This window comes from Mustela nivalis (assembly GCF_964662115.1).
Source record: "Mustela nivalis genome assembly, chromosome: 3".
Classification (NCBI taxonomy): domain Eukaryota; kingdom Metazoa; phylum Chordata; class Mammalia; order Carnivora; family Mustelidae; genus Mustela; species Mustela nivalis.
In genome coordinates, this window is record NC_139022.1 from 159,380,282 (window position 1) to 159,668,639 (window position 288,358).

A 288,358-nucleotide genomic window follows, 5' to 3' on the forward strand; every position below is an offset into this window, starting at 1 on the left:
ATGGAGTACTTTGCTGTTTTGACAATCTGTTTATTATGATGAGGTCTCAGCTTTGACTTAATCTTGACATCAGTTGGCTTTTAGCTGAAAATCTGCAATTGAGATGGTGGAGCTGTCACTCTTGTTGACCTTTTAACAGCCTGGTGACAGAGACTCATTTCCTTTTGGTAGACTTTAGTTAACCGGAGATTCTGTGGGCCAGTTTAAATCAGAGATTTGGAAACACAAGCTAACAACCTGACAAACAGGATTAAAACATTCAATGTGTGAAAACATGCTTGTTATTCCAGCAGATGATAGAAGAATTTGGGGTTGGCTTATATAAGCTGCTTTTCAAAGCATATGAGCCAAATTCAGCAGATAAATTTTCATTTCTCCCTTTGATTTTGCTTGCATTAGATTCCTCCTGAAAGTAAAACTTTTTAATTCTAGAGAACAGAATATTTTTCCTTGTAAAATTCAAGGGCAATGGAAATTAGTTATCACAACTTAAAAAAAAAATGTATAAATGAGAGGGTTTACTATGGCGTCAATAGAAAATATTTTTATATATTGCAAAGATAAATGTTCTTAAATTATTTAAACATAAAACATCCATAACAGCCAATGATAGTTTCAAAATACATAATATGAATTGCTTATATAGTAATTCTCTAGTTATATTACTATAAACTAAATTTAAAATCCTGACTATATTAAAATACTTATTGATATTTATTCCCTATGTTTAGGTACACATTTATAAGAAAGAGGACTGGGGCATCTGGGTGGCTCAGTGGGTTAAGCCTCTGTTTTTGGCTCAAGTCATGATCTCAGGGTCCTGGGATAAGCCCCCCATCAGGCTCTCTGCTCAGCGGGGAGCCTGCTTCCCCCTCTCTCTCTGCCTGCTTGTGATCTCTCTCTCTGTCAAATAAATAAATAAAATCTTAAAAAAATGTGTTTATAGAAAGAGGACCTATGCTATATGTTTCATATTTATCTAAATACCTTATTCTCTTAAAATTGGTACAATTACCCTATGACATTCTTAGAAAAATCATATTAATGATCCATACTTGGGATCATATTTTCTCTTCTTTCCTTCCGCTTTCCCCTTGCAATCCTTTCCCACTACATGCCTAATTCATATTAATCCCTTAATAGCAATTCTACCTCATCATTATAATAAATCATTTTAATGAGCATTTTAAAAAACACTTCTGACATTCTTATCAAGCATTTAATAGCACAAATTAAGTAAATGGCAAATTATGATTTCATTTGTGTTCATTGTAATGTTATTCATCAGACATTATTTTGGCATTTGTGTGAATGCAGCTCTCTATTTCCATGGAAATTTATTTTTATTTTGCTCTTAATTGAGTCAACTTGACTCATTGTTTTAGATGGTTTAGTTAGCTGGCTTAGAGTACCTAAGAAATAATTCAGGTAGAAATGGGAGAAAAGAACCTCCACACGTTTAACAAGGGTTTTGTTTGGACTATTCAATGTTTAAAAAGGTATTAATAATTAAAATTTGGGAAAATTTGCACAGCCTTCAGAATTTCTGCCTTATCCTCATAAAGATGGTTTGAGGGTTGCAGGGATAAATTTTGCATTTAGAGTGTCTTCTCCAGTTTTAAGATCCATTAAATTTTCATACTGTGCTTGCTTCACTATTTTTTATTAGCTTCTTATCTCTTGCAGGCCAATGAGATTGCACTGTCTACAACACAGACTTTCTTAAAGAGTCCTGGGGACATTTTGTGCCTTTGTCACCTGTTAAGATTGTTTCACCACCCATCAAGATCGGTTCTAATCTCAGTCTAGGTACACGACCTTATGTAACTAATACTGTTATCAGTAGACATATAATTAGGCAAAGTTCAATTTATTAGGGTTTTAGTAAACCCAGAAGGAAATATTTGTAATACAATGAACCATTTCCCTGGACTAATCTCCTGGTCTTGATTACAGGCAGGATACTCTCTCACCAGATGGATGTTGTGGAAAATGGATTAGCTACTTGTGATTCCCTGTGTTCGTGACAATTGCTAGATCCTGGAAAACAATGTTTGAATTGGGAAAATGTTCTGCAACTGATTTGGTTTTTAAGGCATTGTCAGGAGAAAAAGAATTAAATATTCCAACTATTATAGCCACTGATGGTGACCATGTTTTGTCTTGTTTTTTACTCTTCCTGACATTTTAAGAATACACTTTGATGATATCTACACAGTGAATTATTCTTAACTTTAGGAAATACAGTGATTACTCCTTTACTTTAGCTGACCTTGTGCATTCTATTTAGTCTTTTCAGAGATGAGCGTGGGCCAGCTGGAACAGAATTAACAGCCAGTACCAAAGTTGAAAGGAAAGAGAAGAAACTATTTTGGGGCAAATGGAAGGCATCTGTACAACCTTCACTGGAAACTGGACAGGTACTGTTTTTGTGTCTATCTGAAATTCACCCAAAAGATGTAGGAGACACTGGACTTCCAAACTACAAATCTTGAACTGGGATTGATACAAAAGAGAGTGACATAAATCTGAAGGGACCATGTCAGAGAAGAATCGAGACATTATTGTTACTAAATCAGAGCAGAACCGTTTAGAGAGCAGAAAGCAGAACCTGAGTGATTCCTTAAAATGAAATGTAACGGATAATGGTTGTAGAGATGGATCTTTTGTTTCTTGTCTGTTTGTTTGCAGCAGGGTATTTTCAGATTCATTCACAGAGGCCACAAGCTGTTAAGGAAACCGAGCCAGTTCAGAAAAAGAAAGGAAAGGAAGACCTGGGATCAAGGCAGGGTCTGAGTAGTGAACTTTCAGGCCAATTAATTATGAAGACTCTACTTTGGCTCCATGTAAGCCTAATAATATTCCTTAAACCTGTTTTCCTACAATTTAATGAAAGAACTATATATTTAGATAGTGACTCTTCAAGTAAAAACACTTTTTAAGAAATGACTATATATTTGATAAAATAATTACAGAATGATGACAAAAATGAATTACAATTATTGAGTAGGTATTATGTTCAACACATTGTGCCAAGTAGTGTATGAACATATTCTTAAAACACTTAAAACACTTCTTAAACCTTAAAACACTTAAAACCCCTCTTAAAACACTTCTAATCACCATTTCATTAAAAAAAAAAATTGAATCATGGAAGCATTATGTCATTTGACCAATGTCCGTGAGTACTACAAAAAGCTCGAACATAGGCCAGGGATGTCCATTTCTCTTCTTCTGAGCAACGGAATTTTCTAGTACTCACAATCCATCTCGTCTCTGTATGTTTACTTTGAAGGCAACTACTTTGTGGGTAACTTTTTGCAACCCTTCATAGAGAAAGCTGTTTATTTTTCCTATGAAAATTCATCTTAAGGTCTTTTTATGTATTCTCACTGAAATACCCGAGCACATATCAACTGAATAAGTTTTATGTGCACAAACTAAAGTTAAAAAAACAAATATTAATAGAAGCTTTTCATGCATTCATGACACAGTATTCAGAAGAACTCAATACAAGGAAAATGAGTTGAAGTTTTCCTTTTTATTTTAAATAATTACCTTCTGACTACCTAACGTTTTGGGGGGCAGATTCAGAAATATTGTGCCGGCCCTGGACTTGGTGTTTGTTCTAATTTATATAATATAAAGCAGAATAAGTTTTATTATTAAAGCTCCCTACACACAAAGGAACATTTTTAGGTTAGATGAAAAAGCATGTATTCTGCTAGTCGTGAAACCAGAATTATTTTCCCTCATGCTTAATAAAATGCTTTTTCAGAATATAAAATATTTTACCTTTAAGTAACAAACATTTGATTTTTTTCTTCAATCCTCTCTAAATCTTTTGTGGTACTTCTAGGTATTTCTAAATAGACTTCTATTTGAAAATAGACATTAGTATTTCTGTATTATGGAAAAGAAAGGTGTTTTATTTAACTTTGCTTCCTTTCTTATTCTATAGCTTATATTTGACTCTGGCCATGAAGTTATGAAACATAAGTATTTCAGGCCAGTAATTACTAACACAATTTTAACCACAAAGGAACTTGGTAGTTGGTGTCAAGTTTCCAGATAACTATTAATTTGACTGTGAAAATATGACTGGATGTCATGTTAGAAATCATGTACTTAGAAAAAAAAAAAGGAGATGTTTATGCAATTAAAAAAATAGTCTTCATCCTAACGTTGGCTCATATCATCCATTCAAATTAACCTCCTGAAACAGAAAATCCTGTGGGAAGCACAGTTCTTATACATAGTTAAGGTCGTAACCACTAATATCTGTATTTTTCTTGGACTTCTAATCAGAAGTGGTTTTATCAATATCTCATGTTAAATCTGGAATCCTCGGGGGGGTATCTTATGGTTTTATTTTCTCAATAGACCAAAGTGTTAGTTCTTACCCAAGTTTATACCTCAAAAGTCTTACCCATGAATTTATCATCACTATTTTTTTTCTCATACTGCTTGCATATGAGACATTATTTAAGTAGACTTGGAGCAAAACTAATACAACAGATCATGACATATAGATATTCAAATGCCAAGATAGATCTAAAAGAAAAGTAAGCCTCAATATGAGGAAAATATTCTAGATTACTCTAAATTCTCAAATGTATACAATCATCTCTAGCTCTGAAAAACAAATCTAGATTTCTACCTGAGTGGTTCTTGACTACGTTTTAGCTAAGTTTATCATTAAAATAAAAATATAAAGAATACTTCAAAGAAGATACCAAATAATTACTAATCTATTGTGTTAAATTGTTAGATTAATTTAAATGAAAAAGTTAAATAAAGAAATTTCCATATAAGAATAGCAAGTATGTTTATAAGGATGGAGGAATATAATAAAGCCATTCAAATAGCGAAAATCCCATCTCAATGACAATTAAAAGGCAGAGATCATTATACCTGGGGGGGAGAAATTCCACATGATTTGCTGCTTATAAAGACAGAATAAACATAAAATAATATGAAAATAAAGATATAACATGGACGCATTCATTATAAGGAACACTGTAGTAGCTTTAACAATTTCAGGCAAAAAGCAAACTACAAGAAAGAATATTTTCATGGAAAAAACTGAACACTTCATCACAATAAAAGACTTAATTAAAAGATATTCAAAAAGCCCAAACTCTGCTTTATTAATAAAATAGCTAAAAATCAATGAAATATATAATGGACAAGTGATATAGAAAATCAGTGAAATTAAAGATGGTTTTTGAAAACATCAATAAAATCAGTAAATCCCTAAGAAAATATAGATGATACAAGTTTCTAATATCAATAATGAAAAAGGTGTAAGAAATCCTGTTATTTTATAAAACCAGAATTACTGTTCTACAAATTCAACCAAAATATTTTAAGAGAGGAAGAAACCATGAACGTCTCAAGAATGTGGGGGGTGGGGGGAAAGAAAAATGAAAAAGTATTTCATCAAATTCAAGAGCCAGAAAACTAGAAACAAAGGAAACCTTCTTCTACTTGAGGGACAATAGGAAAAACCAGTAGCAACCACCATAATTAATAGTGAAAAATGTAACATGTGCTCCAAATAACTGAATATAAGACAGTGATTTCCAGTGGAGCTCTTATTCAATTTTCCATTGCAGGCCCCACCCAGTAAAATAAGGCAAGAAAAAGGAGGAAAATACATATAGATTATAAGATATAGTTCATTTTTTCCCTTGCTTCCCTTGCCTTTTGCGTTGTTCCTAGGAAGATGTTGCTGCGGCAGAGGTCGAAGAGGTTGCTGCCTGTGTTCTCAAGGATTTTGATGGATTCCTTTCGTACATTGAGGTCCTTCATCCATTTTGAGTCTATTTTTGTGTGTGGTGTAAGGAAATGGTCCAATTTCATTTTTCTGCATGTGGCTGTCCAATTTTCCCAGCACCATTTATTGAAGAGGCTGTCTTTTTTCCATTGGACATTCTTTCCTGCTTTGTCGAAGATGAGTTGACCATAGATTTGAGGGTCTATTTCTGGGCTCTCTATTCTGTTCCATTGATCTATGTGTCTGTTTTTGTGCCAGTACCATGCTGTCTTGATGATGACAGCTTTGTAATAGAGCTTGAAGTCCGGAATTGTGATGCCACCAACGTTGGCTTTCTTTTTCAATATCCCTTTGGCTATTCGAGGTCTTTTCTGGTTCCATATAAATTTTAGCATTATTTGTTCCATTTCTTTGAAAAAGATGGATGGTACTTTGATAGGAATTGCATTAAATGTGTAGATTGCTTTAGGTAGCATAGACATTTTCACAATATTTATTCTTCCAATCCAGGAGCATGGAACATTTTTCCATTTCTTTGTGTCTTCCTCAATTTCTTTCATGAGTACTTTATAGTTTTCTGAGTATAGATTCTGTGTCTCTTTGGTTAGGTTTATTCCTAGGTATCTTATGGTTTTGGATGCAATTGTAAATGGGATTGACTCCTTAATATCTCTTTCTTCTGTCTTGCTGTTGGTGTAGAGAAATGCAACTGATTTCTGTGCATTGATTTTATATCCTGACACTTTACTGAATTCCTGTATAAGTTCTAGCAGTTTTGGAGTGGAGTCTTTTGGGTTTTCCACATATAGTATCATATCATCTGCGAAGAGTGATAATTTGACTTCTTCTTTGCCAATTTGGATGCCTTTAATTTCCTTTTGTTGTCTGATTGCTGAAGCTAGGACCTCTAGTACTATGTTGAATAGCAGTGGTGATAATGGACATCCCTGCCGTGTTCCTGACCTTAGTGGAAAAACTTACATATACTTAAATATACTAAATACATGTGAATATCCTAAGAAGTCTAGAAGAACCTATTAAAAATAAGCTAATTAGTAAGGCCACAGGCTATAAAACAAATACACAATAAGTAAGAGAAAACACAAATATTAGAGTTAAATATAAGAAGCCAGAATTTAAAAAAAAAAATTAAATAAAGAATGAGGGTGGAGGTCCTAACTTCCTTGATATCAAGACATACTGTAAAGCCACAGTAATCAAGACACCATTGCATCAGTATAGACATAAATATCAAATGAACAGAACAGAAGGCCCACAAAAACATTCATACACATAATCATCTGAAACTCTATAAAAGTGTCAATATAATTCAATTGGGGAAAACTTTCTTACCAAAAAAGTTTGAACTTTTGTGTACTCATATGATAAAAACAGAAATCTTTACCTATATCTCACACCACCCACAAAATTTACCTCCATGTGGAACATTTAACAATATGTAAACATGGACACTATAATCCGGAGTTGTACAAATTTTTTATATCCTGAGATACTCTTCAGCCGTAAAGAGAAACAGACTACTGATTCACATAAAACATTATGCTGAAGACATCAGATGCAAAAAAGAAACACTTTACATGATCACATCTATGTAAAGTTCTAGAATAGGGGAAAACACCTTTATATCAATTCTTATTAATCTTCAGAAACAAATAAGGTTTGTTTAGGTAAATACTTCACATTAGGTCTTTGATTTTCCTATGTTAATAAATCCTTACAAACCAGTTCTTAAAACAGGAAATCTGTGACAGATTTCATTGATTTGTAGTTAAGTTACTTTTGCTACTTTTGTCCACTGTTTTTTTAACTCCTGGAGTCTCAAAAATTTCTTTATTCTGTGTAGGTGAAAATTCTTATAATTTTGACTTGGTTAAAAATTCTGGAACAACAACAATGATTAAAGAATTGGTTTTGCTTTCAATTTCGTAAAAAATGAGCATCTCCAATGAGAAGTTTTTACCTGAGCCAACACTAAAAATATTAAAAGTCTAAGTGTATGAATATTGTCAAAATTTTCACCCATTCCTCTGCTTATTTTTTGGTACTGCTTCAGATTTCAGTCTGCCATTGTATAGGACAGGAGGTTACAGATTTGAAGAAATGAAGAAATAAAAAAGGTAGCAGCTTTGCATAGGTAGTGCTTGGAGAGAAGAAAATATACAGGAGGAGAAAGAATTTGGACATAGGAAGAACAAAGGGAGAAATAACAGAGTAAGTGACTATGGAAAGTATTTGGGTTATAGAAAAATGAGACATGAATAGAAGAACTAACCTGATGTGGAACACCACTCAGGAGGAGGATTTTAATTTTTTATTTATTTTTTTTTTAAGATTTTATTTATTTATTTGACAGAGAGAAGTCACAAGTAGATGGAGAGGCAGGCAGAGAAAGAGAGAGAGGGAAGCAGGCTCCCCGCCAAGCAGAGAGCCCGATGGGGGACTCGATCCCAGGACCCTGAGATCATGACCTGAGCCGAAGGCAGCGGCTTAACCCACTGAGCCACCCAGGCGTCCCAGGAGAAGGATTTTAAAGATAGTTTGCTACATGTCCTATGTTATCCTTTTCCTTTTTTTCTTCTCCTTCTCAAGACATATTTAGTGTCTGGCTACATTAATTTATACTTAAAAAAATCAGATTATGGTTATTTTTTATCTGTTCTTATGGAGAACTTCTCTTCAAGTCACTCAATTTCAATTGTATCCCTCATATATTCAGTTAGGATATGGCATTAGAAAATTTAGGCATTTTGACGCCTTTGTGCTTGTTCATCAGAAATTGTCCCTCTCATTCCTGATTGTAACTTTTTTTGAATTTTGAAAATTGGGTCTAATTTTTAGTTAAGTAGTTCGGTTAAAAACCCCACTCATAATAGTAAGTATTTAGAAATAAACTTCTTACAATAGGAAAATTGTTGATGGAGTAAGGTTGGTTAAAAAAATACATCATATATACCAAAAGCAAAAATTATGAACATTGATAGCTATGATAATGTTGTTTTTACTATTTTGTATGAAATCATTGCCAAAACCTTAAATTAAAATCCCATCAAGTATACCTCAATAGCAAAACTTATATTCTTTTTCATTTCCCTCTAACTTTATAGCTTTTTTTATTGTGAAAGGAAGGCAGTAAGAAAATAGGGATACGACATATTCACAAAAAATATTATGGATATAATATATATATAACAATCAGGATCTCAGTTATTTTATGTTGGGTATGGTGCTGCTCCTTCTTTATTCCTTTACTTGTATATCATAATTAATAGTATTTTTGTATAAAATATATTGCACATGATATGCATAAATTTTCCATAATCAGTGTAACAAGTCTTTTAAATTGAGGCCTTCAGGTTTTATTTTAGGTTAGTGTGAGATAACCGAATTACTACGATTGGGAATTGTATTCAACAACTTCCCCATATTCCTTTGGCCAGATTTTAGTCACATGGGTGTGCCTAGGAGCAGGGGACATGCGAAGTGTGACCTAACAGTCCATGTGCCTCTAGCCTTCCCAACTGTGAGCAGAAAGCACAAAATAGAAATAATTCCCTAAAATTTAACATCTATAAGGTAAATCAGTCAAAATAAAACAAAACTAATAAACTTATTTAAAATACATACCAGTATAAATTTCTCAAACTAGTATATTAAAAATTAAATGTGGATAATTATGTTGACCAATCATAATTATGACTGACCAAATTATGACCATAATTTGATAAAGCATAGTCTAATCAATTCCTAAGGTTCATTTTATCTATACTTACCCTATGCAGTATTTTATTTTATTTTATTTTATTTTTTTAAAGATTTTATTTATTTATTTGACAGATAGAGACCACAAGCAGGCAGAGAGGCAGGCAGAGAGAGAGGAGGAAGCAGGCTCCCTGCCAAGCAGAGAGCCTGATGTGGGGCTTGATCCCAAGACCCTGGGATCATGACCTGAGCTGAAAGCAGAGGCTTTAACCCACTGAGCCACCCAGGCGCCCCCTATGCAGTATTTTAAAAAAATATCCAATGTACCCATTGTATTCCTTGTATTTATAAAGACTCAGGTTTAAGAACTTAAAAATGAAACAAAAATATCATAAAAGAGTTTTTTTTTTTTTTTTAACTTCCAATGAGTTCAGAAGTTAGGGAGAAAAATCCTTCAGTTTAATCAGTGTTACTACATTCTCTCTGTTATTCAGTTTCTCCTTGATAAATTATTTCCTGCAGCAAAGGATTCTGCCAGAATCAAGTGTAATTACAAAAAAAGAGAAATTATTTCCTTTTCTACAAAGGATGCCACACTATATTTGAAACCATACGCAACCTTGAATTGTTGTCTTTCTTATTCAACACATGCCTATTGATTAGTTTGTGAATTTTGTCACAACTGTGACCCTTTGTAGATAGTGATTGTTTAAAAATACCATTGTGCCACACTTCCCATCCTGTCCTGATGGTAAATAAAATTAGAATCAGAGTAGTTCAATGAGGAAAATAGTTTGGGTCAACATAAAGTTAGAATACATCTCACAAACCTAAGGTGTATGAGAACTGAAGCATTGTCTTGTTCATGGCTCTATCCTTGGCACTCCTATTTCCTATCATATAGTAAGTGCTAAATAAATATTTGATAAATGAGATAGTGAGCTTTCTTGTCCTGCTAATTTTGAGATGTATATTTTAAACTTTTGTTTGGGAAATAAATGACATATCTTTCTATGGTTTTGTTACGTATCTGAAACAATGATTATACAGTGGCCCTTATGGTTTATTATGGAGTTAGACTACCTGAGTGCAAATCTCTGCTCTGCCATTTATCAATTGTATAATCAAAAGATGCTACCCTCTGGGTCATGATTTTTCAACTAGGAAAATGGGAGATAATAGCTCTTATCTAATATGGCTGAAGTGATAATCTTACATGTTCATATCAGCACTTGAGACAGTGAGCGCTAAAGGGACATTATGTAGCTCATTTAGTGAAACTGGTAGCTAAGTCGGATGCCTACTTAGGTCCACATTCTAGTATAACTTGTTTTGTATGACATCAAATATAGACAATACAAAATTGTTAGTGTCCTATAAATTAAGCACTGGTTTATCTTTTAAATACTTTTTTTAAAAAAAGTGTCTTGGTGGTTTACATTTCTAAAATATTTTGAAAACAATTACCTACTCATGTTTTTCTTTTAATATAAGTATGCTTCTCAATAGCTTTCCTATGTCAATCAAATGAGATCACTTGTTATCATATTTTAGAACAACTAGCAGCAATAAAATTACAGATAGGTAAATAGATTGTTAATGTTTCAGACTAATGATATCAATTATAAAATTTTTGTCCAAATGCCAAGGGCAAGAATATAGTTTTCAGGGTGCTACATAATGAAAATATGAAGAATATAGATTACTTTCAATATAGTAGTATACTTTTACACTCCATTTTCTTTAGAAATTATGAATATAGATTCTATTTGGGCTTGTGTCAAAGTAATTTTCTGGGGTAGGAATCTTTCTGCTAGTCATTTTTATTCATTTTTATTTGTTTGGATTCACTTTTTCAGTGAAAAATTACACACTGCTTTCAGGATTTTCTCTGTTGAATGAACATAGTAAACCCAATCCCCAAGTTGCCGAAGTGAAAAGGTAACCGTTAATGTCATCAGAACTAGGAATGTGAAGCTGAAATTGGTGACATATCAGAAATGCTGGTAGTCATTTTCCATATAGAAATATTATTTAAGGGTCTCTAAGAAGCTTCTAAAGGGAATAATAAAACAACTTTCCATTGTATAAATGAACCATTTTTAAAAAAGAAAACATAGCAGTTGTTCTAAAACTTGGAAAAGTCAATTGATTGTATAGTTGTGTGAGGAGAGTAAACAGTAGAGTGTGGTGGTCTTGGTAACTGGCTTGAGGTCACATTATTATCACTCTCACCCTACCACTCTCAGGTAAAAGCTGATACAAAAATTTAGAGACTTTACCTGGTGCTTCAAAAGGCTCCAAGAAAAGAAACCTGTCATTTTTAAGGTAAGAAAACTTTTTCAATGAACACATTCTATATGAATACATTTTTTTTAATTGTTAGCCTTTTAGATAGAGTCTTATAATATTACCTCTTATTCCTTGTATGCCAAGATACCAATATAAAAATTTAAACACATTTGAGGAAATGTGCAATTCACTTTACTCATTATAGAATATTTACATCACAGTTCATTATGCCCATTTGAAAAACATGCAATTATTTGAGATCTCCAATGGGTATTCTAATACTCAGATAATAACCAAATAAGGACAAGATAATCATATATTCTTAGAAATCTGTTACATAGATTGCAAAAATTTTATAGCGGGATTAAAAAAAATAGTCCAGTGATCAGACAGTTCATTTCTAACTGATGTAAAGACTACCAACAGTGTAGTGAAGAAGACAGATTTTTGAGCTATGTCAACTTGGATTAATATCTTCAGTTCTGCCTACCAACTACCAGCAAACAGGTTTTTCCAAGTAATTTAGTCCCTTTATTTTGTTTCTTGAGCACTAAAATTAGAATAATGATATTGTAATGATATCATGAAATTGTTATGAGGATTTTATGAGATAATTATCTGGATTTAATGAGATTATAAATGACTGGTCCAGAGAAATCATTTTCTAATTCATAATCATGAAGATTTATCATAGATATATTTGCCTTTCATCTTCTTATACTTAGTTCCTGAAGTGGAGAAGATATTCTTATTTCCAATATTGAGTTAGCTTTTAATGAGAATCTAATAATTACTGAATCACCACAAAATGGGATGATACTAAAAATTCTGTGACTGGTAAGATATTAGGCATGGCCAAATCAAAATAGATGCCAAGTACGAACTTCCAGTAAGAAGGGACTGTAACAAGCCAAGTGAATATTGGCCTAGCAGAAAGATAAACACATAGAAAAAGAAAATAAGTCATGCTTTCAAAATGGAGAAAAGAACATTAATAAATAACTACTGAGGGGCACCTGGGTGGGTCAGGTTGTTAAGGGTCTGCCTCTGGCTCGGGTTGAGAGCCTAGGGTCCTGGGATCAAGCCCAGCAGGGAGCCAGTTTTCCCACTTCCTCTGCCTTTCCCCTTGTTTGTGCTCTCTCTATCAGATAAATAAATAAAATCTTTAAAAAAAAATAGTAACTATTGAAAATGTGTCCTTTGACACCATTTTTTTCTGGTTTTGTTTTTGTTTTTGTTTCTGGCTCTACTTGGGTTTTTCTGATAATCTAATATACTTTGTAATAGGTGATCTTGCTTAAGATGATATCTGACAATTTGTCAAGTGAATGTACAGAAAAATATAACTTATTTTTATTTTTTACAAATATATTGGTAGTATACTATTAATAATTCAATTGAAATTTTTTTGAAGATTTTATTTATTCATTTCACAGAGAGCACAAGCAAGGGGAGCAGCAAGCAGAGGGAGAGGGAGAAGCAAGCTTCCTGCGGATCAGGGAGCCTGACCCAGGGCTCCATCCTAGGACTCTGGGATCGTGACCTGAACAGAAGGCAGATGCTTAATGAAATGGGACACCCAGGAACCCAATAATTCAATCAATTTTAAGAAATATCTTCTTTCCTATATAGTAAAGTCATTGTTAATGGGGTTTCATGCAAATTCTACTATCTCCTTCCAATTAAAATTTTTTAATTATTCAAATCCCTACTTTACATTAGGTTTCACTCTGAGCATTGTACAAACCATAGTTTTGACAAATGAGTAATGACATGTATCCACTATTATAGTATCATACAGTCCTCTGTGCTCTGTCTCTTCATGCTTCCCTCCCCCAGACTCCTTAGCAACCACCTATCTTTTCACTGTCTCTGTTGTTTTGCTTCTTCCAAACTATCATATTGTTGGAATCATAGAGTATGTAGCCTTTTCAGACTGACTTCTTTCATCTAGTAATATGCATTTAGGATTCCCTCATGTCTTTTCATGTCTTGGTAGCACATTTCTTTTTAGCACTGAATAATATTTCATTTTTTGCATATACCGGTTTATTCATCTATTGAACAACATCTTGCTTGCTTCCAAGTTTTGGCAATTATGAATAAAGCTGCAATAAACATACTTGTGCACATTTTTCTATGGATATAAATTTTCAACTCCTATGGGTAAATACCAAGGAGCACTACTGCTGGATCCTGTGGTAAGACAGCCAAACTCCTCCAAAGGACCTACACCACTTTGCATTTCCATCAACAATGAATGAGAGTTCCGCTGTCCCTCATCCTTGCCAGCAATTGATGTTGTCCACGGTTTTGGATTCTCACCATCCTAACAGGTGTGCAGTGGTATCTCGTTACTATTTTAATATGTAGTTCCCTAACGACATGTGATCTTGAGTACCTTTTAATATGCTTATTTGCCATCTGTAGATCTCTTTAGTGAGATGTCTATTTGAGTCTTTTGCTCATTTTTAAATTGCTCATTTTCTTATTTTTTAGTTTTAAGAGTTAGTTATATATTTTGGTGTACAGTCCTTTATCAAGTATGTCTTTTTCACAAATATTTTGTCCTAGTATGTGGCTTGTCTTCACAGTCTCTTGACAATCACCTTTCACAGAGTAAAAGATTTTTTTTTAAGATTTTATTTATTTATTTGACAGACAGAGATCACAGGTAGGCAGAGAGACAGGCAGAGAGAGGATGCAGGTTCCCGGCTGAGCAGAGAGCCCAATGTGGAATTCGATCCCAGGACCCTGGGACCATGACCTGAGCTGAAGTCAGAGGCTTTAATGCACTGAGCCACCCAGGCGCCCCAATAGTTTTTTTTTTTTTCCTTAATGAAATACAGTGTGGGGCACCTGGGTGGCTCAGTTGTTAAGCATCTGCCTTCGGCTGGGGTTCTATCTCAGTGTCCTGGGATAGAGCCCTAAGGAAGCCTGCTTCTCCCTCTCCCACTCTCCCTGTTTGTGTTCCCTCTCTCGCTGGGTCTCTCTCTGTCAAGTAAAATAAATAAAATCTTAAAAAAAAAAAAAAGAAATGCAGCTTATTAGTTTCTTCTTTCATTGGTTGCACCTTTAGTGTTGTATCTAAAAAGTCATCACTTTATCCAAACTCACCTAGATTTTCTCCCATGGTATCTTCTAGGAGTTTGATAGTTTTGCATTTACTATTTAGGTCTATGATCCACTTCGAGTTTATTTTTGTGGAGGGTGTAAGTTCTGTGTCTAGATTCATGTTTGTGCTTGTGGATGCCTAGTTGTTCCAGTACCATTTGTTGAAAAGACTATCTTTTCTCCACTGTATTGCATTTTCTCCTTTGTCAAAGATAAGCTAACTATTTATGTGTGTCTATTTCTGGTCTCTCTATTATGATCCATTGATTTACTTGTCTATTCTTTTGCCAATACCACACTGTTTCCAATACTGTCATTTTATGTAAGTCTTGAATTTGAGTAGTGTCAGGTCTTTGACTTTGTTCTTCTTTAATCTGTGTTAGAAAAAAATATTATTTTAATAAAATCTGGACAGAGAATTGTTTTGCAAGTATTTATTGCTTTATATTCTAAAGCAATAAATGACAAACTTTTTTTTAATAAAAGAGACAGTATATGTTATAGGCTTGCACACAGCAATGTCTCTGTTTCAACTATTCAATTCTGCTGTTTCAAGTAAAGCAGACTCAAAACATGTAAATGGCTTAGAGTGCTTATGTTACAATAAATCTTGATTTGCAGGAACAGGTGCTGGATCACAGTTTCCTGAAACCTGTTTTGGAGGTATTTTTCCAAAGCAGGAACATTTATGGAAAGGGGATCTTATTTGTTTTGTTTACTGTTTTATAACTTATATCAAAGTGTTGGGCTTATCCTGGAGATTTAGTAAGTATGTGGTGAGGAGAGAAATAAAGGAACATTTTTCATTGGAAACATCTATTAATACATTTTTATTTTATTTTTTAAAAGTTTTTATTTAAACGTTAGTTAATGTGCAGTGTATAATATAGTAATTTATCACTTCCCTACAAACATGGTGCTTATCACAGCAAGGGCACTTCTTAATTCCCATCACCTATTTAACTCATCCCTTCACCTCCCTTCCAAATGGTAACCACCAGTTTGTTCTCTATAGTGAAGGGTCTATTTCTTGGTTTATCTCCCTCTCTTTTTTTCCCCGCATTTACTCCTTTGTTTTGTTTCTTAAATTCCATATATGAGTGAAAACATATGGTTTTTGTCTTTCTCTGACTTATTTTACTTAGTATAACACTCTCTTGCTCCATCCACATTGTTGCCAATGGCAAGATTTCACTCTTTTTGATGGCTGAGTAATATTTTATATTTGTTTCCATATATTTATTTCCTTAATTTGGCTAATATAGACAGTGCTGCTATAAACATCAGGATGCATGTATCTCTTTGAATCAGTATTTTTATAACCTATGGGTAAATGCCCTTTATGTGTAATTGCTGGATTGTAGAGTAGTTTTATTTTTAACTTTTGAGGAAACTCCATACTGGTTTCCAGAGTGGCTGTACAAGTTTTCATTCCCCAAAACAGAGCAAGAGGGCTCCCCTTTCCCTACATTTTCACTAACAACTATTCTTTCTTGTGTTGTTGATTTTAGCCATTCTGAGAGATGTTGAGGTGATACCTCATTGTAGTTCGATTTGTATTTCTCTGATGATGAATGATGTTGAACATCTTATCTTATGTCTATTAGCCACCTGTATGTCTTTTTTGGAAAACTGTCTATTCATGTCCTCTGCCCATTTTTTTAACTGAATATTTATTTGGGTATTGAGCTTGATAAGTTCTTTATATGTTTTAGATACTATCCCTTTATCAGATATTTTTTTTGCAAATATCTGCTTCCAATTCCAAAGGTTGCCTATTAGTTCTGTTGATTGTTTCCTTTGCTTTCCAGAAGCTTTTTATTTTAATGAAGTTTATTTTTGCTTTGCCTTCCTTGCCTCCAGAGACTTATCTAGTAAGAAGTTGCTATGGTCAGTGTCAAAGAGGTTACTACTATGTTCTCTTCTAGAATTTTTATGGTTGCAAGTCTCATGCTTGGGTCTTAAATCCATTTTGAATTTATTTTATAGTATAAGAAAGTGGTCTAGTTTTTTGCATGTTGGTATCCAGTATTCCCAGCATCATTTCTTGAAGGACTGTCTTTTTCCCCACTGGATATTCTTTCCTGCTTTACCAAAGATTAGCTGATCATATAATTGTGAGTTCATTTCTGGGTTTTTTATTTTGTTCTATTGAACTTTGTGTCTATTATTTGTGCCAGTACCATACAGTTTTGAGTACTATAGCTTTGTAATATAAGTTGAAATCCATAAATGTGATGCCTCTAGCTTTGGTTTTCCTTTGGAAGGTTGCTTTGGTTATTTTAAGTTTTTTTTGTGGTTCCATACAAATTTTAAGATTGTTTGTTCTAGCTCTGTGAAAAATGCTCTTGGTATTTGATAGGGATTGTTTTGGGTAGTAGCACAGATATTTTAACAGTATTTGGTCTTCCAATCCATGAGCATGGAAATGTTTTCCCATTTGTTTATATCATCTTCAATTTCTCTCATTGGTGTTTTATAGTTTTCAGAGTATAGGTTTTTCACCTCTTTGGTTTATCTGTAGGTATCTTATTATTTTGGGTGTAATTGTAAGTGGAATTGATTCCTGGATTTCTCTTACTGCTGCTTCATTATTGGTGTATAAAAATGCCACAGATTTCTGTATGTTGATTTTGTATCCTGCAACATCACTGCATCTGTGTATCAGTTCCAGCAGGTTTTGGTGGTTTTTCAGCGTTTCCACATAGATTATTATGTCAACTGCAAATAGTAAAAGTTTAACTTCTTCCTTGCTAACTTGGATGTCTTTTATTTCTTTTTGTTGTCTGATTGCTGAGACCAGAGCTTCCAGTATAATGTTAAATAGCAATGATGAGAGTGGAGATTTCTATCTTGTTCCTGACTGTAGAGGCAAAGTTCTTAGTATTTTACCTATAATCCAGTAGTGTATATCCTATTTTCAGCAAAGCTTAAACTCCATTAAAAGAATTCTGGTTACCAGAAGCTAAGAATTAATGTGTACCTCTCAGTAAGAAGAGAACTATTGCATATTACTTTATATATAATGTATACAATCATCCACATCTACTAGTAATAGTTTGTACATATTTGATAAGGAGTCCATAACATAAGAAGAAGGAAAACAGGTAATATTCCTATTAGGTAAACTTAATATCTATGTTTAACACTCATGACTATACATTTGTAATGGAAAAATATATTTACCTAGAATACATATTTTATATATAAACTTATCATGGTTCTGAAATAGATATTCTCAAACACAAGATACAATAACAACATTTTTCAGTAAATTTCACTGCATAAGAGAGAAATTTCTTCTGAAAACTGTTTATTTCATGTTTTAATTTAGCATTTCAAAATGTCTGTAAAAACTTATTTAGAAGCACATTTATTTCTGTAAATTGCAGTTTATTTTAGTAGTCAATTGTAGTATTAATATTCATATTTAATTCTAGTCTGCTAATATTCCTTATTCTAATCAGAATATGCAAACCTTTGTTATTTTTCACTGCTAATATCCATTAACAAATCACATGGGAAAAAATGTTCTTTAGCACATTGAGAGTGCAATGTGAAAGAGGGATTGTTTTTTCCTTGTGGAATCCAAGAGGCATACTGGTATAAGTTATCAAAAATGATGTAAAGGAGTGTTTTCTTTTGGCTCAAGAATAATTATACTTATAGAATAATATTTTACTTATTAACATGGATATACAGGAGAAATACCAGTGTATAAGAGAATTATGTAGGGGCTTTTCTTTTAATAAAATCAATCTCAATAAATAATTATCTCTTAGAAATTGGAAATTTTTCTTAGCACAAGTTTCACTTTACAATTAAAATTTAAAATTTTAATGCTTGTACTATTGAAAAATGATTAAGCTCAAAGAAGCTCCAAGAATTATCTGAATATTAATGTAACATCTTTTGGGGGGACTGTAACGTTATCATACGTATTGGTGTTATTTTTCACTTGGAGAAAGCAACACAAATGATTTATAATAAAAATTCTTAGGACAAATTCTCTGCAATAGCCATGGAATTTGCAAGCAAATATCTTAATGCATTTCATTAGTGTGAACATGGATCCACTATTTTAAGTAAATTCTTCATGCAGAGTGGGCTAATTGGTCATGTCTAATATCAGCCATTATGGTTTCCAAATCTGTTTCCATAGTAGCATTTTTAGATCCATGATAAATAAAGGATTTCTTTATACCTTATATTACTAATGAATAAGGGCTAAAAATGTTAAAGAGTTTTTTTAAAAAAGATTTAATATATTCTATTGAACTACAATTCCCTTATGTTTTAACAAAAAGATGCACAGGCACAAGTTATGATGTTCAGTGCTGTGGCACTCCAGTCCAGCTTTCCGACACTGACCTTACATATGAAACCTAATATCATCTCTTGAGCAATTTATAAGGCATTTCCACTTGAATGTGCTGCCTTTGACTCAAAGTGCATGGTTTAAAAACTGACACCATATTTTTTTCTTTTTTTCTTGACATTCCCATCTCCTAATAAATAAGTCTAGAAAGGTTAAGTTTTCCTTTAGGGCAAGTCCAAACAACAATTATAGATGCTTCAAAAATTTAACCTTCCCTATGATCTGCATTGAAATATTGTCTGTGGGTTTGGACTCTAGCTCTTCATAAAGAAGGTATCCAGTGAACAAAAACTTTAATTATAATCCTCAAAATATCAGAAGGGTTGATATTAACCTGATTGATGTAAGAACTGAGGCTTAGAGAGCTTTGCCAGGTTGCTCAAAATTGCATTGCTGATGGGACTGCAAGAGGTTTTAAGAGAAAAGTAGCAGATATTTAGGGAGAAAAATTAGAAGGAAGTGTCTGTGTGAGAGACAAGAATACACAATTGAGAAAGTAGCAGAAAAGACAGTGAGGTATTGCACATGTCAATTGAGCAATATTATCAAATATTGATAATTAAATATTAACACTATTAATGCTGAAAAATACAGGCCAATTTTCTTTACATTTAAAAAATTTTTTTCAAAACTGGTTAATTTGACTTCAAATTATTTTCTCTGATTGAGTCAATATAATTACTTACCTACCATGTATGGATTTGTATAATTTTTAGGATTTTGATTATGTTCTGGACAATGTTCTCCCTACATTGATTTATCATTCTTGGTCATTTCAATACTTCTAAATCAGAGCAGTACATGAGAACTTTCTGCTCTAATATGGTAGACAGTACTCACTTGTGACTATTAAAATTTGGCTGGTGAGATGGAGGAAATAAAAATGAATTAAAATTAAAAATTAAGTGAAAACATTCTGAATTATAATATGACAAATGACACAGTCTTGTTCCTCGTCTATGTTACCTTAACAATTTAAATATTATTTTATTCCTCTTATCACTGCTTTATGGGTGTGTGTGTGTCTGCACGTGTATGTGTGTGTGTTTGTGAATGTGTATAATTTGGGGTCCTGCAGAAAATGCAAAGAAATGCTGGGAAAGACAGAGAGGAAAGGAAAGAAGAGCAGGCTGGGGAGACTACAGGCTGAGATGCAGCTCCTGCATGTGATAGGAAAGGGAGAATGAATCAGAAAGACTCAGATTTAGTAAAGATCTGAGAATGTTTAAGTCAGCCCAGTAGGGATTTGAGAATAAAGATGACCCGTTAGAGGAGTCTTGTCCTGAGCAGGAATTGTCAGAAACTGGTACTCCCTCCATAACCACTTATCTGGGTGTTACCTGGGGGAAAGTGGAGATAGCTCATGCTACAATAGATTCTGAAGGCAGCTGGAGAGCACAAGATCATGGTTTCCTTTTTGTAAATTCTTGGAAATTTGTGAATTTTGTCTACTCTTGTTTTTCACTGCAAATGCCTCCAGAGAATAATGATTTTTCCTTCTCTTGTGCTTTCCAAATGTTATAAGAATATTTTTCATTGTTACCTGTGATCTGGAATTACACAGGGAAAAGAACTGCAGGAAATATAATTCCTGGATTCTTTAATGCAGTACAGAGGTCAGAGATCATAGAAGGAGGTCATAGTGAGGCCAAGCTGCAGACAGATATAGGACAAATCAACCCATTATCCATTCAATATATACACACATATCCTTTAACCATTTTTAGTTTCAGAGTAAAGTAAAAACAAATTATTCTTCCAAACTTGGTGTGACTCTTTTTTATATACCAAAAATGTACTTGCACTTTTCCTAAAAATGGAGACACTAAGTTCTATATTTAATTTTATCCATCTCTGAGTGGTGATCATATATTTGGTAGCTCAGTCACAAAGATTCTTAGACATATTATAAGTTAAGTATTAAATTATGCAATTAAAAATAATCACTCTATATTAACTCAAGGTGACTGTGTAAAGAGACCACTGGTTATATATAATCTATGAATAACAAAATGAGAATGAAAATACCCTTAGCTACCACCATATTCACTTTTGCAATGGCCATACAGACAGAATTAGTACTTACAATTTCCTTTTTTAAAAATATTTCATTTATTTATTTTGTAAGAGAGAGAGGGTGGGGTGAAGGGCAGAGAGAGAGGGAGAGAAAGTCTTAAGCAGGCTCCATGCTGAGTGTAGAGCCCGACACAGGGCTTGACCTCATAATTCTGAGATTATGACCTGAACTGAAATCAAGAACAGGACACTTACCTGACTAAGCCACTCAGGCACCTCTATTTTTTTTTTTAATTTCTTTATAAAATTCTACATTCCTTATTTCCTTTCCCTTTGCTGGCACCTCGCTTGACTGTTCTTTCTTTCCTGGGGAGGTAACTAAAACCTTGTTTTTGAAGGGGTTTTACTATCAACAATCTTGCCTGTATTGAATGACTAAATTTTCATTCATTGCTATCTATGGGAATAGAGTAGAAAGAGAAGTCTCAGAGAAGCTGCTGGATTCCAGACATATCTCCTCTTGCTCCCATTGTAGAGTAACAATTTTATTGTATTCTCCCCTGATAATCATGACCAAACCACTTAGTGTAGTAACTTCTTTATCTATAATTTCAGTAGCAAGACTAGTCCAAAATGTTTGGATGTCTATCTCAGCTTCCAGGTCAAGAAAACCTTGTTGGGTTTCTCTAATGTATCAGATCCCAGGGTTTGGAGATGGGAAACAGCTTTTGGTTTTGTTTTCCCTAGCATATAACTGGGAATAATAGAGAGAGCAGTCATTTCCATTTCCACATCTCTGTTCAGAATACATTCTGATATTCTGGCTTGGGGGAAAAAGCCATTGTATCTGTTGCTGGTAAAAACCACATGCTACATGGCAGGATGACTCTTCAACTCTAAGAGTTTCCTGCACCCACTGGTGCTAAAACTGAGTCAACAAAAGGCCATTCTATCAGGTGAACTGACCTGGGGCAAGGGTTATGTAGAATGCTTATAAAACTCTCTGAGTTTAACTCATCATCTCACTTTACTTTCTCTAAAATGTGTTCCCTCTAAAATGCGTTCCTTGGTCAAAAGTGATGACGGGCAAAGTATTATATAAATACACTAACGGTGATTTTGACAAAAGTACTATGAATCAAAAGGTAAATCTATATCCAGAAACAGAAGTTATTCTAGTGAAGACAAATCAATGCCTGCTCTATAGTGAAAGGATCCAAGGTAGTCAACATGCAACCACATGGCTAGATGATCCTTTTGCAGAAGATTAGAATATGGGAAGCCAGTGTAATTCTCTGCTGTTAACAGGTTGGAGCTAAGCAGTGGCCAGGTGTACCCTGGTGAGGTTTGGAATTGTTATATGGACTTCTTTGTTCAGAAGAGGCCATTAAAAATCCAGCAACCTTATGAGCATTTCATTATTAAGGCCGAATAACATGCCAAATAATATATAAACTGCATCAAGAATATAAAGAACCTCCTAAGCATGATAAGTTTTTTTTTGGTGACAAGAAATGTCAGTTACAGCACGTTCTTACTATTCTAGTGGAGATCCCAACATACCTGCGTCCACTAAAACAGAAACACTACTGAACTAATAGGTTTTTGATTTAATAGGTTATATTTCTCACTTTCTACATACTTGTTTCTCAACAACACTTAAAAGGTATTCACTAATTCTTGGTTACTGGTTCTAATCAACGTTCTTTTTTTTTTTTTTTAAAGATTTTATTTATTTATCAGAGAGAGAAAGGGGGAGAGAGTGAGCACAGGCAGACAGAATGACAGGCAGAGGCAGAGGGAGAAGCAGGCTCCCTGCCGAGCAAGGAGCCTGATGCGGGACTCGATCCCAGCACGCTGTGATCATGACCTGAGCCGAAGGCAGCTGCTTAACCAACTGAGCCACCCAGTCGTCCCCTAATCAACGTTCTTATCTAATCTTGACTGCACACCTAACCAAATTTCTACTGCTAGCCTGAATGCTTTCTCTGAGGACACTTGCTACATATTCAACAGACTGAAAATCCTGTGGCATTGACACCATTCCTCGGGAGCGGAGCTCAACCAAAGACTGAAGGAAGACAGAATAGGCATCGTCCAGCTCACCTGCCTTTTCAACAGAATAATTCCTAAATATATGTTTTATTCTGTTCCCTGGACTTCCCACATGTCATTAGGCTTCAAGTAAAACTAGTGGTAACTTGACTGAAAACAATCCATTTCAATATAATGCGATAAGAGATAAATACCTATGGATTTCATGGAGTTCTAGAAGATTCTCTCTCTTTTTTTTTTAGATTTTATTTATTTATTTGACAAAAAGAGATCACAAGTAGGCAGAGAAGCAGCAGAGAGAGAAAGAGAGACGAGGAAGCAGTCTCCCTGCTGAGCAGAGAGCCCAATGCGGGGCTCGATCCCAGGACCCTGGGACCATGACCTGAGCTGAAGGCAGAGGCTTAACCCACTGAGCCACCCAGTTGCCCGAGAAGATTCTCTTTTTAACTGGTTTAATATCTTGGTAACTCATATCACAGGAAAATTCAATAGTTTACTACTAATGCAGTAAACCAAGGAGATAAATATATAAATCTAAAGTTATTAAAAAACCTAAATTCCATCTACTTTTTTCTCTTAAAATATTATGGATAATTATATAACATAAGTCAGATTTATTACTTCCTATTACAGCTAATAAAAGCATCCCTTTGAATCTGGTAACTACATCCTAAAATGTTGGATTATGGCAAGTGAGAAGTATCAAATTTTAGGCCTATCCTCCTAGCTTTTCTTTTTAAATTTGTTTATAAAGACATGCATGGAGTTTGCATCCTACTTTTAGGAAGCAAATCAGAATTGCTCATAAAGTTTGTGCACACACACACACACACACACACACTCGTGATAACTTGTGCCAGCAATGGTGTTGGAAAGCAATTCAGTAATGGACAGTGGGAATAAAAACTGTGACAAACTTGTGAGGAAATATATGGCAGCAGAAATTAACATTAAACATGAACATTACCTTTGATATATCAAGCCAGATTTTAGAATTCTAACAGAAATGATACCACTATGCATATACCTTGTAAAACTACAGTGAGGAAACATGAGAAATAAATTAAATGTCCATCAGTGGGGAATTGTTGACCTTTTCTATATCATTCTATGAAACTGAAATACCATCTATCCGTGTCAAGCCATCATAACTAAGTATGAAAGCATGCTGCACAACTAAATACATAAGAGAGGGAAAGGAAGAGAAGGGAGGTAAGACAGTGGAAAAAATAACAAAGAAGAAGAAAAAGATAGCTACCAAAGCTACCAGAGGGGCTGAGAGGCTAATAGAGACTCTTAAAAAAATTAATACCATAAAAATTAATATCATAACCATACTTAAAATCCAAACAAATAAGCAAAGCAGTATAGTAAATAAAACATGCACATGGATTTCTTAATGCAAGTATTAAGAACCCTCATTTAAATACAGAATTTGATAAAGAGAAGCAAACAAACCTCTTCCTATCCCCTGTAAATACACAATTATGCACACAGTCAACCTTTAACCTACTCAACCTCTGAAAGTTAATCAATCATTTTGGGGGGGGTGGGCCTTTTTATTAATAACAGGAAAATATTATTCACCTTAGTAAGTTAAAAAAGAGATCTGGTGATGTTTTCCTCCTAAATACCTTGGGGGGACAGCTATGACAGGCTCAAAAAAAAAAAAAAAAGTCTTTATGAAGTCAAAACATAGCAGAACCATTTTTATAAAATACACTTTGCCATGAAACAAGAAATAAAAAAAATTTTCCTTCAATACTTAAATGGTTACCAGATCGTTCACCACCATTGTTTAAAAAGATCATGGGAAAATTAGTGACTTCAATAAATATAGAAGTTTATATTCAAAACTAATCTCACATTTAAATTACACTTTGAGAATTTACTTGATCAAGAATAAGAAACATTTCCCAGATTCTTTTATTCATTTTTAATTTACAGCATTATAAAGTCAAATTTTGACTGTTGAAAACAGTTGCAACAGATGAAAATGTTTTCCAACTGAATTTTCATAGTCATTACAAAGTTAGGTTTATAGTGCAATTGCTGACAGGCTTTTAGCATTTTGATGTTCAATATTCATTTCTGCTACAAGGGAACTCAAACTAAAAACTTTTTTTTTTGGTAGCTGACACTGTTCGATGTTTGACTTCAAGGCTATTTTAAGACAATAAAAAGGAATGACATCATACAAAAACTGATCTGATTTAATAGACACGATTTTGGAAAGGAATAATTTAACATAACACAAAAGAAAAGTCTTGTCTGTTTACTTAAGGACAAAAAAGCCCACAGATAAGCAGATGTGCAAATACTTCCCTTTGGTATTTTGCTCTTTAAAAAACTAAACAAAGTTAATACAACATATCTTTTCATGTCTACTAATTTTCATTCCTTCTGTCTCTGTATCTTTTTTTTTTTTTTTACTTTTTCTTGTAGTTTCAAGTTTTAATTTAAATTTTAGTTAGTTAACATAGTGTAATATTAGTTTCAGAAGTAGAATTTAGTTATTCATCATTTAAATACAATACCTGATGCTCATCACAAGTATCCTCCTTAATACCCCTCACCCATCTACCATTTAGCCATCTCCCCACCCCCACGGTGCCCTCCCTTCCAGCATCTCTGCTTCTTCTCTATAGTCAACAGTATTCTATGGCCTTCCTCTCTCTTTTTCCCCTTATGTTCATCTTTTTAAAATTTCTCAAATTCTACAAATGAGTAAATTCATATGGTATTTGTCTCTCTGGCTGACTTGTTTTACTTAGCATAATATGCTCTACCTCTATCCATGTTACTGCATTGGTAGGATTTCATACTTTTTATGGCTGAGTACTATTCCATTATTCATATGTATAATATATTTTATACACACACACACACCACCACCACACACACACACCACACTACATCTTCCTTACCCATTTGTCAATCAATGAACATATACGTGCTTTCCACAATTTGGCTATTGTTAATAATGTTACTGTAAACATCAGTGTGCATGTATCCCTTCAAATCAGTATTTTTGCATCCTTTGGGTAAATACTTAGTAGTGAAATTGCTAGATTGCAGGGTAGTTCTATTTTTAAATCTTTGAGGACCCTTCCTATTGGTTTCCAGAGTGGCTACACAAGTTTGCATTCCCACCAACAGTGCAAGAGGGTTCCCCTTTCTGCACAACCTTGTCAATGCTTGTTTCTTGTGTTGTTGATTTTAGACACTCTGAAAGGTGTTGAGGTGATATCTCATTGCAGTTTTGATCGGTATTTACCCAATGATGAGTGTTTTTGAGAATCCTATCATGTGTCTGTAAGCAATCTGGGTATCTTTTTTGGAAAAATGTCTATTCATGTTTTCTGCCCACTTTTTAACTGGATTATTTGTTTTGGGGGCTTTGAGCTTGATAAGTTCTTTATATATTTTGGATACTAACCCTTTATCAAGTATGCCATTTGCAAATATCTTTTCCCATTCTGAAGGATGACATTTGGTTTTGTTGATTATTTCCTTCATTGCGCAGATTTTTATCTTGATGGATTCCCTATAGTTTATTTTTGCTTTTGTTTCTCTTGCCTCCAGAGACATATCTTTTAAGAAGTTGCTACAGCCAATGTCAAAGAGGTTACCACCTCTGTTCCCCTCTAAGATTTTGATGTTTTCCTGTCTCACACTTGGGTCTTTAATCCACTTTGAATTTATTTTTGTGTACAGCATAAGAAAGTTGTCCAGTTTCATTCTTTTGCTGATGGCTGCCCAGTTTCCCCAGTACTACTTGTTTAAGAGACTGTCTTTTTTCCACTGGATATTCTTTCTTACTTTGCCAAAGATTAGTTGTCATACAGCTGTGGATCCATTTCTGGGTTTTCTATTCTGTCTATTGATCTATGAGTCTGCTTTTGTGCTAAGACCATGCTGTCTTAATCACCACAGCTTTGTAATATAATTTGAAGACCAGAATCATAATGCTTCCAGCTTTGCTTTCCTTTTCCAAGTTTACTTTTGCTGTTTAGGGTCTTTTGTGGTTCCATACAAATATTAGGATTGTTTGTTCTAGCTCTGTGATAAATGCTATTTGTATTTTGATAGGGATTGCTTTAATGTGTAGATTGTTTTGTGTATATAGACATTTAAATACTGTTTGTTCTTCCAATCCATGAGCATGGGATGTGTTTTCATTTCTTTATGGCATCTCCAAGGCCAGATGACTTCACAGGGAGATTCTATCAAACATCTAAGGAAGAGTTAATACCTATTCTTCTCAAACTATTCCAAAGAACAGAAATGGAAGCAAAACTTCCGAATTCATTCTGTGATGCCATCATTACCTTGATTCCAAAACCAAAGAAAGACCCCACTAAAAATGAGAACTACAGGCGGATATCCCCAGTGAATCTGGATGTAAAAATCCTCAACAAAGACTAGCAAATTGAATCCAACAGTACATTAAAAATTCACCACGATCAGGTAAGATTTATTCCTGTGTTGCCAGGGCGGTTCAATATTGGCAAATCAAACAACATGATGCACCATGTTAACAAAATAGAAGATAAGAGCCCTATGATCCTCTTAATGGATGCAGAAAAAGCATTTGGCAAAATGCAGAATTCATTCTTGATGAAAACCCTCAACAAAATAGGAATAAAGGAAGCATGCCTCAATATCATAAAGGCCATATATGAAAGACCCACAGCTAATATCATCCACAAGGGGGAAAAACTGAGAGCTTTTCCTCTATGCTCTGGAACAAGACAGGAATGTCCATTCTCACCACTGTTACTTTACATATTACTGGTTGTCCTAGCCTCAGCAGTCAGGCAACAAAAAGAAATAAAAGAAATCCAATCAGGAGGGAAGAAGTCAAAATTTCTCTATTTGCAGATGACATGATGCTCTATGTACAAAACCCAAAGACTGCCAAAGAATTTCTAGAATTGATACAAGAATTTTGTAAAGGTGCAGGACACAAAATCAACATATGGAAATCTGTTCCATTCCTATACACCAGTAATGAAGTAGTCGAAAGAGAAATTAAGAATTGATTCCATTTACAATTGTATCCCCCCTCCTCCCGCCAAAAAAACCCCGTAAAATACCTAGGAATAAACCTAACCAAAGGGGGTAAAAGATCTGCACTCTGAAAAGTGTAAAACACTTATTTCTATATCTTTTTAGAAACTGTGTCTGTGGGATTCTATATGGACTGCAGCCTTTCAGTAAGATACAGAAAATGCAAAATATTAAATTTAATTTTTCCAGTCATAGCAGTAGTTGATTACACAATCTAATTTTGTGACATTTGCACTTTTGTGTGAATATTGGTATATCTAAGGAATTGGGAAAACCTGTTTTATTTTCACATTGAAATTAAACTGCCAACATAGATGCAATGATTTCATGGTTAGTTGCTATTTGCCAATAATGTTTCCCAAACTAGAAATCACTCCAAGCAAAAAGAGGGAGGAGAAAACACAAGAAAAAAAGAAAGAGAGAGAAAGGCAATGACATTTCTGCACAAAGAAATTTGAAATTGTGTCAATTACTTGAAAAAATCAATTTAATAGTAAGCAGGTCACAGTGTGTTTGGTAGCTCGAGTTTAGATAACCATTTATAAAGTGTATCACTGCAACTTTGGTTTAATCAGTAGTATTATGTAATGGCAGGAGAAAAGTCTAAGGGTGAAATCTGAAACAGTTTTGACTTTCTATGTGATTGATAAAACCTATTTGAAACAGAAAAGTTAATTCTATTGTCAAATGCAGTATCAGTGAGAAGGCTTATTTCATTTTCATGGTAGAACAATAGGAGATATATAATTCTGCCTAAATTTGCCTCACTGTTCAGCTCATAATTAAACACACTGTCACAAGTGCTTGTTCTACTTTTATATTAGTGATTAACAAAAGAATGATTACACCTAAATAGTACAAATTGCTATTCAAATGAAATGATTCCTTTATATCTGTATATATAAATCATCTACACTTAACTTTTCTCTAAAATTTTGATAAAAATTATGTGTACACATTTATAAAAGTTAAGACATTTGCTTTGTTATAAGGGTTATATTTTTATAAATTTTAAGAGGTAACAGTTAAAAATTAGTAACATACTTCTTCAAATCATACAAACATATTTTGTATATGTGCCTTCAAATTCTGGAAAATTCTGAATATATTATTTACATTTTCATAGAGTCATGTTTCACTTGAGTTCATGAGTTTTACTGTAAGAAATTAATATGGAAGTCTATATTTTCTAAAAAAAATGTGTATGTGTATGTACTAAAGGTTTACACTCAAACTAATACACTTTGATGATTCTACTCTATTTTTCTGGATTATAACACAGGATTAAAAGTTTTTTTAATATTGGATTGCCTTAATACATCATCTGCATCATTTAAAATAATAATAATTTTGCTAAAATTTCCATTCAAATGGAGAATTATATAGTCAGTTTGAGTTAGTGGATAGAATATGGATTCTAGAGTCTTAAAGAAACAGTTTCTCAGTACTGGATTCATGGCTACCTATTATGGGAACTTTCTCTGCTTCAGTTTTGTTCTTTTTCTTTTTTAATCTTGCATTGGAAAGTTAGGTTAATTAAAGGTATTTCATGTAAAGCACTAAATATATCATTATTGCTTAAGAAATCAAATGTGTTATTGTTTTTATTCAGATTGCCATTAATTTTTTACTTAACAAATATTAATTAATACCTCCTCCCATGTCCTTGTTATAGTGGGAGAGAAAGGAACACAAACAATAGAACAAAGAGATTTTTGCTTGAAAAGCATATAGTTTCATTTGCCACATGTTAAACAGGAAAATGCTGATTTAGATTTATGTTTAATATTTTGGGATCTTAAAGCAGGGTGCCCCTAATTCTGCTTGTACAAGGAGGAGAAAGAGTTAAAAAGAAGGTAGTATTTGAGCTATGTTTTGGGGGTTGAGTATGTGTTTGTTCTTGAGGTAGATTGAGTTTAAAGGTAGAATACTCAGGGAGGGAGAGATTAAAATGAACTGGAAACTTTCTAGGCAGAGAAATAAGCATATGGAGGTAAAAAATAAACTGACATATACAGCTACCTGAAAATAAGAGCACATGGCTCAGATTCAGCCATGTGTGATGAAATTTTATACCATAAGGAGTCACATAAGCCATCTGTAAAGAAAAGAGATAGCAGATCTGTGAGTCACCCCTTCCCTACTTGAGGTTAATTTAATTGAGACACCAATTTTTCTAGAGGACAATAACCAATTCAGTGCTATGATAACTTGAGATAAGAAAAGCATAAAAAGTGAGCTCCACATTTATCTCAGCTTTCTCTCTGGGTGTGTTTTCCAAAGGTGCACAGGAAAATGGAGTATAAGCAGAAATGACTATACTGCTGTACAAATGAAACAGATTAGAAACCAGGGTAACTAAATTTTGGAGACAGGATATGAGAAAGGTAGAAATTACATATAAGGGTTCTCCAAAATATATATAAAAATTTCCCTGGTGTCCTTGGCTGTACATATTCAAAGCAAAACTCTGGGATGCCTAGGACAGAACAGATGCTGGGAATCTAAAGAGCCAAATGGAAATGTCAGTGTTTTCACAGTGCTGAAATATTTTGGTGTATGAACCCAGCCAGCGAGAACATTGAAGATTCTGACTATCAGTTGAGACTGTGAAAGGCACTGGGAGAAAGATTAAACTGTAATAAATCTGCCCTAATGGGCCTAGAACCCAGTTTCAACAAGATCAAAGTGATCCATGAGAGTCAGACCGCACAACAGAGCAAACATCAATACCTTGTAGAAGAAGACTGCACGATTCACATTCTCGGGACATATTTTCCACAATGTTCAGTATAAACAAAAAATCTCTAGACAGGTTAGGAGATAGAATAGACCAGCGATATTTAGGAGGTGAAACTGTCAGTGAAAGCATAAAAGTATACTTGAAAATAATACAGATATTAGAGTAAGCACAGCATCAAAAGAGTGAGGATTAATTTGTTAAAAGGGAATCGGTTGCCAAATGATTCAATAAGATGAGCTAATACCAGGCTGGTATTAACAAACAAAAAATAGGATTAGAAAAATTGAGAATAGTTTATTAGAAAATATCTTATCTGTTACAGAGAAAGAAAAATGTAATGGGAAAGAGAGAGCGTAAGAAAAATGTAGCATTTGATAAAAAAATGAACACTCATGTAATGGAGGTCACAGATGAAGAGAGTGGGAAAGTGGAACAGATGTAATTTTTATAAGAAATACTGAGAATTGATTTTCCAAATATAAATGATACATCAAATCACATATTCAAAAAAGTGAGTAAATAAACCACAAGAAGCAGAGAAAACTACAACTAGAAAGATCATAACCAAACCTCAGAGAATGAAATACAGAGAACAAATTGCAAAATAAGCCAGAGAAAAAGGAAATGTTATCTTTCATAATCAATAAAAAAGAAAACTGATTTCTTGGGGGGCCTGGGTGGCTCAGTGGGTTAGGCCTCTGCCTTCAGCTCAGGTCATGATCTCAGGGTCCCAGGATCAAGCCCCGCATTAGGCTCTCTGCTCCAGGGAGCCTGCTTCCCCTTCTCTCTCTGCCTGATGCTCTGCCTACTTGTGATCTCTCTCTCTCTCTCTTTGTGTCAAATAAATACACTAAATCTTTAAAAAATAAAAAAAAGAAAACTGATTTCTCAACAGAAACTTTATCTCAGTAGAAGATAAAGAAATATTTTTCAAGCACTGAAAGAAAATAGAACAGTTAATAAAGAATTCTATATCCAGCAAAAATATCCTTCAAAAATGAAGATGAAATAAATATAGTCTCAGAAAAACAAAAGCTGAGATAATTTGTTTGCAAGTATACCTCCACTGCAGGATATGCTTTATCTCAAATGGAAGTAGGTGAGTCTAAGGAGGAATAAACAGTATATTTCACCACAAAAGTGGTAAATACATGATTAAATATAAAGTACTATTCATTGTTCCATGCAAAATTAAGTACAATGCCTTATGTTTTATAAATACATAAAAATAAAATACATAACAATTGCACAAAAAAGGGACACAGGAAATAACATTATTCCACTATCGCTATTTTTTTGTGCTATATTATATGCTGTAGAAATACTAATTTATTGTCTCTATTAATAAAAAATACATATTGTTTATAATACGTTTTTAATTTCTAAGAAAAGCAGCAGGGAATAATAATGAAAGATATTAAAAAAAAAAAAACAAAAACAACTAGTAGAAGAGTGGCACCTGGGTGGCTCTGTCACCTGAGCATCCAACTCTTGATTTTGGCTCAGGTCATGATCTCGCCCTTGTGAGATGGAGCCAGCCATGGGGCTTCCTTCTCAGCAGGGAGTTAGCCTGGGATTCTCTCTCTCTCTCTCCCTGCCTCTCCCCATGCTTGCATTTTCTCTCTCTCTCTCCCTGAAATAAATAAATCTTAAAGAAGACTAGAAAAGAGAGAAATGAAATAAATGAAACTAACAAAGTATCTACTATAAAGAATTGCAAGGAAAAAAGAATCAAAAAGAAAGTGACAAATAGAAAACAAAGAGCAATAATGATAGATTTAAACACAACTATGTTAACAATTATATTAATTCTAAATGATCTAAACATTCCAATTAAAACACAACTGTCATCAGACAGGATTTTTAAAATGGATAACTCAAGCTGTCTTAAAAACATACACACATTTAATATAATAAATTATATATGAAGCGGACATACCCAGAGTCATGCCCTATTCTAACCATGTGCCGTCTACAAAAGCATGACTCTAACGCTGATGACATTGTTCATGCAGCTGGTTACTACTGCGCTTTTCTCACCGAGAAGTCAGGAGATATGCTCTCTTGTTTGCACATTGCAGAGGCTCATTAAATACAATTTATATTCCCTCCTTTGGTTTCCTATATAACCATGTTAGCAGATTCTCTTTTTCCTACATGCAAAGGAGTGATTTTTCCCCGTCATCTAGTCCTTGCCGCATTTTCATAATTAATATTCCATGAGCAGGCTTTGTCAATGTTAGCTTTCAGTGTTAGTCTGGAATCCCAAAATGAAAAAAAAAAAAAAAATCAGACATCTGAGATTTCAGCTATGAGTGAACAGATACAAAATCAAATGTTGGTCTTGGCTCAGAACCCAAACTAGAGGAATAGACAGGATAGGATATCTGTAGGCCACTGAAATGAGAAGAATTCTTGAAATGATCAGAACGTTGTCCCTATAGATGCACTTCTGTCTCTTTTAAAAGCAAAAATTCCAAACTTGGTATTAGTGACAAACTTCGTTCTCTGTTGCAACGTCATTGCCTCATTTGGTCCTCACAGAGGGGGATCCTTTGATCAGTTTCTTGTTTGTTGTGTTAAAACAGGCTGTGAGACACGGAGTAACTTGCTCAGATTCATACATTCACTACATAGAAAACTTGGAATTGTTATCTAAATTATTAAACCCATTCCGCTAAAGCATGGACAACAGAGAAAATCAGACAAACATGCCCAGAATATGTAATCTGTATTCTCGCGTCTATAGCACACTGGAAATAACAAGTGTCAGGGGGAAAAAAAAAAAGACAAAGTTGAGTTTGATAACAATTGTGCCACCTGCCGAGTGTGTGATTTGACCATTATATTTGACCATTTCTGAGCCTACATTTATTTGTTGTGAGAAAATTCATGCATGCCTCTTTATATTATTGTGCAGTTCCAATGAGGTAAATTTAAGAGGTACTTAATGTAATAACTATCATGGTTGGTTTTCAAACTATGGTAGCTTTTACTGTGGAAAAACAAGATCAATTATACTTAGGTACAGTCTAGTTCGTCTGTGCACATTTTTCAGCTTATGACCTGAAATTAATATATAGGTATTAAGATATTAATCCCCATATACAATAGTGTTGACTAATGTTATATATCTTTTTGAGGTATGTTTATAATAAATATTAATCTATATTTGCTTGTTAAATTATTCTACTGTATAAGGTTAGCCATACTTTACAGATAATAAGGTGATTACAGACAACTCTTTCTTTTAAGAAAAAAATAAAACTGAGGTCTCTACATATTAAAAAATTGGCTAATTTAAAAATTTTACAGCACCCTTTATGAGCCCCACTATACGACAGCAGCTAATAGTATGTGTGCCGGTAATGTCACCATGTGTAAATAAGGAAAGATTTTAGCCTCTAAGGAACTTAATAGTCTGATGGAAAGAGATGGACCTGTCAACAACAAATACAAACACAAAACACAGAAAGAAATGTATGTCCATTAGTGATATTGAGGAGGAGTGGTAATTGTTACCTTTGCTGAAGAGTAGTAAGGGTATCTTCACTGAAGGAACGACACCTTCACTGAAATGAAATAAAAAAAAAAAAAATACAGAGAACAGAAAGAAGGAACAATGGCAAATATGCAAAACAAACAAAACGTGGTATGTTCAAGGAAGTGTGAAAAATTCCATTTACCTTGAGCACTGCATATTGGGATTGGAAGCACTGGAACCTGAAGTCTTAGGAGATCTCTAGACATCACATACTTAGACCTTCTGAACATAACCAGGGGCTGAATTTGTAAGCCCATTCTCAGATGAGTTCCCAAGACTGTGATTGTTATCTGATCAGTCTGCTCATTGGAATCATCAGGGAGCTATTGAAATTGCCAGGGGTTGGGCTTTACCCTAAAACAATTGAATCTGAGTCTCAGGATGAGGAGCCCACACTCACATGATCCTTATGTGTGGCCAGGGACAAGAACCACTGATACAGTTCCTTCAACCAGGGTTAGCTGCTAATAGACATCAGGTTTAAATCAAAAGTCTGTCCTGTTTGTGAGTTTAAAATGAAAATGTGTCAAGGTTATTTTCACTCTAGGGTTGTAAACTATTCCTTTGGTTTCTTGAAAGAAGAAACTCAGACTTTCTACTTTGGTATTTCAGTGCTTCTAGCAAAGTACCATGTATGTGAAGGTACTCTTTAAAGGTTTGCTTGTTTACAAAGATGATGTTAAAGTCACTGTTAAATTCAGAGCTTTCAATCTTTTCTTGGCTTTTGGCTGTACACTTAAGATATAAACATACCTTTTTGTAACATATTAATTATAATTTTCGTACAATTTATACAACTGACACTATGATCACATTATAATACAATGTGTTGTATTTTCATTGTTGAATACACAATATAGCAATTTGCAAGGATGAAATAAACACTTTAAAAAATTCAACTTAAAATAAAATGAAAAAAAAAAAGAGGACTAAAAATGTAAAATAGATTTTTATCTTTAAAAGACTTAAGAAAAAGACAAAAGGATTATCGTTAGCTGGAAGCTTTGCAAAGCATTTATATTAAAGCATGGATGGAAGTCTCTTCATGAGCCACACATTTGTTGTTTACTAAATCAAAACATGACACACACAGAGAAATAAGTAGTGGCTTATTTACTGGGAAACGTTTTGCTTCCTTCAATATTCTACAATTCATGCTATTTGCATGAGCAGATTATTACAAAGTCATTTGACTTAAGGGTCAATGTTTTTAGGATTTAAATTCTATATATCAGGCTTTTCACTATCAAAGTTTTTCAATTTATATTTTTCTTGTGAAATTTTGTAGAACAAATGCCATTTTTTTTGTTCTTCCATTCATTAATAAATAAAACCTAAATATAGAACCTATATTACTCTGAAGACTGAATACAGATATATAATTTCCTATCTAACAACAACAACAACAACAAAAGGAACCAAAAGGTATTCTAAGGGAGGAAATAGCAGACGAGGAGGAGACAGTAAGTAAATTTTAGAAGTTTGAAAGTGAATGAAGTATTTTACCAAGAAAAACAAATCCCAAATTTTTAATTGTAAAAGCTGATACAAACTTTACAAAAAGTAAGTGTCCATAAATATTAAATAGAATAGCTAATGCCTTTGAACAATGTTTATCAATAGAATTACAGAAGTGTCCACAATATTTTAAGTAGAAAATCAAGATGAAGAGAAGTTAATAAAATATGCTGTTTATTTTTAATGAAAACACTAAGGGTAACATATAAACAATATAGATAATAGAGTGATAGGTAGAGAGGCAAAACATAGGTACACAGATACAAAGATAGATACATATATAGATAATAGAATTTAAATACAATTATATGAAGTATGAAAAATTATACAAGAATCTGTTGATGTCAGTATCTACATGGAAAGAAGGGGTAGTAAAAGCAGAAAGGAAAATGGATGACCACAAAAAAGAGGAAAAAAAAAACCAACAGTGTTAAAACAAAAATATTTAACATATCCATAATAAAAATAGTACACAGGATATGATCCCATTTATTTAAAATTAATTGTGTCTGTGATGTTAAATGATACCAAAAGAAATGTTCTTTGTGTTATCAAGTAATTTTATTTTCCAACTTCTCAGATGAATGTAGTGCTCATTTACAAGTTTATAACAAAATATTTTAATTAAAATTAAAATAAATGACTAAATGCTTTTATTAGATTTAAATTGTGTTTGAAACTTACATAAAGCACACAGCCAACCATTTACTGGCTAACTACTCTGTGCTTGGCTGTGTGCTAAAAAGATACAAAGATGAATAAAACTCTAGGGTTTTACAACTATATTTTTCTTTAATGTAGGTGTCAGTGTAATTTTTGCTATAACATGTTCTTTTTAGAATACTTTTCTGACTAACATAATCTGGACAAGCATTTGTAAGTATTTCCAGAGATTCATCCAAGAGCCAAAAAAAAAAAAAAGCTTTAAATTATGTTTAATACTTATAAATCATTCATAAATTGGCAGGTTTTTCTAACCTTGTTCCTTACTAGAATTTATGCTAAATCTAAATGCACATCTCTTATATGTCATATTTTAAATCTTTTTGGCAAAGATAAACATTTATTATTATTATTATTTTAGAGGTGGAAGAGCATAAGGAAAGAGAGAATCCCAAGCAGGCTCCACACCCAATGCAGAGCCCAACGTGAGGCTCCATCCCACAACCCCAAGATCATGACCTTACCCAAAATCAACAGTCACCCAACTGACAGAGCTACCCAGGTGCCCCAAAGATAAACAGTTTACATAGAATTCTATATTGTATAAAATTTGAGGATAAGAAATCTCTCTTGAGGATAAAAAATATTCCCTCTACCTTTGCCCATTAGTGCCTGAGTTGTGATGCATGGTGTGGCCAGCAGGCAAATGAGGGAGGTAAACAGTAAGTATAGTGCTTAAAAGGATGGGCGTTAAACTTAAATAGAACTTGTTTCTGCTCTAGATTCTATCAACTGCCTAGTTAAGTGGATTTTGATGAATAACTTCATTAACCATCAGTTTCCTTGCATGATATCAAGAAAAAAATCTATCTTGCAGAGCTGTTTTAAGACATTTATAAAATGGCTGCAGTTAATGCAAGTATACAATAAATCATAGCAGTTGCTATTGTTCAAATTAGTGGTATTATCCTGGCTAGTGATAGCAGGAGCTAATTTAATAATGGGCATGGTAGTAGTCACGTAATAAGTATAACTATAACAGAATTTTTTTTTTTAAATGGCAGAGGACTTGTAGCAGCTATCCATGTTCTGCATGGTTTATAAATATCCAAGGACAGACTTCAAGGATTTTGTGAAGTTCCTAAACTTTTATCTTCTGTATGAAGCCTGGAATATGTCAAGGCTCTCTGAGCTATGAAGAAAAAACAAAGAGCAACTAAGACAGTCACTCTGACTCCAAAATTCTATTCCAGCTGCATTATTTGGTGGATGGCTCACCCCAGGACCCCAGAATCCCTGGTCCATGTTTCTTTGCCACAGCTTGATACAGAGCTCTTTTCCTTTATATTTTTTTCAGCATTCTCTTAAACAAACAAACAAACAAACAAAAAAACAAAATTACTATCTGGAGACAGTGTGTGTGTAGTCATGGAGTGAGAACGGAACAACAGAGTATGCTATGCAATGGAGTAGTTTTGATAATGACTCATGGGATCAAACAAGAGTGAGCAGAGACGTGAGAACCTCAGAGGAGTGACAAACATTAAAAATGATGTGGGTTTGATGCATGAGAGGTCCTGAAGGGAGGTAGAATTGCTCGCATCAAGGTAAGAAAGAGAGTGATTTGAAAATAGGAGTCAGAATAGCAAAATTGGGATTTCTGAAAAAAACATATTCATGCCATTTTTGGTGGTTACAAGTATAGATACTAAGTTATAGGTTAGGAGCAAACACCAGTTAGTGATATGTACAGAGGTGCAAGGTAAGGTTTATCCAGGAAAAACAAGCTAACAGGGAAAAAAAGTCAATATACTATTGCTATGTCGGAATGTTTTTATTTCTCCATAATTCATAGGTTGAAATCCTAAAGCCCAAGATGATGCTGTTAAGAGGTGGGGCCCCTGAGCAGTAATTAGGTCATGAAGGTGGAGCCTTAATGAATAAGATTACTGCCCTGATAAACAGAACACAGAGAATTCCCTCAGATGTTCCACTACATGAGGACATAGCAAAACGATATAAAGCAAGCTCTTTCCAGACACCAAATTTGTTGGCACCTTAGTCTTGAACTTCCAGCCTCCAGAACTGTGAGAATTGAATTTATGTTATTTATAAACCATCTAGTCAATAGTATTTTGTTATAACAACCCAAAAAAGACAGATACATCTTTTTATTGTCTCTGTTTTCCCCATTTTATAGGGAGGGTTGTTTGGTCTGGGAACCCTAGGTAATTAGCCAGAAGAAAATCTTTGTTCTAGGAGGGGGCCTGTGGGCACCAGATCCTTTGATCTTTCTGGTTGAGATAAGGCTACATGCATGAAAAGATCATTCTCTCTCCTCTGACACTGTCCTCTAGAGACATCCATTTACCTATCATTAAAGGAAAGTAGGAGTCTAGTAGCTTTACTGTTAATTGAGGTGTTTTGGGTTTTTTTAGGTTTTTAAAAAAAATTTTTTTAAGTTAACATGTGTATAGAAGGAAACTCAAGGCACAAAAAGCAAAGAACAAAGTCATCCATAATCGCAAGCAATTTACAGTTTGACTTCTAGGTCCCATGTGGGTATCTACACAAGTAAGCATTTTAATGTGATTAAGATCAAAAGGTACGTTCATGCTTTTTTACACATCATGAATATTTACCATTTCAAAGTCCCCAAATTATGAGTATTTTATAACCAAGAATACACTACCAACTCTATCTGAAAGAAAAAACATAATGCTGCCTTTCTTGCTGAGCTTTGTTTTACTGACTCAACACATTGCTATTCTACCTTGAGGCACAGAATGGAGGAAGAGCTACCAGGGTTGTCCAGAAAGGAGAAAAAAAAAAAGTGTGTGTGTTTGTGTGTGTGTGTGTGTGTGTGTTTCCTCTTCTAGATAGGGTATGACAATGAGATTGTAGCTGAAGAGGAAAGGAGGAAATCATCACTGTAAATGAAAAATCAAGGGAAGAGGAGTAAATTGTTGTGTACATCATTTAAGTGATTGCTGAATTTAAGAATGATGAGATCAGTGGTTAAAATCCAAAACAACAACAAAAACAATAACAACATAATAATGAAGGAGGAGGAAGTACAGTTGGGGAGGAGAAGGAGGGAGGAAGAGGAAGAGAGAAAGAACGAGGAGGGGAAGAAGAAGTAGAAGAAATTAAACTATGCTTATACTCAGCTTCAATGAAAGAGGAACAATCATCTCATTTTTAAATGATTTCAACAAGAGTTAGGCACGATAATATCTGTGGCAAGCATGGGTAAAGGAGTGAGAGAAAATGGTCTAGCAATAACAACCAAGGAGATTCATTCATTCCCACTGTAGGTCCTGTTGTACATGGGCTATGGGATTAATATTATCTTTCATGTATGACATACGAAATAGAGAAGAACCCTCAGACAATAGCTATCTTTGAGGCAAAGCTGGGAAGGAATGTTCAAAGAAAAGGCTGAGGATAAACAAACAAAAAAAAAAATTCTGATGTTAAACAGATTCACCAGTGGGCATAAGTGGTCTATGGAATTCTGATGAATTGTGGGAAGATCTCAGAGCCCATAATGACAAGCATCATGGTAACGGGAAACCATGGGGGCATGCTGTAAGTAGCAATGAAGCAATGACTGGACGAAAATTGATCGTTTTTAGGAAAGAGGGAATGATTTCTAAATTTTGCCCCATTCTTGATAATAGTTTAATCTTCAGATTGTAGTAGCAAATTCATGACTTCAAGGTCTGGTGGTGGTTATTCACAACAGTTGCAAGCAAAAGTCATTATACAAAGACGTGAGCTGAGAAGGCAGGAGCAGCTCTTAGCAGGAGCACATGTTGGTTTTATATCCCAGGATGGTCCTATGAGTCACGTCATGGCACAGGGAGCATCTCACAGTTGTCTCAGGGCAAAACCATGTCTTTATGGTCCTCTCTGAACGCCATGGGACTAATTGTATGCCTAACAACTCACCTGAGTATAAAGTTTATTTTACTTATTAATTCATCCTTTTTATTTTCCATTTCAGTGAAAGATAAACTAGCATTGTGACTACTTTTTGAAAAGTTCTCAACAAGCTGTCAAGTTATTATAACACAAAATGAAAACATTTGGAGTTGTCTATATAGCAGAGTAAATAGGTCTGGTACCAATCCTAACATGGAACCAGGGAGGTTTACCACATTAACATGTAATTCTTGAGACACCAGTCGGTTGTCCTATAATTTAACTTAATTCTGACATTATCTCTCTGAAGTTTGCATCATATTCCATAGGTTAAGGGTTCAGTTCCAGGAAACCGCCTCCCTCCTTTCAGATGCCAGTTACAAGTTCGGTTGTTACCTTTACTTCTGACCAAGTGGCTATAAATCAGAGGTTCCCACAAGCCCTGCCTTAGGTTCAATTAATTTGCTAGAGGGGCTCACAGAACATAAGACAAACATTTTACTTACTAGATCCCCAGTCTATTATAAAAGGATATAACTCAGAAAGACCCAGATGGAAGAGATGCATAAGCTACAAAACCCATGATCTGTCCCAAATCTCCAAGTGTTCAGCAGCTCTCTGATCCCTGTCTTTTGGGGAGGCTTCTTTACACAGGTATAATTGACTAAACCATTTAGCTTATCGGCAACTGATTCAACCTCCACCCCTTCTCCTCTCCCCAGAAATCAGAGGTGCAGGACTAAAAGTTCTAACCTTCTAATCACATGGTTGGTTCTCTTGGCAACCAGCCCCCATCCTTGGTGGTGTTCAGAAAGTCGTTTCATTAACATAACAAAAGACAACCTAATGCTCTCACCACTTAGAAAATTTCAAGGTTGTAGGAGGAGTTCAGTGCCAGAAATCTGGATGAAGACTAAATGTTTATTTTTTATCATGACTCACAAGGATGAGCAGTTATTTTGATAGATGGAGTCCTCAAGTATGGAGATGCATTATATTCAAAGAAAAAGAAAAGAGAAAAATTCAAAGACCATGTGTTTTGTTTTGTTTTGTTTTGCTATGGTACTACATTTGTTGCTATGACTGGGGAGACCCAGGACCTTGAGTCCTCAACCCTGCCATCCCCAGGACATCACCAAAGGACCTTGCTCTCATCATGAGAAAGAATTCAAGGATAGACACAACACAGTGGAGGAGCAACACAGGCAAGGAAGTTTATTAAAGCAACAGCACATCCTCTAGATGTGAGAGCATGTGAGCTTGAGAGACAGAGACAAAGCCACAAAAAGCTGCACACCTTGGGGCTCAGGTTTTCAGATATCTTTTATGCACAGTTATTAACAAGGGGTTGGAATATTCATTACTTGAGGCTGGGATTCCTCGGAAGCAGGGTTTTGTATTTTTTTCTTCCCTATTTGGTCAAGGGTTTCCAGACTTGGCATCTTGGGCCTATGTGGTTTGATCCCACATCTTGTGGCCTTGTTTTAGAGGGTTGCCAGGACAGGCCTCTGACTTTCCCCATAGCTGGCATGACTTGCTCTTTGCTGGCTGCTATAACTGCCTACCCAACACATGTACAGCACCAAATGATTAAAAGAAGTTAATTCGTGCTAAAATAATCTTTAAAAGAATAGTTCAAATAATATTTTACATTTACTGTTAATGATTTTGATGTCTGAAGCATCAGAAAATATACATGTATTATAAATAATGATGATTAATATTTTTGTGTAAGTCTGTTGGCTAAAATTCGTAAACATCATTCTAAGACTTGAAACCTGTTCTATATAATAGAGAATTCCACTTAAATATGAAAGCCTACAAGTAAGGATACGTAAGATGTAAAAGAATTTTTAAAAATTCCAAGGTTTAGGCCCTCTTTTTTCAAATGCTCCATAATCGGTATGACCGAGAAAGGAAGGACAGAAGATTCCTGACAGAATAACCATCTTTTACATGGTAACACTTCCCCCACTCCTTTTCTAGGAGTAGCAAAAATAACTTTAAATCAGGTAATAAAAAGCTCTGTTGGACTATAGATTTCACACAGAACAGTCTTTTCTTACAGTTAGGTTTCGATGGGAAATGAAATGTATTCAACTTTAGGGATTTAAAGCTTTTATTTGTGAATATTTACCTTAAACTATGATAAAATATTTTGTTTGGTTTCTTTTCCCATTTTACGAATAGTACTTTATCTCAGCATTAACAAAGAGACTTCAACAATATACATTTTTATTTTAAGGATCAAGTACACCTGAAAGAAATGAGTATAAAAGGGTATGTGAATTTTATATTAAATATCTTTGCCTCAAGAAAACACTCTTAGCCTCCATGAAGAATTCACTAAGCTGTTCTTAACCGCTTGGATCCATCTAGCCCTGGACAATATGCTTAAAGCTTTTTTCCTTCTTTCTGTTCTTCGTTTGTAGATGGGCAAAACAAGTCCCTTTTTTGGGTCCATTTCCTACATTTCAGATTCACAATTATTTAAAAACCATGTACTACAAGTTCAATTACCATACATTCGTAGTGCCATGTTGTATTTGGGGATTTGTAAAACGGTATTTTCTAAGTATTTGTTTTCCCTTTTAAGAAATGAATTTCCATACTGCTCATGCTACAAATAGGCATCTCTATTATCTATACTTCATGGATAAATGTCACCATTGGGGGGACAGGTGGCAAATTTTATTTTTATTTTCTATTGTCAGTTTTCCTTTGAAGCATCAAATAGGATATTGATATTTTTTGGCGCTTAAGCTATTTACTTACTGTGACTTAACGAGCCGTTATAAAGTGAGCCATAGTCCCACCGTGCATTTCATACAACTATTACTAGAACTTCTTTTCAGAAGGATTTATCTACAATCAATATCCTTCTTATTGTGCCATTTCCAGAAGTCCTAAAGAGACTTCTCTTCTGAAACGGGGTTTGACTCTCTTATGTTTTACTCTCTCTCTAACAGTTGTACAGTGTACGGCAGCGGATCTAACAGGTGGACTGCGTAGTTCTTACGATGTGGCTATGGACACAGTTATTTTTGGACATTTCTGGGGAAGGTGAAAATCCCTCAATTGCATCATCAAATAAAAAACGGTTGTAGATACTTGAAATTATACTTGAAATCATTCTCTTTCTTTAAAAGTACATGGTAGGACATCGGTTATTAGATATTTTTCAATTACTGTTTTTGAAAGATTCGTTTACAAACTCAGAGACACAGATAAAAATTCATCATTATCAATGATATATGTGATCTGGATTCCTTCCCTTCATTTTCTTGAACTCGGAATTTTGGTATTGAACTGAAAGAGGTAGTCGTGAATTCTGCAGGGGCTATGCCCCAAATCTCTTTGGAGCAACAGCAATCTCCATGTGCTATATATTTTCTACAGATGGTTTACAGGTTACGGACATGCTGTGACCTCTCTCCCAATCGCAAACAGATTAAGCAGAGCTGATTAACCGAGCCTAAAACACTGGGTGATTTTCTCCTGGGGGGGTCTCTGACAAAGCCCTCCCTTCGGAACCCTCCCACTTCATTCGCTTGCAAATCACTGTGCCTGAAGAGGTCTGACTCCCCCAGCCCCAGCCCTCCAGCCCTGCAGCGCCATCAACGGCAGCATCTTCCTATGTGAGGGACGTCTCTTATTAATCAGAAACGCTGAATGGAAACCAATCAGACAGAGAGTTTCTTTGGCTTCAGCTTCCTGCCTGTCTGAGTTAAAAGTAATGCTCGAAGAGGGAGGCCCGCTGAGATGCAGGAAGCTTCAGCTGTGAAGATACTATAAAAAGAGAAGAGTAGGAATGAGACAGAAGCAACACCGGAATTGTCAGCGCTGAGCAGGGCTATACTCCGTTCCGCTACTAAACAAGGTAAATGCTATTTACTTTACCTGACAATATAAGCTATTCAGTTTTTGCTTTCTTAAAATGAAGTAGTACAAATACTGCTTTTCTCCTGGTTGCTTTATTTTGTACTCTCTCTCTCTTTCTCTCTCTCTCTTCCTTCCCTCAACATTTTTTTTTGGAAGCAGGTAAGAATGCATTTTGTAGTATTTGATTAAGATATTAAGATGCTCACTGAGAAAACTTGCAATGCTTGCTTCATATTTTACTTTTACAAAACTGATACCTATCAGAGCTCTTTTCATAGTGCTCAAATTTGCATATGGAGGATTATTATAAAAATAAAACTAAACTTCACATTGTGTTAGTTGATTTGGGGGGATCTTGAATTACTCACATATTAATGTATACATGGATGCTATTATTATATTAATTCAAATGTCCTCCTGGTTTTTTCATAACTTTTGTTTATAAAGTCTGAGTCAGAACTGTCAAAAATAAAGGCATCTTTATTCATAATTTAATAAGAAATGGTTTCCTTATTTTTCATATTAAAATAAGACAATATAGAAATAGTACAAAGAACACATGGACAGATGGACATAGGCTGTCCGGATTAAAGTGATCACTATACCTAGCTAAGATTTCTTCACATATTTGTGGTTCTTACTCAAGTCAACATTCTGAATGTGTACCTCTGTTGGCTATAATTGCTCTCCATTATCACAGGCAAATGTATCTTAATGTAGTAAAGACTGGATGAAAACCACGGGAGGGAGAACTTCAAAGGCAAAATTGTCATGTTTTTCTGAAATGATATGGAAAATGCAATGATTTGATGAAGCAGTGTTTTATTTTTCTTTTGCATACTCAACATAACCATTCACATCAATTAAATTTTTAAGCACATCAATCTCAAAAAAGGCAAGATTAATTTTAACTATAAGATGGCCAGTATTTTATAGTTTTTACTTTTAGATACTGTTAACATTGTGTGTTCTCAGAATCTACTTTGAATACCTATGGTGCACTAAAAGAAAAGTGATCACCTGTAGTAGATAAGTTCACATTTATTTGTATGATCAACTTTTGATAAGAATGTAGTGGCTTATAGATTTGAGGAGAAGCTGGAGGTCTTTTCTGAAGATTATTTCTGAATATAAAGATATATATATATATAAAGATATTTTATGTTATAGATCTATGAGATTACTAATACAGATTTTTTTCACAAGGGTTTTGTAATCTATGTAGCATGAAAAAAAATGATTTTGTGACAGCAAAAAGTGGCAACTTTGTATGACGGGAGGAAATCTTCATTTGCCTCTTGATCTATGGAATAAGAAGAGTTACCCATCTTCAGCCACAGCTGACTAAGTATGAATTAGATCATTTGATGCCCTTAAGTTAAAAAGAAATGTATAAAATCTCCTGCATTGAATGATGTCTAAATCCTATTTTCAGATTCAGACACTGTCTCATTGCCTAGGCAATGCTATGTCTCATGTAGAATACATTTGTGTAACTATGAATATGCTTAATCCAGGTTTGAATGGTGGGTCTTTTAAAAGATCAGGAAAATGAAATAACATGCAATTTCAGCACATAACAGCAAAGAATTTAGGCATAACATGAACAGCATATGTTTGTGATCTTGTCCTCAAACATATTATGAATTCAACTGAAGTTTTCCCAAAGAGAGAGTACAAACTAATTATATCCCCTTAATAGATGTCTACTAAGATGTTAAAATACTGTCATCTCTGTATTTGTTTGTTTTGAAACATGAGAAAATGCAAGGTAAAGTGCATGGTATGAGCAAATCTAATTCTGAAAATAATGAAGAAAAAAATGCCTTACAGGAAGCAGATAGTAGTCTCAATTTAAAAGTAATTCACTAACTTTACGTCAGATAGATTGGGCAAGACTAATAAAGCAAGTCATATCAGATAATATTTTCTGGGATGAAAAAATATGATTTTTCCCTTTATTACACTAGGTGATAGCTTTTTAAAACAATTTTGAATTGATCTGCATAATCATTTACCATTATTGTATTCATTGCATATGAATAAGACGTAAAGACGTCTTATGCCATTGCCTGTGTGCAGCAAAACCACAGTATTAAAGTTGGCTTTGAAATGATGTCTTTAAATGTTGTGCTGCTTGACTTGACAAATTGTATGCTGGATCAGAAGCCCTTCTGAATGTCACCTTCCATGAAAAGATTTCATTTGGTATTTTCCTGCGACCCCTGTATATACAAAGTTTAGCCAGTAGAGTGTCCCTTCTATGGTGCATTCACCAAATGGGATTCAAAAAAACAATAACTGAAGACTTTTTTTCCCCACTGGCTTACTTCTCTTTAGACAGTAGTAGTGATTTGAAGCAGATACGCATTTTCTACAATATTTGCACAATGTATAGGTATAGTTAATCAGAATGCTTTGGACAATGATTGAAATTATATAACATAAAATACATGAGTAATATGGCAATATATTGTCACAAGAAAGTATACATTTACATTTAAGTTAATTTAAAGAATGCATGTGAATATGTCATGAATAAACATTGATTGTAATTTGTTCTCTATGAACGTGAACAGCCTACATGGATAATTACTTACCATTAATACAGATGTTTCAATGTGATGGATCATTAGTTTGCTATATTCTTTAAGACTAATTTTGTTCTGCAAATGGAAATTTAAATCTAAAGTATAAATAAATCTAACATTTGAAAAAACAGAATGTGGTACTTTATAAAATATACAAAATGATGTTTTAAGTATTTATACTTATGACTTCAAGGATATATGTGTGTATATAAATATATATAGATATATATCTATATATATTCAAAAAATATATATGTGTATATGTATATATAGATATATATTCTATATATGTATATATCTATATATATTCAAAATATTTATATCCCATTATATTTATATTACCATATTATATATATCAAATCAATAGTCATATTAACTGTAGAGTAAGTTTGGTTTATTGTATTTATTGTGAGGTATTTTATTATAAAAAGTCTAGTTAAGATCTTGGGTATTTACATCTTAAATTATCTACTTAATTAAAATTAAGCTTTCTTTTTTTAAAATGTTTATTTAAGCTTTCTTAAGAAAGAGGACAGGATGTGGAATAGGATCAAAAAGACATTGGTTTTAATTGGCTTTGTCTTTACCTGATGCTAATTAATAGTCATTTTTCAATGTAGAACATATGCTTCCTAAGATAAAGCAATTTTGTTTATTGTATCTTTCATATTTGTTTTCAGATATGAGTTGTGACTTAAAATATGTCCCCCCAAAGTCTCTTAATACCCATGACATTTTATTTAGGTTTTTAAATAAAACTCTAGAATTTTAGAAAAGGGATTATAACCACCTGATGTTACACAAGAAAATGGAGGTTTAGAAAGGTAAGGTTATATATCCAGAGTTGTCAAATCAATATGAAAAATTGGCAACATTGTGTGAAAATATATAATGTTGAATCATGAAAATCATATTAGGTGTGCACACAAACACACATACATACACACAGTGTTTAGGTGAGAACAACATCTCCTGGATTGTTTTAAACATTCTGAAAAAGTTTTTCTCTTATGACTCACTTTGAATTCCTCAGCCTGGAACCAATAATATCCTTATCATTAAAACATAGTAGGAAATGCAGAGTGAGGAGAGTGTCTTTACGCACTTACACATTTCCATAGCAGTCCTAATATGTTAATGCACTTATCCCTACATTTAGCACTAGTAAGAGATGGCCTTACAGCCACATTAAGAATGCAAAGTGCCTGAATAAAAGCACGCTGATCTCTGGAGCCTCACCAAGACATTTTATATTAGCACTACCAAGAAACACCTCCCAAAACATAAAAGTCATGATAATGGATCTTACTGCTTATGAAGGGAAAATGGAAACCTCATAAAGTGTTGTTTTTGCTGCTGTGAGGTATGTATGTGCGTATGGGTAGGAGAGAAAGAGACAGAGAGAGAGACAGAGAGGGAGACACACACCCATACAGAGGGAAAGAAAGGGAGATTTGTTTTTAAGAGAAAGGTAGGGAAAAGGAGAAGACTGGAATATTTCCTTAAGTAACATGCAGGGGTTTTCCTTTTGTTCCTTTTCTGTGCTTTTGGATTACTTTGCCAAATTATAAATCAGTTGCAGGAGAAATGAGTGCTCTTGTATTCTCTATTTCTCTTCAAGAATAAGATAAGTCTTGGTCTTTTGAATTGATCAAAGAAACACCAGAGTGCATGACTGTTTCATAAGTATGAACTAAAAAGCTTGTCTTTCCTATCATTTCTTGAGATTAGCCTTATAGTTGTGAAGAGCATGGATGATTTCATAATTTTTTTCCTCTAATCACTTATTCAACTTATAATGGGAACGGCAATGACTAATAGTTATTATTTGATTTTTGAGTTTAAAGATGAATGTGATCCTAAATGTATTTAAGAAATAGATATACCCAACAATTTATATTAGAATATACTAAGCTTACTATACTTTATTACTAATTAAGTAATAATGAACTTTTTCCCTTAGTTACTGAAACCCAGTCTTAAGAAAGTCCTAACAAGAAATATTCACAAGAAGCCAGTATACCAAGGGAGATGACAACACATATAACAATGTGTAGTCTAAGCAAATAAACACCAATAACCACTTCCTGGGACAAAAGACATCATGTGAAATATTCCACTTTAATAATACTGGGACAATTGAACCTGAAAGTTTCCAAAGTTTCCCCCAGACAATCAAGTAACTTCTTCATCATCTATTTTTTCCCACTAAAGCAGGTTACTGTAATAATTAATGTAGTTGCCAGAAATATTTTTTAAAATATTCACTTCTATGTGTTATAAATACTTCAAAGTACAGAAAATGTACCATGAATTCAAGAAATTCAAATCTCTTTTTCACTCTAATGGTAATTAAGTCACAGATGAAACATCTGAGGAAACTTATAAGTTGAATTACAAAGTAACATTTGTATATCTGTATCTTCTTGTATCTGTGTTCCCATTCATAATTCTGTGTACCTGTATCTGTAGTTACCTCCATGTACATGTATGTTTATATGTTTGTGTGTGTAGACTCAAAAATATGTGGAAAACAGGGAAAATAATTACTTCAATGTATAAATCAATTAGTTTTAAATTTTTAAGATGGTGTAACATTATATACTAAAAAGTTCTTTTGTCAGGTAATTATAGATACGGTAATATGAAGTAGTAAAGTAGCAATTATATATATATTTCTTAATTTTGGAAAAAGTTAAACTCAGTTGTAGTCTATGTGTTATGGCTGATTCGTATACGTTTTGAATAGGGAGTATTAGACTTTCATTTCTTAAAACTGTAAGCAGAAATAATTGTTCTCCATTCAATGTCCACAACTCTTGAAGACCTCATAAAATATAACCTCTTTACCCACTCTTATGATGGGAGGAAAAGTGTTATATAAAGTAGGAATTATATTGCTATCTCAAAACATATTGGTAAAAGTTAGATTATTATAACTATCAGAAAATAAAATCCTTATTATTTTTCATTTGTTATATATAGTACAAAGAAAAGACATTTAAATGGTAAAATTTTATAGGAATTACTTGGCCATTTTCCCTACCTGAGGATTAGATAAATAGGCATTTTAGAATTATTATATTATTTAGTAAATTATTTGTTTAATGCTTTATATCAATTGCTTTATATTAAAAATGTAATACTAAGACTAAATATCATTTTCTTATATCTAATAAGATATATGCCATACTTAATACAAAAGTCAGGATAAATGTTTGTATTATGATCACTCCTTCGAGATTAATGTTATAACCTATTAGCACATTATAAATCGACTACATATGCATGTACTGAGCAGGGGTTAGACTAGGTTTAACTATCAGAAGAGAGAATATTTTTCCTTCTCTCCCAAATCTTGCCACTCTTGATAATGTGATATTTTACATAGATTCAATTCTGTTATGTTTTTAAACATAAGGTTCAGATTTGTATTTCTGACAATACGTACATTCTTCCAAAAATTAAATAATGTACTATTATAATAACATGTATGTTTATGTATGCAAATCATATTTGTCTTTTATGTTCAGCTTAGAACTGAGATCTCTGTTATAATCATTTACAATGAAGAATGTTGTTATCAAACCTACAATCAATATACTTTTCCTTACAATTAAAATTAATTTTGGTTAGCTTAAAATAACCAGTTCTATTAAAGTAGAAACTGTGACTATTAATAGCAAACATCTTTTTAATATGTGTTATTTTACACAATAAAATGAAGAGTTTTTATCAGTACTGTCTATATATATTTATCTCTATATATCTATAAAGATATATAGATATGTATGATGTATCTCAACTTCACTACTTTGGACTTTAAACCCGTGTTAAATTCCATTTTCAATAACTAAATATAGAATGCTATTTAAGTAGGAAGAAATCTCTAACTTTGGAAATATTTTGTGATTTTTGAAAATTAAAAGAATTGTTCTGCTAGAATTAAAAAAATAGGTATATATCAGGAAACTACTTGAGGCTATAATTATTTACACCCAAAGATGAATATCAAAACAAATGGAGTCCAAATGATAGAATGGAGTCTAGGAAGTGGTGGGATTCCATCATAGAGACAGCAGTAGAGTCACACAACAATGTGAATTTACTAGTGATGACTCATGGTGTCTGACATCTCCCCAGACCTATGCTGCTTTTAGGCTTTGTGCTTAACAAATGAAGCATCGCCTATGGGATCACCAATCTTTTATTTAAACCACCTTTTATTAAATCACCAAAACTTTATTTAATGTAAGAGTTCAGATTCTTCTCCATTATACCCAAGACAGAATTGTGTTTATGGAAGTGAGTTTTAACTGTATTCAGGGAGGAACAAAATGTTACTTCAGAATAAAACTGTCACTGGTATATGTCTTGCATTTATTTCATTCACCATATTTATAAGTTGTACTCTTCTGAAATTAAAAGAAAATGTAGGTAAGCAGCCCATAGAAAAGAATGTGAGGAAATTTTACCTGGAATAAAAATTTTATCCGGATTATGGGTTTGGACAAACACATCTCCAACTATTTATAAATAGTATTTTGTTCTATAAAATATGGATTTGAAAGCAGATTTTAGAAAATAAGTACCTTTAAATTATAAATTTCTATACATATTTAATACAATAGCTTTCTATTAATAAGAGATGTCTTATAAGCCTATAAGATGTCATATAGATAGATAGATAGATAGATATAGATATAGATATATCTTATTAAAACTGCAGTTGTAGATAGTTTTTCTAGATGTAATTATCTGATGATTTTATTATTTTGTATTCCTTGCATTTTGACTTCTGTCATCTCAAACTCATATGATAATTGCTCTTCAATTATCTCCTTTAGGAGAAAAATTTAAAGTATTAACAAATCCATCTGCTACAAGTGTATTTTCAACCAATTTAGTGTTTGGAAAGTAAGCATATGTTAAGATTACAGAAGGGATTCTTAGTATTTAGTACGTGATTTAAAATTCTAAACATATAAAATAATAAAAGGTATCAAATGATATACTAGTATAGAACTATTAATATATATATATGATAAACCAATTAAGTTACTCTTTCTAATATGCTTGGTGACATGTTTTATGTTCAAAGTGTAACATGTATTTTCTCCTTTAATTATAATCAGGGGGAAGATATTACTCATACCCATTTTCTTTTATCCTTTCTCTTATGCTTTAATTTTAAATCATTTGGTGCTAACGCAGACTTTACTTAAGCTTTGCATTGTCCACTGCCTTCTACCAAATTAAGTACAAATTTATGGTGATTCACAGAAAGCAGATTGTTTTTTTCCACGCAATGAACGTGATGATTTATTTCTTTTGCTGCTTTTATATTTTAAGGATTTTATTTATTTATTTGACAGACAGAGATCACAAGTAGGCGGAGAGGCAGGCAGAGGCAATTGGTGGGTGGGTGGGTGGGGGGCAGAAAGGCAGGCAGAGGCGGCTAGAGGGGGGAGAGAGGTTCCCTTCTGAGCAGAGAGCCCCATGTAGGGCTGGATAACAGGACCCTGGGATCATGTCCTGAGCTGAAACCAGAGTCTTTAACCCACTGAGCCACCCAGGCGCCCCTCTTTTGCTGTTTTGAACTAATGTGTGCTTTCTTACCCTCACTGCAACTTCAGCTTTGCTGCTATTTCCATTTCCACATTTACTGCTTTGCTTCTTTCCCCTTATCATTATTCCCCACCCCCACTCCACTTCTATTCTGAAGACAGAATATATTTAACTACAGGTGCCTATCTTCCTTAACTTGGCTTGCATTGTGGGAGATGATTCAGTGAACTGTGACAGAAAAGTAGCTTTTCCAACATGAGAAACTCCCTACATGTGGAGCTAATAAAAATTGGTCAATATATTCTAGGATGATTTTAGAAATTCTTCTCCATTCCACTTCTCTCCTACTTTCACTTTCTAATTGACTGGAAGTGGGTCTTACCAGGAGTGCAGTAGGACCAAGATCACAATTCATTAAGAGATGAGTAGAACAAGGAGAATTACTGCTACTGACAAGAGTGTTGGACTGGAAGTCTGGGAATACAGGCCTGCTATTTTCCTCCAAATAAGGAATTTGGAGAATTGTTAAGAAAAACTGAGGCTGGAAAACCTAAAGCTATCCTTATATACTGGAGTTTCATAAGGTTTGTGTGTGAGGAGACAAACTGGAAATTTATTTTGATATTGACTGGTCCCACAACTGATGCATACAAACTCTTCACATTAAGAAGCTGATCTCTGCCCCATTCCCGTGTAGTAGAAATGACAGTTCATCCTACAGTTTGCAGGTGCCAGTGGAAGTGCTGTATTTCATCATGTTAGTACAATAATGTAGTATCCTAAATATGTATAGTCTGTTCAGAATCCTATATGCACCTTTTGTTCTTTTCTTTTAAACTCACCATCAGGAGAAAGACCTTCAGATTATTTGCAGTAATTAATTCACTCACTGGATGATTATTTCATTTTCTTACCTTTGAATTATTCATTATTGAATACCTGCTCAGCCGCCTGACTCTGTGCTATGGGAAACGTGTGCTGGGGAGAACTTCTCATGGAAGCCACCGTTGTTTCCAAACAACTTCCCTTGGAGATTCTCTTCTTGCCATATGTGACAAAATTTATCTGCTTGTAACTTCACTTTTTATTTTGTCTTAGCGTCGCCTAGTTTGGAATCTTTAATCCACTGCTATCTAATAGCATTAAACTCATAAAAAAAAAAAAACAAATCTCTGTCAATCCTGTGCCTGCTTTTCAAGTATAAATGTCCCTCATTACTTCAGTTCTAAAATAAGGGACGTTTTACAGATTGCTCTATCATTCCAGTCACCCTGTGTGAAATGAATTCTTGTTTGATATTGTCTCAAAAACTGAAATAAAAAATCCTAATGTGAAATAGAGAGCTCACAGTAACTGGGATCAAAACTCCCTTTTAAAAGAAGTTTAAATTAATTTAAGTTAATTTAAGACCAGTTTTTATCCTTCCTCACTACTTCTAGACATACACAGAAAAAAATTCTTTATGACTTGTAATTATTTCTTATAAGGTTTTTCCAAATTCTTAGAAATATAACCCTTCTCACATCTTACATTGGTCTCTTCCTGTCCAGTCCTTGGGGCACTTTTCCTGTAAGAACCTTAGTATCTCTTTGCTGTATTATTTTAATAACCTTTTAATTGCTCACTTAGCCAACAATTTCCTTAACAACTGATACTTTCCACAAAGTATAATAAATTAAGAATATGTTCAAGTAACCCTCTCTCCTGTTACCCCCAGCCCATACCCCATCGCATCTGGATATAAATCAATACTCCTTAGCCTTGAATCCAAGTTCTTCAGCAGCTGGTTTATCTTATATTTTAACTTTTTCTGCTAAATTTAGAGTCTTAAAAATATAGCCACAGCCTTAAAGTGCCCAAAGTTTAGGACTCAAATGATTGAAACTATTCTGAATCTTTACAGAAATATTGTATTTATGATTTAATATAAGTTCCCTGGAAAACAGTCCAAAGCATTCATGATATTCATGGAATTTTAATATCACCCCAAAAAGATATGGACTGTGTAGGTCCATAAATTAAAATATGAATATTTAATAATATCACTGTATTGGAATCAGTGACTGGTGATGTGAGCAGACAAAGAGCTTCTTCCCAGCTCCATTTATTTGTTCTGTTTTGTGGGTAGCTTATCTTCATTTCTGGATGCAAATTGTCTCATATATAAAATGCAATAAGCAAAAAAGTTTTCATAGGTAATATTTTATGATTGGAGAGGGCAAGAAGAGTCCTGGGGTCAGACATCCAAAGTATATGAGTTTGAGAAAGTCTTTTAATGCCTCGGAGCTCTAGGAGATTCCTGTGTTCAGATATTAGCAGTATTTATATTATAATGTAATGTAAAGGACATTACATTATACATTAGTAATAATGTATGAGGAAGCATGATTGTTTCTAGGTCAAGATTACTGGGACTGTCCATATAAAAAAGCACAAAAGGGACGCATGGATGGCTCAGTCATTTAAGTGTCTGCCTTCAGCTCAGGTCCTGGTTCAAGTCCCACATTGGAATCCTTGCTCAGTGGGGAGCCTGCTTCTCCCTCTACCTTCTCCTCCCCTGCTTGTGCTCTCTCTCTTTCACTGGTAAATAAATTCAAAAAATCTTTGGGGAAAAAAAAAAGAAAAGAAAAGCACAAGAGACCTAGCTTAATTTGATGAGTAATTTCTTTGTTCTTGAAAATTAGGTAAGATACGTCTAGAGGTCATTTACAACATCATGAATGTACATTGTCACATATATCATATGGCTCCTTAAGTTGACATAACATGCAATTAAATATTTTGTGTTGTAAATTTATACATATTAAAATTAATATAGAATATTTACTATCATAAATAGAATACCAGAAGGTTTATTGCTTGATGTTGGAATGAGTATATTACACTTGGATTTTGGAGACATAAGTGAGTTATAAAAGTCTTTTAGATATAAGTAACATTTGGTAAATCATTAATGGTAATAAAATTTCATAGTGTCTCATATCATCACTTTTTTTTTTTCATCACATGTTTTAATGCCAGGTATTTAACTTTTCTTTTTCTAGCATTTTTATGGTTTCCCCCTTTTATTCGTTGAATTATGATGAGTATAAAGTGAATGACATTCTTGACTTTAAAATGAATACACTTTATAAAGGTGGTTTATTTGTATAAGAATTTTACTCTGGTGTAAAAAACAAAAAAAAGAGCTCAAACAAAAATAGTGATAATGATGGTAATGATTACATGTTTGTGAATAACATTCATTAATAATAACTTGAAAGTTATTTTTGTGGTGCATGCTAACAATTTGATAGTTTATCCATAATCTCTGTAAAACAGAGTTAATGTCATTTGAAACATAGAAACAATTTTAAGTTATATTATTTAGTAAATTTGTTCTATAATCAGGTATGGATGCCAAATATTTATTCAACCTTTACCATCATGCAGCATTTTCTGGGTGCTGAGGTTATAGCAGTAAACATGATACAAAGAGATTCTAATCATAAGAACTTACTCTCCAGAGGAGTGATACAAATAATAAATAGGATAAATATGGTATTGATAAGTGCTAAGAAGAAAGGTCATGTGATGGAGAGTTACTGAAGGGGTAGATGGAATAGGGTGTATGAGAGAAGTTTTTTTTTTGAAAAAGTGAAATTTGAATTGATTTTGAATGGAGAAAAGGAAATATTATGAGAAAAATTATTTTAGGTAGAAAAATGGCAGACTCAAAAGTCTAGAATGTTAACAAATTTTGCTAACTTTATAATATAATCTGAATTATAACTTTAATTTTAATATATAAACATTACATTGTTATATTATGCCTATTTAGATACTTATAAACTTATAATAAGAATGTGAACTGCACATTTTCCAGTTTTCATAGTAATGTTGTTTTAACAATAACCTGCATTCTTTTCTTTTTACTTCATTAAATACTCAGTTTCAATATAATATATATATATATATATATATATATGTTATGTATACAAAGTTAGACTTTCATTAAATGTTACTATTTATATAGTAGTGGGAATTTCAGACAGCTGCAGTAGAATATTTAAATATTAACTATGAGTATTCAAATTATTAAGTTCTCTAGTTTCTCCCATTATAAATAGAAGATTCAGGCTGAGGCAGGGAGGAGTATCTAATTGTGAGGAAAGCTAATATGCCTGTATATATCTTTGTATATTTCTATATTATCATCTATAGTGAAAAGGGACAGTCTTACAACTCTTTCCTCCCATCCCCCCAAAAAAGAAATCCGTAATAGGATTGATCCTCCTTTATCCTGAATTTTGAGGGAGATGCTCCTCTTTTTGAAAGAATGAGAAATAGCAGATTCTGTCCTAGAATTTTCTCAAATGTCTTTAGATGTGGATTTCTTCCTATCTGTGTGATTTTTATCTTAGACATGATTTTCATACTTCTAATATAGTTTCCAAAAGAAAGAATCTGATTATGTGACTCAAATTCTTCTCTACTTCTGAGGATCTGCTTTCTGTAGGTTCTGTTTCCATCACTTTGCCTGTTAGGTCATGTCTACCTTTATTTTCTGGTGCTTTTCTGGCTTCTCCTTCTTTTTTTTACTGATTTCTTCTCTTCAACGATCTCGAGTTAACTATATTAAACCAAATTTTTTTTCTTTGTAACAGAGCCCTAGACAGTCTTTTGATTAGTTTTCAGTATCTTCCTAACCATATCTAAGTTAGATGAGCCCTTCATTTTCTCTTGGGTCCTGGATATATCCATCTACGGAAAAAGTGACCTTTAATCTCACAAAGAGTGGCTGGACACCCATCTTTAAAAGGACCCATGAGGACATCTGGGTGACGCAGTCAGTTAAGAGTCTGGGTTGTGGTTTCTGCTCTGGTTGTGATGGCAGGGTCAGGGGATCAGCTTCAGGAAGGGCTCTGTGCTCACTGCAGAGTCCACCAAAGACCCTCTCTGCCCTCCCCCTCCTCTCTCTCTCTCTCAAATAAATAAATATTTTTTAAAAAATAAAAGGACCTGTGGACATGGTATTCAATATATATGAAGAGGTCTATAGCATTTGCACAAAGTAAACAATTATAATGACAACATTCTCTCCCCAAGTGAAGTGTAGATAATATGCTTCTCATCCTACATAATAGTGTCCATTTGTCTGAAATGTATTTTATAGTTGTAAAATAAAAAAGGAAATATGGCAATTTGGAGTCATAAGATGGTACCATAAAAATTTGTTGGTGGTTTTCAATGAGGAAACAACGTGCTATGGGTGAACCATGTTTTGCTAAATTATTCCTTTAGTACATTTTACATTGCTTAATTATGAAACTGATTGATATGCCACATTGGAAGGTACATATTTGTAACTTTTGGTCTGACCCTAATTTTATATCTCATAATTCCCTGCTTCTCTTTTTGCTAATAACCAAAATCTGCCTGACCTTCTCTTGAGTTACAGTGTTAGGGAACAAATCCCCACAGAGTAGGGAAAAAAATGTTTACTTAACTGTTAACTAAAATGATTAAGAATGCAGATTCTTGAACTAGGAACACTGGCTCTACCTCTTGCCTCCAGCATGGTCTCAATTAATTTACTTTATCTTCCTAAATTTCAGTTTCCTCATGTGAAAATCTGGATAATTGTATTCATTTGGATTGTTGTCAAGAATGATTATGATAATACATGCATCAAAGTGCTTATCATAGTAGCTACTTAATAGATACTAATTTTGTTTAATATGATTATTAGTAGTAAGAGTAGTATATTCACAATATACTCAAACTGTCAGTTTCCAAAACCATGTTAAGAGAGTTTTACCATGGGGTGTGGGAAAAGTAATTAAACATTCTGTAAATGTTTTAGGACTTTCCTTGTCTAGACTCCTAAAAGAAGTTAAAAATTAAAAATAATTATACCTCCAAATAATTGATGAAAAGAAGCTTTTGGCCTATGCTAAGATTTTACTTGATTCGACAACATATTTTCTCCAAAGAAATATACACTGACTTTTAAAAATACCATATGATCAATCATGTATGCAGAGAGTAGGAGTAACAATATGAACATATTGGAAAAGTTGAAGAAATGTTAAAAATTATATAAGCAATCACACTTTCAAAAGGCACAGGATATTAAAAAAAACACTCCCAATTATAAAAGCATGAAAAATAAGTTTGAAAATATTATGAAAAATTTGAGTCTTGGAAAATATTTAACTTTTTATTTTTTTTTTTTTTAAGATTTTATTTGTTTAACAGACAGAGATCACAGGTAGGGAGGGAGATAGACCGAGAGAGAGGAAGGAAAGCAGGCTCCCTGCCAAGCAGAAAGCCCAATGTGGGGCTCGATCCCAGGACCCTGAAATCCCAGGACCCTGAGCCAAAGGCAGAGGCTTTAACCCACTGAGCCACCCAGGTGCCCCTGACTTTCATTATTAATAAAAATAGAGTCAAGTTATGATAATGGTTTCTAATGATATTTCATGCTATTTTAAAGTGAGGAAAAAAAAAACATATATTCTATAAAATGTGATCTTTCTCTTGGAAGAGAGATTTTAAATTGGGAAAAGTACGATTCAATATAACTAAGGATTAGTACAGCAAGAACTGACATTTTGTTTAATTGACTGATTTTTACAGATAAGGATCGCAAAACACCAGGAAATTTGTTCAAAGTGATCCTACAGGAAAAAAAAAAAACCAAGAGTAGAATATAGGTCTCCAGGAATAGACTATGTGAATAGGATTAGCTTACCAATGGCAATCATTATATTTTTACAAATTGTTTTTGATTCATAACCCTTCATATGTAAAATACATGCTAGTAAACTCGGTGGCTAAATAATGACAGCCACTTGATTCACCTCTGTGGTTGGGCCTAGATGTCTCCACAAATCTTGCTGAAAGAATAGGATGAACCTATGGAATTGTGCATGTAGAGAAATAAAAACAGATTCGTGCCAAGCAGTATGCTCTCTGCGAGCAGTAAGAGGCAGGTGACTAATTATTTCCCAAATTTTATAGGGTGGAATGACATTCCAGTCTGTTGTAATAAACGAACAGTGGATTGGAAATAAAACGACAGAGAATGGGGGTATACATTCATTTGTCAAGCTGGGGTTTAACTTCTTCACCTTAAAAATTATAGACTAGAAAATATCTAAGGGCTTTTTCAGTTCCAAAGTCAACAGATCGTTGCTTTAAATAATTATACTAAACTTCCAATTGTTTCTCAAACAAGCTTCCATCCTGTGGGGGGAAAATAAAACATTAGAATAATGGAGACTTTGGGAGTATCCAAAGGCCTGGATATCCTGTTCTCACACCTGGTCCTCTTGAACACATTTTCTGAGATGTGGATACTTCTGCGTTAGGTCTAATTGCATCTGTTCAATTAACCTTCTCCATATTGCCTAAGTGCCCTCCACTGATAGCAGAATTTCCATGTATAAAAAGAATATGACTTAGAATTTAATTATTGTCCACAAATATTCAGAACTGTATTTCTTGGTCATGTCTACCCCATCGTTTTTTTTCAAACATTCTGTCAGCCTATTTACCTATAACAATGAGTTCAAATTATCAATCACCAAAAGAAATTCAAGTTTCAGTCATGTGTTTTAAATCATTTTTTGTAGTAGATAATTCAAATAGTGTAATCTGCTCATTTAGTTGAGCTTATATATATTTATACAGTTATACAATGGTGCTATTTCTACATTATTTATATATACAAATTATTTCTATATTAAAACAAAGATTGAGTGATATTGTCCAATTTGTTAATACAACTGCTCCATCATGAGGAAAAAAAGAAAGTATGTCAGTTCACTAGTTTTATTTATTTTATTTTTTTAAAAGATGTTGTTTAGTTATTTGACAGAAATCACAAATAGGCAGAGAGGCAGGCAGAGAGCTAGAGGGAGGGGGAAGCCGGCTCCCTACTGAGCAGAGAGCCCAACGTGGGGCTCAGTCCCAGGACCCTGAGATCATGACCTGAGCCGAAGGCAGAGGCTTAACCCACTGAGCCACCCAGATGCCCCAGTTCACTAGTTTTAAAGATAAAATTCATTTGAAGGTCAAATGATTCTAATGTCAAATGAATCCCCAAAAGACATTCAATTTGTAAAAGACCACATTTTTTAAAAAAGGGTTTAAAAGCTAGTTGTTTCTTTGGGACATTGTATAGTGGCATATTTTAATAAATCTATTCTTGGATACCATTTCATTGGTTTATACCAACAAATAATCTATCAGAAACTTTAGGTTTTAGACCCCTCAGTTAAACCTACAAGAAATTACTATCCTTAGCCATGTTTTATCTACAGTGTTACGAGAATAATAAGAAAAGCATGAGTGCATAAGATAAGTTCTCCCAAACCACAAAAGAGCAACACCCTATGTTTCAATGTAATGTCTAGAGAAAATATAACAATACAAATATCTGATAGGCAATTAAACATTTTGCCTTCACAATTCATTTACATGAAAATTAATTATTTATAGGTAAATTATCTCCTCTCTTTTTGATTTCCTACTGGAGTTAGATTTCTTTCTGATGTTCTGAAGAAGGAAATTAATCTATTCATTAATTAAATTAACCTCATTGTAAAATAACATTCTGTAATAAGGAAGTACAGATTGATATTCTTAGGCAATGAACTTTTATTTATAATGTTATCTTGTCCCAGTCTATGGGAAAAATAGATAGCAGCTGTGTTAGACAAACCACGCACAAAATTAGAATATAGGATCTCTTTGCCAATGATATTGCTGAAGTTATGTAAAATATCATATATTTCTCATATAGGTTTTACAGATACATCATATTTTATATTACTTTGAAGTGCTTTCATGTACATGGAAACAACTTCAATATTATTAGTTCTGTTTATATAAATGTGGAGAAAAATCAAGTGATTCAATTTACACAAGGCTTATGTGATTCCTTTCTTTCCTATAGACCCACTATTAAGAGTTTTACTTAATATTCCTTCCATTTTTGTAATTTATTTTTGTAATTATATGATCATTGAAAAAATAATTTTCTTCTAGGGGAATATACAATCTTAGGACCATAAGTTAAGTATAGGACATGTGTCAGTGTTAGTAAGCCAACCTCAGACCCAATTAAATTTACAACTAAACACAGTGTGCAATTCATGTATGAATCTGATCCAAAAATCTCATAGTCATAAAATCAAGCTATTTAGCACAATACTTTAGCTCCCTCTTTTGGATGGCTCAGACTGCAATACAAAAATATGAGAAAATGTCTTAATATGTTTTCTTTTCAACTGAGATTTTATATTTGAGATAAACTTATTCCTTTATTAAACTGTGTAAGATTAATCATTTTAATCTGTTTTCTAATAAAAATAAGTCAAATTTACTTCTGGAACTTTTTTTTACTAGTTGAAAGCTAAGTTATTGAACATTTCATTTTGAAGATGTATTTTGACAAAGTGTTTTAATATGTATTGTTTAGAATGAATTAATGTGTACTCAATTTTATAAGGACTTTTCAGTACTATTTCTCCAAATAAAATATTTGAGCTCAGTTGTCTCATAAATTATGTACTAGTTATCCTTAAAACATGTAATAACCAAGAAAGACTTTTTTAAAGTATTGATCATCAGACAGTATAAATTTGGTGAATTCTTATTTTAAACACTCATACCTACTTTTAGTAATGACATAAACAATAACATATCAAGATGCATAAAACAAGTAATTTGTGTTATCCTTTAGACATGTATGTTATGCAAAGTATGTGTTGTGTGTATATATATATATACATGTATATATATGCATATGTATATTACACACATACAGTTAATATTTGAAGAACAGAGATTTGACTTTTTAAAATAAATACAGTAGAGTACTATAAGTGTATGTTCTCTTATGATTTTCTTAATACCATCTTCTTCTCTAGCTTACTTTATTATAAGAATACAGAATATAATTCATATATGAAACATGTGCTAATTGACTATTTGTGTTACTGGTAAGGCTCTGGTCAGCAGTAGCTATTAGTAGTTAACTTTTTGAGAAGTCAAAAGTTATGCACCAATCTTCAACTAGGTGGAGGTTTATTGCCCCTAACCCCCACCTTGTTCAAGAGTCAATTGCATATAATAAATATTTAAAAATATATATTATATATATGCATATCTATTATCTTATACTATTACATTATCACTGAAAATAGTTTAATATTAACACGAAATTATTTAAGCACCTGCAACTGAGGTGACAATATTTTGTTTTAAGCTTTTTTATTTCTTGCAGTGATTGAACTCTATGCCTTAAAGCATTTAATATCGAATAGCCTAAGTGTGAATTATATGGTTACACATAATTGGTGGAATTTTTGCCTTCCAAAAAAAAAAAAAAAGGTTAAGTTATAATTTTACATATCTGAAAATATAAATGAAGGTGTATATTTTTGTAGTTTTTTGCAACTGAAATTTATTTATTTAGCTTTATTTTGAAAATAGAAAACTTTAAGAAATTAAAATTTTAAACACTAATTTTCACTATACTCAATATAGTAGACAATTAAGACAAACTTCTATATTAAAATATCTTAATTTTTTTTTTTAAATTACATTTTGAAATACAAATACTGTATCTAATTATGGAAAATGAATTATCATGGGTTTGTCATCACAGGACAGTCAAAAAGGAATAAATTTTATCCCATCTATTCCAGTTATATCTATTCCCTAAACCCAATCTCTCAGTAGAATAACACTTCTTCTAATGCATTTGATTTTACTGCTACTTGAAATTGAAATTAGTTTTGAATAACTCAAAAATATGAAAATATCTTCTAGGTTGTCTGGGTGGGTCAGTCAATTAAAGGTCTGATTGTTGATTTTGGCTCAGGTCATGCTCTCAGGACTGTGAGAGCCCATGCTTTGCACTGGGCATGGAACCTGCTTAAGATTCTCTCTCTCCCCCCATTGGGCTCCCTGCTTGGTGGGAGGCCTGCTTCTCCCTCTCCCACTCCTCCTGCTTGTATTCCCTCTCTCCCTGTATCTCTGTCAAATAAAATCTTAAATAAAAGAAAAATTCTCTCTCTCCCTCTCCCTTTGCCCCTCCCTCCAACTCTCTTTCTCTTTTGAAAAAACAAAAACAAAACAAAAAAACCTATCAATGTTATAAAAAATTATATATTTTCCAAAGTCCATATATGGTAGATGGAAATTAGAAATCTTTGCATGTAGGGGAATAGCTCTCACTCTTTATTAAATATACTATTTTTAAAATATATAAATATTGAAGAGTATTTAAAATCATTCTAATGAATGAATTTAATAATCTACTTCACCTGTGCTTGTTTATATATTATTTTTATATTTCTTTATTAAATAGACATTTTTTTCCAGTTAAATGTGAGTTGGCTGTCATCTTTGTACTAGTTTTTCTGCTGTGTGTTCTGTTGAAGTAGAAATTAAATACCAAATATGCAGAAGCTTCACCATCAGCTTGATTTCAGCATGTATAAATGCTACATATGGCAATTACATATTGTAATTGATTGTAATTACATATTACATTGTCAGTCTATTCACAAAATGGCACCAAGATCATATGAAGACAAAACCAGCACATTTACTAATATTTTCTAAATATAGAGGCAGAAAAGAGTGAAATATTTAGAGAAATGGACTGAAACTAGTTCTGAATTATGAAATGTGTTAGTTAATATGTTATTTCATATACATAGTAAGACAAACTGAGCATTTTAGAAAAACCAAAGAATTAAAAAAAGAAAAACAAAAGAATAACAAATATTTTAAAAATGGAAAATTTCGGAGTGCCTCGGTGGTTCAGTGGGTTAAAGCTTCTGCCTTAAGCTCAGGTCATGATCTCAGGGTCCTGGGATCCAGCCCTACATTGAGCTCTCTGATCAGCAGCGAGCCTGCTTCCTCTTCAATCTCTCTCTCTCTCTGCCTGCCTCTCTGCCTACTTGTGATCTCTGTCTGTCAAATAAATAAATAAAAAATCTTAAAAAAATAAAAAAATTAATAAATGGAAAATTTCATCACTTAGAGATGGCCATACAAAACTGCGAGCATATGTTTCACATATATCAATTCTCAATCTATCAACATGAGCCTCTCCAAATCTATACTCTCATCTGTAAGAGCAGATGTGTACCTAATTTTTCTAATCTTTAAAGTTATTCTTTCCTTTCATATCCAAATACCTAATTCTAGTTGCATGCTATAAGTAAACCTAATCCACCCCATCAATTATTTCTTTAAAATACCTAGGAGTTTCTTAAAAATCCTGGATTTCACCTGTTACCATTTGCTACGGATTGCTCTTCAATTTTCTCAGCCCATCTCAATGCCTAACTCTAATGAGGCTCCTTCTTGTTTCCCTCAGCCCTACTAATACTAGCACAATATAGTGATGGATAATAATAATATAATTTAACACCCCTGACAGAAGGATAAAGAGAATGAAGATAATGTTAGGAAACCAGAAGGCATCTAGAAAGAAAAAAATTTACATGTAGCACATTACTGCTAACTCTAAATACCACAAGCCCTGTAGCTTCCCAGAACTTGCCTCCTGGCCACCTCCATCCTTTGCTCTCAGGTTGCTGCCATGAAACTGGGGAACACTTTTCCAATCAACATGTATTACCTTGACAGTAACTGTTATTTGGGAGTATGAGGAAGTATTTTAAAAAGTAAAATAATTTACTGGTAACATTATCTGAGAGATGCCAACTTTTAAATAAAATTTTATATTATTAAAGAGGAAGATTAATATCCCTGTAGGACATATGAGCATTTGTATTTTTCCATCAGAAAGCCTAGGGCCATCACTTAACCTACATCTACATTTTGTGGTGACTGACATATTTTTTCATCAAACGACAATCTCTCTTGCTTTCCTCCGTCACCTCAACCTAGTACAGCCCAGTGATTCCAGTACTATGTTGTAGAAATGACTTGTGAATGTATGGCCAAAAATCACACTTGATTCAGCACCAATGTTCTGGAAAAAATAAGATAAAGTTTCCTAATAGTAGGTACTCATGCTGGTACTGTCTATTAGAGATGCTACAGTATCAATTTCTGAGGATGGATGCAATCAAGGGAAAAAGTAAAATCTTCAAATTCTGTAAAATGTAGAGATGTTAAAGGACAGATTATCTAACCAATGAATATTATATAAAACGTCAGTATACATTGTATTTGTCTTTATACATCCCCTCTGCCTGTTTTCCTACATTAGTTCTAATGCTGATGGTGATGATAATCGTATGAGATGAAGATTATGGTGGTGGTGGTGGTGGTGGTCTCGTTAGAGTAGGATGACAAAATCATGCACTAAAAATACTTCTTCACTGAGCTATCACCAGGAGATTATAACATACTGAATATCCTGAGTCACAGTATTGTTGACGCAGGTGACCCTTATATGCTTAATAAGCAGAATCCTATTAGTAAAAGACAGCTGTGTCAAGTTTTGGCAGAGTATACAGTTATAGTATTATGCAACAAAACATTAATTAATTCCGTGAATTTCTCTTAATGTTAAAGTGACCAGATCATACATTTTAGAATTTATATTTAGTAACAGACAAGAGGCAATATTTAAAGACCAGTTTTTGGCTCTGATGAATATATTTCATATCTCTGGTGCTTAATGATGCTATTTAAGCAGCAAACATATGCTCCTTTGGCAAATATATAGAGGAAAAATAAAAATAAACTGGTCTTATCATGTGACAGATTTAAATCTCACCTATCAATGGAAAAGCTCAATGCCCTTTCCTACAGAAAAGGACCCATAGCACGAGGGGTAAAAATCTTTAATAAGGCCTAATATTAGGAGGTTAAGTGATGCATTTTTGCTTTTTAGTTTTCTGTTTACAGCAAAGAAAATATGTCCTAATGAAGATCAATAGTGAGAGGCATGATTTACTGTGAAAATAATGCTCTCCCTTAGGAATGCAGTGGGAGGTAGAGATAATTAAGTCCTTTATTAACCTCATTGGTTGTGCAGGATTTCTTAAATAAATATTAAGCATTTCAAACTTTACAGTCCTTAAAAAAATTAGATTCAGTTATGTGCAAATGTGTAAAGTGAAAGATAACATGTTCAAGTTATTGAAATAGTTACAGTTAGGTATTCCTTTTTTGTACTTTATTTGTTTATTTATTTCAAGTTATTTATTTAAATTCTAGTTAACATGTAGTGTTTCAGGAGTAGAATTTAGTGATTCAGCACTTACATATAACACCCAGTGTTCCAGTAAGGCATTCCATCGTATCCCACCTCGTAGGCAAAGACTGAACACACTGAATCATTTGAACTCTTGAGTCATTATTCCTCCACCAAATCAGATCATAGTTCTGCACAAACCTCTGGGTACATTATAAGAGTAGTTAATTTGTATTGTAAAACCCTTTTGGTTTTTGTGGGTTTTTTAAGTTTTTTTTTTTTAATTATTTATTTGACAGAGAGAGAGAGAGAGATCACAAGCAGGCAAAGAGGCAGAGAGAGAGGGGGAAGCAGGCTCCCTGCCAAGCAGAGAGCCCCATTCGGGCTCTATCCCACGATTCTGAGATCATGACCTGAGCTGAAGGCTTAACCCACTGAGCCACCCAGGTGCCCCTGTAAAACCCTTTTGATTCACAGATTATTTGTGAAAAATCTCGGAAAATTGGGATATCTTATATTGAGAGTAGCTTAAATTGAGAGTAGCTTATAAAAATAAAAAATAAATCAATGAAATAAGAAAAGGTCCTTGTATGAACAAACAATAAGATGGGAGTATAATTGATTCAACCCTCTGCATTGAAGTTGGGGCAGTGAGGTGGGAACTAAGCCAAGTCCTCAACAAATTTTCCTTATAAATTTATATATGTATCATCCATATCTATATCTCCACATACACCGCAATAAATCCTATTAGTGCTAATTTTGCCACACTGGTTTTTTGATATTTTAATTCAAATCCCTTGATTTGTTCAGTAAAAGAAAGAAAATAGTCTATGTTAATTACCTTATTAATTATCAATATTCATACTCCTTTAGTTGGATTAAAGCACAGTGGTGTAACATGGGTACTAGAGCCAGACTTCCCAAGTATAAATCTCACCCATCAATGGAAAAGCTCAATGCCCTCCCCCCAAAAAAGGAAAAGTTAATGCTTCAAAGACCACAAAGAACACAACTGGCTGTCAAAGTTAGGTATATTAACTTCTTGCGATAAGGCATACTCTCCATCATGGGGAAATTGGAAATAATCTGGTTACAGAGAGTTAAGATAGGCTTATTATAGAATTTGGGAATATGCTGAGGCATTTGGGAAGTTCTTATGCAAGCAGAGATCAGAAATTGGGTACTATCAGGAAATCAGGGCAATTCTATAGACATATATTAATTTCTATGTAGGAACCTGGAAAAGTAGTTTGAAGTTGTCTTTGATAAAGAAGTACTAGTAACCAAGAAAGGAAGATATCTGGTCATTGTGGGTCTATCTAGTGTCTCTGCTTTTGCCTTGTTCTAATTCACAGCTATTGAGTGAGTTCATCTGATGATGATATTCTGCTAAATTGTTGGTGTTCGTCAGGGGATACGATACTTAGTTCTTAGTCACCAGGCCAGGTACCAGCTGTCAGCTCTCAGAGCTGATTTTTATTTCTCCCTCACCACATAACAGATGTTCACCTTGGACAATTTATTTTAACACTGTGAACTTTCATATTTTTCATGAAAAGAATGGGAACAATTGCACCTTCATCAAGGAGATTTTGAAAGTATGATTTAAGTGGTATGTGTGATGCTAAATATATTCATCAGTCCTAAAGGCCTAGGGTGTACAGGTGGTTTCAGACAAAAGGTTTCTTTTTCTCTCCCATTATATATCCATCACTCTTTGGCTTGTGGGAATGGGGGGAAGCCCATTTTGTCTTTATTTTGGGTTGTAGGCTGGGAAGTCTTGCCATACTTGCTGTGGCAAAGCGAGAAAGATCACGGCAGGATCATGCAGCAGTTCATAGACATTCTTTTCAGCAGGAGTACGCGTAACACTCACCCAAACCTCACTGCCAAATAGCCACAGGAAACTTAGAGATGGAGGTGAAATAATGCCAGTGGATAGGAAGAGGAAGACATGAGCTCTCTCAAAACAGAATGAATGCTTAGCGAAATAAGTCAAGCAGAGAAAGACAACTATCATATGATCTCCCTGATATGAGGAAGTGGTGATGCAACATGGGGGCTTAAGTGGGTAGGAGAAGAATCAATGAAACAAGATGGGATTGGGAGGGAGACAAACCATAAGTGACTCTTAATCTCACAAAACAAACTGAGGGTTGCTGGGGGAAGGGGGTTGGGGGAAGGGGGTAGGGTTATGGACATTGGGGAGGGTATGTGCTTTGGTGAGTGCTGTGAAGTGTGTAAACCTGGCGATTCACAGAACTGTACCCTAGGGATAAAAATATATGTTTATAAAATAAAATTAAAAAAAAAAAAAAAAACAGAATGAATGATTACCAAAGCTGTGAGGCACTTAGAACAGTGCCTGGTCAGTAACATCTACTTAACAAATGCGAGATAGGACAATAGTGAATGACTGTTATGTTATTATCATCTCCAGTTTCTCTCCTGTCTTAAGATTTAATAATAATAATTTACTTATTATATGTTAGCTTATTTTCAGATAGAATTTCCAGATGATACAAACATCTGGATGATAGAAACTGGATTTTTTGGGTGTCTGGTGGCTTAGTTGGTTAACCGTCCAACTCTTGATTTCGGCTCAGGTCATAATTTCAGGGTCATGAGATGGAGCCCCACCTCGGGCACTGTGCTGGGCACGGAGCCTGCTTAAAACATTCTATCTTCCTCTCCCTGTGCCTGCCCCCCCATTCCCACATCCCCCACCCTTGCTCGCACATGTGCACACTCTCTCTCTCTCTCCCCACTGGATTTTTAATAACAGTATCTGACATTGATGGATTAAGGAAAAGTTTTTGTAACTGTGCTGTGCTTGAACAGGTGAATTGCAAAGGTAAATGTGCTAATGAGCTTTTACACTAAAATATTTTTATTTTTATTTTTTTAAGATTTTATTTATTTATTTGACAGAGAGAGATGACAAGCAGGCAGAGAGGCAGGCAGAGAGAGAGGGGGAAGCAGGTTCCCCACTGAGCAGAGAGCCCGATGTGGGGCTTGATCCCAGGACCCTGGGATCATGACCTGAGCCAAAGGCAGAGGCTTAACCCACTGAGTCACCCAGGCACCCCAACACTACAATTTTTTAAACTTTAGTCAGAGAGTATTTGAAATTTCAAAGCTAGGAATAGCTCATGGTTGTTGCTTGTTTCACTCTTTTCTTTTCTTTATTTGGTCTGTTTAGATTTTATTTGACTGGTAAAATTAAATAATCTGTAGATCCATTTTGAAGTTGCCAAATGGTACACCAGACTCATGTTATGATGTGACTGTGTATCACTAATTGAAAACATTACCATGGGTGATTGCTACAGTAACATTTAAATTGGCATCAGTGCCAAGAAATCTTTACTATCGATCTGATAGAGCTCATTCACAGTGCATTTCAAGAACATAACTGGAATTTTGCTGGTGCTTTTATTCCTATAAGCTGAGTTAAAAGAAAAAAATATGTTTTAAAAATAAAAACATGTATTTAAAAATAAAACATATACATGTTTTAAAAATAATATATACGTTTTAAAATAAAAATATATTTTTAGAGAAATGCTTAATGCAAATGGTTGCGATTTTTATATAATTCTGTATTCCAATATGTAAGTAGCTCATATAATTTTCTTCTACATTGTTATTTTTCAATGTACTCATTGAATACATGAATACATTCATTCAATGTATTCATTGTTATTTTTCAATCTTTTCAAAATTGAATTTTAAAAATAATGTAAAATAATATATGTAATTCAATACACTGACTATTAAGTATTTAACTTAATTAAATAATCTAGTCCACATATTTTTTAATCTTGTGCTCTGCACTGTGCAAGGTGATTTAATACAGTTGAAAAAGTCACTATTCTGATTTTGCATCATAGTCAAAAGTCAAAAATCATAGTCAAAAGAGATAGTTGTAAGTAATTTAAAAATATCTAAACTTAATTGAACATTTTTCTAACCTTTTAACAGAATTAGCAATAGAATTATTATATTATAATGTTATAATAATTATTAATATTATAACTCTGTTTTACAAATTAACAGATAGAGAGAGAGGTTAGTGTCTTACCAAAAGTTACATAATAGCCTTCCAAAACAATTCCAAGTCTCTGGTCTTGAAAATGCTTCATGTTAACTCTCTGACCTTAATATTATGGACCCAATGTTGAACCACAGAGAAAAAATCTTTTACTTTTACCTGATAAAGTCAAGCTAATATTACAAACTGATAATAAACACATATATTTCAATAGCACTGTGTTAGTTTCCTAGGACTTCTACAACAAAATACAACTGGGTAGGTTCAAACAACTTAAATGTATTCTTCTACAGCAATGGAGGCTATACACGTGAATAAAGGTGTTGACAGGTCTAGATCCAGTCTGCTAAGTCTAGCAGAGGATACTTCTTTATTTCTTCCAGCCTCTGATACCTTGGTTTATGCCAGCATAACTCCAGTCTCTACCTCCTCCTTCACATGGCTCTCTTTGTTCTATATTTGTGTCTCTTCTTATAAGAACACCATTGGATTAGGGTCCCTTCTAATTCAGGATGGCTTCATCTTAACTTGATAACATCCTCAATGACCCTATTTCCAAATAAGTTCATATTCAGAGGTACGAAGTGTGAGGAGTTGGATGTATCTTATTGGAAGAAACAATTCAACCCAAAGCAAACATTCTCATATACTACTGAAGCAATCATCAGAACCCTTGTCCATGGGCATCTGGGTGGCTCAGTCCTGGGGTTAAACCATGCATCAGGCTCCCTGCTTAGTGGGAAGCTTCCTTCTCCCTCTCTCTCTGTTGCTCCCCCTGCTTATTCTCTCTCTCTGTGTCAAATAAATAAATAAATAGCAAATAAATAAATAAATAAATAAACGTTTTAACCAAAAAAAAGTACTCTTTCCAAAAGTTTCTGATTAAACAGAAAATATTTCCATGCAGTGACTCTTGTCACATGAAACTGACTGGAGCCAGACAGGAAAAAAAAAAAAAAATGATTTAGTCTTTAAGAACTTTAAGAAGCCACCAAGCCAGACCAAACAGATCTGGGTGTCATTGAGGTTAAGATGATTCTGGGGCTATCAAGTTGCTTGGTCAGTAAGCTGGCCAAAAAATTTGTTCAACTTGCAGATTGATACTATCTACTGCCTTCTTCAGCAGTGGTCAGTGAGGTCAACGAATATGAAAGAATTTCAGAAGGTAAAGGGGTACAAACAATAATAGAAAAGGATGCCCCTTGTAAGGTAGCAAACTGAAGAAAAAGGTCTGGCTTAATTCTCCTCGCCAGAATCGTAGGACAAGCAAACAGAACTTCAAAATTGCCATAATTTTCTGAAGAAAATTTAGTGATTATACTTCTCCCATGTCACACACAGTATCTTTTAGTTCATTAGTCTCTATCATGAAAAGCCTCACATAGATCTGATATAGAACTACTGCATGTGTTATTTCTTCCATACTCCCCCAATTTGAACTTAAACGCATGTCTGGATGTGACTTGTGAATTGTACCTGCATATTTTTTTCTCCAGGAAGAAGAATGAGCCTTGTATTTGGTAAGAAGGGCTTGAATTGTCATAATCATCTTTGTTATTTACCAAATATTACTAACTTCTAAGTCTTTAATAAGAAGGTGTTTTACCAGTAACTTTGAAGTTAGACAATGTACCCTGATTTGGTCAATGAAAAGATCGTCTAATTGATGGGTAGAGATCCTAGGTGGAGATGTTAAAGGCCTGAAGGCCAATTGCAAAGTTGTTTTGCTTTGTTTTGTTTTTCTTGCCTTGGCAAATGTGGAAGTACAGAGCGAAGCATGTCTCTCTTAGTCTGAAATTCTGATAAAGATGAGGTGGAACTATCAACAAAACTAAAAGATGGCCTGCTAAATGGGAGAAAGTATTTACAGATGACAGTTTTCCAGGCTGACTTCACAGAAAAGAGAAATCAAGACACATAGAAGAACATTCACACATTTATTTATCACTACAAAAGACTGTAGTGTGTTCTAGGAATTTAACATTAGATCATTTGACAATCTGAATATTTAGAGATCATTTGAAAAGTCCAGGTACAGGAAGAATATATTTACTCATAAAAGCATTGCGATATATTCAGTACGTAGTGAAGATTATCATTTCAATTCAAGGGTCAATTTCCAGTCCCCATATTTCTGATCACTTGGTTTGATGTCACTATCTTTTATTTTCTTTCCTTTCTGCGATGTCAGAACCTCCCTCCCTCAGCCTGTCCTCTCCTCCCCTTCACTTACCTTTTTCAGACACGACTAAAGCAAGCCAGGCACTCCATTGCTCTAGCACCTTTGCATTTACTCTGCCTGAAAATATTTCCCACACATATCTACTTGTATAATGCCCCTTACTTCAAATTTTTCACTCAAATAACACCTTCCCAATGAGGCCAACCTGGCATTTCTTTTCCCTCCCTTTCTCTCCCCTTCCCTTCCCTGGCCCCAATGTTCAGATCCCACTATATTGCTCTATTATCCTCAATAGCACTGAAAACCTTCTCTCTACTGTTTTCATATTTATTACATTTATTAGGTAGTGCTTGTCTTTCCTGCTTAAATGTAAGTTACATAAGGGCAGAAGTCTTTGTATATTTTCTTTGTATCTCAAACACACCCATGGGTCTCACGAAAGTAGGCACCATATAAATATTTGGAAAATAACTGGATGGCTCACTTCTAACAGAGTAGAAATTCATTCAGACCATATATACAATCTAATGTGTTTCCTCAGAAAGTCTGAGACTTGGATTTGGGTATAAGTGATTGATTAAAAATGTGATTTTCACAGGAAAACTGTAAAAACGGGAATAAAACAGGAGAGAGGAGAAAATAAGCTGGCAGTCTCAGACTGAGTGTAGCCTTGCCTGATCCACAGAGAGAATGTTCCAGGCATAAAAGGGAATAGAGAGTTGACCTACCATGAGGTGAAGGATCTGACTATCAGTTTTGTCACTGATCATAGTGGTGAGCTTAGTTTGATGGTTCTCACTAGTTCAGAAAAGTTCTTAGAAGAGGTTAGCTATAAGCAGTTAGCAGCTAAACCCAACAATAGCTGTCTAGTGAGTACATTGGCTTGGTGCATGGAATCTGAGTGGAACCCAATAGCGTCTACCACAGAATTCAGAGTAACACTTAAACTATGGATGCACTTTCACCTTTAAAAAGCTTAATGTAATAGTTTACAATGACCCTCTAAAAGCTCATTTATAGTTTCCTAAGAAAATGCATACTGTTTTACTGCACATTAATAGAATATAATTATTTAATGACCTAATCAATAGTTTCAGTCCAAAGGAAAGGAAGACTATAATTATATATTATGAATCTATTGTATTTCAGGTTCTTTCTATACTCTTGGTTTTAATTATTTTACCTCCTTATAAGGTAAGCCTATGATTCCCATTCCAGATATAATGAAAATAAAGCGTAAACTTGCCTAAGCTCATTAAGAGAGTGACAAACTCAGAATATTAATCCATATGTCCTCCCTCTGGGTTTACTGTTCATTCCACTCTTTTGCCTACATCTATAATGTCATTGTAAAATTACCTATTTTTCCAAATTTAAGTCCCTTTGATTTTGAAACTAGTCCTAAGCAATCTTAACATAGAATTTAAATATTTAAGCTGAAAAATATTACATCAGTATTTGTACAAGTCTCCAGCTGAAATTTAGCATCTCTCTCAATTATATTTATGAATATCAATACATAGAAGTATTAGAGGTCCTGTGACTTTATCATCAGCAGAAATTAAAGATCATACTAAGTACCTTGTATGTTCATTTTTTTCTTTGACACTACAGGACTAATCAGATCTGCTGCTGGGTTTTGTTATTTATTGCATTAGTTAGGAAGCATATGTATTATTTTACCAAAATCAGTTTTTAAAAATAATTTGATAGCTATATTTTAATAAAATTGATTTCCTTTTTAATACTTATATCCTGTATCTTAATTCATGCTTTAAAAACATTATTTTGTCAGACTGACAAAGTGTTCATGAAACAAAAAACTGAAATTCCTTTTTAAAATCCATAATACTTTGTTGAACATTTGAAATCTTTAAAATATTTAATTAAAAAATTAAAGATAGTAAATATTTAAGATATTAACTTACCTGTATCTCCACTGTGGAAATTATTATAAATGTTTGGATATTTGTGTTATAATTTGCTATTCCAGAGCTATTTAATTCCCCTTTCTCTCCTTAGTACTGCCGAGCACCAATCACTTGGTCCCCATTTTTCCTCTCCCCATTCTAAGACATAAGCTGGCCAACAGTTTTGTCCGAACTATTGGTTCTGGACCTACCTCAGAAAGGAAGCTCTGTCAAATCAAATACAGTTTTAAATATGGACACTTTTTAGTACTATGCACTCTTTCTTAAATGAGAAATACTTAGTGTAGGCTGATGGCATGTGAAACACTCATTAACTCAGACCTGACAGACTGTGATGTTCATTTCTATCACTGGAAGCTGACATGAAACCACAGGCAAGAAATTCACTTACACCTTTCTCTACCAATTAAAAATTTGAGATATAAATTTAAGGTTTTCTTTCGTTTTTCCAGTAGATTAACTATTATTAAATAAATTCAATATATGAGATATATATATATGACATGCATATATATATATATATGTATATACATATATATATCATATATAGTGAAATTAAGCCATAAAAAATTATATCTTGCCATTTGTGACAACATGGATGTACCTAGAGGTTGTTACGCTAAGTGAAATGAAATAAATAAGAAGAGAAAGAAAAATGTGTGATATCACTTCTATGTGGAATTTAAGGGAAAAAAAAAAAAAACAGCAGCAACAGCAACAACAACAAAACCCAACAGAAAGAGACTCATAGATAGAGAGGGGGAAAAAATGCTTCTATTGTCAGTGATCTCTTCAGAGGTGTGTCACAAATAACTCCTGTTACATATGTATAGACCATATTCCTAGAATGTAAACTCCTCAAGGAATCTGCTATTCTTTTCACCTAAAAAAATGTCTAGAAGCTAAGCATTTTGTGTATATTTGGTGAAGGAATTAGTATGTAGATTTTTCTGATAACTTCATGATGTCATTACATATTACATCAAGTTGCACGATTTAGTTATCTTTCCCCTACTTTAAGACATTTAGCTCATTTCCAACTTTTCTCCAATGTTTCTGTCAAGATGTTTTCAGGAAACAGATGACACACTCAGTGATTGGGAAAGGTTTAATAGAGGGTGTGAGTGGGGTTAAAGGAACTGATTAGGGATAGTGCCATAGCAGGAATTCACATTAGCATATACCTGTTATCCCTCCCAGCCCTAAAGGAACATGGGGCTGGATAGACACTACTTCAGAGAGAGTACTGGTTCTTCTAACAGAACCCCAGCTATCTGAAAGGAGCTGTGGCTCATTGTAGAGAAAAGCCACCAGCTCTTTGGGGTGCACTGTGGAGGAACCTACTTCCTGACACTACTTCAGAGAAGAGTAGTGGTTCTTCTAACAGAACCCCAGCTATCTGAAAGGAGCCTTGGCTCATTGTAGAGAAAAGCCACCAGCTCTTTGGGGTGCACTGTGGAGGAACCTAAATCCTTCCTCCTGCCCTCCATCTCCTGCCTGTGCCTCATTCACACTGGCTAAATTCAAACAAGGATCAGTGAGCCCACTTATGTAGCTCCTATAAATTTATCTCCTGTTGTACTGAGCAAAGTAAGAACTGAGAGTGGATCTGAAGGCACAGACATAAAATTTCCAGTACATCTAATAATATATAATATTTAGATATACATGCTTGTACCCCAATCTCTCTTTTAAAATAAGAAACTTTCCTAGAATTTGAATTACTTAGTCAAACACTGTAAACCATTTTAAGGCTTTGATGTTTATTGACAAATTACTTTCAACAAAATTTTATGCATTTTAACTCTCATCAATAATAATAATCTTTTTTCATACCAAGAACTATGCCCATCCTGCTAACCCTTAATAGCACTGAATACTATCCTTGTTTTTGTTTTTTTCAGTGTTGCAGCTTTCATTGTCAACTATTACATCATGTAACCTTCAACCTTAATTATAAGGGTTATAATTTTAACTTTAATTATAAAATCTGTATTTTCTTATTTTCCATTGAAACTGAAACTATTCCTTTTTTCTTCTTCTTCTTTTTTTTTTTTTTTTTTTGTACTTTAAAGTAATCTCTACACTCACTGTGGGACTCAGACTCACAACAGGAGATCAAGGCTAACTGAGCCAGCCGGGCACCCCAAGCCCGTATTCTTATTTTTGTACTTCATGTGGAAGTACAAAATTAACACTCTCATCTCTTTAATAACCGTGGAGTATACTGATGAAACTCAATATTCTGTCAGTCCTGACAAGTCCTTAAATTCCAGACTTGAATATCCAAATGCATATGGGCATGTTCTAAATCAAAGCCTAGTTTCCCTACTGCCACACACAACCTGAATTTCTCCAACGCCTCTCATGAGCAAATGGCAGCTCTAACCTGATGTTCCAGCCAAAGCCTTGGACTCATTCCTACCTCTTCCATTTTCATTAATTCCATCCCAGTGAGAATGATCACCTCACCATTTTCTCTGTCTCCTTTCTTGCCTTGTAAAGTCCATTTTTCACATGCCATTCAGTTACCCATTCAACATTAAGTTATCTCAGGATTCTCCTCTGCCACAAACCCTCATGTGATTTCAATGTTATTGAAGTTAAAATTCCTTATCATGCCTTGTAAGATTCTAGAAGTCTACTGCCTCTCAAAGCTTGTCACCTGTGACTATCCCCCTGTTTACTCAACTGTAGATACACTTAGTCCTTTCTATGACTTGAAAGCTTCTAGCATGAACATGCTTTCCTCCCCCACCCCTTCAGTGCTAAGTGTCTGCATTGTTAGACCCTTTCTCAGGACACTGTTCCCACTGAAATCCTTATAACTCTCCTTAAGTCTCTTCAGCTTTCTGCTCAAATATCACCATAATCAAGACTCCTGCTCTTTGACCATATTATCAAAAATAACAGTACCTCTCCCAGCACACATAATTTATCCTCTCTACCCATTAAACTCACTTTATTTTTCTTAAATAGTGTTTTTTGGGGTTTATTTGTTTTTTGTTTTTTATTTTTTTAGAATACATTTAGATTCACATTTTGGCTACTCTGGACATTGCTATGAACACAGAAAAATCAAGAACACAACATCATGTTCCAATATACGCTTTACTTAGTTTCATTTATTATTAACATATATTAGCATAATCCTTTTTTTTATAATTAATGACTCTATTTTGATATATTGTTAGTAACTGAAGTCTATAGTTTATTCAGATGTCCTTTGTTTGTATCTAATAATATTTCTGTTTCAGAATTCCATCCAGGATACCACATTTCATTATGTAGTCATGTTGTTTGAGGCTTCTCTTGGCAAAGACAGTTCCTAAGACTTTTTTTTTTTATTTTTTTTTTTGACTTCTCTTTCTTTTAATGACCTAGATAGATTTGGGGAGTGCTGGCCAGGTATTTTTGTTGGGTGCCCCTCTATTGGAATCTTTCTGATGTTCTTCTCTGATCAGCCTGTGTTTGGCTTGGAGGAGACCATGGAGGCAAAATCCCACTTTCATGATACCATATCAAAGAAACTTACTATCAGCTTGATTTAATGTTGTTGATACTGACTTTGATCACCTGGCAGAGAGGATTTTTCAGGTTTCTAAACTGAAAAAAATTAAAAATAATAATAATAAATAAATAAATACTTTTGCCTCCAATTTTTATGCTATCCTCTTTGGAAAGAAGTTACTATGTTCATCATACATTTATGAAGTAGGAATATAGGATCTTCTTGCTTGAGGGCAGTTTCTATATAAATTGTTTGGAATTTATACCTAAGGGAGATTTGTGTTCTCTTCCTCAATTATGTATTGATTGAATCATTTATTTATATCAACCTGAATTAGTGGATATTCTTATAACCCATGCAATTATAATGCAATACTTTAGTTTCTTGCTCAAATTAATCCAGTTTTGGTCATTGAGAGTTTTTTTGTTCTGTGAGCCCTTGACATATTCCTGTCAATGTAATGTGTGTGCTCGTGTGTTTGTTAAGCACTCCTTTACCTTCTGGCCTTACGATATGCTCCTGGCTCATGGTATAGTCCTCTAGTCCTAAAATCAGCTATTTCCTTCAAGAAGCCTTGGTTCCTTTAGTTGGAAAATTATATTAGAAACAAGCTCTGGATGCCAGATGAGTTTATTGGTACTGGGCAGCACTGCTGCTAGGCCATCTCAGCTGTTAGAACAAAGAATAAATACGTGTACATACTAACTTGTATATATGCACATGCCTATAATTACTTAAATATATAGCCACCCATAAATATATCAGAGTATATGAGTTTTCATCAATGCCTCCAACTCTAATCCATCGCCACATGAATTGTACTGTTCTCCTCCCTTTGTTTATCTATAAATTCCTATAACAACAGTAAGAAACCGGACTCCCAATGTCTGTCATCATTGACTTAATTGTTCAGTTTCAGTGTGTCCATGTACAGCAGTATGACAATTGTTCACCTATATGCTCTGGAGACACAACTTTATGAGCTAGAATGCAGTGCGTATGTGCAATTCCTTTCCATTTAGTCTTAGAGACTCTACTCACTTCCAGAGTTATGCAAGTCAGCACATTTTCTTCCCCCTCCCTCAGTGCAGTTGTTTCAAACAACTGTAGTAAGTTAGATTCCCTTGTCACAGTTTGCATTCCTTCTTGGAGCTCCATTCCTCCAGCTCCCAACTCCAAAGTGATTTCTTCTTATTTGCATACACGATTGTTCACTCTGTGTTGTGAAGATGTGTGGGTTTTGACAAGTGCGTAATATCACATAGAATTCACTGCTCAAAAGTTCCTCTTTGTTCACCAGTTTATCCCTATACCCCTACCTATCCTCCACTCAAACCATTGGGAGCCACTGATCTTTTTACTGTCTTTATAGCTTTGCTTATTCCAAAATATCATATGTGTAGTTTGGATCAATGTGTATGTAACCTTTTCAGGCTGGATTCTCCTGCTTAGCACTATTTATTTAAGTTATTATTAATTTTTGGATACTTGATAGTTCATTTTATCTCTGATAATATTCTATTAAGTGAATATACCACAATTTGTTTATCCATTCACCTATATTTTATACCACTCTCAACCTATCCATAACCAATATCGTAAACTGACCAGGTCTTATGATTCTTAGATTAAAAGGCCCTTCAGCAATAACCATCTGGAGACTTTGGGGGTTTGTAGTCACAGCTCCTGGAATGCACAAGGAATGCACAAAGAGCACCTGGGGCATCAATGAGGTTCTGGGGAGGAGGTAAAGGTGAATGGGGAGGAACGAAGAACAGAGCTGGGTGGGGGGTGGGGAGACTGAGATTCTGCATTTACTGTGGTTGACGGTGAGAGCGCAGGGTTTCTGAGGTTCACCATTTACTGGTGATTTTAAAACGTAAGATCGGGAATTTAACACTGGTGAAGAGAAACACAAGCAACCTAAATGATCAGTTACCTAAATCAAACATCATCTCTAAAACAAAGGATCCTCAGAGGAGGGTAAGGGGGAATCTTGTTCTTTTTCTAGTTATGTGACTGGCGATGTGTTTATTTGAGATAACCATAGTTGGAGTGGAGAGTCACACAATTTCATTACAGAAGTAAAAAAAAAGGAGAGAGAGAAAAAAAGGAAACCCAACTGTCAGGGCTGACACTACAACGTACTAACCTCCACTCTCCCACCCACCCCTCGTTTTTGGAGATTTTGAATAAAAATCTTTATAGGCATTAATGTGAGTTTTTGTATGGACATTATTTTTCAGGCAATTAGTTATACACCTGCTACGTTTGGCTTTGTAAAAGACTTCCAAATAGTGTTTTAGCCTGCTTGGATCACAGTACATTCCAACTAGCAATGAAGGCAAGTTCCTGTTTTTTCCACATCCACATCAGTTTTTGAATTAAAACCATTTTGAATTAATCTGTGTGTAAGAGACACGTTTTGTATCTAGATTCATTTAAAAGTATTTGCATGTGGACATCCAGCTGTTCCTGCAAAATTTATTGAGAAAGTATCTTTTCTCCACTGAACTGCCTTTGCCCTGTTACAAATATTTTTTCACTAAATTTTTGTGGATCAAATTCTGTACTCTCCATTCTATCCAGTCGATGTATATGTCTGTCCTTTTGCCAAAACCACGCTGTCCTGATCTATGTAAATTTATAATAAGTTTTGAAATTATCTGCCAGTTTGTTGTTGATGATAATTTGTCTTCCACAACGATTTCTACAAGGTAAAGCACGTTGTTTAATTCATTGCTATGTCCTCAGTGCCTAGAACAGTCTTTGCAGTGGGCGTGATTTTTTTTATCAATTTGTTTAGAAAATGAATGGATACATGTCCATGATTCCTTTTTAAATACTTATATTTAAAGTCCACTATTTTGTTACTAGCTTTAAGAATAGTTCTTATTTATCAATGTTATTCACTCAATCCCCGTAAAATTTGTTGTCTTTTTTTCTCCTTTTGTCAGTTATTTAAGAGGTTCACCTGATGGTGAGAGGTGTTGGGATTCTAGCGTTCTTCCATCTACACTAGCTTTTTTTTTTTTTTAATTTTTTATTTTTTATAAACATATATTTTTATCCCCAGGGGTACAGGTCTGTGACTAGCTTAACCGCTCTTCCTCACTTAGAGCCCTCTCTGCATCTGCCTTCCTCCATTTTCATGGACTCACTCTTGTGCTTTGTGAGGTGTTTTTTGTTTTGTTTTGTTTTTCTGTGTGTGTGTGTTTACCTTCAGGTGAAGGTAAGCACACAGCATGTGCTTGTGTGATAGGATGGTGCGTGTTCCCAGAGGCTTTATTATAACCCAATTTCATGCAGTATATTATGTCCTTTTCCCATACCAACTTTTAAATTTTTCATCTAGTTTCTAGTATCTAAGAACACATTGACTAAAAATGCCACTATTTGTTTATGATACTCTCAAATCCTACCTGCCCCCCTACACCATGAATACCTCATTAGTCAATATTTTTAAGTCCTGAATACGGACAGCTCTCACTTTAAAGTCAATTCATCCTTCTCTGACACTAACCAAAATGCTACACTTGTAAGGCATATCTCCAAATTGATATACAAAATAGTACCCCAACATTGTCTCCTTTCCTTCTCAGTCCTGTTATTTTATAGGGCATGCATATTTTGAATAGATACAATAATATTGGGGCAAACTCCAAAGGTGGTATCTTTGTAGAAGATTATACAAAAGTTTTAATTCTTTTGATCCCCTGATTCGGGGTACCAATACTGGGAAAAACTTTCTTGTCTATTTCTTTTTCATTGGAAGTCGATGGATTTTTTTATGTATCAGAGAGTCATCAATCATTATTTATTTTCCTGTCTAGCTTCACTATCCTTACAGATTGTGATTATTTTTCTCAGATTCTGGAAATAGGTTGTTTGCTTGTCTTTGTATTATATAACTCTGTATATTTCATATATGTCATTATACTATGTACAGTGTTACTATTGTTCTTTTGATAGGACACTGGGAAACCTGACTCAAGAGCTTCTCTTCTGATACCAGTTTATCTTGCCAGTTTTTTACTGACCTAAAGCTAAATACTAAAAGCTGAGAGTTTACTGACGCTAACTACTCAGAAATCCTTACACAGAGGTAGCAGCTCATGTTTCTTCCAACAATGTCTGTTTTTCTTGAGATCATTGTATAACATTTACTGAGGCAAGGGTAAAATCACAAATTGCAATGCGACAATAATTGAAAGTGAGATTGCTGAAAAAATCCATAAATGATTTGAGAGACCTCTAATACTTATTGAATATACACAGCAAACTAATAATCAACTATATATATATTCACATGTATGCACACATATGTTTATATAATAAATGCAAGAATCATCAATTACTATGAAAAACAGATATGTTAAAACATATATCCCTAAATAATTTCTTAATTATGTAAGACTTGTAATTTTAATGTCTATTCACATTACAGAATTTGTTCTTATTATATGTGTGTCATTTACCTAACCGAGCTGTCAGACTCGTCTCTCCAACTGATATAAAGAGCCCACACAGTATGTTGGGATGAATCAAACAACATGAATATCACTTTTGCTTAAGTCACAAAATAATTGGTAGTCAAAACAGCTTTCTTCACCTCTCCAATCCTCATATATCTTATTCGGAAAAAGATTTAAATTGCATGACTATATCCACATTTTTTAAAAAGATAAACAAGTTGATTTGGAAGTACTTTGTTGATTACAAATAGTATAAGATACTAAAATTAATCATATACACTTGTATTATATATACATTTCATCTGAGAAACTGCCTAAAAAAAAAAAAGATGGAAATTTTTACAATAGTTTATCTGAGTTTACACTACAGGGATAAGAAATAGTGATATAATTTAAATTTAGACGTGGATTTTATATGCTGAACATCCTACTTAATTACAACAATGCACTTTTTTTGATTCACAAATAGCCAAGAGCCATTTTTCTCAAATGCAATTGAAATATAATTATGGGGACAAGGGACTAATAATAAAACAATTTTCAGTTTTTAAAGTTAACAAGATTCAAGTGAATTCCCTGATTACAAAACCAAAATTAAAGCAAATTTAAAATATTGTACTTTATAATGCATCTGATGGTATTTATTTATCAACAAAAATATGATTAAAATGCAGAACATTTAAGGTTGATAGAGATAATTAAGCATAGAAAATTTAGTAATCAGTTTGTTGCTATTGAATGAATAAAGGATGGGAAGAACTTTTAATAAATCCCATGAGATAAGAGCTTGCTAACTTTAAAACAAAACGCAATAAAAACATTTTATAATGTGTACTTTTGTCTAAGAGCAGAGGAATGTATGGGTGTTACATTGGCCACAGGAGGGGTATACTATTTCCTAAATGTGAAAGAATTATGAGGAAAATAAAGAATATATTTACTGAAAGGGATTCAAGTTCAAACAGTCTATAATTTATACCAACCCTATACTGAAGCTCATACTTAATCTCACGTAATACACATTTTTACACATATTACTCCTATTTCACTGGAAATATGGATTGTAGTTCATTCGTTAGGGAAAAACCCACTAGAGTTCTTTCACAGGCACATTTCCCCCCAGTTCAATTCTTTCCATATCTCTATTAGCTTGTTTATGCAATGGACTTTCAAGTCAATCTAATTTGTGATCTCAGACTTAAGCTGAGGATTATCTATTTAAGCATGAGTCAATTAATTTTATAAATACATATTAAGTACATACTATGTATTAATAACTATTTTATGCAGAACACAGTGATATACAAAATATCCCACCACCATACAAGTTACACTCTTACTAGAGGAAACAGTCAATAAACATATAATCCACTAAATGAAAGACATCCTTAAAATCATGGTAGACAATATATAGTAAATAAATGGATAGGATGAAAGAAATCAATAGAAACCGAAATAGGGTAAGCTATTTTTGAAAAAGTTGAACAGAATATGACAGAGAGACTGAAAATAATGATGTGGGGATGGCTCTAGATGAACCAGGTAAGGTCGTTCCGGGTCAGATTGAAAATAAAGACCTTGAATTGGGCAAGCGCTTAAAGGATGTGAAGGAGGCGCTGGTGGGTACATACGGAGCAACATTACTTAGGAGCAGTGCAATTAATATCAGGATTATTGACATCAGTCCAACAGAATCCAAATTCTCGATGCCTTCCATCTTCCCCACAGGTGCCTACCACCTTGTGGTATTAACAGGTTACTTCAACAAGCAAAGCCTCAGTTTACTCCTCTGTCTAATGTTTTCATACCTTCCTCATAGCATTTCTGTGATGGGACTTAAATACACAGTGCTTGAAAAAAAAGACTCAGAATAGTTACTAAAACACAGAATGCAAGTTAAAATAAATGTTCGTGGCCAGCTGTGGAGCTCAATGCAAGGGCATACCTGGATTTAATTCTCAATGCTTCTGTCTCTACTTACATAAACGTGGGAAAGTCATTTCACCTCTCTTTGCCTCAGTTTCCTTATCATAATATGAGGGATTATAGAAGAACCCATTTTAAATAGTTGTCATAAATATACAAATTGCATTAAATTAGATTAATAGCACAGTGAATCATTTTGCTTCCTATGATTTATATGCAGAAATGCTATTAATAGTAGCAGAATAAAAGTGACCACAAATAAGACAAAAAAACATAGTTCTTTGTTTTTCTAATAGATCTTTTCCCTGCTATAAACAACACTCCCCAAAATGGCACAATAATCGACTCCATTCACAAACTAATAATCTAAAAGTTATATTTTAGTTGTCTTTTTTGGCACCTTCCATAATTAATATATGAGAAGGTAGTATCTACTCTTCTTGATATGTCAATATGTGGTTTATATTCACATCATGGGTCTTGAGACCTAAGTAAGAAGTGGATCCTGAGGCGAGGACTTGGATGCAAGTGATTGGTTAATAAATTGCTTCCAGGTCAGCAAATGAGAGGGAGCATGAGAAAGCAATACAGAAAGGAGAATCCAAACAGGGTGTCATTTTGAAGTTCCAGCCTCAGAATAATTCTTTTAGGGGAACTATGGGATGTAAATATAAAGTGTGAATTTCCATACTTCTGCACCTGTTAGACAATGGCTTGGGATTTCATGGGAGGTGATTGTAAACTTGCAGGCACTTTAGGGATCCCTCGGGGTGCATGTGAGCAAAGTGGTTCCAATAGCCAAGGGAAGTCTTCCAAAGAGAGTTGCAGGTGCAAGTCATTAGAGGCAAAAGCATGCAGAAATTGTAGTGCATGTAGTGTGTGTGCAAGGGTGTGTGTGCATATTAAAGAATGAAAGAGAACCTGACAATAGCAACAGTGTCCACCACAAACCATTTCTCCATATGTCATTGCCATCACTTTCTTGACTAGACAAATAGACTAACTGATCCCCCTCCTTAACCAGATTTCTTGCCTGCTCTCCAACTCTTGTCCATTCTGCAGTGAAGCTGATCTTTTCTAAACATTCTGTGTTACAATTTTCCAACTGATTTCCATTGCACTGAAATGAGTGCAGATTTTCTACTCCAGCTTACAAAGACCGACAGGATCCTGGCTTCTGCCTAAGTCTCTGGCTTCATCTAATACAACTGGGTTTCTCTGCTTAAAGGCTTCTATTCTACCCAAAATGGGCATCAGAGTTAGAACAGACCCAGGAAATGAAAAATGCTCTCCAATTTCTTTTGCAAGAGAGATCAGTAAGGATGATGGTCAAAAGAGACCTCCCGGTGGGGAAGAAACAAGTGACCAGTGTGGTCAGCTAAGGAATTTGTTGTATTTTATCAAAGTGAGACACCAGCTGTTCTTGAGATTCTCTGGCTGCTCGTTTCCCACAGCACCAACACTGAAATGCAGGGCATGTTCTGAGCTAGTGGCCACTAGAGGGTACTTTGCTATTGCACTTTTTCCAGACACTTTCTGATTATAGTTTTCTGATATTTATTTCAGAGCTTTACATCTGCTGTGGTTAAATTTACCAATTTCCTGCAGTTTATAGTATTATGAATAGCCACATAAAGTCTTGCTAAAAGATAAGTACCATCACCTGAGATTTCAGAGTCAAAAAGTGATGTGATTTTCATTTCTTTTAGTCAAATCATGTGGATTTGTGACCATACACATGTATTTTGTTAAGATTAAAACAACAACAACAACAACAGATATGGGAGTTAGAGTACATATGTGCTGGACAGAGCCCATAGCTCTGGACCATAGCAAATATCCATACTATTATCTGCCAATCATCATTCCCTATCTGATATACCTTTACATATACAAATACACACATGCACACACACACACACACACACACACACGGTTATAATAGAAGCAACCATGGTTGATGATGATGATGACATTAACATGTTCAAAATTTGTATCCTAGCACTATACTAACTTGTTTACATAGCTTATCTTTTGTAAAACATACTATTTAAGGCTATGTGTCTAAAAATTTGTTCCAGTACTTAATATCTGTGCATTTGTTAAATTACTTAGATACTTCACACTTCAGTTTCCTTGTAGGTATATGCTGTTGTATAAATAAAATAAAGTCCTTGTGATACAAATAACTATTACTTTGTATTGACTGAAGTTCTAAATAAATTTAATAACAATACCTTGTGAGTCAGATATCAATTATTCTCTTTTATTGGAAGATGTAGTTGAGACTGAGTAAATATCCCCAAATCTCACAGACAATAAAGGATGAAACCAGGCTAGAGGTTATACCTCGATAACAACAACCGACTCCAGAGATGTATGGTCCAGTGTTAGGCATCTGGCCCAAGCCAGGTAAATTAGAGTCCATTCCCAGAATATTTCAGACTCTACTTAGATAATACTATCCATTGTTTTCTGGATTGGAAGATGTTAAATCTGAATTTTATATATTCCTCTATTGACCAGGTTGGGGAAGCTTGGTTGAAAGCAAGAGAGGAGAGAGGAATGAGCTAGAGAGAATAGTACTAAAGTACCTAAACCCTTAATTCTTGTTTTCAGGAGCACTAAGGCCCAGTTGCTTCTTTGCTCCTTTCCTTCCTCCCTTTCCACACTTAATTTGATTTGATAATCCAATGAATTCTTCTTTTGCCTATACTAGTTTGATGGGTTTCACTTGCTTACCAAAGGCATTACCAGCAGCAGCATTACTATAATTTTATATCTTCTAAATGAAATGTTTCACAAAAACCAATTTTCTAATAAATAAAATTAATTCTGAAATACCAAATGAACTATTTTTTTTTTTTTTTTTTTTTTTTTTTACTTCAAGAAGAATCAACTTACTATCTCGACTGAGAGACATTCTTGGTTGCAAAATTCCAGATCAAATTACCCCATAGCTGAGACCTCATATCTCATATTACCATATCAATTTTGTGTGCTCATTTTTCCTATTATTTTAGGAAATAAATATGTGTTGTTATTTTTAATTATCAGGTAATATGTTTCCATTTAGAGCATGCTTTCTTCAGAATCCAATTAAATTTGAGTAACTTACTCAACTGATTGTAAAAATAAATATAGCTATCAGTTATAAAGGATTGACATAGTATGGTGCTAGGTATTGCAAGACACAATCCTAAGTACATTTGGTATAATTTAATTTGTCTTGAGGGAACATCTTATTATGGTACAGAAGAACAAGGAAGAGGAAGAAGAGGAAGAGGAGAAATAGGAGGAGGAGGAGGAAGAGGAGGAGAAGAAACACATTATAGAAGTTGACAAATTGTGTGCAGAAAACAGTGTTATTTAAAATATATAAGCACATATATATGTATATATTAATAAATACACTACTTTTATTGGTCTTAAAGACTTTAGGAAAACTCAATATAATCTTTAGTATACTATAGGGCTTAATTTTTTTCAAACATTTAGTATTTTAAATTACAAATATCTTCTCAGTATATGCTGCAATATATGTGATGTTAAAGTCAGCTGTTAATTTCCTGTTTACTTGTGCTACACAGGTGTCCTTACATAGCCAGGTGATACATGAGGTTTTAATGATAGCTCACTGATGTAACATGGAAAAATAATGTATATCTAACATATTATTTCTAAAATTTTAGTAACATTTAGAAAAGTTTTATAGTTTTCAGGTTATGTGAAAATGAAATACAACATGATAAACCACTTTTCTTCCTCTAGTCCTCAGGGGCATCAGACAATATACTGAATTTGATATCCTGCTGAAGCTGTTTATAATGAGGACTTACTACTGCCTATCACTATTCATCTGGACCTATATGTCGCACCTAGTTGATGCTATCCCACTACAAGAAAAAGCTAACAGTGATTTACCAAGCAAAAGGGTAGTGGATCTGACGAAAGATGATGGTAAAATATTACATCGCACCAAGCGTGGCTGGATGTGGAATCAGTTCTTCTTGTTGGAAGAGTACACAGGTACAGATACACAATATGTTGGCAAGGTAAGAAAAGCAATTAAGAAGTGGTAGCAATGTAGTCGGTTTTATAGCAACTTCCTATGCTGATTGTTTAAAATAATGATTATTTCAAAGTATCTGACTAATTATGATGTGCAGAAGGCATAATATTGCAAATGTTCGTAGCAGGGTAGAATGGGGAATGTGATTTATTCAGGTAGCTAAGTGCAAGTCAGTATCCATAGTGAGCCTCAACATAAAACATCACCTGTGGACTTGATTCATTATTAATCGGCTACATATGACTTAATTTTATGTGTATGCATTTAGAAGATTTTAAAAACTTTCTTCGAAATTTAACATCATGTATAATAATAACTTAGTGTGCTATGTTAAGGCAAAAAACCACAAAAATATAGTCAAAAATTATTTTGGTCCCTACTAATGAACAATTTATCTTAAGTTGAATAGTAAGCAGTGTATGAGAGTAAGTACAAATACTTCTATCTAGATGGTCTGTTTCTTAGTCTCAGTCGAACTGAACTACTTCCTGCCTGTAAGCCAGACCAAAGAACTCAAGGAGAAGAAGGAAAACAGAAGTAGAAAGAAGGCAATACCTTTGGGATGAGCCGTCCTAGTAGCAGCAACAGGAGCTCATTAGCAGTCTGGAACAAATGGCGATAGAGAAGACGTAACTCTCCCTTATATTCAACTTTGAGAAAACAGATTCACAATCTTTGTCTTCCTGCTTCTTCTCTGTCCCAAAATAGAGGGCATGATCTTGCCAGTGTCCAGAATTTTCTATTATCCATCTTCGCCTTACCAGTTTCACTCATACCATTCTGTATACAGGACAATTCCTTGTTCACTTCATTGTCCCACATACGTGCCTAACTAATGCTCAGATATTTTCACATTCTAAGAATAAAACGAAATAAACAGTGATGAATGCTAACACTGCCCAGAAATCATATATATTGTTTTCTTGATTCTTTGTACATGATGCTAGAAGTGATTGGGATGGTCTGAGTATTTTTTGACGTATTGTCAACACAAGGCAGAGAAGATAGAACAGGCCAAAAATAAAAATATAAAAAGTACCTGATATCACAAAGTCATGGCTCTTCCTTTTAAGCCAGAAATACATTTATTCTGTGAAATTGCCAAAATCTTGATTTAATTTTTCATTTTGTGTGCGTGACAGTATTTTTTCAAACATAGCTTTTTATTGGAAGCCTATTATTTCCATTTCTTTTGATATCTGTCTCCCCTGGTTCCATAGGTCATATTCATTTTGCCCCACAGAGTTCACTTGCTGATTCCTTTTTCCTTCTTATTTCTCCTCAGGTTAGTCATAGGGCATCCCCCTGCACTCCTCATTTAACATCACTTTCCACACTATAGTTAATAACTAACATCAGGATATTTCAAGTTCAACTGACAAATGTTTGTGTCTAAGGACTTGAAATTGCCTTGTGATTCTTTTTCTAAGGCAGTGTATAAAGGACACATCCAGTTCATGAGGTCTCACATAGAGGGTTTTATCCTTGGAGATTCACAGATGCAGAAGAACAGCCACAGATAAAGAGAGATACTCAGTCACAAGGCGATCAAGGCTCTACTGCAGGCATTTACTTTTAGCTATCAACAAAAATGCTTCTTTCTAAAAATTGAGTGTGCATTGATTAACAGACACCATTATTGCACTGACATTTTAAAATATACACTAAGCTTTGGATCTTTTTGTACCATCCTGCTTATTTTTAATTAGTTCAATAATCTGTCAAAAATAGTTACTAAATGCGTGCATAGTTTTATTTAATTAGTCTTCATAAAATATTTTATCACTTGTCTTTGGAAAATAACCTTTTTTTTTTTTTTTAAATCCATGGACAAGTTAAGGTGTCAGATTTCTGTGCCTGCTATCCTTGACAACCAGATTATGAACCAAAAGTGCAACACCATTATAATAATCAGAATTTTTGTGAAAAAAGATAGTCAATCCCAAACTGTGTCAACTATTTTCAAATTATACTTGGAAAGAAACATGTATATATGAAAGAGAAACTTCAACAAATAAAACGCATATACTTCTTTTTGAAAAAAAAAAAAAAAAAAAACAGGATTTCTCTATTTTGTATCAGGGCCTTGTCTTAGATTTGCCATGCACCAGATAGTTAGTTCAGATAAAAGTAGGCTTCCAAGGACTTCCTAGGATTCATTAAGTTCTTAAGGGTCTATGAACTCTCCTAACCTGTTCTTTTAGTTTCTGACCTCATTATTCATTTGCATATGCAGAAACTAACTAGGCCTTTGCCCTCAACTTGGTCAAACATATGAGTTCTCTGGAGGATTTAACTTTTTGAACGCCAAACAAATTATTTTCTTTTTGACCACGCTACTCTGTTTCCCTCATCTTCAAGGACCCACAACATTGGCTACCTTCATGTGATGTAAATACCTACCATATTTACCATGCACCATGATTCAAAGAGAATATGTAGCTTCTGATGTAAAGAGATTTTCATATTTTTTCTTAGTTTTACAGAAGGTTGGTATTGCAGACAATGTTAAGACTTCTTTTAATTTATAGGTGATATAAAATTGTATAAAGTTGGAAGGATATATAATCCTTGGATGTAAATTTAGGGTTTGATTCTAAATTTAAAGGAAGGAGTTTTAAGACAAATAATAAAGTAGTAGCAGCAAAATTTAATAAAATATACTTGTGCATGCACTGAAACACGAAATTTACAAGGGTCAGTCTTGATTATGCCATTCAGTAACTGTGCAGAACTTTAGAAGTTAATTAAACTTTCCAAACCTCAAATTCTTTTTAGGTTAAATTGTCACTGAGATTTCTTTAACTCCAAAATTCTGATGTATTCTAGGATTATGGATGCAACTGCATTTGAGGGCAAGAGCAGCTAGTATAAATTTAATCAAATTTGCATGTGGATAAATCCAAGGAGGTGAGATTGCATATGGCAGGTGTGCATGTGGAAACACACATGCAAACACACAAACACACACACACACAGAGACTAGCCTAACACGATGAAGTTAGATCACTACTGTAAAAGGCCCAGAATTCCATGCTGAGTTGTTTTTACATACAGCAAGGAAAGTGAGTCCTATTGAAAGTTTTTGTACATATTTTCGATGTATCACAGTTTGCTTTGGTGTCAGGATGGACTGGAGAAGCAACAAAATGAATAACAATGATATTTTTATAAGAAAAACTAGGGAATATTTCTGTATGTCATTTCAGACTTTTGCAATACAGGACAGAAAATTGAGGCATGTTGAAATTAAGAGTAATTTTTGTATTTTAACTATACTGGATTTAAAATTAAAAAAATAAATTACGAGTAACTTTGGTTTTCCACAATAATGCAGTCTGAAGTTTGGTTGCTCGTTGTTGATGGAAGCTATCAGAGATTTATTAATTCTGTTTTTTGTAATGAGGGAACTTCTTGGTTCTTACTTAAGAGGACTACAAAGTTATGACAATTGCTATGTAGTTTCCCTGTGATTTGAATAGAGACATGTGACTGAATTACTTAGCCAAAAGAGTAATACTGCTCAAGAGAAGAATTTAAATAAATTTAATAAGAAGCATAGCAAAGGCTCCTACCATTCTGTTAGAGAAACTTCATATACATTTGATTTCTTACACATTAGATCTAGATCCTGAGAAATTGTCCTCAGGACAATCCTGAGTTGTCATGGATTAATAATTAACTGATCATATGCCTATTATGGAGAATTGATATTGGATATCTAGTTATTAAAGCACATTTATTATGCAGAGAGATACCAAACTTACAGATATAATGTTTATTCCTTTTAAAGGAAAACATTAGCATTCATAAAATAATTTGAAATATCAGCTTAATTGACCATTACATTTCAATTCAAGGCATTAGCTTTGCTCAGAGAAATCAACATCATGCCGTGGAACTGTCTATAACTAGGCACCATTCAAATACAATATATTTTTTATAGAGTTAGCTCTACATTTTTAATAGTGTTAATTCAAAAAACTTTTACTGTTCCAGAGCTGAAAACATCAAGAGTGTAATTACAGAGTCCTAGAATGGAAGAGGACTTTTAACATTTATCAAGATCTTGGTTACAACTGGGTACAACTGATTTAGGAGTTAACTAAAACAAAGGGAAACACAGGTACCAACAGGAGAGCAGATAGGAGTCTGATTTCTAACAGACTGAGTGATGAACCTCTCTTTTGTACTTACGGTTATTGACATATGCACTAAATATTGATATTTCTCCAAAGCATACATAAAATAATGTATTTGGACAGGCAGTGTTCTCTTAGGCTTTCAGAAAATGGCAGGTTGATGTGTACAGAAACAGAAATAAAGTCTCAAAGTTCCTGAAGGATGTTTGATAAATTTTTATAGTATATTACAGTGTTTTTCAGAATCTAAATAAATTACAAAGCTTTAGTTGGGCTGCAATACTTGTGGTAGCTGTTTCAGATTTATGGGCACATTGTATCCCAAAAATGCTCTTTCTAGGTTAGTTGTTTAAAGCTAAAAACACATGAGAAAAATATTAAGCATTAAGTCTAGGTTTTCTGGACAGTCTACAAAGGCTTATTTCACACTGAGCTCTCTAAAACTTTGCTTTTCAAATAGAGTGCTGTCATTTAATTCTGACTGCCAATTTCCTCGCTGCTAGCACTCTATCACCACTTCACTGAGCCACTGTGTTAGCGCACTAAGTGGACTTTTTAGCTGACTTCATTATTTTGCAATTCTTAAAAACATACAACACACTCTTTGTTTGTTTCTTTCTTTCTTTCATGTTATGTGAGTCACCATACAGTACATCATTAGTTTTTGATGTAGTGTCTCTTGCATGATGCCAATCTCCAGGTCAACTTATCTATAGAAAAATAACCCAAATTCACTTAAGTAGAATCCCCAACACTGGATATCGTCCCTACAACTGTGGTTTTAGCTCTGGGCAAAGGAAAATCTTTTCCATATGCTTGACTTCTAATTTATCAGGGTCACAGACCTTTTTTGGAGAGTATCTAAGCTCTTTTTCATAATTTCATCTCTTCTCCTTGCTTTCAGTCCTACCTCAAGTGAGTCCTCATACCAAATGCCCACTGTCATTCTCCCCAGCTAGAATTTCCCGTCAAAGTTATACTACCTCTCAACTTATTCAAGGCATAATTTTAATTATTTGGTCTAATATTTTGCCATCTAGAATCTGTGAATTTGGGGCTCTGAATCTGTGTTGGATTTCACTTTTTCTTACCCGAAATGTTTGACTTAATGTATTTATTTACTCAAAATTAATATTCAGTTGCTCTCAATATATCTCTATTGGCCATTTATTACTCTGGGTCCTGAGGTACTGACACTACAAAACACTAAAAGAGCAGAGAAAGTTAAAAAAATAAAAAATCCCACTTTCCTGATACATGTTGCACCAAGGTCAATTTCTTTCCCGTATTGCCGTTATACTTGGGGCTCCTAATTGCAACCCAAGATCCTCCCATTTTACTCTATGCCCTCAAATAGCACAAACTTGAGAATCCCTTTTACTTCAAAAAAATCTCCATGTCCTTAATATAAATAATTTTAAACAGGCATTAAGAATTAAAAGATAAGGGGTGCCTAGGTGGCTCAGTGGGTTAAGGCCTCTGCCTTCAGCTCAGGTCATGATCTCAGGGTCCTTGGATAAGCCCCACATCGGGCTCTCTGCTCAGCAGGGAGCCTGCTTCCTCCTCTCTCTCTGCCTGCCTCTCCGCCTACTTGTGATCTCTGTCTGTCAAATAAATAAATAAAATCTTTTAAAAAAATTAAAAGATAAGATTAAATAAATTCTGACTTTGATTAAGGAACTGTAACTAATTCTAGAAAAGTTTATATTTAAAATTTAAGTAAAATTTTTTTTTCTGGAATACAGCAACTGTTAAACCATTCAAAAAATATTAGAGTATGGCAGAAAATATCTATTAGTAAGATTGCCCAATATATGTGTGATTTTTTTCCTGATACCTTCCACCAATTTCAATGCTTTTGAACTATTTCTAATATTTCAACATTGTCTTGCTCTACTTTAATACTTGTAGAAGATCACATCTACCCTTGTATATCCATCAGTGTTTCAAACAGAAAAAAATAAGTAAAAGGAAGAAACTTAAAAAGAAGTAATAGCATCTCCAGGATGGTCTAGAGGGAGGATTGTGAAAAAATATTTAAGCACAAACATCATCTATTATTACTATTATTATTATTATTATTATACAAGTAATTTGTGCTCCTTACAATGAACTAGGTCCATAAAACAAAAATTTAATGTAAAACATATCAAAGATTAACTTAATCACACTACGAAGATAAGATTAAAATGATTACATTTTTGTTTATTTTCTTGTTACATATATTAATACTGTAGATTTTACATTACTTCTATATATTTTACTTTGTCTTTCTCAGTTAATTCTGTGTTTCTGCACATTGTTAAAATTTCAATGTTAGCCATATGGTTTCATATATATACAGTTTTTGATTAAATTAATTTTATATCTTTTCTGAAATTTCTATATAGAATAGTTTTACACACACATACTCTTTGGTGACAATAATTTGGTAAATGATAATTTTTAGTGTATTTTAAATTATGCTTACTAGATCACTTTGTTAACTGGAAGTGGAATTCCAAGAGTCAAAGATACCATTTTAAAGCTCTGGGTATGCACTAGTCAACTGTATTTCAGAAAATTGATAACATGTATCTTCCAAAATATGCCAACATGGGACATTATTAGTAAGCTGGATATTTATTTGTAAAGTTATGACTATATTAATGTGGATTTTAGACCTATGTATTATTATTCAATTAATTTTAAAAACTGACCACCTACAATGTGGGACATCAGGTGGAGTCCTAAAAATAAGAGTAAATAAAATGAACCTGTCTGGATTTTAGAAATAGATATATGTAAGTTATTGTAGATTTAGTAATCTCTATCTATAAAAAACGAAATGCTGTTATTACGGGACTGCTGGAGAAAGACTGACAGAAATCTCAGTTTAAATGAAGGATGATCCTTTTTTCCTTAAATCAATAGACTGAATTCCTAATACCTAAGTTCTACTTAGCCTAATTTAGCATTAAGATCACTCTCCAAATTAAAAATGGATGCACTGTTGTTTGTTAATTTAAGACTATCATATTTCCCTATTCCCATGAACACAGACTTTATTTTTTTTTACCAGATTTTCATAAAATAATCAAACTTTGCTTGTGCAAACATTTTCATATGTTGTCCACAGTAAATCAGTAAATGCTAATAACTCGTATTAATAGTCTTATAGCTATGGTGGTATTATTCATGGAAAAGGACTTAGGACAAAATTCTAAAAGATGTTAAAGCTTCTTTTTTTTTTTTGAAGATTCTATTTATTTATTTGACAGAGAGAGCAAGAGCACAAGCAGGGGAGCAGCAGGCAGAGGGAGAGGGAGAAGCAGGCTCCCTTTTGAATAAGGAGCCCAATGTGGGGTTCTATTCCAGGACTCTGGAATCTTGACCTGAGCCAAAGGCAGACTTTTAACTGACTGAGGTGGTTAGGTTTCCCATGATCAGGCCTCCTTACACTGATTTCATACTGTAATTGAGGTTATTCTAGATATGTTATTGAATATACACTTAGTGGAATTCCCTGAGTAAATATCCTATTTCAGAGCCATCTTTTTTTAGGGATATGATTACAAAAAATCATCATACTCAGGCCTTTACATGAACAGAGACACAAAAATGAGTTCAAGATCAAAGAATAAGTGACTTGGTAAATCTAAGGGGAAAGGGGCCTTTTTCCCCCCCTAAAAATGGAAAGGGATATATTTGTAGGTGGCAATTTTGTGGAAGTTTTAGCTTCTTCAATGGTTTCTATAACAATAGCTTTTCTTGAAAAATTAAAAGATTCTTCCACAGTTTATGTTTTATTGATCTTCCTCTATAAACAGTAAGATCTATTGCTATTATGTGTCAATGGTTTTAGAAAAAAATGCACTTAAAAAAACTATTTTGCTAAATTTGTTTTACATACTTAAAAAAGAATGTGTATTGCACACTTACTGGGTATAGTATTTTGCAATCTTATGTAAACTTGATGGTATTATTCAGTTCTCTATGGTTATAAGTTTTGTGTCACCTTATTCCAATACTTACTGTGAAAATTCCTCTCTTTACCTCTGTCAAGTTTTCTTTATTTTTTTATGCCATTATTAGATGCATGGCCAGCCATCTTTTATGTTTCTGATTAATTGATGCTTTGTTGTTATGAAATATCACTTTTTATCTTTCATAATACTACTTGCTTGAAGTTTACTTTGCCTGATACAAACTTAGCCACGCCAATCATTTGTGATTATGTTTGTACAGTTTGTAATTTACATCCTTTTGCTTTCAGCCTTTTTGTACAATTCTATTTGAAACACAGGTCTTGTAAACATCTCAGAGGTGATTTGTTTGTTTTTGCTTTCCTACCATGTTTTGGGTCAATTGAGTTTTTTTTTAAATATCTGAATTTGTTCTTTACTATTCATCCTTTACCTATTATAATATAAATCTAATAAATATATATTTTAGTATGCAATACAATAATCTTAGAACAATATAATTTTATTCCCTCTGTCAGTCTTTATATTTCTCATATATTTTCCATCTGTATATGTTATAAACTGTACCATATGTTGCTAATTTTCATTATTTAAGCACTTCATTATTTACTAAAAACCTAAAAAGAAAATATAATTTTGTATTATATTATATTTTACTTATGTAATTACCATTTCCAGTCCGTGCTTTTGACTCTTTCATATTGATCTGGATTTCTGCATGCTGTCATTTCCTTTCAACCTGAAGACTTCCTTTAGCATAATTTGTAGTTTGGATCTGATGGAAATAAATTTTCTCATCTTTTTTTAAAAAATCTGAAAATATAATTATTTCATTTCTAATTTTGAAAAATATTTTAAGTGGCTATATATTTAAGTGACTATAAAAAATATTTAAGTGACTATAGATTGATCTATAACTGCTTGTTTCTTTGTTTTTTCTCTTAGCACTTAAAATTTTTGCTATATTGCATTGTAGATTTTATTACTTTTAGTAGGAAGTCAGTCATTATTCTTATCATTGTTGTCCTATATGTCATGTGTATTTGTCTCTGGTTGCTCTTAAGGTTCTGTCTGTGTCTTTTGCTCTCTTGACAGTCTGTTTCAACATGGGTTGTGCTTTGATACCTGGCTGAGTTTTTGTTCTGTTTTTTTCAAGATTTTATTTACTTATTTATTTAGATAGCACATGTTGGGGGGAGCAGCAGAGGGAGAGAACTAACCTCCGTGCTGATGCAAACCAGATGCATGACTCAATCTCACAACCCTGAGATTATGACCTGAGCTGACACCAAGAGTCAGATGCTTAACCAACTGAGCCACCCAGTTACCCCTAGATGTGTTTTGCTTAACCTCCTTGGGATTCACTGACCTTTTTAGATCAGTGGGTCTTTTTTCATTAAACCTTTAAATTGGGCGCCTGGGTGGCTCAGTCGCATACTCAGGTCATGATCCCTGTGTCCTGGAATCGAGTCCCGCATCGGGATCTCTGCTCAGCCAGAAGCCTGCTTCTTCCCCCCTCCCTGCCTTCCTCTCTGCCTGCTTGTGATCTCTGTGTCTGTCAAATAAATAAATAAAATCTTAAAAAAAAAAAAACTTTAAATTGTATGCTCATTTTTATGATCTGCTATATATATATATTTATTTATTTTTTGCAGAGGAAGAACTCCAAATACAAGTATATTAGGGTGTTCCACATTTTCTCCTACATGACTGAGACTATCTTATATTTTTTTCAGTATAGTTCTATATCTGTGCTTTAATTTGGTTAATTAATTTTTAGTGTCATCAAATTTTTGTTTCTTTTGTTTCTGTGTCTAATCTACTGCTACAGGTTTTTATTACAGAAGATATAATTTCCAGTTCTAGGTTTCCTTTTCTGTTTGATTTTTAATATAATTTATGAAATCCCTTAATCATTATTTTAGTGTGTCCTATAAATGTTTTGGTATACTTATGATAGTTATTTTTAAAGTCTTTGTTAAATTTAACATCTGAGTTACTTTTACCTATTTCTATTATTCTCTTGCTATATTTTTCTGCTCTTCAAATCTACATAAAATTTAGATTACATTCTGGGTATTATGGTTAACACATCGTGGAGATTCTGGATTTTGTTTTCTTCCTCTGAAGATTGTTGAGTGTTGTCCGAGCAGGAAGTGAAATTGTGGGATTCTACTTTGATTCTATGTAGGCTTTTAAAATTTTCATGGCAGACTATTTTGTTTATTCCCTTTGTCTTGTTGTAACCCTATATCCTAGTACGTCACCCAAGCTTCTAAGTTATCACTTTTCTGCCATTTTATTGGATATCTCAAAGTGTTCACCGAACACATTTACCTACAAGGAGCATTAATCTTAAAATCTTCATTCCTAGTATTTGGTATGGCTAAAATCACTGCTTAATTTTTAACTTTCAGACTGTTCCTCTTCTCTGGATTCCTTAGAGTCTTAGTCTATAGATGGCCAGTTTAGAAGTCACCTACATGTTACATAGCATGTTTTCAAGGTTTAGGGCTTTCTCCTCTGTGGCTTTCTCTACTCCTGAATATCTTCCCAATTTTTAGCCATTATGGCATCCCTGAATCCTGACCTCGGATTCCTTAATTTGTAAAGACTGCTGCTTTCTGATTGAATTCTGTCTTCTGCATAGCACATGAAAAGCAGGATACTTGCAAGGAAAAGGGAATTAATATGTAAATCATTTTAACCCCTATTTGCTAGTAATCCTCCCAGTTTGTGTTCCTGGTTTTTACCTACTGACTTTATAAAGTCTTAAAAAAAAAAAAAAGCTAGTTTGTAAGGAGTTAATTATTTCCACAATAAGAGTGTTGTTCCCAGACAAGCTATTTTCTGCGACTGGAATCAGAACTCCTACATATTTTTTCCTTATTAAAACTTGTGTTTCCTATAAATAAATGTCTTATGATTGAATGCATGTATAAAATGAAGTCCTCTAAGACCAAATCAACAATGCAAATATGGTTTAGAGCATATTGGCTAAAAATTATTTCATTCCATTTTTTTCTTTCTTTTTCTTTTTTTAAAGATTTTATTTATTTGACATAATAAAAAAATTATTTATTTTTTTAAAGATTTATTTGACAGAGAGAGAGAGATCACAAGTAGACAGAGAGGCCGGCCAAGAGAGAGGGGGAAGCAGGCTCCCTGCTAAGCAGAAAGCCCAATGCCAGGCTCGATCACAGGACCCTGAGAACATGACCTGAGCTTAACCCACTGAGCCACTCAGGTGCCCCTCCATTTTCTTTTCTTGAGTAATTTTTCTTTTCCACAGCATAAGAGGAACTGAAGAAGGACCTGAGCATTCTTATAAAGTACTCTATGAATACCACATAACAATTTTTAAGTTCCTTCTTTAAATGACTTTTTTCAGATTTTTAATTAAAATAGTATAGTCAATTTGTTAAGACGGATGGTTGAAGGTAGCAAATTGTTTGAGGAGAATATTAAATCATTAGCATATGTTATTCCAAACACTATATGGGGATAATGGCAGTGACTAGGCAGAAGTATGTATTTGGATGTAACCCTTCTTTGTATTTGCCACTTTTCCTGGGTTTATTGTTTAATTAATCTTCAACCACTGTTGAAATTCAGCCTGTATGCTTATAAGTTAAAGGATAATAAACATTTAGGGAAAAAAATGTCAGAAGAAACTCTATTTCAATCAATAACTACTTTCCACTAATTATGTTGATGTATGTTGTGAAAACACATTTTTTTATGTTCTTACTGGCTTAGGAAATCACTTTTTGTAGTCACTGTAGTATATTTCAGATTAATAAAAATCAATAAAAATGAAATATTAAATATCTTTAAAGTTGTAAAATACTAGGTTATTTGCTGTGGTAAAGACTTTTACAAATCTCTGAAAGAAAAAGTTTTATTGACTTTTCTATGCTTACCCCAATAAAGCATGTTAAACTTTCTTTTAAAAAAGTCTTCATTTCAAGTGAGTAAAGTCATTTTTTTATGTGTACATGAAAAAAATAAAAGTGTCTTGGTCAAATGACAACAAAAAAGTATTTGTTTACATACATTATGAAACCAATTTTCTAATATACAACCAAACAACATAGACTCTATACTTCATTTGTCCCAAGTTTATCATGAAATATACTGATTTTTATAATAAATTTTAAATTCTAATTTACAATGACCTAAATATGTGTTTTGCACAAATAAATATACATGTTTTACTTCAAAATTAATGTAAACAAAGGAATGGTGAAATTTTATTATAAAATGGGTATTAGGGAAATAATTAAAAGGAATATAATGAAAGATCATAATACAAAATTATTTCAATGTTTCCCATAAATTTATTATAAGAGCAGCTCTGAAGTTAAGGCAGGAAATTTCAGTATCTGTCCTCAAATTACATAGACTGGGGATACTAGAAAATTTTCATTTTTTTTTTCTTCCTACTCATGTTCGTCTAATATTAGCAAAGAACAACTTGTGTTGCTGGTGATAAATTGGAAGATCAAACTGAAAGTTAGAATCTTTGACCATCCTCAGCTTGGGGAAGAAAGACAGAGATGAGAAGGGTAGATATGCTCTTAGGCACTGCCTAGCTTTTATCTCCAAGAAGTACTTTGTCTGGTCAGTGTTTATGGGAAGAACACATAAAAAATGCTACAGTCAAAATTGGGTTTTTTGTTTGTTTGTTTGTTTGTTTGTTTGTTTTTGTATAGTTCCAGTAGTTTATTTTTGCTTTTGTGTCCCCTGCCTGAAGAAAAATATCTATATGTTGCTAAGGCTGATGGTCAAGTGATTGCTGCCTGGTTTTATATTAGGAGACTTATGTTTTCAGGCCCCACATTTAGGTCTTCAATCCATTTTGAGTTTATTTTTGTGTGTGGTACAGAAAATTCTGTTTCATTATTTTACATGTAGCTGTCCAGTTTTTCCAATACTATTTATTAAAAAGACTGTCTTTTTTCCATTGCATATTCTTTCCTCCTTTGGTGTAGAATAATTGACTGGTTAAGCATGGATTTTTTTCTGGGCTCTCTATCCTGTTCTGTTGACCCATGTGTCTGTTTTTATGCCAGTACCATGCTCTTCTGATTACTATAGCATTTTAGCATATCTTGAAATCTGGGATTGTGATACCTCCAGCTTTGTCCTTCTTTCTCAAGATTGTTTTGGCTACTTAAGGTCTTTGGTGGTTCCATATAATTTTATGATTACTTATTCTAGTTCTGTGAAAAGTGCTATTGGTATCTTAACAGGGATTGTATTGAATCTATAGATTGCTTTGGTTAGTATGGACATTTTAATAACATTAGTTCTTCCAATCCATGAGCATCATGTATCTTTGCATTTAGTTGTGTCATCTTGAATTTCTTTCATCGGTGTCTTAGTTTTCAGAGTATAGGTTTTTCACCCCCTTGACTAAATTTATTCTTAGGTATTTTATTCTTTTTGGTGCAATTGTAAATGGGATCATTTTCTTAATTTCTCTCTCTGCTACTTTGTTATTAGTGTACAGAAGTGCAACAGATTTCTGTATAATTTCATGTTCTGCAACCTTAATGAATTCATTTATTCTAAAACTATCTACTGATGGAATGAATGGATAAAGAAGATGATGTCTATATATACAATGGGATATTATTCATCCAAAGAAAGAGTGAAATATTGCCATTTGCAATAACATGGATAGACCTGAATGGTATTATGCCAAGTGAAATAGGAAGAGAAAAGCAAATACCATATGACTTCACTTAAATATGATATCTAAACAACAGAACGAACAAACAATAGGCTCTTAAATATGGAGGGAATGGGCAAAATGGTTGAAGGGGATCAAGAGGTATAGTTTTCTGGTTATAAAATAAATAACTCATGGAGATAAAAATACAGCATAATTGATAACATAATAATGTTGTATAGTGACAGACGGTGACAACACTTATCATAGCGAGTATTGAGTAATATACAGAATTGTCAGATCACCATGCTGTACACCTGAAGCTAATATGACATTGTATGTTAACTATACTTTAATAATATTTTTTAATGTACTAAAACTGTGTGATGTGCAGAGAGCCATTAAGTTCAAGACAATAGTACCGAGTGATTGATTATGGTAACCAATAACAGTTAGAATTAATTTCATAGAGATTATTTTTTGACCATTTATTAGCTTTAGAGAAATTGAAAGAAAGTTGGTGAGGCATAAACACACATTGAAAAATAACTCTTAGAGATGCCAGGAAATTTGCGCTACATATCCATTCCCCAGATTTTGCCTGCTAATTTTATTATTTGCCTTGGATCACTCAGCCATTATTACTGTGTCCTTTGCTACTCTCTTTAAGTTCTAAGTCAAAGGCAGTAATACAAAATGTTAAGATTTAGAGTGAGAGTGCATAAACTGCAGCTAGAAAATTGTGAATAATTAGAGTTGATCAATAATAAAACAGCCTCCTTTCTAAAGTAATAAAACTCCTTTCAAAGTGTTCAAAGAGAGGATAAATGTTCATTGATAGTGGAGCATTTATAAATGATGAAAAAAAGTAAAGAAGAAAATGTAACTCCCAAATTCACTGATAACCATGGTTACGATGAGATAAATTCCTCTGGCATTGTTTTTTTTTTGTCCCAAAATTTGTATATAGTAAGTATCTGCAAAATATAAATAGTGTTCTCCCTGTGCACCTAAGATTAAAGTGTGAGCATATTTTGATGCCCTAAACTGATTTTCTAGAAATAGTTTATAATTGCTATGTGATACTTTTTGAAATAGAAAAGAATATTATGAAGAACCCTGTTAGAAAAATAAAAAAAAAGACTGTCATAAATAATTCTGGAATAACAGATAAGGTTTTCAATGAATGGATGTAAGTTTGTATGGGTATGTGTTGCCAACTTGGCTTGGTTAAGATGTACATGTACAAACTAATGTATGTGCATCTTTTTTTTTTTCCTAAGATTTTATTTATTTATTTGACAGAGAGAGATCACAAGTAGGCAGAGAGGCAGGCAGAGAGAGAGAGAGAGAGGAGGAAGCAGGCTCCCCCCTGAGCAGAGAGCCCGATGCGGGACTCGATTCCAGGACCCTGAGATCATGACGTGAGCCGAAGGCAGCGGCTTAACCCACTGAGCCACCCAGGCGCCCGTATGTGCATCTTAATTGCACAGCTCAATGAGATTTTTATTCACCTATTTGCCATTTCTATTTAGCTATGGTAATATAACCAATATCACAATATAAACAATGTTGGCATCCAAGAAGAAACCTTCTCATTTAGCCCTTTCTAATCAATGCCCTCCCAGAGGTTACCACTTTGCTGACCTCAATCGATATTGATAAGTTTGCAAGTAGTTGAGTTTTATATACCTGGGATTACACAGTGTATCTGACTTCTGTATTTCAGCTTTATGCAGGACAAATTTTTACATGACATTATATGTAGGATTAATTGTGGATAATTATATAGTATTCCATTGTTTAAATATGAAACAATTAATTTAATCTATTGACAAATAACTGATATGCTTCTAACTGTACATGATTATATACAAAAAGTGTGATAAAGATTCTTGCACATTTTTATTGTTACATGTTGTTTCATTTCCTTTGGATATATTTGAAGAGTGGGATTGCTGAACCACAGAGTGGCATAGATTTATCTTTAGTAGATGCTCCTAAAGTGTTTTCAAAGAGATTGTACCAAGTTACATTTCCTCCAGGAATTTGTGAATGTTCTATTTATTCCATATATTTACTAATGTTTCTATTATTAACTTTGCCTTGACACTTTATAAAGGTTTTTATATATACAAGCCATTTTTTGAGAGATATTAAAATTATTTTCTCCTAACTTCAGCTTACTTCTTCATTACTATTATAGTGTCTTTTAATGAAGAAGCCTTCTTATTTTTAATTTGTTTCTATATATCAACATCTTCCTTTGAGTTTAGTAATTTTGGTGTCTATTGAAGAGACATTTGCCCATCATTAAGATAGTATCTTTTGCTTTTTTTTTTTTTTTTTGGAAGTTTCATTGTTTTATCTACCATGTTTAGGTCTTACAAGCCAATTTAAATTCACTTATGGACTAGATGTAAAGTAGAGATCGAAGAGCTCATACAGACCTAGATTTGCTCTAGCATTTCTTTTTTTAAAGACTACTTTGTATCTAATTCTAATTTGTAACTTTTTGCATAATTCATATGGCTGTTTATGTGTGCATGTGTTTGTTGAACTTTTCCTTTATCCTTATGTTATACCAGATTGTGTTAATTCTCAAAGCATTATTGTTTTGTTTTTTAATCTAGTCATATAAGTCCCTCAACCATGTTCCTCTTCTTCAAGATCACTGTGGCTTCTGAGGTCCTTTGCATTTTCATAAACTTTTAAAATTAGCTTGTCAGTTTCCACTAGTCTCAGGAACAGTTTCTGATTCAAGAGACTAAAATGACAAACCTGTTTTAGGAAATGTGTGACCCTGGACTGAATGCTGAATTTTGGTCGCATATGATTACAAACTCATTATTAGAACAATTGGCATATTTGAAGAGGGACTGTTTATCTTAATGTTAAATGCAATTATATTATTGTTTCTTTAACTTTATAATTATACCATGATTATATTAGATAATTTTCTTGTTCTTAGGTTATAGATGCTGAAGTATTTATTTGGAGGTATAAGTTGATAAAATGTCTACAAATTGATAAAGGCAATTTTAATACATATACAACATGCTGTAATAGGTATGGCAAATATCATATGCCTATAGAAGTACATAAATCAGTAAGGAAAAGATGAACAGGCAAATATGAAAATGAGCAAAATGACTGACTAGTTATTTCACAAAAGATGATACCAAAGTGGCCAATTAGCGTATATATAAAAAGGTGCTCGGCTCATTAGGGAATGCAGATTTAAACCACTCAAACACCAGAATGACTAGGAGTAAAAAGCAATAAATAAATAAATCCCAAGGGGAAATCATGACATGAACAAACTGGAACTCTCACAGATTCAGGATGATCTACAAATGCTAGAAACACTGAAGGAGACTTATCCGGAAAAATACAACACGCCTTGATGTTAGAAGACTAAAATTTCCTCTAAAGATTAAATGCCATCCTAATCAATATCCCTGTATATTTCTTTTAAGTCTAGTCTGACATAATTTTAAACTTCCAGAGGGCCACTCAAGTTGTTCAAAGAACTTCCATACACCATTCAGCAGGATTTACCAATTATCAATATTGTCAATTTGTTTTGTCCCTCTTTCTGCATGTACAGATTTCGTATTATGGCAGAACTAGTTCAATGTTGTCATTACTTTCAGGACTTTTCCCTTCTTGAGCTCTACAGAGGGTCTGCAGTATTTGCAAATGCACACTAAGTTGGCAATAACAAATCTAATTTCTGTTTCCTACTGATGGAATCTGTTCAGTTTCTTAGCCTTCTTGCTGATATTTTCTAGTAAGTATTTTGGAGTTGGATCTTGAGCATATGAAGTTTAGACATCAACTTGGAAATGTTAGTAGGGACCTGGAGGCTACTTTCCCTGTGACTCCTCCCCAAGATTGTGCTCTCTAATTTCCAGTTCCTCTGGCAAACTCAAACTCTGACCACTGTCTTCTCAGCCAAATAATACTGCTTCTCTCTGTATGGGCTCTAAATATATTGTCACTAACCCTGTAACTGCCAAGTACCCTTAGAGGAAGAGTCTGGTAATAGAATAGGCCATAAAAAGCATAACTCAAGGTCATACCCTTTGTAATATTCCCTCTTTTGATTAGTCATCAGTTTTGCCTGTCTCCATAGCTGTTTGTTTTGACCATATTTTCACAATTATTCCCAGTGGGTATATTTGTACAATGCAGCGAAATACCAAGACTGCTTTTGAAAAAAACTTCATAATGTGAATGCAGGGTTCGTGCACCACTATGGCTTATCATATTGTAAGATTTAAGTATTTTTCCAATGTGCCTCTTCAAAATAAGATATACCTATTTTTTTTGTTATTATTATTTATTTGAGAGAGTTAGTGAGAGAAACAGTGAGAGAGAGCAAAAGAGAGCACCAGCGAGGGTAGGAAGAGGGACAAGCAGACTATCTACTGAGCAGCGAACCTCATGTGGGACTCAATCCCAAGACGTGGGAATCATGATCAGAGGCAAGGGCAGATGCTTGACTGAGTCACCCAGGTGCCCCAAGATATACCTATTATTTCTGTTTCTTGTTTTATTATGTTAGGTAAAACTTTCAGAGTGTTTTTTTTTTAAGTCATAGATGATAGTGGGAATGGATTCCTTTTTGTGATATGTCATTCTAAAGGATAAATCATTGGTATTTTGAAATTTTCTAGCTTGTTAAGAAACATGGTGGTTCACTCTTTCCTTCTTGGAAAACTCGGACCTCCAAATGAAAATCTGCAGTGGCCATTTGTAAATATTTTCTATTCATTTCTTGTCTGGACCAGCAGGTCTGTTTTAGGGTTATACTTCTGCCTTTCCAGTCTCAGCATCTCAAACAGCCTATGAGATCAGTGATTAGTGACCCTTCTTTCCAGGGCGATTTTGAACACCCCCACTCATCCCATCAATACATCAGTGACAATGTGAGGGCAAGAACTCAGGTGTCACCAACTAGCCTTTATCTTTTGAACTATCTAATCTTTCATTCTCCTGTATATGTAACAAAATTATGTAAAATAAAAACCAACATCACCATTTTGTTTTTACTGCATTTTATAAAAACACTTCTATTATATCTATTCAGATGGTTTACTCTTTGAAAATACTGATTTTTTTTTCTTACAGTTCAGTGCCTGGTACATATGAGCACTCAGTTCAATGTTGATTTTAATCCAGGTTTTTGAGCACAGGACTGTGATATTATTATCACTATTGTCATCACTACACTCATTAAGCACAAGAAGCTAAACTAAACAGGCAGCTATTTTCCCTACTCCCTAAATTGTTTTAGTGGAGTTTTGCTAACTCCAACATATATAACATTATATATATCATGCTTACTTACTTACTTGTCTTCATAAGCACAAAAATCATCATTCTGCTCACTAAATATGACCTTAACATGGAGACATGATGTTAACACAATGAAGCAGAAGAGACAATAAATTAAGTCTTAAAATATATTATGTAAGATAATTACATAAAATCGAGAGCCATATAAATTAATATAAACCACATATTATTTGGTTGATATTTCAATGTACTTTAAGTTGTAAAAATGAATTATAAACACTGTTTTGGACCTTAAATTCAGTGATAATACTATATTAAACAATGTGATCACAATATAAAATGAAAAAAAAAATCCACTCAAAGAAATATTAATTAACAGATATTCCCTAAGTTATATTAGGATAGAGAGACAGACACTCAAACTGGTGAAACTTGTTAGAATCACTTGAAAAGTTTCAATCATGGAAGAGGCTGAAATTGATGGATAATACTCTATAATTATATACTTGTGATAAAACTTAAATTCAGTCTGTCCTGGATATCAATAGTTAATATGGCTTGCACCGCTTATCTTCAAGGAACTTTTTTCAATAAGAGACTGCAAGATAAAATAGTTGCCATCGAAGTGACTGCAAGCAAAAGAACAAAAGCAAATAATATACTTATGCAATCAGATTCCTAGCACAACATTTTAAAGGTTACAGACCATGGGTAGCTTAGGTTCTCCAAATTCTTAAGCCATTAACTGAACCCACAGTATAGAGCTAATATAGATAGCACTCTCAATAATCAATTTAAAGTCCATCTCATAACCAGGTATCATTTTAAAATTGGATAAAAAGTAGAAGGTTACTATTACCTTGCTGCAGCTAGCAATCCTAAAATTAAGAATCATCATTCCCACTTTTTAGTTTCTTCCTCCTACCCCCAACCTGCAACTAAAGTGCAGAACCAGAAGACATTTTTAAGTGTGTGACCATATGCTGTGAGTCCTGATGAAAATGCTTTTAACATTTGGCCTGACGCGGCCATCGAAAAGCATTTAATATACAAAATAGATTAAAATAAAACAAATGCATGAGTATATACCTCTTTGGTGATTGATCGGTTTCTATTCATTTACCTTCCAAACTCGTAAGTGTGGAGACATTTGTGTTTCCACCGTAAGTCGTCTCTCCGCGTCTCTCATCAGCTTTCTTATATTAAATCTCCAACCAGTCCTATTCCCTCTGACTTTCATTTTGTCTTTCAAATTACCTTTATATACTCTACGAGAGTACTTTTTCTAAACCATGTTTAGAAACCATGTTATCATCTTCAAACATTTTTAATGGTTCTTGCCTAGGGTAAAACTCAAATATGTTGAGATTACTGTTATTTCAAACCATTAAAAAGGGGGTCCCTGGGTGGCTCAGTGGGTTAAAGCCTCTGCCTTCGGCTCAGGTCATGATCCCAGGGTCCTGGGATTGAGCCCCGCATCAGGCTCTCTGCTCAGCGGGAAACCTGCTTCCTCCTCTCTCTCTGCCTGCTTGTGACCTCTGTCTGTCAAATAAATAAATAAAATCTTTAAAAAAACAAAACAAAACATGAATAGGGCATTCACTATTCTTCATAACATAATCACCCCATATTTAACTTACCACTTAATCCCCACATCTCTACAGTTTATTTATACCTTCCAATTTATTCTCTGCATAGTAAATCCTGTTCAAATGTAAAAGTTTACATTTGATATTGTTCTTATGAGCTGTTTACCATCTGCCTGTCAGTGGGGTTGCCATTCTCTGTCCTATTTCACTATATAGCGTTTTTATATCTTCTTATCACACAGTTGTCTCTGTGTGTGTGTGTACATGCATGTGCACATGTATGAGTTCTTGAGCTCGTGTATGTTGCGAGTTGTTTTTGTGCTGGCTATGAAAAGAAAAATTCTGTAATCTTTTACATTCCAATGCCCTGGCACAGTGGCAGGTGGATGCATACATGTATGCGTGTGCACACGTGCATTCGTGTGTACACATATACACACACACACACACGTTACAAAAATAAGAACAGCTTTCTTTGTAAAGAGACTAAGCATCTTGAGCAAATATCCTAAGGAAAATCCACTTGCCATAGTGTATTTCAGCCATTAGTTGATTTTAGCAACATACACAAATAATAAGTTGCATGAAAATGATTTGCTCTGAACTCCCTTCTTTTTTACTTAAAATAAATTTTGTGCATTGAGACCACAAAGGATAATACCATTTAAAGTTGTTCCTACTGAACAGGTATTTCTCTAAAGTTGGAATGAAAGAGTGGGAGTGAGAATACATTGCTGTAGTTAGCACTCCCCAGAGAATAATAATTGCCTCTTAAAAATGATGTGTTCAAGGCAATAACCTTCATTTGTATTCTATGAGATATAATATGACCAATGAGTGAATCCTAATTTTCTCTCATGTCATTTCACTCCTGGTAATATGTGCTTCGTCTTGACCATTTTCATGGTGAATAATGCTAGAATCATACAGTACACATTCTCTTTTCTGACTTTGTGGTCAAGGCTAGAAATAGAGGTTCCCATTTTAGCTTTGCATAAAGCTGAAAAGAAGCAGAGTTTGCATTTATGTCAAAGGAACTTCGTAGAATAAAAGGTAGCTGAAATGTGTGAATTGTGATAAGAATAGCCTCTTCTATGTCAGGAGCATTTCTGAGGTTTTTACTGCTAACATTCTTTTCCCCACTATGGATCAGAAAATTTAAAGGAAATGAAAGTTTATGTTCATATTCAATTTGAATAATATGTAAAGATCTCAGGACCATTTTTATTATAGTCACCCAAGACATTTGAATCACTGTAGGATTTGCAACATTTATGAGAAAAATCATCTTATTTACATGGACACAGGTATACAAGACAAGGTCAAATTTGCAAAATGAGTTTTTTCTCAAATAAGTAAGATCTAGTCCATGTAAGTCATTGGAAAGAAAATTCAGTGAAGGCAGAGGAATGAAGGTTCTGATTATTAATGCAAAAACTTCAGGATGTACTCAATTATTCTATCATACTTCTTTGGAGTTGTTAAAATCATTTATTTATTTATTTATTTATTTATTTATTTATTTTAGATTAATAACCCTGGTAAGTATGATCTAACTTGAAGAACAAAGCTTGATCATGAATAGCCAAGCAATGCAATATTGGGAAACCATTTATATGAAAATGGAACCATATACATCATGTGCACGTATATATATTAACCTCACTAAGGTTATTTCTTTTCATGAATTTCTAAGGTTAGGCAAGTTGTTAAAAAAACAATAAATAAACCGATGATTTATTTTACTTTTAAAACAACATGCTTTATCTTCATTTCTCCACTAAGCTATTTGAAAAAGTTTAATTGACAAGGAAAAACATTAATTTAAGGTCAGTAACTATAAATTAACATGTATGTAGTATAAAGAAAAAGACAATGACTACTTTAGCTTTGTGACATTTCCATAAAAACAAAAACCTAACATCCCTTGAATTACTAGAATTTAAAATTTACATTTTAAATTTTATTTTAATTAAAAGTTTTAAATTATAAATTTAAAAAATTATCACTACAAATTTTCAATAATTTAAAACTGGTTTTTATGAAGAAGTTTTGAAACTCAAAAGACTTACTTTGAAAAAGGTATATAAATAAATATGTATACATATGTAATTATATACAATTTTCAATATACTAGTAAAAACAGCAGACTAAGAAAAATAAAATATAGAGCGCTTAATGTCTGAAATAAGATAAGGAAAAGATAGTTAAAAGAAATAATAAGTACAGATATCAAGAGAAGGAAATTTTAATTTTTAAACTATCAATACAATCCCATTAAACTCTACAATTATGTACTGATATGTTTTAGATGTTATGCTAAGATAGCTCAGGTTTACAGTGAATGTTTACAAGAATCACATAATCCAACAGCCATAGGAATATGAGCATACATACAAAGGGAAAAGTTTTTTTCACTCGAATTTATTAACTGATATTTCAATGATTTTAAATGATTATCATTCTGAAAAGCCTTTTTGGCCAATTAGCATTAGAACAGATTCTCTACCCACAATAGTAAAAATAATATCAAAACAATAGTGAAATGCTGTTGTTCTTCAATGATCCTTGTAAAAATGAAAAAGCCTGACACTTGGCGTGAGATGTTGAAGTACCTTATAGCTATAAGTATCCGAAACTAACACAAGAATAAAATGATAGTTAATAACTGATACAGCAATTCCCACACCACCGATTTGCCCAAGAGATATATTCTTAGACATATATGAAGATATATAGACCAGAGTATTCATTTTAGCACTTGATATAATAACCAATGACAACAAAAAAGGAACAAAACTAAATATCCATTCAATGAAGATTACTTAAACAAGTACTTCATTGTGGAAAACAAGTGCAGGAAACTGTATGAAATAATACAAGAAGCTAGCTGAGGTAAATTAGTAAAAAAAAAAAATAATTTCAAATGCAAGAGATTTTAAGTTTCAGGAGGATAAACAACATCGGTTAATAGTTATGTATTTATACCTCTGATTTATTAGACTATGTTTCAGGTCAGTGAGGTGAGGTCAGACGGGGTCTTTATATTTACTTTGGTTTAATTCTTGTCTAATATCTCGATTCTCTCTCATTTGCATGTATTGCTTTTACAGTAAGACAAAGTACTGACATTTCTATCTAACCTGTGTGGCATGAAAACCTGTCCAGACCTGGCCCCATCACTCTTTTTTAAATTCTAGCCACTACCCCTGCCAAAGGTTAGACTTCTGACCATACTGAAACGGTTATTGTCTTCAGATCATGTCATGTTTCTATACCTCTGGCATTTTATAAACGGTTTATTCTTTTTAAGTGTTCTTTAAATAAAAAATATTTTATTTATTTATTTGACAGAGAGCTAGTACAAGTAGGCAGAGAGGCAGGCAGAGGGAAAGGGAGAAGCAGGCTCTCTGCCAAGCAGGGAGCCTGATGCGGGGCTTGATCCCAGGACGCCAGGATCATGACCTGAGCTGAAGGCAGCCACTTAAAAACTGAGCCACCCCCGGGCCCCTATTCTTTTTTAAGTGTTCTAAACCACCTCCCACCTCTCTGGTTTGCTGTTTACTTAATACAACATTTAGTCATTTATCAAAATTCACCTCATATACCATCAATTCCAGAAAAATTTCCCTCAAATCTCTCCAGCTTTCTTTTCGCTTCTGAACATACTTCTATATGTACTCAAATAATACCATTTTATATTCCCTTTGTTTGGATACCTAGCATTCCATTCAAATGTAATGAAATCCATTAAATTAATGTTATTTTTTATCTCTCAGATACAATGTATTGCATAGTTGATGGTTCACAGTGGGTCTATAATTTGTACCTAATGACAAATAAAATAAAGGCCATATGAAATAAAAAATAGAGTTTGAAAAGTATGGATGTAATGTAAAATAGGATGTGAGTACCTCTCGCTGTTTCTCCCTAGTAGAATATATGTTCCATTTAGCAGGCATTTTCACATGCATGGTTTATTGCTATATGCACAGTGCCTAAAAAAGTGCCTGGAATGTATTTTGATACTAAACAAATGAACACATTCATAAGTATTCTTTCTGAGGAAAATTATAGTTCAAGTAATTAAATAACTTTCTCAAGGATTTTGATTTATAATCAATTTAAACTTGGATAGATACAGTTCCAATTTCCAGAGAAGCAATCCAACAGGACTTGGTTTTGAAACTTTTTTGTTGTTGTTGTTGTTGACTTCATCTTCAACATTACAAGCAAAGATACTCTTTCAGAAAAACTTACTCAGGAAAATATGGTGTTTGATGACACTGACAGGAATTAAATTACCAGGGCAACAAGCACAGGGAGAAAAGACAAGAGAAGAGAACACTAGAGAAGACAAGACAACAGAAGAGACTCTAAGACAGAAACTAAGGAATGAATGTATTTTCAGAGCAAGAGTCAGAAAAATACAGATAGAGACAGACTCTGGGAGAATCGGAAAAGTTCAATACTATAAAGCTCAAGCAAGGATAATTTGCAATAACTGTGTAGTAAATGATGTCAGAGTAATGTATTTATTTAGCTGGACTAAGGGAAATACTGGGCTTGTTAACTGAAAAAAAGCATTTCAATTTTGTGGGTAGAAGCCAAATTGTAAAGAACTCTCTTGGGAATGTTAGAAGAGTAAGTGGAGAATGTTAGTAGAGACTCCCTCGCTTATTGTAGGAAAAAAGAAAAGGGAAAACAAGTGATAGCGTTACCAAAATTAAATATTTTGTTCTTTGGGTGGACACATGGAAGAAATCAAACGATGTGCGTTTAGAATACTCTGAATATGGATTGAGTCTTAGATGTTTTCCTACAACAGCAGATCCTGAGACAGAGCTTTATATGAAGATCTCTCAGGAAACAGTTTGTACCAGAACTATAAGGAAGTAAAGATACAGGATTGGACAGAGGAAATTAAACAGTAACATGGTATGAAAGCCAATGCCATGAAGAGTTCTAGATCTGCATCTGCCCTTCAGAGCTACCCCAGACTAAAATAAGGAGTGTGGAACTTTGCACTGTGAATCAAGCATTGGCTGTGGGGAGCCCCAGGGAAAGGGTTGAACTTTTGGTGAGGTGGTTCCCTTTCACTGAGCTGCAGTGCACAACAGATCTTTGTCAGTGACCTGGGGAAGAGTTCCCTAGTTCTGAACAGGAGAGCAGGTTGATCAGAACATATAGGTCTATAGCATAGAAGTCAGTTGGCAAAAATAGTACATAATATTATGATATCATAGTACTGTGTATATGTTTAAACCCACCAAAAAGATTTATAGAGTTAACTTTTAGCTGCTTATGAAAATATAAAATGTTTTGCTTTATTTTATATTGCCATAGAATTAATTTAAAATCTTTAACTTTGTTGTTACTGCTGCTGCAATGCTTTTGAATCAGTTCTACATAGAAAATGAGAGAAAATCTAGTACTCTGCTTCTTTCTGTCACTATGAATTCCACGTTTCTTGGGACAAAACCAAAAGTGTTCACATAATTAGGCTAAAATAATGAATTCAGTTTCTAGTTGTCCAATTACTGTTTCCTGATCATAAAGCTCATAAGTGTATTACCAACTACAAAAGAGAGATATTTTATTTTAATGATGTAATATGAAAACTACTATACAAATATAGCCAAGTTAAAAGTCAATGTTTGCTGGATGTTTTAATTATAAGACTCTATTTTTTAAATAGATTTATAACTGTTCTGTTAAAAAGGAAGATCATGGGTAAAGGATATTATGCGAGTCTCTAGTAACTGATTAATCTCTTCATTGTCTGTCCCAGTAAAAATCACTAGGAGACAAATAAGAATTGAAGTTATTAGCTGGAAGGAAATAAGTGATTGGAATTTTGCTAGATCAGAAGCTATTCTACTTATCTCTTATAAATAATTACAAGGCCTCGATATAATGTCACTGAGAAAATCTATTTGATTCATGAAGGCGAAATTCTTTTATTCAATCAACACATTATTTTTCTGGGAACAGAGAAAGATTAATGGAAAAAATAGCACATAATTTATAGTTTTATATATTTTCTGACTTTGACTCTTGTGCATTCATCGAGAAAGGATATGCCATAACTCAGTAGACCAAATTTCTAGAGAGTAGAAATAACAGTTCCCTTGTGATGATCTTAGACGTTTTGGCTTTAGTAAAATACAGATTAAAAAAAAATTCTCAATCAACATGTTCTAAAATGTGTATGTGTGTGTATGCATGTATGAATCAACATAGAGACTTTCTCTAGATTGAACATAAATTTTATGAGGAGAATCTTTCCTTGAACAAAACAATTAAACAAATCACAATGACACCTCTATTACAAAGCTTATGAAAGTACTACTCACAATTTCTTGATTATATTTAACATGAATGCTCACACCTTTTTTTTTCCTTTTAATAGAAAACTAATGTGAATGTTGCCATGAACCTTGAATATAATTTGGTAAAAGCCCTTCAATTTAGTGAGATGGATTAAATGTCTTTTCCAAAATCATATTAGCATTTATTCAGAAAGACTTTTAAACTCCTAATCAGTGCTATTTCTTTCTAATAAACTTTAAGTTCAAGTTAAAATCACATTTTCCCATATTCTCATTTTATTATTCAATTAACATTCATTGAGTTACCTAATCTCTGGGAGTAACTTTGCAATACACTGAAATGTATCATTTTTTAAAGAGTAACAAAGACATAATCACCAATTTGCACTAATGTTCAGGGATACATGAGAAGAGTCAATTTGCACTTGTGCTCATCATTCTAGAAAAAATATATACAATAATGAGGTTAATACTCCCAGATTTCACTATTTTAGAATCTTTTGAGAGAACAGTAATGGTGCTCATTCATTCATTCATTCATTCATCGGTGCTGATTTTATCCTATAATGTTCTGGCTAGGCTCAAAACTCAGCAGAGAACTGTTGCTGTTAGCATGCACTAGGAAACACAGAAGTGGCATTCATTGTCTTTGTGCTTACCCTTATTTTTTCTATATGCTGTGAGAGAGTCTGAGATGTAAGTGACATATCAAAATTAACTTAAAAGTCCAGTAGATAGCTTCTCACAGGGGATTAGAGTCAGAAGCCGATACACCGCTAAACTACAAAGGAATGTAAATTATTCTGATACTATATTATTTTTTACATTTTGCTCTAAGCAAAGCAAACACTATCCTTAAAAAGGACAATGCCCAAATGCTATAGATTGAAGATCATATCACTGCCAGTAGTTCTAAGTGATCAATTCTAATATGATTTAATGAGTTCTGATCAATTGTCAGAGTATTTTTGTGTATTATAGTAATTGTTTTTGCAAACAATAGTAATCTAGGTAATTGTGTAACTTCTTTCATATTCTCATGAAATCACTGTGCAGATTAAATGTTCAAAGAGAGGAGACTTGGGGGGGTAGGAAACTATATTGACTTAGATGTCAGGAAGATTCTTTTTATTAAGGAAATAATTTTTGTTCACAAATTATTTGATAAACTGATTACAGACTGAGATCTTTAGGGCAGAATCTAAATCAACAAAACACAGTTAAAAGGATAAAGTTTGGAGTTTTTCCTGTTGATGGGTTCTCCACCAAAGGAGGTAGAGATCAGGGGGATTATTGGTGACAGGAGGCTGTTTTGCACTGTGAAGAATCAGTAAAAGTCAGAAAGAAAACCTTGGGTTTAATAGCAAAAAGGGCTTAAACATAGTGAACACATAATGAATACTAGATTTCTGTGTATGGGGTCAAAGTGAGTGTGCCTGGGCTTATGTAATAAATATACAGTACTCTTAGCTTTTTTGTTGTTGATTTTGTGTTATAATGCACTTTACTCTGTTTTATGATAAGCTCGATTTTTAATAACTATATCAATGATGAAATATTATAGTACATTGTATGTGTTTCCTGAAATCAAGTAATAAGAGAGTTAAAAAAATGAAAGCAAAACTGACAAATTTCTGATAAATATAGAACTTGAGAATTAAAAACAAAACAAAACAAAAATAACAAAAAATCCTGGGTCTGTTTGTTTATTTGGTTTAATAATATTAAAGATTTTATTGTCATATGCCCCAAATAATTAAGTATGTAAATAAGAAGCTCATCATGCCAAATTGAGGCATATTCTGCATTGAAGTACCTCTGTAATCTTTCACATATGAAATGATACTAAACCTTATCTCATTTGGGACACAAATAAACAGAAAATATTAAAATAAGAAGAGTTGCTATAAAGAAGGAGACATTTTCAGAAGATGATAAAAAAAGTTTTTGCTTCCTCATTAGGCCTTTCAGCCAACATCTATAATGCAAGTCAGTATCTTGAGTGGTTCCAGAGTCTCCTGGTGATGGTTAGTCTTCTATGTGGCCAGCACAGGTCTTGCCCTCAACTGTGCCTCCTTTTTTTGCTTTTGGATCAGATTAAATAAATAAGTAAGTAAATAAATAAATAAATAATCTCCTCCAATAAAATAAAAATAGTATATGGGTCTGTTAGTAGGTCTGTTGGCTGGTTCACTGATTAGTTTGGTTGGAAATTAAGCGGGTTAACTGTTTCCTTATTTTCTCTACTTAAGGAATTATTTCTGAGATGACTTGGAAAACATACAAGGGAGGAGTAGAAGTGATGGAGTATAAGCACTTTTGATAATTGTTTAGCTAATGGAGAGGGCTTTGGATTTTAATAGCACAGTAAAAGGCGATTTGTGTAGTTTTAGCTAAAATATCAAGGTCTAAACGTATCAGCTGATACCCAACTTACAATTGGAGTTATAATCTACATTTGAAAATCAATGTCACCTAAATGACCAATTAAAATATTCAAAGCTTCTTGACTCGGGTCATGGTCTCAGGGTCCTGGGATCAAGCCCCGCATCACATCATCATGGGGCTCTCTGCTCAGCAGGGAGCCTGCTTCCACCTCTCTCTCTGCCTGCCTCTCTGCCTACTTGTGATCTCTGTCAAAGACAAATAAAACCTTAAAAAAAATTCAAAGCTTCAAAATCATATGAATTTTCTTCTCTTCCTATTTACCAGTTATTAAAACCATGCTACCTTTTAGTTTGTTTTCTAACTGAACTGTGAATACGTTCCAGAGATTTTTGTTTATAGTTAACTAGTTGTTTTCTTTTATGTTGAGAAAATTTACAAATACCATTCTCAACAAAAAAGTCTCCTGTATCATAATTATATTATTAATTATATTATTAATTGAAAATCTAATATGATGTCTAAACTTTTCAGTTGTTTTATGAATGACACATGGTGGTAAACTCTCTGTGTTCATGCATGAATTATCTCATTTTATCTTCTCCTTTAATTAATAATTTTACTGAGTATGGAATTCAGTTTCAAAATAATTTGAACATGAACATAAGCATGCACAACAAAGATCACTCATTTATCTTTTAGTGTCCAAGATTGTTGGTGACAAGTCTACTGTTTGCATAATGCATACTCCCGGGCAAGTGAACTCCTCACTGGAAGCATCTAGGATACCTTCTATTTATGTAGTGTTGTAAAAGTTCATGATAACAGAAAAGAAAGGAAATCAAATTAAAGAGGATCCAAATGATTATTTTATCACTTGATCTTTCTTAACTTTTTATGGAAGTATTGTTAACATAAAATTAACCATTTTGATGTATATAATTCGGCAGAATTTAGTACACTTCCAATGTACAACTATCACTTCTATCTAGTTCCAAAACATTTTCATTACTCCAAAAAGAAAACCCATACTTTTTAAGTACTCACTCAGTAGTCCCTCTGTCTCCAGTCCCTGTCAACCACTAACCTATTTTCCATCTCCTTAAATTTATCTGTTCTGGATATCTCATATAAATGTAATCATATATTATGTCATCTTTTATTTCTGGATTCTTTCACCTGGCATAATATTTTTGAGATTCATTTACACTGTAGCACATATCAGTATTTTCTTTATCTTTTCTCTTTTTATAGTTGAGTAATATTCCATTGTATAAATATACCACATTTTGTTTATCCCTTCATACATTAATGGATCTTTGGTTCCACCTTTTTGCTATCGTGAATAATGCTGCTATGAACATTCATGTATAAGTATGTTTTTTAATACCCAGAATCTGCGACTTTGGCATATTTATGTGGCAAAAGAGAACTGAGGTCAATCAGCTGACCTTGAGAAGGTTGGGGAGGAGGAAGGAGGGAAAGAGAAAGGGATGAAAGGAGGGAGAGAGAGAAACACAAAAGTTTCAGACAGCTGCCATGTGAAAATCGCTTGACCTGGTATCACTGGTTTTGATGACAGAGGAGGGGCCTATGAGCCAAGGAACCAGGCAGCCTCTAGAAACTTAATGGAGGAAATGGATTCTCCCTTAGAACTTCCAGAAGGGAATGTGACTCTACTGATACCTTGATTATAGCCTGATTAGACCTGTCAGACTTCTGACCTAGAGAATTGTAAAAACCAAAGATAATAAATTTGTGTTAGTTTAGGCCATTGAGATTGTGGTAAATTGTTACAGCAGTGACAGGAAATTAATACAGAGTGTAACTAAGGTCTTCTGGATATTGTAACATTTAGCCTGAACTTTGAACAGCAATCAGAAATTAATACTGCAAAGACATGAGGAGGAGACATTTCAGATAGTGAGAGCTAATGTTTGAAATGAAAAATGAAGCCAACAGCTAAAAAGAAAAAGAATAGTTGAGGAACTAGAGATTATTGATGTTTGGTTTTAGTTCACAGTGAGTACTTTATAGCTTGTTATGGACATATTCTAACAGTCCAATATAAATTGTTATTAAAATTGAATTTTATGATGACATACATGACATAGCCAGCATTTGGTTTTATGAAGTTTTGTCACTATTATAATTTAAAACTATCATTTATTTTTCTTTCTTTACATCACAATTCTTTTTATCTTCACTACAGGAGACAAATTTCTAAAATTCAAAGAATAATAGTTTAGTTTTTCAAGAATGGGAAAAATTGGGCAGTTACCAAGGGAAAAAGCTCTAACTTTTTCTAAATCTAATTGGAGTATTAATATTCATAATTGATGACTGATCACAAATGAAGGAAGTTGTGGTGAATGTTGTTAATTGGAATTTAGGTATTTATAGAAAAGAATGAAAAATGATTAGTCATTTTTCCACAAAAAAATTCTAACGTGACCTTAAGCAAGATGGTCAATCTGTCATTATAATTGAAGAGTTTTTGATCAATTATATTGAAATCCATGATGAAAAAAGAAAGCAAATGCAAATGTAGCTCGGTGAGTGAGGAGAGAAGTAAGGAGAGGTATAAAGAGGCAAGGTCAGGTAGGTTCTTGAAAGCCATGGTAATCTATTGGTTTTCTTTGTGTTTTGTGTTTATTATTTACTCTTGATGTGTGTGTGTGTGTGTGTGTGTAATCTAGTGCAATGAAAACCCATGGATGTATTTTAAGCAGGTGATTCATATAAACGGATTCTGTTTTGAAACGAATCAATCTGGTTGATGTATGGAACATGGATCCTTTTTTTTTTTTTTTTGAACATGGATTCTAATGGAGAATGAGATTCAAGAAGACTGAGTAGGAGGCCAATGAAGCAATTAAGGTGGTCAACAGTGCTGGCAAAGATAAACTAAGTTGAACTAAGATGTTAACAGAAGAATTGATACCATAAGAAGGAGAGAAACTAACTTTAGTTTGATCAATCGTACACAGGATAGCACAGTGGAAAAAGCCGGGTGAAGGGATGAGTAATAGATGGCTCAGAGAGAAATAGAGAATCTTGTTTGGCCATATAAAGTTTTACTTTATTTATATTTTTACTTTATTATTATTATTATTAAAGATTTTATTTATTTATTTGAGATAGAGAGAACACCAGCAACAAGGAGGGCAAGAGGAAAAGCAGACTCCCTGTTTAGCTGGGAGCCTGATGTTGGACTAGATCCCAGGACCCTGGGATCATGACCTGAGCGGAAGGCAGACACTTAACCAACTGAGCCTCCCAAGCGCTCTGGCCATATATTGTTTCAAATGGCCTATTTGACACATTGATAGGTAGAAAAGGCAGGCATTTAAATATTAGATTTGAAAAGACAGTAGAAAAATTAGGGATGAAGATACGTATAATTTGCATCTAAAGTCATTTGACTAAGTAAACTACTTAGGAAGAAAGAATAAATAAAAGACTGGGATAAGGATTCGTATTACATAATGATAAATTCACTAAGATGGTATCCATGGCAATATCTAGGAAAGAATGCTTTGTGAGTGCACTTGCATTATATTAGTGCATAAGTTTTATTTTTAATAAAATATTTGAAGTATAATAGAGAAATTTTAATAGAATAATAGTTAAAATTTCAAATTTACTCCATAACAATTGAACCTAAATTATGTCTTTATATATGTCAAGTTACTGACTTATTAGGTTTTCTAAAAAAGAATGTTTGATATATTACTAAGAATGAACTATAATCTTTTCCAATAAAAATGAAGAAATGTATTGCAGAATTTTAAAAGCTTCTATAAGCACTGAGATTCCACTGAAGTTAATGTGAGGAATCTACCACAGGCAGTATGTTTAATGCTGCGACTGCATAGAATATCAATTATAGAACATGCTTCCGAAATATATATTTATTTTAATTTCTTTACTGTTTTTAAAATCTCCTCACTATTCAACTTTGTTCTCTCTTTAAACTGTGTGTTCTTTAGGAAATGGAGACGTTTGGGTTGACTAAATGAGAATTAGAACAACAAAATTCCTAGGAATTTTCTTTTCTTTTAAACTGAACCTATGTGTTGAAGATGAAGGTTCTGAGAGGACTTCTGAACCAAGAAAAAAAGATACCTGCGAGAAAAGCATTAGGATGTCTCTGATTAAGGAATTATAAGTAATTCTTCTTCCCTTCTGAGCAAAGACAAGTGATTGGGAATTGTCAAATCAGACTTGCATTGATCAGACATATTTACCCAATATCAAGCCTTACTAGTAATTTCAAGGATACGCGCGATCTATAGAAATGCAGGAAGGAGAGAGAGATGGAGGCATTCAGTGCGGAAACCCATCCAGAGCATGGATCTCCGGCCCATGTCCAGAGACTAGGTCTCTAAGTGAAAAGACTAGTCACCTGCTCTAGAAAACTGAGTGCCTTTAGGTTTTGAAGCATCTCCATTTTGTACTGAAATAGCTCACATAGACTCACATGGGATATTTCCACAGAGCACACCTCATTAAGCATGGATTTTTTTTTTTTGTCATTCATTTAATTACTATAGGCACACCTAAACCAGAGATAGTTCATTAAAGCATTTAAAAAAGAAGTCTTCTCCTCCTACCAAATGCTGTTAGTTTGTTTTCAGAACCTCTATTCTTAGCGTATTTACAATGAGGTTAGGTCATGTTCACATGCCTTTTGCAACCTAAGGAGGGTCTCTCTAATAATGCAAAAGAAACACATTCTAGGTAAACTGTTTAACTTCCTAGACTAATCTCTATCTTCAGTCAATATCCTCATATTTCTAAGATAAATTTTTATTATCTGTTTTATATCTTGTGCTATATTTTCTACAAAGATTTATCTTACTAGCAACATGACAATGAATCGGATTTAACTCATGCAATTTTAAATAGGAATTTCCTTTGCAAATCTTGTTAAACATGATAATATCCCCTTTGAGTTGTTCTAATATTCTTTTGTAAGTGTAATTACTCTTATCCCCCTAGCGACGACAGTCATTTGAGCTTTTTATACATTGATGTAAGCGTTTATTGAATGTGCAATTTTTATAAAGCCAACTTTACTTCCTTTTCTGGGAAACCATTTTCAGAGGCCTTTCATCAAGTGGTGGCTTCAGTTAGATCATAAAATATTTCCTCCACCTGGAAAATTATTATTTACACAAGTCTGGTTCTAATTTAATTCTCTAAATCATGTGTTCATCAAGTAGCTCTGTCAGAGAAATTAATGTACTAATTTCCCTATGTACCATACCTTCTGGCCAACCGAGATGGTGATGAAAGGACATTAGTCTGTGAATTCTGGGTTGTGTTTGGGTTTGTGGACATGAAAATGTTCCAGTTACCATAGGAAAGGGTTCAGGACACAGGCTTTCACATGTCAGCTCTGTGCACTACATCTCCTATGCCACCCATACCCAGTAGAGATGACTAAATTTTACCCCACTACTCAAACTCAGTGACTTGCACCATAGTGAACTCTATTGTGTAATATTCAGGCCATCAGAAAATGATGATAAAACAAACAAACAAACAAACAAACAAAAAACACTTCTTTGTGATGACCCCACAATACTAAAATTCATCTAGTATTCACACAATTGAAATTCCTATTCACTTCTCTAGGCCACAAAGTCATCAACCTTTAAAAGCATCAGAGATCATGGTATCTGGTAGTCTTTCCTTGTAATGAATAAACTCTCTGTCCTAAATAAGCTGTCTTATTGATAGCTCTGGTAAAGTTATTATTAAATTAAGCCATATAGGGGCACCTGGGTAGCTCAGTTGTTAAGTGTCTGCGTTCGACTCAGGTCATGATCCCAGGGTCCTGGGATCAGGCCCCACATCAGGCTCCCTGCTCAGGAGGAAGTCTGCTTCCTCCTCTCTCCCTGCGTGTGTTCGCTGTATCTCTCTCTCTCTCTCTGTGTCAAATAAATAAATAAAATATTTCAATAAATAAGTTAATTAAGACATATAATTAGAGCTTTATCTTCTCTCACGTCCAATTGCTAGCATTGCCAATCTCCCAGAAAAGAGCATTTTCTACTGTCCCTATTGGATAAGCAATAATATGTTTTCATCATGCTGACAGCCTTCTAGGAAAGCTATTTCAATCCTACTCAGAATGTCCAGGTGAGCTTTTCACATACCCACAGAACATTCAAAACAGTGGGTCCAGGGCTTACAAGGCAGCACATATGTTTCTGCCTGAGGGGAATGAACAGGAGATCAATATTTCTTCTGTGGGAATAATAAGTCTTGAGTTTTCTCCTTCTACCCACCCGTGGTCATCATTACCTCTGAAAGGGATAACTAAAAGTGTATGCTCTTGCTCTGAGATGTTCACTTGGAAATTGCACAGTTGCATTCCTTGCTGGTATATTAATCTTTTTTAGGGATACCTTTTCCATTTGGCATGTCTCCCATTTCTGTTTATTACTTTTTCAACTAAGGTTGACTTTTAAACTTAGCAAGCAAGTTATTTACCTACAGAGCTGGAAATAAAAGCTGCTTTTTTAACACTTCTTACCTACCCCTGCCCCCAGCTCTAGGCAGATTTCGAATTTGACAGGTAGAGAGTATTGGATAAGCCCTGCTCTTTGATAATGAAATTGCATTTATAGGTATCCCTAATCAAGCCACAAGGATTGATGTTATGACTTATCCCAAAATACCTTTAAAAATATGCACTGGTAAAGTCAGTGACATTAAAATTTGGTCTTAGGCATTCTTTACATATACAAAATTTTTAATATGGATAAAGAATTGTGGAAGAAAAAAATTTTATAGATAGAAAGATGAAGAGCTTTGTAATTTCATTTCCCCATACATCCATTCCTATCTCTAGAGTCTACAAACGATTCTTGTGAAGATCTCACTTTTACTTCCTCTCATCCTGGAACTTAAGGACATGTTCACTTAAACTATTAAGACAACCCATAGAGACTTTTCAGTCATCTGTTTTGAATAACAAGTGTTTCAATGGCCTATTGACTAGAGCACTTCTCTGTGTGTGATAAGTACTGTGATACGCTTACAGAATGTATGTTTCCTTGATTCTATCTATAACAGCATAAAATCATGTATAGCTTCAGTAGAAGATATATACCCCCCGTAGTCCACACTGATGGAATTTGCTGTTCTAATTCTTTAAATGTTTTTTCTTTGATGCCATATCTGTTACACAAATGATTAACAAAACTGAACTAAGAATGAGTGTCAGGCCCCAATTATATGTTTGTACCCCCAGGGCTGTAGGTTATGTGGTGTGCAGGACGACTTGCCCTAGTACTTCAGAACTTTAGTCACAGCCATTTCAAGCAATTATTTTTCTATTGATATTGGGTGGAATTGTGGACACATTAGATAGTTTGTTGGATGCCAAAGGCATTTGTTATCTCCCATCACATCAGTGACTGGCTGAGCCCCCGCGTGTCCTTTCATTTTATAAACCCAAATAGCTAGTTCCAGAAATCTGACTGAGGCACTGCCTTGGTATTCCATGGCCTTTACAAGCTGTTATCTGCCTTTATAGTTGTTTAAGGAACACCATTTTATAGTAATTTTAAGTCGTCATTTACACACAATAGAAAGCAAAGCTATTCTTAAGAGCTTGATGATGTCATATATGTTTATATGTACTCACACACATACACATGCTCACACACAAACCCATAAGTGACTACCTCTCAGGCCAAGGTATAGAGAATCTCCGTCATTTCTGAAAGTGTCATTTTAACTTTTCCAATCAATACAGCAATACTCTGGTTTATATCATCATAAATAAATTTTGCTTGTTTTTGACCTTTATATAAATGAACTCATAAGTATTACTTTTCTAGTCACTGTAAAGTTTTTCAGATGCATACATGTTGTTGAATGCATCGGCATTTTGTTTTTTAATTCTGGGCAGTACTGAATTTTATTGATATACATAACTTATTTATCATTTCTATCTACTCTTGGTTATCAGACTACTATAAATAAAATCTACATGAAAAAATTTATACAAGTGTTTGAAAGGGGCATTGGCATATATGGATCTATTACAAGGAGTACCTACCCTTGATCTTAGCATAGGTAGATAACTGATTTTATTAGAAAGTGCAGAAAAGTTTATCAGATCGGTAAAACAAATTACCCTTTAAATTGAACCATGTTTTTCACAGTCTAAACTTATCAGGTTAACTTATAATTTCAGGTATTCTGGAATATGTGTAGTATTCCCCATTGAGCTTTCACAGTCAAGCATTTTCACGAACAGTAATGCCGTTGAGAACATTCTATATGTTTACTGACTACTCAAGTAATCTACTTTTATGAAATGCCTGTTGTCCTTTGACCCACTTTGTATTGGTTGGATTCTTTGTCTTTTGTTTATTGACATGTAGTATTTTCATATTCATGGAGATGAGTACTTTGTTGTCATACACTCTGCGGTATATGGCTTGATTTTCACATTCTTTACATGGACGTTTTTATATAACTTTGCATTTTTCGTTTTGTTTTTAAATAATATATTTTCTTTTCAGAGCAGTTTGGGGTTTGCTGAAAATAGATAAGAATGTGTGGAGTTCCTTCTCCAATCACACTATACAATAGTGTGCTACATTTGTTACAAGTGACATTAGCAATATTATTACCTTATAACTAATGTCCATAGTTTGCAGTTGACTTCACTCTATATAGTACAGTCTATGGATTTTGACAAGTGATTGGCCTTCTGTATTCCCATTACAGTGTCATATAGAGTAGTTTGTCTGCCCTAAAAATCCCCCATGTTCTATCTATTCATTCCTTCCTCACTCCTGAATCTGAAGTAACCACTGGTATTTTTATTATCTCTAACGTTTTGTCTCTTCCAGAATATCACAAAGTTAGAATCATACAGTGTGTAGTCTTTTCAGATTAGCTTCTTCCACTTAGTAATACACATTCAAAGTTCCTTCATGTCTGTTTTTTAAAGACTTATAATTGATATGCTAAAAGTAGACAGAATATGGAATATAGAAAATGCTCAATAAAACCAGAAAAGGCAGAAAAAGATAAGACAAACAAATAAACAAGAAAGAAATAAAGAACCAGGTATTAAGGGAATATAAAAGGAAATAATTAGAAATATAGTAGATATTAAATCAGCTGCACCAGGCAAACTCATTTTAAATGTGAATAGTCTAAATACACCAATGGTAAAGAAAATGGATTAAAAAAATCAAAACTCCACTATGTTGTCTAAAATCAACCCACTTTAAATATAAAGACACAGACAGATTAAAAATAAAGAGATGGAGAAAGATATTTCAAGCTAACGATAATCTAAAGAAAGTTGGAGTAGCTGTATAAACTTCAGATGCAGCCAATACCAGAAAAAGAACATTAATCAGGGATAAATAGAAACATTACATGACAAAAAGGTCAGTCCTCCAAAAAGACAGCAATCCTTAACATGTATGTGCCTAACAGCAGAGCCTCAAAATACACTGTCTTCTGATGAGTGTATTTTAATTTTATTAAAAAATATATTGTTTTTATTATATTTATTGTTAGCATCTATTGATTTTGTGTAACAAATATTTGCCTGTCTCAGTGTCATGAAGTCAAGGTCATGTTTTTTCCAAGATTTTTATTTTTGTTTCAGCTATTATATTTAAGTCTGTAATATATCTCAAATTAATTAGATCATGTATGGTATGAATGAAGTGTCTCCATTTTTTTAAAATACTGATGATCAATTAAATTGCTCAAGAATTTTGAGAATTTGTCCACAAAATTGCATTGGTACCTAAACTCAAGTGACTGCGTATCCATGTGCTTATTTCTAGATTTTTCATTTTGCTCTCATTTGTCAATTTAATACTTCACTGTCTTCACTACTGAAATACACAGTAAGTTCTGAAATGTAATAACCAAGTTCTCCTACATATTTCTTCTTCAGAATTATCTAGGCTACTCTAGTTTTTCATTCCATGACAATTTTAATTTTAGGTTATCAATTTGTTACAAAATATAAGTGACTGAAATTTTGATAGGGAGAGCAATGACTCTATATATGATATATAATACAAGGCATTTTATGTATATATACATATATAGGTGGGGGAGGATAGATATAATACAGAGTCTACATCAACAGGCTGTGGACCAGCTACTTTGGTCAACTGCAACCCAATTTAATATATAGTATAACCTGATGATTGTAACATATGTACTTGAAAAGAATGCATATAATGGATATTTTGGGTATTGTGCTATAGAAATATTATTATGATTGATTTGGTTAATAGCATTGCCCAAATATTCTATCTCTTTATTGTCTTTCTGTTCTCTACTTACTGAAAATAGTATGTTAAAATATCCAAATATAGATATCTGAATGAACTTTGTATTGATACAGCTAGTTTCATATACACACACACACACACACACACACACACATAGATGTATATATACACAAATTAGTATTCAGTCATATATTTTATTGTTCTGTCAGCTGAGAGATTCTAAAAGCAAAAACAACCCAATAACAATAAGCATATCTAGCATTCAGATCTTGATTTCTAATGTCATTCTCCAGTAAAAGGAACCAGGGCATCTTGAAAAACTGGCTGATTCTAGGACTAGAACAGAAAATACACAAGATGATTGTGGAACATCTTGTGCTCCCAGAAATTAAGGAAATGCACACATGCAAAAACACATAACAAAGAGGGATGTGGCAAAAAGATGCAAGAGTTGACTGTAAGGGCTCTCAATGGGCAAGGCTGAATAAAATTGGAGCAATGAAGTACAGTGGTATTTGACCATAACTCAAATTATAAAATTGAAAAATCCAAGAGCCCAGACTGATATTAGTAAGTAATCATAAATAAGTAAATGGGAGAAAATAAATAGGTCTCCCACGTAGAGCAATTCCAAATCATACATGAAGATATTGCCCCTTCAAAGAGGTATAACTCCTCACTCCTTAAATGTTGGCAGAACATAGTGACTTCCTTCTGGAGAATACAGTAAGAAAAGGGGGAAATAAATGACTTTATAGTGGAGACACTGGAAAACCACCAAGCCAACTAAGTTAACATTAACAATGACATATCATGTTGACAGTATACACCCTTGATATGATGTGATAAAAATTGCACTTTACTACTGTGGTCTTTCTCCCCAAGACACATAATCCTAGTATAATCATGAGAAAAAAATGCAAGATAGATCTCAATAAAAGGACATATTACTAAATACATGATATACTATATCCTTAAAACTGTGGAGGTAATAAAAAACTGTCACAGTACAGAGGAGCCTAAGGAGCATGAAGACGATATGTATGTGGATCAGGTAGAAGATGTCAGATAAGAAGTAAAGTACTCTGAATAAGATACAGACTTTAATGAATACTTTGTCAGTGTCGGTTCATTACTGTAACAAATGTACCATAGTAATACCAAGCTAATAAAAGAGAAACTAGGTGTAAGGTAGATGGGAACTGACTGAGATAGCTTTGTACTTTTTCTAAAAATTAAAAATATTCTAAAAACATTATCAGTGGAAAAAAGACAGTTTCTTCAATAAATGGTGCTGGGAAAACTGGACAGCTATATGTAGAAGAATGAAACTCGACCATTCTCTTACACGGTACACAAAGATAAACTCAAAATGGATAAAAGACTTCAACATGAGACAGGAATCCATCAGAATCCTAGAGGAGAACATACGCAGTAACCTCTTTGATATCAGCCACAGCAACTTCTTTCAAGATACGTCTCCAAAGGCAAAGGAAACAAAAGCGAAAATGAACTTTTGGGACTTCATCAAAATCAAAAGCTTCTGCACAGCAAAGGAAACAGTCTACAAAACAAAGAGGCAACCCACGGAATGGGAGAAGATATTTGCAAATGACAGTACAGACAAAAGGTTGATATCCAGGATCTATAAAGAACTCTTCAAACTCAACACACACAAAACAGACAATCATTTAAAAAAAATGGGCAGAAGATATGAACAGACACTTCTCCAAAGAAGAAATACAAATGGCTATCAGACACATGAAAAAATGTTCATCATCACTAGCCATCAGGGAGATTCAAATTAAAACCACATTGAGATACCACCTTACACCAGTTAGAATGGCCAAAATTAGCAAGACAGGAAACAACATGTGTTGGAGAGGATGAGGAGAAAGGGGAACCCTCTTACTCTGTTGGTGGGAATGGAAGTTGGTGCAGCCACTTTGGGGAACAGTGTGGAGATTCCTCAAGAAATTAAAAATAGAGCTTCCCTATGACCCTGCAATTGCACTCCTGGGTATTTACCCCAAAGATACAGATGTCGTGAAAAGAAGGGCCATCTGTACCCCAATGTTCATAGCAGCAATGGCCACAGTCACCAAACTGTGGAAAGAACCAAGATGCCCTTCAGCAGACGAATGGATAAGGAAGATGTGGTCCATAAACACTATGGAGTATTATGCCTCCATCAGAAAGGATGAATACCCAACTTTTGTAGCAACATGGACGGGACTGGAAGAGATTATGCTGAGTGAAATAAGTCAAGCAGAGAGTGTCAATTATCATATGGTTTCATTTATTCGTGGAACTTAACAAATAACATGGAGGACAAGTGGAGTTAGAGAGGAGAAGGGAGTTGAGGGAAATTGGAAGGGGAGGTGAACCATGAGAGACTATGGACTCTGAAAAACAATCTGAGGGGTCTAAAAGGGTGGGCGGTGGGAGGTTGGGGGAGCAAGGTGGTGGGTATTAGAGAGGGCACGGATTGCATGGAGCACTGGGTGTGGTGCAAAAGCAATGAATACTGTTACGCTGAAAATAAATTTTAAAAATTAAAAAAGAACAAAACATTATCAATGTACATGTACAGCACTAGAAAAACATGCTTATTGTTTGTATATTTATTTTTATTTGCTTTAATGATATACAGATAGTATAACATTTCACTGTAACCATCTGTTCTAAAATCTCATAATTTTAATTATATGTATACAATGTATTAGTTTCATTTTTTTGTATTTTTTTAAATTTATTTTCAGCATAACAGTATTCATTATGTTTGCACCACACCCAGTGCTCCATGCAATCCGTGCCCTCTCTAATACCAACCACCTGGTTCCCCCAATCTCCTACCCCCTGCCACTTCAAACCACTCAGATTGTTTTTCAGAGTCCATAGTCTCTCATGGTTCACCTCCCATTCGAATGTATTAGTTTCTTATAAGAAACAAAAGCTAATCATTTCCACAATAAAATCCAACTGCAATTTGGATATGTCTACTACTTATTTTAGATTTATGAAAAATGATTCATTTTGAAATTTATTGTTAGTGCCATGAACAATAATGCTTGTTAATCTTTGTGAGATAGTGCCCTCTTTATCATTATGAACTTTCTTCTGTATCATTTTTTAAAGTATGTATTTATTTATTTATTTATTTTCATTAACATATAATGTGTTGTTTCATTTATTAAAGTTTATTTTGTCTAGGGGCGCCTGGGTGGCTCAGTGGGTTAAGCCGCTTCCTTCGGCACAGGTCATGATCCCAGGGTCCTGGGATCGAGTCCCGCATTGGGATCTCTGCTCAGCAAGGAGCCCGCTTCCCCTTCTCTCTCTCTGTCTGCCTCTCTGCCGGCTTGTGATCTCTCTCTCTGTCAAATAAATAAATAAAAATATTTTTAAAAATAAATAAATAATAAAGTTTATTTTGTCTAACATTAATATAGCCCCACGTTTCCTTAAAATTAGTATTTACAAGGTTTTTATTTCTTTAAAATTTTTTGCAGTCATATTGAAGACATGACTCTTGTAATCTACATATAATTAAGTACCTTTTTCTTTTTTAATTAATTTTTTAATTTTATAAACATATATTTTTATCCCCAGGGGTACAGGTCTGTGAATAACCAGGTTTACACACTTCACAGCACTCACCAAAGCACATACCCTCCCCAAAGTCCATAATCCCACCCCCTTCTCCAAAACCCCCTCCCCCCAGGAACCCTCAGTTTGTTTTGTGGGATTAAGAGTCACTTATGGTTTGTCTCCCTCCCAATCCCATCTTGTTTCATTGATTCTTCTCCTACCCACTTAAGCCCCCATGTTGCATCACCACTTCCTCATATCAGAGAGATCATATGATAGTTGTCTTTCTCTGCTTGACTTATTTTGCTAAGCATGATACGCTCAAGTTCCATCCATGTTGTCGCAAATGGCAACATTTCTTTTTTTTTGATGGCTGCATAGTATTCCATTGTGTATATATACCACTTCTTCTTGATCCATTCATCTGTTGATGGACATCTAGGTTCTTTCCATACTTTGGCTATTGTGGACATTGCTGCTATAAACATTCAGGTGCACGTGCCCCTTTGGATCACTACGTTTGTATCTTTAAGGTAAATACCCAATAGTGCAATTGCTGGGTCATAGGGCAGTTCTATTTTCAACATTTTGAGGAACCTCCATGCTGTTTTCCAGAGTGGCTGCACCAGCTTGCATTCCCACCAACAGTGGAGGAGGGTTCCCCTTTCTCCGCATCCTCGCCAGCATCTGTCATTTCCTGACTTGTTGATTTTAGCCATTCTGACTGGTGTGAGGTGATATCTCATTGTGGTTTTGATTTGTATTTCCCTGATGCCGAGTGATATGGAGCACTTTTTCATGTGTCTGTTGGCCATCTGGATGTCTTCTTTGCAGAAATGTCTGTTCATGTCCTCTGCCCATTTCTTGATTGGATTATTTGTTCTTTGGGTGTTGAGTTTGCTAAGTTCTTTTTTTTTTTTTAAAGATTTTATTTATTTTTATTTGAAAGACAGAGATTACAAGTAGGCAGAGAGGCAGGCGGAGAGAGAGAGGAGGAAGCAGGCTCCCTGCTGAGCAGAGAGCCTGATGCGGGCCTCGATCCCAGGACCCTGAGATCATGACCTGAGCCGAAGGCAGCGGCTTAACCCACTGAGCCACCCAGGCGCCCAAGTTTGCTAAGTTCTTTATAGATTCTGGACACTAGTCCTTTATCTGATATGTCGTTTGCAAATATCTTCTCCCAAACTGTCAGTTGTCTTTTGATTTTGTTAACTGTTTCCTTTGCTGTGCAAAAGCTTTTGATCTTGATGAAATCCCAATAGTTCATTTTTTCCGTTGCTTCCCTTGCCTTTTGCATTGTTCCTAGGAAGATGTTGCTGCGGCAGAGGTTGAAGAGGTTGCTGCCTGTGTTCTCCTCAAGGATTTTGATGGATTCCTTTCGCACATTGAGGTCCTTCATCCATTTTGAGTCTATTTTTGTGTGTGGTGTAAGGAAATGGTCCAATTTCATTTTTCTGCATGTGGCTGTCCAATTTTCACAGCACCATTTATTGAAGAGGCTGTCTTTTTTCCATTGGACATTCTTTCCTGCTTTGTCGAAGATTAGTTGACTGTAGAGTTGAGGGTCTATTTCTGGGCTCTCTATTCTGTTCCATTGATCTATGTGTCTGTTTTTGTGCCAGTACCATGCTGTCTTGATGATGACAGCTTTGTAATAGAGCTTGAAGTCCGGAATTGTGATGCCACCAACGTTGGCTTTCTTTTTCAATATCCCTTTGGCTATTCGAGGTCTTTTCTGGTTCCATATAAATTTTAGAATTATTTGCTCCATTTCTTTGAAAAAGATGGATGGTACTTTGATAGGAATTGCATTAAATGTGTAGATTGCTTTAGGTAGCATAGAAATTTTCACAATATTTATTCTTCCAACCCAGGAGCATGGAACATTTTTCCATTTCTTTGTGTCTTCCTCAATTTCTTTCATGAGTACTTTATAGTTTTCTGAGTATAGATTCTGTGCCTCTTTGGTTAGGTTTATTCCTAGGTATCTTATGGTTTGGGGTGCAATTGTAAATGAGATTGACTCCTTAATTTCTCTTTCTTCTGTCTTGCTGTTGGTGTAGAGAAATGCAACTGATTTCTGTGCATTGATTTTATATCCTGACACTTTACTGAATTTCTGTATAAGTTCTAGCAGTTTTGGAGTGGAGTCTTTTGGGTTTTCCACATATAGTATCATATCATCTGTGAAGAGTGATAATTTGACTTCTTCTTTGCCGATTTGGATGCCTTTAATTTCCTTTTGTTGTCTGATTGCTGAGGCTAGGACCTCTAGTACTATGTTGAATAGCTGTGGTGATAATAGACATCCCTGCCGTTTTCCTGACCTTAGCGGAAAAGCTTTCAGTTTTTCTCCATTGAGAATGATATTTGCGGTGGGCTTTTCATAGATGGCTTTGATGATATTGAGGTATGTGCCCTCTATCCCTACACTTTGAAGAGTTTTGATCAGGAAGGGATGCTGTACTTTGTCAAGTGCTTTTTCGTCATCTATTGAGAGTATCATATGGTTCTTGTTCTTTCTTTTATTGATGTGTTGTATCACATTGACTGATTTGCGGATGTTGAACCAACCTTGCAGTCCTGGAATAAATCCCAATTGGTCGTGGTGAATAATCCTTTTAATGTACTGTTGAATCCTATTGGCTAGTATTTTGTTGAGTATTTTCGCATCTGTGTTATCAAGGATATCGGTCTATAGCTCTCTTTTTTGGTGGGATCCTTGTCTGGTTTTGGGATCAAGGTGATGCTGGCCTCATAAAATGAGTTTGGAAGTTTTCCTTCCATTCCTATTTTTTGGAACAGTTTCAAGAGAATAGGAATTAGTTCTTCTTTAAATGTTTGGTAGAGTTCACCCGGGAAACCGTCTGGCCCTTTGCTTTTGTTTGTTTGGAGATTTTTTATGACTGTTTCAATCTCCTTACTGGTTATGGGTCTGTTCAGGCTTTCTGTTTCTTCCTGGTTCAGTTGTGGTAGTTTATATGTTTCTAGGAATGCATCCATTTCTTCCAGATTGTCAAATTTATTGGCATAGAGTTGCTCATAGTATGTTCTTATAATAGTTTGTATTTCTTTGGTGTTAGTTGTGATCTCTCCTCTTTCATTCATGATTTTATTTATTTGGGTCCTTTCTCTTTTCTTTTTGATAAGTCGGGCCAGGGGTTTATCAATTTTATTAATTCTTTCACAGAACCAGCTCCTAGTTTCTTTGATTTGTTCTATTGGTTTTTTGGTTTCTATTTCATTGATTTCTGCTCTGATCTTTATGATTTCTCTTCTCCTGCTGGGCTTAGGGTTTCTTTCCTGTTCTTTCTCCAGCTCCTTTAGGTGTAGGGTTAGGTTGTGTCCCTGAGACCTTTCTTGTTTCTTGAGAAAGGCTTGTACCGCTATATATTTTCCTCTCAGGACTGCCACTGTTGTCTCCCACCGATTTGAACCGTTGTATTTTCATTATCATTTGTTTCCATGATTTTTTTCAATTCTTCTTTAATTTTCCCGGTTGACCCATTCATTCTTTAGAAGGATGCTGTTTAGTCTCCATGTATTTGGGTTCTTTCCAAACTTCCTTTTGTGGTTGAGTTCTAGCTTTAGAGCATTGTGGTCTGAAAATATGCAGGGAATGATCCCTATCTTTTGATACAGGTTGAGTCCTAATTTAGGACCAAAGATGTGATCTATTCTGGAGAATGTTCCATGTGCACTAGAGAAGAATGTGTATTCTGTTGCTTTGGGATGAAATATTCTGAATATATCTGTGATGTCCATCTGGTCCAGTGTGTCATTTAAGGCCTTTATTTCCTTGCTGATCTTTTGCTTGGATGATCTCTCCATTTCAGTGAGGGGAGTGTTAAAGTCCCCTACTATTATTGTATTATTGTTGATGTGTTTCTTTGATTTTGTTATTAATTGGTTTATATAGTTGGCTGCTCCCACGTTGGGGGCATAGATATTTAAAATTGTTAAATCTTCTTGTTGGACAGACCCTTTGAGTATGATATAGTGTCCTTCCTCATCTCTTATTATAGTCTTTGGCTTAAAATCTAATTGATCTGATATAAGGATTGCCACTCCTGCTTTCTTCTGATGTCCATTAGCATGGTAAATTATTTTCCACCCCCTAACTTTAAATCTGGAGGTGTCTTCGGGATTAAAATGAGTTTCTTGGAGGCAACATATAGATGGGTTTTGTTTTTTTATCCTTTCTGATACCCTGTGTCTTTTGACAGGGGCATTTAGCCCATTAACATTCAGGGTAACTATTGAGAGATATGAATTTAGTGCCATTGTATTGCCTGTAAGGTGACTGTTATTGTATATGGTCTCTGTTCCTTTCTGATCTACCACTTGTAGGCTCTCTCTTTGCTTAGAGGACCCCTTTCAATATTTCCTGTAGAGCTGGTTTGGTATTTGCAAATTCTTTCAGTTTTTGTTTGTCCTGGAAGCTTTTAATCTCTCCTTCTATTTTCAATGATAGCCTAGCTGGATATAGTATTCTTGGCTGCATGTTTTTCTCGTTTAGTGCTCTGAAAATATCATGCCAGCTCTATCTGGCCTGCCAGGTCTCTGTGGATAAGTCAGCTGCCAATCTAATATTTTTACCATTGTATGTTACAGACTTCTTTTCCTGGGCTGCTTTCAGGATTTTCTCTTTGTCACTGAGACTTGTAAATTTTACTATTAGGTGACGGGGTGTGGGCCTATTCTTATTGATTTTGAGGGGCTTTCTCTGAACCTCCTGAATTTTGATGCTCGTTCCCTTTGCCATATTGGGGAATTCTCCCCAATAATTCTCTCCAGTATACCTTCTGCTCCCCTCTCTCTTTCTTCTTCTTCTGGAATCCCAATTATTCTAATGTTGTTTCGTCTTATGGTGTCACTTATCTCTCGAATTCTCCCCTTGTGTTCCAGTAGCTGTTTGTCCCTCTTTTGCTCAGCTTCTTTATTCTCTGTCATTTGGTCTTCTATGTCACTAATTCTTTCTTATGCCTCATTTATCCTAGCAGTGAGAGCCTCCATTTTTGATTGCACCTCATTAATAGCTTTTTTGATTTCAACTTGGTTAGATTTTAGTTCTTTTATTTCTCCAGAAAGGGCTTTTATATCTCTCGAGAGGGTTTCTCTAATATCTTCCATGCCTTTTTCAAGCCCGGCTAGAACCTTGAGAATTGTCATTCTGAACTCTAGTTCTGACATATTACCAATGTCTGTATTGATTAGGTCCCTAGCCTTCGGTACTGCCTCTTGTTCTTTTTGTTGTGTTGAATTTTTCCATCTTGTCATTTTGTCCAGATAAGAGTATATGAAAGGGCAAGTAAAATACTAAAAGGGTGGCAACAAACCCAGGAAAATATGCTTTAACCAAATTAGAAGAGATCCCAAATCGTGAGGGGGGAGAAAGGGGATAAAAAGAGGTTCAAAAAGGAAGAAAGAAAAAAAAAAAAGAGAAAAGAAAAAAAAAGAAAAGAAAAGAATTAAAAAAAACACGTAAGAAAAATGTAAAAAAGAAAAATTGTATATATTAGATAAACTAGTAAAAAATCGTTAAAAAAGAAAAAGGTAACAGTTAAAAAAAAAATTTTACCCAAAGGCGAGAAAAAAAAAACAAAAAAGGAAAAAGAAAAAAATTAAATTAACTGCAAGACTAAAAAAAATCACAGGGAAAAAGCCATGAGTTCCGTGCTTGGCTTTCTCCTCCTCTGGAATTCTGATGCTCTCCTTGGTATTGAAACCCCACTCCTTGGTAGGTGAACTTGGTCTCAGCTGGATTTCTTGTTGATCTTCTGGGGGAGGGGTCTGTTGTAGTGATTCTCAAGTGTCTTTGCCCCAGGCGGAATTACACCACCCTTACCCGGGGCCGGGGTGAGTAATCCGCTCGGGTTTGCTTTCAGGAGCTTTTGTTCCCTGAGCGCTTTCCGTAGAGTTCCGGAGGACGGGAATACAAATGGCGGCCTCCTGGTCTCCGGCCAGGAGGAGCTGAGAGCCCAGGGCCCCACTCCTCAGTGCGCCCTCAGAGAACAGCGCCCAGTTACTCCCGTCTGCCTGACCCCCGGCCGCGCTCCGAGCTCACTGAGCCTGCGACCGGTTCAAGGTCACCCCAAGCTGCGAGCTTACTGTCGGCTCTGTCTCTGTAGCCGGCTTTCCCGTTCCGATACCCGCAAGCTCTGCGACACTCAGACACCCCCGATCCTTCTGTGACCCTGCGGGACCTGAGGCCACGCTGACCCCGCGTGGGCTTCGTCCCGGTTTAGCCTCTGGAGCTATGTCCCTCAGCGGAACAGACTTTTAAACGTCCTGATTTTGTGCGCAGTTGCTCCGCCGCTTGCCGGGAGCCGGCCCCTCCCCCCGGGGTCTATCTTCCCGTTGCTTTGGATTCACTTCTCTGCCGGTCCTACCTTTCAGAAAGTGGTTGCTTTTCTGTTTCCAGAATTGCTGTTCTTCTTCTCTTCGATCTGCTGATGGATTTGCAGGTGTTTGCAATCTTTAGATAAGCTATCTAGCTGATCTCCGGCTAGCTGAAGTAGTCTCAGCCTGCTACTTCTCCGCCATCTTGACTCCTCCCCAGTACCTTTTTTTTTAGTGGATTCTGACAATCTCCTTACCAGAGGTTCTAGACCACTAATATCAATGTAATCACCAATATGTTTGTGTTTTTAATCTACTGCTGGCTTTCTTGTTTTATGTTTGTTCTAATTATCCTTTGTTTATCTCATTTCTTGCCTTTTTTACAGAAAAATAACTCTGCCTCATCTTTCTCTTTTTTTGACTACTTAGTATTCCATTTTATTTCTACAATTACCATTTTAGCTTTATTTCTTTGTATTATTTAGTGCTTGCTGTAAGGATATAAAAAATTATAAGCATAAAGATAATATGCATCCTTAATTTATTTAAGTCCAACCGGACTTAATTAATAAATAAACTTAATTTATTTAAGTCCAAAGGCAGAGGCTTCAGCTTAATGAGCCACCCAGGTGCCCCAGGACATTTATTTTGTATTGCTTGATACTTCAAGTAATCATGTCTTACTGACATGTAATGATGTCTTATTACAATGAATTCTCTCAGCATTTTATATATTTTTAAGATTTTATTTATTTATTTGACACACACAGAAAGATCACAAGCAGGGAGAGAGGCAGGCAGAGAGAGAGAGTAGGGAGCAGACTCTCCGCTGAGCAGAGAGCCCAATAGGGGGCTCGATCCCAGGACCCTGAGATCACAACCTGAGCCGAAGGCAGAGGCTTTAACCCACTGAGCTACCCAGTGCCCTCAAAATATTTCTTAATGTTTGGAAATTATTTTTAGTAAACAATTATAGCTTCCATTTTTCTATTGCAAAATCAGCTGTCTTTCCTAGTCTAATTTTTCACCCTAAACTTATGTTTATTCTTTTGATGCTTTTAAGAATTTCTTAAAATATTTTATTTATTTATTTATTTATTTGACAGAGAGAGAGATCACAAGTAGGCAGAGAGGCAGGCAGAGAGAGAGGGGGATGCAAGCTCCCCTCTGAGCAGAGAGCCTGATGCGGGGCTTGATCCCAGTACCCTGAGACCATGACCTGAACTGAAGGCAGAGGATTAACCCATTGAGCCACCTAGGTACCGTGGAAGAATTTTTTAACCATTATTTCTTTTAGAAAAAAATATTCTGTCATTTTTTTTCCTTTTTACAACTGCAAGTATACGCACATTATTCTAATAACATGTATGTCTGTTAGTAGTTCACTATCAGGATTATCTGTTTCTCTTTCTATTGGAGAGCTATAAATATACACATTTCAAAACACATTCTCCCAGAACTTAATAATTGATTTAGACTACTATATTCTGGGCATTGGAGATGATACGATGTTCTGTCAAGTCTTGTTTTAAAAACAGTTTGAATGGGTCTATTTTAGTTTGCCTTTTTTTTTAAAGAAAGAATTTTTATTCTACTTTTTTAAGTTTTATTAAATCCAGTTGATTTTTCTTTAAGTAAGCTCTATACCCAACATGAGCTTGAACTCAAGACCCCAAGATCAAGAGTTTCATGCTCTACCAACTGAACCAGGCATACACCCAGTCCTTTTTCCTCGGGATGTATTCTTTACTCATAGACACAGTCCCTTGTCCTAAGACATGACTTTTCCCAATTCCTAACACTTCTAAAACAGAACTCTAGGCCAGCACAGCATAAGGTCTAAGGAACGGGGAGTAAAAATTTTGCTAGTGGGTCACTAGGGATAATAGTGAGAGATGCTGCTCCCATTTCCACTCCTTAATCCTTGGACCTGTGAATCCTGAAACAGCACCATTTACTGGACGCTGATTCAGAGCACATGAAGCCTTCAAAAGAAACCCATCCCAGCCCTGCAAGGTATCAGTGCCTAGATGTCACAGGATCAGGGTCTTCAAAAGGTCACTCCATCATTGTGTCAGATCAGCTGCTTTAGGATCATGGTAAGACCAGTGAATTCCATGAGCATTTACCTATTGCCACACTTGTTTTGATATGAAGTGATTACCTTTATCAGAACGAATGCTGTGCAGAATACTAAGATGAGGGATAAGAAATTCTATAAGTCTATGGATGGTAATTTTGGCAGAACTACTGTGTGCCAGCAAGGCAAATCCATACCCAGAGTAAGCATCTATTCCAGGAATAAAACAGAAGAACAAAACAAAACAAAAAAATCATCCCTGCCAGAATGGAAGCAGTCCAGTGTAACTGAACAACCACCAGGAAGCTGGATGATTATGAGGTAATGATACTGGAAGTTCAATGTTGGTCTCTACTGCTGGTACACCGGGCATTCAGCAGTGACTATAGCCATACAGTCCTTAGTGAGTGAGTCCACGTTGCTGAGCCCATGCATAACATCCATTCCCGCCACCCAGGCCACTTTGTTCACGAGCCCATTAGGAAACGACAGGACTGGCTGAGAATCGAGATAACAAAACAGTTATCCTATCCACCTGATTATGATTCCAGTCTGCTGAAGTCACCCCGTGGTGAACATTCACATGGGACATAAATATTTCCACGTTTTTGCACATTCAGAGTGGTGTACCCAGATCTCTCTTTCTCAAATTCCCTTGTCAACAATTTTCCAATAACGTTTCTTCCAAGTTCCTGAACGTCCAGCCAAACCATTAGTGACAGCTCATGAATTGGTATATAATCACAAATCTGGCCATTTTTCGTTCCAAATAAGTGAACAGGCAGGTGCACTGACGGAAGCTCTGTCCACGGAGAGGCTTATTCTTCACCATTGCCCTTCAAAAATGTCCCAGAAGGGGACTGTAGTGCTACAGCTGTCCACTTTACAGTGATGATTGAATATCTTACAGAATTATCTCTAAACCAGGCCCTAGACTCTTCTTTTTGGGTCAACTGATTGAAAGATTTCCTCATGAGGCCATAGGTACAGGCTAGGAAAGAGAAGGCAGTGCAACACGAGGAGGGACCATGGGCATTTGGCCACTTCTTCCTGTAAATTAACTTATGCTCCCAGGGCATGTGCAGGCATGATGGCACCTGTTTTGATGAGTTGCTGCTGTGCACACTCAACCTTATGGCTTGTGTGGTCAGATAACATGCAGTTCATGAGTGGTAGCCTAGGCTGCATGGTAAGTTGGTGGCCCATGGTTAAATACTCAGTTTCTAAGGCCAGTACCAGGTCAAGAGCTGCTTCTCAAAAGGAGATTATATCCAGAGGATAGTAGGTCTCTGCTCCAAAATCCTAAAGGCCAGTGTTCACCTACAGGAGCCTGTCAAAGGCTACAAGCAACGTCTCCCTCTGTCACTGACACTTCAAGCACAGTTGGATCTGTTGTATTATATGGCCCAAGTGGTAGAACAGCTCCCAAAGCAGTCGAGACCTCTTGTAGAGGTTTTTTCAAGTTCTGGGTCCCACATAAAACTAGCAGCTCTTCAGGTGTTGAAGTAAATGGATAGAAATAACATACCCAAGTGAAAGAATATGTTACCTCTAGAATCCAAAGAGGACCACAAGGTATTGTGCTCCCTTTCTGGTTGTGGGATGGGACAGATGTAACAATTTATCTTTCACTACAGGATGGGCTTAGGATCCCACTGGGCCCACTATGTGACACATGTCAGATAAAACTCCATCGATTACCTGACTTCCACATACCTCTACTCTTGTTGGCAGATCACACTGATTTTTTGAGTCTCCTGGAATCAATAAGAATTCAGAGCTAGTGTCCAGTATTCCCCAAATGTCTGATTATTTCCTTATTTTCAGTGCACAGTTTGGTAAAAGACATAGGTCCATTTGGGGAAGGCCAGGAGAAAGACCCAAAGACTAACAGTATGAATGTTTGGGCATGTACTGAGGACATTCCTCAAGGGGACTTCAGCATATCCTTCATTCAAAGGGTCTGGGTCTGTAAACTGGTTCAAGTCTGGGGACGGACTGAAGGCATCATGACACTGTTTTTAAGGTTCGGTTAGTCTTTTGTTTTCTTGAACTTCAACTCTTCTGCTTTTACAGATCACATGAGAATTTAGTAGACTTCCTATCTATTGCACTTCTAGGAACACCATGATCAACTAGCCAATGTCTGAGTGAGTCTAATTATTCTGAGCACTGCTTTGACTCTACTATTCTTTACGGTAATCCTGCTACCTTCCTTGAGGTATCTGAGTGTTGCCACTTGGCTCCAAACTCTCTGGGATCCAATCACTCCCATTACATTTAGATGCCCCATTTCAGTGACTGCATAGCTTCCCATGGTAAGCTATGGCCTATAGAGAGTAATGATCGCAGAGCTCTTCAATGATGCTGGATTCCCACACAAATTTATTTCTCCCAGTAGTGGTAGGTTTATTTTATGGACCCTTTCAGTGTGGGTGTGTATGTCTTAAAACATTGCAGACATAATTTAAATTTTTAGCTTATTTTGAGTGCACCTTTTTTTTTCTTTTTTTTCCAATTTCTTAAAAACAAATAAATGTTTTGGTAGCCTGCAACCATGATGCTGTTGATACTGTACAAAAATGATACTATTGGAAAATAACAGCATTTCAAAACATTATCTAGGATTTATTGTGTTATCAGGGTTTCATTCAAGTTTAGAAGAGGCAAATAAGTTCCATCCAGGGAGGGAGGACTACTTGGTACATTGAGAGCTAGAGAAAATAACTATATTTGGGTACTCATATTTCTTTAGGAATTTTATGTGGCCTTTGTTCTATAATAGATAAGCAATATTCATAACATTACTACTTTATTTTGTTTTCATTGATCCTATAAAATTGTTGAGTTTCAGGTTCATGCATAAGAGGTTATTTATAGTTAGGTTATGGTACAATAGATTTTACTATTGATTTCTATCAACTCTAAATGTATAACTTAAAATTAATAATGTACATGACTAAAAACCCCAGTATTTTAAGATAGTATTTTTTAGTTTGTTTTTTTCTTAACTTGCATCAGAAAATAAGTATTGTGAATTTTCATTCTCAAAATGGAATCGTATAAAGACCTGCTTTAAAATATGTGAGGTGGGGGCACCTGGGTGGCTCAGTTGGTTAAAAGCCACTGCCTTCAGCTCAGGTCATGATCCCAGGGTCCTGGGATCAAGCCCCGCATTGGGCTCTCTGCTCAACAGGGAGCCTGCTTCCTCCTTTCTCTCTGCCTCTTTCTCTCTGATCTCTGTCTGTCAAATAAATAAATAAAATCTTAAAATAAAATAAAATGTGTGATTTTATGTAACATAATTCTTTTAAAATGGCATTTAAATGAGTATATATAAAATATCATAGCAGGAATTAGAACAGGTAAGAATAAGACATAAATCTAAATTATAATCATTTTAATGTATGAATGACTAAAATAATATTATCATTTTGTTGCAAGTATTTTATTTAATTAAAATTCAAAACATACTTATTCTGAAAATCTTGTAAAATTCAATGTTTTCATATATTGTATATAATCTGAAAACCTATAGCTAATTTAATTTCTGTCTGGACCCCATATTCAGTCCCAGCAGCACAATTTTCATATGGAACTTTCCTTGAAATATTTAAAATAAAATATAAAATCATTCAGAGAAAAGTGTTGTGATTATGATTACCATGCTGGTTAAATACTTTTCCAGACTTCAAAATACCTTAAATGAAAAGAAAATGTTTGAAAAGTGAACTGTTTCCACAGGTATTTGAATGTAAGTGAGATAGAAAAATATATCTCCCACACCTACCACTGTTGCAGCCTACATAACCTACAAGAAGAAAGATCTCTTCCTGCTCCCGCTACAACACACTAACCACCACTTGCAGCCGATGAGAAACGGTCACAACCTCAAATTCTTGTTCTTCTCCAACAGACTTTGGTTTAAAACAACCTTCCTCGATCTTCTCCTCAAACTTAATAAAAGCTGACTTTCCCTTTTTCTCCTCAGATTTGCCTATGGCTTGCTATAGTTTGCTTGTCCTGAATTAGAGTTCCTCTGCTAGTCCCAAATACATTAATTTTGGTAATAAGGTAACTGGCTATTTTTTTAGGTTGACATACTATAGTTAAATACATAGTTGACATACTATAGTTAAATACATATAGTTGACATACTATGTTAAATACATAGAAAACTGATAAGGAAGTATACAGAAAAAATTAAAAATAATTTTAATTCATGTGTACGTATGTAAAATTTTCATTGGCATTTTTCTCAAGTTTTTTTTTTTTAAGATTTTATTTATTTATTTGATAGACAGAGATCACAAGTAGGCAGAGAGGCAGGCAGAGAGCGGGGGGGGGGGGGCGGGGAGCAGTCTCCCTGCTGAGCAGAGATCCCGATGCAGGGCTCGATTCCAGGACTCTGAGATCTTGACCTGAGCCAAAAGCAGAGGCTTTAACCCACTGAGCCACCCAGGCGCCCCAACATTTTTCTCAAGTTTTAATTTAAATTGCAGTTTAGTTAACTTGCAGTGTAATATTAGTCTCAGTTTTAGAATTTAGAGATTCAATACTTTCATAAAATACCAGATGTTCATCACAACAAATGCCCTGCTTAACCCCCATTTTACCCCTCCCTTCATCCACCTCCCCTCTGGTAACCATTAGTTAGTTCCTTAGAGTTAAGCATCTGTTTCTTGGCTTTCCTCTCTTTCCCCTCCATGTTCTTTTATTTTATTCATTAAATTCCACATGTGAATGAAATCATATGGTACACACACACCCGCATCTTCTTTATCCATTTAGCAGTCTATGGACATTTGGGCTCTCCCTATAATTTGGTTATTGCAGATAATCTTGCTCTAAACATCAGGGTGCATATATCCCTATAAGTCAGTATTTTTGTATTCTTTGGGTAAATACCTGATAGTGCAATTGGTGGATCATAGGATAGTTCTATTTTTAACTTTTTGAGGAAACTCCATACTGTTTTCCAGAATGGCTGTGCCAGTTTGCATTCCCACCTATATTACAAGAGGGCTCGCGTTTCTTCACAGCCTCACCAACACCTGTTGCTTCTTGTGTTGTTGATTTTACCCATTGTGACAGATGATATCTCATTGTAATTTTGATTTATATTTCCCTGATGATGAGCAATGTGGAACATTTTTCATGTGTCTGCTAGCCGTCTGTATGTCTTCTTTGGAAAATTTTAAATTGGATTTTTTGTTCTTTGGGTGTTGAGTTATAAGTTCTTAATGCAGTTTGGATACTAACCCTTTATCAGAAATGGCATTTACAGATACCTTTCCTCCCATTTTGAAGGTTGCCTTGTAGTTTTACTTATTGTTTCCTTCACCGTACAGAAGCTTTTTAGGTTGATGAAGTCACAATAGTTTACTTTTGCTTTTGTTTTCCTTGCCTCAGGAGACACATCTAGTAAGAAGTTGCTAGAGGAAATGTGAAAGAAGTTACTTCCTATGTTTTCCTCTAGGACTTTTTCTGGTTTTAGGTTTTTCATCCATTATGAATTATTTTATGTATGGTATAGAATGCTGTCCAGTTAAATTCTTCTGCATGTTGCTGTCCAGTTTTCTCAACACCATCTATTGAAGACTGTCTTTTTCCCATTGGGTATTCCTGACTTCTCATTTGAAGATTAATTGACCATACAGTTGTGTGTTCATTTCTGGGTTTTCTATTCTGTTCCATTGATATATGTGTCTATTTTTGTGCTGGTACCATATTATTTTGATTACTACAGCTTTGTAATATAACTCAAAATCTGGAATTGCGATTTCTCCAGTTTTGATTTTCTTTTTCAAGGTTTCTTTAGCTATTGGAGTTGTTTGTGGTTCCATAAAAAGTTTAGGATTGCTTGTTCAAGCTCTGTGAAAAATGTTGGTCATATTTTGATAGAGATTACATTAAATGTATATAGATTGCTTTGGATAGTATAGACATTTTAACAATATTTTTTCTTTCAATCTGTGAGCATGGAATGCCCTTCCATTTTTATGTCATCTTCAATGAAATCCTAATAATTTAAAAGAAAAATACCAATCTTTCTCTTTTATATTTTACAGTTTAGTGGGCATGGTAAATAATTTCACCAAATGTGTGAGTATAATGATAGGGCACTGAAATGTGCTTTGTAATTACACAGCTGGCATATCTGTTCTAATCTAGAGAATCAGAGAAGTGCACAAAAGACTTATGTACTCTGCAATAGTAAAGATATGCCAGTAGGTATGACTGGCATAGATATATACCAATAGAACAGATATGCCAGCTGTGTAATAGTACAAAGCCCATTTTAAGTGAGTTATGATAAATATTTAGATAGGAAACAAAGCAGAGAAGGGGAGAGTATTAAAGGGTAAGAGGAAAATACGCAAACATCAAGTATGAAAGCTGAAAGAAGCCCTCTGAAAATGAAGAAGATAGTACAAGACAAAACAATACAATTGGTCTGTACAGAATGATAATGAAGTGGGTAAAGGTGGCAGAGATGCCTCTGGAGACGAGGATGAAATTATGGAAGATGTATAAATAAGGTGGTAGAGTCCAAACAACTAGAACAATAATAAAAATGAAGATTATTTTTAAAAGAACATTATGTCCTTTTAATAGAATAAGTTTAGATTAAACACATATACAGTGTGCCCAATATAACACAAAAATTTGCACGAGACTAACCCAGGTTTGTAAGACTTTAGATTCATGTTCCTGTTGTACTGTAACTTATTGAAGAACTTTATATTAAGAGGTAACATGACCAGACTTTTAATGTAAAAAATCAACTTCTTTAGAATGGAAAATTGTCTGGAATAGAGCAATTGGGGAGGCAGACGTCCATTAGGAGATTACTGCAGTGGTCCAGAGAAGACATCATGGAAGACAATACCAGGTGACAGCCATAGAGATGGAGACATACAGATGAGTGGGAAAGAGATTTCAGAGAAGAAAAGACTGCATTTGATTATTTTAGCTTTGGGATTAAAAGTAAAGAGGAATAAAATCTGAATCACAAGTTTGTTATTTTGGCTACTATAAAAAAACACTAAATAGTCAAATAATTCAAAGATGGAATGGGACCTCAAAGAAATAGGTGGATGTAATGGGAATTGTGAGTATAGGATGGAAGACAACATACAGGGATAGGCTAGTTAAGAATCAAGTTTTAGAATAGTGTTAGATTTGAAAAAAAAGTTAAGATCTTTGCAATTCCTAAATTTCTGTGAATATATGATCTATTTGTCTGTTTTAAGTACTCAATGGACAGCCTCCTTTTAAGATAGGTATGTATCAGAAGAAGAAAGATAATTTATGAAAAAAATATTTATATGGTCAGTGGAAAGGCCCTGTTTTTTTTTGGTATCAATTGGATTTTAAATATGCCTATAAATATGTTGACTTCCAAAAAATGTGAGAACATCATGTTTGAAAGTGTACTTTCCCAAAGTCATACAAAGAAGAATCTTTGAAATTAAAATTAAAATTCTCTCTCTGTTTGATGTCTCTGAAGACAGAGACCCTGATGCTACAAACAATATCATACTGAAGTGAGGTAAAATCAGTTTACAATTATGGTGGTATTCTAAACTTATCAACAAAAGTTCAAAATGTCTCACATCATCTCTTTGAGTTGAATGATGTTGAATTTAATCAGGAATGTATCTACCCCAGTTCTAGATTTATGGATCTTTTTTTCTTGTTCATGTACATCTTTGAACCATTCAAAACTTTGTTTCAAAAGATATATCATTTTTATCTATCTTTAAATTTAGCCCCTTATGATGTGTAAACATAGTTGTTTAAAATTTTTGAGAGTGATAAAACTGAAATGTTTAGTATTCTCACACTGAAACTTAAGATAACCATTGTAACCAATTTTTAAGATAACCATTTCTGTGATATTATGGAGATCCATTGATATGAGCCAAAAATAATTTTTTTCTGTAATAACAATTCATGTATTTATAGAACTTTTCTTTTCTGCCTCTCTGAAGCTTCACACTGACCAAGATAAAGGAGATGGAAATTTAAAATACATATTAACAGGAGATGGGGCTGGCAGTCTATTCGTTATAGATGAAAATACAGGAGATATTCATGCTGCAAAGAAACTAGACAGAGAAGAAAAATCCCTATACATTCTTCGGGCCAAGGCTATAGACAGAAAGACTGGGCGGCAGGTGGAACCTGAATCTGAATTTATTATTAAGATCCATGATATCAATGACAACGAACCAAAATTCACAAAAGACTTATACACTGCCAGTGTTCCTGAAATGTCTGGAGTCGGTAGGTATATGTTATTCCACTTAACGTCTTTGTTTATTTGCTAAGGTGATTATTACGGACATACGGTTAACGTATGTAGCCCCTTCCAAGATAAGAATTATATATAACTGAGGTACTCAATAAACATGTTGATTGAAAAAAAAATTATATATATATCTGAAGACTACTATTGAAACTATCTCACTTATTATTTTCAATTTTAAATATTTTAATAATTCCTGTAATTTTGTAACTTATACCTAATGATACCTAAAATATGATCTAAATGATATCTAAAAATATGATCTAAAAATATGATGACTGAGAACAGTTATTCCATTGCATTTCTTTTTTCTTTTCCATTGTATTTCAACCAACATCTTTACCTTTATTCAACTGCCATTCAAATGGCAGTCAAGCTGAATGTGTTTTTGCCTGAAATAAAAAAGGGATATCAAATAGTGTCAGCAGTTTTGGACAGTTTTGGACAGTTTTGCTTGCATTATTTTGCATAACAACTAACCTTGCATTTGACAAATTTCTTTTGATCATCTTATTTGATCACTGAAAGAACTTCATGTGGAAGGCATGGGAAATAGAACTTTAAATCCCCATTCTGTTAATTAGGAACTCAGGATTCTGAAAGATTAAGTAACTGAATTAAGATCAAATAACCTAGTAACATAATAACAATATGCCAAGTCTTTTAATGTTATTTTAGCTGAGTTCCACTACTGAATAATATTTTATTATGCAAACTGAAAAGATTGTTTCATTTTTAAGGGTCCTCACAATTTTAAATACTATTTGTTATTATGCAATTTTTACCTGCATGTCTCAGTTTAGATTTGTTAATGAGATAAGAATTAAGTCATAACATGTTAAAAAAGAAGTGATATAAACTTACTATAATATCCAAATTATACAACCAATTTTCAAAATTGATAGTTTATTTGAATATTATTTCAAAATCAGTTTTCAGTGATTAACTTTGAAATTATTATAATTAATCGTGTTTCAGTCTAAAATGGTTTCTTTATGAGGAATACCAAACTTATATCTACCTTTACTGAGTTAACGATACAAAATTATTTCTTAACTATGTGTGTCATCTAGCCAGAAGAACCAGGTGTTTGTAAAGAAGTTATTTCCTCTCAATGCACTTGAAATCTCATCTATCTGAGAAAAGTGCAGTTCAGTTGCCTTTACAGGTATTCATTCTAATAATATGAAAGAGAGTTATCAAATTAGACAGGAGTGCTATGAAATCAGAAAGCCTAGGATGAAATATGAGTGGTTGTGTTTTCTTTAACATTTTAAAATATCTGCTAGCCTGGTATAGTTCCATGGAAAGTACTGGATAGGTTCATATAGGTCGACCAGTGGGCTGAGGTAAGTATGTATCATGATCCCTAAATGACTTATATTTGAGATGAAGATACATTAAATTTATACTCTCTATTTCAACTTCCTACTGATGAGCATTCTAAAGTCGTTTGGTTTCCTGGTTAAGACACTTTAACTTTTATAAAACATTACTGTTTAGTCTGTTTGTATGTTATTTTCCCAGATAGTTTTTTAAAGATTTTATTTATTTATTCATTTGAGAGGGAGATTGAGAGGAAGAGAGAGTGTGAGCAGGGAGAGGAACGGAGGGGGAATGAGAAGAAAAGGGAAAGAATCCCAAGCAGATTCTACACTGGGATTGGACTCCATCTCAGGATCCTGAGACCATCATCTGAGCCAAAACCAAGAGTTGGATGCCTAACTGACTGAGCCACCCCTGCATCCCTACTTTGTCAGATATTTTGACACTTAATAATACAAAAGCTTTCATTTATCCTTCTGGAAATAGATTTTATATACCTATAGGAATAAAAAGTAGAATTTTGATGACAGGTATTTGACTATGACACATTTTGATAATAACTGACTTAGAGTTGAATAACTTTTAAACTTTTCAAAGAATTACCTCATTTCAAAAACCAGAATATTTACTTGTCAGACTGTTAATATTGAAAGTCAAATAACCTGTATTTTCCATGTATTATTTTGTACTGTTTAATGGAATATTATCTCTCTACTCTGTGTATTCCTATCATCTACCTAATTCAAATATATTCTATTTCATTGCTTTATTAATATTTATCAAGTATGTAATAAGAATAGCAATGGAATAAGTACTAGAATATTTTATTAAATATAAAAGACTTAAGTTGTTCAATACCCATAATAATATACAGAATACATAAATTTATACATGGAAGAAGGCCTGCAGATTACCTTTTCCAAAAAGCCCTTCCTCTAAGGCAATCTGTATTTCATTTATATAAACTTTAAAGTGTGGGCAGTACAATTTCTGGTTATTGCAAGTCTTAAAAATGAGAATTTAGGTCCTTGTCAATGGCACTTCCTCTGTGTCTACAATTCCAACAAAACTGAAAAAAAAAGAAGAAACATATAGAAGGTAGCTATATTTCTCTGGTTGCAGCTTTTCATATCAATAAAAGAAGATTTAAAAACTACCAGTAAATCTTGGGGCACCTGGGAGGCCCATATGGCTAAGTGTTGACCCTTGGTTTTGGCTCAGGTCACCATCTCGGGATCCTGGGTTGGAGCCCTGTGATGAGATCTGCACTCTGCTCGGAGTTGGCTTAAGATTCATTCTCTCTCACTCTCTCTCTCTCTCAAATAAATAAATAAATAAAATCATAATAATAAATAAAAACTACAGGTAAATCTTGACCCTATTTATGGAAGATAGTTATTATTACTACTAAGTTTGGCATCACCACTTTAATTTCTTCCTGTTTGACCCACAGACAGACTTCATATGTGTGATTATTTTTAAATATCAATGCATATATTATACACAAATACACACACACATACACCCACACAAAAGCACCATATTACCCCTCTTCTAATAAATAAGTAAAAACCAGCTCAAAAGAGGTAAACTGACTTGCCCCAAAACGCACAATTTATTTCTATACTAGTTATACAAAGAGAAAAAAAAAAGGTTAATAAAAAGCAGGGAAAACTAGATAATTTTAATGCCTTAGTATTATTCCCCATACTTGTGCTTATTATGGAAAACTTCTAATTTTATGAGATTCTTAGTAATTCCTCAAAAGAAGCTGTTTTCTTTTTTAATTTAAATTCAGTTTGCCAGGGGCCTGGGTATCTCAGTGGTTTAAGGTCTCTGCTTTCAGCTCAGGTCATGACCCCAGGGTCTTGGGATCCAGCCCTGCATCGCATTGGGCTCTCTGCTTAGCAGGAAGCCTGCTTCCCCCTCTCTAACTGCCTGTCTCTCTACCTACTTGTGATCTCTGTCTGTCAAATAAGTAAATAAATAAAATCTTTTAAAAAAAATTCAATTAGCCAACATATGATACATCATTAGTTTTTGGTATAGTGTTCATTGATTCATTAGCTGCGTAAAATGCCCAATGGTCATAACAACATATGCCCTCCTTAATGTCCATCACCCAGTTAGTTACTCCACAGCACTTTTTCTTATTTGATTCTTTTAATTCAAATGCCCTTATCAATAAAGTTAAATGCTGAAACAGACAGGGGAGTGACTGCATTTTACATTAAGATTTTAGATCTATTAATGTATAAAATATCTAAATAAAAAGTCTATTAATTATACATATAGATAAAATATATATTCATATTATATATATTTATGTATATAAATAATACATATTTATATATATGTTATAGACATATTTATTGGAGGGGGAAACGAACCATGAGACACTGTGGACTCTGAGAAACAAACAGAGGGTTTTAGAGGAGAGGGGGCAGGAGGTTGGGTGAGCCTGGTGGTGGGTATTAAGGAGGTCACGTACTGCATGGAGCACTGGGTATGGTACATAAAGAATGAATTTTGGAAAACTGAAAAAATAAAATTAAAAAATATATATTTTTAAAATTATATTTTTGTATATAACTCTGTTTAAAGGAAAATTAATATTAACTCCGTATAATTTTGTAGATGTAATTGTCTCTGTTTTTACCTATACAAAAAACTAAATGGTGATACTTGAGAACTTTTTCAAGTTGTGTGTAACCCATATACTAAGAGTTAAAGCCCATACATAATCAAATAATAAAGTATGCTTCTTGATATCCTCCAACGTTCTCCTCCATATTGTCCCCTTTCCCTGTTAATTTTTGTCCTAATTGTGTCTTTTTTGTTCCTGTCTCACCAACTCCTCTCCTTGTTTATTTATCCCTCTACCCCTGCTTCTGTCAAAACCACATGCCATATTCCATTGTGTTTCCCAGAATCACATGCTTCTCTCCTTTTCAAAAGTTAAAATCAAGTGATTCCAAATGTTGAAATCTGAAATGCATTAGCATTTTCTCATCAGAACACATAAACTGGACAATATATAAGGATATATAACAAAGGAAAATGAGATACACTGATTTAAATATTTATATTTAAATATATTTAAATATCAAATATTTATGGCCGATCCCATAGATACTCTTTTTATTTTTTGTGGTCATCATACTTCAATTAAAGATTATCTATCACCCTTCCATATCTGCACGCATTCATCTTCATCTAGGCAATGTCCTACTGTGTAAATTTGCGGGGTTTGATGCATGCTTTCTCTTAGACGGGGTATTTCCCAAAACCAGTCTTTCAAAAACTTACCCAGTTCCCCTTCCACACCATCTCCTCAACAAGAAATCCCTCTGTAAATTTTCTCAAATCACACATAGAACTCACCAATGAATTCCTTATGACTTAATCCAAGCCAGTGAGCGTTCATTGCCTGTGGATTCAAGAATATATCTAATCATAGCCAAATGCCAGACCAGACCTTTAGTGAAGCAGTTAGAATACTGCTTCTTTCCTCAGACTGTCTAGGTTGATCTCTATGGATCACTATGAAGTGACATCACCTTTCTCTCACCTTCAGTCCCTTCTCACCTTCTAGATGTGTGTCCCTGAGCAGCAACCTCTCTCTGTCTCAAGGCCTTCATCGCATGTATCTCCTGAGAATAAAGTAATCATGTAAATTAAGGGCTGAATATTGTGCCTAGCCTACCTGAAGTGTTCTGTAAATGTTCATTCTTATTATGACTTTCTAGAAACTGTGCTGGGCTTCAAAGATAAAATGTTGAATAAAATAGACATGGCCCCTGCCTTTGGGGAGTTTACACACAGGACAAAGCCTACAAATAACAAATACAATAAATTGGCCATTCAGCCCTCACTCTAAGTTATTTTTTAAATCTTTGTTTAATGTAAAAGTAGAACACTTATTTTAAATTATTTGAGAATAAATGAAAATTATAAGTATTTCAGAAAATTCAGAGGGATGTAAAAATCACAATCTTTTAATCCATCTGTATAATAAATACAATTATAAAATCTATGCATTTTATATATATATATATATATATATATATATATATAAATAGAAACTACTTTCTAACTTTATTACTAAATAGTATTAACTGTGCAATAAGTTCATGAAAAAAATACAACCTATGAAATAAATACAATATCTATTCCCTAAAATCCAACACACTAGGTATTTCTATTTTCTTATTCTACCATTCTACCATTAGAAATACCACAATAATATGCTGTCAGTGTTCATCAGCATTCCTAATCATTACCATGATTCTAAGGGAAGGGACAGTACTAGTACTATATGAGTGTTTATAACATTTTAGTCGCATTCCAAGATTGAGTTTTATTCTCTAGATTAAATTTTTTGTCTTTTTTAGGTCAAGTATTTTTGGATATGTTCTAAGATCACACACCCACAATAAAAGTAAACAACAGAAAACAAATTTAACAACAAAACATACTATTAAAAGTGTCAAAAGGTTTAAAGGAGTATTTTTACCTGTTTTCACTATGAAGTGACATCCACAGTAAAAGAAAAATGAAACTGGTAGCAAAATACATGTCATGAAATTGATGAATTAACCACTTGCATTTAGCATATTGATTACACTGAATAATTCATATTTCAAATAATCCTCAACTATGAAAGCAATTCTTATTCTAACGAACATATGTTCACATAGGTTTATGTAAAAAATTCAATATAAATCAGAAAACCACTTTAGTTTAACTTCTTAATGTTATTGTGGGGAAGTGGAGATCACTTTATTACTTCTGCTTTGGCCTGGCTAAGATGGGAGGGGGTGTTTTTTAAATGACAAAGGAGAACGCTAGGATCCACTGAGTAAGTCACAGTGTGTCCTCACAAAGGATGTACCGAGGCCTCAAGAGAAAGAGCTCAAGTTCTCTTGTTAATTAATTTTGAAAAAAAAAAAACATAAAAAGACTGCTGCAAAATTCATGCATTAGTATTCAGATACATTGATGGGAAATGAGCTGTTAGTTTAATCTTAATGTACAATTACTTAATTTTTAGGCTTTGCATATGTATATACATGCAAATTTTGAGAAACATTCACTACAAGTCAAAGAGACAAGCTCTGTGTGTGTAACATATGAGGTGTTCAAGTAGGAGACACAGCCAGGATGGAACTTGCCCTGTGCTAAGGAATTTTAAAATCTATGTAAGAATCAGAGTCAAACTTTGGAAAACTTACATGTAGTATACTAGAAAATGTCATTTAAACTCATTTTGCCCAAGGGATACTTAGTAGGTTTTAGTTAATAGTAGTTTTACAATCATACTTTGAATCTTTATAGTGATTAGGGAAATATTAGAAAAGCCCATTATGTTAAGCTCCTGAAACTAGCACCTAAAAAATCCTTTTATCTTTTAAAGACAATTTATGATAAAATAAAAAGAGAATGGTTTTATTTTTATAAAATAAAATTAAACAGATATTAGTATTAAATTACAGTATTGTATGTGACAGAACTGAATACTTTCTTAATTTTGGGGGGAAATATCTACTAATTTCATTATGTGCAGCAAATAATAGGTAACATACCAATAAATACAAACATATATGACTTTGGTAACTACATTTTATAGGGAGACACAGATGCTTAATAATCATTTATATCTTAAACACACAAAAATTACAGGTCAATTTTATGTCAGTTTGTTTTTTATTAAAATAGGGCCCCTCTATTTTTTTATTCTATTTATAATATACAGTTAACTTACCAGAGCAAAAAGCAGCCTGAGTGTTACCAATGCTGGTTTTATCTTTGAATACATATTTTCAGTTAGCTGTAACTGCATTAATTGAAAATTGCATGTGCATTGTATTCAGTGAAAAATTTTTCCTTACAGTATTTTTTTTCTAAAGATTTTATTTATTTCTTTGACAGAGAGAAATCACAAGTAGATGGAGAGGCAGGCAGAGAGAGAGAGAGAGGGAAGCAGGCTCCCTGCCGAGCAGAGAGCCCGATGAGGGACTCGATCCCAGGACCCTGAGATCATGACCTGAGTCGAAGGCAGCAGCTTAACCCACTGAGCCACCCAGGCGCCCTCCTTACAGTATTTTTGATCAACTAAAAATGCAGTGCATTTGTTTCATTATGTTCATTTTTATGATAAAATAGTTTGCTGATTTTTTTTTCAAATAGCTCAAACCATAAAATTAAGGGATATTGAAATTTTAAGAAAGGAATGAAAAAGAAAAGTGTGGGTTTTTTGAGGCAGCATCACTTAAAAAAATTTGTTTAAATATATACCATTGTCTAACACACCACACAACTAGCAGTAATTATTCAGAAAGACAGTTTTCAAAGTTGGAAGTATTTAGGTGTCTGTGTTTGGGTGGGGATTCGTGCAGGTACATCAGTTATACAAGTGACGGCGACAGATGCAGATGATGCCAACTATGGAAACAGTGCCAAAGTGGTCTACAGCATATTGCAAGGACAACCATATTTCTCAGTGGACCCAGAATCAGGTAATAACCTTTAAGACTTGGTCTCTTTTTCACGTTATAATACATCTGGATGCACAATTATAGATTTTTCTGTATTTTAAAAGCTATTGACTCGGCATCATGCTTTCATTTATTCCCTACAGGTATTCCATGGAAATAAAAGCAAATTTCATATTATTTATGTAGATTATTTGAACTGTTAGCTTTTGAGACTATTACTTACTGAATTTAAATTCATGACACCAAATACAGAACTTCAGAGATTTGGCACTTTACGTGTCATAGGAAACACTCAAAACCTAAGGAATGTGACGATCATCAAAATCAAGCAAGCTTATTAATCTGAAGATTTCTGGATGAAGTTAATTTGCTTAATCAAAACGATAATTAAATTGATTTAGCAAACTCATTCCCTGTACAACAGCCAGTGGAAGATTTCTTTCTGTTCTGTCAATTACAATTTAATATTTATGGATTTCATCCATTTAGGTACACCAACTTTTTATCTGTTTGTTATGACGAGCTTCTGTAAAATAGATCTTGCATAGGTTAATCTTAAAACTCAATTATTGAATTGTAAAATATTTGTCTACTTTCTCTAAAAGGCATAATAAAAACTGCACTACCAGACATGAGCAGAGAAAATAAAGAGCAGTACCAAGTGGTTATACAAGCCAAAGACATGGGCGGCCAGATGGGAGGCCTTTCTGGAACCACCACAGTAAACATCACTCTGACGGATGTCAACAACAATCCTCCTCGATTTCCCCAGAGTAAGGAAGGTTTTATTTGTCTCATGTTGGAAGCCTACTCCAATACACTACGAACAGAGGCTAATATTTGTACGAGTATTTTCACTATCAGTTTATGAAGAAAGACAAATCCACAACCAGTCCCCCTGACAAAATATCACAATGTCCAAAAACTGATTTCCCAATATTCACTATGACCATTCAATCTTTTTCTTATATCTTTTATGGTTCACAGTGTGGACTCTCAATTCTGACTGCCTGGTTTCAAATCCATGTCTGTCACTTGTCTTACCTCAGTTATCTTGTCTCTATATAATAATATTCTCTTATTTATTTATTTACTTATTTTTTTTATTACATACAGTTGATTGTAAAACACACACTCGATGTTTTAAAGTCTCTGAAATCCGATACTATATCAAAATCAAGGCAATTCGGGTTTAATTGGCAGGATTTGTTTTTCCAAATGGCTCATCGAATTATGGCATATCTTAGTTCTGATGTCATCAAGACATGTTAAAGTTTGCTAATATGTGTTACATATTTATAAAGATTAAATTAGTCAATACCCCTTTAGTCACCACCATTTTAGGCATGTATGTTAAACCATAGATGCTTTCCATGCCATGAGTTCCCATAAAAACAGATTCTAATCCTTTGCTGGGAATGTTTCCTTTTTGCAGTGAATAAAAATATAAAGGGCCCTATTTTTGAATTGTTCAATGAAAGGGTCTCAAATTTAAATTTATGATACTGAATCCAATACATGAGAGTATTTTCCAAACTATCCACATTTAAAACATTTGATGATTCAACTTTGGATATTTGACATATACATCTGAAAAATGTTTTTTAAAAAGTTTGCTAAGAATATAAATAATAAGCTTAATGATCGTAAATGTATACTTCGCATTCAGTTTCCTTAAATATAAACTGAAAAAGTATGACTTGAATTCTTACATGGTTTGTCACTCTATAATTCCATGATCTATTATATCTTAGCAAAAGGTTTAGAACTATTGTGGCAATAATAAAAACATTTAAGAACTAACCATGGAGTAAATATATTAAGGACATAATTTCATTTAATTCTCATTAAAAAAAAAAAAACTCTGTGAGCTAATTCTTGACATTATCACCCTATTCTTATAGAAATCAAGGGTTAGAGAACTGAACTTGCCCAGTAATAAGAATTCCAATGCAGGCAGTTGGATTTGGAAGTCCTTCTTTATCACCAAGAAAATTGGGAAGAGTATAGACTTTGAAGTCAGAGAGACTTAGTTATTAATCCTGCATTTCTCAATTTCATAGGATACTCTTGAGCCCTATGCTTGAAGATCATGTACCTACTACCTTGGCCTTATGAGGACTAGGTTTAGAATTAAATTAATTAATATAGAGAGCCTTTCCTTATACAGAGTTCAGCACATATTAAATGTTTAAAAACATGGTGGGTATTATGGAGGGCACGTATTGCATGAAGCACTGGGTGTGGTGCATAAACAATGAATTCTGTTACGCTGAAAAGAAATTTTTAAAAATGTTTAAAAACAATTCTAACTTTCATTAACTCTTTTTGTAACTTTTTCTCACTGTCTTTTGAATAAAAACTCACAAACTAAAATCCTTTCAAGGACAGCACAATGCAATATAATGACTGGCTGAAAACTGTAGGAAATAGAAACATTCATATACCACTTAAAGGCCTTAAGAATCAAAAAAGGAAGGATGGGAGGGAGAGAGGAAGAAAGGAAGGCAGGAAGGAAGGAAAGTTCCTGTGAATGGATTTAACGTTCTATCCCTGACTTAGGATATAAAAATACGTCCATGTTTTTTAAGTAATTTAAAGAAAAATACAGGTAAAAATATAGAATGATAATATCGAAGGCTCTAGATATGTAGTAAATAGTCAGTTTTTCTTGCCCTCTGGAGCAAAAGTTCTGGAATCTAATAACATGTCTACCATCTACTTTCTAAATAACCTTGGAGCATTCACTTAATCCTGAACTTACATTTCTCATTTACATAATGACAGTGTTCTGCCTTTATGAATTATTTTTCCAACTTAATAAACCTATCATTTTTGACAGTTTACAATTCCAATTCAATACGATGAGAACCTCTCCCAATTTAAAGTTAATGTACTGAAGTAAAAAAGGCAGAGGAAAGAAGACTTTTGTTATCTAAAGACGAAATGTCAAAACATCTCTGATTTAATTTTCAGGTACGTATCAATTTAATTCTCCCGAGTCTGTACCTCTTGGAACCCATCTTGGAAGGATAAAGGCCAATGACCCTGATGTGGGGGAAAATGCTGAGATGGAATACAGCATTGCTGACGGAGACGGCGCAGACATGTTTGACGTCATCACTGACCAGGATACACAGGAAGGGATTATAACTGTCAAACAGGTTTCGTGACGCCATCTTCATTTTTTCATTGAGCGCTTACAGTTGATTTTTGCTTTTCAGTTAAGGGAAGAAGAGCCTCGGATTTATTTTTCCCACCCTTTACACACTGTCCAGTTTTCATAGAAGTGGGTAGGGTTGTGATGTCATCTCAAATAAGTAAACCAACTTCATGACTGACACTTAAAAAGTGATATAAAACCTTAACTGCTTATAGTAGACGACCCAGTTAGGATTGGATAGCCTCAAAAGTACTTATCTTACATTTTCTGTGGCCCAAAAAATAGGTATGCAGCCAGAACTTTACTTCATGTACTTTTCAAAATATTTAAATTAGCCTCTTTAAGCTGATGAAACCTGAAGATGCTGCATGTTTTTTTTTTTTTTTTTATGTTGGATGCAGTGGGAGAGAATATTATGAAACTTTACATACTATAATCCAGAGAAATGTGGATTAAATTCAGACTTATTGATTTTTCTGTTTTCATTCATAACTTGCTTTCCATAGTGTTCAGTGTTCTTTCTAAAATAACAGTTTTAGATATGTTGGAACTAAGGAAGCAATTTATATGAATAGTTTGCTGCATCTCTACTTTTTTTCTATATTTTCTCTCATTTTAACTTTGTTTAACTTTAATAATAACAATAAATAATCTATATGTCCATTAGATAATACATTTTGCCTGTAACCATCAAAATGTGAAATGCATTACCACGTGGGAATTGATCTTAATGTACATACCATTATATTGTTACCCTCTACGAATAAGTATAAGACAAAATAAAAAATTACTGATTTATTTGATATACCTAAAAAGCAATAATTGGGGAAGTTTTTTAACCATAGTTACTGGTACCATTAACAGAGCCTGTTTTTACATTTTAATATTGTCTTCCATTGTCATGTCTGCTATATTATACTAATTTTTCTTATTTAACTTCAGAATTTAGATTTTGAAAACAAAATGCTGTACACTTTAAGAGTGGATGCAAGTAACACTCACCCTGATCCACGATTCCTACACCTGGGACCCTTCAAAGACACAGCCGTGGTCAAAATAGCTGTGGAAGATGTAGATGAGCCTCCTGTGTTCAGTAAACTTTTCTACTTGATAGAAGTAGATGAAGATGTGAAGGAAGGCAGCATTATCGGACAGGTCACAGCGTATGACCCAGATGCCATGAACAATTTAATAAAGTAAGTATTTTGTAAGTCTGCAGAAAAATAATCATCTTTTCACTATTTATAAGCATGTGTGGAAAAAATGATGCTGTACTATGTATGATCAAGTACAGTAACAAGACTAAACACTTCCATAACGACTCTTAGCTGGACTGCCTTCTAAGTGATTTTATTGCATTTGACTCATCACTTTACAAGGTAGATGCGATTATTATACCTGTCTGCAGGTTTTAGATTAAGGTACCAAGCATTTAAATAACCTGCCAAACAATTAGTGGGTGGCAAAGCTGGGTTTGAGAATTAGGCCATCTGGCTCCAGAGTCCATGACTTTAATCCTTTAGCTACTGTGATTCTTATCTCACTGTCTTTCTTGGAGAAATTGTAGTCCAATAATAAGTGATCTAAACAAATAAATCAGAAAAACATTGTTCTAGAAATGTTACGAAGAGGTAATTTGAAAATGTTGAAAAATCTTTTTTGTTTGTTTATACACTATGTTTTTTCAACTTTTTATTTAAATTCTAGTCAGTTAACATACAGTGCAATACTGGTTTCTCCTTTAAAAACAGTTACTCAGCATATCATTTATTAAAATTTTGGGAAAAAATAGTATGTCACTTATATTCTAATAGTAACAGAGAATTAGTAAAGAAAAAAACGATATTTGAGAATTGCAAACATTAAAATTAATATAGTATTGTGAAGTATAGTGTAATACTTTCCCCAAGTTTAAAATTGTATTAACCTTTTCAAAACTTTCAAATATTCCGGAATCTTAAGTGATTACTACGTGTGGTTCTTAAAGGGAATGTAAATATAGTTATAAATGGATAGACTGGGTGGGTGAAGATGGATATAGCTATACGCAACTGTGGCATTAAATTCATGATACCAGATCATCAAACATTTTGCCTATCCCTTCCTCTGTAAAATTACTGTTACCATTTATTGAGCACTTGCTATAAGCTAGAGAGTCTAAAGAGATTTATATTTATTAGCTCAGTTAAGCCTTACCATAACTTTATTAGGCAGGTATAACTGTTACCACCCAAATTTTATACAAGAATAAATTGAGATGCGAAGGGTTAAATGACACACAGTACACAAATAAACAGACTGGGGATTCAAACTATTGCTGATCCGAATGCATAGCCAGTTCTTTGGCAGACATACCCTTCTTTCTTAATGACCTGTTTACTAATTAGAGATAATTAATATAATGTTCCTCATTTGTAGACTAATTGGACTGACTTCAGTTATACAAGGCAGATCCCTCAGGGACAAAATTATGCAAAGGCAAAACATGGTTTTTGTCCTTCAGAATTTGGTCTAGTTTCCCTTCATTTTTCCCATTGCCCACAATAGGGAATTTCATAAGCTCCAACTATAGACATGTTAACTTAGAAAATTACAGTCTTTTTATTCTTTTTAAACAAATGTATTGAGGTATTACTGACTAACAATAAATGACACAACTTTCATTTGTATGATTTGATCAACTTTTGTATATTCATATGCCCACTAAAACATCAGCAAAATCAAGATAATGAACATATATCTTACCCCCCAAAGTTTGCTCATGTGCTTTTTAGTACCTCCCTCCTAAACTTCCTAAAACCCATCCTCCAGCCCCTAGGCAAACACTGATCAGGTTTCTGTCAATATAGATTAGATTAGATTTAGATTGGGCTTTCTTGAATTTGTACAAACACAATCATAAAGTATTCTCTGTTGTCTAACTTGTTTTACTTACATAACCATATTGAGATATTTCCATGTTGTTATGTGCATTAATAGTTTATCCCTCCAACTGCTGAAAAGTATTTCATTGTTCAGAGATGCCACAATTTGCTTATCTGCTCACTGATCAATTTTAAGTTGTTTCAAATACTTGGATATTGCAATACCTTTATATACATTTGTATTTAAGTATATATACAAACATTTGTGCGTCAGAATTTGCATAGTTAACATGTTTTCACTTTTCTTGAGTAAATAACTATTAGAGTTATGATTGGACCATAAAAAGTCAGCCTTTTTAATCACAGCCATTCTAATAGGTGTATAATAGTATCTTATTGGCATGTGACCAACGATGTTGAACATTTTCTGTATGCTTAATGTGCCACTCATATGTGTTCTCTGATGAAGTATTTATTCACTACTTGCTTAGATTTTACTGTGTGACTTCCTTATTATTGATTTGGAGATACAGACACACACATACCTACACACGCACCACTTCGCACAATGGATACAAGTCCTTTATCAGATATGTGATTACAAATACTTTCTCTCACTTAGTGCCCTGAATTTACATTCCCATAAACTTTCAAAACTCTCAATTTTGATGAAATCTAATTTATTAACTTTTAATTTATGGATGAGTTTTTAGTGCCTTATATACAAAACATCTGATTCCAGAATTCTTATTCCATGCTTTCTTCTGGAAGATTACTGTTTTCAGTATTATATTTACATCTATGATTTTAAGCTAATTTTCTATTGTATGAGGTATGGATCAAAGTTCTTTTGCTTTTTAGTATATGGATCCCCAACGTTTCTAGCATCATGAGTTGCAAAAACTATTCTTGTCACTGAATAGCCTTCCCACCATTGTTAACATTCAATTGCACACGTATATATGGGTCTAAGTCTGGACTCTCTCTTCTATTCCAATTATGTATTTATCTTTGTTTGCAAAATCACAGTTTTCTGTACCTTTATAAAAAGTCTTGAAATTAAATATTATTTGTCATTTAACTTTTTTTTTCTTTTCTAAGTTTGTTTGGTAATTCTAGGTCCTTTTTATTTTCATATATAAACTGCTACAAAAGAGTCTGCTAGAATTTTGATTTGAGTTGTGTTAAGTGTGTAGAGTAATGTGTGCAGAATTGATGCCATCCTAATGAACTGAATCTATTAACCCAAAAGAATATATTTTCTCTGCTTCCAGAGGGATTTTTTTCAGCTGTGTTTTGTGTTTTTTTTATGTCTACAAAAATGTTTTTTATATTTCTCTTTATTGCTTTATTGCACTGGCAAAAAGCTCCAAAATGATATTAAGAAGAAGTAATAAGAGCAGATATCCTTAACCTTCTACCTTGTCTTATGATGAAATCATTTAGTCTTTCATCATTCAGTGTGATGCCATCTGCAGGGTCAATTTTATTCTATTCCTTTTGTTCTAAGTATTTTTATCAGGAACAGAGTTTGGATTTTGTCAAATGGTATTCTCTGTGTTTACTGAGATGGCCATATAGTAACATGATGTATTATTTGATTTATTTTTTAAATATTGAACAAGCTCTGTATTATTGGGATAAAGGCCACTTAGCCGCATTATACTATAATCATTATACACTGTTGAATTCAGTTTACTGAAGTTTAAAAATAATTTTGCACCTATTTTTACGGGGACATTAGTTTACAGTTTGGTTTTCATGTAATGTCTGTTTGGGTTTGGTGTCACGGTAATACTGTCTCACACAACGCAGCCATAAGTATAAGAGGCTCTTTTAATTTTTTTGAAGAGTCTGCGTAGAATTGATGTTATTTTTCCTTAAACATTTGGCAGAATTTAAAGGCAAAGGACTGCATTATCTTTTTTATATGAGTTATAGCTACAAATTCTGTTTCCTTAGTAGCTGTAAGGCTCTTCAGGTTTTTTTATTCTTGCATGACCTGGTTTGGCTTTTTTTCCCCCTTTTCTTCATCTTTCAGGGAATTTTTGAGTTTCATCACAGTTGAGAAAAGTTGTTCATAATATTTATATTATCCTTTTGATACTCTAGTAATGATAGCCATTAGTGATATTGTTAATTTGTAGCTACTTTCTTTTTTTTTTTGTGGGCAGCGTGACTAGACTTTTTAGTTGATTGATTTTCTCAAGGAACAAGTTATATTGGTTTTTCAGTAGTTTTTTTTCTCTTTTTTACTCCGATCTTCATTCTTTTTTTCTGCTTACATTGAGTTTCATTTGCTCTTCTTGTCTATGTCTTTGAGTCAGAAACCGAGGTCATTGATTTGAGACCTGCTATTGTTCTCGTATGTGCATTTTAGTGATAAATAAATTTCCCTCTAGGTACACCTTTAGACGTGTTGTTGGGTTTTGTACCAATACAATAAAACTTTTGCATTGTCCTTAATGTTTATTTTTCTATTCCTGTCATTGTGTCACAGGATGCTCTTAGCTTCTGTCACTGGTTTTAGCAATTTGGATTATGATGTAACTTTCTATAATATGGTTCAATTATTTTGTACTTGAAGTTTATAAAGCTTCCTGAATCTGTGATTTTTATGGCTTTCCTCAAACTTGGAAAAGTTTCCAGCAAGTCCCTTTAATATTTTTTGCCTTATATTCTTCTCTTTAAGGGCATTTAATTATAAATATGCTAGGTCTCCTATATGTGCAATACAGTGCACTGGTGCTGTTTATCTTCTTTTTTCCCTTTTAGCCATTCTAAGTCATTCCCATTCATCTTCATCTTCATGTTTACTAATCTTTTTTTCTTTCAATATCTAACCTGCTTTGATTCCATCTAGAGTATTTTTTCATTTCGTAGATTATAATCTCTTTTCTGGAAGAGTTATCTCTAGGTTGTTTTCGATTGACAGATTTTTCCTGGAAGTCATATTTTCTTGTTTTTTGCATGCCTGTAATTTTTGACTTGATGACAAACACTGTGGTTTTACTGTGTTTAGTGTTAAGTAGCTCTGCATTTACATTTTTTTTTTTTTAGCTTTGCATCTTCATATATACTCTTGAGTTGCATTCAGATGTGTTTAATTTTTTTTATTTATTTGAGAGAGAGCATGAGTGAGAGAGAGAGAGAGGAGAGAGAGAGAGAGTCCGCACAAGCAGGGGGAGGAGGAGGGGCAGAGGGAGAAGCAAACACCCTGCTGAGCAGGATCCTGGGATCATGACCTGAGCCAAAGGCAGATGCTCAATCGCTTAACCGAGCCATCCAGGCATCCCTCAAATGTGTGTTTAAATTACTCACAACATCTTAATCTTTTGGACCTGGCTTTTGTGCTTTATTAGCAGCCCTTTTTTCTAGACCTAATTTTGCCCCGTAAATCAAGTGACCTTCCTGAGTAGTCTACCAAAGCCCCACGAGGTACGAATTTCTCCTCTTCGGTTGGTGGAAACAGAAGTATTCCCAGTAACATGCCAGTGCACAGTTTTGCTCCCTCCTAATCCTTGTGATTGATTACTTCTATTGTTTCACTTTAGCTATATGCAAATATGTTCTGATCAGAACTTAGCTCAACACTTGAGTTATATTTTCTTCAAATTTCAGTAGTTCCCGCTTTGTGGAGCTCTCTCCCATGAATTACTCAGCCTTTCAAATTCTAGACTGTGTCCTCGACATGGACTACCAGCTTGAACGCAGGGGATTGACAGACGCCATCTGGGACCTCATTTCCTGTATTATTGTCTGGAACCTCTCCCTGGCAGCAAACTAGGAAGTTTTATGGATCACATCCTATCTTTCTCTTTTCTCTGGGATTATTGTCCTTGTTCGCTGGTGTGTAATCCTTCAAAAATAATTTTCATTTAGCTTCATATATTTCATTTAGTGTTAGTGGGGTGTGTGTGTGTGTGTGTGTGTGTGTGTGTATGCACGTGCACGTGTGTGGGGGGGACTAGTAAATCCATTCCTTGTTATTTTACAGTTGCTAAAAAGGGACATTCAAAATATTTTTAAAACATATTTTTAGTTATATAATTTGGTCACTTGCATAGGAAGTTTTGCAGTGAAGGAGACATCTGTTAAATTGTTCTCTCAATAGATACTTCAGTGGTATTTTACTCTATTTTTATCAGGTATTGAAAGTTTCCATTTATCAATCACCTAACCAACTTTAGTAAGTAGAGATCCTTATAATATACATATAGGTTTATGTATTTTTATTAATTGTAAATATTTGATAATGCCATTAACCTTCTCAATAAACTTCTATTGTATAAATAACGCACTATTGTGTAGGGGATACATGATTGCTGGAAATTTAGTTGCAGTCTGTCTTTATATTTCATATATATAATGTATATATATACATATATATGTATATGGGTTAGATATAGATACAGATATAGAAATAGATATGGATACATAATCCACCCAGTCCCTTCCTATACAGGTATATCCCTTCCTATATCTGGAATTTCCTCAGGATAAGGACAGGCTGGTTCCTGTTTATATAAAGAAATACACACACACACACACACACACACACACGCACGCACACAAAACCTTTAGATATCTTACTACACTGTGAGAATCTAGCAATAATTCAACAAGAAGACAACATGTAATATGTGGCACTTTCGTTTGCTCCTATAGAATTTAGAAGGAGGATTGATCCCCACAGCAGAAATGGGCTACAATAAGCAACATGCAGAAATATTTTTCAGGGAAATCTTAGGAACTATTTCTCACCCACCAGTAAATCTGTTCATCAAACATATTTTCTGAAATACATCTGCCGCTTGCAACATGAGATTATGATTACAATTAGCAGCTGTTGTCAGCTCTGCTTCACCTCATTAGTAATCATGGATTCCCCAAGTTATAGGGCTGATTATAGCTTTACAGGTTCTGAAAGAACATGTTGTCTCATTTCACACCTATTTAATGCTCAACATATTTAAAGTTCAGCAAATTTTAGAAGAAATCTTTTCTACTGCAGTCAAACTGAGAAGTAAGTACACAAAAAACTTGCTGGAAAGAAACGCTTCTATGCTTCAATAAATGTACATGATTCTACCCTAAGCTGAAATGAGTGAATAAATGGATGTGTGTGTGTGTGTGTGTGTTTCTCTAATATTCTAATACTTTGATTTTATTAGAGAGAGTAAAATAATATTCATTTATTTTAAAATCATGCCATTAATATTTGGAAAAAAAAAGATTTGAACTATTTGCTCAAGTACTATATAGTCACATTCTCTTTTTGAAGAGCAATGAAAGTTTCATAGTTCATAGTTAGAAAACACATTTCTGGAATGCAGTAGCTGGAAAGGAAAGAGCAAATTAATAGCCTAATAATACTGATTTAGTGAGTAGAAGATGTACGTGGCATTCAGTAAAGGAAGAGAAGTACTAGCCCCGACACATTTCTGCATACTACTGATTTGTTCTGGTGTTTGTAATTTAATTGACGTGTTTTATTGTGATGGATGAAAATACATGGATCTGATATGTGTTGGATTCTTAACAGTAGAACATGAAAAATGAAAAGCAAACAAACTGAAGCAGAGTTCAGCTTCCACAGGGTCAGTTCTCTTGTGCTCTTTTGCATTAATTTGCTGTTTCTGAAGATCTTGTTTCACTTAAGAAGTTATGCCAGCAGCCTTCTTTTTGTTTAACTGATCGAAATTAAATGTAAGGAGATGAATAAAATAGTGTTGTTTTAATAGGCCATCTGCTGGAATATGAAAATAGCTTTGTCCTGTGCTGTTTATCAAGCTCTTTCTGGTCATCTGCAGTAATCCAGTGTTCTTATTACTAATAGGTAAACCAGAATGTCCCATTCTGTGGTGAAAACAGAATGTGGACTGCTGAAGAAAAGACAATTATCACTGGGCTTTGACAAATTGTGAGACATCCTTTGCACTAGGGCAAATTTCTGAATATATACCTGGAAGTGTTCAGTGTTAGTGTTATAGTGAGCCATTTCTAAATTGTCGAAGTGGTTCTTCACCATGAATTCTTCACTTGGGGTGGTATTTTTCAAAATTGAATCTACAAATAGGATAGCCAGAAACTTATTCTGATACCACATAAACTCCAAGCATGTCAAAGCTGCACTTGCATAAAGTTAGAATTGTTATGTATTCCTCAATCATAGAAAGCCCCATGCAAATCTCCAGGGCAAGTAACAATGAGTACAAAGGAATTTTATTTTTCATTTTGATCTTTAATGCTAACAGTAGGAAAAAAATCCAATGTCTGATTAGCCATAGCAGATAATGGCTAGCTACTGACTTCTCCAACAATCAAAAGAAATATATTTAGGCAAATATTATAAATTGAATTCCATTCAATACATAGATGTGGTTGAGTTGTATATATATATATATATGTATACATATATATATGTATGTATACATATATATATATTTTTTTTTGCACTGCTTTCTTTGTGTTCATTTTAGGTTTGTTTTATTCATTAGCAGAATTTGGTAAAGTATTTAATTATTTAAGTAAAACAATATTTAAAAATGTTCTACTGGCTTTCCTAGCCCATGTTAGGAACTAAAGTTGTATGAGGCTTGACACCTAGAGATAGGAAGCACTGTACTTTTTTCCATGTCAGCATTTATTAAGCAATAGAGATTTAGAAGAGAAAATTTAACATGACTGCCATCCTCAATTTTAGGACATTAATAGTTATTTTTTTAATAAGCTTTCAGATCCTTGTCTGGAATGAATTGCTGGTTAAAACCTGATATAAACTTTGCTTGTAGGAGATACACATATACACCATGTGTATTTTATATATTTATTTTTGTATCTAGCTTCTAGTTATCTTCTATCTCTTTAGGAGTTCCCACACCAGAAGTACAGCTACTTTTCAGCAGTGACCATAAATCATATAATCAATAATTTGACCAAATATCAAAAATCTCCCCATAACACCTCTCATAACACCATGTAGGAAAATTACAATTATGATTATTGAAAAAGTGAGAAGATACCACCATTCTTCTGTGGCTCTATTGCCCACCGCACAACCCTTCCAAAGGTCAAAAAGGTGAAGGGTCTGGTTTTATATTTTGAGACTAGGTACAGAAAGGAACCTAAAACCAACTATGTAAAGCTTTTAGCTATTCCATATTTGAGATAAATTATATACGGGCGCCTGTGTGCCTCAGTTGGTTAAGTGTCTGCCTTAAGCTCAGGTCATGATCCCAGTGGGATCGAACCCTGCGTCAGGCTCCCTTCTCGGGAGAGAGTCTGCTTCTCCCTATGTCCACTGCTCCCTCTTCTTGTTCTTTTTCTCTCTGCTAATAAATAAATAAAATATTTTTTAAAAATCCAGTATATGTATATATTTTGCCCACATGCTCAAATACTCACTTTGAAATGCTGTCAGTCTGAGAAACTCTTTTGATAAAGTTTAGCAGAAAATAAATCAGGCAAACCCCGTGATGTTAAGCTATTACAATTATTTTGGAAAGCTGAGTTTACTAATGGATCTCTTAATTTCAGTATAGTTCTTATAATAATAGACTAAGTCATGGATTCTTTATTAGAACAACCAAAGCAAGCAAACAAACAAACAAAAAATCAAAGAATTTAGATAAATAGATTTTCATCCAATATTTTTTAAAATTACAAATATTTCATGTTTATAACATTGGCTGCTCAATACCTATTACTTACATGTTTGTCAAAGTCAGTGCCTGATACTGAATATATTACATTTCTAATGGGAGTTGTAATTTCCCAATTCACCAGATCAAAAAGGAGTTCATTTGCTAACTGAAGTTAATAAGATACCTAGAAAAATGAGAACTATACCGGATGCTGTTTAGTCTGTTAGTTTTCTCCTTTTTTTTTTTTCCTTTTTCTGTGTTTACTCTAATCAGTTTATTCCATTGTATATGACCTTACTGTGTAAGCCTTGTCCATAGGCGTATAACATGCAATTGGCCTAGGATGTTTGTTAGAAATAAAAATCCAGCTCCAACACCAGACCTACTGAATCAGAATCTGTTCTTAACAAGATCCTAATGTAATTCATTTGAACAGTAATGTTTAAGAAAAACTTGTTTTCCTATACGGCTTAATTAGACACTCAGCAGAAATCTCAAACAGACGTAAAGTGTTAGTATAGCCTAATCCGGCCTGACATAATGAAAGGATTTTATTATAAGCTGGATTTTTAAAAGATCTTTCTTATAGTATACTGCAGCCTTCCATTGCTGTCATTAAAAATTACCATAAACTTGCTGCTTAAAGCAACTCAAATTTATTGTCTTACCGTTTTATAGGTCAGAGAGCTGGGATGAGTCTCACCGGACTGAAGTCATGGTGTTTGTGTGGACAGGGCCACATTCCTGTCTGGAAACTGTAGGAGATAAATCGTTTCCTTGCTCACTCAAGTTATTAGCAGATTTCAGTTCTTTGCAGCTGTAGGTCTGAAATTCTTATTTTCTTGCTGTCAGCTCAAGGTTCATTCTGAGTTTCTAGAGGCCACCTGTATTCTTTGGCATGCGGTCCCTTTCCGCTGTCCTCAAACCAGCAGTGAGAGGTTAAGTCCTTTTCATACTTTAAATCTCTTTTTTTCCTCCTGTCTTATTTCTCGAGACCCCATATCTGCCTTTTTCTTGCACTTTAAATGGTTCATATGATTAGTTTAGGCCTATCTAGATAATCCAGAATAATCTCCCTTCTTGGTGACTTTAAGCTTAATCACATCTACAAAGTTACTTTCACCAGGTAAAGTAACAGAGTCCCAGGTTTCAGGGATTAGGAGGTGGGCATCATTTGGGGGAGGCGGGGAGGCATTATTTTGCCAACCACGGAGTGATACAAAGTTTATGATGACATCGCCCATAGCCAGCCTTGAAGAAAAGAGTTATAAAACTCTGTGTAATATGTCATTTCATTTTTATCTGCAATAGCTCAGAGGAATAGATTGGAGGATAACCTTTGATTCATCTGAGATGTTCCTTGAATAGAGGGCCATTCAAGAGCAATGTACTTTACAGCATCTTCTCTCTATTCACTTACAGTCATAAGGACTCCGTGGACACATGTTCTTATGTTTTTTAGCATAATTTTAATTTATCTAATGCAATTGACTCTATCAAATTTAATATGACTGATTACTATGTTTCAGGCACTGCAACAGGTCTATGATAGGTTAAGCAAATCAAGTGACAATTAAAAACTCACTTAAAGGTTGCCACAAGGACTCAGGAGTATAAATAATAACTCTAAAGTACATATAATCATAGAAGAGTAATGATGGAAAAGGCCAAATATATCAAACCGTGTAAATGACAATTATATTAAACAAAAATTCTTGAAAGTTGTCAGCATTTTACTGGTCATGACTCTATGAGAACATTGCTTAAATTGCCTATGACATTAAGAAATAGCAGATGAATTAAGAATCTTAATGCCTAGATTCATGAATCTCTTTTCTGCCAGATACTCTATTGACCGGCATACTGATATGGACCGGATTTTTAGCATTCACTCCGAAAATGGCTCTATTTTCACTTTGAAACCCCTCGATCGGGAATCATCTCCTTGGCACAACATCACCATTACAGCCACAGAAATAAGTGAGTGGGAAATAATCCACCTGAACATCGAAGTGGTAAAATAATAACATTAAGTAGACTCTATTTCTTGAATGATTTTATCATTAGCAACATCAGACTGTGTTGGATACTTGTATTATTTTAATGACTATCGAATATCTACTTTTTAAACTTGATATTCTTTTACGCCTTACTCTAGGATAGAAATACAGTCTAACCTCCTAAAAATAATTAGTCTAGGAAAATTATGTCTGACAAATAACACTTCATTCTCAGTCATATTCTCCTCTTTTTAATCATGCTTTCCATCTGGACCATGTAAGAAAGCTCAACTATTCATCAGCAATCCAATTGAGAAAGTGAATACCACAGAAATGATCAGTTGCTAAGTTACAAATGGGGTGAGTGGTATCACCGCTTCTCTGGAAATGAGCCTGAAGTCTTACTCGTGTTCTCGTTGCAGATAACTCAAAACAAAGTAGCCACATCCCTGTCTTCATCAGAATTCTAGATATAAATGACCATGCTCCGGAATTTGCCATGTACTATGAAACATTTGTTTGTGAAAATGCAAAACCTGGGCAGGTAAATACAATTATTATAAACTTTAAAAATGTATCTCCTCTTCACAATGGCAGATAACATTATATTAATTCACTCGCACCAACTTTTTTTTATGCAAACCCTCATAAATCCTCTTGGTTACATGTTCATCTACCCTTACCAAAACACTCACAGTGATCTAATCAGTTGACTTCTGAAGTTGTTCTTATTATGAAAGTCATATGTCATAGGAAAAGTTTTAATATATGCTTTAATTTATATACTGGATATATAATGAATATATATATGGAAAGTTCTTCCCTGGATTCATAATTATGCTGATACTGAGTTATATTCAAGAATAGAATGGAAATATATTACTAAATAAAACATGAAGAATGAAAATGAAATTGTTCTGGGTTAGCATAAAGGGAATCACAATAATTGTCTCATTGATTATATTTTTCCTCTTTTAATCTCAGGCAGGATATTTTGGTTGCATAAATTGTACTTTGTGATTTTTCAACTTTAACATTATTGAGATAAAATGAGATTGTACAAGAGTCACAAAGTCCTCTTGCAAAGTCCCCCTGATATATAAGAGACCTCTAAAGTAACTTTAAGCAAATGCAGAGTATGTTCATTTTTGGCACTACTATGGTATTTTATAAATGACAGCTACTGCACAAATTTCACAGAAAGAAATTTTAACAAGTTATTTAGATACTTCTTTAAAGAAAAAGTAGATAGATGTTAAGAATCATATATAATTTTATTGTGTCTATTTAAATATAGAAAATAAAAGTGAAGTACTGTCTTCCTTTTCTTCCAGTGAGGATTGCAATGGACCAAATGTTCATCTGAAGCCCTAGCCCCCAATATGGCTATATTTAGCGATGGAGCTTCTAAGGAAGCAATGAATGTTAAATGAGATCCTAAGGTTGGGGCTTTGATTGGAGAGGATTAATGTCCTTCAAAGGAGAGACACCAGAGAGATCACGGTCTCTCTCTCTCTCCTTGCACACACTCAAAGGAAAGGCAATGTGAGAAGGTAGCAAAGATGTCTGCAGGCCAGAAAGAGAGCTCTCATCAAAAACCTGCTAAGCTGGCACCTTGATCTCAGACTTCCAGTCTCCAGAACTGTGAGAAAATAAATTTCTGTTCTTGAAACCATCCAGGCTGCAGTGATTTTCATGGCAGCCCAAACAAGCAGACCAAGACAGAGATTCCACTTGCATACACAAGAATAAAGATGGGGTATTGTCATTATTTGCCAAAAAGAATCATTACACAGTTATTTGGATTAAAAATTATTTTTCTTTTTTTTTCACTTTGCAACATGTAATGGACATACTCTCAATTTAGTACATGATTCTTTTTAATTTGATGCTGAATTTTTACAGTACAGCTATACATTAGCTCATTCAACTATCCACTTACTAACAGAAATTTGGTTTATAAACACAATGTTACTCTAGCAGATAGCACTATAATGAGCATTATAATACATTTCTATTTATACACTATCTGGTACTCTTTTCCTTTGATACAACCTTTGAAGCAAGAATAATTAAACTGTATATATAAATACTCACCAATGCCTCTGAACAGCTTCCCACATAGGTCATTTACCTAGTGTTTTGCCTATTTATTGGAACACTAGACTTTAAGTGTCCACCCAATGGTAATATCTCATAATAATTTTAACATGGATTCTTCCCAAATTATTCAGGTTGAACATTTTTTCATAAATGTGTGGCCATTTTTAAATAATCTTCACAGATGTATTAGTTTCCTAAGGCTACTATGAGAAACTACCACAAACTAGAGAGCTTAAAATTACAGAGATGTGGTCTCCCACAGTTCTGGAGGCTAGAGGTCTGAAATCAATGGTGTCAGCAATCTGTCCTCTCTGTAAAGACTCTAGGAGAGGACTCTGTTTCCTAACTTCTGGAATTGCCAGAAATCACTGGCATTCCTTGGATTCTAAGAATTACTCCAAATATCTGTGCACACTGTCCCGTGACATTCTTTTTCTATTTCTCTGTATCCCCATTTCCCTGTTCTTATGAGACTCCATTCATTGGTTTAGGGCCCACACTAATCCTACGGCATCATCTTAACTTGATGGCATCTACAAAGAGCCTGTTTCCAAATAAGATCACATTCACAGGTACTGGGAATGAGGATCTGAACATATATTTTGGAGAGACAAGTCAATTGACAATAGGATATACATAGTCTTGACTTATTTGCCTATTAATATGCTTTTCTTCTGGTGACCCATGTGAGTAATTTATACACATTAAAATTAGTATTTGACAATGATAAAATATATTGATATTAACTAATAATTATTTTATTATATACTATTAAAATTTCTGTCATTGCTCATACACTTGGCAGAAATCGATTTGCTTGTTGAAATTAACAAGGCTGAAAATATAGTTTAAGCTTACTGATATGTATTCTCTGTTAAAATATGCATAAACAGTGGCTCATCTAATCATTTTAAGAACTCAGCCATATAACCATATAACTAATATTTTATTTATTGATGTTGAATGTCTAAAATATTCCTAAAAATTAGACATATCATTGCCAATCTGGAATAGGAGGTTAAACAAAAGTATTTAAGTACTAAAAGTATTTTTTTCTAGGTCATGACCCAATCTCCTAAAGAGAAAATGTGCATTACATTTGTATTAATAATTGTGCACCTTCAGAAGCATTGTATAAACAAAAGTAAGGTTCCATGACACTCTGCCAATAAAATGAATGAAATCCTAGTTAATATTAAATTAAAGGGGAAACGGTATTGACTAGTGAGTACTCAGGTTAGTTTGGCTGTAGAGGGTACACAATAACCGAGACAATAGGTATGTCAAACTGCTGTGAGATTCCAATAATTGTTCATCACAGAAGTTGCACTTTTACACCGGAAGTGGTGCAACTCTTTCTTTTTGTGGAAAAGAAATCTGAAAGTAAGAGTAATTAAATGGCTGTTGATTTCAAGTCGCACCAGATTGCAGACCCATGACTAGAAAAACAGGCACCCCGATGTGTAGCTTAGCGCTTTTTCCCTATAAAATGCTCAATGGGAATTTTCTCACTTGTTATTTGCTGCTCCCTCTTCACAGTAAGGCACACAGTGAATACAGTTAAGAGGTGTTGTAATTTATCAACTTTGGCCTAATTTTATGAAATATTAAAGGCATTATTTGTATATCTTCCTACACTGTACAGATACCATTAAAAGAAAAACCAAAACTTTGAATAAAATATGCAATATGATCGTAGTCAGATCGTCCCATCGCTTTAGAATCGTTTGCTTTCTGGTATTATGTACCATATTGCTTATTTTTCCAAAACTATATTTATAGTGTTCTTGATCTGTAGGAGTAGCTGTGCTAATCACTTTTGTTTTTTTAAAAATGCATCTGTTATGTTCTCTGCCTTTGAGACAATTGTTAGTAGAGGCAACAGATTAGTAACCAATTATTAATAAAACAGACTGGTGCTTTCTAACAATGTTAAAAAAAAGATAGATGTTGGACGGATTCAATTGTTCTTTGAGGTTGGATATTCCAGGGGCCAAGAATCAGAAAGTGATCATAGAGACACCTCGCACAGTCATACTTGATGAACATATTTTAACCTTAACTAATTGTTACACTACACTGAACCATAAAAAGCTTTGGCATAAGTTCTGAAAATGGCCTGTTCTTTCTTTCTTTAATGTCAATGATATCTTTAAAACACAAACACTGACTTAAAATGTCCTATAACAACAAGAGTTGCTTTTCGTTGTGCCTTATTTAATTTATTGATTTGGTTTCAGTTGATTCAGACTGTCAGTGTCATGGACAAAGACGACCCTCCCCGAGGCCACAAATTTTTCTTTGAACCGGTACCAGAATTTCCTCTCAATCCGAACTTCACCATTGTAGATAATAAAGGTATAGAACATTTTTTAAGCGAAAACTGAGACCTTCAGATGCAAAATTGAAAACTGGTCCGAGTGTTTTCTCCCTCACTTTTTTTTTTTTTTTTTTTTTTTGCCCCCTAGATAATACAGCAGGAATCATGACTCGAAAGGATGGTTACAGCCGCAACAAAATGAGCACCTATCTGCTGCCGATTTTAATCTTTGACAATGATTATCCAATTCAGAGCAGCACCGGCACACTCACTATCCGCGTGTGCGCCTGCGACCATCAAGGAAACATGCAGTCCTGCAATGCAGAGGCCTTGGTCCTCGCAGCTGGCCTGAGCACGGGGGCCCTCATCGCCATCCTTCTTTGTGTCGTCATCCTACTTGGTAAGCCCCACTTCCGAATGCTCACTCACTCTCATACGTCTCGCCCTTCTCGTTCAGGGATGCTGCAACCAAATAGCACACTTCTTTAAGGCTAACGGTTGAAATAGTTAACTTTTTATAAAATGGTTCTTTCTATTAGGAAAAAAAAAAATGAGTTCTCTCTGAGCTAGGTCTAGCTTTCCAGAGATTAAAAAACTGATAAGGGTACCTGGGTGGCTCAGTTGCTTGAGTGACTGCCTTCGGCTCAGGTCATGATCCCAGAGTTCTGGGATCGAGTCCCACATCAGGCTCCCAGCTCCATGGGGAGTCTGCTTCTCCCTCTGACCTCCCCTCTCATGCTCTCTTACTCTGTCTCTCTCTCTCAAATAAATAAATAAAATCTTAAAAAAAAAAAAGATAATAGCTAGTGCTATATACACATATACAAACACATATTTTGAATCTATTTTATATAATACTGCTTAATGCTAATGAACCATGGCCACTGTTCTAAGATATTTAATTTTATAACTGATTTAATTTTCATATCAACTGTGTAAGATAAATATTTTGATTCTTCTCAAGAAAGACTAAATAACATATAAATTCACTCATTTAGAAAGGTTTTAATGAGCATTCAAACTCAGATAAGTCTATTTCAGAATTTTCCTTCTAAACCATTATTCTCAAAAACAAAGACTACCTTTACTAATAAAATTACAAACAAAATTACTAATAAAATTGGTAAACAAAATTACTAATATACAAAATATTAAATTATATATATTAGACACCTAATTGGCAAGTGCATTTAAATTGTCAAGATAAGATAAACTTTTTATTCATGTAATTTGTGAAACATAGTTGTAAAATAAAAGTTTAAGTTCATTTTTTAAAAATATCACTATGACATTGTGGTCATACCTAGTCCCGCAATGTTTTCTAAAGTCATGCTTTCAATAGCAAATGTTTTATTTGAGCATGCCCTCACAGGAAACAATTTAATTCAATTAAACAGTTGTTCCACTGTAAAACATTCCCCCCAAAATTGTTTCCATCAAATATTCATCCAAAATGCTTATGCTTAGGGCATGAGAGGCAGCCAAATTTATGTTCCAGTGCTCATATGTGCTGGCTTCTTTTCACTGCAAATCCTTTCAAGCTATCTGGATAAAATCCCTTTGGCCAGATACCCTTGCAGGACTTCAGTGGGGGATTGATGAAAAGTGAGGGGAAAACATTTGTCTCAGCTAAAGTGATCCAACTATTTAGAAAAACATTTTCTCAGGGTGCTTTAGAATATTCATACCACCAATCCACATCTCAGAGCTGCTGCTGGAAAGTTCAGCTCTTCTGTAAAATATTTTTGTCTCCCCACGGAAAATAAATTTTGGCTCCCCTTTCGGCTAAGTGCTCCTGATACTATACTTTATTTGCTCACACAGTTCTCCTTTCCTAATTTCTAACAACATGGAAATACCTATATTACAAATTTGATTTTTAACATTTCTATATTAAGATAATACACACAGACATAAAGATAAGCATGCACAAATTGGGAGAACAAGAGCACCCCCAAAACAAGCCGAGATACCATAACATTAGGAAACTAAATTGCATTATGCAGAAATCCTAGAAGGCTGTTTCATTATTCTGAAAAGTCTGCCCCCTTTCTTCCCTTCTACCTTCCCAACTGGCTGCTTATATATGGAGTGTTTTTCTATTATTTTACTTTAAAATTGGTTCTAATGCAGGTTTTGTTATCAAACTTCCTAAAGCATTTTTGCTGTGATTTCATCTTTTCTTTAAGTTTTTATTTAAATTCAACTTAGTTAACATACAGTGTAATATTAGTTTCAGGTGTACAATGTAGTGATTCAACCTTCCATACAACACCCAGGGCCCATCACAGCAAGTGCCCGCCTTCACCCCCATCACCCATTTAACTTATCCTCCTTCCCCACCTGTCTTCCAGCATCTCTCAGTGTGTTCTCTATAGTACGAGTCTGTATTATGTACGGTTTGCTTCCCTCTTTTGTTCATCTGTTTTGTTTCTTAAATTCCACATATGAACGAAACCACATGGTATTTGTCTTTCTCTGACTTATTTCACTTAGCATAATACTCTCTAGCTCCATCCATGTCATTGCAAATGACAGGATTTAATTCTTTTTTATGTCCGAGTAATAGCCACGGTATAGATATATACCACCTCTTTACCCATTTGTCTGTCGATAGATACTTGCACTGTTTGCATAATTTGGCTATTGTGGATAATGCTGCTATACACTGTGGTGCATATATCCCCTCGAATTAGTATTTTTGTATCCTCTTGTAAATACCTAATAGTGTAATTGCTGGATCATAGGGTAGTTCTATTTTTAACTTGTACTGTTTTCCAGAGTGGCTACCCCAGTCTGTATTCCCACCAACACTGCACAAGTGTTCCCCTTCTCCACATCCTCGCCAGCAACTGTTGTTTGCACACAGTTACTAAATTTCTAAGTTTCTATAGTAAAGAGAGACTACTCTTAGCAGGAGAGTGATATAGCATGGACAATGATACTTTAAACCTACCCATTAGAGTCTGAAGAAATGTAGTTCTTAGAGTTTGTCTATGTTACAAGGCAAAGTCAAAGACTAAAACCTGAGGCAGGACTTTTATAATTTTTTTGGTTCCTTAAGACACCTTGGGAGTCAGAGGAAGCTTATGGGAACTATTTAGAATAATAATTTAAATTAATGTATCAGACAAAATGTATCAGATGTATCAGACAAAAGGAAATGTGTGCATCCAATTAAACAAGAAATAAAAGCAAAATGTGCTTATTGTCATATGTACCCTCTTCTAGTGCAAGTCTAATGATCATTTGAGATATGTCATAACTAAAATGCAATATAAAATATCCCTGCTTTCTAGTGATTTAATAGTCACACATAACTCTTACTATCACTATAGTAACTGTATATTCTGATATTCACAATAGAAATAAATTTCAGTTACAGATTAATGAACATAATAATACACTTTTTCTATTCCTTATCTTAACCTTTCTAAATTCCATTCAATAAATAACCTCAGGCTGGGGAAACAAAGTAGGTGATTTTGACCCAACAGAGGAGAAAAAAAACTTAGAATATTCTAAGGTTCACTTGTGGGAGTTAATAAATATCATATTAGCTAAGAAACCCTTAAAACAATTTGACTATATTGTTGTTCTTTTATAGTAAGAATTTATAAAAATTTTGAGAAAAGTAGAGAATTTATAAATTAATTTAATATTAAATTTAGAAGGGGCATTTTTTTACTCCATGATTCACTAGATTAATGGGTTTCAGATCTATCTTGGAATTAACTTATTTTCATCCTTTAATAGGGAAGAGTACAAATATGTTCCATTTTTATTGAAAAGGTCTCTTTTTTTTTAATTGTCTCCAAGATGATTCTGAATATAATACCTCAGCACCCATAACCTATTCTGTGGAGGTTAACTGAAGATGCTTCAAATGAATTTTTTTTAATTCTTTCTACCAATTAGTAGGAGCTAAGGAAAGTGTGTTGGTCAATATGATAATAGCATTGGACAGGCTTTTAATGGAGTTATAAGGCACTCAAAGGCCTTGGTGAAATGTGGTCTTAATGTAAATGAGTTTGCTTTGTGTAATCACAATACAAAAATTGAGAAAAGAAATGGCAGATTTTGAGCCAACATTTTCTTCTTTTTTTATTAAAACAGAAATAGTATTGATAAAACATTTAGCTGCCCAAAGTAAGGGGAACCTGTTTTTTATTTCCCCCATGCAATGTGCAAGGGTGCTTTAGCGGAATTAACTTTATTTCTTAACATTTCTTAAATATAAAATTAGGGACTTGGTCCATTTCCAATGAGAAACTTATATCCGGGAAATCATGTGGGTTTTTTTTTTTTTTCATATTTTTAAGTGCATGTGTAAATTGCAGAGCATATTTATTTTGCATACATTCACTGTCACATATACACATATGTTAAATTTCAGTAATATAGCAAAAAACAAGAAAGTATATTCTCTGTGGGGAAGTTCACAGTTAGCCTGATACTATGGGTATGTAAATAATAAAAACAATACATTGAATAGTGAATAGAGGGATTGTAATTAACATTTTAGCCAGAAAGTTCCAAAGCAACTGTATATGTCAAGGAAATCTTCAGTAACCAGATAATTCGTCTGAGCCGTCTTGTAAGACGAGTACAGGTTAAAGATAAGTTAGACTGAATTTTATATTGTCATTTATAGAGTTATAGTTCAGATTTTAAGTAGGCTTTCAACACCAAGTCAATAAAGGAATTTAAACAGATTTGAGCAGGGGGTGGGAGGATGTGTGAGTCCAGTGATGGGTATGAAGGAGGGCACGTATTGCACGGAGCACGGGGTGTTATATGCAAACAAAGAATATATGGAATCGAAAACTAATGATGTCCTGTATGGTGACTAACATAACATAATAAAAATAAGTAAAAAATAAACAGATATGAGCTACTGGAAGGAATTAGATCAGTAGCATGTATATATTTACGTGTATCTATACACACATATCTATATGCATATGTGTAATATATGCACATACATAATGCATACATATGCATATATGTGAATAACGTTTTATATATATACCCTTGAGTCATTAAGAAAATATTAAATTGGTGCTCAATTTCTCTTGAGATACCAATGATTGTAGCTTTAGAATTTTATTGTGTTTAAGCAAGCTTACTGTTGAGAGCAATGAGGAATCACATAATTAACAGTTGGCTAAATGAATTAGCCATAACTGAAAAAGGCCTTTGCAATGTCAGAAATCTAAGGATAGGAGTCTTGAAAGTAAATAAAGGGATTGTAGTATCTATTGCTTTACCAATGCAGGACATTTAGTCATTGGCCCAAGGCACCCTGTATCTGCATAGGGTAGTTACTCTTTGTCCAAATAAATCTCAGCATCTCTCATACCACACAAACCTCCTTCAGCAAAGTGTGCTATATTTAATTTAAACCTGAATCATGGAATCTCACTATTTTCTCTTTGTTGTTGTTGTTGTTGTTGTTCATAGTTTTAGTTGTACTGTTTGCTGCACTGAAGAGGCAGAGGAAAAAGGAACCTCTGATCATTTCAAAAGACGATGTCCGGGACAACATCGTGACCTACAACGATGAAGGGGGCGGGGAAGAAGATACCCAAGCTTTTGACATTGGCACATTAAGGAATCCAGAAGCAAGAGAAGACAGTAAACTTAGAAGGGATGTAATGCCTGAAACTATATTTCAGATAAGGAGGACTGTGCCTCTGTGGGAAAATATTGATGTACAAGATTTTATCCACCGAAGATTAAAAGAAAATGACTCAGACCCAAGTGCACCACCGTATGATTCACTGGCAACATATGCCTATGAAGGGAATGATTCCATTGCAGATTCACTCAGTTCTTTGGAGTCTCTCACGGCAGATTGTAACCAAGATTATGATTACCTCAGCGACTGGGGGCCTCGTTTTAAAAAGCTTGCCGATATGTATGGAGGTGATGACAGCGACCGAGATTAAGAGTATTGTAGGACTTGATCCATGTTTTTGGAAGTACTCTCCTTGTTACTAGATTGAGTGGCCCGCATTCTCTTCCTTGGAGGAAATTCTTAAAAATTTGAAATTACAAACAATACGTAGGTGTTGTCTTAGTAAGGGTTTGCTTAATCAGTAAGTTTCTGTGAATGAATACGAATGATATAGATTTTTTAAAAAAGTAATAATAACCAGTTCACTCTCTTTGCCTAACAATCTCTGAAGGAAAGTATATCACATCAATAATCAATAAAAATTACATAAAAGGCTTTTTGTGCCTTTCCTTAACTATAAAAACTTTATAAATGTTTTCTTAACTGACTTACAGTCACCTTTACTATTAAACATTGTGCAACTGCTTTGTAAATTAATATGAAAAAGTATATCCCTAAAGAAATAGGAATGACTATTACTGCCATATTTATTTAGTTGAAGAATGTCTTTGTGTTAATTCATTCATATTTTTATAAATGTATATTTATATTTTTGTATTTTTATGAAATAAACTAGTATTTATAAAAATAAATATCATTTTATTTAATTTCTAGAAGCAGTTCTGCTCTCACTTATATCAGAAATTTTTTACATCTTTATAGGCAAAACATGATTCACTCAGGGAAAAAACAGTAAAGTTACTGCATGTGATTTAGAATTAGAATGTAGCAAGACTGTAAAAGAGCTTTATATAAGTAATGATGTTTTTCTTCTGCTACTAAAATATGGAAAGGGTTTATTGAACCACTCATATCTACCCATCGATAAGATGTGAGATTTCTGAAATACAAACTATTATAAATATGCTTGAAAATGATTAACTGTTTCGTATACCTTTTTTTTCTGTAGAATCAACCAGTGAATTTTATTGGAGAGTGTATGAAGTGTATGTAAGGAATGTTATGCAGATAACAAAAATATCTAAATCACTCTTCCTTCAATAGAATAGTTTTCAGAACGAAAAGTAATAGTTCTGATTTTTTTCTCCACAATCAGGTAATTCATGGGATATAATCTGGGTGACATTTAAAATATGTATCAACAGAGAGGAGTTTGGGGTTTTTATAATTGAAAATTTGACTGAGGATATTCAAAGTCACTGTATATTTGAGAAAATCTCAAAAGAACTAGTGACATGTCCATTGGAGATAAGAAGCCTTAGGGAATGTGAAGTTTTACTAATGATGGGACTTGTCGAGAAAACAGAATACACATGGGAAAGAAGGAGAAGAGAGAAAGGAAGAATTGTACATAATAATTATTTGTAAATCTTTAAAAGACTTCCAGAAAACTTGCCTTGGTTTAATCTGGAGGATAAAACCTAAACCAAAAGATAGAAACTTCATAAGGAAGTAAGTAGCATGTTCCTCTTTTTCTGTGCCATGAATTAACCTTTTCTTTCCCTTTTATTATTCATCTTTAAAGGAGCATATGTCATGCCCAGGGCGATTCCTAGAGTGGAATTTATATAGAAATTTAACTTCAGCTAGTCTGTTATCCAGTCTTTTTAAAGAGCAAATATCAATTATGAACAAACTTACGTATTTTGTTAGTATGTTATAAAGTTTTTGAAGACCATTTCAACATCTTTACCACCAGAAGCTAACACATATTTAATGCTGAGAAAATAAGACATACTTCGCACTTAGGAAATATTTGAAGTGCTTCTACTCATTGGAATTTCCCAGAAAAGGGCAAGTTTTTAGTTTTAGTTTTCATTTAGAAAGTCTTCATTTTCACTTTAGAAGGTAATTCGTTTTCCCATTGCTAGAGCTATTTCAGCACGAATCAGACAAATATTTGAGAAGGATGATACTGAGTGGCCTAAAGTAGTAAAAAAAAAAAAAAATGAATTTGATATCTGTTCAGACTTCTTATAATCACTTTATTCTACAATCACTAGAAGAGTAGGGGGGAAATAAGTTAGCAAATTAAAAAGAGGTGTGTAATGACTATGTGCAACACCTGCTTTTTAAAATTATGTTGAGTCAGAAAAGGGAAATTGATAGTCACATGTGCCTGGGTTTACCATGCTTTAAATACTAAGCGCATCACCATAAACCAAGCTACCTCAAAGTTGTAAACCTACAAATCCTATGAGAAAATCATATTGCGACTACACAGAATAAGACACATGAAATTTTTAAGCTTGATTATGAAGAAAAGTTCATTTGACTACTGTTTTTCAGCACTTTAATAAAACTGGTTTGAGTTCTCCCTTTCCTGGATCTGAGAATGACTGATAAACTGAGTGTTTATGAGGACAGAGCCAACTGCTTTCATTCTTAATAAGTATATGACTATTTCTGCTATAAATCAAAGGGTAGGATTTGATCAAAATTACCAGATCTGTGAAATACTAACACTTCCTATAGTTTTCTAATAATCTATGACATTCTTATAATGGGAAAAATGTGCTTAGACGTCTCATCAGCTTTTTTAATTTCCTCATGAACTGTGGCATTGGTAAAATTTGAGTGAAATTAATTCCTAATGTGTTTACTTTCCAAACAAAATAAATCAGCTAGCTTTGACTGTTTAAACTTAAGATAGAATTGAAGCTGGTTTAGTCACCATTTTTTCCAAATACAATTAAAACTTAATCCTTGTTTTAATTTGTATATTCAACAATTTTCAGAATAATATGTTTATATTTATGTTTGAAAGTTTTTTTCAGAGAGAGGAAACTATCTACATTATTTGAACTTTAATAAGTAGTCTGGAGAGTATTACCTTCTACACTACTCTCAGGCATATGAAATAGATTTCAATGATTTAAAAATCAATTTAGTAAAGAAAAATAACCAGCATTAACAACAAGAGCAAGCAAACAAATAAGAAAAAAAAAGTAAGCACCAGAGATGGCTGGCAGATCCTTTATTATGCTGGTTTTTCTTTTACTTTACTCACTCTCCCTAACTGGCTTCTTTCTAACTCTATTTTAGAGTGGTCCATGTCCTCATCTTTCTTTTCTTTTCTTTTCTTTTCTTTTTTTAATCTAAATTCTGGCTCTTAATGATCTATCCACCCTCCCAGTTATGACATATGTATCTATATCAATATCTATGTAGACATATGGACATATCAATATAGAGATAAATTGAAAATACCCAAACAAAGACCTCTTCTCTGCCTCATTTTTACAATCCAAACACATTTCCAACAAACTATTGTACATTTCCACTTGGATGCCTAATTAAGTAGGGTACACCCTAATTCTAACCTCCAGTTTTCATCCCTAAATCTGCTCTACTCTCAACTTGGCCCAAGTTGATAGAAAGAAGGCAGAAAGAAAGAAGGAGGGAAGGAAGAAAAAGAAAGAAAGAAAGAAGAAGAAGAAAAAAAAAGCAATAACATCTTACTAACTCGTCCAGGCCAAAAATCTTGAAGTCATCCTTCATCCCTATTATTCTATAATCCTTCATATCCTATATTTGGGAAATCCTATAGACTATACCTTCAAAATTTGTCTGGTATAGGATTTTTTTTAAAGATTTTATTTATTTATTTGACAGAGAGAGACAGTAAGAGAGAAAGAAAGAGAAAGATCACAAGGAAGGGGAGTAGCAGAGGGAGAGGAAGAAGCAGGGTCTCCACTGAGTAATGAGCCCCATGCAGGGCTGGGTTCCAGGAACTTGGGATCATGACCTGAGCTGAAGGCGGAGGCTTAATGACTGAGCCACGCAAGTATCCCTAGAATGATTTTTTTCATCACATCCCCTGCTAGAATCCTGGCCTAAAAGGCTTATCTGGATTATTGCAGTGTACTTCTACTGTTCTTTCTGATTAGCTTTTGCCCCTACTGTCTATTTGAACACAGAATACAGAATGGGTTGCATTTCTTGAGCTCACCCCTTCCTTCCTCCTTCCCTCCCTCCCTGCCTTCCTTACTCCCTTTTAATTAAGTGTGAGCATCTCATTTCTCTATTCAAAATTTATCAACTGCTCTTCACAGTGAAAGTCAGTCCTCACAAAGGATCTACCACGTCACAGATCAAGTACCCATTGTCTCTTTGATCTTATTTTCCTCTATTTCCTTAACACATTTCACTTTAGTTATTCTGGACCCCTTGTTGTTCCTTAAAAATGCTAAGCATTTTCCCTTTGAACTAACTTATCACTATGCTTGGAATTATTTTTCCCCAGATACCCATGAAGTTAACCATAGGTCTTCCTTCAAGTCCTGGTTAAAATACCACTTTTAAAACTATAATCCCCCAAACCTATTTCTCTTTTCCCAACCTGTTAAAAAAATATATATATTTTCCACAGCAAATATTGCCACTGAACATGATACATAATTTGTTTATTATTTAATTTTTTCATCTGCCCACTTCTACTAGAATGATTGTTGGTTCACAACTGGCTCCTCTACACCTAGGGAAAGGGGAGATGGAAGAAAGAGGCGGGCCACTCCAGATTGGTAGGTGGCAGCGTTAATAAGGAAGGGAACTTGCATCTGAAGCTTGTCTTGGGCAGCAACAGGACATGTAGATCTCTGCCCTTGCCTGCCAGAATCTTCAAAGTTTATACAGAGGATTTAACTGAATTCAGTCATACACTTAGTCTAGATAGTCTCAGATACTCCCTCCTCTCTTAAGGCTGTATTACTGAAACAACTCCTAGTGTGGAAATGGTGGGAAGAAGGTACATTCCAAGGACAGGGGAGGGTTGTGTGAGCAGCTTCTGACTCCCCAGAGTCCAGTCTTTGGGACAACCTGAGGTCACATCCTCTCAATGACCTCCTCCAAATACCTGGTCCCCAAATCATACCTTATTGACATGCAGCAAATATTTGTTAAAGGTTAAGTGACATGCTCAATATTTAGATTTGACACTTTTGTTAATTTGGTAAAATATTATGAATATAGAGGAGATTAAAATAAAACAAATATAAACAAAAAAGAATTATACTCAAATTCATAACAATGTACATGCTTTCAACACAGTATTGATTATGGCCTAAATTGTTAAATCTAGTTACTGTATGCTGAATTCTGGTTGATCATAATTAGGTCACTATTTAAAAAGATCTTTTCAAAATTACAGAAAAGCACGACTAATTTTTTTCAGTTTTTAAAAAAAGCCTTATTAAACTAAAATTGTATTTGATGATCTGTGCTTCTAAAAGAATATGGTCTTGGGATTTTACTGGATTTCAGGCCATCAACTCTAAATGTCAGAATCAAAACACAAGCCAACACAAAAAATGAATCAAATAAATAGCCTTATCCCTTCAGTTTTAATTATCCTTATAATCACCTACTTATTGGGCTGTTCTTGGTCCTCTTGTCTCACACCTGGTAATAGTTTGTGAGTAAAGGCAAGCTGAACAATGCTATGAACATGTTTTCTTACTATGTTTAATTTCATTATAAATTTCAGTAATAATGTGTATTTTTAAAATAAATATTGTTTGATAATGGTTTATATGGAATAGGAAACCAGCTATTTAAGCCATTATGTTAAAACTAGCAGTGTAGACATTGGGCCTTATCCTATCTGCAGTCTTTGTTATAGTTGTTGTTTGACGGAATATTATAACCTAATATATTATTAAGAAACAAAAATCACCATAGTATTGCTAGCATTTAAAAGTCAAGATAGTTCCCTCATAAATAATTCCCTCTCAATTTTCTTATGGAATTGACTAGTGAAATTTAGTTTTCCATTATTTTTATGTGTCATTCAGTAAATTTCACAAATTGCCAGTGCATGGCTGGTATTTTCTTATTGTTTCTAAACACATAATTGGGTAATTTTTATAATAGTCATTTTTCAATGACTTATACTATAAATCTCTTTCACAACTATGTGACTGTGTTTTCAGTGTAATTAATTTCAATGTAACCAAAATTATATATACTATGGTTTATGCTTTCCCAGCTATTTTTTTTTTTTTTGGCTTGGTTTTCTATGTATTCTTACTACTAATTCAACTCCAAACTGTCAATTGTCTAATTTTTCTCTCTAGATATTCAGAAGCATAAAAAAGTAGAGAGCTAATGTGAACTCCTTGAAGAAATCTTTCCTTCTGTCCCTGAACTGCTCTAGCAAGAGGGATTAATTGCCTTCTATGCTGCGTGCCTCCTGGTACCTCCTATAGCCATTCACCTGGGTAGTCCCTGGATCTCTCCTTCAGAATTGGAGTCCTGAGTCCTGTATCCCATGTCAAGCCCTTTGTTTGTTTTTCTTGTTGCTTCTGTCCCTCATGTTAAGGATATTTGGTCTAGTTATCTCTTCAACGATGATACTGCATATCTGTGTCCAATATTATAGTTCCACTGTTTTAAACAAACAGAAATTCTTTAGTAATCTATTGTCTTTTTGCTCTATTTGGTACCCTGAAGTTGCACCAGTTTGAAGGAGTGTTTCAGCTCCTTGATGGCCAGAAATTTCTCTATGGATATTTACACAAGTCCTTCAGTAATTTATATGACCTGACTGCTCCTCATACGCATTAAGCATTTGAGTTTGTAATTCCTATTCCCCAACATTGACCAGAACTCTAAAATATTTATGAAAGCTATTATTACTATGTGCTATTTATATTATTTTAATTGTTATAAATTTAACATATAATCCTTACACTAATCAATAATAACCTTACATATATGTTTCATAAGGAAATACATTCTTGAGATGAATTTAAACATTCAGGTCTGGTTTTGTCTATTTGGCTTTATTACATCCATTCAATACTACTTTTCAGTGTGTATTATTCTATAAAATTCATTTAAAACCTTTTACATACTTGGAAATTTGGTACGCTTACATTCATTTAATTATCTGCTCTAGAACAGTATGCATATAAACAGAAACTGAAGCCAAATAAAGCATATATCTCTATGCATTTAGCTGAATTAAAAGTTATAACCATCAGAGTATATCACATTTATAAATTCTCTAATACCAACTTTTAAAGAATGACTCAGTTGTGTGATATGTTAGTTTCAAATTTATTTTTTCATAGGAGACATACTCATGGCTTTTCCTATTAATTACAGGAATAGTATGATAAGAGATGCTTTTAATGAAAAGTATTCATTCAAATTATCACTTACCTTTTTCAGTATGATATATCAACCAAGACACTTCATTGATAGGATATTAGATAACCTAATAATTAATTTATTAATTTTGTAATAATAGCTAGCATTATGAGACTAATTGAAAAATAAAAACAAAAATAGTACAATGCAGAACCCATTTCTTTTAAAAAGACTTTAGAATTCAATTCAACAGATAAAACATAAACACAAGTAACTAACTATAACGAGGTATGTGATTAGGATTTAGAAATGGTATAAAGTTAAAGGATAAAATGGTATTTTTTGGCTTCACATGTGTTTCACAATTATATCTTTTAAAAATAGGTAAATGAGGGGCGCCTGGGTGGCTCAGTGGTTTAAGCCTCTGCCTTCAGCTCAGGTCATGATCTCAGGGTCCTGGGATCGAGCCCCACATCGGGCTCTCCGCTCAGAGGGGAGCCTGCTTCCTCCTCTCTCTCTGCCTGACTCTCTGCCTACTTGTGATCTCTCTCTGTCTATCAAATAAATAAATGAAAATCTTTAAAAAAAAATAGGTAAATGAGAATTACTATATCCAGTAAAAAGCAATCAAAGGAATCTCTGAATAGAATATGGTAAGAAACTGTATCTACTTCATCGAACTCTGTAAATTTTGGATACTGAAGTTTAAGGTTACAGTACAATGAGGACACTGTCACCATTTTTTGAGTTTTGACTACTGACAGTTTTACTATCTCACCCTTCCATCTTCTTTGAGTCCCACATCTAGAAAACTGATAAGAAAGTCTGGCTGTTCCTTCCTTGGGCACAGGCAGGAAATTCAATTCACTTACATCCTACCCATAGAAGCAACCTTTCATCCAGCCCTACTCTCTAACCACAATAAAAGCAGTCATTTTGTGCTCTATGACCCAGCAATTGCACTATTGGGTATTTACCCTAAAGATACAAACGTAGTGATCCAAAGGGGCACGTGTTTGTAGCAGCAATGTCCACAATAGCCAAACTATGGAAAGAACCTAGATGTCCATCAACAGATGAATGGATCAAGAAGATGTGGTATATATACACAATGGAATACTATGCAGCCATCAAAAGAAATGAAATCTTGCCATTTGCGACAACATGGATGGAACTAGAGCGTATCATGCTTAGCAAAATAAGTCAAGCAGAGAAAGACAACTATCATATGATCTCCCTGATATGAGGAAGTGGTGATGCAACATGGGGGCTTAAGTGGGTAGGAGAAGAATAAATGAAACAAGATGGGATTGGGAGGGAGACAAACCATAAGTGACTCTTAATCCCACAAAACAAACTTAGGGTTGCGGTGGGGAGGGGGTTTGGGAGAAGGGGGTGGGATTATGGACATTGGGGAGGGTATGTGCTTTGGGGAGTGCTGTGAAGTGTGTAAACCTGGTGATTCACAGACTTGTACCCCTGGGGATAAAAATATATGTTTATAAAAAAATAAAAATTAAAAAAAAAAAAAGCAGTCATTTTGGACTTACTCGAGAGGCTATCAGTGTTCTCTCCAGAGGACTCAATCGCATAAATAACAAAGTTTTTCATACCTCATTGGTGTGTTTGCATGGCATCTTTTGTCTCCACATCCAAATTACACTTTGAGCGAGAATCCATTTTCTTATACTGGAGAATGCAACACACAAATTACAACTAAGCTTTTGATATCTAAAAATGGTAATTTGATAAATCTAAAAACAGATAAAATGATGTTTTGTTTTGTTTTTTTAACTTTTATTTATTATTTATTCAGGGCCTGAGGTGGGGAGAGGCAGAGGGAGAGACAGAATTTCAGGCAGACTCCAACCTGGTTGTGGAGCCCAAGTGTGAGGCGTCATCTTATGACCCTGAGATCATGTCCTGAGCTGAAATTAAGAGTCATATGCTTAACTAGCTGAGGCCTCCTGATGCCCTAAAATGTGTTTTTATAAACATTTAAAAATAAGCATTTATCACTACCTTCTTATCCCCATCTTCCTAGTACTTTAGAGATACCTAGGAGATATCTAGAAATTGCTTTATTGAGGTAACATAAAATTCCTTAAATTATCATTGTATTCTTTTATTAAATGCAATCATTTAGTATAGAGCATATTTGTATGATGTGCATTTGGTTACCAATAGACCAAGGAAGTTGGGAGATAGAGAAACAGAATAGCTACATTAATGTGCATTGGTGTTTACATGTGCTAGGCACTGTACTTAGCATTTTACAATGATTATTCACTTAAGTCTCAAAAGTCTTTTATTTAGGCATTACCCTTGTCTTCATTATACAAAACAGGGAACTAAAACCAAAAAAGGTTACAAGTTAGTAAAATATGAAGGAAAGTTTTAACTCTTGGCAGCCTGAGTAGGGAAGGCTCTGTTTTTAGCCAGTACTCTATATCGGATCATCATTTATGAAGCTGAAAGCATGGTAGTAGCACTGAGCTAGGAACTGTTTAATCATCGATTTGTCTCAGATAATATCAACAATATTCATTTTGATTAAAAATTTAATGAAATGTCTGGCTTAGTTGGTAGAGCATGAGACTTGATCTCAGGGCTGTAAATTCAAGTCTACATTGGGTGTAGAGATTATTTAAAAATAAAATCTTTTTAAAAATAATAAAATGTCCAACAAGAGTTTGGGGTTTTTCAAAATGAAAGGATATAAAATATTTTTCTTGGAAATGAAAGCATCTGAAATTATACAAGCAAGTTCGAGATAAGGACAATAACTGAATCTAAAGACATACGATATCTAAGAATAAATAGCAAAAGCTAACAAAATTGCAGTATATAAGAAATGTATTAAAAATTGATATTCTCCTATGTATTAAGTGGTTCAGCACAGTACATACAACACAGATTTACTGTGTACTTTTAGTGAGCCAGGAACTGAATCTACATTATCATTCCTTAATGGCATGAATTTCAAAAATAAGCTGAATGGAGCAATGGGACTTTCATCATTTAAATGCTTACTATTAAATAATAACATGAATAATAATCTCTATTAAAAAAAGAATCCAATGAGTTTTACTAATTATATAGACATGGCAGAATGTTAGGATAATGTCCAAAAAATAATAATAATCATTAAATGTAAACATCATAATGATGTTTACATCATTAAAATGTAAAATGCCACAATATGGACAAGATTTCTGTTGGTTATCTTATTTTTAGATGGGGGAATTAACCTGTGATTGGGGGAAACTTCCACAGAATTTTATATATTATTAGTATGCCTTGGAAAATAAGTCATATTGAGCATGTGTAGGTATGGCTACTTTTCCTTAAAAAATAAAATATATTTGGATGTATTTTTAATCTTCTGTTTACACTAGTAATAATCAGTAAATTTGTATTGACAACTTGAAGCCAGGTAATAGTAGGGAATGTGCCCTGTTCTCTTGCATAGGACTGGGGCAGAGGCACTAGAAAGCGCCAGCATTAAACACAAAGAGTTGAGGTCAGAAGTGATGACTTTATGTCTTGCATTTCCATATCATGCTTTCAAACCTTTGAAATATAATTCAGACCACTTCTGAATTAATCTATAGAGCAAGCAAATTAAAATGGTGCCTGGCAGTGATTAAATCTAATCCCAAGAAGGAATATTGAACATCACAATTATCATTAGCCCCATTCATTCTAAGTAGACCAATTTGGAAGTTAGGAACATCTTACCAGGATCAAAGAATAGAGGTATGGACAAGGGAGACACTAGTCCCATTGCTTTTTCCTCTAGACACTGATTAAAATATATGGCTTCTTTTCCCATGCTTATTCAATTAAAGCAAATCACAGAGGTGAGCCAGGGAGACTTTTGATGGCTCTCCATTCTGCTCCACACACATATCCACATATTCCCCAAGCATGATTAGTTTTCACATTTTTGTTACTTGAGTATAGTTGACACACAATATCACATTATTTTCAGGTGTACAACATAGGGATTCAACTTCTCTTTATGTTATGCTATGTTCACAACAAGTGTACTTACCATCCGTCACCATATAATGCTACTATAATACCACTGACGACATTATCTATGCTATGCCTTTTATTCCTGTGACTTTTTCATTCTTGTATCTCCTCAATGATGGAAAACTTCACACATTGCCAAGGGAAAAACCAGAATACATGTAATCTAGATAGATAGGTACATAGACATATAATATTTATATCTATAATATATGCATATTAAAGCATCTATATAATAATATCTTCCCAAAGTGTAGAAGATCATCCATATATGTCATCTGAGAGTATTTGTACACTCAGACTTTAATTTTTTTTAAAAAATCATATTTTGAATTACAACTCTCCCAATCAATAAGAAAGAACTGGTGGTGAGGCTTATAGTATTCTAAATATTCCCCTTATTTTCTTGGTGAACAGTAGCTTCCTGTATTGATGGCATCATGCTAATAAATTGAGTAACTTACAAAAAATGTTGCTAACAAATTCGCACTTGTCTCAGTTTTAAAACTGTTGATGTATTTGGTTAATGAAATAAGGCATCTTATCAAGAATCATGTAATATGATGTAGTTCTTACTTGGGTATTTATTTATTGAATTATGTTAACCTAATGAACTGCTGGAAATGTCGATCTAGTGCTACTAGATCAGAGAACAGACATGCTCTGAATAGGAGAGTTGATTATACTGATCTAAGCATCAGTTAATAAAATAGTGGGGAAGTTATTTCCATTTCATGGTCTGTAAAATTAATTCCTTAACCTTCCAGCTATAATGAAAGATCGTATTTTGCATTTTTTCATTATTAATCTACTCTCATACTTACTTATTCTCATGAAATTATATTAAATATTCTCAACCTTTATTCATTAAAACTTTAATGTAATAACCATCAGTTTTACCCACGGAATAACAAATAATTTAGAAACAATGTTAAAAGATATTTAAATGCAATTCTCTGTTAAATGAAAGAATGATCTGAATTCCTTAAAAAATTACTTAAAATTCTACTCTAATTCAGTTGAAACTAATAGACCTAAACTGCTTGCTGTTGGATCATATATGACTAATTAATTAATTAACAGGATCTGTATTTGTTTTCAGTAGTATAACAAAAAATATGATTTATTCTCTAAATACTATATTCATTTTCCTTTTAAGAATAAATATACATGTCACCAAGCAACAGAAACCTATAAGTAAAATATTATTTCAGAAGAAAAACTAATGTGTACTTAACAATTTTAGGCATATATTTTTGGTAAATTTCTGTATATGCAGCAAAAACACCTTTGTGAATTGGGATCAAGGAAGTGAACTTAAGATTAAGAGGAAATTCTCATCTTTGAGAGAAAAGCTCTTTTTATAGATTCCTATGAAAGGTCCAAGAGGAAAAGCAGTAAATGTAAGTGATCAAAAAGAAAAGCTCCAAGCTAAAAAAATATGCTATAAATCTCAAAGGGTAGTTGCATTTTCAAGATTTTTTTAAAAGTAGAATTCTATTCCAAGCTAAAAAGAAGAAAGTTCATCCTTATTCTTCAATTTATGAGGAAAAGTAAATTACCTCATTAAAATTTAATTTAAAATTAAATCCCAAATAGAACAAAATCAACCATAGAAATGAGTTAAGTTCTAATCCACTGAGAACAAAGATGACAATGATTTAAGGAATAATATGCTCATAGAATAGTTCTTATGTGCTCTTAACAGCATTCATTCTCTTTCATTGTACAACTCTCCTTTTATCAATACAAAGCCTAGCAATTCATTTTGATAGGAGAAAAAATAAGTAGCTAGAGAGACAATAAACAAGAAGAAACACATACCTTTGCATGGTTTATCTTGCCTATCTTACTTAAATCATATTTTTTACCACTTCCACTTTAGAAGTTGCCAAGTGTCCATCATCACTAGTTTACTGAGTTTACTATGAAAGTATTATCTCCTTGCCTTTAGGCACTGAGTCACTTTTTGCATAGTACCATTTACTGATTTGACCAACTATCTTCTTACAGATCAAAGTTTCCTATTTTCTAGAGATCATTAGTCTTTACTACAGACAAATTTTCTCTGCTTCCTGTGCTCATTCACATGGTATTTCAGAAGTTCTAAGATATTATTTGCCCTCTATGGGTCATAGAGAAGGGTATAGAGAATGTGGGGGAAGAGGGAGGAATTGAGAAACTGGAAGATAGCCTCCCCCTTTTCTGGAGCTACTCTGTTAATCTATACTTTATTCTTAGACCACTGTCATGGACTATTTCACTATCAAAGCTTTAATCATCTAGACAGTAATGGAAAGGGCCTCCAGAATTTTGCCCACTCTTTAAAATTACAAGATACCTGTTGGACTTTTCCAAAATCATCCTGTTCTATTCTCCCTGTTCTGCTTTGATGATAACAATAAAGCAACCTCCCTATTCAGGATCTTAGTCAACATCTAACTAAGAAGAGAGAGGAAGCTAGATTGTATTTTTGTTAATATATCTCTGATCTGTTTCTGTGACTTTCGTTTGATTCTCATTGAGCAACATGTCCACCTGACGCTAGGAGGTATGACTATGGTACATTGAAAAATTGGACATAAATTGCCTACAACTTCTCCCTTCAAGAATTGTAATCTATTCCCCCATGCCATGAATTAAGGCTGCTGGCTGGCATTTGTACCCATTTACTATAACAGAATATGGCAGAAGTGACTTGTACAAGTTCTGTGCTTATCTTTCAAAAAGACTTGCAATTCTATCTTTGCCCTGAGAAATAGTCCTCCCTCATATGAACAAGCACAGCTACTCTCCTGGAGGATAAGAGATATATACAGAGGGCCTCTAGCTACTCCAACTAATCCCCCAGAACTGTGACCAAGCCCTGAAAATAATATCCAGGCCAATATGAGGAGGACAACCCACTTGAACCTCGACCAAATTGCCAATCCACGGAATGGTGAGTTAAGAGAAATGCTTTTGTTTTATACCCATACATTTGGGTATAAACACTTATAGCAACAGGTAGTAGATACACTGGGAAAGAATCATTTCCTCCCCTGAACCTGGAGGAAGGGAATCAAAATGTCAGTTTTCCATGAACAACAACTTTTGTAACCTTTGACATCTCATGACTACCCCTCTGCTTCCCTGCAATTTTAAGTACATAAAATTAGGTGAAGAGTAGGTGTTTGGTGATTAGAGGGCAGAGATATTTCAAAAGTCTCTTTGTAAGCCTCAAAGGAGTATTTAATGATGCATTTTTGTCTCATATTTAATTCATCAAAAAAGAACGATGTCATATTCAGCATGTTCAATATGTTTAACCAAAGAAAAGGATTATGTGCAAAAGAGAGGACAGAGTTAAGGAAACCAACAAGGGAGAGTGAATAACAATGAGAAGACTTTTCACCCCTAGTTCAAAAATAATAAGGAGACAAGCAGTGTGACAGGAACAAAGTTTGGAATAGGGTCCCTGTGGGTAAAGAAATCTGTTTCATAACACACTCATGGCAAACAGAGAGGGACATCAATATTTTGATCTGTCTTCTTATACTCGTATCTATTTCTGGTGCTTCCCATCAGCTAAACCCAATGAAAAGCTAAAAGATAAGCATATAGATGAAAGCACCTTGTAGCACAAAGTAGATCAACACAAAGCAGATCAGCAAAGTTTGCAAAATTGGTCTGGAGAGGCAACAGAAATGAACAATCAGGTTGTCGATTATGAGACCTTATGAGTCCCTTTCAACCTCCATAACACTCTACACATATAAAATTAATGTTTCCTGAGTAAACGTATGTGGTAGGTATTATGCTAAGTGTTCTATGCATTTATTGCCCTTGGCAGCAGTGTGAGGTTAGTACCATTGCTATCTATATTCCATGGTTGAGGAAACCAAAGCACAGAGAGTTATTTCCCAAGGTCATAGAGCAAAAAGGAAGATTCAAATAAAGGATACTCTGGCTTCAGAATATACGATTTTGTTACTCTTCTGAATTGCTTAATTACTGGTGAAGTGAGTAATAGAGACAGCCCTGGAAACTTAGAACCAAAAAACTAAGAGGGTTTTCAAAAGGAACCCAAATTCTAGAGGTACATGGACTAACATCCTATCATTTCCCACAAACACTGAGCAGACTCAGCCTGGAATTGCCTTTCCAGATATGCTCAGTAAGTTTGGAAGAGATGGTCATGCTCTTTCTACCCCTCCCTACATAAATTATCCCCTAAAAGCCAGATGCAAACTCTAAGACAGCGCTTTGTACTAAAACTTGTTTAATATATACCTTGTAGTTGTTGAGTCATCAAATCACTCAACTGCCTTAAGCATGTCTCCTAAAAATCTAAGGGGATTCTGAACAAGCTGAATGATTATATGTGTCAATTCTTTCCAAAGGACCCAACCCTAGGAAGTATTCTTTGAGCTCAAGGCAGATAGCAACTCTTATCAACCTGAAGATAATATTATAGGGCTATGATTTGCTTCAGAAACTTTAAAAGAAATTTTCCTATTGTTCATAAATCAAAGATCATTCTCAAGAGAAAATTATTTCAAATTATTTTATTTTAAGGTTTTATTTATTTATTTGAGAGAAGGAGAGTAAGGGAGCGAGCACAAGTGGAGGCAGGGGCAGAGGCAGAGGGACGGGCAGACTCCTGGCTGAACAGGAAGTCCAATGCAGGGCCCTATCCCAGGATCCTGAGACCTGAGCTGAAGTCAGATACTCAACCAACGGAGTCACCAGGTGCCCCTATTTCAAATTATTTTAGAAAGATATTATCAAAATAGCCAATCTATATAAATTCTTATGATTTCAATTTTCATAAGAAATGTGGAAATTTAATTTATTCCCAATTCTAAATGTCTGGGATGGAACTACAAACTCCTATATAAATTTTAATAACATTCTGACTAATCAAACATATGTAAGAAAGCAATTAACTTACATGTACAGATGTCTATTATTAGAAAATATTCTGAAGGTCAAACTACAATTATGTAATTATTCCACAGTCCAAAAAATATATACTATACCAAAAATAAAAGATCATTTGGGGGAAGTATTAGATTTTAGCATTATGATAAAACTTCCTAATGTTAATAAACCTGTAGATAATGTAAAGACTTGGATTTTCCTGAAGTCTGAAACTTAATAAATTTCTCATGAAATGTGACCATGATGATCAATGATGAATTGGCAGCCTTCTGTAGTTTATTAATCTTGGCACTGTTTCAGTAGAAAATATGAGAAAGAAGGATCCTTTATCTAAAATAAATGATTCCTATTTCTCGGTAGCAGACTGCCTTTTACAATACAGTGACTGAAAGTACAATAAGGGGCATTCAGAGTTCAAAAGTCAACTGAAATAATATGCTGGATGAATATATACATTTTCTTTTGTTTTTCAAAAATTTAATAAATTAGGTCCCTTTAATGCACTAGCTATACACCTTACTTTTTTTCAACTTCAGCCATCTCTCACACTACTGCAGTGACTCCAAGAGAACAGAGAGTAAGTTCTATTTACCCTTGGCACACAGCATATGCTAATACTATGGAATTAGTAATATATGTATTTGTTGGCTACCTGAATAGAAATATTTGGGATGACTGTTCCTTGTCTTCAAAGAGGAGAGCAGACTAGGAAAACCTTACCTCATAAAACTCAGGGAATATTCAAAATGATACTGTAGGAAGAAAATTCAGTGAGTGACAATTTTTCCAAAGGGACTGTCTCCACTGAAAAAGACTTACTGAATAATAATGGTAAGGTCAAAGCTCATTTTCCTGTCCTCTGTCAGCGAAAAAAGTAACAAAAAGACAATCAGTGTCAAAGAACCTGTGAAGCTCTTTCTTAGCAACAGTGCCTATAAGATCATTGCACCTATGCCTGAGAGAAGTACTGCTGTTCTGAGACAGGATGGCAAAAATAATTCATTTAAATAAAGACCATATCTGGATGGAACCATGTTTCTGAGAGGTTTACTGAGTGACAGGCCTTTTAAATAATATCTCTTTTCTAAAAGAAAGACGTGAGTAATTGATCACAGAGAAACTGGCTTACTTGATTTTATATCTAAAGAACACTTTCTCTAAATCACTAGGATGAATCACCAGTTGGCATTCACTGCAGTCATACGCCAGTGAGAGCAGATGGAATATAAAATGGTATGAAACATGTCTACTGAGAAAACAAGCATTTTAAAAGTTAATGAAAGACAAAATAACAAGGGTATAAAGTAGGCTTACTGAATGTTAATGTAATTACAGCATAAAGAGAACCCCTACACTTTTAATGATTACCCAAATGGGAAGCAATAATAGTAGTAATAATAATACCAGTAATAGATTCATCACTTTTCTAATTATCATCTTAAGCACTTTAGGTATATCATATTACCTGATCCTAAAATAATATTTGAGAGGTATGCTTTTAGTAATCCTATTTTATTGAGGAGGCAAATGTGACTCAGAAGTTAAATAAACCTTTAGGGGTTTGAAGATCCAGCATTCAAATTACACGGATTCATCCAAGTAAGTTCGGAAACATTATGCTATATCAGTTACATTAAACCATATTTTGAGTATTGGGTTCTTTGTATTAACAAATAGATAAATGGAAGAATATTTTGTGAAATGCCTCAATATTTATTAACTCAAACATTTCAGTGCTTACTATTTACCAGGCCTTTGGGGTATCAGAGATAAAACAGTAAACAAAAAAGACAACATCTTACCTTAAGTTAGTTAATATTCTAGTAGACAGTACTCAGTATTATTTATTATGGCTTTGCTACTATTCTAGGCTCCTTAAATCTATTATTGATTTAATATATCATTGAGGTATGACTATTATTTTTTTTAAAGAAGTATTTATTAGAGAGAGAGAAAAAGCATGAGCCAGGGGAGGCAGGAGAGGGTGAGAGAGGGAATCTCAAGAAGACTCCATGTGCTGAGCCTGGAGCCCAACACAGGGCTTAGTCTCACGATCCTGAGATCATGATCAGAGCTGAAACCAAGAGTCCAGTGCTTAACCCACTGAGCTACCTGGCGCCCCTGAGGTATGATTATTATTACATGAATTTCTGATATGAGTAAACAGGTAAGGAGACATTAAATAGCTTGCTTAAGTTCTCACAGTTAATAAATAATAAAGCTGAAAATATCTCCAGGCAGTCTGCCTCTAGATCTGCAGATGTGACTATTATATAATAATCCAGTATTTTATCAGAAGGCTTTCACAGTTTCTAAACTACTTATTTTAGTCAACCCAAAAATCTGCTTCCTTCAGGATGAATTAAATAATGGACTCTAAAGATGAAAAAAAAAAAAAAGAGTTTCTGAATAAGTTAGTCTACAATGGAAAGATAAACCAGCCTCAAGTATCAGCCAGAATTTGTGGAGCTGGAGATCAGGGAGAACACAGCTTCTGTGGGGCAGAGCTGTCTGTCTGCCAACTATAATACTGACCATGATTTAGTACATGAAAGACAAAGAATCTCCTCTCCTTTTTAAGTAGCCAAATTATTGTTGTATCTCTGTTACAGCCTAACTTCACCACGACCAAAAAAAGATGATTATTAAATAATTTAATTCAAGTCTTCTCATTACAAAAGGGTATAATTAACTACCAAAGAAACCATGTATTTGGAAGAAAAAACTGAATCTAGCTTATGTATTAGCCATCCTCCAAATATAGAATAGGAGCAATTTTAGATTTGCGAACATTTACCAAATGTTATCCTTAGGGGAACTGGAATCCTAATGCCTTTTAGATGAAACACCCTGTACTTAGTAAATTCTCTCTAGAAATCCAGCCAAGGTTTTAGTATCCTATTCATTTTGCTATTTCCCAGCCTGTATTATTTATTTAAATATCAGAATAGGGACCTGCATTTCTACGAACTTTTCTTATAACTCTTTTCTCTTTTAATACATCCTGAATTTACAAAAATGATATGGTATTAATTCTGTTTTGATTTTGATCTAGACTAAGGTCATTCAGTAAGTTTGCCATCCTAGTAAAAGGGCTGAGTTCAGCTGTGTACATGTTACCTGCAGTCAGATCTTGTGTATTTTTCAATACCAGAGGTATTTTTAACCACAAGTATTTCATGAACTATTGGTATGTTTTCCACATTATATATAATGAGACAGAAGGATCTGAAAGATAAGCATTATTGCTATTGGCTTGCTTCTGCTTCTGTATTCTAAGGTCAGAAATGGAAGTAGGAGCAAAGGGGTCCCTGTCTGGTTCCAATGGTTTGGCAACAACTCTTGATTTCAGCTCAGGTCATGATCTCAGGATTGTGAGACGGAACCCCGTATCGGGCTCTCCACTGGAGGTTGAGTCTGCTTAAGATTCTCTCTTTCCATCTGCCCCTCCTCTCCATGATCTATAAATAAAGAAAAAAGAAAGGCAAAAATATCAGGTAGTGCACACCTACTCCAAGCCTCTCCTGACAGAGTCAGGGTTGCATTATGGCTTTCATGAGCCATAAGAAGTTCTGGTTTTGTGGGACCCTTCTTCTATAAAATAATTTAAATTTTTATTTTACATCTTGAAATATATATTTCATAACCATGAAATTTACCCATTTAGTGTGTATTACTCCAGTATTTTTAGTATTTTCACAAAATTATGCATCCATTAATACATTTTGTTTCTACTACCATATGTCCAAGAAATTTTAGGACATTTTATTATCTCCCCCAAAATGCCACTCCTCTTAGCCATTACCCTTCTATTTCCCTAATATATGTTGAACCACCAAAATGGTATTCCTTGCCTGTTCTACTATCGCTAATGTAGTACAGGTGGAAATAATGGATAAAAGTAAATTACTAGGGATAATGACGTAAGAAATTGATGGAGCAGAGTCAGTACAGTAGGTCAGATGGCATAAAGATATGATAAAGAAACAAACCTTTACCACTGAATTTAGCATTTTATATAAACCCTATGAGAAAGCAGTCTTCTTAACATATTTCCTCAAGTACTAGCAATTATTATGACATTCTCAAAAATTAAAAAAAAATAGATTATGTGCATCCAATTTGTCCTTTCTCTAGACATAGAAACATCAAGCACAACAATTATCTCAAGCCTTAAAATGGCCAAGCTGAATGGATATGTGGATGATTGTGGACTGACTCACTTTCAGTATGTGAGAACATACTGGCAAGAAGAAAAAATACATAGAGGTTATGTTAAGTGCAAGCTTGTTTTCTTAGCATCTAGGAGATTTATGTTTACTTTTGAACACCAAAACCCATAGTCATATTTTTCCTAGATCTGATTGGAATAAATTTACTATTTCCTATGAGGTTAGTTTATCAGAAGCCCGTGGTGAAATGACTGGCCCATCACATTTCAGAGTGAGAAAAAAAGGGGACTAAGGGAAAAATCCCTTGAGGCTTACAGGAGATTATGGTTATTTATTGAAGCAAGGGTTCCTAATGTATTCATTTAAGAAGACAAAGGAATTCTTCAAGACCAGATGAAATAAAATGTTTCCCCAAAAGCTGCAGAAATAACTGAATAGGTCAACTTAATGGCATCATTTACAATCTCACGTAAATTCAGCCTTTTTGCACAAGCCCCCAAACTATTTTGCATTAATAACCACATAAGGCAATTATCCCCCCAGAAAGGATTGTGATAATCTGTAGTAATTCTCTGGATAATATAATCTTAAATTCTCATTTTTCTAAATTCTGAGAACTATGTGATATGTCAATTGATGCTGTGCAATTTATTGAGTTTGAAATTCTAAGTTCAAGTTTATAATAAAATTCCATGTTTGTCTTTCTAGATGCCAACCTGACAATTTGTGCACATTAAACAATTATTTAAAAATAACAGCTTACATTTTACAGGACGAATAAGAGAACTGCATTATCAATCCAGTCAATAGTTCCAGGGATAAAAAAAATGCTTTAAACACCAAACTAAGTTGTTATTCATTATGGTTTTATGACAACTATGAACAGCAGAAAAATAATAATATTTAAAGTTATTTGCTCAGTTTACCTCAATTCCACTGACACGACATGTGTCCCCATTTTAAGCCAACCAAAATGTCTTGTATGAGCTACCCAACATAAAATGTAGAACAAAGAACTTAGCTTATGATAAAATTTATAATTAGATTTATGCTCATTACATTAAATATTATACATTTTGTATGAATAAAAAAAGCAAGGGAATTCTAAAAGTACAAACTTCCAGTTATAAAATAAGTAAGTTACAAGGATATAATAATGCACAGGATAGTGACTGTATATAATAATAATATTGTGCTTCATATTTGAAAGTTGCTAAGAGAACAGATCTTTGAAGTTCTCATCACAAGACCAAAAACAAACAAACAAAGAAAAAAACCCCAAAACAAAAAGGAACCCTACTTATTATGGCAATATGTTTAAAGTGTAGTCATTCAATTTTGTGTCAAACTAGGTAGTTGGTCAGGCTCTATTTAGAGATGAATTTTATGAATCTCTTTCTTTTTTCTGATCCATGTTCATCCAAATTGTCTTCTGTTCCTCTATTGTCTTTTGCCACAATTCTGTTTGCTCTAAAAAGGCTCTCTCTGAAATGATCCAATGTGTAAAAAGGTTTAACGCCGTGAAACCTCTACAGTAGTCACTGAGAAAATTTCTACCTTTGTATATCCTTTGCTCACATTTTTTTTAATGCTTTTATTTTGCTCTTTGAAGATTCTGCTTGTACCACTTATCATGTCTCTTTTCTCATCTTGCAGTTCCGTCTCACTTCTTGTAATACTAACATCAGTACAAAATAGATAATTCATTATGTAGTGTGATCACTTTAAAACTACATTTGAAGGATAGTTAATTTACTTCTTTCTGCACAGTAAGAATATTATATATTTTTTCTTAAGGATTCGCTCATCATATTTGAATTTAAAAAATGATTCTTGGCAAAATACCAAAAGAATCATCATACCCTCAGGAAACAAAATTACCCCCCTGTCAATGAAACTCTGGTTATCTCACTCCAAAGTGTCCCAATTATAGCTTCTGAGCAAGATCAAAGAAGCTATTAGAGTCAGGGAAAGTAGGAAATGGAATCAGAACACTTTCACTTTTAACTTTTTATGGCCCACCACGTGTAGATTTAAGTGGTACAACATAATCTCAGATCTACATTGGCAGATGTCTCTACCCATCAGCATTCAGTAGTGTTCTTCACAGTTTTTAGATAAATGTAGTCATAAGCATTAAACAAAAGGCTCTTGTACTAAATGTATGGTAATAAAATCAAAGATATAGGCTTACCCTTAGAAAAACATGGTTAAAGCCTTTTGTGATCATGCCACTTTGAGAAACATGACAATAGAGGCAGTTTTAAAACTTCTTGAAGGATTGGACATCAAAAAATTTAATACATTCATTTTTTTAAGTGGCATCTTTGTCCAGCTGGTGCATTAAGCAAGTGTTTAGCCTTTCTAATAGTTAAATCTGTAAAGCCTAAAGACCATGTGAAATACCTCTGCTAAGCATACTCCATTTAAAAAAAAAAAGACTTATTTATGTGAGAGACTGAGAAAGAGACAGAGAAAGAGAGCAAGGGAGCACAGGGAGGAGCAGAGAGAGGGAGACAATTAGACTCTCCACTGAGCAGGGTACCTGACATGGGGCTCAATCCCAGGACCCTGAGATCATTACTTGAGCCGAAGTCATACTCTTAACCAACTAAGACACTTAGGTACTCCACTGATAAGCATACTTTAAAACTATGCTCTCCAATAATAGCACTTATTCTTCTGTATAGAAATTGATTGATGGGAGCACCTGGGTGGTGCAGTCAGTTAGGCATCCGACTCTTGGTTTCAGCTCAGGTCGTGATCTCAGGGTCCTACGATGAAGCCCCACATCAGGCTCTGAGCTCAGCCCAGAGTCTGCTTCAGATTCTCTCTCCCTCTCCTTCTGCCCCTCCTGCTCTGTGTTCTCTCTTTCTCATAAGTAAATAAATAAATCTTGAAAAAAATAAGAAAGAAACAATGATTACTGTTTCTCCCGGTCAATGACATCTAGTCTTCACTCATTTTGCATGCCAATTACTTAATGTGATGCCAAGCACATGATAGACATTCAGAATTATTTGTTTATATCAGGAATTCAGAAATGAAATTCAGTCCTAAGACTTTATAGATAAATGTAGAAAAACAGTAATTGTATCTGGTAAAATAATAATTAACCATGTCAATTTTTCTCTTATACAAAAAAAGTGCAGCTATACTCTGAAGTCATTTTATATTTCGAGGCATACTTGGGTTTTTCATAACATCTGAAATCTTATTCACATTGTACCTTTCACTTATTTATTCAGTCTGTCAATTATTTATTTAGCAAATGTTATTATGATATTAATATGTGCTACACACAGACTGTGCATCATTAATGGAGTTGTGAGTAAAAGAGACAACTTCAATGTAGTCATATTCTAGAATGTAGATATAGCTTATATTCTGGTGGAGAAAATATATAAAACAAACACATAATTATAGTATAAAGGAGTGTTGATTAAGAATTAGGGAGAAAACAAAACAGGTTAAGAAGACAGGGATTCTCTTAGATTTTTTTTTAAAGAATTTGTTACTTATTTGAGAGAGGGGCAGAGAGGAGCAAAGAAAGGGGATCTTCAAGTAGATTCCCTGATAAGCATTGAGCCTGATGTGGGGCTAGATCTCATGACCCAGGAGATCATGACCTGAGCTAAAACCAACAGTCAGATGCTCAACCATCTGAGCCACACAGGCACCCCAAAAGACAAAGATTCTTTAGTAGTATGTAGTGTTTTATATAAGAGTATTAGGGAAAGGTTCCTTGATATGATGATATTTGAGCAGACACTAGAAGGAAATGAGAGGACAAAAGTGCTTGAAAATTCTGGGAGAGTATTTCCCAGGCAGAAAGATAAAAAACAAAACAAAACAAAACAAACAAACAAACAAAAAAAAAACAAAAACAAATCAACAAAAAACCCCACTAAGTCATCAAGGCAGGGATTTACTTGGCACAATCTTTGGGACAATAAAAAACACAAATGGGAGTGAGAAAATGAGAATGAAGGTAAGAGGGAAGGAAGAGGTTATAGATAATAACAGCGGCTCAGACCATAAATATCCTCAAGGACCTTCTCATGGAATTTGGATTGTAGGAGTAAATAAAACCCTTCAGTAAAACCCTGAAGAATTTAAGCAATATGGTGAGACTTATTTTTAAAGCATCAGATTTGGTGTCATGGACAATGATGCCTTAAGTGAGGTAGTGAGAACTGGTCAGACAAGGATAAATATCAGTGGAACAATCTATAGCATTGTTGATGTAAAGAGTATGAAATATTATGGATAAGGCTCAAGGATGATTCCATGGATTTGGTCTGAGCAGGTAAAATGAAGATCTCTCTTCACGGAGATTGGAGCACTACAGAAGTGTAGGTTGGACAGAGGAATTATAGATTCATTTTATACACATTAAATTTCAAGTTCCTGTGTCTCTTTGGTTAGGTTTATTCCTAGGTATCTTATGGTTTTGGATGCAATTGTAAATGGGATTGACTCCTTAATATCTCTTTCTTCTGTCTTGCTGTTGGTGTAGAGAAATGCAACTGATTTCTGTGCATTGATTTTATATCCTGACACTTTACTGAATTCCTGTATAAGTTCTAGCAGTTTTGGAGTGGAGTCTTTTGGGTTTTCCACATATAGTATCATATCATCTGTGAAGAGTGATAATTTGACTTCCTCTTTGCCGATTTGGATGCCTTTAATTTCCTTTTGTTGTCTGATTGCTGAGGCTAGGACCTCTAGTACTATGTTGAATAGCAGTGGTAATAATGGACATCCCTGCCGTGTTCCTGACCTTAGCGGAAAAGCTTTCAGTTTTTCTCCATTGAGAATGATATTTGCGGTGGGTTTTTCATAGATGGCTTTGATGATATTGAGGTATGTGCCCTCTATCCCTACACTTTGAAGAGTTTTGATCAGGAATGGATGCTGTACTTTGTCAAATGCTTTTTCAGCATCTATTGAGAGTATCATATGGTTCTTGTTCTTTCTTTTATTGATGTGTTGTATCACATTGACTGATTTGTGGATGTTGAACCAACCTTGCAGCCCTGGAATAAATCCCACTTGGTCGTGGTGAATAATCTTTTTAATGTACTGTTGAATCCTATTGGCTAGTATTTTGTTGAGTATTTTCGCATCTGTGTTCATCAAGGATATCGGTCTATAGCTCTCTTTTTTGGTGGGATCCTTGTCTGTTTTTGGGATCAAGGTGATGCTGGCCTCATAAAATGAGTTTGGAAGTTTTCCTTCCATTTCTATTTTTTGGAACAGTTTCAGGAGAATAGGAATTAGTTCTTCTTTAAATGTTTGGTAGAATTCCCACGGGAAGCCGTCTGGCCCTGGGCTTTTGGAAGTCAAATTATCACTCTTCGCCGATGATATGATACTATATGTGGAAAACCCAAAAGACTCCACTCCAAAACTGCTAGAACTTATACAGGAATTCAGTAAAGTGTCAGGATATAAAATCAATGCACAGAAATCAGTTGCAGTTCTCTACACCAACAGCAAGACAGAAGAAAGAGAAATTAAGGAGTCAATCCCATTTACAATTGCACCCAAAACCATAAGATACCTAGGAATAAACCTAACCAAAGAGACACAGAATCTATACTCAGAAAACTATAAAGTACTCATGAAAGAAATTGAGGAAGACACAAAGAAATGGAAAAATGTTCCATGCTCCTGGATTGGAAGAATAAATATTGTGAAAATGTCTATGCTACCTAAAGCAATCTACACATTTAATGCAATTCCTATCAAAGTACCATCCATCTTTTTCAAAGAAATGGAACAAATAATGCTAAAATTTATATGGAACCAGAAAAGACCTCGAATAGCCAAAGGGATATTGAAAAAGAAAGCCAACGTTGGTGGCATCACAATTCCGGACTTCAAGCTCTATTACAAAGCTGTCATCATCAAGACAGCATGGTACTGGCACAAAAACAGACACATAGATCAATGGAACAGAATAGAGAGCCCAGAAATAGACCCTCAACTCTATGGTCAACTAATCTTCGACAATGCAGGAAAGAATGTCCAATGAAAAAAAGACAGCCTCTTCAATAAATGGTGCTGGGAAAATTGGACAGCCACATGCAGAAAAATGAAATTGGACCATTTCCTTACACCACACACAAAAATAGACTCAAAATGGATGAGGGACCTCAATGTGCGAAAGGAATCCATCAAAATCCTTGAGGAGAACACGGGCAGCAACCTCTTCGACCTCTGCCGCAGCAACATCTTCCTAGGAACAACGCAAAAGGCAAGGGAAGCAAGGGAAAACATGAACTATTGGGATTTCATCAAGATCAAAAGCTTTTGCACAGCAAAGGAAACAGTTAACAAAATCAAAAGACAACTGACAGAATGGGAGAAGATATTTGCAAACGACATATCAGATAAAGGACTAGTGTCCAGAATCTATAAAGAACTTAGCATACTCAACACCCAAAGAACAAATAATCCAATCAAGATATGGGCAGAAGACATGAACAGACATTTCTGCAAAGAAGACATCCAGATGGCGAACAGACACATGAAAAAGTGCTCCATATCACTCGGCATCAGGGAAATACAAATCAAAACCACAATGAGATATCACCTCACACCAGTCAGAATGGCTAAAATCAACAAGTCAGGAAATGACAGATGCTGGCAAGGATGCGGAGAAAGGGGAACCCTCCTACACTGTTGGTGGGAATGCAAGCTGGTGCAGCCACTCTGGAAAACAGCATGGAGGTTCCTCAAAATGTTGAAAATAGAACTGCCCTATGACCCAGCAATTGCACTATTGGGTATTTACCCTAAAGATACAAATGTAGTGATCCAAAGGGGCACATGCACCCGAATGTTTATAGCAGCAATGTCCACAATAGCCAAACTATGGAAAGAACCTAGATGTCCATCAACAGATGAATGGATCAAGAAGATGTGGTATATATACACAATGGAATACTATGCAGCCATCAAAAGAAATGAAATCTTGCCATTTGCAACAACATGGATGGAACTAGAGCATATCATGCTTAGCGAAATAAGTCAAGCAGAGAAAGACAACTATCATATGATCTCCCTGATATGAGGAAGTGGTGATGCAACATGGAGGCTTAAGTGGGTAGGAGAAGAATAAATGAAACAAGATGCGATTGGGAGGGAGACAAACCATAAGTGACTCTTAATCTCACAAAACAAACTGAGGGTTGCTGGGGGAAGGGGGTTTGGGAGAAGGGGGTGGGATTATGGACATTGGGGAGGGTATGTGCTTTGGTGAGTGCTGTGAAGTGTGTAAACCTGGTGATTCACAGACCTGTACCCCTGGGGATAAAAATATATTTTTATAAAAAATAAAAAATTAAAAAAAAAAATTTCAAGTTCCTTGTAGACAATCAAGTACAAATACTTTTCTGGAGTTAAGGAGTAAGATATGGGCCCAATATATGAATTTGCAGCTGATCTATATAGACAGCTTTTAAAAGTTAAGAGATTGTATAACTTAGAAAAATATCACTTTTGTCAAATGCTGCTGATAGTTAAGAATGATGAAGTTTTCAAACTGTCCACTGAAGTTGGCATCCCAGGTATATTAGTTATCCTGAGAAGAGCTATGTCCGTGGCATCATGAGAAATGAATCATGACTGAAGAGTTTCCAAAGAAAAGAGAGTAAGCCAGGAGAGTTAAACATTTAAAAGTTTGTTACTTGGAAGGGGTTCAGAATAAGAAGAGATATTTTGAGATGGTGAGATAGGAAAGCCAAGATGTATGTTAATGAAATGATTTAATAGAAGGAAAACATACAGGTGAAGAGAGAGAAAGAGGGAACAATTTTTGAAGTAATGATAGAGAAGGGAAGACATAAAAATCACAAGTGGATATTTCTGACCTATAAAGGACCTAAGCAGCATATCCACTGGGACAGAAAAACAAAAACATAGATTCAGATAGATTTGATAAATGTGAAGGTAGATACATGTAGACATTCTCTTCTCATTGCTTCTATTCTCTCTGTAAAAAAAAGTGCTAAAGTTATCTTGGATCAAGGCAGGAAAAGGAAGTCTTAAGTGATTTAGGAGAGAGAAGATGTGACACAGATGCATCTAAGAGAGTGCATCTCTGCCATCAACTGCACTTAAATTTAATTCTCTGTGAAGCAAGAGCACTTACTCCTTTTCACCCCTTTAAGACTCTAACCCTCACCTTCAAGTACAATGGACCACACTTTTCTTTGAGTTAATACTTGACCCTGAATACTGTTCTCCTTTGATCGTACTCTCTGGCACTTTAGCTTTATAGTGGTCTCACTCTGGTAGACTGTGAATTGCCACAAAGGTAAGAACTCTTATCTTATAGTTTGGGGCATTCTAAGTCCTTTTTACATATTTTCTTACTACATGTTTTATTGAAGTGATAAAAGATATTTCATCCAGTCATGAAGTCTTACTTAAGAGATTCAATTTGAAGCCCTCGTTATAAGCTTTATTCATAATTCCCACAGCCTCATAATTAGGGAATATTCCAAATTGCACTATTTACACAGTCTCAGAATCTAGGCCACAAGCACCAGTGTCTTTGAAAATCCACTTGGAGTAAGCAAAATGTCTACTTGGTGCCCCTGAAGCCTAAATCTTCACTAACAAAGTAATCAAATGTCCCTGTCTTGGGTGATGAACTTTATTTTGGCAAATACTTGAATCTGTAAGCATGATAAGAACCTTCCATACAGAGATCACTATTTGTTTTGCTTCAATTAGATTATAATTCTTACTTGAAATTTCAATATGTTCCTAAATAGTAATTTAAAGACCAGCAATAATTTCAGAATAGAAGAGGTATTTACTCATTTGCATAACAGTCATATTTGAGAGTGGATTTCAGATGTGATTACATTAAACTGGCTTGGGATGAACACAGTTTTAATAACTGTTCTATATTGTCAGCCAAAAGTGCTTTCTTTTTTTTTTTTTTTTTTCAAATAAAAGTCACTTCTAGTCAGATCTGCTTCCACATGTAAAACACTTTATCATAAAATACTCATAACTCTAGACTTCAACCCACTTGCCTACTTGAATCACTCCCTGGCTGACTCAAAGGCAAATTAAACTCAAGACCAAACAAAAGTCACGATCTTTCTACCCTCAGAAGTGATTACCTTTCAGCCTTCTCTATCTTAGTAAATAACAACTGATTCCATCCAGCTATGTAAGCCAGAAAACACAGTATCTCAGAATCTCCCACAGTCTTCATTATCTAATCCATCATCACATTCCTATTCATTTATTTTTCCTCCTTTTTTTTTTTAAAGATTTTATTTATTTATTGACAGACAGAGATCACAAGTAGGCAGAGAGGCAGGCAGAGAGAGAGAGGAGGAAGCAGGCTTCCGCTGAGCAGAGAGCCCGATGTGGGGCTCGATCCCAGGACCCTGGGACCATGACCTGAGCTGAAGGCAGAGGCTTTAACCCACTGAGCCACCCAGGCGCCCCTATTTTTCCTCCTAAACACTGTTCAAACACTACATCTACTTCTTTCCACATGCAAAACTACTTCTTACTCCAAGATACCTCTATATCACTCTTGGAGTCAGCAACAGCCTTTTAATTTGATTCTCAGTGTCTTAGGCACTTACAAACCATTTTATCTACGCTATACTTGGGAAAAATTTTATGAAGTTAAAATTTTAACTTCATAAAATTTTTATTTATGTTACTCCATATCCCTAAGAATAAAATTTTTAAAAAATTGGGCCCCTTGGTGGCTCAGTTGGTTAAGCAGCTGCCTTCAGCTCAGGTCCTGGGATGGAGTCCCACATAGGGCTCCTTGCTCAGCAGGGAGCCTGCTTCTCCCTCTGCCTCCCTCTCCCGCTGCTTGTTCACTCGCGCTCTCTCTCATTCTCTGTCTCAAATAAATAAATAAACAAATAAATAAAATGTTTAATTTTTTAAATTAAATTAAATTAAAAACAAAAATCAGTGCACTTCCTTTGCTCCTAAACTTTTTAACACAACTTAGAAGGTCTGACTCCTTTATGCCTCTTCAGTTTTGCCTCAGATACACTCATTTTCTTTGGATGATAGCCATCTTATCCCTTTTATGTTTCTGCAAATGTGATATGCTTCTGTTCAAAGGGACTTTTTTTTTTTTTTAAAGATTTTTTATTTATTTGTTTGACAGAGATCACAGGTAGGCAGAGAGAGAGATTGAGAGAGAGAGAGAGAGAGGAAGCAGGTTCCCTGCTGAGCAGAGAGCCCAGTTTGGGGCTCGATCCCAGGACCCTGGGACCATGACCTGAGCCGGAAGCAGAGGCCTTAATCCACTGAGCCACCCAGGTGCCCCTCAAAGGGACTTTTAATTGTTGCTTTCATTGCTTGGGACACTATTAACTCTACCTCACACATTCTTCCGCCTTGTGAAATTGTACTCTTCCTTCTAATTTTAACCTAAAGATCACATCTTCAGAGATTTTTCTCGTCTATCAAATGTTTAACTCCTCCTCTTATACCATTTAAGGTTATTTATTTTATATTTATTCAAGGTTACAACATGTACTGTTTCATCAGAGCTATGGTAGTTTACATATATTTGTATATTTTTGTGATTATTTGCTTGATTAATCTATTCCATCAGATTGAGACTCCACAAGATTAAGAACCTTATGTGCTTTGCTTACAATTATCCCATTAATGTACACTTTGAACTGTGCACACAGAATATCCTCGTTAAATACTTGTTGAGAGAGAAACTGAATAAAAGTACACAGAAACCCTGATGTAGAACAGTAGAGCTCCATAGAATATATGATAATTTCTGTAAGATACAGCCATTATAGGCTTACTGGAAGCATTTTGGTTTTAAGCTGACTTAATTATATATAGATAGATAGATACCTATCTATATATATAGATATAGATATAGTTTTTTTGGTTTATTTGTTTTGTTTTGTATTTTCCTTTTTAGGAGCAAGGTGCCAGAGGCATTCTGGAACCAATTGCTCAGAAATGCACAAGCTAAAAGAGGATTCTGGAAACATTTTTGTTTCTTGGTTTCGACAGATGGCAGTTGCTCATATAACAAAGTACATGTTATGTAAAAAAAGAAAAAAAAGAAATGAATTAAAGTCAAATAACAAAATATATTTAGGTAGATGATATTTCTATAGAGAAAACATTTATTTTTCCAATGATTATTTATAAATTATTACTCATATTTTTCACTTTCTTGGTCAATTTTTAATTGAGTTCCTTTTTCAATTGATAACAAGATGAGGAATTTCTGATATGTAATTATTCACTTCAGTTTTTAAAAAAATTTTTTGTATGTTCCAAAACTCATTGTTCATGCACCATTCCCAGTGCTCCATGCAATATATGCCCTCCTTAATACCCACCACCAGTCTCACCCAACCTCCCACCACCCTCCCCTCCAAAACCTTCAGTTTGTCTCTCAGAGTCCACAGTCTCTCATGGTTTGTCTCCCTCTCTAATATCCCTCACTCACTTCTCCTCTCCATCTCCCAGTATCCTCCATGTTATTCCTTATGCTCCACAAGTAAGTGAAACCCTGTGATAACTGACTCTCTCTCCTTGACTTGTTTCACTCAGCATAATCTCTTCCAGTCCCATCCATGTTGATACAAAAGTTGGGTATTCCTCCTTCCGGATGGAGGCATAATACTCCATTGTATATTTGGACCATATCTTCTTTATCCATTCATCTGTTGAAGGGCATCTTGGTTCTTTCCAGTTTGGCGACTGTGGCTATTGCTGCTATGAACATTGGGGTACAGAGGACCCTTCTTTTCACTACATCTGTATCTTTGGGGTAAATACCCAAAAGTGCGATTGTGGGGTCACAGGGTAGCTCTATTCTGAATTTCTTAAGTCATCTCCACACTGTCTTCCAAAGTGCCTGCACCAACTTGCATTCCCACCAATAGTGTAAGAGGGTTCCCCTTTCTCCACATCCTCTCAAACACTTGTTGTTTTCTGTCTTGTGGATATGTTCATTCTAACTGGTGTAAGATGGTATCTCAATTTGGTTTTGATTTGAATCTCCCTAATGGCTAATAATGATGAACATTTTTTTATGTGTCTGTTAGCCATTTATATGTCTTCTTTGGAGAAGTGTCTGTTCCTGTCTTCTGCCCATTTTTTGATATGATTATCTGTTTTGTGTGTGTTGAGATTGAGGAATTCTCTATAAATCTTGGATATCAGCCCTTTGTCTGTAGTGTCATTTGTGAATATCTTCTCCCATTCCGTGGGTTGCCTCTTTGTTTTGTTGACTGTTTCCTTTGCTGTGCAGAAACTTTGGATCTTGATCAAATCCCAAAAGTTCATTTTCACTTTTGTTTCCTTTGCCTTTGGAGATATGTCTTGAAAAAATTGCTGTGGCTGATTTTGAAGAGGTTACTGCCTATGTTCTCCTCTAGGATTTTGATAGATCCCTGCCTCACATTAAGGTCTTTTATCCATTTCAAGTTTATCTTTTTAGTTTTACAAGAAATAAAATATAAATGTACTATTTAATGAGTCCAATTTAATACATATTAAAGTTTATTCATGAGGCATCTGGGTGGCTCAGTCGTTAAGCATCTGCCTTAGGCTCAGGTCATAATCCCAGGGTCCTGGGAGCAGGCTCAGGTCATAACTGGGATTGAGCCCAGCATCAGGCTCCCTTCTCCACCGAAAGCCTGCTTCTCTCTCTCCCACTCCCCTTGCTTGTATTCCCTCTCTTGCTGTGTCTCTGTCAAAAAGTAAATAAATAAACTCTTAAAAAAAATAAAGTTTATTCACTAGAATTTTAAAATTAAGTTTCACACTTCTAATCAATATGAATTTTAAGCATAACATAATGGAAAGTTTCATAAAGGAGTTATTTTCTAGAATCAAGTCTTTTTTAAAAAAGACTTGCCACCCAATCCCATCTTGTTTCATTGATTCTTCTCCTACCCACTTAAGCCCCCATGTTGCATCACCACTTCGTCATATCAGGGAGGGAGACAAACCATAAGTGACTCTTAATCTCACAAAACAAACTGAGGGTTGCTGGGGGGAGGGGTTTTGGGAGAAGGCCGTGGGATTATGGACATTGGGGAGGGTATGTGCTTTGGTGAGTGCTGTGAAGTGTGTAAACCTGGTGATTCACAGACCTGTACCCCTGGGGATAAAAATATATGTTTATAAAAAATAAAAAATTAAAAAAAAAAAAAAAAAAGACTTGCCAGAGGAGAGGTGGGTTAGGGGATACGCAAGTGGATGAAGAGGAGTGTCAGATTCAGGCTTCCAGCTATGGAATGAGTCAGTCATAGGGAAAAAGGGCACAGCATAGGGAATATAGTCCATGATATTATAAGAGCCTTGTGTGGTGACAGATGGTAGCTACCCTTGTGGTGAGCATAGCATAATATGTATACAGAAGTTGAGTCTATGTTGTACACCTGAAACTAATGTAATGTTGTCAATTAACTCAAATAAAAAGATTAAAATAAATGCTGTGTAAAATCCTCATTTAAGGTTAACTCCTTCAATTTGTGTTTTGTATTTGTTACAGCTTAAGTAAAAAAGTCCCTGAAAAGGACTAGGGAGAATTCTATTTCCCTGGAGGCTCTGCTACTCACTAACTACTTGGCCTTGGGCAATGCACGTTGGCATCCTGGATCCTGTTCTCTCCCTATCTCAAATGAATGTGCTATCCTTGATTACTTCTGAGGGAACATTCAAAGCCATAATTCTGTGGTTTGATTTTCTAATTCAAATAGAATATAGTATTAATGTAGTCATAGATTTTTATCCCTGGGGTTTCTTTAATGGAGGAATTAAAGTAAATCACGAAAGTATCAGCAAAAAGGATGCGTAGATCGGGGGATTATTTCCCAATTTGGGCAATTTTGTTGCTGAGAGATTGTTTCCATGGTACAGATTCTGTCAAAATGCCTCAGAAAAGATGTCTATATCACCATTATTTGCTCTGACAATATCAGCCGCTAACAGTCTTACACTTCCTTTTCAAAACAGAGTTTGAAGCAAGGACAAAGAATGAAATGGTGTAAACTCATTACTGTGCCAAAATTTAATTCAAACTCATTATCATTTAAAAACTATCATCTTGTGCTCTCTCAAGATGAGATACTTACTCAGGGATACTGCATCATTATCTTCCTTAGAGACCATTAAAAGAAAATTCTCTGCAGGGAAGTGAAGGCCAACAAAAATTACCATCTCATCTATTTAAAGCTAGAACGTACTCCATCTTTCAGCGTATTAGATTTACTTAGAAATTTAATTTTTATTTTGGAAAATAAGTCCATTTTATATTGCAATAAATATATTACATGCAATAAATTACATGTTATGTACATATATGTATACACATATGTGTACATATGCATGCACCTACATATATATTTTATGAAATCAGAGCATGTATCATTTAGTAAAGTTGTCCTCTGACATTGCTTAGCCAGTTTATAATAAATCATAGATATCCATTAAAGTATATTAATCAAGATCTAACTTGCTCTTTTTTAAATGGTTAATTATTCTTTGCATATATCTTTTTCTTTCAAGTATACACTTGGAGTCACTAAAATTAGGTAACATATTTTTGTCTTCAATATATTTTTGTATACTACATGTAATCAAATTGCTGAGTTCTGCTGATCCACCATTTTGTTAATATTAACCATTATAATAAAACTTATCATGCCTTGACTGTTTATTACATTTTGCTGAATTTATGTTTTCCTTATATATTGTGCCTTTATATACCTGCATATACCAGAATACAAAATCTGAAACAGAACACACTGCTTCAGTATAATATTTACCTTTTACACAATGTATGCAAAATGTACACTGCATTATGTTAATATTAATTCTGTTCTTTATGTGAGATATCTGAAAACTTAGAGCTAATTTAGATTCAAAGCTTTAGGTAGAGAAGCTAGACCTGAGCTGTAAAAAGCATGCCCCGAGGCAGAGTCTCCAGTTCTTGATGGGGAATGATAGAGACCGGAACTGGAGCAAGGGTAGTGATAACTAAGCTACACATTACAAGTCAAAGACACAATATCCTGATCTTGTGGTTTCTGACTCCTTGGGGCTGATAGACCAATGAGTCACAAGTAAGAAGCATGAGCTCTCCTCTTCCAACTCTGCCCCAGGGTAACCCCTAGACTCATTTTGATGCATTTGCATTGCAGATGTATACCATGGAGAAAGGCTGCTATGGCCAGTTGCTGTACTAATTTTGCAGCATCAAAAATTCCCGCTCCCAGCCTGTGGGAGGAATCCCCCAAATGACTGGAAGCAGCCTCTATAAGACACCAGCCCACTGTATGTCACAGCTCCTCCCAGCTCAGAAAGACCTGATAATATCCAATCCCGAAACAACCTAGGAGCTGGTCCATCTACCAAAATCTACGCTCTCTCCCACCTTGAGAGTGTAGTCTCACTTTAACAAACTGCCTTGGGCTGGCTGCCTTCCTTCTGTTTGCATTTTTTCCAGCATGGATCCCCCATGTAAATCTTCCCATGGGGAATCCAAGACCTCCATCCACACAATGCAGACCCTTTCCCAGGTAACAAAAGAGTTTTTCAATAAAGCTAGTATATAATTTTAAGGCATTCAATTCATTTGAAAAGAAAATATTTTATTTTAATGTTCTACTCCAGAGTCTTAAAATTTAGTCATCCACACACATACAACATAACACCTGGCACATACTGATTTATAAATAAATATATGCATGCATACATACATAAACACCTCAAGCATATACATTTCTTTTCATTTGAACTCTGACCAAAATAACCTCATCTGGAAATATTTTGGGTTTGCTCTTGATCTTCGAGTTTCTGTTCTTACTCAGTCATCTTCATATTTCTACACTTGTAAGTGCTTGCATTTCCTCTAATTTATCAATTTTTCTGACCCTTGTTCTGACTTTGGTTCACTCTGGCTTACCACTGTAATCGCAGCTTTACTTGATCCCTGATTTTGACATTCCTCTACAGTTTTGAGTGGGAATCTCCCTACTCAAGGTTTTGGGCTAATGTAAAGACTAGCCAAGACCCCAGGTTACACTAGGGTGGGAATTAATGTGACCATTTGTCCTGGTTCTTATTGATGCAAACACTCAATTGGCCGCAAAGAATGGAGACTCAGATGTTCTCCACCCTCACTCTGCATCTAGTCCAGAACTCTGACTCAAATGGTCTATAAATGATGGTTTGGCTCAAAATTCTGCTGATATAAGAGTACTTCCAGTAAGTTTGAAACATTCCATTCCAGCACTCTTTCAATCACCAGAGCCTGAGATAAGATAGTAAGTTTCAATAATGTTTCTCCATATATATAACTGCACAAGTATTCAGGACTTTTGACTTGTGGTTGGTAAAGAATGGATAGATTTTCTTATAACTGTTTAATCAGAGAGGACATTTATAATTCTGTAATGAGTAAAAATCCTTTTCTTAGAGGATTACAAATAGACTAGTCCATTACAAGTGGTCACTTGCCTCAGGGCAGAGTGGTTTCCATAGGTCCAGGGAGTAAACACAGTGCTTCAAGATTCTTAATTTGCTCTTTTTCTGTAGTGTCATTTGTGAATATCTTCTCCCATTCTGTGGGCTGTCTCTTTGTTTTGTTGACTGTTTCCTTTCCTGTGCAGTAAGTAGCTTTTTATGTTGATGAAGTCCCAAAAGTTCATTTTCGCTTTTGTTTGCTTTGCCTTTGGAGACATGTCTTGAAAGAAGTTGCTGCAGCTGAGATCTAAGAGGTTACTGCCTGCGTTCTCCTCTCAAATTTTGAATAAGTCAAGCAGAGAGAGTCAATTATCACATGGTTTCACCTACTTGTTTGTGGAGCATAAGGGATAACATGGAGGACAGTAGAAGGAAAGGAAAAGTGAATTGAGGGAAATCAGAGGGAGAGACAAACCATGAGAGACTGTGGACTCTGAGGAGAGTGGGGGGTTAGGTGAGCCTGGTGGTGGGTATTAAGGAGGGCATGTATTGCATGGAGCACTGGGCATGGTGGTAAACAACGAATCTTGGAACACTGAAAAAATAAAATTAAAAAAAAAAAAAAAAGATTCTTAATTTGCATTTGCATTTCACCAGCTAAGTGTTTGCCTGCAATTTTGAGACAATCCATAAAAAGAACTTGCAAATCTTTCCAGGCTTCAGGTGCAAATTTTTTAATTTCTATCTCTAATTGAACTACTTTTACTGATTGATAAAATCATAATGAATTAAAAGGTCGAGAACATTTTTTTTCCTCCTTTCAAGCAGCAGGAGTGTGCAAAGTGGTAAATCCCTTATAAACCAGTGGTATTTTTTCTTTTCACTGTTTCTGTCTTCCTGTACTTAACTCTGTCTAAAGAAGTGAGCTAAAGAAGTTTATCTTTTTCCTCCTAAATCAGAACTTCCAGCCAGCCCCCTATGTGGCTTTTTCTTTGGCTAATGCTGATTTCTTCAGTCTCTTAGCCTTGCAGATAGTAATATAATGCGGTTATGAAATTAATTCTATCCTTCCCAAAATATCTATTGTAGCTCTAACCCAAAGTATGAACCTTTTGGAGATAGGGTCTTTATAGAGGTAGTCAAGTATTTAAAATGAGGGCCTTAGGGTGGGCCTTAATCCTGTATGATAGGTATCCTTATAAAAAGTGGGAAAACAAGCATAAATGAAAATGATGTGAAGAAACACACGGAGAAGACATGGTCCTCTACAAAGAGAAGATAGTCTTCTATAAGCTAGGAAGAGAACTGAAACAGATCTTTCTCTTTTTAAGAATAAATAAAAATAAAAATAAGTAAGACTTTCCATTCTCCCTCTTATGAATAAAAGAGACATCCCATTGAGCATTTGCTCCAAATTGCAAAACTGCCTCCTGTGTCATAAAGACATGAGAAGTTTGATCTTCATCTCATAAAGCCACTTAGCTAACAAAGGTGGTCACCCCAAATACCAGGTGAATCTGGCATAATCTATGTGTGAAAAAATGGTACTGTCAACTATTCTTACTTGAAGACTAACTATTATTCATTTTGAGAATACATATCTGCTTATCTGCTTGACTATAAAATGCTGAGATTCCTTTCTGTCTTTGTAACCTCTTAGTGAATTGCCTGTTAGAACATCACATTCTTCTTTAATGATCATTCAATAATAAAATTATTTTCTTTCTCTATTACTTTTATGGGGAAGGTCTCTAGGATAGGATAGAATTTTTTTAAATTATATTTCCCAAATACTTGATATCCCTCAAAAGGAATGAACACTGCCAACACCTTGATTTTGTATTTTGTGACTCTACAATCTTGAAACAGTAATCTCTGTTGTTTAAGCTAGCCAGTTAGTGACACCTTAAGAGACTAATCACATGTTGAGGACTGGAAAAAAAAATTAAAACCTTAATCCCTGGTTGTTAGGCCTCTATGAAAAATGTGTCTATTTTATCCTAAGTACACATTTCCCTATAATTTTTCCTGGCAGCAGATATTGACAATGTAGGATTCTGATATATCTGAACTTTAAGAACATAACACTTTCCTAATATACATTTTACCATTATTTGACACATACTTGATAGTATTACACATTTCACCTACTGCGTTGAAGATGAATACCTCAGAAGCCTATCACTGGCTTGTGTACAGGAATTCTCTAAGTTTTCACAAGTCCACAGTCTGCTTGAATCTTAAACCATTCCAGAACTTATTAAGAACTGAACCCCAGTTTCATATTCACCCAAAAAGTGTCATGATGGAAAATGATCAGTCAAAAGAGAGATTTTAGATTTCCTTTAGTAACCAATAAAAAATATCTTCAGAAGTCTGTCATAGTTTAAAGTAACTTTGTTCATTTTGGCTCTATATCTAGTACCCACACAACCAGAGTAAACCACTGAACTCTCTCCAGAGTGATATGAATCTCTCTTTCCTGCCAAATTAATAAATTCAGCCTTGATACAAACCATTTTGTTGTGGTAGAGTTTTTTTTGTTACTCTTTGACACTTTTATTTGTGGAGATCAATAGGCAGATGGATAGAGATGACATGTTTATCTCTCAATCCATGATGAGGCAGACCACAATAAAAGAACATCACAGGTTTGGCTGAGACTTTTCTCCAACTTTTCACTGTTTAATGGATCTTTACTCTGAGTGCTAACATGGAGAGGAACCCAAGCAATTCCCCACCTGTCCCAGCTCTGCAGACCCAATAAAGAAAAATGTATCATGGATAGGGACTTGATGAAAGCAGAAGGGGCCACATCAGTGGAAATCTGCTGGGATTTCTTGTCAGAACAAACAGTTGGCCTTATTCTGCCCCTCTCTTTTCATCCTAACTCAAGCCACAGGGTGCTGTCAAATAAATATGAATCTAGACCTAGATGGGGAAAGACTTTACTCAGAACAAAGTTTATTATAAAGGGAGAATGCCTCAATCTTAGAAATCTACAAGTGTCTCAAAATCAAAAGGAAAAAGGCTTTCCTTTATGTGGTGAGGATGAGTAACAAAGATCAGCAAAAACTTACAAGAGAAAGTTGGACAAGTAAGGGAAAATGATCATTATAGTCTGACAGGAAGCGTCTCGCTGCACTCAGTAGATTCCTAGGGTAAGAGGGCATGTTCACTTTTTTAGCTCTTTCTCAGACTTGGGAGTTAGTTGGAATTCAGGGACCTGTAGGGAGGAAAGAAGACAAAGCATAGGGTAAAAAACAGTCAATGATACTGTAATAGCAACAGATGGGAGCTTCACTTGTGCTGAGCATTGTATCATGGATAAACTTGTTGAATCACTATGTTGCACAACGGAAACTAGTGCAACACTGTTTGTAATTAGACCCAAACAAAAACATTAAAGAGAGAGAGAGAAATGGACAATTGAGAACTTTTGGTCAGTGGGAGTGGAAGCACTCTCTATTCTAGGAAATGTGGTTTCTCTATTCAGAAGTGAACCTCAACGGACAGGAGTTCCTTGGTATTTCTGTGAACCAAAAGTCAATTTTACTAATAGCAACTCTTCCAGCATTTCAGCCCTTTCCCTACTTACTGGAAAAGCACTCTCTTTGGAACATTTTAAAACACTTCTTTGAGGGTGGGGGGGGGGTCACTTCAAAGCCAGTTTCCAGAGAAGAACTGTGCTATTTAAAACTCAATGTATTAAGAATCTTAAATCTATGTATGTAAAAACAAAACAAAACAAAAATAAAAAAACATATTTACATAATTATTCAAGTATACTATCCTTTCGTGATGCTTTTTCCCATATATCCAAATTTTATTATATGATATTATTATATTAATATATATATGAATATGAATGAATATATATGAATATATACAAATATATATATTTGATATATATGTATGAATATATATATGAATATATATGAATTAATATTCATTATTAAAAACTGATTTTATTTTATAAACTGAAGAAACGTACAAAACACTTTAAAAATACTTTCATCTCGGGGCGCCTGGGTGGCTCAGTCGCTTAAACATCAGGACTCTTGGTTTCAGATCAGGTGTGATCTCAGAATGATGCGATCAAGCCCCACACCTGGAGTCCCATCCAACAAGCTCAGCAGGGAGTCTGCTTTTCTCCCTCTCCCTCCCCTCTTTCCTACTCACACACTTTTTCTCTCTAAAATAAATAAATAAACCTTTTTTTTAAAATATTTTTATCTCTTATGGATAAATATCAATGGGTAAATATGAAGCTTTAGCTTTTTTTTTTTTTTTTTTGGTCTGATGGTTTGAAATTTTTTTTGTATGTGGTTTTAATGACCCATTTTTAAATTATTTAACATGATTGTATTTAGTTATGATAACACAGTACTTAGTTACCTTTATAAGCAGAAAAGTGCAATACAAAGCTTCAGTAATGCAGAACACAATCAATATCTATGCAATCTATTTGCAAGTTTCCATTTATCATGGCACCTCACTATACTTAATACATGAGTATTTGACAAGTTTGCTTAAACACAATATCTCATCATTTTTCTTTTATTCAACTAAAATATACTTGATAATTTACAAGTGACATTGTAGGCAAGAAAATATCTTTGATTCTTAAGTTTGTATGAATAACGTTATAATAATCATCCCCGTGACTTGTATGTACCACTGACTTGAACTGATACAATGTTACCTTTAACCTCACAGCCTTTCAACTTATTGAAAACACTTTTGCATAAAATCTTACTGAATAAATGAACACAAATACAAAACTGCTTCGTTAGTAATTGGTCAATTAATCACTTTTTTCAAATGTAAAGAGTAACTTTTTGAAATTCTCTAGCACTGAATTGCCTAGATGTTCAAATCAGATTTGGGACTCACGCTGATCTTCTGTAAGTGCCAACAATAGAGTCACATTTTAAAAAATAGTTCCTTTCCTTGGACCTTGTCATGTTGCTATATTATAGACAACTAAAGCTGCTGATAAAATATTGATGTTTTCAAAAGCCATTGTCACCTGCAAACATCTCAGCTTGAATTCATTTCTGAGATTAAGAATCCTGTGTCTAAGCAGAATACCACAGGGACAAGAGATGACAGAGATGAAAGCAATAAAATGATCACTGAGGAAGGTGCTGAGCTCTGATTCAGTGGTAACCTAGTGATATGACAGTAGGCAAACTATTTCATCCTTTAATTTTTCAGCCTCCATATTTGCAAAGAAGACTAATACCTATACTCCTATTACATTTTAAGATGTAGATCATTTCTTTTCAAAATAGGGTATTATTAACCTAGCTCTCACCCTGACCTCCACATTGGAGATAATTAACCAGGAGAAATTCAAAAGTCATAATTATACTTGCAAATAAAAGAAAGAAGTACTGTGAAATTTAGCTGGTTCTGGTCTACAGTGTATAGTTAGAAACCCATGAGGCCAAATGTGATTTAAATTAAGAAATTTTCAAATTTCAAAAATCTAATTTGATGCATATACTGTATATTGATTATTATACATATGTAGTCTGCATACTTAAGCAAGGGATTTGAAGGGAAACAAAGTATTAGTTTGCATAAAATATGGAAATAGAGACATATTTAGAGATATCTTTCTAAATATACAGTTATGACCTGATAATCTAGAAGACAAAGCACTTATTTAATCTTTAAACTTCAGTGTCATTGAAAGGTACATTCTCTTGATTTATGAAATAAAATTTGACCTTAGCCCATATATCACATACATCACATACATCACACCTTGAAGGTTCTGGGAAATTGACTGCAAATATTCATCATTATTCAATGTGACTAAAAGGGAATAACAGTGACATTTGTAAAGTACATAGCAGGAATCATGTCCACTTTGTAGTAGTGCCCAGTTTTTTATGATTCCATACAAGAAAAAACTTAGCAACCCTCTGCTATCCCTCCTTTGTGTTTGTTTATTTCTTGTGCTTCTAAAATTTGCTAACTTTTTTTTTTATATAGCAAACATCATTTGCTAGTTAATAATCTCCAAATTAACCACCACTTGTCCTTCTCTTGTGGCATCAGTTGTCAAGTAAATGGCAGACTCCTTCAGTTATCTGAACATCCGCAGTTCCCAGCGGAGTCTTCCTTGCAGCAGTGCTTACTTAGCCCAGCCCTCTGCAAGTTGAAGTCAGTTACTAAATTCTTCACTTCTGTGTAACCTAGTGTCAGACACCAGGACGGATTCTTGCTGACTGAATCCAAAATGAAATATGCTGGGAGCTTCTCCAAGTTCTAATAAACTAAAAAGTGAAAGAAGTAGAGGCTAGTCCTACCCTTCCTGCTATGGGGCATTATTCTAGGAGTACTAGAGGTTGAAAGTCACGGGCATCATCGAAGAGATGGGCCAGAAAACAATACAGAAGGTGACTCTGAAAAATGCTAACATTATTAAGTAATTAGATAATCCAGGAAACCATTACTCTTAGATTTCTTGGCATATAAGCCTTTTCAATGAAGCATACTATATTTCAGTCAAACTACCTTAACAGATTAAAGCCTTAAAATGATCAGTTATCATATGAATTTAGGGTTGTGCATTTATGACCCTCTCCCCAGTATTTGAGTTAAAATACAAGAGACTGTATATAATTTTCTATTATTTAGGAGTGAGTTTTAATGAATATTAAGAATATAGAGCGTCATGCTGAAGATTCAAGTATAAGAATAAATTAAATCAGGTCCTGATGATACTATATATTTAATCCATTCTAGTATCACTTCTTTTTTTTTCTAACATCACTTCTTTTACATTTCCATCATTAATAAAACTGTTTAAAACAATCTTTAAGAGTTCCAACTTTCTACCTGTTGTAAAATGCTGTGACTCAGTTCATGATCATACAGCATACATGCACAGATATTTTGGTATATTTTTGTCACCACTGAAGAAAATAAGCTAAAATTTTCTCTTGGTAATGCCATGAAACCAAAGAAAATTCTTATTCTTCCTAGTGTTAATCCATTCCCTATCTGGAATTGATTTCTTAAGTAGCTTTCCAAGATTTCCAAAAGAATCAGATTCACAGCATCACAGCCTCATTACACCACAAACTCGAATTTAGTTTTGTCTTAATTTTTTAGAGAATCCTGCTGTATTGAGGAGAAATCACAAGAATCAAATGACTCACTAAACTATGGGTAGCCAGCTGTTTCAACCATTTTCTACAAGTGAAAGGGGGCTAGAATTTGAGAAAAATGCAATTATTTAAGGTTTTGGTACATAATAATGGTTATCAAGGCACTATTTAATATATAGTATACTAATATTTAGTATATTACTTTAGGAAATCTTCTCAGTCATTAGAGGGAATTCTTTGGGATACTTTGGGATTATTAGATTGACACTACCAAAAACCCGTCAGTCTTATGCAATGAATACCTTTGGGAAAGTGCTAGAGAATGGACGCCCCAAGTAAACTGACCATCTTTTGTAACCTGGAGACACTGCAATCAACCTTCAAATATCACACATAAATCATCTTAAACTTCAGTATCCATTAGGCAAAAGCTCCAGATTTCAATGGGAAAGGGTTTTCTTTATAGTATCTTCCTTAAAGAATCTTTAAATCTTAATCTTAATCTTAATCATTAAAGAATCTTTATAGTATCTTCTTTAAAGAATCTCTCATTGGTGACCTATCATCATTCTACTAGATAATATTTTTAAAATGCTAATATTAATGTGTGCACTTATATACCACTTTAGTAGAAATATTGAAAATATTAGTACTGACTGTCACTTTGTTTTCAGTTCTAATGACACAGTAGGTGTTAAGAGTGTTATTATTCATTATGCTGCATTCTTAAAACAGCAATTTTTACATAACAAACCTATATAAGTTGTAAATGATTTCTTTATAGGAAACATCCTAAAATGGGAATTATATTATTGGATTGAAAAGTGTTCATTTTAAATGTCTACCTATAGTTAGATATAACTATATTTATAGATAGGTAGATAGAAAAGATGATGATTAGATGCATTAATTAAACTGCCTAAGCTTTACTGTTAGAACAGGATTTAAATACAGATCTCTTAATCCATGGGGCTGTAAGCTGTTGATGTCTAAGCAGTATTCTCTGCGTCTCTGGTAGGTTGGGTAAAAAAGTCAGGACATAACGGGAAACAGGAAAAAAGTCTGGGAATTACATCTGAGGTAAGAAAACATCATCATACTCTGTATTTATGAGTTACATCTTTCACCATGGTCAGAATTTTCACAGATAAGTTCTGATAATCATGAAAGGATACTGATTGAAACCCTGTGTATATATCAGTATATGTGCATATTTATAGTGTTTTCTAATTAATAAATGATTAAAAGACATTAAGTTAATATTGTTAGTAATTTATGGAAGTTAAACACTTTTTTTTTTTTTTTTTTTTTAAGAGAGGTAGAGAGAGGTGGTGTAGGGGCAAAGGGAGAGAGAATCTTAAGCAGACTGCATGCCCAGGGCATAGAGCCCAACACAGGACTCGCTCTTGTGACCCTGAGATAAAGACCTGAACCCAAATCAAGAATCAGATGCTTAACTCACTGAGACACCTAAGCACTCCAATAATTTATGGACGCTAAAAAAAAAAAAAAAAAAAAAAAAAAGAGAGAGAGAGAGAGAGTGAGAGAGAGTAAAAGAGGAAATGAACATTTACACATACGATTCCATCACTGAAAGGAAGAATAACAAAATGAAGCTCAATTACTGGCACAAAGTAAGATGTTAATAATTGATCGTGAATATATGCTTTTAATCAAACAGATAAAAGATGAAAACAGTGATTAAACAAACCTATAAAAATCATCTAAAAATAAGCACAGCTCAGGAATTTTTTGTTTGTTTGTATGTTTCCTATATTGCTGCTGTAACAAATTACCACACATGTAGTGGCTTAAAACAACACAAATTTATTATCTTTTAATTTTAGAGGTCAGAAGTCCCAAATCAGTCTCTTAGGCCTAAAGGCACTGTGTTAGCTAAGTCCTTCTACAGTCTCCGCAGGACAATATCTCCTTTTTTTCCTAGCTTCTTAGGTCTATATTCTTTGTCATTTCTCTGTCCTCCACCTCCAAAGCCACCAATGTTATATCTTCAAAATCTCTCTCTGCTTCCACAATCACTAGCTCTGACTTTCTGCCTCCTTTTTATGAGGAGTCTTGTGATTACTTTGTATCCATCGGGAAAACCCAGTATAATCTCTAAATCTTCGTATCATTAATTTAATCTCATCTGCAAAATCCCTTTTTTCATTAAAAGTTGCATATTTATGTGTTCTGGAAATTAGAAGATGAATACCTTTGGAGGGACCATTATTCTATCTATCAACCTGACCAATAACATATGTACTGAAGCTGTATCAGTGATGCTAATCCATATATGAAATCTTTTAGGAAGACCAACTTCCTCACCTTCCCTGTTTGCCCAAGACTCTTACCAATTTTATCACCAAAGTCCCATGTCCTGCTATACCTTTTCAGTCTTGGACAAAGAGGGATAGCTACCCTGTCTGGGCCTCCAGCAACTCTAGTCCCCATTCATCCCTCAAAAAAGAAAAAAATGACATGTGTGTCTTCAGCAATGCTGGGTTTCATTTACCGAATACTTGACTGGATAAGGGATGTAGTGGTAGCCATGGTTAAAGGTTAGGTTTGGAGAAGACTAAAAAGACTGTAAGGTATTTGAAATCTACAGGGACACTGGTATATTATATAGTCTTCATGATATTTTCTGGCTGTTGCTATGAGTTTTTATTGACAAATGTATAAATAAAACTTGATTCATCTTTAAAATACATCAACCCCTAGGTCACTCATGTCAGAGATGCAAGCATCCCTCAGAGAAGATTTAGTTAAAATCATAAAATTTGGGGGGGAGAATTTTTAGAATCATCATTTTTTTTTCATATACTAGAAATGCTAGTATTTATTATCACATCCAAGCTATCATCCATGAAACCCATATATATATATATATATATATATATATATATATATATACACACATGTATATACAAACTAATTAATTGGAAGTTTATACCTCATATATTTAATTTTATTGATTTTTTTCATGATGATGAGTGTACTCCTTAATCCCAGTACCTGTTTCAGCCATGCCCCCCACCCTCCCCCATAGCATCATTTACCATATTTCCATATTTTGCCCAGCTTAACAGTTTTTATATTTATTTCTAAGAAAACTTATTTTAAATAAAATTCATATAGTGATCTTTTGGAGGCATTCTTTGCAACATCATTATTACTTAGGAACCACAGAATTCTTTTAACTATTGGTGATAATTCTAAGATCCATATTAGTCATTCATAAATATAATTTTAGTTAAAAATACTTTCATTTCAAGGAAAATTCTTATAATTAAAATATGTAACTGCATATAACAAGGTCATTTTCTTTTGTATGTAGGATTTCAAAGTTTCTTAAAAAAAAAGGTACTCTCAGGAAAGGACACAGTAGGTACCTTCCAAGACTTTTCCTGCATTTTAATTATCTCAGTGTTTAAAGAAGATTTGGTTATTCCTCTTTCCTAAAATCATTCCTCTGTATCCGATGAAAAGTTGATATGCTTGCCAAATGTAAAATTTTAAAAATCCCTAAATTCTCAAGCTATTTTATCCACAAACTTCTTCCTAGCAAAATATAATGACCACACTGCAAATATGATGAATATCAAACACATTAAATACATATACACATACATACCACTATCACAAAATGACAATATCACAATAGTTACTAAAAAATGTATTTTCCAGGAAACAAAATCTAATATCTACTTCCAGAAAAGTTTTGGAAGAAACACATAAAGATATATATAGAATAAGAGAATATACTGGAATTTTAAAAATAATCTCAATTTGTGATGTCATAATATTCCTTCAAAAATTTCTCTTATTTCTTAATATTCTATTCATGAGATGTCTATTAAAAAGCAGTCTACATGGGGCACCTGGGTTGCTCAGTGGGTTAAGTCTTTGCCTTCAGTTCAGGTCATAATCCCAGGGTCCTGTGATGGAGCCCCACATCGGGCTCTCTACTCAGCGGGGAGCCTGCTTCCCCCCCTCCCTCTGCCTGCCTCTCTGACTACTTGTGATCTCTCTCTCTCTCTGCCAAATAAATAAATAAAATCTTGAAAAATAAAATAAAATAAAGCAGTCTACAAAAGATTTTTAGGCAGGAAAAAATAAATATAAACAAGTAACTAAAAATTAGAAAAACTTAGAAATTAGAAAAAAAGATTTTCTAATATACTAATTTGTTAATTTTCTCTTCCACTAGAAGCAGAGGAAAGAAAATACAACCAGGTATAGAGATGATTCTCTATTTACAAATTATGAGCAGCTAAGCAAGGAAGCAAAAACAAACACTTAATTAGTAATAAAAGAATAATAACATTAATAAAACAATAATAAAGCACAAATTGAAACTTTAAAAGCAAGAGCCATGAAGTAAAACTAAACTTCCAAAATATTAATGTGGAAAATTAATGTTATTGTATCAGTCTGGAAACCAGAACAGACTTAAGAGATAAATAAGAAATCCACCACAGCTTTATGCTATTTTACACTGAGTTTGAATAAAGGGTGTGATTCTTTTTTTAGAAGATCTCAATGTTTCTCAACACCTCACATCAACTTGTCAATAATATTTAATATACTACATTTTGTGTTATATACAAGGTTATATAACAGCACATTTCATTTTCCATTTGTTATTTCTGATAATATTTTTTGTTCATTTTTTCTTAATGGGAAACTTACCCTAATTATGTGGTAAATTGTCAAAACTGAAATGTCAGTGTTTAATGTAAGATTCAAGATAAAAGTCATAGCTATGTATGAAATTATATATTGGATACTGTTATTGCTATTTTAAGATAGACATAGCGAGTCTCTAAAACAGAAAACACATCATCAAGTCATAGCTAAAAACAGAAAACAGGAAGAATAGCGGCTAACAGAACTAGAAGATAGCCTCTCCAGCTAAAGTTTATCTATCTCAGGGTCCAATTATTTATATGCAGCTAGTTTTTTCTTTTTCTATTGAAACCCAAATACAATTGCAAAAGAAAAGTTACCTCATGGAAACTGAAATACGGGTGTTCTACTGATCTTATCAAATATAAATGCAAGGGATAACTGATATGGGTATTATGATTCAGGTCAATGATGATGAGAAGATATATTATTTTGGATACTTAGGATTAAGAGACAAAAAGTAAAGAAGAAAAATCAAAGAAGAAAGAAAAAGAAAGAGGGTTTTTAGTTACTTATTGCTGCATAATAAATCACCTCACAATTTAGTGGCTTAAAACAATAAATATATTTTATTTCACAGTTTCTATTGGTCAGAAAATCAGGTGCATTGGAGCTGGATTGTCCTGGTTCATGGTCTCTCATGAAGTTAAAGATAAGAGGTTGGCTGGGACTGTAGTTGCAGTCATCTAAAGGCTTAGTTAGCTGTGGCTGGAGGATTTATTTCCAATATGGCTGCTTATTCACATGTCTGGTAAGTTGGACGTGGTTACTGACAGCAGGCCACAGTTCTTGACCACGTGGATCTCTCCAGAAGGCTACTTGAGTGTCATTGCAATATGCCAATAGATTTCTGGAGCAAAATATTGAAGAACAAAACACAACATGGTACCAAACTTTGTTTTATAATCTAGCCTTGAATGACTCACGCGATTATTGCCATAATCTCATATTGATAATATAGGTTGAGGACTACATAAGGATGTGAATATCAGGAGGTAAAGTTCATTGGGGGTTTCTTGCAGTCTGATAACCACAGGAAGAAACAAGGATATCTACTTTTGAAAAAAAATCATATAATATATAAAATTGTTTTAGTGTTGATGTTCTAACATAATCTGGATTGAAAGAGCAAAAGGATCTCACAACATATTGGGCTAATGATTTTTGGGCAGTGAGTCTATCCCATTTCTTGATTCATTGAAAATAAGTATGTGTACTAGAGTTTTTGCTGGTACACTGTTCCACATACAATTTCCCAATCCTATGGCTTTGCAGCAAGGAAAAGTCACTCAAGTTTTTGAAGATGGTTGAGCATTAGTATACCTTTTTTAGAATCTAACTAAATATTATACTTGGAGTGAGGTTAGACTATACAAAGTTCAAACTGTCCAGTGATACTGAATTCAGAGTTTGCTGTTCCAACCTACAAGCAAGTTTTACTCTTTCTGGATTTTTAGGTTTTTGATATAATGAAATCCCTGAAGACTGGTTGAGAATTTGTTCCAACACACAGACTTCTTATGTGAAAGATGAAGACTTTAATTAAGCTTAACAGACAAAATTTCATCCAGTTATCAGGATCAATTTCCTTGGAAGTAAGAAGTTATTATATTTTCACTATGTATTTTCTTTCACATATGCAAATTGCTTCCATCTTTCCTCAACTTCCTCTTCTTTGAAAGTAACTACAACACCATTAAGAAGTGTAATAATATTTTCTGTCCTCACAGATTAGTCTGATTATTATAATCACCACAGAATGTACATAGGTAAAATCGCTAGAAATACACAACCTTAAGGCCAGTCCTGACCTACTGAAGCAGAATCTGATTCATTTTAACCACATTCCAGGGCATTTCATATGCACATGAGAAAGAGGGAATAAGCCAATAAGCCGAAGTTTCTTGGAAGAAAAAAAGAAAATCTAGAGACCCAATTATCATACGGGAGAAAAGCAGTGAGAAAGGGAGAGGGCAGAAACTTAAACAAGAAATGAGTACAACAGGAGTTTCTGAGGAGGAATGTTATATTCAGTATACTGGGTAATGTGACCCTTCTTATAACCCCACATATCTTGAACAAAATTACAGAAAACAAATTATGCCAGTATGATTAGCTGCCTTCTAGAAGCCAGTTAAGGGGATGAATTTTATGTCAGGGCCATTCGGGGCCAAAAGGACAGCCATTTACCTGGATTACCTTCCATAATTCAGTGGCATTTTTTTTCTCTTAGATATCAAAAGTAGAGAAAAAAATAAATTACATTCTTCACATTAAAGTTCAGGTACTCTACATAATGTTGAATGTTTTTATTTGCTTTAAGTTGTTTTTCTTCCAAAATCTTTCTTATGTTAATATTAGTGTCAAAAATTATCAATTTCAAGAGCAATGTTCTGGGTTAATGTAATGGTACTAATGATATTAATGAGAAATATCAGGTAATTTTTATTAAGGGAATCATACACAAAATAGTACACCAAACATTCTACAGAGCTGATTAAAATATACCATGTTTTGAATATAACTAGCTAAATACCTTCATTGTAAATGGATATATGCTCCCCAAAATCTGTTCCTAAAAAGGAATTTACATGACAACATTTATTAGGGACAATTTGAGGGGGCTTTTGATAATTTTATAATTGTATATAAAACTTATGAATGTATACTCAAATGCAAACACATATTTTAAAAAGTGCTTTAGAAAAAACTGAAATTAATACAGAAAGCCGGGCATCATCATGCTCCATTTTTTGTTCATGAGGAACTAAAGGCATGGAGCAATAAAATCTTTTTATCCCCCATCCTCTTTCCCTCTGGCAAACACTTGTTTGCTCTCTGTAGTCATGGATCTGTTTCTGTTAGGTTTTTTGTTGTTGCTGCTCTTTGGATTCCACATACAAAGTAAATCATATAGTATTGATCCTTCTGACTTATTTTGCTTAGCATAGTATTTGCCAGGTCCATCCACGTTGACAGAAATGGCAAGATCTCAGTTTTTATTTATGGCTGGGTAATATTCCTGTGTGTGTGTATGTGTATGCGTCACTTTTTTTGAAGGTTTATACACAGCATAGTCTGTCTGTCTGTCTGTCTTTCTGCCTCCCTCCCTCCCTTTCTTCCTTCTTCTCTTCAAGTGTTTATTTTAAATCTAGTTAGTTAACATACAGTGTGATACTAGCTTCAGGAGTAGAATTTAGTGATTCACCACTTACATACAACACCCAGTGCTCATCACAAGTGCCCTCCTGAATCTCCATCATTCATTTAGTCCATCTGCCATGAGCCTCCCCTACAGTAACCATCAGTTCTCTAGAGTTAAGTCTGTTCCCTGGCTTCCTTCCCTCTTTTTTTCCCTCCATGTTCATCTCTTTTGTTTCTTAAATTCCACATATGACTGAAATCATATGATATTTTTCTCTTGGTCTCATTTTGCTTAACATGATACACTCACTCTGTTCATGTCATTGCACATGGCAAGATTTCATCCTTTTTTAAGGCTAATATACATATATCACTTCTTCTTTATCCATTCTTCAGTCAATGGACATTTGGGCTGTTTCCATAATTTGGTTATTGTTGATAATTCGTCTATAAACATCAGGGTGTATGTACCCCTTTGAATCTGTATTTTTGTATCTTTTAGGTAAATACCAAGTAGTGCAACTGCTGGATTGTAGGGTAGCTCTATTTTTAACTTCCTGAGGAAACTCCAAACTGTTTCCCACAGTGGTTGTACCAGTTTGGATTCCCACCAACAGTGCAAGAGGGTTCCCCTTTCTCTGTACCCTGATATCTGTTGTTTCTTGTGTTGTTAATTTCATCCATTCTTACAGGTGTGAGGTAATATCTCATTATGGTTTTGATTTCAATTTCCCTGATGGTAAGTGATGTTGAGCATCTTTTCATGTGTCTATTGGTAATCTAGATTTCTTCTTTGGAAAATTGTCTATTCATGTCTTCTTCCCAGTTCTTAACTGATTATTTGTTGAGTTTTACAAGTTCTTTATATACTTTGGATACTAACCCTTAATCAGGTAATGCCCTTTGTAAATGTTTTTTTCCCATTTTGACAGTTCTTTTAGTTTTGTTGATTGTTTCCTTTGCTTTGCAGAAAGGTTTTTGTTGAAGTCACAATAGTTTACTTTTGCCTTTGTTTCTCTTGCCTCAGGAGATATATCTAGTGAGATATATGGCCAATGTCAAAGACTTTACTGCCTGTGTTCTCCTTTAAGATTTTAATGGTTTCCTGTCTCACATTTAGGTGTTTCATCCATTTTTTGTTTTGTTTTGTTTTGTTTTTAATTTCTTATTTTTTATAAACATAAATTTTTATCCCCAGGGGTACAGGTATGTGAATCACCAGGTTTACACACTTCACAGCACTCACCAAAGCACATACCCTCCCCAATGTCCATAATCCCACCCCCTTCTCCCAACCCCCTCCCCCCAGCAACCCTCAGTTTGTTTTGTGAGATTAAGAGTCACTTATGGTTGTCTCCCTCCCAATTCCATCTTGTTTCATTGATTCTTCTTCTACCCACTTAAGCCCCCATGTTGAATTTATTTTTGTAGATAGTGGAAGAAAAAGGTCCAGTTTCATTCTTCTGAAGGCTACGCTCCAGTTTTCCCAAGACCATTTGTTGAAGAGATCCTTTTCCACTGGATATTCTTTCCTGCTTTGTCAAAGATTAGTTGACCATATAGTGGTGAGTTTACTTCTGTTTCATTGATCTGTGTGTCTGTTTTTGTGCCAGTACCATACTGTCTTGATCACTACAGATTTGTAATATAACTTGGAAGTCCGGAATTGTGATGCCTCCAGTTCTGCTTTTCTTTACCAAGACTGCTTTGGCTATATGTGGTCTTTTATGGTTCAATTAAATTAAAAGAAACAATTAAAGGATTGTTTCTTTTATCTCTGTGAAAAATGTTGTTGGTGTTTTGATAGGGATTTCATTCAAAATGCAGATTACTTTGGGCAGTATAGACATTTTAATAATATTTGTTCTTCCAATCCATGAGATTGGGATGTTTTTCCATTTCTTCATGTCACCTTCAATTTCTCTCATGTGTTTCATAGTTTTCAGAGTAAGGATCTTCTACCTTTTCAGATAGGTTTATTCCTAAGTCTTAGTACAATTTTAAACAGGATTGATTCCTTGATTTATCCTTCTGCTGCTTCATTTTAGTGAAGAGATGAAATAAATTTCTGTACTTTTTCAAATTTCTTGATTTTGCATCCTGTGACTTTACTGAATTCATCTATCAGTTCTAGCAATTTTGTGGGGGGAGTCCTTTGGGTTTCCTTTATAGAGTATGACGTCATCTGCAAACAGTGAAAGTCTGACTTCTTCCTTGCTAATATGGATGTCTTTCTTTTTGTTGTCTGGTTGCTGAGGTTAGGACTTCCAGTACTAGGTTAAATAACAGTAGTGAGAGTGGACACTTACGTCTTGCTCCTGAGTGTAGAGGAAAAGCTCTCAGTTTTTCCCCACTGGGGATGATTTTGGCTGTGGGCTTTTCCTATATGGTCTTTACGATGTTGCAGTATATTCCCACTATCCCTACTTTGTTGAGAGTTTTTGTCATAAATATATGCTGTACTTTGTTAAATGCTTTTTATACAATGATTGAGAGGATAATATGGTTCTTATCCTTTCTTTTATTAATGCAGTGTGTCACATGGATTGATTTGTGAATATTGAACCACCCTTGCAAGCCAGGATTAAATCCCACTAGATTGTAAATCTTTTATATAAATCTTTTATGTGCTATTCAATTTAATCTGCTAGTATTTTGTTGAAAACTTTCACAGGGAGTGATAATATTTTTTAAAGAGGTAATTATCAAACATTAAATGTGTTGTGTTAACTTCTTGGGCTGTCATGAGAAATTGCCACATAGTCAGCTTAAAACAAGATCAATTGATTTCTCAGCATTTTGGAGGCCAAGAGTCCAAAATTAGGGTGTAAACAGGGCCACACTCCCTTGGAAAGCTCCATCCTCCTGGCTACTTCCTGGGCAAAGATGGCTCCTAGTAATCCTTGACATTCCTTGGTTTGTAGATGCATACCCAATCTCTGCCTCCATCTTTACACAGCCTTCCTTCCTGTGTCTCGGTATTCTCTCATCTTATTTCAAGGACACAACTTTGGAATTAGGGCCCACCCTCATCTGGTATGATTTCAACTTAATTACCCTGCAAGACCCTATTTTAAACAAGGTCACATTCATAGGTACTAGATGTTAGAACCTGAACATATTTTTTTTTTGAGAGATGCAATTAAATCCACTAAGATGCTAAATACTTTCAATTAGTTACCTAATTTAGTTCTCAGAATAACCCAATGAGGTGAGTGATAATATTCCTTCTACCTTTTATATGAAAATCCTACACCTAGAAATATAATATCTTATACATGACTGTTCAGCAGGTTGGAGGTGGGTCAGGATTCTGATCCACACAGCTTTCCTTCAGAGCTCAAAATCTTAACTATGCAGGAGAACATTTAAGTGATATTCCCATGAGATGTCACAAACAAGTATGTGAAATTCTGTCTTTTGACCCCACAGTCTGTTTCTTTTATGACATCAGAATCACTTCCAAATTATCCAGGTGTACATTGTTTCTACGCTTATTCTGGATTCTTGATAGCTAGATTATTAAAAAGTTAACTGAAGCCATTTTTCTCTTTGTTTTTCACTGTTTCAATTGGTACGTACTGAGTACCTGCTCAAAGCCAGGCATATCACCCAGTAATAGGCAGGTACTATTCTGGTGTAGGCTCCATCATTATACAAAGGAAATTATGCATGCATATGCCTATATATATATATATATATATATATAATATATATGTATATAAGTATGTATTTAAGGATGATATATTTACTCTTGTCATAGGATTTAGCTCATTTGTAAAAAGAGATTTTTAAAAAAATACTATCGTAAGAAATCACTAAAAGAGAGAATTTCAAGTCAGGTTCTCAAAATAGAAATGGTGATTAAATTTCAACCATTTTCTATAGCCTATAATTTGAGAATTCCTTAGAAGACACAATTGGAATATTTTATAGACAAGTGAGGACAAGATAATATGAAAGTATCAGGGGAGTTTTCTGAAATACATGTGGAATATTTTTGTTGTGAGTTCTTGGTGTCTCTGTAGCACCTTAGCTAATTCTGCAGTGCTTAACTGTCAATAGTGCCCGTTGTTCAGTAACTGACTAGTACTGAGAGCTGGATGACCTTTGAAAATGCCAACTGCTGATCAAGACCTGATGTAAAAGTCTTTAGGAGGCCACAGATCTATGTATAGGATGTGGCTGCTTCAGTAGCTATCATTCTTTTACTCTTAATGCCAAATTAGTATCAACTTCTAGTTGACACATAAGGGTGATGATTATTCTTTTTCATGATAATTACATTCTGATTTAAAAACCATAGAACCATCAGAAAATCAAAAAATAAAGTGAAGTAAAATAAATTTGAAGGGTATTTTTAAAGCATATTTTCTTTGCTTTTTAGGCTGCTTAATACTGAAATAATTAAACTTTTATGTTGGAAAATGCATCAGTAAGTTTTGTTAGGCTTTCTATATTGTAGCTTAGAATAAAAGAAGTTCAGGGGTAGGTCATTGTATGGGTTATGAACAGTATCATTGTGTGAACTTGCAACAGTTATAATGGTTACCAGTTATAATGGTAAAATCCTCCTGATATTATTTTAAGGTACTTTTGAGAACTCATTTAAAGATTTTATTTATTTGAGAGAGACAGTGAGTGAGAAAAAGAGGGAGAGAGAGAGAAGGAGCAGAGGGAAGGGTAAGGGAGAGGGAGAAGCAGACTCCCCACTGAGCAGGGAGCCTGGGACTCTGGGATCATGACCTAAGCTGAAGGCAGACACTTAACTGACTGAGCCACAGGTACCCTACTTTGGAGAACTCATTTAAGCATAAATGATATCCAGAGTAAGATTAACTATCTCTGATAGTAGTGAAAATGTGTAAGATACAGTAAAAATGATAAAACATTTAAAACACAACTTGGTATTTCTTTAGTTATATTTGATACTAATGACTTTAAATTTGATTAACTAATAAAATAGTAGTTTGGGGTAGAACCAGTAAGTCATAAAATATCATACAAGAAGAACACTACGTAGTATTGACCTCCTAAAAAATCTTTGTAACAGTTTTTTTACTATATGAAATCAAATTTTGAGTATTCTAAAAAAAGTTATATGACTTAATATGGCACTTATTTTGGAGATCTTGGTGTCATTGTCTTCTCTATATTTTTTATTAGATTTTATAAGGGAAATTGTATTCCCAACTCACAGTGTCATGGGACCATGAGTGTCTCCAGGTTTATTTTTAACCTCCCCATGTTGTGATTATTATAACTCATTCTGATTTCTTTTTCTTTGTCTGACAGAAACAGCTGATTTTTTAAAACAAGCCTACTAATTATACATGGCCTAATAACATACATTCCATGTACTAACTTTACCTTAATTAATATCCTAATTTCTACTTTTTTCATTTAATTTAATATTTCCTTTAATTATTCTTAAATCACCTTAAATAATTTATAAGTTAAGTACATTATGAACAAACACATGAAAGAATGAGTAAACAATATAATAATAAGAGAAAATCTATTACCAGTGGTTATAATTGATGAACTATTGATATTTTATTACTTTTATTGATTTCTTCCTAATTATAAAACTGCATGCATTTTATAATAATGTTTTATTAGAATTTTAATGGAATGAATTATTTTTAGAATAATTTCTTTATTAGAATGAATTATTTTATAATATTTTTAGAATAAAAATATTGATGCACCACTCTGCTATTCAAACTACAGTGGGAGGATCACTTAGGGACTTGTGAACAGTGATGATACTGTGATATCTATAGCCTGACCAGAAAACTACTGAATCAGGATTTGAACTTTAACAAGGCTTTAGGTTCTTATTTCCATGATTAAAGTTTTAGAATCACTGGTGGAAACTGCATCAAACAAATTATCTTATGTAAAGTAATAATCTATAGCCCAATAGGCTAAAATGCTATCTGTATTGCCTTCTCCATCTGTACAATACATCTCAACTTTTTCAAATTTCTAAGTTCACAAACTTATATCTATATCTATATGATATCGGTATCAATATCTATATCTATATATGTACATTTTAAAGTTTATGTATTTAAGTATTCTCTACACCAGGTGCAGGGCTTGAACTCACAACTCTGAGATGAAGAGCAACATGCACTCCCAGCTGAGCCAGCCAAGCATCCCACAAACAATATTATTTTAAAAATCAAACCCTAAAGTTTGCAAACATATTGGATAAAAATGACTTTTTTCAAGTAAAGATTATATAGCATACTGAAGAATAAATGTTCCATATAATGTACTTTGAAATTATTGGTTTAAGCCAAGAGAAAAATAAATAAAAGGAAATCATTTTAGGTACAGAGAGATAGAGAAGGACTAAGAAGCAAGATTGGATCTATAATGAAATTTTTATTTCTATTTTCCATGCTGAGGATTTTCTTATACAGAGAAAAAATATGTATTCTTACAATTCATTCAGTCATTCAATTATCAAGTATATAATTATTTATTCACCCAGATGTTAGATATGAGTATATATAAGAATATATTACCAGTGAAGTAGAAATTCATAAAAATATTTTCTATATGCTATTATCATATGAAAAACATTATTATTAGTTTTTAAAGATTTATTTATTTCATTTTTTTAGAGAGAGAGAAAGCATGGTGGGGAGGGACAGAGGGAGAGGGAGAGTCTTAAGCAAACTGCATGCCAAGAGTGGAGACCAACACAGGGCTCCATCTCTCAACCTTGAGAACATGACCTGAGCCAAAACCAAGAATTGGATGCTTAACCAACTGCACCACTCCAGCACCTCGAAAAACATTATTTTTAATAAATTTTCCTTAAAATGCTATTCAGAGATAAATACGGTTCATGTTTTTCTTTTCAAATTTATATTATTATCCTTGATATTCAAAGTGCACTTTCTAATTACTTTTATGAATATATTTTCTACATAGTGTACATTTTTTAAAAAACTTTCAGTATATTTTACATCAGAGTTTATATATCATTAGTTCATGGAATATGACAAGACTGCCAAGTCTCACACATTCCGAGAAACCTGTCTTTAAAAACTGTGTGATACATATTCTATGGGTTGGTGAATGAAACTAGAATATATATTTCTTTGCATAGCATCTCAGTCTTTTTTATTCTTTTTGAAGATTTTATTTATTTGACTGACAGAGAGCACAAGTAGACAGAGAGGCAGGCAGAGAGAGAGAGAAAGGAGGAAGCAGGCTCCCCATGGAGCAGAGAGCCCAATGTGGGGCTCAATTCCAGGACCCTGGGATCATGACCTGAACCGAAGGCAGAAGCTTTAACCCACTGAGCCACCCAGGTGCCCCTCTGGCAATATTTTTTAAACATGAGTGTATGCTGAAATTTTCACAGAGCTTTCATTGGTTTAAGGCACTCCTCTTAGGATTTAAATACACACTCTGTTGTTCAACTTTTTTTGAGGGGATCCTGAAATATATAAATCAGTTGAGAGCCTGGCAGGGAACATCCTCTCTGACACAATTGTGTTAGACTCCTGACCTGTTGAACCCAATTTATATTGGTCCTGATGAAGAAAAGGCAAGGGATGATGCTGGAGTCTTAGAAGTTATTATCTCTCAGAATTTTTTGATTCATGAAAACAATTACATTTTGTTTAATTATATTAAAAATAATTAAATTCTGAAGATACTGAATTTGCTTCCATTTTTGCTAGTAAGTCTAAGTGAAACCTGATAGGTATGGTGGCTTAAAAAATAAGTGACTCTTAATCTCACAAAACAAACTGAGGGTTGCTGGGGGGAGGGGGTTTGGGAGAAGGGGGTGGGATTATGGACATTGGGGAGGGTATGTGCTTTGGTGAGTGCTGTGAAGTGTGTAAACCTGGTGATAAAAATATATGTTTATAAAAAATAAAAAGTTAAAAAAAAAATTAATTTGAATTTCAATTCTGTTTCAATGTATTATATAGCTACTAAATTAACAAAAATGTATCAATGAAACAATGCAATGGTTTAAAATAAATTTTGCTGCTTGTATTTTGTTGCCTTTAACATACATTTATATTACAAATCTTGTAAAGTTGCCAATATATGTTTTGGTGGAAAGACAGCCTTTTATTATTAGATAACATTATTATAAAAGCTCATGTTCTACGATATCCTCCTTTTATGAAACATGGTGTGAATAAATGATGTTTTTATTTGGATAGCTGTGTGTTTATTTTTGCCTTATATTTGTCATGTCCTTGCCATTAAATTGAGAAGTGGATTTTATAAGTTTACTGCTTTACAGAATATTAAACAGGAAACAATTCCCTAAGGCACCTGCCACATTTCACATATGTGGGTTTTAAAATTAATGTTAACTTCACATTAAAACTCTTGCTCATATGAAAGACACACACACACACACACACACACACACACACACACACAAACTAAACTAAATTTCAAGTAGTGTTTAAAGACACTTCAAAAAAATTTTACATGCTCAGGGTTGCTGGCGGGTGGGGGAGGAGGGATAGGGTGGCTGAGTTACGGACATTGGGGAGGGAATGTGCTATGATGAGTGCTGTGAATTGTGTAAGAATGATGATTCACAGACCTATACCCTTGAAGCAAATAATAAATTATATGTTAATTTAAAAAATTCTACATGAAAATTAGCACCATCTAACATATTTTGCACATATCTGATTTTACTTTGATTTTTTGTTTCTGCTTCATTTTATTTTCATCAAAATATAAGCAAATTATTTAGCATTTATTATGACTGAATCCTAAATCTTCCTTTAAATATAATACATAGCAACTCATTTAATTTAATTTAAACTTCATACTATCAAATTTGGTATAATTTTGTTTTCTGCTTAATATGGGCTAATATTTGACTTATAAAATATAATAATGAATTGCTATCTCATCCTGACCCCTAATATTCACCTTAATATTAGTAATTTTACTTCCTATCATTTCCCTATGGAAACTGTGGTTAGGCCAATTTAACTCAATTGCTGCAGATATTCTAAACATTGAGAAATCCCTTTTCACTTAAATCCATGATTTTTTTTTTTAAGATTTTATTTATTTATTTGGCAGACAGAGATCAGAAGTAGGCAGAGAGGAAGGCAGAGAGAGAGGAGGAAGCAGGTCCCCTGCTGAGCAGAGAGCCTGATGTGGGGCTCGATCCCAGGACCCTGGGATCATGACCTGAGCCAAACGCAGAGGCTTTAACCCCCTGAGACACCCAGGCACCCCAATCCATGATATTTTTAAAAGCATGACTTAGGGGCACCTGGGTGGCTCAGTCTGGTTAAAGGTTTGCCTTAGGCTCAGGTCATGATCCTGGGATCCTGGGATCCTGGGATCCTGGGATCCAGTCCCACTTCTCCCTCTCCTTCAACATGCAGCTCCCCCTGCTTGTGTGCGCGCTCTCTCTCTCTGTCAAATAAATAAATAAAAATCTTAAAAGAAAATTAAAAGCATGATGTAAAGTTCAAGTTGAAATGATTTATATTGCACGTTGTTGAATATAAAATATGTCTTTAATAGAATTATGTGATGTTTCATATATATGCAATAACGAATTACATCAAATAATAAGGCGATCCTAGACATTCTAAATGAACAGTAAATTAATTAAAACTAATTAAGTACTTATAAATTCAAAATAATTTGATAAAATGTAAACAACTTTGAGCATTATGTATATATTTAAAATTTCTGAACTTGAAAGGATAAAAAGCAAAGACAGAGTCTAAGCTTGATTTTCTACATTAAATAGCTGAATAGACTTTTCAGTTATGAAATATCAAGTGCCCTGCTGTAAATCATCAACATTGAAGTATTGTAAATACATAATTTCTCTAATTTTAAAACACATGCCGACTAATAAATACCATGTGTGTTTTTTTTTTTTTAAAGATTTATTTATTTGCCAGAGAAAGAGAGAGAGAGAGAGAGACAGTAAGAGAGTGAACACAAGCAGGGAAAGTGGTAGAGGGAGAAGCAGACCTCCTGCTGAACAGGGAGTTTGATGGAGGGCTCGATCCCAGGACCCTGGGATCATGACCTGAACTGAAGGCAGACACTTAATGACTGAGCCACCCATGCACCCCAATTTTATCATTTTTAATGGAAGTACATTTAGTTACCTTAACAACCCCAAAATACTAATTTTGTCTATGAATTTGATACCAAGAATAAACAGATCAGAAAGACAGCAATATTTTTTTGCAAACTGTCCCAATAAGTTTTCTACTGGTGTATTTCACACTATATCTATATATTGTAAGTAAAGCTTTGTATCATTTAAGTAAACATTATTTCCTCTTTCTTATCTTTCTTTAAATCCAACACTGTACCATTAAATCTTTCTGATAATGGTTCCTCATGCTCAGTGCATTGCCCCAGTAATCAGAGGTTTCTAACATCCTCCCCTATCCTTGGAATGTACTTTCTGCCCACTGTTCCCATACTAGTAGCTGTTCCAAGGATGCAGTTTTGAGAAAGTAAAGTGTGGTCGAGACCATCTGAACTACATACGTGACTGAACACTGTTAAATTCTCTGTATAAACTCTTAAGATTCTGGCAGGCCAGTGCGGAGATCTACTTGTCTTGAGGTCATCCAAAACAATCCTTGTAAATTCCCTTGCTGGTTAAAACTGTAATCTACCAATCTGGAGTGGTCTGCCTCTTTCTTCAATCTCTTCTTTGTCCTCCATGCATGGGGGCTAGTTTCAAATTTCACCCAGAAGAACTCCTGAGGTGTGAACTAATACCTTGCTTTATACTTTGTCAGGAAAATAGCCAGATGAATGTATTTAATTACTCTTCCCAACATCCAAAATGACATTCTATCTGTATCGTCTCATTGTCGTTCAATCCCATTATGCCAGAAGGAATTTTACTCCTATTGCCTTTGTAGTCTGGAATGCAAAGCTATCTGTAATCCCAAGGAACTACCTTGCCTGTACCATTAGTTTATATTTTTATCATGCTCTCTCCACACTGCTTCTAATGTCTGACATCTTAAGACAGTCAGCCTAACATTTCTACCTCAAAGTGGCTTAAATAGCTGAACTAATTAGTAATGCTCCACAAAGTTGCATTACTGGAAAATACCATGAACATTAACCAGCCCAAGTTGTATTAAATACCATCCATCCTCACTATCCCACTAATGAACAATCTGATTTTATGTCTCCCCTTACAAAGCAATGTATACACTGTCTTATTTTTTCATATAATCAAACCATTTCAACAACCTTCTCACCATTCCATGGAGCTTGTACTTTTCAGACTTCTCCCTCAATTCCATTTTTCATTTTCATCTTATTCACTTTGACCCCACTTTCACAACACTAATACTCCTCTGTTTCTACTACAGTCTCCTAAGTTGCTACTTCCTAACAAATTGATATGTTTCATTATCCTTATTTGGCTCCTAAACGTTAACAAAAGTCAGCTCCTAGAATTTCTCAAGACTCATTCTCAGAATAACTTCTCACTATCCTCTCATCTTGGGAGTCTTATCCTATCTAATGGTTTCAGATAGCCTGGGTTAACTCTTGTATTCTAATATTCTCTGAGTTTCCGATTATACAAAACCCCAAATGCCTTTTTAATATTTTCAAGTACATGTTTATAAATTTCTCAATTAAATGCTAAAAAAGGTAGAGTCTTATATTTTGTCCCCAATGCAAATCATGCTTCCTTTGCTTTTATCTCATGATAGGGCAGCAACTAGCAACTAACAAAAGGAGGAGCAGGAGGAAGAGTAGGACAAGGAGGAAGAGAAGAAGACATGTCCCATGTCCTGTCTTCTCCCTCTTCATCCTTACAATATGCAATCTCTATGCAGATCTACTTCTCTTTGTTTCCACTGCCACAATTACTAGTCAAATTCTGTCATTAATTGTGAGAGAGCACATACAACTTTTATCCTAATATCATGATAAAGAAGGTCTCTTTAAGATACGTTTTCTTTATAATTTTATCTCTTTGCAAAAATATGTCCTATTGTGTATGCATAAGACATATGAATAATCTCACTATGACTCTTTCTTTGTAAAATGTAGATAAAAGCATTTACTTCTCAAGATTATCATGCAGATTCAATAAGATGATGCACATAAAAGGTTTAGTGCAAGGTTAGTCCCTTAAAATTCATCTGTAGTACTTAATTCAATCACCTTCACTTGAGATTCGAAGGATCCAGTATGATATTTTACATAAAATATCAATGTCACTGTTGATGTTATGAAGGTTTATAATATTTTTATAGGTAATTATAAAACTCATCACATTTTACATTAGTCCATAATATTATTTAGTTTACTCAACACTCAAATTATTTTGTAATTTTAGCTTACAAATAATCATTAGCAAATGTTCAGTGGCAATAAATGATGCACAGACTATTTCACTATTTGATTGATTTTACATTTTTTAGCTTTATTTTCATTTTACCTTTGGGTGTTTATTGTTTAAAAAGATCAACCTGAACAAGGGCATGGTAGAATCCATCACTGTGAACTTAAGGCCAAATGAGTAGAATTTTGGAAGTTATACTTTGAAGTTCCCTGAGACAGAAAATAGGTAGAAACATGATTTGAGATATCAGAAAGATCCCTGAAGTAAATCTAGAGAAATTAGTACAGTTTCATTAGTTAGCTTTATGTTTTCATAAGCTGTTGCACTGTAATCATATGTAGTATACTTTGCTGTATTTTTGGTATTGCAATACACCAAACTGAAAATTCTGAAAAATATCATAAATGTATTTTCTATCTCAGAGCTTACTGGTAAGCTTCACTATGCAGTTAATTTTTCCTCTATTGGAAAATTATGCATAAAATATACATAATGAATGTTTCCATATGAAATTATTTATTGATATATACACCAAATATGAATTATATTTGATTAGATATTATTTTTTATTATTTATTTTTATTTTTATTCTTTTTAAGATTTTATTTATTTATTTGACAGAGAGGAATCACAAGTAGATGGAGAGGCAGGCAGAGAGAGAGAGAGAGGGGGAAGCAGGCTCCCTGCCGAGCAGAGAGCCCAACGCGGGACTCGATCACAGAACCCTGAGATCATGACCTGAGCCGAAGGCAGAGGCTTAACCCACTGAGCCACCCAGGCACCCCTGATTAGATATTAAATACATTTTGAAACATAAGAAGAATCAAACTATTTTTGTTTACTAATGTAGTTTGGAGTATTAAAAGAAGTACTTAAAATACCAAAAATTGTGCCAACAAGTTGGGCAACTTAGAAGAATCGGATAAATTCCTAGATACATATAACCTGTCAAAACTTAAGCAGGAAGAAATAACCAATTTGAACAGGCCAATTAGCAGCAAAGAAATTGAATCAATAATTTAAAAACTTCCAAAAAAAAGTAAGTCCAGGACCAGATGTCTTCACAGGTCAATTATATCAAACATTTAGAGAAGAGTTAATACTTACTCAAATTATTCAAAAAAATACAAGAGGAAGGAAAACTTCCAAACTCATTCTACGAGGCCAGTTTTACCTTGATACCAAAATCAGATAAAGACACCAAAAAGAGAACTATAAGCCAATATCTCTCATGAATACAGATGCAAAAATCCTCAATGAATTATTAGCAAACTGAATCCAACAAAATATTTAAAAAATCAAATACCATGGTCAAGTGGAATTTATTCCCAGGATGCAAGGGTGGTTTGATATTTGCAAAACAATAAGCATGGTATGTCACATCAGTAAGAGAGAATATAAAAACCATATGATCATTCAATAAATGCAGCAGAAGCATTTGACAAAATACAACATCCATTCATGATAAGAACCCTCCGTAAAGTGGATCTAGAGAAAACATACATCAACATAATAAAGGCCTTATCTTATATGAAAAGCCAACAGTGAACATCTTACTCAGCGGTGTAAAACTGACAGCTTTTCCTTAAGGTCAGGAATAAGACAAGGGGATGTTCACTCTCACCACTTTTATTCAACATAGTACTGGAAGTCCTAGCCACAGCAATTAGACAACATAAAGGAACAAAGACATCCAAACTGGTAAGGAAGAAGCAAAACTTCCACTATGGGTAGATGACATGACACTATATATAAAACACTAAAGACCCCACTACAAAAATACTAGGACAGATAAATGAATTCAGTAATATCTCAAGATTCAAAATTCAATGTACAGAAATCTGTTGCATTCCTATGCAGTAACAATGAATAGGCAGAAAATAAAATTAAGAAAATGATCCCATTTATAATTGCACCACAAACAATAAATTATCTAAAATAAATTTAACCAAGAAGGTGAACAATAGTTACTCTGAAAACTATAAAGCAATAATGAAAGAAATTCAAGATGACACAAAGAAAAAAAGATAAGCAAACAACTCTAAAATTAACACGGAACGATAAAAAATGTCAAAAAAGCAATCTTGAAAAAGAAAACCCAAACTGGAGGTATCACAATTCCAGATTTTAAAGTATATTACAAAGTAATACAGAAGTAATAATTAGTAGTAATTAAAACAGTATAGTACTGGCATAAAAATAGACCTATAGATGAATGGAATAGAACAGAAACCCCAAAAATAAACCCACGATTTTATGACCAATTAATTTTCCACAAAGAGGAATAAATATACAAGGAGGAAATATATCCACTTCAAAAATTGGGAAAACTGGACAGCCACAGGTGAAAGAATAAAACTGGACCACTGTCATAACCCATACGCAAATATAAACTCAAATGGATTAAACAACTGAATAAGAGAGTTGAAACCATAAAAATCCTTCAAGAGAGCACAGGCAGTAATCTGCTACATTGGCTGTAGCAACATTTTTCTAGTTATATCTCCTGAGGCAGAGGAAATAAAAGCAAAAAATAATCTACTGGGACTACATCAAAATAAAAAGCTTCAGCACAATGAAGGAAACAACCAACAAAACTAAAATGCAACCTAATGAATTGGAGAAGGTATTTGCAAATAACATATCCAATAAAGGGTTAGTATTCAAAATATATAAAGAAGTGAGGGTTTCCTGGGTGGCTCAATCAGTTAAGCATCTGCTTTCAACTCGGGTCATGATCCCACGGTCCTGGGATCAAATCCTACCTTGGGCTACTTTCTCATCAGGGAGCCTGCTACTCCCTCTTCCTCTACCTGCCACTGCCCCGCTCATACTCTCTCTTCCTCTTTTTTTGTCTCTCTCTGACAAATAAATAAAGAACTCTTTAAAAAATAATAACACGATAACTGAAAACCAAAAATCCACTTGAAAAATGGGCAGAAGACATGAACAGACATTTCTCCAAAAACACATAGATGGCCAAAAGACACATAAAAATATGTTCAACATCACTTATCATCAGGGAGATGCAAATCAAAATTACAATGAAATGTCATCTCATACCTGTCAGAATGGCTAAAACCAAAAACAGAAGAAACAAATGTGGCGAGGATGTGGATAAAAAGGAATCCTCTTATACTGTTGGTGGGAATGCAAACCGATTCAGCCACTGTGGAAAACGGTATGGAGATTCCTCAAACAATTAAAAATAAATGACCCTGTAATCCAGGAATTACATGATTGGGTAAAAATACAAAATACTAAGTAAAAATACAAAAAAAAAAAAAGTACAAAAGCACTAATACAAAGGAATACATGCACCCCTATAAGTATTACAATATCATTTACAACAGCCAAACTATGGAAGTAGCTCAAGTGTTCATCAGTAGATGAATGTATAAAGATGCGGTGTATACATCCACATACACAGATGCAACCATGTGTATGGTAAGTGTGTAATGGAATATTATTCGGCCATAAAAACGAATGGAGTCTTGCCATTTGCAACCACATAGATAGAGCTGGAGAGTACAACGCTAGGTGAAAAAAATCAGCCAGAGAAAGACAAATACCATATGGTCTCACTCCTATGTGGAATTTAAGAAACAAAAACAAGCAAAGGGGAAAAAGAAGAGAGAGAAACACACTGAGAAACAGACTGTTAACTATAGAAAATAAACTGATGGTTGCTAGAGGGCAAGTTGGTGTCAGGATTGGGGGAAAAGAGGATAGAGATTAAAGTGTACTGGTGATTTTTAAAAAATGTAAAAAAATGAAATACCATATGTTACCAATTCTTTTTTGTTGTTATTGATGTGATTTATTTTGTAAAAAAAAATGAAACAAAAGTGGTAGATACTTATATTTCAATATAAGAACTAATGTTTATAACTGAGAGTTGCTGGAGGGGAGATGGGCAGGCTAATGGGATAAGTGGGTGCTGAGTATTAAGGAGGGCACTTATCAGATGAGCACTGGGTGTTGTATGTAAGTGATAAATCACTAAATCCTACACCTGAAACTAATATTACACTGTATGTCTACTAACTGAAATTTAAATAAAAACTTGAAACTACAAAAAGAAAAGAACCACTGTTTAACAAAAGATACAATTAAAAAAGTTAAAGATGAGTGTTGGGAAATGTTTGCATTGTTATGGCTCTGGAAGCCTGGATAAGAAGTGAACTTGGACACACTTGGGGACGCCCTTGTGTGCCAAGGGAACTTGGAGCAAGTCCAGCGGGGACGCTCGCATGGCTTGACTCTGAAAGGCTATTCAGGGTGAAAATAACATCTGCGTAGTTTTATGTGATTCACTTATGACTTATCTTGAGAAAAAACACACTCTTGGAACCTTAAGATTATCACAAAAGTCTGGAGGTTAACAGCCTGCCTGACTCATTTTTTCACTGACGTATATGATTGAGTATTGATACCAGCATTGTGCTGAAGCTGTATAAAAGTGGTTACCTGAAGAAATAAAGTTGCTACTCGCCTGAGATGGAGTAGTCCTCCTGAGCCCGCTGTCTGTCTCTCTCTCTTTTCCTTAAATCTCCCAGGTGTTGTTCTCCGGCTGAACCGGCAGATGAGTTGTGTGTGTGTGTGGGGGGGGAGGTTGTGGGTTTTTGTCTGTTTATTTGTTTATAAACAGACAATAGTTCTAAATTTTCTTACCATCTCTGTGATGGCATACTGTTGAAAATATACTGCCTCTGCCTACTGGATACTTCTTGACCACCTAATAACTGAAAAGTAAGTTTTTCATATTTTGATAAGCTTTCTTCTTCACATTTTTCTAAACTTCCTTTCTTCTACTATAAACTCTAATTGCAGAGTTAAAAAATTAGATAGTATAGAAAGCACACATATAACTTTCATTCAGCTTCCCCTTCTTATAATTTGTCCAAACTAAGAAAGTACATTGACTATAGTACCATTAACTGAATAACAAACATTACTTACATTTCAAGTTTTTTCACTGTCTTCCAGAATACCACATTGAATTTAGTCATGTACACATGGCATTTTTACCTAAATCTTAATCTATGTATGTTCATCTATATCTACTTTGCCTGAAGTTTCATTTTTATGTGATATGGCAATTAATAAAAAACAGATTCTTTCTTGTAAGTTGCTATATTTGTAGGTATATGGTAGTTCCAACATAACTGTTTTCCTTTGACATCACTGGGGTAGTAGGAATGCTCCCTCTTCTGTACCTGATACTTGGAATGTATTAATTTCTTATGTTATTATAATAAGCTACCTCAAGCTTGGTCACTTAAAATAACAGAAATGTATTCTGTTACATTTCTAAAACAGGCTAGAAAATAAGAAATTAGAATAAGCAAGAAAATATATGAAATTCTCTTATTAGACGTCAAAACTTTCTAACTGTATCACCAGGCCAAAGTCACAGTGTCTAGTGGAAAATTCATCCCTCCTCTTCCTGCTTCGGGTGGCTTCCCAAATTTCTTGACTTGTGTTCATATCACTCCAAAGCAAAAACTTTATTTTCATACCAATTAATATTTACAAATTTCCGGTATTAAGACGTAGATATCTTTTGTGGGGCCAATTTTTTTTTTTTTTTTTTTGGTTACTCAAAACTCTTTATTGGATGAAATAAAATGAATGAGTGTGGAGCCATTTTTAAATGCAGGGCAGATTATTTTGTTTTTCCTCCTTGGCTTTATTAAAGCTTATCAGTTCTGGGGCGGCACCTGGGTGGCTCAGTGGGTTAAAGCCTCTGCCTTCAGCTCGGGTCATGATCCCAAGGTCCTGGTATCGAGCCACACATTGGGCTCTCCGCTCAGCAGGGAGTCTGCTTCCTCCACTCTCTCTGCCTGCCTCTCTGCCTACTTGTGCTGTCTGTCAAATGAATAAATAAAATCTTAAAAAAATTTTAAGAAGTTTTATCAGTTCTATCAAATTTATCAAAAAATCATCTTTTCAATTATTGATTTTATTATTCTAATCTTGGATTCATTGATTTTTGCTCCAATCACAGTGATTTCCTCCTTTCCTCTTACATTGGGTTTAACTTTCATTTCTTTCCCTTGTTTTTTCAGGTGAAAGTAGAGGGTATGCTGGGGTAAACCTGTTTTCTAATATAAACATTCAGTACTGTAAGTTTTACCTCAAACTACAAATTTTTATTTTATTTTTAGTTGCATTTAGTTTAAATATTTTATCCTCTCTCTCTTTTCATTATTATTATTGTTATTTTTCAAAGATTTTGTTTCTTTATTTGACAGAGATCACAAGTAGGCTGAGAGGCAGGCAGAGAGAGAGGGGGAAGCAGGCTCCTTGCTCAGGTGGGGAGGCTTGATCCCAGGACCTTGGGATCATGACCTGATCAGAAGGCAGAGTTTGAACCTTTCTCTTAAGACTTGCTCTGAAGACATTCTCTTTATTTCTCTAATAATCTCTGTGTTATTTAGATGTGTGTCTAATTTCCAAGCATTCAGAGATTTCCAGATCTCTTTCTGTTATTCATTTCTAATTTATCTTCCTTTTGGTCTTAGAGCACACTCTGGCGAATTCAATTTTTGTATATGTATTAGGCTTATTTAATGACTCCGAATGTAATCTATCTTCGTAAATAGTCAATGTTCACTTGAGAAGAATGCATATTCTGTTCTTATTGGATAGAATGTCCTAAAATGTTAATTAGATCAAGTTGGTTTGTCAGGCTATATTAAATTACTTATTTTCTGCTTCTCTGATCTACTGATTGTGAGACCTGAGTGAAATCTTCAATTATAATTGTGGATATATCTATTTCTTCTTTCAGATCTCTCATTTTAAACCTCACATATTTTGGAGTTCTGTTATTAGAATACTCCTTTAGGGTTGGTATATATTCTTAAGAAATGGATCCCCTTACAATTATCTAATACAACTCTATGCCCCTGATTAAGTACCCTTGTTTTGCAGTCTAATTACTCTGAAGTTAATATAGCTAGTTTAGTTTTATATTGAGTTAATTTTTACACAGTATACCTTTTTTTTCATCTTTTAAAAAATCGGCTTATATATCTAAATTGGGAATTTTTTCCATTGGTTTATAAGCCATAAATATATAATTTGAGTATAGTTGACACATAATGTTACACTCATTTCAGTGATTTGACAAATGTATACATTATGCTATGCTCACACAAATGTGGCTACCATCTGTCACCATACAATGTTATTCCAGTATCATTGGTTATATTTCTTATGCTGTGCCTTTTGTTCCTGTGACTTACTCATTCCGTGACTGAAAGTCTGTGGCTCTCACTCCCCTGGACTCAGTTTCCATCCCCAGACTGCATCCCCTTCAGCAACCTTCAGTTTGTTCTCAGTATTGATAGGTCTGATTCTGGGTTTTGTTTATTTGTTTATGGCTATTTTATAACTGGGGATACAGCTCCGTTAGGCATATTAGAAAAGTTCAATTTAGCAATCTATTCTAGCAATGGTGTTTAGACCGTTCTTTTAAAAGATTTTTAATGTTTTTTTTATTTTTTATTTTAAAAAAATATTTTAAATTGTTTTATTTTATGTTCAATTAGCCAGCATACAGTACTTCATTAGTTTTCATGTAGTGTTCAATGATTCATTAGTTGCGTATAATACCCCGTGCTCATCCCCAGACGTGCCCTCCTCAATACCCGTCACCCGGTTACTCCTTCCCCCAACCATCCTCCTTTCTGTAACCCTCAGTTTGGCTCTGGGAGTCTGGAATCTCTCATGGTTTGTCTCCCTCTCTGATTATTCCTTAGGTTTTCCCTCCCTTACCCGTGGTAACTCCGTGCTGTCCTTATGTTCCACGTATGAGTGTAAACCATATGATAATTGTCTTTCTCTGCTTGACTTATTTCACTTAGCATAATACCCTCCAGTTCCATCTATGTCGATACAAATTCTTATTTAAACTGACTATAAATATATTCGGATTAAAATCTGTCTTATTTCTAGCAATTGTTCTGTTTTGTTTTGCTCTTTATTTTTCTCATTGCTTCATTCTTCTCTGGCTTTAACTCAGCATTTTATGGCTTTATAGTTTTTTACATCTCCTCTATTTTCAGATTATTTATTTCTTAGTATTTGTTTAACTTTTCCAACAGTTTCCCAAGGGTTTACAATACATATTTGTAAATAACATGAGCTTATATTAATGTATTATTACAGCACTGATGAAGTATAATTATAGTATTGATATCTTCCTCCCATTCCATGGTCTATTATTATCACACATTTTATTTTTATCTATGTATATTGCTCTATATTCTTAGGAACCTATGTGTATTATCATTTTTGCTTTAATGTGTAAACTGTTATTTATTCCAAAGATGATTCTCTTCATTTCTCTAAGCAGATCCAAGTTTCTAACTATATAATTTTTTGTCTTCTTGAAGAAATTCCTTCAACATTGTCTGTATTTTCTGTTAACAATAAATTCCTTAGAGATTAGTTTGTCTTAGCAAGTCTTTTTATTTCTTGTAGCTTGGAAGAATATTTTCACTGGTATAGAATTTTGGGCTGAAAGAGTTTCTTTTAGCACATGTAAATATTTCACTCTTGCCTTCTTGTTTGTATCGTTTTTGATGATTAGTTTGCTATATTTTCTTACCATTGTTTCTTGGATTGTAAATTATCTATTCCTCCAGCAGTCTTAAATGTTTTCTTTTATTCTTTGCTCTTCAGCAGCTGGACTATAATATGCTTAGGTATGTGGGTGTGTGCACATGCACACACGCAAGCAAGCATGTGTTTTTGATATTTATCTAGCTTGTGCTATCTGACCTTTTATAACAATGATTTATTGTCTGTCATATTATTTTTGGAAACATCTCAGCCTATATTTCTTTAAACGTTTCTTCTTCAGGGATTCCAATTATACACATATTTTAACATTTGATATTGTGCCACGGATCCTGAATTTAATTGTTTTGTTTTTTATTCTTCTTTCTCTTTGCATTTCTTTTTGAGAAATTTAATCACCCTATTACTCATTCTTGCCTCAGGTGTGTTAAGTCTACTGATGAGCTCATTAATGGCATTCTTCATTTCCAAACATGGTTTTGAATTTATCATTTCCATGTGATTCCTTTTCCATGATTTCCATTTCACTGCTGAAATTATCCATCTGTTCTTGTCTTTTCATTTAAAGGCCTTATCATGTTATTTATAGTCATTTTAGGTACTTTGTCCATTCTCTATTATGTATGTCTGAACCTGGTTCTCCTAATTGCTTTTTGTTGTCTTTTTCTATGCCTTATAACTTTTTATTGTTGTTGTAGAATACCAGATATGTTGTACAGGATAGTATATATTGATATAAATATGTCCATGCTTATCCCAAATACTTTTTTATGTTTTCATATTGTTTCAATTCTAAATAAATCACAATTTTCTTAATGACTATATATGCACATTTCTGAAGTATGTTTAGTACCCAAATTATGGTATTTCAGTTATCTTATTAAGTTACCTGGTTTTCATACTATAGCTAAAAAGGAGATACGTATGATTTTATTATTTAGCGTTTTTTTATGAGACTTCTTTTGGTGGAAGAGAACACAGTCAGCTTTCATTTCATGTGTGCTTAAAAGGAATGACTATTTTCCAGGGTAAGCTTATACGTGCAAGAAAAAAATTTCATACTATTTATTAAAAACTCTTTGCTACATCAGAAACTCTAAAGATGTGTGTACTTATGTATGTGTGTATATATATACACATATGTGTATAAATATATATATGTGTATACACACAAACATGCTGCGTCAATATCTTTAAGACTGATAATCCACACTTGCACATTTTGTAAATTAACCACCCTATTAATACATATAAATACATATACATTTTCCTTAAAATGCAGTGTATAGCAACTAATCAAAAATATCCACCTATATGACTGATGGGTGCATGTGTATGTGCACATGCATGAGAGTATGTGTATCTGTGGAGGAGACCTGGAGACATTGTGGTCTGCATAGCAATTTTACAAACAAGGAGGTCAGGAGGTGGAACACATGCATTACTATAAGGATCTTTTCGTCTCCGCAGAGCAAGGGTAGAGCTATGCTATTTTAGAATTCGTCTTCAGTTTTTTAAAGTTAATTAATTTTGTAATGGGAAGACAAAGAATAGAACATGTACATGAGTGGCATCATGCAGTACCTCTTTAAGAGACAGTGGTGGAATCTGGGGTAAAAGGATACATTTTTTAGGTTCACATACCTTAGCTTATATAAGAATATAGGAAAATTATTTGTTGAATTCCATTTATTCCTAATTAAACCATTATATTTCCTTCCTTCTTTTCTTTCTTGGAACAAGCCATTCTGATTTATTACAGTGATTTCTATTGCAGAGCACTAGCTCTTCAGTTAAAATGATTTCTTTCGGTTTGCTACTCTTTGCAAATGCACATCAGTTATCACCTTTACCCTTCATATCCTAAATCTTTAGTGCCTGATCCCATCTTAATCCAATCTTCATTTCTGCTTCTCTCTTGGATCAGATAACATAAATAGATTTCTTAGAATTCCCTTTACATTTCATAATACCTTGTTTTCTAAGATTGCAGTAATCAGAGGCTGGAGTGAAGAACAGAATCAGTAAGAAAAAAAAAAAATGCATCAATCTCTTTTTTAGGCAAGGATGGATGTGACAGTGAGACTACAGAACAGCCCGTAGCTGAAGCTGAACCAGCATCTACGCGGCAGCAGCAGCATCTTCTGGACGAAAAGAAAAAATGTGAAATGACAGCAACGAGAGCATAATTAGTGGAAAGTAAGCATTTGGTAATAAAACCCAATTTCCTTTCAGGTCATTATTAGAAATGTAAATAAAGGAAGCTGAAAATGTTAAGTATGTAAGTTATAATAAGAGTTTATAAATCTCTACGTTAATCTTTCACTTAAATATGGCACTCTGAGTATGATTTAGCATTGCTAATTTTTAAAGAAGGAATTATCTGAGATAATTATAAGATATCATTAGATCTTCTGTTAAAATAATTATGAGCACTTTTTTTTAAACATACACTTTATAACAACTAAACCATTTTTTTTCAGTTGGCATGTTATTCTGACAACTTTAATCAAATTTTGTGAATTAGCACTGAAATCAGCCATGTACAGTAAACACTATCAGACAGAATAGTTATTTTTAAGTGGAATGAGTTGTCATTTGTTTTCTTGTTAATAGTTCCCTTCAAATTGTAATAACTAAGTTCAGGAATATGATAAATTTAATTTTAATTCTTTAGGGATTAAAAATAAAACTTTATTTTGGGGGCACCTAAATGGCTCAGGTGGCTAAGCATCCAGCTTTTGATTTCAACTCAGGTCATGATCTCAGGGTCATGAGATCTAGCCCCAGCTCTGGCTGGGCGCTGAGCTGAGTCTGCTTAAGATTTCTCTCTCCTTCTCCCCCTACCCCTCCCTGCCACTCCCACCCACACTCTCTCTCACAAAAAATAATAAATGCATAACTAACTAACTAAATAAATAAATAAATAAAACTTTATTTTTATCACTTAGAGATATCGATAAAATCCTGCATATAATAAGAAGAATTGTACAGGAGAGAAACCAGTAATTATATTTGAATGAGGTTCCCTCCGCGCCTTCAGATAGAAAGGTTACAAGCTTATACTTCAGAATTTTTATAAAAAGCACACTTTGTTTGGATCTCTATCACACACACTAAGCACCCAGTTTTACCCATACCAGAATCAGACATTAAATGGAGGAGAGTTTATCAACTTTATATGAGAACAAAACCAGCAGACTTCTCAAGTTCTGTTTTCTTTGGCCAAATATGCTTCCTCTTTACCTACACAAGATCTATCTGCATGTAGAATTGAGTCTCTTGCAGTTTACACGGAAAGACCAACACATGTCAACATCAGTGTGCAGTATGGAGATTACTATACGATTCTGTACAAGACTTGAAGTCAACAAAATGGGTTTCATCGCACACCCCTGAAAAGTGATTCTAAGTTGTATTAAGCATTAGATACCTTAATTATGTTCTGCCTTCAGCACCACAACAAACTGCCCGCTCATCATCCAAAAACTTTGTCTTCTTTTCCCCTTTCAATTACTCAGTTTCTTCATTCTTCTTTTGAGCTAACAATCAAGCTCTAGAGTTTGAAATCCTTAAAACATTTTCTCCGTAAAAGCCAGTCTCTAGTCTGAGAAATCTCTGTAGTAGCTGGTTAGAGAAATGTGTCTCCCCATGAGTATATACATTAATTTCTAGCTTCTCTAAAACACACACACACACACACACACACACACACACACACACACAATCTTTTCCTATTTTCTGCTTCAAAGGATCTTTTCATTTAGAGGTACTAGAAATTAATTTTTTCTGAAAACAGATAATTTTCCAGGTGCTTACATATTAAATACTGCCAAGCTCCACATGTGAGAGGATTAGATTATTCCTGGATCAAAGCCTAAAATGTATTAAAAATTATTTTTAAAGTCCATGTGAAAAATTCAAATCTGCATATTTCCTTAGAACAGTTTATGTTGTGTTACAAGATTACATTTTATTTTTCAAATATAATCAGTATTCTCAGGCAGTACAAGTCAGTGAACAGAAATAAGATTACTTTTTTTTTTTTTTTTCCTCTATACATCTCTGAGCTTGTCCTGTGCTAACCTTTGTGGGAATACACCTCAAAAAAGTTTTATGATGTAATGGTTTTCTTGGTGCTTCTTTGTGTAACATAACTTTCAGTTTTAGGCAAGATCATTTTCCAGATACAAATCCCTAAAGGGATAGAGATAGGATGGGGGGGGGATTATTTTACCTATTATTACAGCCACTCCCTGAGGCTTGCATATTGCATATTTACACACATGTGATTTATTACAGTTTGCTAGTCTCTAGATGTATTGTTTACATTTTACTTGAGTCTAAATCTGTAATTTCTCTTTTCTCCTTTGCAAGTTGGCAGCCACCTTTGCTTTCTTGGCACCACTCACTTCAGTTTGCTCAAGGGGACAAAGCAGAGTTAGGAGGAACTTCAATAAATAAGCACCTTCGTATACATATATAAACTGAGCCTTCATCTTCCCCTAATACCTGACTATTCTCCTGGATGGGAAAGATTAAGGGTAAGAGTATGATACAGAAGAACCTCAGATTGGACCTGGTAAAACTGCCTGATGGAGTCCAAAGAATAATCCTGAAGTATTTCTAAGTAGTCCACGGGCAAAAAGAATTTTCTCCTCAGACCACACAAAATTACTAAATTCAACTAAATGGAAGTTGATATTGGTAGTACTGTGTGTAAGAAGGAAGAATGTTGCCTCAGAAGTTTTGTTTGTGTAAATAATCTATAAAAATGAAAGCACTGTCATCTATTTATAATAAATTGTAGTCAAGTAGAAACCCCATCTTACTCTATCAAATATGCTTAGAAGAAAGCAGGACTAATTGATATCACATAAATTTTCAGTGGGTCTATGTACCATAGAGAAAGCTGAATGCTTGAATGCTCACTATATATTCCAAATAATAATGGCTATAAGAAGTTTAAGAAGTTATCAAGACTTAGAATAATATGACCTAAAAACAACTGACACTGAGACCATTCTATTTAGTTAGGAAGTACAGATTTTTGGTTTAAAAAAAACGTGGAGGTGAGAAAACTCCAGCTATTCAGGTCTTTGCCTGAAGCTGAATGGGATCAAGCCAATCAGTTCTGTGCCTCATTTGTAGGGAGATATTCTGGAAGGGGAATGCCAGACCGTGATACGCGACTGTTCCGGAAGTGATGTAGCTGAAAGCCTACTCACAAAATGAAAGAAGCAAGAGTGTTCTCCATTCAGTCATCAGTAATTTTTTAAAAGTAATTCTTTCAAAGTCAAATGTGAATACATCATTCATCACCAACCAGACCGATGTCTGGTTCCATCTGTGTGTGTGGGTGTGTATCATTAATTTCCATCATAGAAGTACTTATAAAGGGGGTTCCTAGGTGACTCAGTCAGTAAAGCATCCAACTCTTGGTTCAGCTGGGGTCATACTCTCATGGATAGTGGGACTGAGCCCCGGGCACGCTCCCATGTTCCATGGGGTTATGCTTGAAGATTCTCCCCCTCTCCCCGCAACTCACTCACACCTGCCCTCTCTCTGACTCTCTAAAATAAATAGATAAATAAATCTTTAAAAAAAGTACATCTAAGTATTTTGAGAAGTAGCAGTAATGAGAATTTTGAAGAACTGATAAAATCAAGGGAATACCGTTTACAAAGTTTTTCATTCCTTAGTTGAATGTCTTTAACAATATCATAGGAGATTTTGACAAGAAGCTCTGTAGACACACACACACACACCCTACAGTTATGTCTAGACAATGAAATTCATGACAGCACATATTATTTGGGTCCAAGAGACTTCTAAAGAACAATAAAGCAAATGTTATGAATTAAAAATATATATATTTCCTAAATAATGACCTATTAAACAAAAACCTTAATATTACTTATAAAAAATAGAATCATTTTAGAGAACATCTAAACCTTCAAATATATTCTTTATAGATCATCTCATCTAATCCCCTTACTGCCATATTAAACTACTACATAATATTCCTGAATATTGTTTATTTAGTCTCTGCTTGTATTATTCTACTTTTGAAGGCTTATTTATTTCTAAGACATTTTATGCCACTTTTGGATATAGCTTGATTTTAGAAAACATCCCCATGTAATGATCCTAAAATTCTATTTCTTAGTCCAAATTTTGCTTCTGACACTACAGATTACATGCATATGGCTTTCTCATAAACTCTTCAAATATTAGAAGATGGTGATATTTACCCCCTGATTCTTTACAATGTTAAAATTTTGAGGTTTACCATATATGCACTATGAATCATAATAACCATATATATAATTATATATATACATTTATATTCTTTATGAATATAAAAATTCATATGTCAATTCTTTTTTTTTAAAGATTTTATTTATTTTATTTGACAGACAGAGATCACAAGTAGGCAGAAAGGCAGGCGGAGAGAGGGGAGGGGAAGCAGGCTCCCTGCTGAGCAGTTAGTCCAATGCGGGGCTCGAACCCAGGACCCTGGGAACATGACCTGAGCTGAAAGCAGAGGCTTTAACCCACTGAGCCACCCAGGTGCCCCATATGTCAATTCTTAATGTTAAACCTCTACATTCAGGTAAAGTATTCTGTGCATAATATACACACAAAATAATCCTACATTTGTTTCATACTATTGTTAAGGAGATATTTTTAAGAAGTTATTTTTCCCACTTAATTGACTCATTCCTTCATCTATTTCCATGCTCTTTTTCTAATGCACTTTATTTCTAATATGCCTAAAACATATTAACCATTTCATTTATATGCAAAGTATACTCAACATAACCTAATTCTCCCATGATGAGTCATATTGTAGAAGTAAACATCAGTTATTATATTAAGTTACACTACATTTTCTTAATTCCCTATATTGCTTAAGTTATAATTGGTCACTCCTGCTACTGTGGGACTTGTATCTAATGAAAAGGTTTCTAAATTTGATTGGCTGTTTTTAATATTCTGAGGTCTAAAAGTCCTATCAGAAAGCTTTTTAGATTGTCTTTGAAATAAAGCAGTATCTACTTTATAGGTGTCTTAGTATGCTGACAGTGGAAAACTCTCTATATACTTTAAATTTGAGAGCTAGGTGATACTTTTTTAATGGTTCAGCACTCAGATAAATTTTATATTTTCTTTTGGTTTTAGAACTATGACAAAAACAGGCTTGTGTTTGAATCCTGGATCCAACATTCTCTTTCTAAACAAACTTGGCTTTCTAAACCCTCAGAGAGTCTCAGTGTCTGCACAGGGGTAATAAGAATAATACTACCTACATCTAAGAAATATTTTAAAACTTAGGGGTGCCTTCATTTCTCAGATGGTTAAGCATCCAACTCTTGATTTTGGCTCAGGTCATGATCTCAGGGTCCTGAGATTGAGCACCACCTGGGTCCACACTGAGCGTGGAGTCTGCTTAAGATTCTCTCTCTCCTTCTCCCCCTGCCCCTGCCTCTGTGCTCATGCTCTCTCTTTCTCTCTCAAATAAATAAATATATAAATAAATTAAAAATAAAATTAAAGTTAACTGAAGAAAAGAATATGAAGTTCTTAGCAAACTACATGTAAACTGTAAATACCCCAAAAATTGCATTTACATTTTCTATCATTTTCTATCTCATCTAAATCTATACTTATACACAGAACTCTTTTGAAGTCTGTATTATCACCTTTGTCCACATTTACATCTATATTTATGGCTATATCCATATAGCAGTTTGCAATTGGGAGGCATGATAGCATCATTAAGCTCAGATCTATATCTTATTAATTTAAAAAAAGGAGATCACAGGTTAGCTCAATGTCATTAGCAGAGAGAAAAAACAGGTATATTTAAGAATAAGGAGTGAATCAGTGAGACTCATTAAAAATAAGGAATGAATCAGTGAGATTCATTAAGAGAAGAGGGACTCAAAATAAATAAAATAATTTATATATGCACATTTCTTATTATTGCTCAAAATTTTTATGTGACTTTCTACAAAAATTTATGTAATAAAGATATTCTCAGTAACATTCTTATTCTTCCCATTGAAGCTTCAATGTTTGCTCTATTTAGTGTCTAACAATTAAATTTTTGAAAAATCCTATAAGTTTTTAAAGAATATCATTGGCTGTATACAGTAATTTCATAAAATTCTTTAAAACCATAGTTATAAATTTTCATAAATGTAAAAAAAAAAGTTAATTTAGAAACAATCACTTAGAGCATTGTATGCTTATGCTATGCATTCTTCCCCTAGAAAGGAAAACAGAATGTAATCAAAGAGCATAAGAGGTATCCCAATAAAAGAAAATCCCAAACTATGGACAGAACAGTCCAGATCTAGGATGGTATATTAGTACACTTAATTAATACTGCTGGTCAAGTTGCAGTAATCACCAAAGGAATGAAAATCACCACGAAATTTTTTGCCCAGGTCACCATATGCACTGGTCTTATTTAGAGTTTTATATTCACCACAAAACAAATTTTGAATTTTTATATGGATCTTTATGCACTATATCTAATATATACTTTCCAATTTTACCTAATGTAAATGTGGATTTCAAGAATTAAAAAAAAAAAACTTATAATCTTTTAAAGATGTGCTGTAATTTGTTTCCTGCACCTCCTAGAAAATGACCAGAATCATACTTCAACATTTTTTTTAATAATTGGTAATTTAAAATTATCATGTATTCTGATGTCTGTATAAAGTTAAAAGTACAAAATGGTATATTTTAGTTTTTGCATAACAAAGAAGAATCATGAAAATAAATTTTAAAAGTTTCACTTTTCCAGAAAACTGTACCTAGCACTTCATGAAAGCCTCAGAAGAAATTTTTAAAAACTATGTAATTCAGAGGTGTCATGTACTAGAAAATAAAATATTTTTAAAATAATAGCTGATTTATGCCACTTGAAAATTTTTTATCAACTGGAATTAGGGCAACACAAGACTTGGAGTTTAGGCCAAAGGTTGTTTCTAACTATGTATCCTTGGAAACAAAAAAAAGTTCCCCCAAAGATCTCAAATTTCTCTACAAAAGTTAAGGATTTAACTAGATCATGTACAAAATGTATGTCACTACTAAAAACGCAGTGCTATATTTAACAATAACTTAGCTTTCCATGCTCAAATTTTTACATTTAAATAGCCAAATGCTAAATCCTTTTGTGCTTTTGTGCTTAGCAAGACAAATGGCTTTTTTATAAGGTTCATAATTTAAAATGTTTATAATTCTTTACCATTTAATTAATTAACCACTTACTTGATTGCAACATAAGAGATAATGCGATTCAAGTGGAAAATGGAAACACAGATTTCATTTAATAACTAATTGTTAAACTTGTCAGAAGTGACAGTATGTACTTTTAACCATAAAGCAAATTAATTCTATTTTGGGTGGTGTACTCTGTTTTCCACTTAGAGATCATAAGACACTTTATCTCTATATAAATATTGTCATTTGAAGAGATCTTTTTGCCACTACTCTCTCTTAAATGAAAATAAAATACTAGAATAAGAAATAAAAATTGTTGATTAATACAGAAATGCCAGGAATTAAGGATTAAATTAACAAATTTAAGTTTGTTTTAAATTTGGATTAAATTAACAAATTACAGATTCAACAAAGAGAAAACCAATAGCAAATGGCTGGACTTAAACCTAATTATGATAATAAATGCATCAAAATACATAGTCTAGTTAAAAGACAAAGATTAAAAGACTGGAAAAAAGACTCAATTCCATGCTGCTTATAGGAAACACAAGAAAATTCAAAGAAATAATCAATCAATCACAAAGAGGATGAAAAAAGAATACAGAAAATATAAACCAACTAAAAACTAACCAAAGGATGGCTTAGCTATGTTAATACTAAGCAAACATATTTAAAAGCAAGGGGTTATCACAAAAAAATCTAGATTGAAGTAACTTAATGAAAACATCACACATCCTACACTAAAATCATTATTTTCAAAACATAAAAGCATTGACATAAGTGAAGAGCACTAAACTACATCAGAAAATGTAGAAGAAATTTCATAGTAAAGACAAGAGCAGGAATAAGTGACCTAGAAACCATACAAATAAACAAAGCTAAGACTATCTCCAAATAAATTAATAAAATGGATAAACTCTTAAAAGACATAAAAATGCAAAACCCATGTAAAATTCTTTTTAAAATAGGTATCATTAATACAATATAGATATCCAAAAGATATTAAGATTTTCTGAAAAAGCTTATCCCAATTAAATTTTAAAGATTAAATAAAACCATAAATTCCCTGATAAAATTTGCAACCACTAACACAACAGAACTAAAATATTGGAATAGAATTATGAGCATTAAAAAACTAGAATCCATAATTTAAAATACTTATGCACAAAGAAATCCCCAGCCACAGATGGTTTCACTTAAATGACAATGCATATCAACAATTCATAAAAAAGCCTTTCAAAGAATATAAAATATTAAAATACATCCAAACTCCTTTATTTAATCAAGAATAAACTTGAAACCAAAACTTTAAGAGTGCTATAAGCAAGGGAAATTGCAAAGTGATAATTATCACAAACATACACCAAATAATTTTAAATAACAACATTAGCAAATAAAATCCAGCAGTGTATAAAAAATGATACTACATAATAACTAAAGTTTATTCGTGAACTGCAAGGCTAATTGGACACTAAGAAATCCAGTGTTATATGCAAACAATGAATCATGGAACACTACGTCAAAATTTTTGTACTATATGGTGACTAACATAAAAAAAAATCACTGAATATAATTTAGTATAATAACAGTACAAAGGAAAATAATAATAATTTATTCTGAGGCAGGAAATCATTCGATAAAATTCAACAGTTATTCTGGATTTAAAAAATGACTCAAACTAGGAATTAAAGAGACATATTTTCTGATGAAAAATATACAAAATAACTTACATTAAATAAAATATTCAATACTGAAATATTAAATTATTTCTTACTGAGGTTAAGAGCAAGCCAAGGATGGGCAATCTCACCACATATATTCAAGATAGTACTAGAAAGCCCAAGTAGGGCAGTTGCATAATGGAATGGTTAAAATTTAAAGCAGGCTACTATAAGTTAGAGATGCATATGGTATAAATAGCCATTAAAAATTAAAATAAGGAAGTATAGCTAATAAACCATTAGGAAGTTAAAAACTAATTCCAAAAATGCTTTAGATCAAAATTATGTAGGAAAACAAGAAAACTATGGAATAAACAAATCAGATAAATAACCAAGTGGGAGACGAACATCCAGTCAAAACAGTAAATTCTTTCCATGTAATTGGTCTAAATATGAAATAAAAGATAAAAAGTAACCAGACCAGATTAAAACAAACAATGAAAACACACACCAAATATAAAGAGAAAAACTCAGAAAATAAGAAAGACTGCCTAGTGATTTTACGAAGCTAGGCTTTTTCTGGCCTTTTGTGAAGATAAAATTACATAACTTAATACTTTTAAGATGTAAGTTTCTCCAAGTTAACCTATAGATTCTAAGCAATGTGAATTTAAGCATATGAATCAAACCTTTTTTGAAATGGCAAGAACTTGTAAGTGATATAAATTAGATGAGATCATCTTGAATGAAAACAGCAGAATTGGAGAACTTATAATACTATACTTAAGAAAATACTATAAAGTTATTATAAGTAAGATATTGTGATATTGACCTGAGAATGAAAAATATAACAGAATAGAAAAAAATTGTTCAAATAGGTCCATACATATATATCTTTGGATATGTGACAAACATGATATTATAAGTGGAAAATGATTTTAACAATAAACAGATGTCTCTACAAAATTACTGAATCTTGATTCTACATCATGTCTCAAATAAAATTAATTCAAAATGGGTCATAGACCCAAATAAAAAATATGAATGTATAAAGATTCTAGGAGGAAACATAGGAGTATTCCTATTTGATCATGCTATAGCTAACAATTTTTTTTTTAAGATTTTATTTATTTGACAGACAGAAATCACAAGTAGGCAGAGAGGCAGGCAGAGAGAGAGGAGGAAGCAGGCTCCCCAATGAGCAGAGAGCCCGATGCGGGGCTTGATCCCAGGACCCTGAGATCATGACCTGAGCCGAAGGCAGAGGCCCAACACACTGAGCCACCCAGGCGCCCCTATAGGTAACAATTTCTTAAACAGTATGCAAAATAGTAAAATAATCACAATGATGAAAACCACTAAATTGAATTCTATTAATAGGAAGAATTCTGATTCATCAAAACATTCATTAATAAACCGCACTGGCAAAACCAAAGGTTGAGAAAAGTATATAAGAAATAATTCATTTTTAAAAAATTCACATTTTAAACTGTGCAATTCAGTAGTCTTTACTATATTCACAATGCTCAACCACCAATTTCTAATTTTAAAAAAGTTTTCATCACAACAAAAAGAAACCCTTTGCCCATGAGCACTGACTCTCCAGTCCCCACTATCCGCAGCCACTGGAAATGACTAATCTACACGTATCAGCGAATTTGCCCCTTAGGAATATTTCATGTAATTGGATTCTTACAACATGTGGATTTGTTTTTCTCAAGTTTTTATTTACATTCCAGTCAGTTAACAAACAGTGAAATTTAGTTTCAGATACAGAACCTGGTGATTCATCATCACATACAAGACCCAGGGCTCAACACAGCTAGTGCTCTCTTTAATACCCACTACCCATTTAAGCCATTTCCCACTAACCTCCTCTCCAGTAACTCTCAAGTTTGTTCTCTATAGTTAAGAGTCTGTTTTCTGGTTTGCCTCTCTCTTTTTCCCCCCTATATTCATCTGTTTTGTTTCTTCAATTTCACATTTGAGTGAAATCATATGATATTTGTCTTTCTCTGACTGACTTATTTCCCTGAGCATAATACACTCTAGCTCCACCCATGTTGTTGCAAATAAAAAGATTTCATACTTTTTGAGACTGAGTTATATATCCTATCATTCATATACACACACACACACACACATACACACACACACATACCTACATACACACACAATAGCCACATAATGAAAGAGCCCGGATGCCCATTGACTGATGAATGGATAAAGAAATTATGTATATACAAAACTTATATCACTATTATAAGTTTTGTATATATATACTTATATCACTATTATAAGTTTTGTATATATATACTTATATCACTATTATAAGTTTTGTATATATATACTTATATCACTATTATAAGTTTTATATATATATATACTTATATCCTTATTATAAGTTATGTATATACATAATTTCTTTACCCATTCATCAGTCAAAGGGCATCTGGGCTCTTTCCATTATGTGGCTATTGTTTATAGTGCTGCTATAAACATCGAAGTGCATGCATCCCACTGAATCTCTATTTTTGTATCCTTTGGGTAAAGACTAAGTAGTGTAATTGCTGGGTTGTAGGACAATTCTATTTTTAACTTTTTGAGGAAACTCCCTATGTTTTTCAGAGCAGCTGTACCAGTTTCCGTTCCCACCAACAGTTTCAGAGGATTCCCCTTTCTCCACTTTCTTGTCAACACCTGCTGTTTCCTGTGCTGTTAAATTTTACCCGTTCTGACAAGTGTGAGTTGATATCTCGTTGTAGTTTTCATTTGTACTTCCCTGACAATGGCTGATGTGGAGCATCTCTTCATATGTCTGTTAGCCATCTGGATGTCTTCTTTGGAAAAATGTCTATTCATGTCTTTTGCCCATTTTTTAACTGGATTATTTGGTTTTGGGGTTTTGAGTTTGATCATTTCTTTACACATTTTTGATACTAATCCTTTAGCAGATATATCATTTGCAAATATATTGTCCCATTCTGAAGGTTGCTTTCAGTTCTGCTAATTGTTTCCTTCACTGGGCAGAAACTTTTTAGGTTGAAGAAGTCCCAATGGCTTATTTTTTCTTTTGTTTCCCTTGACCCAGTTATAGCTAGTAAGAAGTTGCTATTACTGCCTGTGTTCTCCTCTAGGATTTTGATGGTTTGTCCCACATTTAGGTATTTCATGCATTTTAAATTTAGTTTTGTGTCTGGTATAAGAAAGTGGACCATTTTCATTCTTTTGCACGTGGCTGTCCAGTTTTCCTTATACCATTTATTGCAGAGACTCTCTTTTATCCATTGGATATTCTCTCCTTTTTTGTTGATTAGTTGACCATATAGGTGGGAGTTCATTTCTGGGTTTTCTGTTCTGTTCCATGATCTATGCATCTGTTTTTGTGCCAGTACCATACTGTCTTGATCACTACAGCTTTGTAATACAACTTGAAGTCCAGAATTGTGATGCCTCCAGCTTTCCTTTTTCTTTTTTTCTTTTTTTCTCTCTCTTTTTTTTTTTTCCCCCTCAAGATTGCTTTGGTTATTCAGGGTCTTTTGTGGCTCCATACAAACTTTCAGGATGTTTGTTCTAGCTCTGTTAATAATGCTGCTTGTATTTGATAGAGATTGCATTAAATGTGTAGGTTGCTTTGCATAGTAAAGACATTTTAACCGTATTTGTTCTTCCAAATCATGAACATAGGACATTTTTCTATTTCTTTGTGTCACCTTCAATTTCTTTCATCAGAGTTTTATAGTTTTGAGAGTACCAATCTTTCATCTGTTGATTAAGTTTATTCTTAAATATTTTATTGTTTTGGGTGCAACTACATTAGGTAACTAATTGAAAGTATTTAGCATCTTAGTGGGTTGAATTGTGTCTCTCAGAAAAATATGCTCAAGTTCTAATGCCCTGTATCTGTGAATGTGACCTTATCTGAAATGGGGTCGGCAGGGTAATTAAGCTGAAATCATACCAGATTAGCGTGGGCCCTAATTCCAAAGATGTGCCCTTGAAATAAGATGAGAGAACACAGAGATATAGGGAGGAAGGCTGTGTAAAAGATGGAGACAGTGATTGGGTATCATCTACAAACCAAGGAATGTCAAGGATTGCTGATTTTTGTACACTTTTCATTTTTTTTAACCTCCCTAAACTTGTATATTAATTCTAGAAGGATTTTTGTTTGTTTGTTTTTGGGTTTGGGGTTTTTAGCTTTGTTTTTAGTGAATTCCTTCAAATGTTTAATATCCTAGATCATGTTATCTATGGAGACACTTTTCTTTCTTCATTTCCAGTTGGTGTAACTATTCTCTCTTTTTCTGGTCTAATGGCCCAGAAGAAAACCTCCAGAACAATGTTAAGTATAAGTGACAAGAATAGACATCTTACCAGGGACGCATTCAGTCTTTCACCCTTATGTGTGATGTTAGCTGTGGTTTATTCAGAGAAGCAGACTTTGGTTAAGAAAAATTGTCTTTTATGGCCAGTTTGGTTAGTGCCTTTATCATGAAAACATATTGGATTTTATCACATGCTTTTCTGCCTTTATTAAGATAATCGTGATTTTTTTTCCTTTATTCTGTACTATCATGTTTTACATTAAATGATTTTCTTATGTCCGACCAACTTTGCACTGCTGAGATAAAATCCCACTTGGTCATGTTGTATAATCCTTTTACACAGCGCTGGATCAGGCTTGGTAGTATATTGATGCGCAGTTAGTTAATTTGTCGGTACACAGTTTTTACAGTATTTTTCTACAATTCTATGAATTTAGTAGGATGATGTGCTTTCATTTCTAATATTGTTCACTTGAGTCTATTTTGACATTCTTGTAAAAGGTTTGTCATATTTGTTGATATTTTTAAATAGGAAATTTTGGTTTCATTGATCTTATGTAATAATTGTGTATGATCTATTCCATCTATTTGTGATCTAATAATCTTCATTATTTTCTTCCTTTGGGTTTAATTTGTTCATCTTAGTCTTCAAGTTTCTTAAGGTTTTTTGTTATATTGTGGAATTTATATCTTTTTAAATTTAGGTATTTATCTTTGCAAATTTCCCTTTAAAATACTGCTTAGGTTTATCACATAAGTATTGGTGTGTCACATTTTTGTTCTTATTCATCTAAAAAAAAGGTACTATTTTTCTGAATACCTTGTGATTTCTTCCTTGAATCACTGTTTATAAAACATTTTATTTATTTATTTGACAGAGAGAGACAGACAGAGAGAGAGATCGTGAGAAAGGGAACACAAGCAGGGGGATTGGGAGAGGAAGAAGCAGGCTGCCCGCTGAGCAGAGAGCCCAGGACCCAGGGATCATGACCTGGGCAGAAGGCAGCCACTCAACAACTGAGTCACCCAGGTGCCTCCTTGAATCACTATTTAGAAACGTATTCTTTAATTTCCACATATTTGTGAATTTCCCAATTTCCTTTCTACTTTTTATTTCTAATTATGCTATGTTTGGAAAATATATTTGGTATGTTTTTTACTATTTTTTTAAAATTTAATTTACCAAGGCTTGTCTTATGGCCTAAAGAATGTTTTATAAGCATTTGCAAAAAATGTGTATCCACCATTGTTGAGAGGATTGTTTTGTAGACACTTGTTAGATCTAAGATGTTTATTGTATTGTTCAACAGTGTATCTAGAAATCAGTTAAAGTCTCCTTAATTTCTGACACATAATTTTGCTGGATATAAAATTCATCATAGGTAATGTTTCCTTCGGTTACTTTAATACATCATCTATCACATTTGGCCTTCCTTATTTCTGCTAAGTCAGCTATTAATTTTATTGAGTATCTTTTGAAACTGAAGAGTCAGTCATCTCTCTTATTTTCAAGAATGTCTCAATCTCTCAACTGTTTGAGTATAAAATGATTAATTCTGGGTGTCTTTGAATTTATCCTACTTGGGGTTTGATGAACCTCTTGCATTTGCAGATTAGCATTTTTCACTAAATACTAAACTAAAGCAGAAGGAGCACATTCCCCCTTCCTCTACCTTTTCATTCTATTCAAGCTTTAAATGAACTGGATGATGCCCACAGGCACTGGTGAAGGGAATCTTTACTCAGTCTACTGATTCAAATGCTAATCTCTTCTAAAGACACCCGCACAAAAATGCCCAGAATTAATTTTTTTACCAGCTATCTGGGCATCATTTAGCCCAGTCATGTTAACACGCACAGTAACAGCCATTATAACAGATATCTTCTTAAGTAAACTATAAGTTCCTTTTGGTCACAGCTATGTTTATATTGTCAGACACATAGCGTGTACTTAAGTATGTGCTGAATAACTAAATGAGTAGATTAAATTGAGTTTGGCAAGTTAATAATATAAATTGAATCCTTGAAAATATTGAAAAAACGTCATTTTTAGTGAGCAAAAATTTTGGTGGGCACAAACAGGCTTTAGAAAAATTCATATTAATAGATTCAAATAAGTTTTCTACTGATAACATGTTTCTAATTCATAAGGTTTATTAACTTGCTTTTTATGATAAAAGTAATAAATATGTTTGGTAGAAAGAAGCCAGTTTTATTATTATTTCCATTTATTTATGTTTTACTATATGAGAGGATCCCTTCTTTTCAGTATCACATACTATCAATGTCTTAGTAAATTAAATCTGTGTTCAGTCCAGTGTTTCTCACCTTTATCTATTACTCTAACAAGTTCAAATAATCACAAATTTTTTGGTGATTAAAATAAATTTTATAGAAATAAAATATATAAATGTTTACTTCATGAAAACAATGTGACTAGATAACATCATATTTATGATTAAGCATATTGTAATATATGGCATGAAATCTGTATGACATACCAACCAAATATAGGACACATAAAAACTTTCAGTCCTACTGTGAGACTAAAGAATGATAACTGATGCTCACAGTAATAAACTAAGGAATGGTATGGTTCTAGAATATGTTGGGGTTTTTTGGAAAAAAAAATGGGTAGGGGATGAAATGCTGAATGTTTATCCTTATGCTAAATCATATGAGGGAAAAAGAAACTTATAGTTTGGGGTCTGCTTCTTCTACTTGACAAGTAAAGGGTCGCTAAATGTTCCTGAATTGTAGTTTATCTATATGTTAAAATAAAATATATAAAAAATTATAAAGATAACTTCAAAAGATTTATATGAATATAAAAATATCTTAAAATATTAATTTTAACATGCAGCTACTACAAACAACACACACTGTTGATAATTTTATTAGATCTTTTCACTTATTACCTCATTTTCCCCTCATACATACCATATTGGATGCATCCTATATTTTTGCTTGTTATAAAGGATGAACCTGCTCTTGAACACACAACTCTACCTTTTGAGCAAGAATTTAAATGCATGCAGTTTGAAGACTTTACTCTTAACTATAATGTGTAATGTATGCAAAAACTCTTTATTAGTAGCTTAATCATTTGTACAATCTTTCTCACTTATCCTAAATAAACAGAAGCTTCAGCATATTCATAAATATATAAATGCAAAGCAGAATCAATAAGCACTTTTTTTCCCCCCAAAGCCTGGTAAGATTCAGCTGCAGCAATACAAATCAATTTGGAGTATCATTCTAATGGCAGCAAGAATCTCCAAGTGAATGGAAAATTACAAGCACTGGATTTATTCCATTTACCAAATGAAAACTACAGTGTTGTCTTCTTCTTAGTATAGAGAGATCCAATAAAAATACCTCATTCTGCAATGCCAAGCACTGCTTTTTGGACAATTACAGTACCAACTCTTCCCTTCTAACTGTATATTTGTGGATTTTATGTACCGACCAATCAAGACTGTTTACTTCACTTAGAACTTCTCCTGCCAAAAAAAGCATTTTGTGTATAAATGGCTCCAATCTGGGAAGCCATCCAAAAGAAGCTGTTCAGGTGAATAACAGTGTGATTTACATACAGGTGCAAAACATAAACCTACAAATAGTTTGAAAATGCTAACTAAAGATATGGAGTAGAATTAAGTTAACTAGAGAGGTATATCACTTTTCTTCTGGTATTTTAAATACCCTAGAAATATCCTATTTTTGTTTTATTATTGTTAGTTTTAGATTTACAACAATGCATCTTCCTTTAAGGTTTGCTTATGCATTTGATTTTTAGTAAAATAGATATTAGAGAAATGACTCAGTCACACAGTATCTTATGGTAAAAAATACTGTGGAGTGAAAAAGATCTTTCCTGCTTGACTAAAAAGAGAATTACTCCCAGGTAATACATTCAAATACCTAAAAATATAATGCAATTTTTCTGTACTTTCATCTCCTCAGCCCTTAACGGTGATGTGGGTAACAGAGGCAGAAGAAAAGTTATTAAATTTCTTTACTATCCAGAACCCACTGACAAGTCCTTGAAACAGGCAGAGTGACATTCCTCTAGGGACTCAACTGCCTCCACCTTAACAATTTGCTAAGAGCAAAAGGCAATCCTAGCCTGACCACCCCCCACACCCCAACCAGGATCCTGTGGGTCTACTTTAACATGTAAAAATTCCTTTCCAGACTTTCTTTATCTCTAAACCCTGCAAGACACATGCTGGTAATCATCCCCAGGTATATGGCCCACCAATGTATATTTAAGCATCTCATGACTAAGGTTTTATTAGACAGTAATAAATGTCCTTTTCCCAACAACAGCAAGCCCCTCAAGGTCCTGGAAACCTTGCTTCCAAAATTCCTTAGAGACTTATGCTATTCCTGACCCCCTCCCATCTTGCAAGTATATAATGGGCCACTCCTCACAACCCCAGGGCAGTGACTCTTCCTGCCCACAGGTCCTGTCCCCATGATTTAATAAACCATCATTTTGCACCAAAGACATCTCAAGAATTCTTTCTTGGATGTTGGTTCTGGACTCCATCCCACTGAACCTCACTTATATTCCAAAACTTCGTCAACACAACTATAATTTTGTTTGTTTACTAATAGCACATTGCATAAACCAACCATGTAAATCATCAACAAAGCAAAATTAGGAAAAAAGACGGGAGGTTGTACAAGAAGTTCAAAATACACTTACCTACATGATTGCCCCTGGATCATTTCAGAAATTAAAAAGAAATTATGACCACAGAAACTATGAAATAAAGAACCGAATCATAGTGTGTAAGATATAGAGGTTTTACGTGTCTCTTTCCTTTGTCTTGAGTACTCTTTTAAGTTCTAATTGGCTAACATCTGTAGCAGGTTGTACAAAATTTGATGAGGCACCCAAGGACTGGTATTTTAGTGCTAGCACCAACAAATACTAAAAAATGGAAACTTAAGAGCACTGAATCTTAGTTTTATTAGAAAATCATACTTCCATTGACTACCCTTTACCTCTATTACCTCTATTATAAGAGTAAAGTGATTTAATAGTTATAAAACTTTATTTTTACAAAATGGAATTGTAAATGGGTTTTACAGGAATAAAAGGAAAAGCACTTTAAAACTGTCTAATGAATAAATGTAATGATTTACAAAGTGTTACTAGCAAGTATCTTAGATCCTCCAGGTACTATAACTTTTTTTTTTTTTTTTAGATTCCTATTTGAGGGATTTAACAACAGTAGTTCTAATATGTTAAATGATATGTGACAAAATCTTTCCTAAATATGAGAACGAAAAACTTATTAAATATATGTATTTTTGGCTCTGTGTGGCCGCTGCTATATTCCAAGTATTTCAAACAAATAGCAAATATAAAAGTTTGTATGAAAAAATAGACTTAATATTTCTCTAGTAGGCTAATTATTTCTCTAATAAGTAGGTGAATATTGTCCATAATCAGTCTTTCCTGCATATCCAATAAATTGCTAATTTTATAGTTAACCATGCTTGAATTTACACTTTATCTCTGGCACATATTAAAGTCTATGACCTTGGGTAATGCACATAATTGTATGAGTCTTCTTCTCTTCATTTATAATGGTTAAGAGGCTATAGAAAATAGAAGAGAGAAGAGAATTATGAGAGGGAAAAGTAAGTTATTTCAGAAATAAATGAAGGAGCTAGAAATTAAAACTTACTGAACCCCAAGCCTTTGGTTTATAAAACTTTCTCAACTATATATTCTTATCCTAGTTAATGAGAGAACTTGAAGGGAAAGTTCTATGATGAAAATCACTATGTAAATTTAGTTTTGCCCTTTTCAACAAATGGTTTTTAATGTAATAATACTATATATATATATTCACATTCTTGTGAATTATTCTGATAGAATGTGACTTGTATTATCCTGGCTTACTTATTAATTAGCAATTGATAAAGTATAAATAAGATTGTAAAACTTTATTTAAATTTGTAACCCTGAAATTTGATCATTTTTCACCAATAATTTTTGTATATTGTATATACAACTTTATTGTATTTCTAATGCTTAGTTGGATAACCATCAGTAGGGCTTACAAGAAAGCACTGATTAAGTCACTAGAAAATAAAAATTGTTTAAAGCAAACATTAGGCAAGTATTCATTACATAATAGTGGCCCTGGCACTATGGGCAATTGAGCAAATAGGTAAGTGATGGCTTCCAAAGGAACATCCAGTCATTTTAGATAAAGGACGGGGTAATATATGGAGTTATATTTGCTTAAAGATTCTGAGACTTCAATCCCAAAAGGAATTGAATAGAAAGAGGGAAGAAGGAGATGCTATACATGACTGGAATCAGGTTAAATTGCTATTTTCAGAAGTAGATACTACTATTTGAAGTATCTGCTTTAGTGATCTTTAGGGAAATGTGTACGGTTAAAGTAATTGTTTTTATACTTATATACTATATATATATTTTATTACCCTCTGGTAGAAACATAATGTCCATCTCTCTACAGTCAGTAAACACTGCAGCATAAATGCTTTCCATATTCTCATTAACATAAAGCATAAAACACAATTACCACAAAATAAAACCTCAATAATTTTACAAATATTTAAAACATAAAAAGTATATTATAAAGTGAAAATCCCCAGCAAAGCATTGCTCCCAAAATAAGTTCTCAATTATGTCCATGGTATGCTTCTACAGTATTCCATATATATATATATATATATATATATATATATATATATATATACTATTCTGCTTCTTATTATTGATTTGTTGGCTATGAGCATTATTATCTTTTTAATATGTATGAAAAAAATCATGTAAATTTGACATGTGGCTTTTTTTTTAAAATGGAAACCATTCTCTAATAAGTTTGTAATCTGACAATTTTTGTCTTGTGTCATACCAAGAATACTTCCCCAAGACATTATTCTTCTTTTCAATATTTTTTGGTCTTGATTTATAAGTAAATTACTGATATATGAATTTTATTGAAATTGTTTAAATTGTTTAGGCAATGGGTTAAATATAAAGCACTGTATATTACTACTGTCCAATCAGTGATTCAAAATGTAAATTATGACCTCCATCACTGCTTCACTCAGATTTGATGGAGCCTTGAATGTTGCTCTGACAGAATTCCAGACCAGCCTGGTATCCTATCCCTGTATTTTCTTCCCTCTGGCCACATATGCTTCTGTCATCTCTACTGAGAAAGTCAATCATGAACAGCTTTCTGTAGCAGAGATCACTAATGCATGCTTTGAGCAGGCCAACCAGAGAGTGAAATGTGGCCCTCACCATGGAAAATATATGGCTTGCTGCTTGTTGTACCAAGGCTATATGTCAATGTTTCCATGGCCACCATCAAAACCAAGCTTACCATACAGTTTGTGAACTGATGCCCCACAGACTTCAAAATTGGCATTAATTAACCACTGTGGTATCTGGTGATATCTGGTGATACCACAAAGTAGAGTGAGTTGTGTGCATGCTGAGCAACAGTGCTGCCATTGTTGAGGTCTGGGCTTGCCAGGACCACCAGTTTGACCTGATGTATGCCAAGCATGCCTTTGTTCACTGATATGTGGGTGGGACATGGAGAAGGAGAATTTTCAGAGGCCCGTGAGGACATGGCAACCCTTAAGGACATGGCTGCCCTTGAGAAGGATTATGAAGAAGTGGGTGGATTCTGTTGAAGGAGAGGATGAAGAAGGAGAGGTATGTTAATTTAAAAATATCAAAAAGGTGCTGTTTTCAGAGGGAAGCATATTGTTTTAAATATTAAGAAGTTGTGCTTTTGGGGCACCTGGGTGGCTCTGTGGGTTAAAGCCTCTGCCTTCAGCTCAGGTCATGATCCCAGGGTCCTGGGATCGGGCCCTGCATTGGGTTCTCTGCTCAGTGGGGAGCCTGCTTCCTCCTCTCTCTCTCTCTCTGCCTGCCTCTGTGCCTACTTGTGATCTGTCAAAAAAATAAATAAAAATCTAACAAAAAAAAAAAGAAGTTGTGCTCTCATCAGTTAACTGTAGCAGTGAACACTCTCATATATATTTACTAACTTATGCTTTAAAACCCCAAGCTTTGTTTGTTAGACCACTTTGTTACCCAAGCTGTCCATTTCCCTGATGGGTTTGAATAAAATATTCTTTCGCTTATCTGAAAAAAAATAAATAAAATATTCTCATTCTCAGTAACTTTTATCAGTTTGAAATGCTGTATAATAAATATGGTAAACTGTATGTTCCTTAACATTCAGGATTACACATGACTACTATTTGGAGAAGTTAAGTATGATTTAAGATTAATGTCATTGTTAGTCAGAACCTGAGTAAAATCTTAGAAAGTAGACTTAGGTGTCCTCCTAGAGGAACACATTTTTGTTCTTACATACTAACCCTGAGGTTGGCCATGGGAAATACCATGGACAAAGGAAAAGAAAAAAACATAAGGCAAGCAGAGCTGTGAAAGGCATTTCTTTTGTTGCATTTGAGACCTCTCTACCATCATGTTATTAAGCCTGGGTAAGCCTGTTTCATCAATCTAATGCCCTGCTGGCAGATGGTTATGTTATCGACAGACAGATGCATATATATATATATATATAAAGTGGTATATAAATACAATGGAATCTTATTCAGCTTAAAAAAAAGAAGGATATCCTGTCATTTGCAACAATATGGATAAATCATGAGGTCATATGCCAAGTGAAATAAGCCAGACAGAGAATGACAAATACTATATAATCTCATTTATATTTATAATCTAATATAGTCAAACTCATAGACAGAGAGTAAAAAGGTGGTTACCAAATCTGGGGAAATGGAGAGCTGATGGTCAAGGAATATAAAGTTATAGTTATTTAAGATAAATAATTCTGCTGCAATTTTCTATACAGTGCTTATGGTTAACAATAATTATTGTATGCCTAAAATTTGCTTAAAGGGTAGAGATTGTGGTAAGTGTTATAACTACATATAATAATAACAACAACAGCAATCATAATAAATAGTAATATCAAGGAGGCAGGATGAAACATTAGGATATGATTTATATGTGTATGACCTTGATGTTGTTGATGGTTTCATAGATGTTATTTATCCTCAAACTCATCTAACTATATACATTAAATACATACAACTTTTACATACCTCGATAAAATGATTTAAAAATTAAATTATTGTGGTTGTTTTCACACTATCCACCTATTGATGAATTTTAACATGTTTAATTTTGTAAATTTTTAAAAAATATTTTATTTATTTATTTGACACAGAGAGAGAGAGAGAGAGAGAGAGAGAGAGAACACAAGCAAGGGGAGTGGAAAAAGCAGGCTTCCCACTGAGCAGGTAGCCTGATGCAGGACTCGATCCCAGGTGCGGATCTACTATATGCATCTACTTCAATTTAATATGTTAAGAGACCTTGCATGCACTCAGATTGTGAAAAAAATCAAAGAAAAAATATATATGGATACACTTTTTGTTATAAGAACAATAAATAGAAAATAAACCTTAAATACCGTGTCTTTTGAAAACTCTGTAGTAATAAAAAACGGTGATATAAACATATGAAGAAAATTTACAGGACAACTTTTATTGCAGAAATTCAAAGAACTTGTTAAAAAAGATCTGCTTTGAGACTGAGGCTTCTCTCTGAGACAGGGGTCTGGGTGCAGTTTGCTTTCCATGAAATGTCCAAAAAGCTGCCAAAGAATAAAAACCTCCAGAGAACAAAAGCCTGAAAAAGCCATTTCCACAGAGCCCAGCCCCTTGATAGGGAGCAGAAGGACTCAACCCAAGCTCAAGGACTAAAAAACAACAGGGCAGGCCCCTCCCCCAGAAAGCCAGCCAAAAGAATGAGAGTACAACCACCACAGGGTCCCCATAAAACTGTATAACCCCAACTTCAGGGGAAAAAAGATATTAAGCTCCCAGTATTACCCTAAAACCTGTATATTTCATAGATACAACTCTTATTTTTAATTCATTCTCACTATTCTTGTTCTTTTTAAATTTTTTAACCTACTTCCATTACAACTAGAGGTTCAATACAACATATTCCATAATAACCTTTAAACCTGAACTTTTATCATACATACACCTGTGTTTTTCTTTTGCTTTTCTATTTTTTTAAATATACATATAGATACAAGCTTCAAGGTAATCCTCTTTCCCTAATCAATACTACCCCTACATATAAACCAGTTTTAATCTCCTTTTATCTCTGGAAAGTTGAGTCCTTTAACAAAGATATCAAGATACATCCGGGAAGAATCAAAATAACTTCCTCGCTCACATTGAGGATTTATAACCACTCTCCCATCTTTTTCTTCTGTCAGTGTTTCTGTGTATTTTTGTTCTGGTATTATATAAATCTTATCCTTGGAGTTCATTTTGGCTGGGTTCTTTTTATTTTTCCCCTTGTCATTTACCTTTGTCAGTCTTTTTGTTTGTCCATTTTTGCTTGTTTACGTTATTCTTATCTTTGGGGTCCATTCTGGCTGGGTCTTCTCCTTTTTTTCTGTCTCCCCCCCCCCTTTTTTTTCTTTCTTTTTGGTAGTGACTTCTAATTGCTTGGAAGTGTTCCAGGGTGCACTTTGCCTGGATCATGGTTGATATATTCAGATACACATCCCCTCAACCACTTCTCACCAAAATGATGAGGAGGAAGAACACCCAACAGAAAAAAAAAATCTCAGAGACTGTGCCCTCTCCATTTGAGTTACTGGGTAAGGACATAAACAGTATGTTGGAAAGGGAATTCAGGGCAACAATTATCCAGGCAATGGCTAGGTTGGAGAAAACCATTAGTGACAACATGGAATCTCTAAGGCCAGAAGTGAAAACTGTCCAGGGAGAAGTTAAAAATGCTATCAATGAGATCCAATCTAATCTAAATACTCTAACAGCTAGGGTATCCAAGGCAGAACATAGTATTCGTGATCTAGAGGGCAAACTGATAGAGAAAAGGGATCAGGAGGAGGCCTGGAACAAACAGCTTAGAAGCCCTGAAAACAGAATTAGGAAAATAAATGATGCCATGAAACTTCCCAACATCAGAATTATTGGGATTCCTGAGAGGGAGGAGAAAGAAAGAAGACTAAAAGATATAGTTGAACAAATTCTCCATGAAAATTTTCCCAATCTGAGGAATGGAACCAGTGTTTGTGTCATAGAGGCAGAAAGATGACCCCCCCTCAAGATCAAGGAATCTAGAAAGACCACGAGACACTTGATTGTAAGACTGATGAATCATAATGTTAGACAAGAGCTGAGGGCAGCTAGGGGGAACAGATTCTTTATATACAGAGGAAGGTCCATTAGAATAATGTCAGACCTGTCCACAGAAACCTGGCAAGCTAGAAAGTCCTGCCAGGACTCATTCAGGGGACTAAATAAGAACATGTAGCCAAGAATACTTGATTCAGGGATGCCTGGGTGGCTCAGTTGGTTAAGCAGCTGCCTTCAGCTCAGGTCATGATCCCAGCATCCTGGGATCGAGTCCCACATCAGGCTCCTTGCTCCACAGGGAGCCTGCTTCTCCGATTCTGTCTGCCACTCTGTCTGCCTGTGCTTGCTCTTGCTCTCTCTCTCTCTCTCTGACAAATAAATAAAATCTTAAAAAAAAAAAAAAAAAGAATACGTGATCCAGCAAGGTTGACATTCAAAATGGACGGTGTGACCACCAAGCTGGCACTGTGAGAAATATTAAGGAGGGCTCTATAAAAGAAGAAAGAACCCAAGAGTGACAGAGAACAGAAATTTACGGAGATAATCTATAGAAACAAGAACTTCACAGGCACATGATGTCAATAAAAACATATCTTTCAATAATGACTCTCAACATGAATGGCTTAAATGCTCCCATAAAATGACACAGGGTTGCAGACTAGATAAAATGACAGGACCCGTCCATATGCTGTCTACAAGAGACCCATTCGGAACCTAAAGATACATCCATACTGAAAGTGAAGGGATGGAGAAGCATCTTTCATGACAATGGGTCTCAAAAGAAAGCAGGAGTAGTGATTCTCAGATCAGATAAATTAGATTTTAAACTAAAGACTGTAGTCAGAGATAAAGAAGGACACTACATCATTCTTTTTTTTTTAAGATTTTTATTTATTTATTTGATAGGCAGAGATCACAAGTAGGCAGAGAGGCAGGCAGAGAGAGAGAAGCAGGCCCCCTGCTGAGCAGGGAGCCAGATGCAGGGCTCAATCCCAGGACCCTGGGATCATGACCTAAGCCAAAGGCAGAGGCTTTAACCCACTGAGCCACCCAGGCTCTACAAGAAGGACACTACATCATTCTTAAAGGCTCTATCCACCAAGAAGATCTAACAATTGTAAATACTTATGCCCCCAATACGGGAGCAGCCAACTACATAAGGCAACTGTTAATCAAGATAAAGAGTCATATTGATGTGAATACATTAATAGTAGGGGATCTTAGCACACAACTCTCAGGAACAGACAGATCATCCAAGCAGAAAATCAATAAAGAAACAAGAGCATTGAATGACACATTGGACCAGATATACCTCATAGATATATACAGACATTTCACCCTAGAAAAACAGAGTACTCATTCTTCTTGAGCACACATGGAACTTTCTCCAGAATAGACCACATACTTGGTTACAAATAGGGATCAACCGATACCAAAAGATTGAGATTATTCCCTGCATACTCTCAGATGACAATGCTTTGAAACTGGAACTCAACCACAAGAAAAAGGATGGAAGGAATTACAAACACTAGGACGCTAAAGACCACCCTGCTTAAGAATGTTTCGCTCAACCAGGAAATCAAAGAAGAACTAAAACAATGCATGGAAACCAATGAGAATGAAGACACATCAGTACAAAACTACGGGAGACAGCAAAGGTGGTCCTAAGGGGGAAAAACATAGCCATCCACATCTCTCTCAAAAACAATTTAAAAATGCAGAATATACCAGCTCACCTTACACCTTAAAGAACTGGAGATGCAACAACAAATTAAGCCAACCCCACAAATAAAAAAGGAAAATAATTAGAGCAGAGATCAGTGAGATAGAAACTATAGATATAGTAGAAAACATAAATGAAACTAGAAGCTGGTTTTTGTAAGAGCGGTAAACCACTGGCCAAACTAATCCAAAAGAAAAGAGAAAGAAGGCAATTAATAAAATTATGAATGAACAGGGAGAGATCATGACTAACACCAAGGAAATTGAAATAATCATCAGAAATTATCGACAGTTATATGCCAGTAAGTTAAGCAACCTAGACAAAATGGATGCATTCCTGGAAACCTATAAACTTCCAAAATGGAATCAGGAAGAAATTAAAAACCTAAATAGACCAATATCTAGTAATGAGATTGAAGCAGTAATCAAAACCTCTCAAAAAACAAGAGCCCAGGACCTGATGGATTCCCTGGGAAATTCTACCAAACTTTCAAAAAAGAAATAATACCTATTCTCCTAATGCTATTTCAAAACATAGAAACAGAAGGAAAACTTCCAGATTCTTTTTATGAAATCAACATTATCCTGATCCCCAAATGAGGCAAAGACCCCACCAAATGGGAGAATTTCAGACCAATATCCCTGATGAATATGTATGCCAAGATTCTAAACAAGATCCTAGCTGATAGTACCCAACAGTGCATTAAAAAGATTATCCAGGGGAGCCTGGGTGGCTCAGTGGGTTAAAGCCTCTGCCTTCGGCTCAGGTCATGATCCCAGGGTCCTGGGATCGAGCCCCGCATCGGGCTCTCTGCTCAACAGGGAGCCTGCTTCCTCCTCTCTCTCTGCCTGCCTCTCTGCCTACTTGTCATCTCTGTCTGTCAAATAAATAAATAAAATCTTTTTAAAAAAAAATTATCCACCATGACCAGGTGGGATTTACTCATGGGATGCAAGAATGATTCAACATTCACAAATCAATCAATGTGATTGAACAAATCGATAAGAGAAGACAGAAGAACTACATGGTCCTCTCAATTGATGCAGAAAAAGCATTTGACAAAATACAGCACCTGTTCCTGATTAAAACGACTCAAAGTATAGGGATAGAGGCAACATTCTTCATAAAATCTATCTATAGAAAAATCCAGAGTGAATATCATCCTCAATGGGGAAAAGTTGACAGCTTTCCCTTTGAGATCAGGACTTGACAAAGCTGTCTGCTCTCACCACTGTTGTTCAACGTAGTACTAGAAGCCCTAGCAATAGCAATCAGACAACAAAAAGAAATAAAAGGTATTCAAATTGGCAAAGAAGAAGTCTAAGTCTTTCTCTTCGCTGATGACATGGTACTTTATATGGAAAACCCAAAAGACTCCATCCCCAAAATACTAGAACTCATATAGCAGTTCAGTAATGTGCAGAATAAAAAATCAACATACAGAAATCAGTTGTTTTCTTAAACATTAACAATGAAAGTACAGAAATTAGAGAAGCGATTCCTTTTACTATAGCACCAAGAACCATAAGATACCTGGGAATAAACCTAACCAAAGAGGTAAAGGATCTGTACTCGAAGAACTACAGAACACTCATGAAAGATATTGAAGAAGACACAAAAAGATGGAAGAGCATTCCATGCTCATGGATCAAAGAATAAACATTGTTAAAACGTCTATACTGCCTAGAGCCATCTATACTTTCAATGCCATCCTGATCAAAATCCCACCAGTATTTTTCCAAAGAGAAGGAACAAACAATCCTAAAATTTGTATGGAAACAGAAGAGACTCCAAATTGCTAAGGAAATGGTGAAAAAGAAAAACAAAACTGGGGGCATCATGTTGCCTGATTTCATGCTTTACTACAAACCTGTGATCACCAAGACAGCATAGTACTGGCACAAAAACAGACACACATACCAGTGGAACAGAGTAGAGAGCCCAGATATGGACCCTCAACTCTATGGTCAAATAATATTCAACAAAGCAGGAAAAAATATATAGTGGAAAAAAGACAGTCTCTTCAATAAATGTTGCTGGGAAAATTGGACACCTATATGTAGAAGAATGAAACTTGACCATTCTCTTACACCATACACAAAGATCAACTCAAAATGGATAAAAGACCTCAATGGAAGGCAGGAATCTATCAAAATCCTAGAGGAGAACATAGGCAGTAACCACTTCAACAATGGCCACAGCAACATCTTTCAAGACATGTATGTCCCCAAAGGCAAAGGAAAGAGAAGTGAAAATGAATTTTTGGGAGCTCATCAAGATCAAAAGCTTCTGCACAGCAAAGGAAACAGTCAACAAAACAAAGAGGCAACCCACAGAATGGAAGAAGATATTTGCAATGACATTACAGACAAAGGGCTGATATTCAAGATCTATAAAGAACTCCTCAAACTCAATACACACAAAACAGATAATCATGTCAAAAAATGGTCAGAAGACATGAACAGACACTTCTCCAAAGAATACATACAAATGGCTATCAGACACATGAAAAAATGTCATCATCATTAGCCATCAGGAAGACTCAAATCAAAACCACATTGAGATACCACCTTATACCAGTTAGAATGGCCAAAATCACACTTGATCTTAGCCAAAAGGCCGAGAAGTGATTAGAATGGCCAAAATCAACAAGACAGTAAACAACAAGTGTTGGAGAGGATGTGGAGAAAGGGGAACCCTCTATACTGTTGGTGGGAATGCAAGTTGTTGCAGCCACTTTGGAAAACAGTGTGGAGATTCCTGAAGAAATTAAAAATAGAGCTACCCTATGACCCTGCAATTGCACTACTGGGTATTTACCCCAAAGATGCTTATGTAGTGACGAGAAGGGCCATCTGTACCCCTATGTTCATAGCAGCAATGGCCACAGTCACCAAACTGTGGAAAGAACCAAGATACCCTTCAACAGATGAATGGTTAAAGGAGATATGGTTCATACATACAATGGAGTATTATGCCTCCATCAGAAAGGATGAATACCAGTTTTGTATCAACATGGATGGCACTGGAGGTGATTATGCTGAGTGAAATAAGTCAAGTAGTGAGAGTCAATTATCATATGGTTTCGCTTACTTATGGAGCATAAGGAATAACACAGAGGACATTGGGAGATGGGGAGGAGAAGTGAGTTAGGGGAAATCAGAGGGGGAGACAAACCATGAGAGACTGTGGACTCTGAGAAACAAACTGAGGGTTTTGGAGGGGAGGTGGGTGGGGGGGTTGGGTGAGCCTGGTGGTGGGTATTAATGAGGGCACGTATTGCATGGAGCACTGGGTATGGTGCATAAACAATGAATTCTGGAACACACACAGACACACACACACACACACACACATTAAATTAAAATTCAAAAAAAGATCTTTGCAAATTAAATATATTCTAAAAAACAAAACAAAAGACTAGTGAGTCATGAGAAAAATCAACTCATGGAAATTAAAAATAAAATTTTATAAAAATTACACTGACGAGGCACAATTAAAAACAAAATTTCCATACTGGAAAAATTAGATAGGGAGATCTAGCTAACCTATAAACCAAAGCAATAATATACTCTAAGAATGCAGAGAAAAAGAAAGGATTAAGATTATAAGAAAGACAATGATAGGCATATATAATCTGGAGCAGACATAAATCTACAAATAACTAGAATCCCAGAAGTAAAAATTACAAATGAGATTACAAATATAAAAATATTGGTAAAATAAAAGTAAGTTTTTCAAATCTAAAACAAATCAGAAAACAAGTTTGGAAGATGCATATTCTTGCAGCGGGGAAGGAATCAAAAACATATACTGCACTTTTAAAAAAATTTAAGAGTGAAAGAAACATTTAAGAACTTCACCAACATATAGACTGAATTTTTATTGGTGAAATCTGCCAAAATTATTTGCCGTTTATTATATTATCTTGCAAATTTTGCAAATTCATTATTCCATTTGAAAAAATGAAGCCCTTGTCATTTTCCCAATTACTGAGTAGCCTGTAGCCAAAAAATAGTCCCAATGAGAATTAGAAAAACAGATTAAACATGAACAACAAGAGCAAACAACAATCTTCTGTTTGAAGAGATATGAGATCTGCTGAGCCAGTCAGGAACTGAAGAAGCAGATGTGAAAAGAATGGTTCATTTATGTTAGTCAAGCTCAACTTTTCTGCAACTGCTTTTCCTACCTGAGTATTTGCTGGTCCTTGTTTGGGGCAAAAAGTCTCAAGAAGCTTGGCACAGGGGTGTTAATAGAAGTGAAATTAGTGCTTTAGACCACCTCATGGACTTGTAGCCACAAAAATTTCAGTGTAGGATTATAAAAGCCATCAGAATATTAGGGACCAAAGTTCCAGAGAGAAAGGACATACACAGATCTCCACAGTACACTCTCTTTTTCCCATTAATGATTTTTCCAATTAATGATAGTTATATCAATGAAGTTTTTTTTTAATATTTTACTCATTTATTTATTTTTTTTTTTCCAGAGAGAGAAACAGAGAGAGAGAGAGAGAGAGGGAGGGAGAGAGAGTGCACACAAACGGAGGAGGGGCAGAGGGAG

At 34.2% G+C, this 288,358-nt stretch overlaps 1 protein-coding gene and 1 pseudogene across 2 annotated transcripts; both read left to right on the forward strand.

The window, feature by feature from the left end:
• Window positions 1-44,544: 44,544 nt before the first annotated feature.
• Window positions 44,545-183,480, forward strand: CDH9 (cadherin 9). Its single transcript, XM_082724340.1, has 12 exons — window positions 44,545-44,702; window positions 88,896-89,179; window positions 148,896-149,190; window positions 156,937-157,056; window positions 157,641-157,808; window positions 160,012-160,199; window positions 161,141-161,394; window positions 172,552-172,688; window positions 173,131-173,252; window positions 177,052-177,169; window positions 177,280-177,531; window positions 182,595-183,480. The coding sequence occupies exons 2-12, from the start codon at window positions 88,952-88,954 to the stop codon at window positions 183,080-183,082; spliced, it is 2,370 nt and encodes a 789-aa protein (XP_082580466.1). The 5' UTR covers window positions 44,545-44,702; window positions 88,896-88,951; the 3' UTR covers window positions 183,083-183,480.
• A 94,438-nt stretch (window positions 183,481-277,918) lies between these two features.
• On the forward strand, window positions 277,919-278,569 carry LOC309860970 (tubulin alpha chain-like; annotated as a pseudogene). Its single transcript has one exon. The product of its transcript is annotated as a tubulin alpha chain-like (transcript).
• Window positions 278,570-288,358: the final 9,789 nt, after the last annotated feature.

Excerpts from the sequence above, each read along its gene's own strand:
- CDH9 (XM_082724340.1), top strand. The coding sequence starts at position 88,952 with ATGAGGACTTACTACTGCCTATCACTATTCATCTGGACCTATATGTCG. Across the intron at positions 172,689-173,130 it reads CATTACAGCCACAGAAATAA|ATAACTCAAAACAAAGTAGC; the intron begins GTGAGTGGGAAA and ends TTCTCGTTGCAG. Across the intron at positions 177,170-177,279 it reads CACCATTGTAGATAATAAAG|ATAATACAGCAGGAATCATG; the intron begins GTATAGAACATT and ends TTTGCCCCCTAG.